Source organism: Athene noctua, unplaced genomic scaffold (genome assembly GCF_965140245.1).
Source record: "Athene noctua unplaced genomic scaffold, bAthNoc1.hap1.1 HAP1_HAP1_scaffold_31, whole genome shotgun sequence".
NCBI classification, from domain to species: Eukaryota; Metazoa; Chordata; class Aves; order Strigiformes; family Strigidae; genus Athene; species Athene noctua.
This window is the reverse complement of record NW_027437536.1, coordinates 2,327,312-2,607,789: the sequence shown is the minus strand read 5'-3', so window position 1 is coordinate 2,607,789 and position 280,478 is coordinate 2,327,312. Positions and strand designations below refer to the sequence as shown.

The 280,478-nt window shown below is 52.8% G+C and overlaps 7 protein-coding genes and 2 long non-coding RNA genes across 21 annotated transcripts; 4 read left to right on the top strand and 5 right to left on the bottom strand.

The window, feature by feature from the left end:
- The first annotated feature begins 6,848 nt into the window (after positions 1-6,848).
- On the top strand, positions 6,849-70,140 carry LOC141974112 (dedicator of cytokinesis protein 1-like). Of its 7 annotated transcripts, none has more exons than XM_074933417.1 (6): positions 6,849-7,209; positions 48,718-48,842; positions 49,151-49,246; positions 55,704-55,800; positions 56,943-57,001; positions 70,033-70,140. In XM_074933417.1, the coding sequence occupies exons 1-3, from the start codon at positions 7,182-7,184 to the stop codon at positions 49,235-49,237; spliced, it is 240 nt and encodes a 79-aa protein (XP_074789518.1). In that variant the 5' UTR covers positions 6,849-7,181; the 3' UTR covers positions 49,238-49,246; positions 55,704-55,800; positions 56,943-57,001; positions 70,033-70,140. The 7 variants fall into 7 exon arrangements, with proteins under 7 accessions (XP_074789518.1, XP_074789514.1, XP_074789511.1 ...); XM_074933413.1 differs by lacking the exon at positions 6,849-7,209 and adding an exon at positions 30,934-31,140 and having other exon boundaries at positions 48,718-48,835; XM_074933410.1 differs by lacking the exon at positions 6,849-7,209 and adding an exon at positions 30,934-31,140.
- A 3,166-nt stretch (positions 70,141-73,306) lies between these two features.
- On the top strand, positions 73,307-75,957 carry LOC141974144 (protein Smaug homolog 2-like). Its single transcript, XM_074933474.1, has 7 exons — positions 73,307-73,413; positions 73,519-73,605; positions 74,149-74,290; positions 74,407-74,489; positions 74,586-74,710; positions 74,983-75,063; positions 75,338-75,957. Exons 1-6 carry the CDS (start codon positions 73,363-73,365, stop codon positions 75,026-75,028), a joined length of 534 nt encoding a protein of 177 aa, XP_074789575.1. The 5' UTR covers positions 73,307-73,362; the 3' UTR covers positions 75,029-75,063; positions 75,338-75,957.
- A 16,211-nt stretch (positions 75,958-92,168) lies between these two features.
- Positions 92,169-97,814, bottom strand: LOC141974110 (uncharacterized). Of its 2 annotated transcripts, XM_074933404.1 has the most exons (7): positions 97,377-97,814; positions 96,789-96,863; positions 95,858-95,983; positions 94,959-95,069; positions 94,058-94,203; positions 93,621-93,691; positions 92,169-93,030 (listed from the first exon to the last, which is right to left on the bottom strand). In XM_074933404.1, the coding sequence occupies exons 1-7, from the start codon at positions 97,655-97,657 to the stop codon at positions 92,584-92,586; spliced, it is 1,257 nt and encodes a 418-aa protein (XP_074789505.1). In that variant the 5' UTR covers positions 97,658-97,814; the 3' UTR covers positions 92,169-92,583. The 2 variants fall into 2 exon arrangements, with proteins under 2 accessions (XP_074789505.1, XP_074789506.1); XM_074933405.1 differs by lacking the exon at positions 96,789-96,863 and having other exon boundaries at positions 93,621-93,730.
- Positions 97,815-104,098: 6,284 nt separating this feature from the next.
- On the bottom strand, positions 104,099-123,283 carry LOC141974131 (uncharacterized). Of its 2 annotated transcripts, none has more exons than XR_012635692.1 (3): positions 123,190-123,283; positions 122,157-122,613; positions 104,099-104,253 (listed from the first exon to the last, which is right to left on the bottom strand). It is a non-coding gene; the product is annotated as an uncharacterized LOC141974131 (long non-coding RNA). The 2 variants fall into 2 exon arrangements; XR_012635693.1 differs by lacking the exon at positions 104,099-104,253 and adding an exon at positions 114,217-114,264.
- A 13,849-nt stretch (positions 123,284-137,132) lies between these two features.
- Positions 137,133-230,558, bottom strand: LOC141974085 (protein Smaug homolog 2-like). The gene is made up of 15 exons (XM_074933336.1): positions 230,447-230,558; positions 228,447-228,576; positions 226,589-226,709; positions 225,627-225,998; positions 223,669-224,118; positions 223,051-223,302; positions 222,860-222,969; positions 222,666-222,752; positions 194,244-194,457; positions 194,049-194,134; positions 193,856-193,974; positions 140,903-141,089; positions 140,353-140,470; positions 137,516-137,625; positions 137,133-137,171 (listed from the first exon to the last, which is right to left on the bottom strand). Exons 5-15 carry the CDS (start codon positions 223,832-223,834, stop codon positions 137,133-137,135), a joined length of 1,488 nt encoding a protein of 495 aa, XP_074789437.1. The 5' UTR covers positions 223,835-224,118; positions 225,627-225,998; positions 226,589-226,709; positions 228,447-228,576; positions 230,447-230,558.
- Positions 155,651-158,490, top strand: LOC141974064 (protein Smaug homolog 2-like). The gene is made up of 7 exons (XM_074933317.1): positions 155,651-156,037; positions 156,605-156,856; positions 156,939-157,048; positions 157,137-157,223; positions 157,877-158,090; positions 158,202-158,287; positions 158,368-158,490. Exons 1-7 carry the CDS (start codon positions 155,872-155,874, stop codon positions 158,488-158,490), a joined length of 1,038 nt encoding a protein of 345 aa, XP_074789418.1. The 5' UTR covers positions 155,651-155,871.
- LOC141974111 (uncharacterized) lies at positions 205,438-211,150 on the top strand. Of its 4 annotated transcripts, XM_074933409.1 has the most exons (6): positions 205,458-206,057; positions 206,571-206,645; positions 206,928-207,042; positions 207,256-207,279; positions 207,363-207,495; positions 209,312-209,382. In XM_074933409.1, the coding sequence occupies exons 1-4, from the start codon at positions 205,777-205,779 to the stop codon at positions 207,256-207,258; spliced, it is 474 nt and encodes a 157-aa protein (XP_074789510.1). In that variant the 5' UTR covers positions 205,458-205,776; the 3' UTR covers positions 207,259-207,279; positions 207,363-207,495; positions 209,312-209,382. The 4 variants fall into 4 exon arrangements, with proteins under 4 accessions (XP_074789508.1, XP_074789507.1, XP_074789509.1 ...); XM_074933407.1 differs by lacking the exon at positions 209,312-209,382 and adding an exon at positions 210,760-211,150 and having other exon boundaries at positions 205,438-206,057; positions 206,928-207,279; XM_074933406.1 differs by lacking the exon at positions 209,312-209,382 and adding an exon at positions 207,622-208,748 and having other exon boundaries at positions 205,438-206,057; positions 206,928-207,279.
- On the bottom strand, positions 220,296-221,988 carry LOC141974114 (protein Smaug homolog 2-like). Of its 2 annotated transcripts, XM_074933419.1 has the most exons (5): positions 221,966-221,988; positions 221,765-221,850; positions 221,544-221,668; positions 221,192-221,272; positions 220,296-220,917 (listed from the first exon to the last, which is right to left on the bottom strand). In XM_074933419.1, the coding sequence occupies exons 2-5, from the start codon at positions 221,767-221,769 to the stop codon at positions 220,847-220,849; spliced, it is 282 nt and encodes a 93-aa protein (XP_074789520.1). In that variant the 5' UTR covers positions 221,770-221,850; positions 221,966-221,988; the 3' UTR covers positions 220,296-220,846. The 2 variants fall into 2 exon arrangements, with proteins under 2 accessions (XP_074789520.1, XP_074789519.1); XM_074933418.1 differs by lacking the exon at positions 221,966-221,988 and having other exon boundaries at positions 221,765-221,913.
- A 15,403-nt stretch (positions 230,559-245,961) lies between the features above and the next one.
- LOC141974115 (uncharacterized) lies at positions 245,962-255,250 on the bottom strand. Its single transcript, XR_012635687.1, has 3 exons — positions 255,049-255,250; positions 254,016-254,472; positions 245,962-246,009 (listed from the first exon to the last, which is right to left on the bottom strand). It is a non-coding gene; the product is annotated as an uncharacterized LOC141974115 (long non-coding RNA).
- Positions 255,251-280,478: the final 25,228 nt, after the last annotated feature.

Here is a 280,478-nt window from a genome sequence, read left to right as displayed (position 1 = left end):
CCTAGATATTTCATTAGGGAGTTGCAATTGCTGTTAGCATTTTCTCCTTTAAGAGCTGGCAACCATAGCGTGCTTAAGGACAGAGATAGTGTATTTTGTCCCGTTGCAGGAGCAAGCATTACCCAGACATTCTGCTGAAATGACCCGTCGAAGAGACCCCAAACTGTCGGCACAGGGGCACCCACAGCACCCACAGCCGGCTCCTGGGCGCCCACCAAAAGCCGCCTCTCACCCTCAGGTGGGGTCGCACACACCCTGCCGGTAACCCCCGGGGACCGTGACCTGTGCAGACACCAGCACCACCTCTTCCCCAGGTTATTAAAGGAAATGGTCCTTCCCAGTTACCCCTTTCCAGGTTTTTGTTAACACTTGAGCCTTGCCCTGGACTTCTTGTTGATCTGGTATCTGCGACGAGAAGTGACGCAATATTGGTGGCACCCGTGAGACAGGGGATGTTTAAAAAGTCCATGACACACAATGCCTGATTTAGCCTCTCGTGAGGCGCAGACGGATACCCTCCCTCTCCCCTTTCTGTGGCTGTAACAGAGGCTTTAGGTGCCAGGCGTACGCTCCACAGTGGCCTGTCCGGCCGGTGAGTGGGGAATGCCGGGCAGAGGCTTGACCCCCACTGTATGGCCGGATGCAAACACTGCTCCAGAAGGGGCATCGACAGACACGGGTCCATATTTTACCGTTCCAAATGCAGCCAAGTGAGAGACGTCACATTGCCGTAATTCTGAGGAGGCGAGTCCCCGAGGGCTGACACCACTGGCTGTTGAAGAGAGCGAGTCCTGCTGGCACTCAGGGCAAGGGGCAATGATGTCTTTAGCCTGACGCCTTGATAAAGATAATTGGTTTTGTATTGCTCTGGAGTTTTGGCGGAAAAAATGCATGTGAAAGCCGAGCTTGCTCAAAGACATCAGGTACCACCTGAGCTGCCGGAGTCAATGCATCTGCACGTCAGTTGCCTTCAACCAAACATCCAGGCAGTACAGTGTGCGCTCCAATATGTACAATAAAATGAGAAGTCTTGTGATTATTTAATAATTGTAAAAGGGTGTGCATTAGTGAATATAACAGTGGATTATTATCATCCTTCAAACACGAGTTCTCCATGCACTGTACAAGATTGGCAACATAAGCAGAATCAGTCACAGTGTTCATTGGGGTGTCCCAGCGCTGAAATACAGGGACTGCTACAGCTGGCTCAGCGATCTGTGGCGATCCCAGGGATCGGGCAATGTCTGATTGCCAGATATGAGTATGCGGGTCTTGCCGTACTGTGACTGACTTTCCTGTTTTTCCAGATCCATCAGGAGACACAGTCAAGGCTTGCAACGGTACGTCGCTGCACTTTGGCATGGCATATAATAAAAAATTGTGCTGTAATAATTTGTGTGATGGGCTGTGTACTAAAAGCTGTCCGAGGGAGTCACAGATCGCTGTCTGGAATTCATTACAAAAAGGCATTTGTATGAGCCACTGTAGCACGTGCATAGTAACCGGAACAATGATACACACGGGTTCCTGACCAGCAAGTAACAGTAGGCGCTGCTGGCCCTGCGTGATCATTTGGCAAACATTTCTGGACGAGTAGTGACCGTCTCGTGCATTCGGTGTGACAAAAAAATCCATTCAGCAATAACAAGAGGGTCCCGAAGTGTTTCACCCCACTGAAAGAGCAGAGCACAGGGCTGCCCTGGAGGGTTCAATAACACCAGTTGATGCGGGTGGCCGGGCACACATCCCAGTGCTTGTCTGTCTGAGACGGCGTTGGCCACACGGTGGGGATCTTGTTTCGCTTTCTCTGGGAGTGCTCTGGGTGATGTCAGTGAGGGATCTCCTCACAAAACATCAAACAAGCTATGGGGATCATCATTAGTGAGGCCCACAACGGCCGTATCCAGCTGATGGCTCCCAACAGTTTCTGTAAATCTTTTAAAGTCTTAACATCAGTTTCGAGTTTAGCCTGTTGCAGGACAATGGTCTGTTCACAAATTCTCCAGCCCAGGTACTGCCCGGTGATGATCTCTGTACCTTTTCAGGTGCTGTTTGCCACCCCACTGGAGACAGTGAGCCTTTGGTTAAAGCGAGAGCCTTTTCCATGATCTCCCGTGTTTCTGGGCCATAAGGATGTCAGCCATACAATGATACAGAGCAGCCTGGGGGACCTGCACTCTAACAGGGCTCAAAGCCTTTGCAACAAACCCTGACACATCGTGGGACAGTTTTCATGCCTTGTGGTAAAACAGCCCAGTGGCACCGTCTTGCAGGTTCACTGACATTAACACTGGGAACAGAGAAGGCAAATCTAGGTGCATCATCCGGATGCAAGGGAATGGTAAAAACCCCAGTCCTTTAGGTCAGTTATTACAAGGTGCCAGTTTCGGGGAATCATTGCTGGGGAGGGCATTCCTGGCTGTAACGCACCCGTATCCTCCACGGCATCATTAATGTGTCAGAGATCATGTAAAAGTCACCGTTTACCACTTTTCTTTAAAATAACAACTTAATTGTCTCTGAATTAAATCATTCAGGTGGCACAACTTTTCCCTTGGCAGGGGCCACTGACCCACCCACACAGGGGATTCTGTTTCCCAGGTGAGTTTCAGGGGGGTTTCAGGGGGGGTTGTGCTGCAGTGGTGATTAAGACAAATTCGATGCAATTTGAGTTCCCCATCGAGCCATACAGTCACAAACCCAAAATGTCAGAGGGGTTTCCAATATAAATGGACAAATATTTGCTACCCGGTTTTCTGGGCCCCTCATGAGATCTTTGCTTTGAAACGCTACAGCGTGACACCAGCCCCGAAAAGTGCTTGAGCTACCCGAGCTAACGGCCAATGCTGCGGCCATCTGCTCGCAGATATTAGGGTCACATCCGCACCAGTATCTAAAATGCCTGTCAGCTCAACAGGTTCTTCTGCTCTGGTGAGGGCACATTTTACCAGAGGTTGACCTTGTGCCACTGCCTGAGCCCCAAATATTTGAGGAGTACCTGCGGATCCAAATCCTGAGTCACCCCGGCTTCTCGGCATCCTGCTGGGGGGAGCTGCAGTAAGATAAACAAGCTGAGCAATTTTTGACCCTTTTGTTACTGAACACGGGGGTACCGGGGTCCAGGCCATAATTCTGATTTCCCCGTCAGAATCGGCATCTACGACCCCTGGTAAAACGAACAACCCCTGTCAGGTTTAGATGCTCTTCCCAGTAATAATGCACTTTTCCCATTTCCCAGCGGTCCATATACTCCTGTTGGCATAAGGATACCGTGGTCTCTAATAATGTTACTGACTCGGAGGCTGCCAGCTCCACGCCTGATCGATAGTGACTAAATTATGACAAACCGCCACTGATTGCAATATTTTATTAGTGTCTTTTGTTCACACTTGGGCCTGGAGGTCCCCCTATCTCCTTCCAGTGCTCTAAAATACTGACACACCGTGAAACGGCGAATACTACAAACAGCAAAACCCCTCTCAGAACATATAAAGCCATTGCTTGTTGATGATGTGGTGCTGACAGACAAGGGACGCTGCATGACAGCGTCAGCACCTTCTCTGTGCAAAAACTGCTGCTTTTGGGGGGAGGCTGGAGGGCGGGGAAGGCGGGCGCGGGCCGAGAGCGCGGTGCCGGGCTCGGCCGCAGGCGGTCACTCCGCGGCGGGGGGGGGCTCGGGGAGGCCCCGGGCCGCCGCCGCCAGCTCCGCACTTTGAGAGTGTCCGAAACCAAGTTCCCAGTGGTCGCTGGCTCGCTGGCAGGCTGATCCCCGCGGGCAACTGCATCCCGCAGCCCTTCCCCTATTTCAGCCATGTTGCCGGTTCAGGGGCTGTGACGGCATCGGCGGGATGCCGTGGGTTCCGCACCGGTTGAGGACCCTTCGCACGGAGGTTTCGTTCTGAGTGATCCCTCTCTCAGAGGACTCTCCCGGGTGATTTTCCGTCCATCGACGGCTCTCACGCCTCCTTATTCGTTTCCAACCCAAGGCCTCCCATCCCCGCCGTGTGGGGTCACTGTCACTGGAAACACCGTTGGTCCAAGCTGGTTAAACTGCCCCTCAACCACTGCATCCCGCATAACTCCCCGCCATCGGTGTGCTGGGTCACCGTTCCCCCCGCGCCTCCCGGTGCCCCCCTCCCATCTGAGCCGGCGATGGCAGCGGCCCGAGGGCCACCGTTTCCCCCTGACACCCCCCGCACTGCCGTGAAAAAGGGGTGAGCAGCAGGAGGGGGGGGCGGCGGTGCCGTAGGAATAGGCCGAGCCGATTCCTTCCTTCGCACTCCAGGTCGCTCGATCAGTTTTCTCGGTCGCTCTCGCAGCTGTGGCTCTTGTGAGCCGCACCGACATTGTTCACGCACCGCTCGGGGGGACGGGGCCGAGGGCGGGGGGGGCGGGAGCGGGGCGGGGGGGGCGCTCCGGGGTTGTTCCCTTGGGCGTCGAAGGGGAGACTCGAGCGGCGGTAAATCTGCGGATTTTTGCTCTTGAGCCTCCTGCCGCGCGGGCGCTGCGCGTGAGGCGCCCCCACCCCTCCCTTTAGGAGCTGCCCCGGGGAACAGGGACCCCCCCAACGCCACAGCGGCAGCGGAATCCTTAGGCCGGCGCCTTGTGCCGCTGCTGCCAAGGCAGCGACAGCAGAGGCGATGCTCTGCCGTTCTGCCGCCGTCTCCCCCGGAGCCTCTCGGTCCGTCGCCACGCCGGGGAGTTTCCCGCTGCCGTTGGCACCTGAACTCAGGTCATCCCACCGTGCCGCGCCGATCCTTTCCCCAGGAACTAGTTCAGAGGCTGCGCTCGCTGTGGGGATTAGCCCGCGCTGCCCAGCCCATGGCAGCAACTGCCTCAGGTTCCCCTCATCGTAAAATAATCCTCTCCTAGAGAGTGTATGTTGGAGGAGCTTGACCGCAGCCATCCCCGGGACCGGCGCTGCCGTCCCCGGGACCGGCCCCGGAGCCGCGCTGCCCGCCCCGGGACCGAACACTGGTGCCGCGCTGCCCTTCCCAGGACCGGGCCCCGACGGCGCTGCCATCCCCGGGACCGGACCCCGGTGCTGCGCTGCCCGCCCCGGGACCGGACCACAGTATCCTTGCAGCTGCTTTGGACACTTGCTGTCATTCTTCCAGCTTCAAAGAGAAATGTGGGCCCGATCGTGCCGTCAGCGCTGACAAACTTTGTGAATCCATGCGAGCCCTTCACCCGAAGGAAATGGAGGACTGGGATGTCGTTCTGAAAGCATCTCGGTACTTTCCGGTAACTGACAGGCCCTTTTCCTTTCTCTTTTCCCTTTGCCAATCTGTGTTGCAGGCCTCAGCAGAGTCCAGCAGGGCTGGGCTCTGTTCTGTGCTTCGCGAGCCATTAGTGCACTGCATACAGTGCCACTGCTGGATACTGACCAGCTAAATAAATGCTGGAAAGCCTTGGTTTCACAGAATTTTGCTCACCCCCCATGCGATCTAGAAAACAAGCTGCCGTTTGGAAGCGTACCTGTTTCCATGTTCATAGTGCCTTCTGACTGTGCATAGCACAGCCTTTGCTGCTTCGGGAACCGCCACAGGAAAATACCTGATTAAGATACAAAGTAGATGCGACTTGGTTGTTTTTCAGATAATTTTTGCTTTCAGAAATGAGAAGGGCTGATGCTGACCTCAGCGTAGCAAAGGCAGGTCCCGCGCAGGCGGAGTGCTCCTGTGCTGTATGTACATGGGTGTATAATGCAGCCCACATGAGCTGGGCTGATGGCAGCTTCAGTTTCACTGCTGTCAGAGCTTTGCAGCTCCCTGAGTGAGCTGGCTGCTCTGAATGAATGTTAGCGTAATGTATGCAGCCGATAAGCGATGTGAGTGCTTGAGTGACTGGCGAAGCGCTTTAACGTACCATTTTCAGCTCGATGTTACGTGACATCAGCAGAAGGCCACGTGCCAGTCCTCAGGCTTGATATTAAAGTCAATCTGCTCTTTGGATTTCAGAGGCCAGAGGAAACACAGTGCTGCCTGACACAAGCCCACAGACCAGCCCCAACCCAGCCGGTCCCATCCTGCGTTCCCTGCTGGGCCTCAGGTCAGTGTCTTCCTTATCGACGAATCAAGACGTGCGATTCGATGAAAAGAAAAAACTGCGACTGATCGTCTTTGACCTGCGTAATGCCGAAAATGTGATTCTGTTTGGCTGCAGAAAGGGAGCATGTATGTATCATGTGTATGGTTTTGAAGGTATTTGTTTGGAGAGATGAGCTTTTGGTCTGTTTTCCTAAAACAAAACCTACGCAGTTTTGCATATTTATTTGCAAAACTATTTGAATTTCTTACAGAAGTTATTTTTTCAATACATGTCATAATTTAATATTAAAAAGCTTGTGCATTTTTAATGCAGCCTTCTTGGCTCTGACAGCTCTGCCTGTCGCACACAGCTACTGCGTTAGTAAAGGCACTTCATTATCTTTTGTGCCAGGTATTTATTTTCTTTTGAACAAAATGGGGGCATAACAGTATGTCACTGTATAACATTTTAAAAGATTTCCCACATCACTGAACACTTTTATCCAAGTTCAGCCACGCTCTAAGAAGATACTCAATGTTTTTCCGCTTTGCAGGTCCATACAGTTTCTGGTAATTGTCACTGCAGCATTTTCAGCTTTTACCAGTCCCTATACAATGGGAAAAATCGGGGATATGCGGGCATTTAGGTACTTGCAGGCTGATTTGAGTCGGGCCTTCCTGTGTTCAGAATTACTTACCTTCAGCGCATGATGGATTTTCCAGTCTAGGTTCCAGTGGGATTGCTGCCGCGCTACATGACTGCGACGCTTACAGCTTCGGCCGGCCAAGCCTGTCAGAACTGTCTGTGTCGGTGAGAACCTACGCTTTCAGATCTGGGAAGCAGTGCGTGTCTAGGCTGGAACACAAGGGGATCCCGAGCCAGGAGACTTACCAAGGGTGTGGTACTGAGCCATGCACAGTAAAACAGGCTCGCTGTCTGAGTTTTGTTACAGCCGTCCCTGACAGCCCAACAGTTAGCCTCAGAGCAGCGGGCGTGATGCCAGGAGGCACTCCAGCCCTGAATCAGCCGCTCCTTAGTCCCTTCAACATGGCTGGGCAGCTGGGGGGCAACAAGGACTCGGCCGAACTCTCCCTACAGCGAATCTCACCAGCATCCCAGGGCTGGTACCACCAGCTGCAGCAGGAGGCATCATGACTTTGCCGCTGCCAAAGCTGCAAGGTAAGTCACGTTTAGAATTTTTCTCATAGGTTCTTTTGCCTGTTTGTTCCACCTCATCTCTCTTTTAAACCGCGTGATCTCTTTTCCAATGAAATGTTGCTCTTGCTGCATACTGGAAGTTAATACTTGGATCGTTTCTAAATACTTGGTACTGAAGGGATATTCGCATTTTTATAGAAACAGGTTGGAGCTTGCATCTTAGATTCTGTGGGTCAGTAATGTAAAGTACTTGAATGACTCAGTAGGCTTTTCTAAAAGTAGGCAACTAAACCCACAGTATTGCATCAAAATCACTTTCAAAAATCTCTTTTACTATAAAATCAGAGTTTTCTCAGCTGCCATCAGTGCCCCAGACGTGCATGCTTGTTCTTGCTGTGGAAGGTCTGCTTTATCAGTCAGGTTGTGCCATCCTCATCCGAGCTGTTGAGGGAGTTACATGACTCCAGAGTCACAGGCAAAAAGTTCATCTCTGTATGGATCCTCACCGTTGTCTCAGCTGTACCATGCTTGCAAGAGTTCTACCCTGAGATCTCTGCTGCGTCCTCCCTGGGGTCTCAAATCAGACTGCAAAGCAGTTCTGCGAGACACCTTACCCCTGTTCTTCCCCAGTATTCTCTGCCGTTCTGGGTCTCACCCTGTTAGAAACAGTACTCAATCGAAACACAGAGGATATAAAATGCAGATGTATTTTTTACTCCTCAGAATTACATTGATTGCTTCTCAGAAAGCCGCTGCTGCTGAACAGAACTCAGCCAAGTACAGCAAGATATTAGCCAGCAGGTTACAATTGAATTGTACAGCTTTAATGGAAAAGGATGCGGAGGGACTGCCCGGTATGAAAGTGATAAAGGGGTGAGCAGGAAGTATCAAAGCTTCAGCTTTTTCCATTTCTTTCTTTGTTTCTTTTTATTTCTTGCAGATGGAAATGGTAGGAAAAGTTTTCCTCAGGTGGAATATTAATTTTAAAAAATAAATTCTCTGCACTGTGCCTGAAGTACTGTTTAGTTATTAAACTCTGGTGACTACTGGTTACCAGGTGAATTGTGTGAAGCACCAAATCCTACAGGTTGTCAAGCAGAAAAAAGAGGAGGCAGCTCGTGTGTCAAGCAAACTCCCTTACAAACCGCGTGCATAGTACTCTCACCTGCTGGAGCAGCGACTTGCCTTTACCTTGTGCCTGCTTTAAAGTTTAGTGTCAACACACCTCTCTTCTCACAGTTGTAAACGGGTTTCGCTTTAGTGTTTAAAATACCGTCTCTCTCAGAGCATTAGGCTGCACCGAAGATCCTGTCCTTCCTAAATCACACATGAAAAGGACACACCGATGCACAAATTCTGCTGCGTTAAAATTTGAGAGTGCATGTAAAGCAGGGAGCTGGAGATTAAAAAAATAATGCGGGAACAGGAGCGAGGAAAAGCAGATATAACAAAGTGAAGGGCAAGTGGCTTTTTAGGGTGGGTGGGGGATGAAATCTTAATGAAGAAACAGGCATTGCAAAAATGCATCCTTCCACTGCGGAGTGCTCCAGGTTATAGTGGCTGGGCACGTAGTATTCTGCAGGAACATCAACTCGTGCCGTTCTTACATCATTTCTTCACCCCACGGTGCGGAGCTGGAGGGTAGGGATTAAGCTGGGAAACCTTTGCTCTTCATTTAGCCAGGGGCGTCTAATTGCGAGCTAAAAGGTGCAGCTCTGCTGCCAAACAACTTCTGCAAGCAGTGACCTTACCAGGTGAGAAGTTTCCCGCTATAACCGTTGCTGGCAGATAGAAGCATGGGATCAAACAGGGCCTTGCTGGAGCATCCGGGGCAGTTCCCTACCTGTGGATGCCACCACACCTTCCATAACGTAGCGAAACCAGGCGATACTCCTCAACTTTCATCTCTCTTAAACCTCACCGGGCCTGGTCAGCCGAGACGAGTGGGGGACGTGTTTCCATGCTGTTCTCTGACCTATCTCACTCCTCCTGTTGTCACGCCTGCTGTCCCTGGGTTGCCAGCGCAGCCAAGCCAGGTGTCCACAGCGTCTGTGAGCTGGAGCTTCTCCTGCTGTCTTTTACTTCTTCTCTCATCAGTAAACTGCTAAACCTTTTCATCACAAACTACCTCAGTTAGGTCACTCAGAAGACAACACCCTGAAGAGTTTTTGATTAACGTACGAATTCAGAAAAGTCCTGATCTAACAGAGTACTTGAATTCATACTAAACGCTGATCAAGGGAATAATCCCACTAAATCTTCTGTGATCCATATATGCGTTTAACTGATTTTCTTCTCAGGGGCTTTCAGACCTCAGGGTGATTGGATAAAACAATTACACCTCTTGCTTGTGGAAAGAGAAAAGAGCCTTCAGTGACAGGAATCACAGGAATCATAGAGGAGATATGTTAAGCATTTAAAATGAGAAAATGAGTCTCTTTAGGAATCCAAGGCACAGGTAAAATGGAGTGACTAATGATACGGAGGTTACCCAGTACAACTTATTCAGTGAAATTACCGATTCTTCAGTTGTCAGTTACCTAGAAATAAGATTTTTTTTTCCCCAAATACATTTGTGTTAAAGTGTTCAGTTGCTGTATGGTCATGATGCCCCACTAAGTCAATGTGAATGTGTAAATTCCTGCTGTGACATTTGCACAAAAATGTGTTTTCCCTGGCTCCTATTAAGCAAATTTCATATGCACAAGGAATGTGCAAAGAATAGACACTTGGAGGACGCACCCTTCTCTCTTCCCTTGCACTTAATCAATTAGTAAGACTTGAGTGACCTGGGTCATGTCCTTAGGAAGGGTTACCATTCCTTTGTGTTCCGAGAGAAAACCACAACCCTTCCTTTTCCGACCCCACCAGCTGGCTCTGTTGGAGTATTTGTCCTTCAAGGTTTGGTGCTGCGGTTCTCAAGTGCCCAGAACCCGTGAAAACAATCTGAGATTAAACAGCAGAAATTCCTGGTGTGAGGAAGCGCAGCCTGCCTGTAAAAGGAGGTAAATGGCCACGGGGTCCCTCCTGCCTCTTACTGATTCAGCAGATGCTTATGCATATGTCGGCTCAAGCACTGGGGTGTCCTGTTAAATATAAAAAATGGCCATTGTAATGATCCCGTCAGCTAATGGGGAAGCTGAGGCACAGAGTGGCGAAGTGACTGCCCTGTGTTTCTCAGCAGGACGATAGCAACACCAGCCTTAGAAATCATGTTTCCCAGGTCCCGTCTGCCAAGGGTCCGTTTACAGATTTGTAGGGGAGAGCACGAGAGCGCTGCGTTTAAATTAACGTCAGAAGAGAACGCGTCAGAGAATACGTTGCAGGGTATTTTCCGGGCATTCCCACAAAACTTTTCTTACAGATTGATTTCAAGGCTGAATCCTGCTGGTCTCGCAGGCATATCTCACTGGCTTTAGGGTGGCTGCTTCTGTAAGTAAAATCAGCAATACTGAGTCATGTACTTTAGCCCAAGCAAAGGTTCTGTTAGAATAGGAGAAAAAGAATGGTTCAGAGAAAGCACAGCCGACGGCTGAAGTGTAAATGCTTTTCCTCCTTTTCTGTCTTCTTTCCCTAGAGCAGTACATGGTTGCAGTAGGGGGTGGGGATTAAGCAATCCTGTCCACTTTCTGCACATCTAAAGCAGTTTGTATTTTTGACGGAATTTTTGGTTTCGGAACAAAGGCCATGAAAGATTTTTAGTTCTACATGCGGTTACATTTCAAAAGTGTACCTGCTTTTAGAGGCGGGGTAAGGAGAGAAGGGAGGAGTACAAACTACTTGGGTCTTGTGCCAGACTTTAAGGTAAAATTAACTCCTTAAAAAAGATTTTTAAAGAGAAGACAACCTTTTTCTAATGTGCATTAAGAATGTTGGAGAGCTTACTGAAGCATGTGCTTTGAGCTTTCAGGAGCAATCTGTGGTCAGGGGTTTGAAATGAAAATTGATCCGTGATTTACATGGTCAGTGGAAAGAAAATTAACTTATGGAAGGTTGTAATGAAATATTAGACAAGTAAAAAAGTAGATGGGGATCTAGTGGAACTAAAAAGTCCCATCTGGAGGAATTGTGTGACATTTTTACATTGATCTGTGTTCTGCGTGAGTTGTAATGTTAGTGGTAATTTTATGGGACTGAACTGAAATGAAAAGGGTGTTGCCACAGACTGCCGACAATATAGGCTTGTGTTCAGTGGAGATCCTGCATCCTTTTCCCCATTTTCCTATAATGTGGCTCATTGCACTTTTTTTCAGCCGCTGTCGTTGAATTGATTCAGCCTTTTACTTGAGGTTATTCAAGAAGAACATCCAGTGCTCACAGATACAGTCTAGCAGCACATTTCAAAGCAACACTGCTGCTTCCACTGACCCCGGCACAGCTGAGGCACTGTCCAGGGGACCCTTTGCAATATCTGCTGAAAGGGCAGGTTACCACTCGGAAACACAGTTTATTGACAGAGTTTGAAAAATACGTTCTCTTCTGATTTGTGACTCATCAGCACAGTAGGAGTGAAGAATCAAAGCTTCTCCAGAACACATCTATCTGTTCCTCTGACCCTTTGAACTCTGCTGTTCAGTGCAGGACATCCCCGATTGCTCTTGCTGTCAGCTTCGTGGAGAATTAAGGGAGAGAAATACGTCAGAGTGACACGATGCCACGCTCCCCGCACTCTTCTCCTGCTTTTGTACTAGACAATCTTTCGCCTGTTTCAATAATCCAGACTTTACTGCTCTGGGAAAGAGGAGCTCTTGTCCTACCTTCTGACATAACCCTCCTTCTGTAGTCTCCCCGTATGACACCTCCTGATTTATCATCGTTTACGCCCTTTGAAATGTAGGGCTCTGATTTGGCAGAAGATTAATATTCTTTGGAATCAGTAGGCTCTATTAGAGCCTTTGGGGAAACTCGTCCCATCATGGATTTAAAACACCTCCAGTTTTCAAAGTGTAGAGAAGAATCTTCCCATCAAAGGCTTGCTTCCTTCTGTTATTAAATGAATTCGCAGTAGGTCCTATCAAAGCCTTGTTTGTTGTGGACACCTTATCCCCCTGCTCACAGGAGAGGTGTGTTAGATTTCCCGAGCTTGTGGAAGTACGTTTATGCTATTTCTTTTTCTCTGTTCCTTTAGGAAAGACGTACGTCTGATTCAAATACATGCCAAGAATTCTAGTTTCTTTGAACTGCACAGGGCTTCAATTCGGCTCAGCACCATGCAGGATTTGGACACTGCCGAGCAAACACAGACCGTAGCCTTGTACCTCTTCTCAGTGTTATTTTTTTCTAACGAAAACTGGAGAATCGGTTTTCAAATTATACCATGTGCATATCACCATTAGCTGAAAGAGGCTTACACATCACATTGTACAACTAATATATGCAGTGTATTAGTTTGAAGCAGGGTGTTGTCGAAGAAAATAGCTTGAAAGAAACCATGTTATTTCTCAGGAAATTAGTTTTGTAAGGATATTTGAAAGAGGAGAAATATCCCAAATCTATCCCAAACAGGATAGATGTTTTTCAGCAGAATGCTGTGGCTAATGGCTGTAGGAGCAGCCTCTCTAATCACAGGCTACTGTAAAGGTCAGAATTAGGCATTGGCTTTCCGTCCTGTGCATCTGAAACAATATACCCTAGCGAACGTAATCGGGAAACGGTGGTAACTGAGCCTATTGAACCCTCAGCACTGCAGAAAGACAAGTTTTGAGAGAAGATGCTGAGTGGATCCTGCAGCTGGTAACTGTCATCCTGGGAATAATGACACTAATTACTAGATGCTCGCCCCAGACCCTTGGCCTGTGACTTTGACGGAGTCAATGACTGCTGCTCTGGAGAGCATAGTGCTGGTAGATTTGCAGTAGGTGTCAGCAGAGCAAAAAGGCCCCAGGGAAGAGACTTGGCTCTGATGATCTTCAGGGTCCCCACTTTTACAGACCACAAGGACCTCACTGAACGATCAGATAACGTCTGCACAGACCACAGAGCAGTTGAGGATTTTCTAACAGAGAGATCCATTTCATCATAAAGTTCCTGACTTGTAAAGTTAAGATTACGACCATGTAAGCTCAGACTCATAGCACTTGCAACCAGCAGGTTTTACTTTTGAGGCTGTGCTTTAAATGAACCACAAGCCCCATTTTTTTCTATCGTCCTTCCTCCTGACCCACGTTAAGTGGACTCTATTTCTCCTGGAGTTAGTTTAAAATGCGACCAAATCTTTATTGACATAATTTAATTTTTGTAGGCCTTTAAATACTGGGAAGTTTATTTTATGTAGGAGAGTGGGTCTAGTTCCTTGGACTGTTACGTTCTCTGTCTCTGTCTCTCTTTCTTCCCTCCCAGCCCACAATAAGTAAGTATATGAATCTGGTAATAGCCATAAATTCAGGGCATATAATCTAGCTGTCTTCTAAGGGTGAATATCAGGGATAACCCTGTATCCTTAAAATCAATAGCTGACTGGTGGCAACAGAAGAATTCCAGTAAAATCAAGATTCTGTTCATCAGGCACAGAGCAAAATGTAAGGAGAGCTGTATTTCTCTTGCTCCTGCAGTTTGTGAAGGAAAGGATTGTTGATATACTTTGGAATATGAGTTCAGAACCTTTGATCAGATGGAGTGAAAAAACATTTGAGTGCTGCCCCATCCTGGAGCCTGTTTTGTCTAAACAGCCAACAAGGTAATACTGTAACACCGCAAATCCAGGTTACTTACCCTCCTGTGCGACTAGCTGACGGTTCCTCATATTGTCTTCAGGGAGACAGGAGAGACTGTCGAGGCAGAGCTTCTCTTAACTGCATGTGCTGCTTCTGATGGTTTCCCACGGCACTGCGAGGGGACAGGAGAGATCCTTAAGGCCTGGGTGAGTTGTCCCGGTCTGAGCTGTCAAGCTGCCAGCTGACAGAGGTCCTAGCCACCTTTAGTTAGATAGAAGAGAAGAACTGCTTCTAGAAAAATCCTTGCAAGTTTGAAAGAATTGGAAAAATCAGTGCTTAAACATTGCTTTGAATGTAGAACCTGGAGTACAACCCTAGTATCTGTACAGCACTTAGAAGCAGGAATAAACATGGCGCTTGTATGAGCAGTTCATTTCTTTTCTACAGCCTGCAACAGAGAACTTAGTTTGTAAACTTGTTCTCTGTTTCAGCACTTATTTCTCCTAGGCTTGTGCTGGTTTGCTTTGCTTTGTTTTGTTTACTGATTGTGCCCATAAAGGCGAGGGTACGCAGTGCACTTAGTTCCCACAGCAAGGTAAGAATGCTGAAGTTCTTAAGGAAGAAAGCAGAATGAATTTTAGAAGCCACACAGGTACTAAATGGTTCCCTTGGAGACCACAGTGTCATGTAGACTAAGAGGAAGATGTGCCCAGGCGTCTGAAACCAGATACAACAGGTGAATCATTGCTGTCTCCCTTAATGAAGGTCCTGTGATTCCCCACGTGAAAATCTCTGGAAGAGTGTGTTTTATAATGGTAAGTGCAGTGCTTGTCTCAGAAGGAACAAACTATTAGAAAGGTACTGAAGTAGCAGGTCACCATTTCAGTGTGGCCTCTCGGCTCTGAATTAGAAACTATCGGCTGTGACTGGCTTATTGGAGAAAGAAGTCTGCAAGGCTCATTTAAAATCTTAACATTATTTTTTCCCGTTTAAAACTCAGTGACAAAGAGGCTGAAACTCAAGTCAGGTTCAGGACTTAAAAATTCTCCTCTAGAATTTTCAATGTAGATTCGTTTACAGTTGCCAGGAGACTGTAGGGGCAGACACTCAGAAGTTTCTGGTACAGAGCTGGATGACTTGCTGAGCTTCAGCAGAATTGCTGAAATCAAGGGGTCCTTTTAGGTCTGAGTAGTTTATGCTCATCTCTATAAGCAGATTACATCTGCTACGTTAGCTGCTGTTTATGATTACGCTTTATTCCTTCAGCTCGCAGATGAAAATCTGACTGGATAAATGGCTCCTTCTCGATTTGACGTACTTCTCCAGGGTTTTAATTATGGCCTTTGGAGGTGGAATCCCTTTTATACAAGAACAGATTCACAATCAAAAAATATCAATTGGGTTTCTTCATGACAAAGTACTTCAGGTCAGTGCAAGGAGACAAGTATTTGCTGTGTTTAATTTTCAGAAAGCAATGTGATGACAAGGGACTAATATAAAAGTTCCGGTGGTGCATGTGGTTTGCCAGAACCAACTCGAGTGGAGGACGTGTGTCCTGCTTCAGAATGGTTTGAAATGTCAACAACCGCGCCTTTCCCCTGTAAAACAGACAGGGGCTCAGCACAGGGGGGGACAGAGGAGGACAGAAAGGGCTCTGCTACGCTTTTACTGCAGAGTTCCTTGGGAAAAGCAGAGCAGCAGGATGCAGTCCAAAGAGAAGTACTGGGGGGAAGCATCTTCAGTTAGAGGTAGTCATGCTCTCTTGTGCTTTCCTGGGAGGCTGAGAGGACAGAGGGGAGAAGCACGGTGCACTGAGAGTCCTAACTTCATATGGTTCGATACACTCGATGGCAGTTTGTCTCCGGGGTGTTGGTTTGGGTTTAGGGTACAAGATTTCCCTGTGAATCCTGAAGGTAGCTATCAAGTACCCAGAGACCTGCAGTATCTCTTCAGTGCTGTGTTTCCACAGAGCAGGGGGCAGAGCTTGCCCTCAAGTTGTTCTTACTGTAGGTAGACTTCCTAGATAGAGGTATCCCTGCAGAAATTATGATCATTTTTGTACGGTTGCTTGTTTATAATTTTGTTTTCTATCGGTGCCTGAGGAGCAGAGTGAGATCCCATTGTGCTGTGCACTTAGAAAATCCTGAGCTAGAGCAGCTCCCAAAGCGGCACGTAAGGCAGGAGACCCCGGGTTAATATGGTCAGATAGGGAAGACAAAGAAACAGGAAAGCAGTAGCGGTCAGTAGGGTCTTAATGGACACTGTCTGACCTTGAAGGGTAAATGAGAGAGAATGCGGGAAGAGCAAAAGCATGCGTTCTGTGTGGAGAGGAGGGACCTACAGGGATAGGATGATATAAAAAGCTATATAAAAGGGAGAGGGGAGAGGAAAGAGAATCTGAAGATGGCAATTGAGTATCAGCCAGGAGCAGCCCATTTCAAGGAGGGGCAGAGGCACCCCTTCCCTGCTTTCCCAGCCCAGTGGAACATGCAGAGAGAACAGAAACACACGGTCTTACCAGGGCGATGCACATCCAGATGATTAGCCTGGTAACTTCCTAATCCTCGCTGTCTGCTGTTCACAGTAAGAAGTAAATGGTTGCTCTGGACTCTAGAGTCATATTTGCCCTGCTTGCAGAGTCTCTTTGCATGTGGTAATGCCCGCTGGAGCAACAGCGCCCTGGAACGGGAGAGTTACAGCATCTCCATTCCACACAACCCTCAGTCATACACTTAAATTCAAGTATATACTTAACAGCACGAATTAAAAGTCATCTCAGCACTTGCCATGAGTGGCAGCAGCACGGAGAGATTCAGCAGTAAAGAGCACACCACCAAACTGGGCAAGAAAAATGTCTTCAGTAGTGAAGGAAAACAAGTAATGCCACTAATGTGAAAATGGGGAAGGAGGGTAGGTCACACCAAGGGTCCGTGACGGTCCGGCAGGAACGCTAAGGCAGATGCTGCACGGAGCTGAAGGGCTGCGCCAATCCTGCGCACAGTGCCAGGACTGCCAGAGCAGAGGGTTACATCACTGACCATAAACCTGGAAGCAAGGGAATTGTTCCCCTGGAGCTTTTTCCCCGAGCCCTCTCTCTCCAGCCTTTGCTTAAGATTCCATCAGTAGCCGTCATTAGCTTGTCAGTGTATGACCTGCCACCCTCTTTGCCAGGATGCTGAGGTCATCAGGGCTCCATTCTTAGCTGCTCGCAGCTCTCTTTCCTACCCCAGGCCTCCCACTGATAGCATTGCTGGTTGTCCCACTGGTTCTCTCCCCTCGCCCTGGGATTTCTGTCCCTTTCTTGCCATCGTGAGAGGGATTCTGTCAGTCCTTATAATTAACAACCCCAACGCTCTCGACCATAACAGACTCTTGCTTTCACCATCCTAACTGTTCCCCTCCAGCACGTTCAGTGCACTCCAAAAGCCAGCTTTTGCCTCCACAGAACAGTGCCCTGTTTAGACGGCCCAGCTGATTCCTACTGGCTGCCTTAATTTTCCTGTTTTATCTGAAGCACACACTCTCCTTGTAAACTTTCTCTGATCAGAACCCTGTTGAGTTTCACAGGCTTCCAAACGTTACCTCAGTGTTCACAAAACGCTCTACGGTTCAATTACAAATGTGCTCCAGGAGCTGTATCATTCTATAGCACATTGATACAGGCACAGGCTACCAAGAAACCCAGCACTAAATCATTTAACATGAGTCCAAAGACAACTGCAAATTGCTATAAGTGGTTAGTCAAAATAGATCCTGAAACAGGAGGAAGGGAAAGAATGTTACAGTGGTCCCTTGCTGAACTCTCAAGCAAAGGCGAGAACTGAAGTTTAACTGTGAAGACAGTATGTGACATTCCTGTTTGTTGATTTTCTTTTAGGACAGTCAGGAGAGAAAGCTGAGGTTTCTTACCCTCTAATTGCGAATCACGACATCTCACTGCCTGAAGAGGAAAGCAAAGCCATCATTCTTTTTCTGACCGTGCCTAACAAAATCCTCAGACAATGGTGCAGCAGCCCATAAAGGTTTCTCCCAGGGTCTGTCATGCTTAATACCTTCCATTAACTGAAGAAAGCACTTTTTAACTTCCAAATTGATTCAAAGGAGTGGGGAGAAGAAATCATAAAATACCTAAACTCACAATACCAAAGAAAGATTTAAGTTAAAATAAGCCTTCCAAGAAGTTAACTGTAGCTTTGTTCAGATAAAAGACATAAAAGACATAAAAGAAATCTCCATTTTCTTCTCTTCAGAAGACTTTATGATCCATTTTCCCCCAGAAAACTTTCAGAGGAAGTCATTCCAGAAAAAAACAAATATGATAGTGAGTTTACTTTAAAAGATAGGAAAATAAAAGAAACAAAAGTAGGGTTTTGGTCAAAGTTGAGCTAAGTGTGATTTTATCTTTTTACATGGCATATATCCTGCACAAAAGCCATGAGACATGAAAAACAAGAGGGTGGGACAAATTTTGACTTAAACCGTAACCCCATTATAATTAATCTGTGGTAGATAATTTACCAACAGGGCAGCATAACACTTGCAATAGCTTCCATACAACCAGCAGCTAGATCTGTTGCTTTTTATTACTTTCCTTCACGCCTCTAGTATGAGAGTGGCTATCCTGACTGATGGGCTGAATCTCTCACCCAGTATCTCCCTTAGAAGCAGGTATTCCAGGCTGCAGTCAGGATGAAGTCATGCAGGATTTCTGATGTCACGAATGGAGATGAAACAATCCCACGTGATCTCTCTGAGGAAATAATTGATGCTCTTTGCAAGCACTGTACTCCTTGGCCACAACACCGGTGAGACACACTCTTGAACTTCTGCCTCTATCAGTGAATCACCTTGTGTCAAAGTGAACTTTCCAAATACCACTTTTTGAAAGCCTCGAGGGCAACTATGACATGATCTTAGAAATTTTAGTCCAATCTCCCCACGTTGACCTTTCTACCTGCTTCATGTTTTACCTTCTTCAGCCACAGCAGAGGAGATGTAGGAGCCCAGAGCTGGACCACTGGCCACACACGTTGCTGCCTGCAGCTCTGTGGGCACGAGGGTACAGTCCCTCTGTGGCACCAATGCACCCGGAGAATTGTCTGAGGTGGTTACTGCATTCCCCTCCTGACGGGCTCACGCTGAGTTTGGTTTCTTCAGCCACCTTTCTCTCTGCTCTGTTTAAATAGAGCCTTCTCCAGGCTGCGCGTTAATGGAACATAACATCTCAGTGCAGTATTTCATCCTCCAAAGGAAAGAGAGGCCGCTTCCACAGAGGTCTAAAATCTTATTTTTAGTAAATTAGGAAAGTGTCCACTGTTTTCAGGGGCACTACTCACGACTGTAACAATATATTACTCAGCGCTGGTGCCTACTTGATCTAGAAATAAAAATGAAGAATACTGGATCATTAGAGGTCCTTATACTATTTGATTACCAAATACTAAGGCAGTTAATTTTTCAAAAGTACTATCAATGGCAATATCCATCTACCTCAGGCAGCTCCGGCCTCATCTCTGCAGTTTACCAGCCCAGCCGGCCTCAGCTGGGGGCAGGTGGAGATGGTTTCACTTGTGGGAATCATTAAAAACTTACAGCAGCTCCCCAAACCTAACGCTGTTCCATCTACCTGGGATTACTAGAGTGAAATATATTAATTTATTTGATTGAAATCTTCTGGACAAATGCTTTCCTTTTATACATGAAACATTCTCAGCTGAAAGAAGGGCCTCTTTCTACCAGGTTAATGCTGGTGGAAGGTATCACAGAATCCCAGGTTGGAAGGGACCACAAGGATCATCTGGTCCAAGCTCTCTTGACAAAAGCACAGGAAAGATCTTCCTACAGGAGAAAAATATTCTTTTATTTCCTGGAAAAGTTATCCCTGGTTTCTAGAGTTTGACCAGTTTAACTGTATGTGTTGATGAATGTCGTTTGCACAGTAGAGGTGGAGCCAAGTCTACTTCAGGACCTCAAATGTAGATCCCTGAACTACAGAAGGGGTGAATGACAGAGCTGGAGTTTGCAGGTAGGACAAAAAACAGGTGGTGGGGGGGAACCAGAATAGCATGTACCACTGTCTCTAACCTTCTTAGTAAGTAAACCAGAGCTGAGGTGGGTAACAAAACTGAGCAGTTTTGAGAACCACAGGCACCTCCGTTGGCGGGTAGAGTAGCTCCCTGTTGGGTGCAGCTGTTCAGGCTAACTTTATGTAATAGGAAAAGATGGGTTGGCTTATACTACCCATGGGATCTATGTTGCACATCCGTTAAAATGAGATGAATTATCCTCCCCTCACTGATCGTAGAGGGACACTAGATGAAAACACAGAGTAAATACTCACCATTTGAACTATTTTAGGAAGATGAGATCTACCCGAGCCAAACCGTTCTGACAGAAATAGTCAGATCGGTCCTAGCCCTTCCTCTCACGTCAGAGTTGCTGCCATAAATGCTGGTAAATTCCCATTAAGGAGAATATTTAGCCCTTGTAGCAGAACATAGGGTCTAGAATCCACACCCTATCCCATACTGGATGCAGTATTTCAGTTTTTAATCCCCTGTGACTGATGGAGCACTAAAATAAATATTCACAGCGTTCTGTACTGCGATGCTGTAGCCTGAGCACTAAGATATAGCTCTTGTTACATTTTTATCTCTTTATATTTTCCAGAGAGCGGACCTGGGTTTTTTATATCCCATTTTGCTCATCAAAACTGCAGTGTGTTTGCCGACCCAAGTTCATCACCTCTGCACCTCTGTAATCATTTACACTAGAGCAAAACAGTATCAAGGGAAAACTGAGACCACAACCCCACATTGCAATTCTTCTCACTCCCTTTGTAGGGCTACAACTAAACACAGAAGGTGAAATGGCGAAACAGGCCAATTATTACCTTCAGCCCAGCCTGTTCCTTCCTTGACACGAAATCCCAGCTCGTGTTTTACTCAGGTTTACCCTTCACTGTGAAGGCAATCACTAAACTGACACAAAGTGCCTTATATTTATTTCTCATCTAGCCTTACAGCAAGGAAATGTTCTTCTCCATCGTGATTCCTAGCATCCACTCAGCAGGGATATGCTTGGCCAGAAAACTACGTGGTCTGTAAGTTACTGCTGCCCTGTCCTGAGCAAATATGATGGTTTAATTAGTATATTCATGGGTGAGCCGTGGTGAAACAGCTTCCAGAGGTGACGACCTTGCAGGAGGAAGCGATGTTGGGCACTGAAGTCTGCCTGCACACTGTAAATCAGAGAAATAATTCTGCAGAATCAGTAAGGCTAAACAGATGTAAAATAGTTTATCTGCGATCGCAGCCAAGTTCTAGATCTCTGCTGCCCACCAATGCCTTCAGCTAGAGCAGGTAGCAATGGCTGCAGGAATTAAGGGAAGGGTATTTGTCTAATATGTCTGTTCTTGACTCTTCATTTCTGCCAGGGACACAAAGCAGTAAAGTTAATTGTTTCTGCAACACATGACCAGAAGCCTCCTTCCGCACAGTGTAGGGAAACCCTAATAAAGTCCTGCGTGGGACCAGGGTCTCACTCTCATGTTTACATTAGTCCTTAGTACATTCTTCAGCCCATTACTTGTACTCATAATTGCATTTCTACATAATCCATTTTGATTCATTTGTCAAACATGATTTTGAGACACGCTTCAGTGTCAAATGCTTTAGTAAATTCTAGATGTTTTCATGTACTTCCTTCCATTCTTCCATTAATTTAGAACCTAATTTAAAAAATAATCATTTCTGCTTTGCATGATTTCTAACTGTGAACCTTACGTAACCTCCCATGTTGTCTCTGAGGAAGCATGACATTTCAGTCAACAGTATTTGTCTCGAGAGTAAATATACTTTATATCCTAAACCACCCCCAATGTTCTTTCTATTTTTGTGCTTTCCTGGTGCATTTCTGTCACACAGCTCATTTTTGAAGCCTAAGAGCAAAATGGCATTTCATTATTACATAGTTTTTACATAGTTTTAGATTTTAACTCGGTATGGCCTAAGTATACACGGGTCTATATAGAGCGAGATCAGACTTCTTTTAATCATGAGTCAACGTCTGTTTTATTAGGCTAAAGATGACATGCTGGTTGCATAAATCTCCCCCCAGCAGAAAATCTTTTACCATTAGACGTAGACATTCATGCCGTAGGATTTCCAGTTACTGCTAAGTGTCCGTACCTGAAGAGTTGTCTGCTCTAGAGTCTGTACAGTCTATATAGGCTGTCCAGTTAAGGGCACCATTAGGAGATGATTTATCCCGTCCTGATACATCTGAGATAAGTGGGATGAGTGCTTTCTGCAGCTGTCTTCTTTCTCCCCTGGCCACAAGCGTCCCAGATGACTAGCTTCAACCAGGCTCCAACTCTTTACAAGTAGAGCAGTTTGAGAGAAATTTCTTATCTAATAAAAATAAAAATAATCTGAATTGCTCCTTGAAAGCTGCCAGACCTGAAGACAACATTCAGTACCACGATGCCTTTTGTTTGTCTGAAAGTATCTGCTGAAAATGCAATACTTAGAACGGTGAATTGGATTCACCTCGTTAATATCCGTATCATATACTCATTTTTCCAGGACTGAACTTTAACAACTCTTTAAAATTTTGTCCTGAAACTTAAACATTAGCAAACAATTTGTTGCTGAAGAAATTCTTTATGCATAGTGTCTCCAATTTCTGTCAGAATAACTTACAGTAAATACTAACAGCAATCTTAAAAATCCAAGGAGTGAAATATTATGAAATATTATTTGTTAGAACTCCTGTGTCTTTATAGTGCAGAAGAACAGAATCAATCCATGAAGCAGCGGAAGGTCTAGTAAATCCTTTCATACATACCAGTTCATATTTACTTAGGATTCCCAGGAGTGCGTTCCTGCAATCAAGGGACAGGGCTGCCCAGCATGAAAACACACTCGGCACGGAGCAGACTGCATGAATAACTGCCCGTCAGAGCGGCTTATTAAAGGGGAACTACAGTTTTACAAGACAATTCTTGTATCTGACAGTCCAATCTAAAGACAGATAGCTATAGAAGTATAAAGAGTTCAAGGAAAGCTATTTCTTACTCTGAAGTTGAATTAGAAGTTCCGTTTCTAAAGCATTAAAAGAACAATCAGAATGTTTTGGTGGGCGCATAAGCACGGCCCTTTCTAGACTGGAACGTTCATCCTTTGCATTTGAAGGCAGCGGTGGTATTTGCAGGCGGTGGGATGAAGGGGCTGGCAGTGTGGCTGTGGAAACCATTCTCCCTTGTGTAAGCGGAGGCCGCTGGTGATGGCATCTGGGGTACGCCCTTGAAAACCTCCCAGCAGGTGCCCGTGGTGTACGACTGGGACCCAAGAAGCCTTCCGGAGCCGGCTGCTGCCTTCCAGGCGGGATCGCCCGCAGGCACTTACTGGCATGACCGGAGTCTCGCCAAACATTTTCCCTCTAAATGCTTTACCAGGTTTGGCAACCTCCCACAGGCCCCTGGTGGCCCAGCCCAGCCCCGTGGCCTCCCGCAGAGCTCCGCAGCTTTGCAGCAGGCAGGGCAGGGGCTCCGCACCGCTCGAGGAGGGGCTGAGCCCCGGCACCCGCGCCTCTGCGGAGGCGGGAAGCTCCTTTCCTGGAAGGCCTCGTCCTGCTTCATTCACCTCGTTAATGGGTTTCTCTTCCTCCTCTGACTGATGTAGAGGTTCTTAGAGAGCAGGGAGATTGAAGCTGAAGAGAATGACATTTTAAACACTTGGGGTTTTTGGTGAGGGGAAGAGTGTAAGGAAAATTCCCTGTAAAAAACCCCACGATCCAAACCAAAAAAAGCTGGCACAAACGATCCCATGGCCTTTGGGTGATAACTCCGCTTCATACATCTATTTCAGCCTTTTAAAAGTGTCTTAGCATTCTTTCCGTGCCTTTGAGGTGATTCAAAGGTAGGCACCTGAAAGTGGAAGGACAAAGTACTTCCTTATTGAAGTGCAGCATTCAAAGCCAGATGAAAACAACACCATAGGCCACAGGAACAGCCCCTGCCACCTTGTTCAAACCAGAAACATTTTGTCAGGGTTGGTTTAATGCTTGAGATCGAGAGATCTAAAGTCTGAAACCTGTTCGCTCAAGAGCTGATCTAGACTCAAAGCCCACCAAAGCCAACGTGAGTCTTTCCACGGATTTCAGAGAGCCGGGGTTGAGAGAACAAAGGCGGCAGCTCTAAAAGTGCTGCCCAGAACTTCCGACCCTTTCTTTTGATGACCACTGCTGGCACTTTAAGCCGTGTCATGGTCTCTGCCTGGATGCTGAAACTGTCCTAGCAGTGGTGGATTTGATAATGGTCATAATCTGGATTTTCCACTGTGAAATACACTGAGTTGTTTTATTGATCGTAACGCATCATAAAAATCATCAGGTGGAAACATCTCACAGTCACTGAAAGAAAGCTTTGCTCCTTTCCCAGTAATACACTTGATAATGTTTCCCTTGGAAAAAACCAAGCAGACTAATAACTTTTTGTATAACAGTCTGAGAGAATTTACTGCTAATAGTTCTCTCTGAGAACATTCAGATTCCAGGAATATACGGCTTGGTTTAGAAAAATTATTATCAGTTCTGAATGGTATAAAACGGACATAGTTTCCAGAAAAGGTTGTAAACAACTATTGGGACTTTCTGTTCCAGGAAAAACATTAAAAACAATCAAAGAAAAAAAATTAAGTTGGCCAGTGAGAAAAGTGCCTAGACAAAGCTTCCATTATAGGATTTAACAATCCCCTGCAAATGCTGCTTAAAGATGAAATTGGATTCCTGCCCAGAATATTAATATTTTACTGCAGTTTATGGAAATACACGTATTTTATAGATACATGTACATAGCCATATACAAATAGAGGACGAACATTCCCAATGGTCTGGAAAATGGTTCATTTCATCAGTATTTCTCTCTCTATTACCGCTTTGTCAGGCAGAGGCTTCTGGTGAGGAGGAGGAATTCCTCATTTCCGGACAAGGACTTCTGTATTTCCCTTTCAACCACCATCAGTGCATGTGTGTGAGTAGTTACTGTGGGTGACACAAACAACTTCTGATTAGAGAGAGAGGAACAGTGCTCACAACTTTCTATTTCCGAACAGCTTCACACCAACAGTTTGCAAGTTGGACGTTTGGGCACATCCAGAGCAAGCTCAGGAACACAGAAACCAGCTTTACTGTATTTGACTCATCTCAGTGCAGAATCCTCATGAAAATAACAAAGTGACATTTTTCCAGCATGACAGGAGAGAATTTTGAGCTGCTTCTCAAAGTCAGACAGAAGGAAGGCACTGAGAATTCCATCAGCCCTTCTCTTTTTTCTAGGCGCAGCAAAGCCCTGTTGGAGGTTTGCTAGCCAGCTGCAGGGTAATTGCGAAATAGCTCCGTGCTCAAAGTGGAAAACGGAACCTGCCTCCCACCTGAGACCCACGCCAAACGCAGGCAGCACCTGTCTCCGCTTCTCCAGGAGCCTGGATCTTACATGGCTGGAAGAAAATGCAGCTCGTTTTAGAGAGGCCTATTTATGTCTAAGTAAATTTCAAAATTGTCCTGGTGGACCTGGTCACAAACTATTTCATATTTACCAGTTAATGTTCACTGTTAATAGCCAAAAGGAGACTGTATCAGAATTGCTAAAAAATTATGTGGTAAGTCAAAGTTAAAATAGTGTGAGCTAGTAACCATGGGGGGTTTATTTGGATAGACACGCTTCATTTTTAAACTTTTTGACTGTGCCCATATAGAAAAAACTCTTGGAAAGAAAGGCTAACCTTTATAGAAGATCAAAACCAAGTGGCTGAGTTCTTGGCTTGCTCTGTGTTCCCAGGTGAATGAACAATACCTCATTCTGGAGAAGCTGTTTTGAGCTACTTTCAGGAATTGTGAGGTACAAGGGTCAATGGAAACGTTTGGTTTTTTCCCAGATGGAACCGGAGCTGTCACGCCAACAGGGCTGGAAAGTGTGCAGCCACCATCCCATCGTCTGCCCTGCCAGCGGGCGACCAGCAGGACTCTATCCAAAGCCAAAGCGTCCTGGCAGCCTCCTGTCCCTTTCTAACTCGTTCCTGGCCGGGCTCAAATGGCTATACAATTTAGATAAAAAGGGGATAGGACGTTGTTACTTCTTCTTTAAAAATTAACACGTTTTTTATACGTGCAGGCCATTTCTGTGAATCCGGCCCGGTTCTTTGTTCCCACAAAACCATCTTCATTCTTGCTTCAGCGACTTCACGTGTCAGTAACTCGTTTCTCACACCGTACAGCAGGTGCCCGCACATCATGTCCTTTCATTGTCGTTCTTGTTGCCATCTCATACCGCTCGTCAAAAGATGAGAGGTAACGCTGTCTGCAGGCTGAGGGATCCTAACATCTAACCCTGCCCCGGCTCGTGTGTCGCTCTCGGCCTTCGGAAAATCACATCATCAAGAGGTGACACAAGTGATACTCCGAGTTTCTCAGTTCTTGAATGCCCGGCACAATTTAAAAAGCTGGCCTTAGCTCAGCTGCCTCTCAGTTGTAAATGGAGGTAAGGACACCTTTCTGTGCCCCTAGAGAGAGTTAATATTTGTCCAGTGCTTTCAAAACGTTAAGTGCTGTGTAAGTGCTACGCATTATTCACGGGAATAATGTATGTTTTCATCTTGAGCTTGTTCTCTTCTGTCCGATTGTTACAGCTTACATATCTAGCTTACCATAAATAAGGATTTTACCAGAACATAGTCCCAGAAAATATCTTTCACACTCTTCTTTGGAAAACGGTCCTACTTTTTATTCTGAGACTTGAACATAAAATCAGAGTTCTGTTGTTTACAGAGTAAAACAACTGGTCTCCGGGAAGGGTTCTTCCCTATCTTGTTACCTACAGCATTTTCTTTTCTCAGTTACCGTTGAGTTTGCCAAAGAGTACGTAAATGCAGTTCATAATCTCATTGTGAGTATAAATGTATGAAAAATGTACCAGTAAACACTAAACAGAAAAAAACCCACATAGAACCTTACAGTGTTGGTTATTTAAAGCTGTTGCAGAGGACCAGGTTGTCACTAAACAATAGTAAACTATAAGTTAGTTTATATTTTGGAGCCATTTGTACTACCCTTTCCCTCAACTGCTTTGGGCTTGACTATAAAACTTGTAGTGACACTCCTGAGCACGTGTGCATGGGTGTGAGTCCGTTGCCATTCAGTAAGGGTTAAAGTCCAGCTCCCGTGAGGAACTGACCACAAATGGAGTTTTTTGTGCTCCGGAGTTTACAACATATCACTCACGGGACTGAGCGTGCTTTGCTCATGCTGCCAAGTACTTCAGATGGAAATAAAAAAGTATGCCTAGACTGGGTGAAATTCTGGGCGGCAGTGAAGGTGGATAAAACTGAAGTCGCTAAAATGATTTCCTGGGTACTTCAGCTGCCTCAGTCCTGCAGGAATAGCCCTCCTCCCTCAGGAGGGTGACAGTAGGGTAAATGCAGCGCTTCACTGCTTCACCACCCTCCAGAGAAAGTTCTCGTTAGCAAGGCAACCCTTGGTCCAAAGTTAACTAGTTATCCGCCCCTGTCCAAGATGCACACTGTCAATCAAACAAACACACTACTGATGGTGATGCCTGCGATGCTTCTGACAGCACAAGACGTACCACTGATGTAAATTCTATTTGTGCAGAGCACACAGGGATAGAGACTGACTCCTCGTAAAATCTCGTTGCTCTTTTTCTCTGAAGAACATAAAATCTCATGCTCTGGCACGAGCAGAAAACAGATTTCCCCCTTTTGCAGAAATGAAGCCACTTACATTTATTGTAGTACTGTAAAACTCGGAATTATTTATTTTTTTTTTAATTCTAGAGCACCAGATGATATACCAAGGTAAAAGCTAGGCTGTGTCCATGATAATCATACCCCTCCTAAAACACATCACTTGGGCAACCCTTGGGTATTTACACAGAGTAACTGGGAGATGTTCACACATTTGCATTTAAACATCAAGCTCAGGGAAGCTGTCTTGTTCCTTGTATCACTTTCAGTATAACACAGCAAGAACACTCTGAAGTATTTCCAAAGGAACATAACTTAGGAAACAACCACTTTCATTACATGCGACAAAGCCACATTTTTTAGACTAAAACATAAACAGTTTAATTAAAAATATTATGTAATAAATTAATAGTTTTATCTCCTCTCTGAACTGAGAATCTTTATCTCCTTTCTGAACTCAAAAGTAATTAATCAGCCTTTATATTCCTAATAGTCCCATAATCTGTAAATACAAAAATTCAGATGCAAGAGGAAGTAAATGCCGATGAAGAGTCAGCAGAAGGGAAGGAGAGGCGCTCTCTTTAACCCCTCGGAAAGATACTACACCAGTGCAATGAATGCAGTAAACGTCACAGTAGCTCTATAAATTCAGATGTTGCCTTTGAATACCTCTGCTGGCAACTGGAGTCCTGCATCCAGCATGCTGGTTATCCCAAATGTCATCCTACTGGAGGAAAGGCTTAAACACACCTGTAGGTGATCAAAATAAAAGTTAGAGGAAGATTAAAGATTGCTGAGCATACTTCAGAAACACCTGGGCAAAGCCTGGAAGGGAACAAAACTTCCCTCTAGCTCTTGCCAGACTTCAGTCCAGGTTTCTAAAAGCCACGCCTTGGCTGGCTGAAGCCAAGAGGAACGTCCAAGGAAATTCAGTTTTGGCTTCTTAATTCTCTCTGAAAATTGTCCACGTTGGTCTGTGAGAGATCCCCAAGATGATGATGCGTGTATCGGGTACATGTAAGCCCAAGGCTGAAGTAATTTTTGCAACACAAATTCATAAACTTAATTTTATTTCCATTTTGATTAAGAGCAACACACTGTAAAAAAAATAGTAATTTTTTAAAGTGTCTTTCCTTCAGATAGAAAAATCTTTTCCTTCGTGTATACCCAAAGATGGAACAAAGGTAGCCATTCCTCAAAGAAATGAGCTAGAGCATAGAGGTCACTCACCCCAAATGAAAATTGTACAGAAAAAAGAGATGATGAGTATCGGAAACGGAAACAATAACATTTCTAACAGAATATCTTTAATAGAAAAGCAAACCAGTTATTTATTATATAATGTATAAGCCCTCCACATCACCTCCTGGGAGGAATATTTCCAAGAGGGATTTGCTTTGTGTCCGTAGAATAACTACGGATATGTTTTGACTGAAAATGCTGAATTTACCAACAGGGCCTGACAATGAAAAAAAATATTACAAAAAACTGTGACATTTAAGTGAGATGGAACCCACATTCCTCTTTTGTGGTCATATGCAGCAAGTATGAAATATAACTGGACTGCATCTGTACATTTTAGGGAGTATCTCTTATTTATTGCAAATGTATTTCATGCGAGGTAACAGTTCTGTCTCCATTCATCCTCTTCAGAAGATACTCCTAGTCTCTGTGACAAGAATTTCCAATTCATTCATGGCCAAATACTGCCTTTGGGTTTCTCGGGTTCATGTTATGAAAAGGAATGTTTCTCTGCTCCAAGAGCAGTGCCTCCGATTCAGTGATGGGATGCACTGAAAAAATAAGGTGAGAATCCAAAGAGATGACAAGATGACAAAACTGTCTGAAAGGAAAGGAGCATTTTTCAGTTTCCTCTTTGTAAATGAAAAACATACATGCACAGTGTGAAGAAACACACTGTGCCTGAGGTCCGTGAAACGTGTCAGCCCGAACCTTTTAGGGTTTAATGAAGAATATTTTTCAGGAGGTGTGGGTAACGTATATTCTGTTTGCTGGGGGAAAAGAAAAGTCTTTTCTTTTCTCGATGTAACAGTCCTATCCCACCCCCATTTCCCCTAGCTCTAGACAACCAGCACTGGGATATCTCTGCACTGTGAATTAGGAGGAGTATGAGGGTTGGGGTCGGGAAGCTCCTTTCCCCCACAACCGCCTGTCCCACACTCGGATCAGCCCGGTGATGATGTTAAGCTTGGGCTAGGGTTTGGGTTTAGACATCGGAAGCTTTCTAACCCTCACGGCCGAGGGAGGATTTCCTCGGAACGGTGCGCTCCTCGGCACGGCAGTTCCCACACGCGGAGAGCCGGCTGCCCTTAAACCTTAGCAGAGGCCTCGTTTGAGTGCCGCATCTCCGGGAAGGACGCGGACAGACATCCTTGAGGGCCAGGTGGCTGAAGGGCTCGGGGCCGGGGGTAAAACCAACCAAGCAAGCGGCGATTCCTTGGGCAGGAGCGTCCCGAGGGAGAGCGGGGTCCTCCTGCTGGGTCTGCCTGGCAAGGCGGCACTGAGGGGAGCTCCCGCCGGCTTTCCAGAGAGCCGGTTCTGCGCAGCCGAAGGAGCTCCGGGGCAGAGCCAGGCCAGGCGGAGCGGGGATCGGGGAGCAGCGTTCGGGAGGCTGCCAGGGAGCCCCCGCCCCGGCCCGCGCTCCTCGGTGCGGCAGCCAGGCGGGAGCCGGCCGGCGTTTCCCCTCCGGAGCGCCGGGGACGAGCGGCAGGACGAGGGGGTGGCTGGGGGCTCCGGCCCCTTCCCTCGCGGGGCGCCCCCCGGCCGCCTCCGCCCCCCGGGCCCGGGCGGCCGCTGCAGCGGGGGCGGCCCCCGCTGCTCCCGCCGGGGCCGGCCGCCCCTCAGCCCCCGCCTCCCCCGCGGCGGCCGGCCGGGGCTCCAGGCCGCTGGCTCCGCCCGCACCGCAGGGCTCCGCCGGCAGCTCCTCCCGCCCCGCGGCTGGAAAACGGCGGCGCGGCGGCGGGGCTCTCGCCCCCCCGCCCGGCCCGGCCGCCTCCCCCTTCCCCAGCGCCGTGACCCGCCGGGTTCCCGCCGGAAGGGAGGAGAAACGCGGCGGAGGTGAGGACCCTCCCGGCCCCGCTCCCGCCTGTGGCGCTGCCGCGGGCCTCCCCCGTTCCCCCGGGGGCCGGTGTCCCCGGGCTCGCCCCGCCGGCTGCAGCCCCCGCCCGGCGGGGCTTTGCCGAGGGCGAGGTGACAAGTCGTCTGGAGACGCCGGGCAGCCCGCGCTCGAGTCAGCCTCGCTCCAGAAGCTGCCTCTCCTCTTCCTCCTGCTTCTGGTTGTCTTCCCGACGGCCGCTCTGCCCGAAGAGAAGAGGCCTCGCAGTTATTTTGCCGGCGGTCTCTGCTCCCCCCCGGCGGCAGCTGAACAGGATCCGCTTCCAGCGCCGGATCCGCGGCGGGAGCTGCGCAGGGGCGGAGGGAGGCGATGCCCGCGGCTCCCTCGTCCTCGGCAGAGGAAGGCTGTGAGGCTGCCGAGGGAAGAGGCTCTTCCTGTTGCAGGGAGTGCGATTTTCGGGCAGGTGAGGGCTTTCCCCCGCGCGCTGCTGTCCGCGGAGCCGTTTCGCGCTCTGCTTCTTCCGTCCCTCGCAGACAGGGGGGGTTGTTCCGCGGCGGCGGTGAGAACATCCCCGCGGGAGTGAAACGGCCCCGGCCTCGGGTGGCTGCGGGCGGGGCTGTGCCGAGGGGCCCGTCTGGCCTTGGAAGGGTTTCATCTTGATCGGAAGCTTTGTTTAGGGGGTACGGAGAAGAACACTCTGTTATTACTGATTTGTGTCCGCCGCGGTTCTTGGGCTCTGCTGGCTGTGAGGAGCAGCTTGCTTTTCCTATTGACCCCCAGCTAAGCCTTGTGGAAGCAGCGTGAGCAGGAAGCAGGGCGTCTCTGGGTGTGAGTAGAGCCCAGGTGGCTTTTAGGAAGGAACTGTAAATCCTGGGCGCGCATCCCTAGAACGTGAGAGCATGGCTTGTCAGTGACAGGCGGCTGGGTCCGGTGCGTGAGACCTGCGAGCAGTGTCAGCGCTGAGGATGCAGGATACACGACCGGCAAGCAGAAGCGCTACAGCTGGCAGTCGCTCCTTCGGTCTTCCCAACAGCCTGCTTGGTGGTGTGGGCTGGGAAGGGTATTTCTGAAGGACTGGGGTGACCCAGTTGCCACCTAGGATGTGCTGGCGTTACAAAGTACAAAGATGCTCCTCAGCCAACTCAGGGTATTTCTCTGCTGAGCTGCAGGGGTGTGAGAGGGGAAAGTAGTTGTAGTGCTGCAAGGGGATAAAATCTGGTTTCGAGCTAGTTGAGCGTTGGGATTCACGGGCGGTGCTGTGCTGTTAGAGGCTGTTTTGGGAGGGATAGCTTCTTTTCGGTGTTGCTGGTTTCCTCCTGAGGAAGATGAATATTCAGTTTGGTTACACGTGTTTTACATGTCTTTGTGTTGTTGAAAACGGGCGCTTCTGTACACTGCGAGGCTTGTGCTGTTTTAGTTTTGGCTGCTTATGAAACTTTGAGGTTGTGGAGAAGTGATGCAGCAGTTACACAGTCCCAAACAGAGATGGAGGAGGCACTGTTAAATTAAGCTGAACATCCTAACGTATGAATGTTTTCCCTTCCTGAGTATTTGCCAGGACCAGTCCTGGAGTCTGGTGTTGGGTCAGTATTGTCTGACAGTGAACAGGAACATGTGCCTGTTCCCAAAGAGGATCATGGCTTGAACTGCCGTCTCAGTGATACATAGATGGAGTATACTTGGTGTGAGTGCTTCACTGGAGCAGAAATAACAGGGAAGTACCTACTGTCGCTTCTGTTACTTGTGTCGCAGTGGCGGGAGCTCAGAACTGTGTGCATGTAGAGGTGCTTGTGTGTGTATGTGTACAAAATGTGTGTATATAAAATATGCACAGGTGTATATGTAATATGTAAATAGACCCTTTTTTTTCCCAGCTCCTGACTAGTGTGTGCCTGTGCACAGCTCGACTTGCTTCACATCTCCAGTCCCAAGGATTTGCTGGCTGTGATGCAGCAGGACGAAATTACTGTGACGCAGCTCTACCGAAACTGTGGTAGGATGCAGGTGTGTTAAGAATCTCTCCTCCTGCTCGACCCGTTCCGCCCTGCACGGTGGGGTTTGTCGATGGTGGTGGGTGTCCAGCATGTGGGTAAACTGAACTTACTGCCTTAAAGCGAGGAGCGCTGCTGCGTAGTGCAGGGGCACTGTCTGAGCAAGCAGTGGTGAGCGTGACTCAGCTCCGCTTCCTGAGAGAATTGAGGCCTCGGCGCGCGGGGAGGTTGGATGAGGAACGGGGGTGGAGGTACTGGGATGCTGCAGTTACTGGAGTAACATCTGGGGAACCGTCCGCAACAGGAACCCCTCAGCTGAGCTGAAGTAGCCTTTTGCCGCTCCTGGTGCCGCGTATCCTTCTCCTTCGTCTCAGCGCCTGGCGCTCTATTCCGTCTCTCGCCCCGAGCCGGTGGGGAGGGCTGTGGTGGGGGGAGATGGCCACGTGGGTGTATGGCTTCCTCAGCAGGGACCTCGGGGGCTTTCGGAGAGCCCCAGGAGCTGCTTCTGTCCGCTCTGTACCCGCGGTGTCCCAAGCGGCTGCGGAGTGTGGCTGCTCAGCCTCCCATTTCCTGCTTTCTGCGTGACACGAAACTCGTAGTATTGGTGTTCTTCCTTGTGCCAGTGGAGAGGAGACGTAGTGAGTTGCTTTAGGAGGCCTGTGAACCTGAATAGCGCTTCGGGGACAGCTGAAGTTGCTCTAGTAACTTCTGATCCTCTTGGCTTTTGCTGTGGTTTGGCCCTTCTCCTTTGCACTTGAACCTCCAGTGAGAGGTGGGACCGGTGCTACTGCAGTTACTGCAAATGCCATGTTTAAAATGCCTTTGTGTTCAACGGTGTATGCAGACATGGAGTCATTAGACCACTAGTGTGATGGTTTAATCCGGTTTTTTTGGTAAATGGTGAAATAGAAAACTAGTGCCATCTGTGTCTGTGCATGGTGAGCTGCAGGAGAACTTCCCTGCCACAGGGCTCGTGCTCTGTGTGAGATCCTGTTAATTTTCAGGCTGCTGACTCGACTTTGCTCTGCTGCTCTTAATGAGTCACTGCAGAACGTGGATGGTCTTGCCCGTGCGTGATCAGTAAGCCCGTGCGGGCTCTGCCTGGCAGGCAGGGTGCTCCTGCCTTTGGACAGCTTCTAAATTCAAAGCCTTGATGGAGAAAGGGCTGGATATCTGTTGGTTGAGTGTTGCTGCTTCAGGACAGCATGGGATGCCTGGGCAGGTGCTTCCTAATGCCCTGTGTGGGGTCAGGGATAACGTGTATGTCCAGGCCACTAGCACTGTGAAACTAGTCGCTGCTTCTCCGACTGTATACGTACAGTTTCTGCACTTCGGTGGCGTATCAGGGTGCGCTCACGCTGCCCCCGAGTGGGCACGGTGCTGCAAAGTACTTGAGACGGAACCTGTGGGTCTCGGTGCTTAGCCAGTGTCCTGACAGCCGCTCAGATGCGCTCTGTGCTGTGTAGGGTGTGTGGCTGCACCTGCATTAATGAAAAAGACAAAAAGCAGTAAGAAGCCAAGCAAAAACCCCCGCCTACAAACTAAACCAGTTCTACTGTGAGCCACAGCAGTTGGGAGTTGCTGTGTTTTTGCTTGTTCCCGGTGCGTTTTTGTTGCGTGTTGAGACAGGGCAGATGATAACCAGCCCGATTTTCGGTGCTTTGGCCAAAGTCCATCCTGTTTCACATTTCGAGGTTTGGGTGTTTTAGTGCCTCTCTAAGACTGATCCCAGCCATCCGGCTTTTCAAAAGGCGTGTACAGAGGTGTCTTCAAACCGGGTACGCAGAGATATATGTATTTTTTTTATTACTAGGGAGGGGCTCTAACGGGTTGGTGGACCAAGCGGTGATACTTAGGTCATGATACATAAGTTTGGAGACTGAGTTCTGCCCTTGTAATGGCTCTTTGGGGACAGGAATTTGGGAGGAGCGGTGCTGTTGAAAGCACAGGAACTCCGACGGCCAAGCGGTGCTGCTTCGCTTCTGCTGCTCGAGGCAGGACCACGGTGGTTCAGGACAGATTTGAGGCTTTTGTGGAATGCCAGATTTATACTCCACAGCTGCGGGGGGTGGTGTGGCATGTGGAGACTCTTGTTTGCTAAGAGAGTTGGTGATCCTGTGCCTGCATGTTTGTGCCTTAAAGCAGGGAAGAAAATGTCTTGGGGAAAAAGGAATTTTTGAGGCATTTTAGTGATGCTGTCTTGTGAGAGAGGTTTTGGGCTGTCTGGCAGGGCAGGATGGCTACTGACAGCAGGACCGTGCGCTGACACATCCCTGACTGATGGAGTAAAAATGCCCATGCAATATTTGCCGATGCAGTTATCGGTGTGTTACCGTTTTGAGAGAGCACGAGCAGATTCAGTCTCCTAGAGACGACATACCCTACTGTATGCCCAGATTAGTGTTTTATTTTTATATGCTTTTATTTATAAAAAGTATATATTAATATATTTTATATACTTTTTAATATACTTTAAAAATATATTTATATACTTTAAAAGTTATATACTTTCCTTTGTATACTTTTAATTCCCTGCTTGGTGAGGGGATGCTTCCCCGTTCCTGGCATCCCCTGAAGCAGGGCTAAGGGACTGGTAGATGAAGCACACTTCTTCCTGAATGGACGACCTGAATTTGACTGCAGGCATGTGCTTGATTTCGCTCAGTTTACTCAGCAGCCGCTATTGCTCTCTGTCAATAAACAGTTGTGACAAGCAGCAGATTGGAGAGGGGTAAAGATACCGGATAAGCAGAAGCAAGCGTGTACTCCTGTTTGCTTTTTTTGTCCAGGTCAGTGACAACATTACAAACCAGGATTGTTCTGAGAAATTATTTCTGTAGGGATTTACCAGAAATACTTTTTTTTCCCCTTCCTCACAGAGCACACGCGTCCTATAGGCAGCTGATTGCCTATGGTGTAATACAGAGTATTTATTTATCTCTGCGGATATTTATCTCTGCAGATAAGTTTTCAGTCAGTTTAGGGATTTTTCAGCTGTTAATTAACACTCTTGTTCCTAGATGTCCTGGTTCAGCTAGGATAGGGTTAAGCTTCCCAACAGAGAGAGAGGGGGAAGGGATCTCCAGCCGGGTTATTCATACCATGCTGACATCAGGTCCAGGGGTGGAACCTTTTTCACCTTGCTCTTTGGCGGGCTCGTGTGGTGGTGCAATTCCTACCCCTCCCTGCCCTCCTTGTTGGGCTGCTTGGTGCCAGGTGTGATTCCATCCACATTCCCCCAAGCCATACACCAATCTATGGAGATAAGGACTGATAACCTTGAGGAGCCTGGCTCCTGCCCCCCTCTGATTGCTCGGAAAAGGTTATAATGGCCCATCATCTCCTGATGGCCTGACACCCCTGTGCCTGGGATGTGATCAGATGGAACAGTAACAGGGTTGCATGGTCATCAAATTCTTGTGCAACTGCAGGAAGGCACCAGATAGCATTTGACAAAAGTCAGTTATCTTGGATCCTATAAACTGCGACCACCAGAGAGGCCCTTTGAGCTCTCCTGGATCGCAGCGGGCTGTGACCAGCATCTCCCCTGAGCTGGGAGCCTCTCGGGTACCAAAACCCTTAAGGTGTCGTCTGCTCCAGACGGAAGGCCAGGGCGAAGTCCCCCCGCTCGAGTCTCAGTTATCGCCTGTTGAGGAATGCCAAGGCATTGGGAGTATTTGCTCTAAACTAGAGAGGGAAATTTTCCTTGAGCTAGCTTCTCTTGCACCTGTTTATTGGTGGGTGGGTGTGTGTGTGGGTACGTACCCTTGCCCTTGTTCCTGTGTGCTTGTCCCTTTTGTCTTCATTTTACCGAACCCAAACCCCTTTGTTTCTGTATGTATATGTCTGGTTTGTGTATGCGCATGTACATATGTGTATAAATTAAGGTACCGTTAAGTAAGTTAGAGTGAATCCTGTCATTTTAGAATCTGAATAAGTCACTTTTCTTTCTGAGTTATTTTGTATTGACAAATAGTTGTTAGTTATTAATAAATCTAGATTATTTTTCTAAATCTTTACCGTGTCAATACTTTCATCCACGACAAATTGGCGTAGTCGGCAGGATGACAAGCAAAATCACCGAATACTTACAAAAACACGGTATCCAACCAAATCCCACCTTCCCAGAGGATTGGGCTTATAATAATTGGCACAACTGGGAAGAGGTAGAAAAACAGTTAACTAATGCCAGAGGCGCAACTAAATTTGGAAAAAATAAAGGTATGATTTGTAAAATGTTGGGAGTGTGCCTGGAAGCTGCCTGTCATGAACGACAGAAGTTTAATCGTAAAATACAAAATTTACAAGATGAGATTACAGAGCAGAAATCCACCAATCTGCTGTTGTCAATTAAAATAGAGCAGCTGCAAGGGCAACTTAAGGAATCCCAATTGAAAAAACAAAAACTGGGGGAACGCGTTGAAATGATGCTAATGCAGTGTCCGACCCCCCCTGATATCGTTCAAATCAGAAAATTGATTGTGTCCCCTGAAGATTGGGATGGTAACATTTGGAGCGATACACATAATGACGACTCAGACAAAAATGATTTTCAACCGCCTGAGTCTCCTCCACTTGCAGTCAGACCAATTATTAAAACAGAAGTAACAACAGGATCTCGGGGTGGTGTGAGAAGCCACATCAGCAACACAACCCCTTTTGATCCAATTCAGATAGCCAATTTACAAGATCGTTTCGGTCGTAAGCCGGGAGAAACTGAAACTGAGTACCTATGGAGAGTGTCTCTAGATGGGGGAGATAGAATTTTACTAGATGGCGATGAAGCCAGTGGTTATTTGGGGTCCTGGTGTCTTCTTGGATGCTGGTCCCAACCCCCCGACTGACCCCCACTCACTAACAAGCAGAGTGGCCTATTGGGCTGGTGGCATTGATGTGTTAGAGAGAGGAGAACCTCTGGTGATACCTATCAAATCTCTAAATGACCTCTCCGCAGCTTTTACAAACGCTGCCTGTATCCAAGCCATGCATCAGCGTAATCCTGCTGATGTTCCTCTTTCGGCACCTGTAGCTCCTGCTATACTCAAACTGCTGATAAAAGGAGCCCCTGCCATGCTCAAACCTTTCCTCATTGCAAAACGGGACGAGATCCAGAGAGACTTAAATTATAACGAATTGATAAATCTACCACGAACTTTTGATAATGGTGAGGAAGTAGACTTAGAATTAAAAGGATTACCCACTTGGGCAACATTAGTGCATGAAACTATAAACCATGCCCGAGAAATGGGATGGAATGAAATTCCCAACGAAACAAAAAATACAGGTCGCACTGTCAGGCAAATTAAACAATCACATCAAAATAATTCTCAGGAACAAAACCCCCCTGACCGACAATCCAGGGGTCAGGAATGGAGAAATGAGCTGTGGAAGCAAGCATTGTCACTAGGAATTCCTAGAGCCGCCATTCAGAGGCAGCCTACTGGCGTCATTCGGAGCCTAATTCAGGCATTTCAAAGATGTAGCGCTCCAAATACTCCAACTTCCCCCTCGCCAGCCCCCAGGAAGAAAGATAATCCTTTCTTTCCTCAGGAGGATCAGTTGCAAAACACAAGATCAAAAAACTGATAAGGTCCGGACGGCAATTGGGCCTGCCAGTCCGGCAAGTAAAAGCTTATCAGTGGATAAATGAGAGCGGCCCTTACATTCTAATTCCAGTTGGTCCTCAACAACAGTTAATAAAATTTTTAATTGATACTGGTGCACAAATTTCAATAATTACAAAGCGACATGCCGACAAGCTAGTCATACGACCTCGCCGGCAAAAGGTTAAAATCACCGGAGTTACGGGAACTAGCACCGTGTGCCAGACAGCAAAACTTAATTTGCGGCTCCCTGGCGAAAAACGTGTGACTCCGCTTTGCGATGAAGGAGCACTATGAAAACATCCTGGGTTTTGACGCATTGAACGGCCGAACCTGGCGTTTGCCAGCCGGCAGCCTGTGGTCCTTCGGTTCAACTGCCAACCCTCACCCTAACAAAAAACAAACTGCCACGGTGCGTGTGCTCCGTGCAGCTCCAGCCCTTCCCGAATCAAAAATTACTGACGTCCCACAGTACCCTGTTTCTGCTGCAGCACGAACTGGGATTTCTGAAGTAATTGCAGATTTAGAAAAAGGACAGATTATTTCCCGAACTCACTCCCCATACAACTCTCCTGTTTGGCCAGTCCGTAAACCAGACGGGAGGTGGCGGTTAACAGCCGATTATCGGCGTTTAAATGCTAATACAGCCCCACTGACAGCGGCAGTCCCCAACATTGCAGCTTCAACCGCTACGCTGCAAGCCCCGCACACCCTGGATGGCAGTGCTAGATGTAAAAGACGTGTTCTTCATGGTCCCCTTAAGGGAAGGAGATAAAGAACAATTTGCCTTTACGTGGGAAGGTATCCAATACACCTTTAACAGACTCCCACAGGGATACAAACACTCACCCACAATGGCTCATGCTGCACTTGCTGAACTTTTACAGACAGTTTCACTCCCTGAAGAGGTAAAACTGTATCAGTATATAGACGATATTCTAATCGGAGGAACCTCTCCTAACAAGGGGGGGGAGGTGGCAGCAGCAGTTTGGCAAGCACTGCATGAGGCACAAATTCAAATTCCACCTGAAAAATGTCAGGGACCAAGTAAAGAAGTACAAGAATGGGCAAAGCAAAGAGAAATAAAGTGGGTATTTCATACACCTTATTACCCACAATCTAATGGTATAGTTGAACGAGCCAATGGACTGCTAAAAAAATATCTTAAACCACATGAAGGACAATGGGACAGCCGTCTTTCTGAGATTATACAGCAGTTAAATGATCGGTATGGTCCCTATGGAAGTCCAATTACTCGAACCTTCTTAACACCTTCTTCAGAAAAACCCTGAACAATGAGCACACCTGGTCCTCAATGAAAGCAGGACAGCCTGTGGTGGCAAAAATCCCAACTGTAGGAACAATACCAGTAACCCTGGTCAAGCCGCGAGGATTTCTAGCATGGGATGCTATTGATGATAATGGAATAAAACATAAAATCAGTACTAGATGGATTTATCCAGCATCCTAAGGGGTAACCTGAAGTGCTAAGGCTTGGACAATAGGCCCAAGTCAGAACTGATTTATAGATGAATTCTGTATATTTTATAACTGATAACCAACATGCTAACAGGTATTATACTAAGTTATAATAAACCACCTAACCTGATGTAAAGGGTGGAAGTGTTGAAGCCTGAGCAACAGGCCCTGAACCAAAACTGTTAACTTAGAATGTAATCCTTAATGACCATGCATAGAGGATGTCTGGAATGTATCTTTCCTTCCCTTTGTATGTGAATAGAGCAGCAGAGTCATGGAGACAGGTGTCTGTCACAGAGACCTGATGTGAGACCTTGCACATAATCCCATCAGATGAGCAGAGAAACTCCTTTGGCTTCTTCCTTGAGCCCTGGCCAGGCTCTGGGGGAACCTAATGTGAGATTGAAACCAGATGTTTCCGCTTGGGTGTACCAAGGCTGGACCCACTCACAGTGACTTTGGCAGCCTCACCTACGGGTGGACGCACCACGTAGGACTTCCCATTTGCAGGGAAAGGCTCCCCAAATCCTCCCTGCGACTGGGGCTACCAGCAACTGCGGATCTGGATGATAGTAAAGTAGGCAAGTGGTGATGGATCTTTCTTAATCACTATTCTCTCCCTGGCAGTAGCGATTCGATGCATTACCCTGTATGTTCCTAATTGTTTAAGTGCACTGTTCTGTCTTATCATGTATTTTCTATATTATTATATTATTATTTTGAGTAGATACACCTACTTTTTCACTCTGGGGTCCGAGTCTAATTGATATCCCTAATCAACAAAACATAACCGGTTCAGTCCCCCCCACCCCACCCCCGAGAGTTCTCTTTTCTTTCCTTTTCAGAAATAACCAACTCCACCAACGACATCGTGGAAACAAACACCACATCCAGCAAGCCTATCAGCAGCACTGGAAACAACCCTCATCTTCAATATAAGAACCTCTGCAGCATTGTGCCTACCCATTTACATACTATATGCACAGAAAACTGGACAAAAATCTCTTATCATGGTCCAGCATGATATAGAAGAAATACATCAGCTGCTAACAAGTTAAAAGGGATGGAGAATGTTATAATCAGACAAAGCCAATTTTTATAAAAATATATAATTTTATTTGGGTTCAATCTATTTAGGGTGGGAAGCAATAGGCAAAGCAGCGCTGGGTGCATGGAGAGCCGCAGCTCTGCCACACGCACCCCGAGTTCCAAAAAGCAGCGTTTTTTATACCCTTGTGCCATCGTCTTTAACCGATCTCCTCCCGTCAGATAGTTGTCCTGCTCTTTTCCATTGGTCATTTGGGTTGCTGGGGTGCGTGTCCTCCTCCTATGGGGTCTTTCGAAAGTCTCGAAGCCTTGGTCTCCTGGCGTGCTTTTCTCCTATTGGATCTTTTAAAAGCCTCATGATCTCATCCTTTTGGCGGCTTTTCTTCCAACAGCGGTTACATGTCAGCTCTAGGTGGGGTTTCTGAGACAGGGTTACACTGTTCCAACCGAATGCTAGGTGGCGTTTCGTTCCAATCCGAATGGCCACTTTACATTTAATTGTTTAACACTTACAGATCATTCAAGTGTACCTACCCGCCTTGCCCAGCCTAGCAAATTAGTTACCATAGTTTATTACAGCACCCGCCTTGCTTAACTTAGCAAATTAGTTGCCATAATTTATTACAGTCCTCCCTTTTTTTTTTTTTTTAATACCCTAATTTGCTAGTTAAGCTTAAAAATAGCTTCTCTAGCAGCCCCTAAAAAGGTGGGTATCTTCTAATTCAGTCTCTAGTCGGTGTTCTTCTTGTTGAGCTAAACCAGTGTATTGTTGCCTTAACATCATGAGTTGGACAGCTTCAATCCTGTTCTTAACAAGGTTAATTAATTTGTTCAAGATACAAAGTCCAAAAGTGAGAATTAATAACAAAATAATCAGGGATCCAATTAAGGTTGTTTTTATCTCCTAAAGGATCATTTATCTGTATATTGCAATACCAGGATCCCATATCATTTTTCCATACACAGGTTTGATTATAAAAGCTTTTTCCATATAATTTAGCATATTCAGTTTTATTTTTATCTGACCAGAATCCCTTGAACCATTTGCTATGTCCCTGTTCATTAAGCCATAACCATATATAAATACCTCTATCTTTGTTGATCGATTTATGTGTAAGTGTCCACTGGCATTTACTCTCCCCTCCATCAGTTCCTCCTTTCTGAATTTGGTTCACACAACATCTGCCCTGATTTGGAAACTGGATTCGCCGTGTTCCGTTTTCTTCCCAGGTAGTGTTGTTAATATCACTGTAATTACTCACAATCTGCGATGGAGTAAGGGGTACAGAGACCCACGGCCAGCTCAACAGTCCTACAGGTCCTCCACAGACCCAACAGTGGCTCAGATTGAAAGTTCTGCTCATTGTCTTGGCTAATAAAACAAACTGATTATCTTCAAGGGGACCATATGGAGCACTTCGGCTTTCTGTATCCATTACAGGGCTGATACATATAATTGGGAGAAAAAGGAAACCCCTATAGTGAGGTCCGGTATGGCACATTTTTCTGTTTGTCCCTAGACCCATTGGGTTGCTGCCAACGGTCGGGTGTTTATCTTCTTAACAGCAAAAATGGAGACCAACCTGGTCTTGCCCTCACTTTGAATTTATTTTTAGTCTTCTTCTCCTTTTTGTAACTCTTATTCAATTTCTTGTTCAACTATATACAAGGGCTTACACACTTATCTATAAAGCAGACACCACAACTTATTATAACAAACATTCAGGATCTTACAAAACTTCATAACAAATAGCTTAAATTTTCTTGTTACCAATACAGAGTCCTTCTAATTATTCAGTTAGTCTGAACGAGTCCATCCCTTTGTTGATTCCGCTGCATTTGAAGCTTTAGGTCTCCCGGCGTTGATTCAATCTTCCACTGAGGCTTTTCTGTAAGCGGTCCTTTCACCCTGAAACTCGAGTCCACCCTCTCTCAGCAGTTCTTGCAGCAGTTTTTGTGGTTAATAGTACTAGGAATGGTCCTTCTTATCCATGAGATAAGCTTTCCTCCTTCCAGGTTTTAATCATTACTTCACCTCCAGGTTGTATTTTGTGTACTGTAAATCCTAAAGGAGGTGTCTGGGCTAATATGATCCGAATTAAATGCTCTTAGAATTCCAAATCGTGGTAGAATTTGTTCCAGTACTATTTTGGTTACTGATTGAGCAGTCACTCTAGTGGTAGGAAAGGCTTCTACTCAGTGAGTTAATTGATCTGCCATTACCGGCAAATATTTATGTCTCCCAACTTCTAGTGGTTCTGTGAGATCTATCTGGACCCTCTCAAAAGGTTGATAAGCTGTTTTCCTTCCACCAGCTGCAGTCTGTCTCATAGTTCTTTTATTAATCTTTTAACATGTTAAACAACTGTATGTAGTTTGTTTTGCAATTTCATATATTCCAATGCAGCCAAAATATCTCAAGAAATGATCACTCAAAGCCCTAGTGCCCCAAGGACTTCATTTTCTACAATTTGTAATTTAGATTTTGAAACCTTTAATTTATTTATTTTTTTTTTTTTTTACAAAGTTCAGCAGTTCTATAGTCCCCATCCTGACATCATTCTCAGTTTGTCCAGCTATTAATAAATAATCTACATATTGTAATAGCTTTATTTTTGAGGATGGCTTGAACGTCTGCAGTACCTTTTTTTTTTTTTTTTTTTTTTTAATGCCTGCCCAAAAAGGTTAGGCGATTCTGTAAACCCTTGGGGAAGCACTGTCCATCTGCGTTGTTGTTTTCTATTATTAGATGGATCTTCCCATTCAAATGCAAAATAGTCTCTGTTCCCCTTGTCCAGGGGGTCAGGACCAGAATGCATCCTTTAAGTCAATACACTGGACAAATATAGTTCGGGGTGGCTGGTTGAGCAGCATCGAGGGGTTTGCTACCACAGGGAAACGAGCCACAGTTCGCTGATTCACAGCCCTGAAATCCTGCACCCATCTGTAAGATCCGTCTGATTTTAAAACCGGTAAAATAGGTGTATTATGTGGAGACATACAAGGTTCCAATGTGCCTTTACTTAATAATTCGTCTGTAATTGGTTTCAGCCCCTCTCGACCCTTTAGGGGAATGGGGTATTGTTTTATCCGAATTGGTGTCTCCGGATCAATTCTATCAATTTTAATAGGCTTTATTTTAAGCTTTCCAATCTCTCCTTTTGTGTACCAGACTTTGGGATTTATCTGTTGCTCGTTTTTTCCCATTAATGTATATTTTTTTTTTATTTTTCTTCTACTATTATTTTTAGAATTTCAGCTTCTGGTAGCAATAATAAATCCCCTAGGAATATTTTTTACAGTTGATTTTTTTCCGCACCCCTATTTGCTAAAAATCCAAACTCTTCTCTCTGGGGCTTCATTTTATTTTTATCAAGCACTCCTTTGACGTCTTTGTCCCCAGAAAACAGAGCTCCGACTCCGTTATTCTTCTTTAAACATCCTTTTATCCTGCTCCTGTTTTCTACAGTTCTGCTGTAAATGTCCCTTCTTCCCACAATAATAGCATGCTAATTCATTTCCTCTGATTACTGCCCCTTTCTTTTCACCTCCCAAAGCTGCAGGTAAATCCATTAGAATGAGATCTCAGAGGTTTCTGACTGCTGCAAATATTTTCGCCTTTGCTTTCTGCTTTTACACTTTCTGTGTTTCTTTTAATAGCTCCTGCAGACTCCGGTCTTGCCAATTGTATACTTTTTCTAACGTTTTCCTGATGGCACCTCACGAATTGGCTACGAATTGAGTGGGGGTTTTTTGTTCGTTTTGGTTTTTTTGTTTTTTTTTTTTAATAAAGCCTCTCCCACGGGGCGTGTCGGCTCTACCCCCAAATACATTTGTAAATTCTTTCTTGATCTTTCCAGCCGACCAGTGGGTGGTTCATCTCTCCCTTGATGTTCGCTAAAGGCTTTATTAATGTTTTGCCCCCGAGGAACTGCTTCTCTAATGCCGGCCACTGTTCAATTTCTGAGGTCCCTCATATTCTGTCGGCCCTGTTCTTGATGACCCCAGTGAGGGCGGACACTGGGCCAGTTCTGATCTGCCGGCGGCCCCGCTTGGTTTTGCAGCTCCCACAAACACATTCCGGCTGGTCTAATCATTTGCCTTTCCCCGGTCGTAAATAAGATGCTTCAAACGGACTGTACTTCTTCCCAGGTGTAAGTATTGGGACCTAAAAATTGATCTAACCTCTCAGCTACTCCGAGAGGATCATCTAATAGAGTCCCCATTTCTTTTTTTTTTTTTTTTTTTTAATTTGGTACATCGGAGGTGTTGAACGGGACTGCCACAAATCCGATGCCTCCTTGGTTGCCTCCGAGGGGCACCTCCCATGAGGGATTTAAAGAAGCTCCCTCAGTTACGGCAGTTTTACTTCTTGTACATGCAGCCGGAGGTAGAAGGGGAACCGCCGGGGCTGGTAAAGCTGCCGGGGCAGTTAAGGCCTCCGGGGCCGGGGCCAGCAAAGCCGCCGGAGCTGTTAAAGCCGCCGGGGCAGTTAAAGCAGCCGGAGTTAAGGCCGCCTGGGCCGGAGCTGTTAAACGCGCCGGGGCCGTCAAAGCCGCCGGGGCCGGATAATTAAAGTATGGAGGCAGCCAGTTATCTAGCGGTTCCCATTCATCATCTTTCTCTGTCCCTTCCTTGTTCTTATTCCCTTTTTCTTCAGATTTTTCATCTCTCTTTTTTTTTTTTTTTTTTTTTTTACTGTAAGTATTGAAGCTGGATAAGGACATGAAGTCCTGATCCACAATTTTGCATAATCGCTTTCTTCTCAACTAAAAGGTTTTCTTGAGTAAACATATGTACGTAAAGCCTGGCAAATCCAGTCTTCAAAAGATCCAAAAGTAGGCCAGAAGACAGGTGGGTTTAAAGGTTTCTTCGGCCATTCAACCATACAGTATTGGACTAATTTTAATTTACTTTTTCCTTTTCTAGGACCACTTTCATACCAATTTCTAATCATTATGCCTAATGGACTATCTGGTGGTATATCCGGTAATTTACTCTTTTTTTTTTTTTTTTTTTTTTTTCTGGTCCCGGGTTTTTGATTCCTTTTGACCCATCTAGGGTTTTTACTGTGGCAACTCCTACAGCCCCTGTAGGGGGTTGGATCCAGGGAGTTGGGCCTTTTACCCATCCATGTTTCCTTTGGGAATTTTCTAAGGCAATTCCTCTTGCCTTGGGAGTTTTCTATGGCAATTCTCGCCTTGGGAATTTTCTACGGCAATTCCTCTCGCCCTTGGTTACCGGTGAGAGTGTCTTGCGGGGGGCTGAACCCTTTACCCACCCACGTACCCCTAGAACCCGTGCTCCCACCCACGAGTCCTATAGGATCCGCTTCGGTCCTTCACCGGCCAAATCCCTCGCGGGAGTTTGGAACCGCGGTTAGAAGACCTCCACAATCGATTCAGAACTCAAATCCTGGCTCCAAAACTACTTTTGTTTCCAGAATGAGGTTCCATCTCAATCACACTCTCACACACAAGCAACCGAATCCCACCCAACCGAACGGTATGCCTTATACTCACGACTCCGTCGTCTGCGTTCGGATCTTCGTGCACCAGAATTACGGGTATTTAATACTGCAGTCTTTCCTTTGGAGCTCCAGATCCTTTGACTATTGCTTCTCTTTTGTCCGTTGGTCTCTGGAGACTGACCCAGACTGCTACTTTCGAGCCACAATCTGTGGGGCGCCCCTCGAGAAGCCACAGTCCAGGAAAGCACACTGAGATCACGTCGGGGTCACCAAATTGTTATAATCAGACAAAGCCAACTTTTATAAAAATATATAATTTTATTTGGGTTCCATCAATTTAGGGTGGGAAGCAATAGGCAAAGCAGCGCTGGGTGCATGGAGAGCCGCAGCTCTGCCACACACACCCCGAGTTCCAAAAAGCAGCGTTTTTTATACCCTTGTGCCATCGTCTTTAACCGATCTCCTCCCGTCAGATAGTTGTCCTGCTCTTTTCCATTGGTCATTTGGGTTGCTGGGGTGCGTGTCCTCCTCCTATGGGGTCTTTCGAAAGTCTCGAAGCCTTGGTCTCCTGGTGCGCTTTTCTCCTATTGGATCTTTTAAAAGCCTCATGATCTCATCCTTTTGGCGGCTTTTCTTCCAACAGCGGTTACATGTCAGCTCTAGGTGGGGTTTCTGAGACAGGGTTACACTGTTCCAACCGAATGCTAGGTGGCGTTTCGTTCCAATCCGAATGGCCACTTTACATTTAATTGTTTAACACTTACAGATCATTCAAGTGTACCTACCCGCCTTGCCCAGCCTAGCAAATTAGTTACCATAGTTTATTACAGCACCCGCCTTGCTTAACTTAGCAAATTAGTTACCATAATTTATTACAAGAACATCGATGGTGGGAAGGCTTATTTGGATGGTCACCAACCACAACAGGACTTTTTAATTCCAAGACTGTTTAATTCCATGTTCCACCCGGTCATGATTTTCTTAATTCTAATTTTAATATGTTTACTGCTCATAATTGTGTTGTATATTAAGGTTTGGACAATAGTTAAACAAATTGCTCAGTTACAAAAGTATCCCTGTGTGTATACTATCCCAAAATATTTTTTTTTTCCTGAAGCTAATCAAACACAAAATTTCCTTCAATTATAACTAGATTATGGCATCCTCTGTTTATAGGCATAGAGGCAAGAGGCAACCACACTGCCACTCTATGGACAAGATAAATTGACTTTAGTCACGGGGTGGATTGTGGTAGTGCCATTCTTACCCCTCCCTGCCCTCCTTGTTGGGCTGCTTGGTGCCAGGTGTGATTCCATCCACATTCCCCCAAGCCATACACCAATCTATGGAGATAAGGACTGATAACCTTGAGGAGCCTGGCTCCTGCCCCCCTCTGATTGCTTGGAAAAGGTTATAATGGCCCATCATCTCCTGATGGCCTGACACCCCTGTGCCTGGGATGTGATCAGATGGAACAATAACAGGGTTGCATGGTCATCAAATTCTTGTGCAACTGCCGGAAGGCACCAGATAATATTTGACAAAAGTCAATTATCTTGGATCCTATAAACTGCGACCACCAGAGAGGCCCTTTGAGCTCTCCTGGATCGCAGCGGGCTGTGACCAGCATCTCCCCTGAGCTGGGAGCCTCTCGGGTACCAAAACCCTTAAGGTGTCGTCTGCTCCAGACGGAAGGCCAGGGCGAAGTCCCCCCGCTCGAGTCTCAATTATCGCCCGTTGAGGAATGCCAAGGCATTGGGAGTATTTGCTTTAAACTCGAGAGGGAAATTTTCTTTGAGCTAGCTTCTCTTGCACCTGTTTATTGGTGCGTGTGTGTGTGGGTACGTACCCTTGCCCTTGTTCCTGTGTGCTTGTCCCTTTTGTGTTCATTTTACTGAACCCAAACCCCTTTGTTTCTGTATGTACATGTCTGGTTTGTGTATGCGCATGTACATATGTGTATAAATTAAGGTACCGTTAAGTAAGTTAGAGTGAATCTTGTCATTTTAGAACCTGAATAAGTCGCTTTTCTTTCTGAGTTGTTTTGTATTGACAAGTAGTTGTTAGTTATTAATAAATCTATATTATTTTTCTCAATCATTACCGTGTCAATACTTTCATCCGCGACACCAGGGCAGGGGGGAGTCCCCATCCCTGGAGGGGTTGAAGAGTTGGGCTGACCCAGCGCTGAGAGATCTGGGGGAGCTGGGGACAGTCAGGGTGAGGGTCACGGTTGGGCTGGAGGAGCTTCAGGGGCTTTTCCAACCCAGATGATTCTGGGATGCTGTGAATGTTGAAGATACCGTGGCTTTTAACTATTTTGCCATGTCTGTGTATAATTGCTGTTACTAAAATGTGTTGGTGGTTGTTTCTGTGTTTCACTGGTTTCACAAATCAATAGATACACTGTAAGAATTGCTAAGAATTTTGTGCTTTGCTTTTTCTTTTAGGAGATATTCGCAGCGACATCTGTGTAACGTTGGTTCAGGGGGATTTTGACAAAGGCAGCAGAACAGCAGCGAAGACTGCAGAAGTTACAGTGTCTGTTTATGATGAAGATGGCAAAAGGTTAGAGGTATGAAAGTATTTAACATCTGGGTTTCTCTGATTTTGATACACATCTGTTTAAGCCTTTTCAACATCTTTCTCTGTCAGCTGAAGTCCCTGTTTTTATGTACAACAAAACTCTCTCCTTGGTCATAACTAAATACACCTTGTCATATCAATACATGCACGTTGATACTAATTTCAGGAGGAGCTCTGAGCATGAGCCATTCTGTCTCATTTTGACCTACTTCACTGATTTTTATTTTTTTTTTGTTGGATGAAAAACTGGTGTTTAAGATAGACATAAACATTTCCTCTTTTGTTTGTGTTTTCAAGAGCGTTATTTTTCCTGGCGCTGGTGATGAACCCGTCTCAGAGTACGTCAGTAATATATTACCAAGGAAAGCAGCCTCGCTGGTTTGAGATGTAAAGGTATATAATCTGTTACCATAGCTTCCTCTGGGTTAATATGCAATTAATATCAGTGTCAGTGGAAAGCCTTGAGAAACAAACCTAGGGAAATTCAGTGCTTGTGTTTGTGTTTAGTAGGACGAACGGAATAGCGCCTAGACGGCTGGAAAACAGATTTGGCTTTTGTTGCATAATGAGTTTGATTTCCTCCTTTTGGTCAAGACAGCTGTTAGGGGGGAACTGCCACACCTGTTTAGGAATGGTTTCCTCCTATTTCCGTGAAGCTGGCCTAGAGAAGCAGGATATATAAGGTTAAAACGGAATTGCCATGCTGTTGAACTCATCCGTGGTTTGGGATCTGTCTGATTGTGCTTTAAGCTTGCTGAATTTGCTGGACTAATAACATTTTAGTTTAAATGCCAAGTTTTAATGTTACAGAGGAGGCTGATGTTAGCTTTATAAAACATATTCTGTGTAGCTGTAGTCAGTGGGAGCAGCATATGTGTAGTGGGAAGGGACTTAGAGCTACTCTGCACCCTGTTGGTTTGAGTCCAGAGTTGCTTTTGTTGCATCTGTAGACAGAGTGGCTGCTAGGGAATGGCAGAAACCTAGACGTGGTGTTGGGGCACGGAGCCTGAATGTGGGTGGGCTCTGGCAAAAATTCTGGTGGAGAAGAACAGTGGTTACATCTCTGCACACTGGTTACGTGTGGATAGTACATGTACCACAAGTGTTGTGTAGATAACAGATACGTTAAGAACTTCTACTTTGCTATTGCTTATCAAGTTCACCTCTACCAGCCAAACTCAAGAGGGGCTTATTCCTGAGCTGGGGGGAGCGGCAGGGGAGGCTTTGAGGTTACAGCCCGCCGTCTGAAGTTGCAGGTCCTGTGGGGTAACTTAACAGGCTGGCTTGCTTCCTTCTCTCTTCCTCGGTGCAAGAACTTTCCTGGGGAATCTGTGAGGTTTCAAGGTCGTCTAGGGCGAAATGAAGCGGGTACTTCACACAGATCTTTTTGAAAGCGCCAGGCGTATTGTTGAGAGGTGTCTCCATGAGATTTGGTAGTAGTCGGTGATGTCTGATGATCCTGCACCGACTGTTTTCTTTCTCTGTCCTCTTTGCCAATCTGTGAAGGTCGCAATCCCTATTGAAGATGTGACCCGCAGTCGTGTAAGGTTCACGTTCCGTCACAGATCATCACAGGGCTGTGCGTAATTCAGCCTTTTTGTTACGGTTCTCGTCAGCATCTGGGGCCAAAATCTCCTGAAAGAGGCACATAACATTCCTAATCTGTGATTGCCGGTTCTAATTGCTTTTTGTGTGGGGATAAGTTGTTTGCCTGCTTATTTTAGGTTAGCACCTCAGCTTCTTTTTTCCATTAAATCTTCCTCACTCTTAAGTCTCGACATTGTTTTTCCTTTCCTGACCAGTTATTTCTCCGAGTCAAATACAAGGACTAGTGAATAAAGCTTTCAGTTAGCAGCTGAAAGGGTTGTGGTATTATATATCTTAGAGCCAGGTGGGTAGGGAGTAGTAAAGATATTAACCACCCCACGTGTGAAGTGGGAATGTGAAAGAGTTTACAGTAGGCTTAGCATCAGAAATGGAAGATTTAGGCATTAAGAGACTTGGTTTCTGCTTCTGGTTCTCGAGAGAGAAATTTTCTTTCAACTAGCTTCTGTTTGACCTGTTCTTTCTCTGTTTATTGGGGGGTGGGTGTGTGGGTACGTACCCTTGCCCTTTTTCCTGTGTGTGTTTGTCCCTTTTGTGTTCATTTTACTGAATCCAAACACCTTTGTTTCTGTATGTACATGTCTGGTTTGTGTATGTGCATGTACATATATATATGTATAAATTAAGGTACCGTTAAGTAAGTTAGAGTGAATCTTGTCATTTTAGAATCTGAGAATAAGTTGCTTTTCTTCTGAATTATTTTGTATTGATAATTTGCTGTTACTTACTAATAAATCCAGATTTCTTACTAAATCATTACCGTGTCAATACTCTCATCTGCGACAGTTCCTCCCTCAAGTATCATTTTTCATCTAAAAATGGGCAGCGCTTTATAGCGCAGATCATAGTTTCTGAAGCTGATTGTAACTTCTGTAAAATTGTTGGTTAACGGTCTTCCTTTCGCTTTCTTGAAAATTATGAAGTAAAAATCTGTGATAATGTTTTGGCTCAACCTTTTGGTAAATGAGGATAATTTTCTTCTTTTGGCTACCTGTAATAGTTCTTTGTTCAGCCTCCACAAGTATCTTAGAACATGGGCTTTAAGACTTATTTTTAGCAGTTCTGGAAGTATGTTAATTAATCCTATGGCTCTTTCTGCATTGCAGTGGATGTTGCAGACTGTCTTTTTGTGTCTAAGCTCTTGGAACACTCCAGTTCTCTGTAAACTGCAAGTTATTAATGCTGCTTTTCCGTTAGTAACTGACGTCCTTAGCATCTGAAAGGTTTCCAAAAGAGCAAACTTGGCCACTGGTAGCACTTCAGCTATTTTCTTTGAGAGAAAGTGATAGCATGAAGTATCTGCTTAGTGAACATTCGAGCAGTTGTTAGTGATTTGTGGCAGAATGTATTATAGCCACGCATTTCCTGCCTTTTTTCAGATTTTGCTTTCAGTTTTTGAGGAAGAATAGCAGTGTAAGCCAGAGAGGAGGACTGTCTGAAAGAAGCAAAACACGCCAACCTCCTCAAGAATCAGGGAGAAAGTCAGCTGTTAGAGGCATGAGAATTTTCTGTTCACCATCACGTTGCCTCTTGGCCAGATTCTCGCCCTTTGCCATCTGAGGCAGAAGAGAATGTCCTTCCTCCTGTACCCACAGGACCATGGCAGCGCATGCCTTCATTCTACTTTCAAGACTTCCTGTAACGAGTCTGTCCTTTATGGGCTGAAGAAACACTTGGGGCCATGAAACTTCAAGAGCATTTTTGTATGAAAACTCTGGAATTGAAGAGTTGGTGTGAAGCGGTACGGAACTGTAGAGATGTGTGTTGGAGTCCTGGCCAAGCGCTGCCGTCACCTGACGCGGCTGCAGGCAGCGTGGCACTGGGTTCCCGCCTTCTCTAGGGGCTGGTTGACCCTTGGATAGCTCCCACTTGCTTTACTGTGGTTTGTGTTGTGGGGCACTGAATGCATCAGCAGACACCCCAAGTTTGTGTGGTTTTGTTTGTGTTTACAGTGGTTTTGTTTGGGCTTTTAAAGTCAGAAGTGAGAAATTTGATCCCATATGTAGGGGATGTCTGCTTGCAGTTGGTAACATCTCAGTAGGTGTCTCTGGGCTGGGAAATGTTGGGCCTTCTGTTCTTGGGGTAAATTGATAGCAAGGTGTGTTTTGCATCTGCTCCTCGAGTCACGTCCAAGTCAGGGTTGAGTGTTGATTTTATGATTTTATTCTCCTTTTTCTGAGTATCTGGTTGAGCTGTGACAAACGAGGTCTTGTTTTCTCTTGCACTGGCAGAGCACTTTTGGTATTTGAATCTTCTGTCAGCTAGGAGCTTGGAGATACCAGGAAATACAGAACGGGGGGGCAAAGCGGCGTCAGAAGTGACATCCCCCTCTATACAAACACTGCTGGTGGATAGTGAGTCTTACCAGTGCCTCTGACAGGACTATCAAGCTGGATGTCCTTTTATTATCGGGGCAATGGGAATAGAACCGGAATTCTGCTAACGGGCTTGCTGGAAAATTGTTCTGATTGCCATTAGTCAGAGAGCTGTCTAGTGTTCCACCCGTGGATTTGCTATGGTGAAGCATCCAGGGTGTCTGTAAGGCTTAGTCAGAGTATTTCTATGTTTTCTTTGGGGCCTGAAGGACTCAAACCTCTAGATAACAGTGGCTGTTACTGATTGGAAGTCAAGACATTGAGGGACCAAGGAGACTAGGCTTTTGGAGAAGAGTTGAGTGAAATTTTACCTACTCATCTAACACCACTGATAGTTTTTATTTAAAAGAAGCAATGCACATGACATGACAAATTCAGGTGCTGAAGTGGCATAAATGAAGAATATAACAATGAATATGTAAATACAGAATTAAACAAGTCAAAGAGTGGAGAATCATATGCTTATACTCAAAAGGGAAGATTATTTCAAAGAACACATGAAAACTTGATGAGAATGAAAATGTAATCTAACTTCAACTCAGTTACGTTATCTAACTTCAGCCCTGTGACTGGGCTTTGAGAAACATTTGGGTGTCTCCATAGGGAAACCGTTGCCTAGATACAGGTCAAAGAAAGTGCATAGCCAGGGCGTTGGACCATTGGCTTCCAATTGCTCGCTGTGATGTAAAGGAAGATCTTTATATGTAGCCAGTATAATCATAAATCACATTAACCCGAACAAAGTGCAGTTGCTATTGGCTACTTGGCAGGCTGGGGGGTTGTTCTAAGCCTTTGCAGTTGAAAATCCTCTGTCTTACTGCTCTGGTATTTCCTGATCACATAAATTTCACTTGAACCCAGGCTGACTACACTATTACTATTTACTATTGCTCCTCCTCCTCCTCCTGTCACTCCTAGGCTAAAATACCTTTGTACATCCTTATCCTGTTCTACTTCCCGGACCTATTCTATCCCTGGACCTATTAAAAGAGCGGGATTAACTGGTACTTTGCTGGGGTGAGTGCTTGCCCTGAGAGAGTGAATACGCACTTCTGCTGTACACTGTGACTTATTTTTCTCTCTCTGGTAGCTGGACTGCACTGACATTTTCTCTCCGCAGATGTGTATTCATCGAGCATCTGCTGTGTCGTCCTGCTGAAAGCACACGTGGGTTTGTTTTCTTGGGGCAATACCCGATGCCATTCCAAGACAGTCTGTGGGCCAGGTTCTGTTGGCATCATTTCTTTTGTCACGCTGGTGCCTTTTTAGAAGTCAGACTGAAATCAAACTAGTGGTGGAAAGCTCGTACCAACATATTCATGAAACACTTCAGTTAGCTCATGGAGGCATCTTTACTTTTCTTCCAGAAGCAATTTTTCTCTTAAGGTTGAGTCTCTAAGATCTTGGCTTAAAAATCTTATAGACTTGTAGCAGGTTATATTAAAAAAAATTAAAAATGGAGTGCTTGAATTGCTCCAAGCTCTAATGTAATAAAAAGCTCTTTACGTCTACTCCCAAAGAGATGATGAGAAGGCTTGGTCTGAGTGCTGCTCGGAGGAGAATCTGTCCCAGGGAGCACTGCAGTCCGTTCCACTAGCAGTCATTTTATTTATTGCTTCGAATGAAAGCTTTTGGGGAAGGTATAGCAGCTGCTCTGGGTCTCTGCCTACAATTTCCAGAATGTACTCTGCAGATGTGTGCCTTGGTAAACATTGTGTTGGTTGTTTTGAAAGTCTGAAATAAAGAGCTGAGGGGATATTGGTTGGGAGAAACTGCCTGTCCTGTAGGAGTTACACTGGGCAGAATTCACGTAATATTAACCGTATTGGTGGGTGTAATGTGCAGTAGTAACCCGGTGGCCAAACTTCAGGTAGGTAGTCTTTAAAATCTTCTGGGTGTCTCTCTCGGGGGACTTCTACTGAGGGTGGCTCCCGGAGAGTTTGTCTTGTGCTGAAAAGTGACTTTTAATGGGGCAGGGTGGAATTTTTCCCTGGTGCTGGTTTGGCAAAGGCAGGACGAGCTGGGGTGTTGGGTTTGTGGGCAGTTCCGGTCGCATCTCAACAAATGCTGGGGTGGGTTTAACTTCCCGGTGCTCCAGTGGGGCTGTGAACATTTCCTGGCGTGCTTATTTGCAGGGGGGCACCGATTGTGAGTTCCTCGTGAGCAGCTTTCCTTAAAGGAAACAGAAAATGGTGTTGTGGCCCTTCCTGACTAATAAAGCAGAGAGCGCTTGCCTTCAGCATTCCCGTATTTGTCAGTGAAGCTGCAGTGACACAGTCTAAACGGTGGGAGGGAGGATTTGGGGACGAGCCCCTTGGCAGGTGATTTGTTTCATGATCTGGTCTGTGCCCCAACTCTCCATCTTTGGAAGCGAGCAAGCAATTGGGGCATTGGGAGTGAAGCAGACGGCTTTCCTCTGACTTAGCTTATTTTGCAGCTGTTTGCCTTCTTTTGTGCCTTATTCTCTTCTCAGTTTATTCCGTGAGAGGTTAGAAATATTAACGCTGGAAGTATCACTGCCCTGTAGATGTGGCTGTGTCGGTGGCTGACTAATTTCCTTTTGGCATCTTTATCTAAGCACTCAACTGCTGTGTACAACAAATTAAAACTGAAGGATCAGACTTCCTTGGCCGAGATTTTAACGCTGACATTTCAAAAGCAGGCTGCTTGTCCGAAAGCCTGTCAGAGCTCTTCCACGAGAGAAGCTCTGGGCTAACTTTCTGCCGTGTCAGGGGCAGACTAGAAGTATGTTGTTGTCTGGAGAAAATGCCTGACCCAAGGGAGTAAACCTGTTTGTCCTGAACATAGTTATAGGGAGTGTGAGTGACAGTAAATGGTTTGCATGTTAGAATTGTTTTTCTTATTCCTAGCTGACCTCTTGGGACTTCTGAACTGGCGATGGAACACAAACCTGTTGCAGCAGAATTTGAAGCAGCTGATGAAAGTTGATGGTGCTGAAGGGGTTAAGTAACAAGTTAATTTCTTTAAAAATAAATTTGGTATCATAATTTTGCTGAATCCCGTATTTTGTGTTATTCATACCTTTTCTGTTCCCCACGCATCTGCCTCAGCCTCACTGCACGCACATGCAGATTAAATTGTAGGCAGAGATCTCAGCCTTCGGGATGCTGATGCCTTTCTCCCTGCCCGCAAAGAACGTTTCGCCTGAGTGGTGGTAAAACACATGGAAACGGCCCATTTCTGGAGACTAGGGTGTTTGGGGTTTTTTAGCCCTTCAGTGAATTTTTATATACAAATACATAAAGGCAAAAGCTCTTCTTCTTTGAAGATGAGAACATTGTTACGTGGTGATTTTAAATGTATTTTTAATACATGGATGTGGATGCAATCCTGCTCTGTGCTGCTGATACTTTTTTTAAGAAAATGACTTCTGAAAATTCTTAGCTGAGTCAAGTTATTTGCACTTGCCAAGGTCACTGAGTGATTGTAAAGACCTACATAAAGACAGGTTTAGCTGTGGAAAAGAGTAGGCTGGGACTTTATTGAATGTGTTGTAATAAATCAATGTAAAAGAGTGTCAGAAGATGTAATGTATTGGGGAAAGATGACCCTTAAGGGCCTGTAGTGTTGTTTCCTTACTTCAGTGGGTTTTAATTTGGTAAATAGAAGCATAATAAATACCTTATCTTGAAATAACTTAAAACATCTGGGCGTGCTGATATTATCCTTCACTGAGTAGGTTGACAATAGTATCTCGCAGGATTTGTTCTTCAGGAAGGTTCTACCTGCTGCTGTTTTGTTGTGGAGCATTTGATAGCGAAAATCTTGACACTGATACTGGCTTCTGCCAAGCATTGTCATCGTTGTGTCACTTGTAGTTTTCCCTCTTCTCCACGCATTGTTGCAGGACTCATAGGAAATCATACTCCCTTCTCCCCGTGGCACAGGGATCTGAGCAGCACTTGATTTAGGCACCGGAGAGAAGAGTTCATGTTTAATATCGCTCTCTTGGCCATTTCTGTTCTTTTTTCAGGTGATCACTATTTACGTTACCCGTCTGTTACAGCAGTCTTCAGCAAATCTTTGTGTAGACTGCTCTGTTGCACCTTTGTAACATCTACTTTGTAACTTCCTTTCTTTCCTTTCAGCTTTTTTTGTCCTTCATGTTTTTAAATATGAACGTGGTACAGTCTACGTCTATTTTAAAGTAAGTACGCATGTGATGAAACGTACTCAGTTTTTCTGTTAAACTCTTTCTGTTTTCTAAACCTCCAGTGAAATGCCTCTGCCTACTGGAGTTCGTTTCTTGCTAAGCAGAGATCGGCCAAGATGCTCATTCTGTGATTGACTGTTTCAATAGCGTGTGGGGACCGTAGATGTTATCTCCCTTTAGCTGAGGCTCTGACTCCATTTGTGCACAGAGTCTATAGGATATGAGAATGTAAACTAATAGTCTAGAAATTGTTCCTACTAGCTCCCCACTTGAGAAATGATTTCCTGCCCCTTTATACAACAGAAGCATCTATCTATCCTGTATTCTTCTTGCTGTTACATGAGGTCCTTGTGAACAGATTTGAAACTTGAACTCTGCTGATGAATGTCACTATATGATGCCTAAATGTGAAATGAAGACTCGAGTGGTAATGACGCGGCCTTCTAACCACCCTTTGTTTTTAAAGGGACTTAGCCAGGCAGTGCTTGGGATCTGGGAGTGCTACTTCTCTTCAAGCCAAGACAGAAAGTTCTCCCGTCAAAGCTCAAAACTGTGCTTTACTCTTTTCTTCCTGCCAGCTGCTGGTTAAATGTACTTTATTTGCATGTTTTACTCACAGAATACTCACAGAATCATCTAGGTTGGAAAGGACCCTGGAGATCATCTAGTCCAGCCGTTCTCCTAGCACAGTTCCCACCTACAGCATGTCCTTAAGCTCCAAATCGACCCTACTCTTGAACACCTCCAGGGATGGGGACTCCACCACCTCCCTGGGCAGCCCATTCCAACGCCTCACAACCCCTTCTGGAAAGAAATACTTCCTAATATCCAGTCTGAACTTTCCCTGGAGCAACTTGAGGCCATTCCCTCTTGTCCTGTCGCTTTCTACTAGCTAAAGAGGCTCAGACCCAGCTCTCTGCAGCTTCCCTTCAGGGAGTTGTAGAGGGCGATGAGGTCTCCCCTCAGCCTCCTCTTCTCCAGACTAAACCCCCCCAGTTCCCTCCGCCGCTCCTCACAGGACATGTGTTCCAGACCCTGCACCAGCTTTGTAGCCCTTCTCTGGACATGTTCGAGTAACTCCGTGTGCTTTTTGTGGTGAGGGGCCCAAAACTGAACCCAGGAATCGAGGTGCGGCCTCACCAGCGCCAAGTACAGGGGCAAGATCCCTTCCCTGTCCCTGCTGGCCACACTAATCCTGACACAAGCCAGGATGCCATTGGCCTTCTTGGCCCCCTGGGCACACTGCTGGCTCCTGTTCAGCCGGCTGTCAGTCAACCCCCCCAGTCCCTCTCTGACCGGCAGCTCTCCAGCCACTCCTCCCCCAGCCTGTAGCCCTGCTGGGGGTTGTTGTGGCCCAAGGGCAGCCCCCGGCATTTGCCCTCAGTGAAACTCCTGCAGTTGGGCTCAGCCCATGGCTCCAGCCTGTCCAGATCTCTCTGCAGAGCCTCCCCACCCTCGAGAGACCAACGCTCCCATCCAACTGGGTGTCGTCTGCAAACTGACTGAGGGGGCACTCGATCCCCTCGTCCAGATCATCAATTAAGATGTTAAACAGGAGCGGCCCCAAAACTGAGCCCTGGGGGACACCACTCGTGACCGGCCACCAGCTGGATTTTCTTTAATTGAATGAATAGGAGTGTGAAAAGGCTATCATTTCCCCCCACCCCTTCATCGTCAGATATTAGTAGCACAAACTGTGGCTCCATGCTCACTGGTTTTGAGGAAGTTTGGCATTCAGCAGGGTTTAGCGAGCTGCTAAATGGAGTTTAATTCCTGAAGTTGAGCTGTGGTTTTAGTAGATTGCCCAGGTGAATCATGTTTGATCTGGGAGACTCATTGCACAGGTGACGGTTTCTGAGGGAGCACTGGGGCAGTCGGGCTGTTTCTCCCTCGCTCCCGCAGTGTATATAATATCTCTTTGTCGCTGCCGTCTCAGGAATCAGTCGCCTTCTGCTTGTTCAGACGTCTTTCCCAACTATACCTTGTCTCGTCTACAAGACAAAACCCATTTTTATCTCATTTGAGACAGACGTGCTGGAACAATCCGCGTTGAACCCCTTCTCTGTCAACCAAAAGAAATACAGACTGAGACCGTGATCCATCCTCGTTCTGCCCTCGAGGAGCTCGTGTCGTTTTTGTGTCATCTGGTGGAAGAAAATGCTCAGACATGGAATCCCGTGCTGATAAAGCCGAATGCATTGATGAGGATCTCTGGTCTGCGCATGTAGTACTTGTCACTGGGAAGAAATACTGGGATTATACATTCATAAAACAGCTTTTATCCCTCTGCTTAACTTGGGTTCCCTGACGCTAATCTGCTTTTCCTTCCGTGTTGCACAGAGCAGGTGTCCAGCCAGCTGGCTAGTGAGGACTCTTGGTCTGTTAGAGAGTGGCAGAGGCGTGGAGGTTTGGGGCTGGGCAGGAGGTGCTGCGCTCTGCTTCCCACGCCTGCACGTGTGCTCTCGTTTGAAACTGTGGGTCTGAGTTTACGCAGTCGTGAAAAGCGATGCGCTGTGCACTTTTCGTTGCTGGGCTCAAATCTACTGAGGGTGACTTGATTATTTTGGCATGAGACTGAGATGCTTCTCTGGTTTGTGCTCTGAAACATCCGTTTTCAGAAACTGCTTGATCCTCTTGACTGTCTGTTGAACCTGGGTTTTGAAATACATCTTCATTGATTCACTATAATAGATGAAACTTACTGTTCAGGCGTATCAAGTGTCATTTCTGACCCTTTTTCTTTCTATCTGAGTGATAGGGATCTATAGATATAATAAACGTAACTGAAAAATAATTTGCTGAAAAATTGTTAAATTTTCCTTTTTTAGCTGTCTTTTAAAATGTCACGACTCCGTAAAATTCGTAAGTGAAAGTAAATACGTCTGTAGAAACCTGTGTGACATCTGAATGTAATTTTTCCTATAGAATGTGATGAATGGTATATTTAGTTGTAGTTTCTTCAAGATACATTGGGTGCACTTTTTCACATAATGCTGGAGAACTCGGAGAGTGAGATGTGTGACACGTTAGTGTTTGGTGCTTTGGTAAGTTCTCTCTGTGGTTGGCGTGAAATGCCGGTACTGCAGAGGTGAATAAATAAACATGGTGTGAAAGCTAGAATGGAGATTACTAATGAAACGGATCTTATGAGCTGTTAGTTATTATTTAATCTAAAATGCATGGAAGGTTTTTATTATATTTGACATTTCAGTTGGATTTGATCAAAAGGGGGTTGGATTAGTTATGTCATCCTCCCAGCAGAGATGGAAGCAATCAAGTCCAGTCATTTGAGTGGATTAACAGCAGAATTGAGGACAAACGGGAAGCTTCTGCTTGGAACAGAGAACTTTCTTGTGAGCAGGGAGATTTTCACAGGAAAGAAGAAAAGCCAAAGTCTGTGTTTTTAATGTTATTAATGTGTCTTGCGTGAAAATAAAGGCAGTTGAATGTACAATATTAAGATTTCTTGAGGATAGTGCAATAATTATGCTGCTCTTTCAGGTGTTTATCATTGGGACTGACTGCTGACAGAAAATGTCAACATTTTAATCCTGTCTTGGAAACCTACATGAAGAAGCATTTCAGTGCTACGTTAGCCTACACGTAAATTTTAAAAATGACTTTTTCTGATGGGGCTTGCAGAGTTCTTCCAGCTAATGTTATTCAGTTACTTGTTTATGCAGTTTCATTAGGAATTTGCCCCTAGAGCTTGGGAGGGTGGGAGGTTCTTGAAGAAGATGGGAGATAGCATGTCCTTCTCTTGAAAGAACAGTAATGGAACTTTCAGTCATTCGCGAGGAAGAAGTCTTGATTTTATTGTGCTGAAGGAGAGGATGATTTGATGATGTTGAGAATTGTTTTGTAAGGAAACTGTTCATAAGCAATTCTCAGTCATACTTGAGAAGGAAATCGTGTCCGATTAAGATGCTTCCAACATATGCTCTTTGGTTCATTAAATTGAAGTTCTACCCTATATTCTTTGCATTACTGTCAAAAAACAAGTTATTTTTGCTGTCTTAAGTGTTTGTTGACAGTTAGGGTCTTTGCAGCCGCTTCAGACTATTAGTGCTGGAGGAAAAATATACAATGGATGGCTTTGCGCTGTCGGTAGGAGAACAAATCCAACCCGGGAAGCCCGCTGTGCACTTTGCTGTTATACAGTCTCTGTTAGGTGACCAGAAAATGCTTGAGAAGCATGGATTTAAAGTAGCGGGGAAGAGTTGGGCCTTTAGTCACAGCTTTGGTATTACGGTCCCTTCACTGAGTTCCAGCCACTGTTGCAGCCTTCACGTGAAGTGGGTGAAGGATGAAACGTCCTCTGGTTCCATTAGCAAGAGCTGAAGGCGGCCCTGTGGCTGGTAGGCATGGAGAGCATCCTTCCCTTCCTGCCGTGCGGGGACCTGGGGGCAGGTTTGAGCTCGAGGACGCTGGAAGAGCTGAATTCTGGCTTGACTTGTGCCCACGGGCACGGCAGATCCCTGCCCTCTCCCCGCCTTTTATTGCACAAGTTGGTTCAAGTAAAGGGAGATTGCATTGGCAGGATCTTAAATGGTTACTTGAAATTCTTGGGCAGTTTACTCCTATTCACATAAATGCACACATACCAAGATACCTGCCTGCTCACTGTTATTTTCTGTTAGTGGTATATAATGTTGTACGTATTCACTTTGAGAGTGAATCTTGAACCATAGTGTCGTTAGGAGGATTTAGAATGGAGTTGCATGAAAGTCGTGATTTATATTCATGGGAAGGGATGTTTCATCCACGTTGGAAATTGTTTCAGCCAGCTGCTGACTGGGCTTAATTTGGCTGGGTTAATGAGTTTAATGGAAGGGCATGAGGGATAATGCTTGTGTAGAAGGTAGGTGCCGTGTGTTGAATGACACAAAAGATGAAAGTTAACATTAGAATCATGTACAAATTGGGTCAGGTAAAACAAATGTATTGCTTTGTCAAACAAGAGAGTCCATAAGAATATACTGTAATTGACAAAGAGATTTTATGCTTGATGTTGAGACTGGGTGTGCTGTTTGAAATGAATGACTTTGGGAGATGACATTTTTAAATTCAGTATTTTTGCTTTATGTTGTACAAGAGATGCACTTAAATCCTAGACAAAGGCTGTAGTATACTATTCAGGATACACTTTAATACTTTGCAGAAGTCACTTGTTCACTCTAGTGACAACCTTAAGTTACCGCTGCATTTCTCCTAAACGGCTGCTGTAAAGAAGCTTTTGTTACTGTTTTATTAACATTCCCTGTCAGTATAAACACAGTAATGGGATAAAAGTTAGAGTTTACTGCTGTTGCAAGACTGCTTTGCTGTACTTTGTACTGCTTTGCTTTCATGTCCTAGCGACCATTGTTGTTATCACAGTGGAAATTTCTGTTTGGTGTCAATGAAGAGATTGCTCGATATTCTCAGCTGTGTAAGAAACAAAAGCAGATTAGTAAAACTCCCATTGTTTATGTCTGTTATCCAAAATTATGTCAGAAGTGACTTTAAGATACTTAGCAAGGCTACCCTGTCTTATTTTAGTGTGCTTTCATATGACAAACTGTGCAGACAGTTTGTCTTTGACCGAGTGGTAGAAGGATGCTGTGGTGCAATATCGCGCCATATTTTTGGTCCCCTTTCGGTGCAGCTTTGTGTTAACCCATCAGGGTGTTAGTTCCAGTGTGGTAAAATAAAATTTTTGTGTTAAGAGAGTGTAGTTTCTCTTGTTCCACAAGCCTTCAGATGTACTAATGGCTCCCAGCTGTGACAGGGGTAATGGAGATGCTTACCAGGAGTGCTTGCTGAGCACACAGACTGCAGCACGACTGTCTGGCTTTGAGACAGAACATACTTAAGACACGTCTCCAAATGGCCTATGAAGTATGCTGTGATTGCCAGTCTTGTACTGCTGCTTGAACGTGTTTCTGAGCACTGCTGTGTCAGTGTGTTCTTCGTGGCTTGCTGTTATGTTGGACTGTCAGTGTTTGAAACCATTAGGTGGCTTTTCAGGAGGTGGAGTAGGTGACTTTGGGCACTTCAGGAGAGAAGCCGTCTCCAGCCAACGCAAAGGTTTGCAGAAGCAGACACCACGGAGAAGTACTACTCTGTCTTTGGTCTGTCCTCAGCTTCAAACCAGGGAGGGTTTGAAGGGAGCTGGGCTCGGAGGACAGGCTCGCGCGATGTCCTAGAGGAAACTGTTAGGAGTGAGGAGGGGTTCAGATTGCCCGGGCCCTCGTGGGAGTCCCAGAACTTAAAGCTGAGGTGCTTACCTTTGCCCGGTGACATGAAGGAAAGGCGTGTATGTGTCCCCCATCTCTTTCTGGGAGGGCTGCTGATCTGTGCCTACCTGCAGAAAGAAATGAAAAACTCGGGAATTTTTCTGTAAGGCAGCTCCTCTAACCAAGGGCTTGGGCTCTTGGGGATTCTTTTTGTTGTTCCAAAAAGTAAGTGAAGCTTACTCTTACTTTACACAGTTTATAGATGCAAGTGTTGAAGTGCTCTAAGTCTTTTTTGGGGTTTGAGGTTTTTCTCCCCCAAAAAACTGTAGCAAAAGTTCCTCTCAGAATAAAGTGACTGTTTTGCTGACGGTGTTTTCTAAATTGCTGTCCTAGAATAAATTTTTAGTCACAGAAACTCCTTGAACCTTTAGATCTGAGGAGTGTGCTGGTTTTTCTCTCGGCAGATCCCTTTTCTTACCCATTCCTGTCTTAGGAAACCTGTCTGGAAATGAACCACCAGCAACGAGCCCTGGGCGCGTGGGCACTGCAGTGGAGCCCTCACTGATGTTCAGAGGAACCCCCGTTAGAAATGACACCTCTGTGGCACTTGGTCTTACTTATTCTGGCCTTCTCGCCGTGTCCGAAGGGGTTTTTCCCCCCCACTGATCTTTTGATACAGGCCATCGCTGCATTTGTTTCTGCAGCATGAACCCCCTGTGAGCTGTGAAGTCGTTCTAAGCACACCGATGAATTTATCGTAAAGGTTGCAAGGGCTGACTGCTCTAGAGAGAGGGTGGTTGGGATGGGTTAAGGAATAAGTTGCAATTATTCTGTGGAACCTAGGAATTCCGTCCTCTGTGTTAGGTGTGCAGAGAACTGTGACCATCGATTACTGCTTATTTTATTTAAGGCAAAGCTTTGACTTTTCTGGACCTTATTATTCTCACTGGGTGAGTTTATTTCGTGTCACACTTAACTGCCTGTTGGTATCCTTGACTCACTGCGCACTGACTTAGCAGTTCACTGGCTCGTACTGGCAGCTGGTTCAGCTAACAAGTGCCAGTAGAAGGTTCTTTTCATACGCCTGTCCTTTGCCTGTGGTATAATGCCTTTGTACATAGACAGGATGTTCACAAAGGGGGAACAAACACCCGTTTGTGTCCGTGCACAGCTGTGAGGATGGGTGTGTGTGGTGGGGACAGGGAGAAGCGGGGGGTGAGATGCTCAGCATTGAAGAGTGCTTTGAGTCAGCTCGCAGGCTGACATGTGCTTGCCGAAGTCACCCCGGCCCTTGACTGCGCGTGAATGACGTCCCAGGAAAAAACCTCCAGCAATCTCGTGACAGTCGGTGTAACGTGAGTGTACAAGAAGTTTAACTCGGCAACGGGGAAAAAGCCATCCCCTTTTTCCTGTGATGCACCGTCTTGGTTCTGCTCTCGTTCCCCGTCGTTCTTCCCCGTCGCTGGTTTCTTTGTGCGCTTTGCAGTGCTTCAGAGGAATGAGCTCTGCCTCGGTGAGGGCGGTAATCCCGTGTCATTTGCTTTCCCCAGGGAGAGCAGCCCCTCGGGCAGTGAGCTGGCTTCAGCGAGCGCTTGGCGGCCGCCAGCTGCCCCAAACGCGGCAGGACCTGGGTGACAGCGGGGACACCCATCAGAGCGGGTTCACCCGAGGCCGGGACGAAGCTCCTGAGCCCCCGTAAGCACCCACCCGGGCCGTGCTGCCGCAGCACTCGCTCTCCAGCCCCTTCCCTTTCCGAGGCCGGGCGCAGCCGCGCGCCCGGGCCAGGCCCCGCAGAGCCGCGGAGTGTTCGCCCTCCCGCGGCTGGATGCGCCCCGGGCTGAAGTACCGCGGTACCGATCCTCGTGGAGCCGACCCTGCCCGCAAACGGAGCCGCCGTCGCGGCCGGGTTTGCCCCACACCCCCCTCGCCGCCCGCCCTCACCGCGAGAGGAAAATGCTTTTTTTGAGGCAGCGCTCGCATTTAGCCGGGTCCTCCAAGCGAGCGCAGCCCCAACCCAAGGCGAGGCACAAGCGGCTCCTCAGCTCCGTTCTGTGCCGCCGTGCCACGCTTCCTGCGGCTCCGAAAACCCGCCGGGAGCTGCCGACGTTCCCCCGGGGCAGGGGGGGACCGAGGTGCCCCCGCCCCGGTGCGGCCTCACCTTCCGCTTTTTCCTCCGCGGTGGCCGAAGGGTGCGAACAGCCCCTTGGGCTTGGCGCAGCGCTCCAGCGGCCGCCCCCTCCTGCGGCGAGCGGCTGGCGGCGATGAACGTGCCCGCCCGGCCGAGGGCAGCCCCGGCTCCTCGCCCCGTGTCAGCCCGGAGGGACCGCGCCGGCTCCAGCTGTCGCCGGCGGGGCTGGGGAGGGGGCGAAAAGCGAGCCGAGCGCCCCCCGGCAGCGTTTCGGTGCCCCCCAAGTCCCCGAGCCCCACCGCCAGCGCCGCCTCGTAGCGCTCCGGCTCGGCCCGGCGCTCGCGGATCGTGCGGGGAGCCGGGGCGCAGCCCAAGCCGTGGCCGGCGCCCTCAGCAGCCGCAGCTCCTGCCGCTGCCCCTCCGAAGCCTCCTCGCAGCGTCCTGGCGGCAGCCGGGGGGGTTAAGAGCGGGGGGGGGCTGCGGGGGGGCCGCGGGGACTCACCGCGGCTGGCCGGACTCTCGCCGAGCCGGTTACAAGCCGCCGCCTCTCCCACCGCGTTCCCGCCGCGCTGCGCCTTCTCCTCCGCCTTCTGCCGCTCCGGGGAGGGGCGGGGGGTGCGGCCCGGTGTGACCCCCACACCCGGCCGGGCCCCCCCCGCGTGTGCCCCGACACCCCCCGAGGGACCCGCCCCCAGAGCAGCCGGTGCCCAGGTCCCGGCCAGTCTGACGGCCCGGTTCAGCTTCGCTGGCGCTCCCAGTGCCCCCAGTGTGCTTCGGCAGCTCCCGCTGTCCCCCACCCCGTGCCCCCCAGTGCTCCCAGTAACCCCCCCACAGACACACCCTGCAGCCAGCTCTGCCCGCTTTCACCAGTATTCCTCTAAATCCTCCCAGCATCCCCCATAAGCCCAGCACAGTGCCCCCAGTATCCCCAGTAACCCCCAGCATCCCCCTGTACCCCCGCATGGCCTCAGCTCAATGCCCCCAGTTTCCCCAGTAACCCCAGCCCAGTGACCCCAGCTTCCCCAGTAGCCTCAGCCCAGGGCACCCAGTTACCCCCCAGTCCACCGCTAATTACCACAGACCAGGGAAGCGCTAATTAGTGCGGGCGGGGAGCACCCCAAAAGCGAGGGGAGAGCCCCATGTCACCTAACGCCCGCACCCCCACCCCTCCCGAGAGCCGTTTTTGGAGGGTTTCTCCCCATCTCGGCTCCCGGGGGGGGGGGCAGGATCGGGCCCGCACCCCCCAAGTCCCGGGGAGGTCCCCAAAGTGGGAGGAGGGGGGAAACTCCACCCCCCCCAAGTTTAATGCGTTAAAAATTATTAATAAAATTGCTAACGAGGCAGGAGGGCGATCCTACCAACCACACAAACCCCTCCAGTTTTGGTAAAAAACCCAAAACATCCAATTTTGGTAAAAGAACTCCTAAAACTCTCCAATTTCGGTTAAAAAAAAAACCAAAAACAAACAACACAAACCAAACCTGTCAATTTTGGTAGAGAAAAAAAAAAAAAGCCCCAAACTCCTCCAGTTTTTGGAAAAACCAAACCCCTTCAACTTTGCTTCTCCTCCCCCCCAACCACCCTCCAATTTTGGTAAAAAATCCCCAATCAAACCCTCCAATTCAGGTAAAAAACCCAACCACACCCCTCAAATTTTTGTAAAAATTCCCCACAACCAAATCTTCCAATTTTGGTTAAAAAACCCCAACCAAATCTTTCAATTTTGGTAAAACCCCAACAACTCCTCCAGTTTTGGTAAAAAACTCCAGGGAAAGAGGCGGCTGCCGCCCGGGCCCAGTTCGGCGCCGACTTCGTTAGCAGCGCCGCGTTTTTAATTGGGGGGCGGTGCGGGGGGTGAGGGCGGTTCCCATGGGGGAGCCCCCCGCCGGGATCTCACCGTTTCCCAACCTTCATAAAAAACCCCAAATAATTGGAAAATTCCCATTTTTTATTCTACTCGTAAAGCAGCCGGAGGCCCCGCTGTACAGAACGCTCCCCGCAGCCCCCACCCCCAAACCCCCGCACCCCGTCACCGCCGCGGAACAATCAGACGCTGTCGATGTCCCACAGGCAGGTTTAACTCAATTTTTTTTTTTTTTTTTTTCCCCTCTGTGTGTGTGTGTTCGTTTCGTTGGGGATTTTTGCCATTTTCCAAGCGCTTTTCTGGCCAAATCGTGGCAGTGGCGGCTGCGGGGCGGGGCTGGGGATGTTGTATTTCCTCCCCCCCCGCCGCCCACAGCCTTTAGTTTTGGATTTGAAATATAAAACGCGGCGGGTTGATGTTTTTAATTAATATGAATATAACAGGAGGTGTGACCGTCAGAGCTTCACAGCTTTGCTGACAAAGGTATCACGAGAGTCAGTTGCTGAAGCTGCAGTTGTACAAAACCAGTCGTGACACAGGGTTTGATTTTCAGTTTGTGAAGATGATGGAATATTTGACAGTGACTGGCCACGGAGCAGCTCTCGGTGTCTTGCCCCACAGCGGGGTGAGCAGCTCCAAGTGTTCAGAGATGAAGAGAGAGAGGAGGGCACCCCGGAGTGAAACTTCCAGCAATCCTGGGACAGAAGTTCTGACCCAACAGATGAAAAGAAACACTTGCCATGAAGTTCTGACATTCAGTGACTCGAGACAATCACTGTAAGAATAAGAAAAAATGGAATTTCGCCCTTTTGTCGCTCACCCTGCAGGCAATACAACGCTCTGCTTTCCCAGGCGCATCTCCCAGATTTCTGGAGACTTTGGCCATTTAGCCCAGAGGAACTCTTTTGTGTTTTCTGTGCAACAGACCCCGTTGTATAGAACAAGCCCAGCAAGTACCAGATTACAGATCACTGGGTGATGTTGCCCACAGAAAATGTTGAGACCTCCCCGGGAAGGGTTAAGCCACCAACAGCAGGCTGCAGCGTGGTTTCCTCGTTTTACCACTTTATCTCAAAATTTTGGCATTCTTAATAAGACCTGTGGCCAGCTCAGGTTTTTCCAGTGATTTTTGTTTGGCCTTTCGTGAGGGACAAGGAGGGATTTGCTGTCACTGGATTCCAGCTGCCCTTCTGAGCCGAAGCCTCGCAGGCAGCGCAGGACCCGTCGCTAAAACAGTTTGCTTGGAGTTCGTGGCCGAAATCTGCTAAAGCCGTGCCTTGGCCAAATTCTGCAGGGTGCCGGGATAAAGTTGCTGCTGGGGGAACCGAGCTGCTGACGCGCAGCCTCAGTTTATCGCCTTGTGACTGGGGCTGTTTCGCTGCTGGACAAAACAAACCTGCCTGCACGGCCGTGGCGTGCCGGCCCGCTGGAATCTCCGCTTTAAGCGTCAAACTGCCTCGGGCTCCTGAACACACCGGGGCTGAGCCAGCGTTGCACTCGCCAAAACTGTAACGGACAGCCACGATTATGGCAAGGAAGCTGCTGTATTTTCAAGGACGCTAAAGCGAGGTTTGTTTTTCTGCTTCCAGATCATCACGCACGTGTTCTGCACTTACCTGGACTCCAGGCTGCCGCCTCACCCCGAATATCCCGAGGGCAAAGCCTTCGCTTCCCAACACTTCGTTCAGAGCCCGGATAAACCAGGGACCGGCGCTCACGTTGAGCTGCCCTTGGCCTCCGGGCTCTCGTCAGCACCCTTGAAATCCCCGACGCCTTTGAACCTTTTCATTCCCAGACGCTTCGGATGGAAACGTCTTTTGCACCGACCAGAGCAGCATCAACCCGCCCCACTACGAGCTGACCTACGAGCTGATCAGTCCCTGCTCCTCCTTACATCGGGACTCTAAACCATCACATCGTACAAAGTCCACCGCAGTTCCCTTGACGTTTCAATGCTCTGTTCTTTCAGTGATCAAAAATGCCCAGAAATCCCCACCAGGCAGCGAGTCCTTTCTTGTCTGTGGCTCTGCCCCTGATCACACGGTCTGTTGGGCCGTTTCAGGGCCATCAAGTCACCCGGCTTCAAACAACCCTCTTTTCTTGGTCTGTCTCCCGCAACCGTTCCTCGATGTTCCGTTTAACATTTCCAACTTCTGAGAAGTTAATCTTAGAACCTTTAAAAGCATTAAAGGCAGACGCTTGGATTGTCACCCATTTCTTGTGCCTGTCTCAGTTAAAATATTATAATCAGCTTAAGCATGCCTAAACGAAAGGTGTCCACCCGTCCGTCCTCACCCAGGATTACCTAGGCTGGGTTTTTGGCCAGCTGTGCTCGGGCTGTGCAGGGGACGAACGAGCAGCACAGCGTGGCTCTGTGACTTCAGACTAGCGGAGCACCTGCAGCCTCACGGCAGTTTACTGATTCCGAGTCTCTTCTGCGGAATCACGATGGCCATTGATTGCTTATTTCTAGGATCTCGTTCATGTATAAGAAATCATTAAAAAAGAGAGATTTTCATCTGTTTCTCTCCTCTGGAGCCAAAAAGCTCAGCACGGAAGTCTTGGGGGTGTAAAACAAGTTGCAGACTCAGCCCCTCGAGACAAATCCGAGGGAATATGATGTTACGGGTGATGCAGAGACCTGCTTTATAGCCTAGTCATTAATTGCCGCAGGCAGCATTTTGCATCGTTACATCCCAAGAGGGCTGGTATCCATCTGGTCTCCATCCCAGGGGCAGAATTCGGGGGGCAGAGGGGCAGGGGAGGGTAAATGGGGGTGTGGGTGCTGACGGGCTCCTCTCACCTTGTCTCCCAGCCCGCGGGGGTCTTCAGCAGACTGGGCAATGCCTTGGGGACCGATGGGGACAAAGCCACCGAGAGCGACGACGACTGCTCCGTGCTCCAGTACGCTGGCGTCCTAAAAAAACTCGCCAAACCTCCCCCTAAGGAAAGCTCTGAGCCGGGAGGGACCGTCAAGGCAAAAGCCACCAGTTTGGAAGCCAAACCGGTCCCCGTCACCGCAGCCACCCAGTGACCGGGTCGCAGGAACGCCGCCGGTAGCCGTACGGCAACAAAACCGTCACCGGCGGCGTCTAAAATCGGCGGCGGCAGCGTTGTGGCAGTGCCGGTCGAAGCGCAGGGTGGTGATGGCACCAGCACGAAGGATAAAAGCGAACCCGAATTTTGGGTGAGAGTCAGAAGGACTTGGGGTCCCTGGTGCCCCAGATCATGGGTGCTGGGGGGTCCCTGGTGCCCCAGGTAACAGGTACTTGGGGGGTGGACTCTTGGGTTCCCCCCAGCCAGAGGGGGCTCGGGGGGGCTGACGGAGCCGCCGGGGCCCTGGCAGGCAGCCGCACGCCGCACTACGGCTCGCAGACGCCGCTGCCCGACGGCAGCCGCACGCCCGCCCAGAGCGGCGCCTGGGACCCCAACAGCCCCAACACCCCCTCCGGGTAGGTCCGGGGGGTCCCCCCGTTTACCGGTGTTGCCTTTAGGGTAAGAGCTCACTTGGTAAGAGAGAAATCCCCTTGCGTTCTGGCCGGTCCTCAGAGATCAGAGGGGCGAGGGGCGGCTGGACTTGTCCCTTAATAGGTGTGACATGAAATTGGTATTAATATACCAGTCGGGACTGGGACCCTGATCCGAGCCAGCCCCAGCGGGCACTCAGGAGAAACAGTCAGATTCACGGATAGCACGGTTTGTTTTCATGCAGCGTTGACAGGTTCCCTGAGGCTGCCTGTGATAAACGCACAAGCTGCAGGTTGGCTCTAGAGCACTACAGCAACCGAGAAAACCCAACCCGGAACGATTGCAGTCCCACACACACAGTTCCCGCGGATGCACTGGGCGTAGCCCCCTCTGGGGGGGCGAGAGCACGAACCCGTGGGTCTGTCCCTCCGCTTTGGTGTCGGGTGGTCGTCCCTCCAAGTTGGGTGCAGGCTTGGGGGGCTATTTGTGGTGGTAGGTCGGGGTGAGCGGGTGGGGCTGGAGTCCAATCAACATTCTGTCAATACTGACCCAGTTTCGTGGTGCCAAGGGGCACGGCGGGCTTCTGTGGGAAAAGGAGGGAGGACGGGAAGCAAGATGGACTTGGTACAGTGGGTGCAGGAGAGAAGGGAGGGTGAGCACAGAGTTTGTGTGTTGCCACAAAAAGTCATATTTGAAGGGAGCCGAGCAGAGGAGGAGATAAAATCCTGAGTAAAAGCCTGGCTGGCTGGCCGGGCCCAAAGAGCTGTGGGGAAGGGAGTTAACTCCAGTTTACCACCAGTGGCGTCCCCCAGGGCTGGGTGTTGGGGCCGCTCCTGTTTAACACCTTCACTGATGAGCTGGACGAGGGGCTCGAGTGCCCCCGCGGTCAGTTTGCAGGTGACACCCAGCCGGGTGGGGGTGTTGGTCTCTCGAGGGTGGGGAGGCTCTGCAGAGAGACCTGGCCAGGCTGGAGCCATGGGCTGAGCCCAGCTGGGGGAGTTTCACCGAGGGCAAATGCCGGGGGCTGCCCTTGGGCCACAACAGCCCCAGCAGGGCTACAGCCTGGGGGAGGAGTGGCTGGAGAGCTGCCGGTCAGAGAGGGACTGGGGGGGTTGAGAATCAGTCGATCAATCCATCAGGGTTTAGCCCCGCGTTCCCCCCACCTCCCCACACGATTGCACAGGGACGCAGCCTCAGTCTCCTCCCTGTCCCCTTTCTTTTGCTGCAGGTGGCATCAGCCCGTGGCCGCAGGAGCCGGCCGAGGCAGGAGTAGCTCTCTCTGGCCCCCCGCCCCCTCCTGCGCCCTGGCAGCACCAACGTCAAGGCCAGCGACATGAAACAGTCACTTTTATCTTGGCGTCCGGGATCAAGAACAAGCTCTGCCTGTAGGAGAGCCAGCCCCTCTGCGAGGCTCTCAGACACACCCTGCCACCCCCCGGGACGGCCGCAGAGCCTTGGCTCTCCGGCTGCGCCAGTAAGGAGCGTTTGCCCGGTGCCGGCGGCGACCCCCCGATGGAGCCTTCGTGCCCCGATGCTGCTCGAGGGCCACCACCTCCTCTCGAGGGGCCCGAAGATGCAGCCACCGAGTCGGGGCCGTCCCGGTCCGCGGCGGCTCCTGAGGAGAACAGGCACCCGCCCTTGTACCCCCCCACCAGCAGCAGCGGGCCGGGGGGAGCAGGTGAGTGGGGCCGGCGGGGGGGCGGGAAGGGGTCTGGGGGGAATTGAGAGGACAGAGGGGGTGGGAAGGGGTCTGGGGGGGAATTGAGAGGACAGAGGGGGCGGGAAGGGGTCTGGGGAGAAATTGAGAGGACAGAGGGGGCGGGAAGGGGTCTGGGGGGGAATTGAGAGGACAGAGGGGGCGGGAAGGGGTCTGGGGGGGGGAATTGAGAGGACAGAGGGGGTGGGAAGGGGTCTGGGGGGGAATTGAGAGGACAGAGGGGGCGGGAAGGGGTCTGGGGGGGAATTGAGAGGACAGAGGGGGCGGGAAGGGGTCTGGGGGGGGAATTGAGGAATTGAGAGGACAGAGGGGGCGGGAAGGGGTCTGGGGGGGCACATTAAGGGCTGAGAAGGGACATTGAGGGTGAGGAGGGGTGGGAGGGGGGACAGGGAGGTGCTGGGCGGGGACAGGGATTGAGGATGGGCTGGACGGGTTGCGGGGGAAATGTAGGGGACAGACAGAACTTGGGGGGACATTAAGGGGACCGAGATGGCCACAGGGGACTTGGGGGGGTGTCCCGCAGAGGGGACCCCTGCCCACACCCTGACCCCCCCCCTCCTCTCCCCCCAGCTCTGCCCTCCCAGCTGCACCCCAGCCCGCTGGAGCCCTCCCTCTCGCGGTGCCCGGCAATGCCCAAGGAGGGGGACCCGAATGGGTGGGGGGGGGTGACGAAACTCCTGTCCCCGTGTCCCCCCGTATCCCTTTTGGGGACCACACCCCCCTGCTCCCCCAAAGCAGCGTGGCCTCTTGGGGCAGCGAACAGACCGAGGAGCAGGCCGGCGGCTGCAACACCTTCGAGGAGGAGGGCAGCGGCATGAAAGGTGGGGTTTGGGGGGTCGTTTGGGGGTGGGGAGGCTCACAGGGACCTGCCACCCCGTGTCACACTCCTGTCCCCCCCAAGATGTCCCCTCCTGGCTGGAGAGCCTGGGGCTGCAGAAATACACGGCGCTTTTCTCCCAAATGACGTACGAGGAGATGATGAGGCTGACGGAGCATCACCTCGAGTCGCAGGTGACACGGGGTGTCCCCCCCCCTCCATGTCCCCAAATGAAGGGGGAGACACTTTCCCCCCCTCTCCGGTCACTGACCCTGCTTGTCCCCTCCTTGTCTCCGCAGAATGTCCCCAGGGGCGCGCGGCAGAGGATCCTCCTCAGCATCCAGAACCTGCGGGAGCGGCCGCGCATCGTCAGGGCGCTGGCTAAGGTGGGATGGTGACAGGGTGGCCCTCGGGTCCCTTGGGGTGGCCTCGGGGAGGCTCTCAGGTCCTCAGAGGTGGACCCGGGGTGGCCCATGTCCCCTTCTGCAGCCCAAGGGTTGGCATGGGGTGTCCTTGTTCTCTTGTGTCCCCAGGCGTGGCACAGGGTGTGCCCCACATCCCAGTGTTGCCAAGGGTGTCACAGGGTGTCCCTACTCCCCCTCATGTCCCCAGAGATGGCACAGGGTGTCCCCCATTGTCCCAGTGCCCCAAGGGTGGCACAGAGTGTCCCCAAGGGTGGCATAGAGTGTCTGCCATGTCTCTCATGTCCCCGGGGGTGGCACAGAGTGTCCCTTGTCCTCAGATCCCTAGGGTGTCCCCCACATCCCTGACACCCCTCCCCGTGTCCCCAGCAGTGGCACAAGATGTCCCTGGTCACCACTCCCTGTGTCCCCAGGACTGGGGGTGGGGTTTGGGGTCTGTGTCCCTGGTCTCCCCCTCAGTCCCCACGTTCCCCCCCGCTCCTTGACACTCCCCCCCACTGTCCACAGCACATCATATGGGGGGGCAGCCTGTGGCCGGCCCTTCAGGAGCTCCAACAGATCATAGTGACCCCCATTAAAGCCACCAACGCCGCAGCCCCCGTCCCTTACGGGGACATCCCGAGGCTGTTCACCCGCGTCATGGGCAAAGGTGAGACACCCCCCACACACCCCAATTCCTTTTTTGGGGGGGTCCCATGGTTCGCGGGGGGTCTGTGTGTGGAATCAGGGTGTCTGGGTCCCTCCCTGACCCCCGACACCCCCCAGTTTGCATCCAGCTCCTGAAATCGCCGCCAGACGAGAACTTCACGATTTACCTGCAGCTCCTGGAGAAGTGCCTGGTACATGAGGTACGGGAGGGCTGGGGGGACTTGGGGGGGTGTAGGGCTTGGGGTGGGGGGGCTATAGGGCTGTGTGACCCCCCATGTGCCCCCTTCCCCCCCCAGGCGTTCACAGAGACACAGAAGAAGAGGCTCCTCTCCTGGTGGTGGCAGGTCCAGGGGCTGCTCCGCACCTTCCCACTCGGTGCCGATCAACAGCTCGCCCCAGGCCCTGCTCGCCCTCCCCCAGGGTACGTCCTGGGGGGGGACACGAGCCCCCCCAAACCTTGGGGAGGGGGGGAAGACAAAACCTTGGGGCACCCCCTGAGTGGGGGGAGGAACCTGTGCTCCCCCCCTCCCCTCCGCACCCCCCATCCCACTAGGGCGGGGGAAGATGTTCTGGTCGTGGTGTGGGAGGTTTGGGGGGGTTCAGAGTGCCTGGTCCCCTCCCTAGGAGGGTTGGGGGGGTCGGGTACAAATCTTGGCGCCCCCTTACCCCAGTTTCTGTTCCGCCCCCCCTCAGAGCGTCCCCTCCCCGGCACGGACCTGGAGATCAGCCCCACGCCTGAGTCGCTGTTCAGCATGGTGGAGCAAGTGCTGGGCGGTGAGGGGGGTTCGGGGGGGCAAAGGGACGTGAGAGGGGTCCGGGGATGGGGGGGGGGTCCAGGGACAGGGTGGGGGCACGGGGGGAGACAGAGCCATGGCAGGAGGGAGTATGGGGGACACACACGGGGACAGGGTGAATTTGGGGACACGGGGGAGGATGGGGAGCACGGGGGGGGCGCTGGGGGGGGCAGGAAGGGATTTGGGGGAGGGGAGGGGTGTAAGGGGATGTGGCCCCCCCCAAGTACCCTCTGACACCCCCCATCCCCCCGCAGATGGCTCAGACAAGACCTCACCATCTGATGGCGCCGCCCCCCCTCCCCAAATAGGGGGGTCCCCCATGACCCCTCCCCCCATGACCCCTCCCCCACTCCACGGGGGGGTGTCACCCCCTCCATGACCAGTCTCGCTCGGTTCCACCCCCCCAACCCCCAAAATAAGCGGCGGGGAGGGGCGGTGGGGATTAACACAGACACCCCCTGCCCCCCCTTTACCCCCTCTCCCCCATTTTTGTCGGTTTTCACCATTTTTAACAATCCCAAATCTTTGCGGTTTTGATGGGTTTTTCAGTTTTTATTCCTTTTCTCTTCATTACTGTATCAGTACCCCAAATGATATTAACGTATATTAATACGCATTAATAATATCATTATTATTTACAGCCCAAACTGAGGGACACGGCGATGCCCCCCCTTCCCTCCCCTCCCCCAGGGTGGGGATGCCCCAGGACCCCTCCCCCGTCGGTACAGCCCCCCGCCCCCCCTTTGTACCCGCAGCGCCGCGGCCCTTTGCGATAGAAAACGTTATTTTAGACACAAGTTGTTAGGAATAACTTTAGTTCCGGCTGTGGCTACTAACCCTGACTACGTTATTAAAGAGAAAACCAGAAACACCCCCCAAAGTGCCTGGTTTTTCCCCAAAACGGGGAGGGGGGACACGCCGCTCTGTCGCTGGAGGAGTCGGAGGCGTCGCTGGGGCTCTCGTCGTCCTCCGAGGCCTCGCTGGGGTCAGGCGGGGGCTGTGCGGGGTCCCCCCCTCGCTGCCCCCCCCGGACTCTTCCTCCTCTTCCTCTCCCTCCTCCTCGTCGCTGTTGCTGCCCAAAATCTCCTCCCGGTCACGAGCGGCCCGGGCGGTGTCACTGCCCCCCCCGGAGGTCCCCCCAGCCACCTTCCTCCTCCTCCTCATCTTCGGCCTCATCCTCTTCCTCGCTGAGGGCCGAGCCCCCCCACCCCGCTCGCTGCTGCTCCCGGAGCCTTCGGCCCCCTCCTCCTCCTCCTCGCTGCCCTCTCCCCCTTCGCTCTCGCTGCCTTCCTCACGCTCTTCGTCTGGAGGAGGAGGAAGAGGAGCAGGGGAAGAGATTATGGGGGAGGGCGTTGGGGGGGCCCCACACATTCTGCCCCCCCGGGTCCCCCTGTTTGGCTGATTAGGGATATCGATTAACCTCCGACAGCAGAGTGGAAAGAGCCGGCGTCTTCTGCTGCAAATAACTCCAGAGTGTGGGGAATAATACAGAGCCCACGGAGTGAGACAAGGGAGAGCAGTGCAACCAGGAGAGCACAGGGCAACGCCTCAGAGCATCCCTGCCCGAGAGAGAGCACAGGGGTTAAGGCAGATCCCTCAGCCCTTGCCCCCGCTGCCAGCCCCCAGCCCCGCGGGCAGCCCCGGTTCCAGCGAGGGTTTGCAGAGCCTGGCCCGGGCAGGGGGAAATCCTACGCGGTGCCTCCGCCCGGAGCTGAGGCCTCCAGAGGCGCTGGGAGCGGGCCCGGCCTTCTAGCCCCAAAATCAGCCCGGCAGGAGAGCCGGCGCCTTTGTTTGGAGCGGGAATATCTGGTTTGGCTCTCACAGGAGATTGCCCCCGAGCCTGGCCAGGGCTCAGGGGAGAAGCTCAGGGGTTTCCCTGCTCATCTCTTGGATCACGCGCAGGGTCTCCCACCAGGCCTCGGGGCCAGGCCACGGTCTCCACGGCCCTGTTATTTCATCCCCGCACACAGACAGATCGAGATACATTCAAGACAGCGACATCTTCCAGACACATTCCACCAAGGATTTCACACGGGGCGAGCAGCTTCGGCTCAGGGCCTGTTGCTCAGGCTTCAACACTTCCACCCTCTACACCAGCACAGGCGGGTGGTGATACCTTAGTGCAGCACCCACGAGCACGGTGGGTATCAGTTATCACATCTACAGGATTCACCTACGGGGCAGCTCTGCCCTGGGCCGCTTGGCCAAGCCTGAGCACTTCACAGGTGGATGCAGGGCAGGGATGGGGGATGCTCGGGGGGCCCTGGGGATGCAGCACAGGGAGATGGTAGCACCAGGATGCCGAAGGTCTCGGGGAGCGTCACCCCCCACGAGCTCGTCTTACCGGCACGTGTCACCCCAAGATCCGGCATCGCCCCGGAGGGCCGAGCTCCGCCAGAGATTGAAGAGGAGGAGGAAGATGAGGACCAAGAGGCTGAGGAGGACGGTGGAAAGCAACGTGCTGCGGGAGCACTGGGATGGAGAGGGGCCGTCAGTGTCCCGAAGCGAAGGAATAAATTCACTGACGGGGTTTAAAGGCTCCCCCGAGACTGGTGGCACCCAGCAAGGGATGGCACCGGGTCCAGCTGGCACCGAAGCCAGCCCCCGCAGAGCAGGGGAGTTTCCTTCGGTGGGAAGCAGGTGGGATGTGCCCCCCGGTCCTCCAGTGGGTCCAGCTGGGGTGAGGGTAGGGAAATGGGAAGGGGGGGGGAGGGGGAACCCCAAACCAGGGTGGGGGCTGCTCTGAGAGTAAAATCTTCCCCCAAACTGCCCAGGGCCCCCAGGGAAAAGTACCACACCCCCCACTGCACCCCCAGATCTGCCAGGGGTCTCCTCAGGGTGCAGGTTCTGGGATGAAATGGGGCGCAGATGGTGCCCCGGTTTGGGGTTGTGGGGGGCCAGGATGGGGCAGGGAGCTCCACGGCCCTGCTTTGGGGTCTCAGGGTGTCGCCAGCCCCGGAGCTGCTTGGGGGTGCCGCTGGGCTTCATCCCGGCGTGACGCTGGCACAGAACAAACCCATTTCTCCTGATGTTCCCGGACAGGCGAATCCCCCCCGGGGGCAGCACAGCTGGGACTTTTGGGCTACGGAGAAGGGAACAGAGCCCAAACCCGGCCGGGGCAGAGACGTTCCCGGCCGGCTGACGGGATCGGGGTGTTCCCGTGCCCCAGCCTGTTTGGGGCAGGGAGGGGAAGGGTCTGCTCCTCCCTCCTCCGCCACTGGGGCCGGTACCTATGGACAATCCAGATTTGGATGGCACAGAGGTGGGGAAAGAATCGTGTGCGAGTGGCAGCATTCAGGCGAAAGGGACTGACCTGGGTGCTGTGGGGTTGAGGTCACTTCCGGGCAAAAAATGAAGGAAGAGGCGAGAGACTTGAGGAAACTGTTGCCATATTAAACATTAATTGATTAATTGCATAGGTGTGAGCTCCTGCCTGGTGCCCCTGCATTGTGCTCCTGGCAGGTCTCTGTTGTGCTTGTGTGCGTTTTTGCGAACAAGAGGGCTCGAGGCAAAACTCTGCTGCTGAACGAGCCGGCAAGACTTCCCCGTACCTGCCTGCACATGACTCGGGCATGTCTGAGGATGGCGACGATGTCTCCCACCTCTCTGATGCCCACTTCATTCATCATCTCCCTGTTCAGATCCACCAACATGTTCTTTTGGATCCTGCAGCGAGGAAAGACCTGGCTTAACGAGGTCTCCCCTCGTTACGAGCTCTGTTAATTAGGCCCAGAGTGAGGGGCACCACGATAGCCACAGCACAGGTTGGGACACCACCACCCTCCTAGAAACAACTCTGATAATGATGGGGAAGCTCAGCGCAGGTGAGCAACTCATGTCACTAATTAAGGAGCGGGATAACGAGTTAAGTCCTTCCTTCCCCCTCGGGAGGGGGATCTTTCGGTGCCGTTTTCCCCACCGTGACGCGGTGTAAAGTTGCCCCCTCACCTGTTATCCACAAATGTGATGGCGGAGAAAATGGAAAATAGCCCCTGAATGGGACCTTGAGTGATAACACCCTGCTGCAATTGATGCTGTTTTAAGGAGGAAGGGAACTGGGATGAAGTCTCCTATGCAGACATGTTTCTCACCCTCCGAGACCATCCTGAATATCAAATAAACCGTGGCCTGGCACCCCCACGAGACCCACTGGTGCTGGCACCGGACAGAGAAAATATGAAGGAAGGGAAAGAAAAAGGGGCCAAAATAAAGATTTCCCAGAGTACTATAAACCGCCGGTAGGAAGCCGGCAGGAGGAGGGTGAAAGTTTGGAGGAGCCAGAGCCAGGCTCCCCCCTCACAGCCCCGTGTCGCAGACAGAGATGGGAGAAGCGAGCGGCGATGCCGGCTCCTCTGAGAGAGGCCCTAGGGCTGGATGGGCCCTGCCAGGGTAAAAGTCCCGTTCACTTCCTTCCATCTGGCACCTTGGAAAAGTGCAGCGAAGGGGTATCGAAGCAACTGTTGGGGTGACCAAGCATTTCCAGTTTCTAATAAAACACCCGTGCTGGAACCCCGACACAGGAGCCCATATGAGGTTGTAGATGCAGATGGAGATTGGAGTGTCAGGGGCATGGAGCGGGCTGTACCGAAAGCAATGAACTGCTCGGCCCTATATGCCCTTCGGCAGGGACCTAAAGATACTCCCTCAGAATTCCTGGGTAAGCTGCGGGTACCGTGAGGCGACACACCCCTTAGATCCAGGGTCAGGGGTGGGAATACAACAGTTAGTGTCGTTATTTATAGGGCAGTCAGCACGGGGCATTCGAAAGAAGTTGTAAAAGCTGAAAGTGCCAGAGAGTTGGAATGTGGAGACCTTGTTAGACAGAGCACAGAGAGCATATAGCAAGAGGAGGGGAGGAGATCTGCATCCTGCTGTAGCAAACCCATATGCACTGTTAATTAGATGAGTACCGGAATTGCCTTGGTTTACCGTGCTGGCCCTAAAAGACCCCTTCTTCTGCTTGCCTTTGAGCTCCAAAGTCAGTGATTGTTTGCATTTGAATGAGGAAAGATGGAGTCCAGGAGGAAGATGCAATTAACATGGACTGTGCTGCCCCAGGGGTTTAAAATAGCCCCACTCTTCTTGGAAACCAAGTAGCTAAAGACCTGGAGCAATGGGAGCGGCCGCATGGAATCGGGGGTCCTGCAGTATGTAGATGATTCCTTAACAGCCACAGAGACTAAAGAAATGTGCATAACATGGACTATTAGTTTATTAAATTTGGGGTCTTAATGGCTATCGAGTCTCTCCACAGAAAGCTCCAGCAGCTCAGCAGCGAGTAACCTGCCCTGGAGCCGAGGTCACGGCTGGGCAAGGGACCCTGGGGACTGCAAGGCCAGAGGCCCCTGTCGGAGCCCTCGGGCACAGCCAGCTAAAGAGCTCTGCGCGATCCTAGGAACGACCCGGAGGTGTCGCCTGTGGGTATGTAACTACGGACTCCTGGTACAAAAAATCCCTCGGTGAGCTATTAAAATCAAATCGGAAACCCTCACTCGGCACGGAGAGGCGCTCAGAGCATTCCGTCAGCTGAAGAAGCAGCTGATGGATGCCCCTGCTCCGGGTTAACCAGACATCACTCAGCTGTCTGGTTATTCTCCCTCGAGAAACGGGGAATAGCCCCAGGGGTCCTGGCCCAAAAATTGGGACCAGATAGAAGGGCAGTGTCGTACTTCTCTAAACAACTTGATGAAGTAAGCAAGGGATGCCAGCTGCCTGCTGCAGGCTTTGTGGAGAAATCCCCTTGCACCCCGGCGCTGGAGTAACCACCCCTGCTGTGTAACTCTATTCGTGTTGGAGAGTCTGTTTTCCACAAGTCACCGCACCCCAGCTGGACCCACTGGAGGACCGGGGGGCACATCCCACCTGCTTCCCACCGAAGGAAACTCCCCTGCTCTGCGGGGGCTGGCTTCGGTGCCAGCTGGACCCGGTGCCATCCCTTGCTGGGTGCCACCAGTCTCGGGGGAGCCTTTAAACCCCGTCAGTGAATTTATTCCTTCACTTCGGGGCACTGACGGCCCCTCTCCATCCCAGTGCTCCCGCAGCACGTTGCTTTCCACCGTCGTCCTCAGCCTCTTAGTATTCATCTTCCTCCTCCTCTTCAATCTCTGGCGGAGCTCGGCCCTCCGGGGCGATGCCGGATCTTGGGGTGACACGTGCCGGTAAGACGAGCTCGTGGGGGGTGACGCTCCCCCGAGACCCTCGGCATCCTGGCGCTACCATCTCCCTGTGCTGCATCCCCAGGGCCCCCCGAGCATCCCCCATCCCTGCCCCGCATCCACCTGTGAAGTGCTCAGGCTTGGCCAAGCGGCCCAGGGCAGAGCTGCCCCGTAGGTGAATCCTGTAGATGTGATAACTGATACCCACCGTGCTCGTGGGTGCTGCACTGAGGTATCACCACCCGCCTGTGCTGGTGTAAACAGTGCTCAAGCACTGAAATGCTGCAGCCTGAGCAACAGGCCCCGGGCTGAAGCCTCTACCTTAGCATGTGGTCATTAATAAAGCAGGGAAACTCGCCAGGGAAAGAGGCAGCTTAGACACCAGATATAATCTGTACGGAATGTGTCAGGAGACAAAGTATCCAACTTTCCTTTCGCATCCTTGTTCAAGGCTGAGGACCCACGTATTCCGGCTTGGTAGAAATTCCTCTGTTCTCCCCCCCGAGCCCTGGCGAGGCTTTGGGTGGAATGCAACAGGAAAATGATAACATGAAATTTACTGGGACAGACAAAGGTGCCAGTTATTCTGGCTTGTCAATCTCTGGTATACAAGGGCGGGCCCGCTCCCAGCGACTCTGGAGGCTTCAGCTCCGGGTAGAGGCACCGCGTAGGATTTCCCCCTGCCCGGGCCAGGCTCTGCAAACCCTCGCTGGAACCGGGGCTGCCCGCGGGGCTGGAGGATGTCATCCATCTGGAGAAGGATCTTTTGTACTTGCTGCTCTGACTCTCAGGTAGTGATGATATGACGCATTTCCCTATATTTTCCTCTCGTTGCTTTAGCTGCACTCTTCTGCCTTTTCTTACTGCACATTTTCTCTATTACACTCTTACATTATTTGGTTTTCCCCAGCAAAATACTCCTGCTCTTTTCACTCTGGTGTCTGAGTTTAATTGGTATCCCTAATCAGCAAAATAGGGGGAATCTCCCTGAGCATCCCCAATCCCTGACCTGCATCCACAGACCCCACCAAGCATCCCCCTCAAAATCCCCTCATAACCCCCCTAAAATCCCTACAACTCCCCAAACCCACCTTGTAGCCCCCTACTCCCCCCTAAACTCCCTATGACACCCAAACCCTCTCATAGCCCCGCTAGGACCCCCAAAACCCACCTTGTAGCCCCCCTACACACCCCAACACTGCCTTCTCTCTCTCCCCAGGACAGCCCCAGCCCCAGCCCGGTGGTCAACAGATCCATGACCCCTACAGCCCCCCCCCTGCGGCGGTACAACCCCCACACCCCTGGCGCGGGGATCGAGCAGAGCTCCAACGACTGGGTGACCACCAACATCTACGTGAAGGTCCGTGACACCTACCCGAACAGTCAGGTGGTGGGACAGACCGGCGTCATCCGCAGACTCATGGTGAGACACCCCCGCCCCGGTTCGGGGGGTGCTTTTGGGGCAGGGAGGGGGTAACACACACGGTGATGCTGATTTCCCCCCCTCTTTTTCTGTTTTTGTAGGGCGGGATGTGCGCTGTCTACCTGAGGGACAGCGAGGAAGTGCTGAGCATCTCCAGCAGGCACCTGGAGCCTGTCACTCCCGTCTGCGGCAACAAGGTAGGGCCCCCCCCAGCCCCCCCTTTGTCCTGGGCCCCCCAACACTGCTCCCACCAGCACGTGCTGCTTTGGGGACCTTCTAGATCCCCTCAGGTGCTACCCCAGCTCCGCTGGGACCCCCCACCAGCCTCCTCAGGGCTCACTCTCCCCCCATCTGCACCCCTCCTCTGCCTCAGGTCAAGGTGATCCTGGGGATGCACCGTGAATACACCGGGACCCTGCTCTGCAGGGACCGAGAGTACGGGATTGTCCGCATGGATTTCGAGGACAGTTACAGGATCTTCAGCCTCCACTTCCTCGGCAAACTGATGGAAGATTGAGGGGAGCCCCCTGTGCCCCCCGCCCCCTGCTGCCCCCCGTTCTCTTTGTGTCCCCCCGTTCTCTTTCTCCACACTCCTTTCCCCTGCTCAGTGTCGGCGGTTGGAACGAGGTTTAGTTGTCAATAAAGGCCTGTGGGTGCAGCCGGGGGGATGAACCAGGGCCCCGCGCCCCCCAGGGCTGGGGAAAGGGCGGTTAAATGCCCCCCCGGGGCCGAGAGAGGGTTGCAGCGGGACCCCCGGGGGTGGGGGGTGCTGAGCCGGGACCCCACTGCGGGGCGGGGGGAGAGTGAAGCGGCTTCAGCGCCGGCCGCGCTCATGCTCTGCCCTTACACCCCGCCTCCGCTTCCTCCTCCCATTGGCTCTGCCGCCGCCGGGCCCGCCTCCCCGCCGCCGCCATTGGCCAGCAGCCGCGCCGCCATTGGTGGTCGGTCCTCAGTCCACGCCCCTCCCGCCCCGTCGCCGCTCATTGGCTGGAAGCGGAGGGAGGGGATTGGCTGCGGCAGCCGCGCGTGCGCCCTGTGGCGCGCGGTGCGGGAAGATGGCGGCGGCCTGTGAGTTCCGCGGCGCCCTGGGAGCCCGCCGGGCCGGGCCGGGCCGCCAGCGGCACCGGCGGTACCGAGGCGGTGCTGCGGGAGCGGCTGCGGCGGCAGCAGGTGGGGCCGCGAGGGGACTGAACCTGGGCCTGAGGGGACGGGCGGGCGGGAAGGGGGGGCACGGGACTCCGCGGGTGTCCCCAGCGGTGCCCACCTGTCCCCGGGCTTCTCTGGGCGCCCCGCGCCTGGGCCTGTCTGTCCTCGGGGGTCCCCCGCCCTCCCCGGGAGGCGCCGGCGGTCTCTGACTGGCGCTGGGTGTTCCCAGAGCTCCCCGGCTGTCGCTGGCCATCCTCGGCCACCTCTAGGCCTCCGGGTCTGTTCCCGGGGCCCTCTGGCTGTCCCTGGCCACCCTCGGCCCGGCCAGCACTCCCTGCCTGTCCCCGAGTGTCTCTGGGGCTCTCTGGGCGTCCCTGAGCATCCTCAGACATCCCTGGGGTTCCCTAAAGGTCCCTGGGGCTCTCGGGGTGTCCCTGACCCTGCCCAGAGCTCCTCCCAAGTGTCCCCAGAAGTTCTGGACTGTCCCTGGGGCTCCGCGGATGCCCCTTGCTATCCCCCACCCTCCCCAACTGTCCCCAAGCCCCCCTGAGTGTCCCCAAGCCCCTCCTCCCGCTGTGTGCCCCCCCCCCCCCCCCGTGTCCCCTCACTACACAGGTGACAGAGGGACCCCTGGGACACCCCGCGGGCCTGGAGGAGGATGAGTAGGAAGAGCACAGCCCCCTCCAACCGCGGCAGCCCGAGTTTTTGTGGAGTTTGCGGGGCTGTTCTCGAGGCAGGGGGCCCTCTGCGCCGCGGCGATGGAGAGCGCCGGGCCTTTGCTGAATGCCGTGCCGGCAGCGGGAGGGAAGCCGGGCGCCCCTCGAGTCCCGGCGGTGCCAAACCCACCCCGGCAAAGAGTCAGAGGAAACGCTTGGCTGTCGGCAAACCATTTACTGGGGGATCACTGCGAAAACCGGTGCCGAGAGCGTGTGGCACAGCACATCCTGGGGCACCCCTGGCTCCGCTCTTCTCTCCCGGCGTGGAGCCGGGTGTTGCTGGTCGGGGTGGCTGAAGGTGAGGAAGAGGAGGGTCTCTGGGCAGCTCTTCTCTGCCGGGGGGTTTGCCAGGGTTGCCGCGGTGGCTCAGCAGGGATGTGGGTGTTCCTGGCTCTGTGCCGGGAGGAGTGTGCCAGGCACAGTGGGGGAGTCCCCGTCTGTCCCCTGGGGCCCATCCTTGGGGACAGGGATGGCGCTTGGCCGCTTGGGGTCGCGCCGCGTCACCGGAGCGTCCTGCGGGGAGAAGGATGGGGGGGGGTGAGCGGCACCGTTGCGGAGGCTCTCAGATAAACAACAACCACCAACAATAAAAAATTATTAACACCATTAACTAGCTCTCGGTGAATCACAGGTGCGGATGTCTGTGAGAGGAGAGCAGATCGACTTTCTGGGGTCTAAGGGCAACCCCAAACGCTCTCTCGCTCACCTGACAAGTGAGGGCTCTCACCCTCGAGGACCTGCTCAGGGCAGCGTCCCGACCCAGGGCCCCTCGAGGAGTTTCCTTGGGCAGCATCCCGACCCCAGGGGAGAGGCCTCGACCGCAGCTGCTGCTCCAGGGGACGAGCTCCAAAGGGCTCCCAGGGGACTCCATTTATAGCCAGGTGACTCTGACCTGTAGCCTACAGCGGCTCCCGTTAGCCAAAGGCCCCAGTTACCGCCAAGCCCCGAGAACAGGCAGCCAGGAGCTGCTACGCTTCAGCAGCCAAGAAGCTGCTTTCACTGGGGGGGAACCTGCCACAGGCACCCATGGGTGGCATCCCCACCCCTTGGACCCTGAGCACCCCGGGATTCTGGGCACTCATGGTACGGGGGCACCAGGGACCCCCAGCACCCCTGTAATGGTGGCACCAGGGACCCCGAGCATCCAGGGCCCCAAAGCACCAGGGGGACGCAAAGGCCCCGAGCACCCGGTGTCCCCGAGCACCCACGCCCAGGAGCCCCCCCACGGCTGTACCTCGGCGTGGGACGAGGTGTTCGCTCTGCCAGGCAGGTTCTGCTCCACGCCGCTCCCGGCGACCACGCTGCCGTCGGGGCGGCCACGCTGTTCCCGGCTGCCGGGGGCCCCCGGCACCGTGGAGTTACCGGCCGCGCGCGTTGCCCTGGGCTGGCGCTGATGCTGGGAGCGCCCGGTGCCGTGGCGGGTGGGGACGGGGGCTGGGCAGACGTCCCGCGGGCTCGTGCCGCTGCCGTACCCGTGAGACCCTGCGCGTGATCCAAGAGATGAGCAGGGAAACCCCTGAGCTTCTCCCCTGAGCCCTGGCCAGGCTCGGGGGCAATCTCCTGTGAGAGCCAAACCAGATATTCCCGCTCCAAACAAAGGCGCCGGCTCTCCTGCCGGGCTGATTTTGGGGCTAGAAGGCCGGGCCCGCTCCCAGCGCCTCTGGAGGCCTCAGCTCCGGGCGGAGGCACCGAGTAGGATTTCCCCCTGCCCGGGCCAGGCTCTGCAAACCCTCGCTGGAACCGGGGCTGCCCGCGGGGCTGGGGGCTGGCAGCGGGGGCAAGGGCTGAGGGATCTGCCTTAACCCCTGTGCTCTCTCTCGGGCAGGGATGCTCTGAGGCGTTGCCCTGTGCTCTCCTGGTTGCACTGCTCTCCCTTGTCTCACTCCGTGGGCTCTGTATTATTCCCCACACTCTGGAGTTATTTGCAGCAGAAGACGCCGGCTCTTTCCACTCTGCTGTCGGAGGTTAATCGATATCCCTAATCAGCCAAACAGGGGGACCCGGGGGGGCAGAATGTGTGGGGCCCCCCCAACGCCCTCCCCCATAATCTCTTCCCCTGCTCCTCTTCCTCCTCCTCCAGACAAAGAGCGTGAGGAAGGCAGCGAGAGCGAAGGGGGAGAGGGCAGCGAGGAGGAGGAGGAGGGGGCCGAAGGCTCCGGGAGCAGCAGCGAGCGGGTTGGGGGGGCTCGGCCCTCAGCGAGGAAGAGGATGAGGCCGAAGATGATGAGGAGGAGGAAGGTGGCTGGGGGGACCTCCGGGGGGGGCAGTGACACCGCCCGGGCCGCTCGTGACCGGGAGGAGATTTTGGGCAGCAACAGCGACGAGGAGGAGGGGGAGGAAGAGGAGGAAGAGTCCGGGTGGGGCAGCGAGGGGGGGACCCCGCACAGCCCCCGCCTGACCCCAGCGAGGCCTCGGAGGACTACGAGAGCCCCAGCGACGCCTCCGACTCCTCCAGCGACAGAGCGGCGTGTCCCCCCTCCCCGTTTTGGGGAAAAACCAGGCACTTTGGGGGGTGTTTCTGGTTTTCTCTTTAATAACGTAGTCAGGGTTAGTAGCCACAGCCGGAACTAAAGTTATTCCTAACAACTTGTGTCTAAAATAACGTTTTCTATCGCAGAGGGCCGCGGCGCTGCGGGTACAAAGGGGGGGCGGGGGGCTGTACCGACGGGGGAGGGGTCCTGGGGCATCCCCACCCTGGGGGAGGGGAGGGAAGGGGGGGCATCGCCGTGTCCCTCAGTTTGGGCTGTAAATAATAATGATATTATTAATGCGTATTAATATACGTTAATATCATTTGGGGTACTGATACAGTAATGAAGAGAAAAGGAATAAAAACTGAAAAACCCATCAAAACCGCAAAGATTTGGGATTGTTAAAAATGGTGAAAACCGACAAAAATGGGGGAGAGGGGGTAAAGGGGGGGCAGGGGGTTTCAGTGTTAATCCCCACCGCCCCTCCCCGCCGCTTATTTTGGGGGTGGGGGGGGTGGAACCGAGCGAGACTGGTCATGGAGGGGGTGACACCCCCCCGTGGAGTGGGGGAGGGGTCATGGGGGGAGGGGTCATGCTGGGGACCCCCCTATTTGGGGAGGGGGGCGGCGCCATCAGATGGTGAGGTCTTGTCTGAGCCATCTGCGGGGGGATGGGGGGTGTCAGAGGGTACTTGGGGGGGGCCACATCCCCTTACACCCCTCCCCTCCCCCAAATCCCTTCCTGCCCCCCCCAGCGCCCCCCCCGTGCTCCCCATCCTCCCCCATGTCCCCAAATTCACCCTGTCCCCGTGTGTGTCCCCCATACTCCCTCCTGCCATGGCTCTGTCTCCCCCTGTGCCCCCACCCTGTCCCTGGACCCCCCCCACATCCCCGGACCCCTCTCACATCCCTTTGCCCCCCCGAACCCCCCTCACCGCCCAGCACTTGCTCCACCATGCTGAACAGCGACTCAGGCGTGGGGCTGATCTCCAGGTCCGTGCCGGGGAGGGGACGCTCTGAGGGGGGGCGGAACAGAAACTGGGGTAAGGGGGGGCCCAAGATTTGTACCCGACCCCCCCAACCCTCCTAGGGAGGGGACCAGGCACTCTGAACCCCCCCAAACCTCCCACACCACGACCAGAACATCTTCCCCCGCCCTAGTGGGATGGGGGGTGCGGAGGGGAGGGGGGGAGCACAGGTTCCTCCCCCCACTCAGGAGGTGCCCCAAGGTTTTGTCTTCCCCCCCGCCAAGGTTTGGGGGGGCCCGTGTCCCCCCGCAAGACGTACCCTGGGGGAGGGCGAGCAGGGCCTGGGGCGAGCTGTTGATCGGCACCGAGTGGGAAGGTGCGGAGCAGGCACCCGGCCTGCCACGACCAGGAGCAGAACCACTTCTTCTGTGTCTTTGTGAACGCCTGGGGGGGGACGGGGGCACATGGGGGGGTCACACAGACCTATAGCCCCCCCCCCAAGTCCTACAGCCCCCCAGCCCCCACTCTCCTCTCCTGTACCTCGTGGCTCTGGCACTGCTCCAGGAGCTGGAGGTAACTGATGATGTTCTCCTTGTCCGGCCGCGACGTCAGGAACTGGATGCAAACTGGGGAGTGTCGGGGGTCAGGGAGGGACCCAGACACCCTGATTCCACACACACAGCCCCCCAGAACCATGGGACCCCCCCAAAAAAAGGAACTTGTGTGGGGGGGGTATCTCACCTTTGCCCATGACACGGATGAACAGCCTCACGACGTCCTTCTCAGGTAGGGGGGCTGTGGGCGCTTCGGCGTTGGTGGCCCATGGGGGGGCCCCGTCAGAGGTGTCGTTTCGGGGGGGAGCGGCCCGGGGGCGCTGAAAGGCTTTAATGGGGGTCACTATGATCTTTTGGAGCTCCTGAAGCACCGAACACAGGTTTCCCCCCGATAGGACGTACTGTGGACAGTGGGGGGGAGTGTCAAGGAGTGGGGGGAGAACGTGGTGACTGAGGGGGAGATCAGGGACACACACCCCAAACCCCCCACCCCCAGTCCTGGGGACACAGGGAGGGGTGACCAGGGACATCTTGTGCCACTGCTGGGGACACGGGGAGGAGTATCAGAGATGTGGGGTTCCCCCCAGGGATCTGAGGACAGGGGACACCCTGTGCCAGCCCTGGGGACATGAGGGACACTCTGGGTCACCCCTAGGGATGTGAGGGACATGGCAGACACTCTATGCCACCCTCGGGGACACCCTGTGCCACTCTTGGGGCACTGGGACACGGGGGACACCCTGTGCCATCTCTGGGGACATGACGGGGAGGAGGGACACCCTGTGACACCCTTGGCAACACCGGAATGTGGGGGACACACTGTGCCACGCCTGGGGACACAAGAGAACAAGGACACCCCGTGCCAGCCCTTGCGCTGCAGAAGGGGACATGGGCCACCCAGGGGCCACCTCTGAGGACCTGAGGGCCTCCCCGAGGCCACCCCAAGGGACCCGAGGGCCACCCTGTCACCGTCCCACCTTCTCAAGCGCCCTGAGGACGTTCGGCCGCTCCTGCAGGTTCTGGATGTTTGACAAGGATCTTCTGCCGCGCACGCCTGGGGACATTCTGCGGGGACAGGAGGGGACAAAAAGGGTCAGAGTGACCGGGGAGGGGGGGACTGTGTCTCCTCTTTCATTTGGGGACATGGCGGGGGACGGGGACACCCCGTGTCACCTGTGACTAGAGGTGATGCTCTGTCAGCGTCATCATCTCCTCGTACGTCATTTGGGAGAAAAGCGCCGTGTATTTCTGCAGCCCCAGGTACTTCAGCCAGGAGGGGACATCTTGGGGGGACACAGGAGTGTGACACAGGGTGGCAGGTCCCTATGAGCCCCCCCACCCCCAAACGGCCCCCCAAACCCCACCTTTCATGCCGCTGCCCTCCTCCTCGAAGGTGTTGCGGCCGCCGGCCTGCTCCTCGGTCTGTTCGCTGCCCCAAGAGGCCACGCTGCTCTGGGATAGCAGGGGGGCGTGGTCCTCACAAGGGGGGTGGGGGGGCACGGGGACAGGGGTTTCATCACCCCCCCACACCCATTCGGGTCCCCCTCCTTGGGCACTGCCGGGCACCAGCGAGAGGGAGGGCTCCAGCGGGCTGGGGTGCAGCTGGGAGGGCAGAGCTGGGGGGAGAGGAGGGGGGGGGGGGGGGGGGAGGGCGTGGGCAGGGGTCCCCTCTGCGGGACACCCCCCCAAGTCCCCTGTGGCCATCTCGGTCCCCTTAATGTCCCCCCAAGTTCTGTCTGTCCCCTACATTTCCCCCGCAACCCGTCCAGCCCATCCTCAATCCCTGTCCCCGCCCAGCACCTCCCTGTCCCCCCTCCCACCCCTCCTCACCCTCAATGTCCCTTCTCAGCCCTTAATGTGCCCCCCCCAGACCCCTTCCCGCCCCCTCTGTCCTCTCAATTCCCCCCCAGACCCCTTCCCGCCCCCTCTGTCCTCTCAATTCCCCCCCAGACCCCTTCCCGCCCCCTCTGTCCTCTCAATTCCCCCCCAGACCCCTTCCCGCCCCCTCTGTCCTCTCAATTTCTCCCCAGACCCCTTCCCGCCCCCTCTGGCCTCTCAGTTTCCCCCCCAGACCCCTTCCCGCCCCCTCTGTCCTCTCAATTCCCCCCCAGACCCCTTCCCGCCCCCTCTGTCCTCTCAACTCCCCCCCAGACCCCTTCCCGCCCCCCCGCCGGCCCCACTCACCTGCTCCCCCCGGCCCGCTGCTGCTGGTGGGGGGGTACAAGGGCGGGTGCCTGTTCTCCTCAGGAGCCGCCGCGGACCGGGACGGCCCCGACTCGGTGGCTGCATCTTCGGGCCCCTCGAGAGGAGGTGGTGGCCCTCGAGCAGCACCGGGGCACGAAGGCTCCATCGGGGGGTCGCCGCCGGCACCGGGCAAACGCTCCTTACTGGCGCAGCCGGAGAGCCAAGGCTCTGCGGCCGTCCCGGGGGGTGGCAGGGTGTGTCTGAGAGCCTCGCAGAGGGGCTGGCTCTCCTACAGGCAGAGCTTGTTCTTGATCCCGGACGCCAAGATAAAAGTGACTGTTTCATGTCGCTGGCCTTGACGTTGGTGCTGCCAGGGCGCAGGAGGGGGCGGGGGGCCAGAGAGAGCTACTCCTGCCTCGGCCGGCTCCTGCGGCCACGGGCTGATGCCACCTGCAGCAAAAGAAAGGGGACAGGGAGGAGACTGAGGCTGCGTCCCTGTGCAATCGCGTGGGGAGGTGGGGGGAACGCGGGGCTAAACCCTGATGGATTGGTCGACTGATTCTCAACCCCCCCAGTCCCTCTCTGACCGGCAGCTCTCCAGCCACTCCTCCCCCAGGCTGTAGCCCTGCTGGGGCTGTTGTGGCCCAAGGGCAGCCCCCGGCATTTGCCCTCGGTGAAACTCCCCCAGCTGGGCTCAGCCCATGGCTCCAGCCTGGCCAGGTCTCTCTGCAGAGCCTCCCCACCCTCGAGAGACCAACACCCCCACCCGGCTGGGTGTCACCTGCAAACTGACCGCGGGGGCACTCGAGCCCCTCGTCCAGCTCATCAGTGAAGGTGTTAAACAGGAGCGGCCCCAACACCCAGCCCTGGGGGATGCCACTGGTGGTAAACTGGAGTTAACTCCCTTCCCCACAGCTCTTTGGGCCCGGCCAGCCAGCCAGGCTTTTACTCGGGATTTTATCTCCTCCTCTGCTCGGCTCCCTTCAAATATGACTTTTTGTGGCAACACACAAACTCTGTGCTCACCCTCCCTTCTCTCCTGCACCCACTGTACCAAGTCCATCTTGCTTCCCGTCCTCCCTCCTTTTCCCACAGAAGCCCGCCGTGCCCCTTGGCACCACGAAACTGGGTCAGTATTGACAGAATGTTGATTGGACTCCAGCCCCACCCGCTCACCCCGACCTACCACCACAAATAGCCCCCCAAGCCTGCACCCAACTTGGAGGGACGACCACCCGACACCAAAGCGGAGGGACAGACCCACGGGTTCGTGCTCTCGCCCCCCCAGAGGGGGCTACGCCCAGTGCATCCGCGGGAACTGTGTGTGTGGGACTGCAATCGTTCCGGGTTGGGTTTTCTCGGTTGCTGTAGTGCTCTAGAGCCAACCTGCAGCTTGTGCGTTTATCACAGGCAGCCTCAGGGAACCTGTCAACGCTGCATGAAAACAAACCGTGCTATCCGTGAATCTGACTGTTTCTCCTGAGTGCCCGCTGGGGCTGGCTCGGATCAGGGTCCCAGTCCCGACTGGTATATTAATACCAATTTCATGTCACACCTATTAAGGGACAAGTCCAGCCGCCCCTCGCCCCTCTGATCTCTGAGGACCGGCCAGAACGCAAGGGGATTTCTCTCTTACCAAGTGAGCTCTTACCCTAAAGGCAACACCGGTAAACGGGGGGACCCCCCGGACCTACCCGGAGGGGGTGCTGGGGCTGTTGGGGTCCCAGGCGCCGCTCTGGGCGGGCGTGCGGCTGCCGTCGGGCAGCGGCGTCTGCGAGCCGTAGTGCGGCGTGCGGCTGCCTGCCAGGGCCCCGGCGGCTCCGTCAGCCCCCCCGAGCCCCCTCTGGCTGGGGGGAACCCAAGAGTCCACCCCCCAAGTACCTGTTACCTGGGGCACCAGGGACCCCCCAGCACCCATGATCTGGGGCACCAGGGACCCCAAGTCCTTCTGACTCTCACCCAAAATTCGGGTTCGCTTTTATCCTTCGTGCTGGTGCCGTCACCACCCTGCGCTTCGACCGGCACTGCCACAACGCTGACGCCGCCGATTTTAGACGCCGCCGGTGACGGTTTTGTTGCCGTACGGCTACCGGCGGCGTTCCTGCGACCCGGTCGCTGGGTGGCTGCGGTGACGGGGACCGGTTTGGTTTCCGAACTGGTGGCTTTCGCCTTGACGGTCCCTCCCGGCTCAGAGCTTTCCTTAGGGGGAGGTTTGGCGAGTTTTTTTAGGACGCCAGCGTACTGGAGCACGGAGCAGTCGTCGTCGCTCTCGGTGGCTTTGTCCCCATCAGTCCCCAAGGCATCGCCCAGTCTGCTGAAGACCCCCGCGGGCTGGGAGACAAGGTGAGAGGAGCCCGTCAGCACCCGCACCCCCATTTACCCTCCCCTGCCCCTCTGCCCCCCGAATTCTGCCCCTGGGATGGAGACCAGATGGATACCAGCCCTCTTGGGATGTAACGATGCAAAATGCTGCCTGCGGCAATTAATGACTAGGCTATAAAGCAGGTCTCTGCATCACCCGTAACATCATATTCCCTCGGATTTGTCTCGAGGGGCTGAGTCTGCAACTTGTTTTACACCCCCAAGACTTCCGTGCTGAGCTTTTTGGCTCCAGAGGAGAGAAAAAACCTCCTGTATCCCCCCCACATTAAAGGGGTCAAAATAGCAGCGCAGATGAGGATCACCCAGGGATTGGGGATCCACTTGCCTTTGGTGGCTCCCTCCTGCTTTTCCCAGGGGTTCCCCACCACTGCCCCGTTATTTCAAGGCTCCTTCAGCCCTTCCGCTGCGAGCGGGAGGCTGCAAATCCCGATATAATCCTGGGGGAGAGGACCCTGATGCCGGGATCCTGGTGGGGTTTGGCCCAGCTGCCGAGAGCGACGGCTACACGGAGCCGCAGCTGAAAACCCACGTCCTCTCACCTTCCCTCCTGTGGCCGTGTCCGCTTTCGCCTCGGCTCCCAGCCGGTCGAAGACAGATGTCCTCTGCAGACCTGCAGTTTTCAGGAGAACGTGGGGTTTTGGAGGTTTCCCTAGAAAATGAAGCTCTGCCGGGTCAGCGCCGAGGGCTCGCGGCTTTTCTTTTTTCTTGCCCTACCATTGGGGCACCAGCAAAATAAAATTCACTTGTCAAAAGCGTGCAGATGGCCACCCGTCCCCTCCTTCCTAAGGCTTAAACGGGCGCGAGTGGAGCCTTTACAGCTTGTGGTCAGTTAATATCTCCTTGGCATAACACAACTGCTGCCCAGTCGCTCTCTGGATGCGAAAATCCTCACGGGATTCGTAACGACAGGCTAATTTGGGGCTCAGCTGGGCTTCTGGAAGGGAAAATGAACATCAACCCCCCCAAAGGCTGGTACCTTTGGCCGCTTGCTGTTGCGGGATTTTCTTCGTCCTCGGCGTGGTGCCCCGGGCACGTTGATGATGTATTTCCCTTCCATTTCCGCCGTCACCCGCCGGCGTTTTACCGGGACCGTTGGACGTTCTCCTGCCGTGTCGCATAATCCTGGGGGGACGAAGGAAAAGCGAATCGAGAGCTCTCGTCGCAAGGAGCCTCAGGGGGTGGGAGGGTTTTACGAGCGCTTGGGCACCATCCTGGGCTGGAGTGAGCTCTGAGCCTGGCACCAACAGAGCTCCCCCAGCACCGGGCTCTGCAAACACCCTCCCCCCGCCTCTAGCTGCCCCCAGCCGCAAAATCACAGAATCCTTTGGCTGGAAGGGACCTTAAAGGCCACCCACCCCCTACCGTGGGCAGGGACGGCTCCCACTCGACCAGGCTGCTCCCTCTGCTGTCCAGCCTGGGCGGGGGCACCCACAGCTGCTCCGGGCAGCCCGTTCTGTGTCCCACCAACCTCCCCGGCAAGAGTTTCTGATGGAAAACTCCCCTCTTCCACTTTCACACCGCTCTCCCTCGGCCTGTCTCTGCACCCTCTGATAAAAAGCCCCCCCGCCCTGTCCTGCAGCCCCCTGCAAACACGCAAAGGCTGCTTTAAGCTCTGGCCGGAGCCGCCTCCTCTCCAGGCTGAACCACCCCGGCTCTCTCAGCCTGTGCTGGTACGGGAGGTGCTCCAGCCCCCCCAGTCCCCCTCACAGCCTCCCCTGGCCCCGCTCGCCTGGGATCCCTTCTCTCTGGAGCATCAACCTGCCCCGCTCAGCTTGAGGTCACCCCCAAACTGGCTGCGGGTGCACTTGATCCCACTCTCCGTGTCCCCACTGACAGGGCTCAAACAAATGAATTTCTGACAGTTATTGAGACTAAACTGGGATGTGATATACGAAAACTTTGATTGTGCTTTGCTTCGTATGGTTCTCAAGTCGAGTTTCTCCTCAGCTGCTTCCCGAGGTCCCTTTAGGTAAGGTTTAGGTTTAGGTCTGTTGAGGTAAGGTTGAGACGCTCGTTAGGCTCCCTACGGAAATCCCTGAGAGCAGACTCAAGGCCTTCAGTGGACACCTGCGCAACTCCTAGAATGGGCAAACTAAGATAAGGGGGCTCGAACAAAGAGACACAGAGACCCTGTTCTAGGGAGGGTGATTCTGCTGATTGAGGAAGGAGACACCTGGACTTGACTTCAAACACCGTGAAGAAGACTACTTACTTCTTCCCTCGACTACCAAAGACCCCCACCCTGTTTTCCCTACACATGCTCGGACTATGTGAATGAATTCTGGGCACTCATTATCATAAAACACCCCCTTCCAGGAAAGCTAATGAATATGCATGATCTGTGTGCATATAAACAGATGCCCCTTACTAATTTCTGGGAGGCCTCATGGTGGACAATCCCCGGGGCGATCCCAGTGCCACTAACCAGGAATACCTGCTTAACAGTACAAAGATTTGCTGTTCCAGTCTATTTCTTTGTTTGAGCAGCAAAGCTGTTAAATCCTACCGGTCCCAGTAGGGACCACTGAGGGACTCTGCCCCCAGACACCTTGCTGGAGCGCAGCCAGGCAGCCGAGGCCTCGCCCGCTGAGGGGACCACCCCTCAAATCCCTGTCTCTCCATTTCAGAGACAAGGGTGCTGCGTGCTTGGCTCACAAACCCACCGCCGGACCCAAAGGGGCTGTTAGAATTTGACTGGGGGGCCCCTGAGCAGGAAACACAAAGCAAAAAGCAGCTTGTGGCGTTGCTCCCGCCGGGATCCGTCGCCCCTCCCTACCTGCCTTCGCGGCGGCCGGTGCGTTGGAGACGGGGACGGAGATCGAGGAGGCGTGGGGCCGCTGCGGGAGCGGGGCGGCGGGAGGCGAGTCTCTGCTCAGGCTGGCGGCGATCGTCCGGCTGGCGGCTGCAAGGGGGGCAGCGCAGTGAGGGCGAGCTCTGGGACCGCGGGGGCTTGGGCGAGCGGGACAAGCGTCCATCTCGTCAGCTGAATTCAGGAGGGGTCCTTCCCCCGGGAGCGCGCGGAGGGCAGCCATCCTCTGAGCCCTTCCTTTGGAAGGGAATTACGTTAATCGTGCAAGGGGATTTCACCTCCCAGAAACCTCCCCCCCGCACTCAGCGCTACCGGCGCTGCGGCGCAGCTCGGCTTGAACGTCGGGGGAGCTGGGGCAGAGCCGTTCGGTGGCCGCCTTGCGCATCTCCCGGAGGAAAAAACCACGGGGAAGGGTTCTCCCCCCTCAGGCTGTGGGGAGGCGAACAAGAAGGCTCGAGGCAAAACTCTGCTGCTGAACGAGCCGGCAAGACTTCCCCGTACCTGCCTGCACACGACTCGGGCATGTCTGAGGATGGCAGTGATGTCTCCCACCTCTCTGATGCCCACTTCATTCATCATCTCCTTGTTCAGATCCACCAACATGTTCTTTTGGATCCTGCAGCGAGGAAAGACCTGGCTTAACGAGGTCTCCCCTCGTTACGAGCTCTGTTAATTAGGCCCAGAGTGAGGGGCACCACGATAGCCACAGCACAGGTTGGGACACCACCACCCTCCTAGAAACAACTCTGATAATGATGGGGAAGCTCAGCGCAGGCGAGCAACTCATGTCACTAATTAAGGAGCGGGATAACGAGTTAAGTCCTTCCTTCCCCCTCGGGAGGGGGATCTTTCGGTGCCGTTTTCCCCACCGTGACGCGGTGTAAAGGTGCCCCCTCACCTGTTATCCACAAACGCGACGGCCGGCCTGGGGGCACCCCGGCTTCCGGGGAAAACTGCATCCGTTCGGATGTCGCTGAAAAAAAGCCCCAGAAAAGGGAAAACGAGGTGGCCACGGAAGAGGGGGTGGGCGGCCGCCTGGCTTTGGGCGGGCACCGGCCGAGAGGCTCATTCCGGGCCTCCGCAGCTGTCGCCGTGCCGTTAGCGGGATGGGGAGGAAAACGGCTCCCGGGCTGGCGGGGGCGGGGAGGGGACGGTCTCCCGGAGGAAAATACCCAAGCTGGGGGGCTGAGAGCAACTCGGGGCCATTTTGGGCGGCGGAGGGGGAGGAGGGCGGCAGGGCAGAGAGGGAAACGTCCCTTCCCCACCGTGCCGGAGCCCGTGGCGCAGGAGCCAGCGGCCGCGGGGCCGGGCGGCGGGGCCGGGAGCAGCCTGCGGGGAGAGAGCGGCGGGGCGGCCCCTCTGAGGGCCGGCAGGCAGGCCCGGGGCTGCTGCCGCCCCCCTGCCCGCAGCCCTGCCCGCTCCTCCCGCCCCACGGCCTCTCCTCTCCCTCCTGCCCCTCGGCCCACACCCCCTCCCTGCCCCTCACCTCTCCGCTCCCGCCGCCGGGCCCGGCCCCACCGGAATCCCCCCTCGGGGAGCGCCGCAAGGGACGGCCCCGCCAGGACTCACCCGGCGCCGCCAGCCGAGGGCGGGCAGGGGAACGGGCAGGGGCGCCCCCTCGAGCGCCGGAGGACCGGGGGGGCCCCCGCGGGCTGTTGGCAGCCGCCGCCGCGGACGCCGGGGCCCTCGGGACGGGGGGGGACGGGGCGCAGCGGGCACCCCCGGCAGCCGCAGCCTTGCGCGGGGCCCAGACCTGGCCCGAGACATGTCCCTGGCGCTGAACCCGGGCCTAAAGATGGCCCTGGCCCTGAACAAGCCCTGAAGATCCCGCTGCCCCTGCCCCTGGCGCTAAACCCGGCGCTAAACATCAGCCCTGAGCCCCCGATCCGGCCGGGCCGGGGGGGTGACGCCAGAGCGAGCTTAATGCCCCTCTAGACCCAACGGCCCCAGCGCTAACGCCCTCCCCCAGAGAGGGCAGGGTGTGGGGGGAGCGGAACCTTGGGGCTGAGCACCCGCTTTCTGGGGGGGCCCTGAGGCGCGAGGGTGGGGTCCCCGAGGGGTGGCGGGCTCTGCGCCCCAGAATTGGGGTGTCCCGCCCTACTGCCGGGGGTACCGGCCCCGGTGGCGGAGGAGGGAGGAGCAGACCCTTCCCCTCCCTGCCCCAAACAGGCTGGGGCACGGGAACACCCCGATCCCGTCAGCCGGCCGGGAACGTCTCTGCCCCGGCCGGGTTTGGGCTCTGTTCCCTTCTCCGTAGCCCAAAAGTCCCAGCTGTGCTGCCCCCGGGGGGGATTCGCCTGTCCGGGAACGTCAGGAGAAATGGGTTTGTTCTGTGCCAGCGTCACGCCGGGATGAAGCCCAGCGGCACCTCCAAGCAGCTCCGGGGCTGGCGACACCCCGAGACCCCAAACCGAGGCCGGAGTTTTCCCGCTGGGTCTCTGGGGCCTCCCGGCCCCGCGCGGCTCCTGCCCTCGCCCCGATCGCTGCCCCCTTCCTCGCGGCTCCGCACGCCCTCGGCAGGGCCGGCCCAGCCCCCGGGGCCGGGGGTTTAGTCCCCAGGTCAGTTAAGCTCAGCTCCGCGCCCACAGAGAGCGGAACAGAAACAGCAAAAGGCTTTTGAACAGGATCCGCGGGGGCGAGGAGCCGGGAAGAGAAAACCCGCCGGGGGCTTGGACGCGGCGGCGTTTCGGCAGCAAAACGTTTGAAATAATCTCACCCCAAACCCCGCCGGGAATGCCAAACGCTCCCCCCCCGCAATGAAACTGAAATTACCCCTTTTCGCAGCCAGCCCGGGTCAGCCAACGACGCAGCGACGCTGCTCGGTTCCTCTCGGCATCGCTCCTCGGAGCTGCGTCCCGCGGGGCTGTTACTGGTAGGAAACAGATGAAAATCTCTCTTTTTTAATGATTTCTTATACATGACCGAGATCCTAGAAATAAGCAATCAATGGCCATCGTGATTCCGCAGAAGAGACTCGGAATCAGTAAACTGCCGTGAGGCTGCAGGTGCTCCGCTAGTCTGAAGTCACAGAGCCACGCTGTGCTGCTCGTTCGTCCCCTGCACAGCCCGAGCACGGCTGGCCAAAAACCCCGCCCAGGTAATCCTGGGTGAGGACGGACGGGTGGACACCTTTCCTTTAGGCATGCTTAAGCTGATTATACTATTTTAACTGAGACAGGCACAAGAAATGGGTGACAATCCAAGCGTCTGGCTTTAATGCTTTTAAAGGTTCTAAGATTAACTTCTCAGAAATGGGAAATGTTAAACGGAACATCGAGGAACGGTTGCGGGAGACAGACCAAGAAAAGAGGGTTGTTTGAAGCCGGGTGACTTGATGGCCCTGAAACGGCCCAACAGACCGTGTGATCAGGGGCAGAGCCACAGACAAGAAAGGACTCGCTGCCTGGTGGGGATTTCTGGGCATTTTTGATCACTGAAAGAACAGAGCATTGAAACGTCAAGGGAACTGCGGTGGACTTTGTACGATGTGATGGTTTAGAGTCCCGATGTAAGGAGGAGCAGGGACTGATCAGCTCGTAGGTCAGCTCGTAGTGGGGCAGGTTGATGCTGCTCTGGTCGGTGCAAAAGACGTTTCCATCCGAAGCGTCTGGGAATGAAAAGGTTCAAAGGCGTCGGGGATTTCAAGGGTGCTGACGAGAGCCCGGAGGCCAAGGGCAGCTCAACGTGAGCGCCGGTCCCTGGTTTATCCGGGCTCTGAACGAAGTGTTGGGAAGCAAAGGCTTTGCCCTCGGGATATTCGGGGTGAGGCGGCAGCTGGAGTCCAGGTAAGTGCAGAACACGTGTGTGATGATCTGGAAGCAGAAAAACAAACCTCGCTTTAGCGTCCTTAGAAATACAGCAGCTTCCTTGCCATAATCGTGGCTGTCCGTGACAGTTTTGGCGAGTGCAACGCTGGCTCAGCCCCGGTGTGTTCAGGAGCCCGAGGCAGTTTGACGCTTAAAGCGGAGATTCCAGCGGGCCGGCACGCCACGGCCGTGCAGGCAGGTTTGTTTTGTCCAGCAGCGAAACAGCCCCAGTCACAAGGCGATAAACTGAGGCTGCGCGTCAGCAGCTCGGTTCCCCCAGCAGCAACTTTATCCCGGCACCCTGCAGAATTTGGCCAAGGCACGGCTTTAGCAGATTTCGGCCACGAACTCCAAGCAAACTGTTTTAGCGACGGGTCCTGCGCTGCCTGCGAGGCTTCGGCTCAGAAGGGCAGCTGGAATCCAGTGACAGCAAATCCCTCCTTGTCCCTCACGAAAGGCCAAACAAAAATCACTGGAAAAACCTGAGCTGGCCACAGGTCTTATTAAGAATGCCAAAATTTTGAGATAAAGTGGTAAAACGAGGAAACCACGCTGAGGCCTGCTGTTGGTGGCTTAACCCTTCCCGGGGAGGTCTCAACATTTTCTGTGGGCAACATCACCCAGTGATCTGTAATCTGGTACTTGCTGGGCTCGTTCTATACAACGGGGTCTGTTTCACAGAAAACACAAAAGAGTTCCTCTGGGCTAAATGGCCAAAGTCTCCAGAAATCTGGGAGATGCGCCTGGGAAAGCAGAGCGTTGTATTGCCTGCAGGGTGAGCGACAAAAGGGCGAAATTCCATTTTTTCTTATTCTTACAGTGATTGTCTCGAGTCACTGAATGTCAGAACTTCATGGCAAGTGTTTCTTTTCATCTGTTGGGTCAGAACTTCTGTCCCAGGATTGCTGGAAGTTTCACTCCGGGGTGCCCTCCTCTCTCTCTTCATCTCTGAACACTTGGAGCTGCTCACCCCGCTGTGGGGCAAGACACCGAGAGCTGCTCCGTGGCCAGTCACTGTCAAATATTCCATCATCTTCACAAACTGAAAATCAAACCCTGTGTCACGACTGGTTTTGTACAACTGCAGCTTCAGCAACTGACTCTCGTGATACCTTTGTCAGCAAAGCTGTGAAGCTCTGACGGTCACACCTCCTGTTATATTCATATTAATTAAAAACATCAACCCGCCGCGTTTTATATTTCAAATCCAAAACTAAAGGCTGTGGGCAGCGGGGGGGGAGGAAATACAACATCCCCAGCCCCTCCCCGCAGCCGCCACTGCCGCGATTTGGCCAGAAAAGCGCTTGGAAAATGGCAAAAATCCCCAACGAAACGAACACACACACACAGAGGGAAAAAAAAATAAAAATTGAGTTAAACCTGCCTGTGGGACATCGACAGCGTCTGATCGTTCCGCGGCGGTGACGGGGTGCGGGGCTTTGGGGGTGGGGGCTGCGGGGAGCGTTCTGTACAGCGGGGCCTCCGGCTGCTTTACGAGTAGAATAAAAAATGGGAATTTTCCAATTATTTGGGGGTTTTTGTGAAGGTTGGGAAACGGTGAGATCCCGGCGGGGGGCTCCCCCATGGGAACCGCCCTCACCCCCCGCACCGCCCCCCAATTAAAAACGCGGCGCTGCTAACGAAGTCGGCGCCGAACTGGGCCCGGGGGCAGCCACCTCTTTCCCTGCAGGTTTTTACCAAAATTGGAGGAGTTGTTGGTTTTTTTTTTACCAAAATTGGGGGGTGGGGGTGGGGTGGGGTGTAGCAAAGTCGAAGGGGTTTGATTTTTCAAAAAACTGTTGTTTGGGGCTTTTTTTTTTTTTTTCCTACAAAATTTGAAAGGTTTCATTGTGGTTTTCTCTTTTATCAAAATTGGAGGGTTGTAGGAGTTCTTTTACCAAATTGGATGGGTTTTTTTGTTGTTTTTTTTTTACCAAAACTGGAGGGTTTTTGGGTCAGGATTTTCTACCAAAATTTGAAGGGGTTTAGGGGAGGGGTGTGTGTTACCAAAATTGGAGGTTTGGGGTTTTTTTTACCAAAGTTGGAGAGGGGACTGTGTGTGTTTAACCAAAACTGGACATTGTTAGAGGGTTTTATTTTTTTACCAGAATTGGAAGGTTGTGGGGGACTTTTACCAAATATGGCAAGGTTTGCGAGTTTTTTCCTAACAAAACTGGAGGGGGTTTTGGGGGGCTTTTACCAAAATTGGAGGTTTTTCTTTTTTTAACCAAAACTGGAGGGGTTTGTGTGGCTGGCAGAACTGCCCTCCTGCCTTGTTAGCAATTTTATTAATAATTTTTAAGGCATTAAATGGGGAGGGCGTCGCCCCCCATCCTCCGACTTAGGGGACACCCCCCCCCGGGACTTGGGGGGTTCGGGCCCGATCCTGCCCCCCCGGAAGCCGAGATGGGGAGAAACCCTCCAAAAACGGCTCTCGGGGGGGGTGGGGGTGCGGGCGTTAGGTGACATGGGGCTCTCCCCTCGCTTTTGGGGTGCTCCCCGCCCGCGCTAATTAGCTCTTCCCTGGTCTGTGGTAATTAGCGATGGACTGGGGGGTAACTGGGCGCACTGGGCTGAGGTTAGGGGGCGATATAGGGGGCACTGTGCTGGGTTTATGGGGGATGCTGGGAGGATTTAGAGGAATACTGGTGAAACCGGGCAGAGCTGGCTGCAGGGTGTGTCTGTGGGGGGGTTACTGGGAGTACTGGGAGGCACGGGGTGGGGGACAGCGGGAGCTGTTGAAGCACACTGGGGGCACTGGGAGCGCCAGTGAAGCTGAACCAGGCCGTCAGACCGGGGGTACTGGGAGCACCGGGCCGTGTGGTGGCAGGGCTGGGACTGGGGGCACTGGAAGAACTTGGGGGGGCCATTGGGGGACACCACCCTGAGCATAAGGGGGGCACTGGGGATGTCTTTTTCCCTGTTGCCGAGTTAAACTTCCTTGTACACTCACGTTACACCGACTGTCACGGGATTGCTGGAGGTTTTTTCCTGGGACGTCATTCACGCGCAGTCAAGGGCCGGGGTGACTTCGGCAAGCACATGTCAGCCTGCGAGCTGACTCAAAGCACTCTTCAATGCTGAGCATCTCACCCCCCGCTTCTCCCTGTCCCCACCACACACACCCATCCTCACAGCTGTGCACGGACACAAACGGGTGTTTGTTCCCCCTTTGTGAACATCCTGTCTATGTACAAAGGCATTATACCACAGGCAAAGGACAGGCGTATGAAAAGAACCTTCTACTGGCACTTGTTAGCTGAACCAGCTGCCAGTACGAGCCAGTGAACTGCTAAGTCAGTGCGCAGTGAGTCAAGGATACCAACAGGCAGTTAAGTGTGACACGAAATAAACTCACCCAGTGAGAATAATAAGGTCCAGAAAAGTCAAAGCTTTGCCTTAAATAAAATAAGCAGTAATCGATGGTCACAGTTCTCTGCACACCTAACACAGAGGACGGAATTCCTAGGTTCCACAGAATAATTGCAACTTATTCCTTAACCCATCCCAACCACCCTCTCTCTAGAGCAGTCAGCCCTTGCAACCTTTACGATAAATTCATCGGTGTGCTTAGAACGACTTCACAGCTCACAGGGGGTTCATGCTGCAGAAACAAATGCAGCGATGGCCTGTATCAAAACATTAGTTGGGGGGAAAACAACCCTTCGGACACGGCGAGAAGGCCAGAATAAGTAAGACCAAGTGCCACAGAGGTGTCATTTCTAACGGGGGTTCCTCTGAACATCAGTGAGGGCTCCACTGCAGTGCCCACGCGCCCAGGGCTCCTTGTTGCTGGTGGTTCATTTCCAGACAGGTTTCCTAAGAGAGGAATGGGTAAGAAAAGGGATCTGCCGAGAGAAAAACCAGCACACTCCTCAGATCTAAAGGTTCAAGGAGTTTCTGTGACTAAAAATTTATTCTAGGACAGCAATTTAGAAAACACCGTCAGCAAAACAGTCACTTTATTCTGAGAGGAACTGCTTCTACTTTTTTTTTTGGGAGAAGTGCAAATAACTTGACTCAGCTAAGAATTTTCAGAAGTAATTTTCTTTAAAAAGTATCAGCAGCACAGAGCAGGATTGCATTCCACATCCATGTATTAAAAATACATTTAAAATCACCACATAACAATGTTCTAATCTTCAAAGAAAAAGAGCTTTTGCCTTTATGTATTTGTATATAAAAATTCACTGAAGGGCAAAAACCCCAAACACCCTAGTCTCCAGAAATGGGCAGTTTCCATGTGTTTTACCACTACTCAGGCGAAACGTTCTTTGCGGGCAGGGAGAAAGGCATTAGCATCCCGAAGGCTGAGATCTCTGCCTACAATTTAATCTGCACGTGCGTGCAGTGAGGCTGAGGCAGATGCGTGGGGAACAATAAAGGTATGAATAACACAAAATACGGGATTCAGCAAAATTATGATACCAAATTTATTTTTAAAGAAATGAACTTGTTACTTAACCCCTTCAGCACCATCAACTTTCATCAGCTGCTTCAAATTCTGCTGCAACAGGTTTGTGTTCCATCGCCAGTTCAGAAGTCCCAAGAGGTCAGCTAGGAATAAGAAAAACAATTCTAACATGCAAACCATTTACTGTCACTCACACTCCCTATAACTATGTTCAGAACAAACAGGTTTACTCCCTTGGGTCAGGCATTTTCTCCAGACAACAACATACTTCTAGTCTGCCCCTGACACGGCAGAAAGTTAGCCCAGAGCTTCTCTCGTGGAAGAGCTCTGACAGGATTTCGGACAAGCAGCCTGCTTTTGAAATGTCAGCGTTAAAATCTCGGCCAAGGAAGTCTGATCCTTCAGTTTTAATTTGTTGTACACAGCAGTTGAGTGCTTAGATAAAGATGCCAAAAGGAAATTAGTCAGCCACCGACACAGCCACATCTACAGGGCAGTGACTCCTCCAGCATTAATATTTCTAACTTCTCTCACGGAATAAACTGAGAAGAGAATAAGGCACAAAAGAAGGCAAACAGCTGCAAAATAAGCTAAGTCAGAGGAAAGCCGTCTGCTTCACTCCCAATGCCCCAATTGCTTGCTTGCTTCCAAAAGATGGAGAGTTCGGGCACAGACCAGATCATGAAACAAATCACCTGCCAAGGGGCTCGTCCCCAAATCCTCCCTCCCACCGTTTAGACTGTGTCACTGCAGCTTCACTGACAAATACGGGAATGCTGAAGGCAAGCGCTCTCTGCTTTATTAGTCAGGAAGGGCCACAACACCATTTTCTGTTTCTTTAACCTGGGAGAAAGAGGCCTTTCTTTCAGCTGAGAACATGTCATATATAAAAGGAAAGCATTTGTCCAGGAGGTTTCAATCAATTAAATTAATATATTTCACTCTAGTAATCCCAGGTTGATGGAACAGGGTTAGGTTTGGGGAGCTGCTGTAAGTTTTTAATGATTCCCACAAGTGAAACCATCTCCACCTGCCCCCAGCTGAGGCCGGCTGGGCTGGTAAACTGCAGAGATGAGGCCGGAGCTGCCTGAGGTAGATGGATATTGCCATCGATAGTACTTTTGAAAAATTAACTGCCTTAGTATTTGATAATCAAATAGTATAAGGACCTCTAATGGTCCAGTATTCTTCATTTTTATTTCTAGATCAAGTAGGCACCAGCGCTGAGTAATATATTGTTACAGTCGTGAGTAGTGCCCCTGAAAACAGTGGACACTTTCCTAATTTGCTAAAAATAAGATTTTAGACCTCTGTGGAAGCGGCCTCTCTTTCCTTTGGAGGATGAAATACTGCACTGAGATGTTATGTTCCATTAACGCGCAGCCTGGAGAAGGCTCTATTTAAACAGAGCAGAGAGAAAGGTGGCTGAAGAAACCAAACTCAGCGTGAGCCCGTCAGGAGGGGAATGCAGTAACCACCTCAGACAATTCTCCGGGTGCATTGGTGCCACAGAGGGACTGTACCCTCGTGCCCACAGAGCTGCAGGCAGCAACGTGTGTGGCCAGTGGTCCAGCTCTGGGCTCCTACATCACCTCTGCTGTGGCTGAAGAAGGTAAAACATGAAGCAGGTAGAAAGGTCAACGTGGGGAGATGGGACTAAAAGTTCTAAGATCATGTCATAGTTGCCCTCGAGGCTTTCAAAAAGTGGTATTTGGAAAGTTCACTTTGACACAAGGTGATTCACTGATAAAGGCAGAAGTTCAAGAGTGTGTCTCACCGGTGTTGTGGCCAAGGAGTACAGTGCTTGCAAAGAGCATCAATTATTTCCTCAGAGAGATCACGTGGGATTGTTTCATCTCCATTCGTGACATCAGAAATCCTGGATGACTTCATCCTGACTGCAGCCTGGAATACCTGCTTCTAAGGGAGATACTGGGTGAGAGATTCAGCCCATCAGTCAGGATAGCCACTCTCATACTAGAGGCGTGAAGGAAAGTAATAAAAAGCAACAGATCTAGCTGCTGGTTGTATGGAAGCTCTTGCAAGTGTTATGCTGCCCTGTTGGAAAATTATCTAGCACAGATTAATTATAATGGGGTTACAGTTAAGTTAAAATTTTTCCCACCCTCTGGTTTTTCATGTCTCATGGCTTTTGTGCAGGATATGTACCATGTAAAAAGATAAAATCACACTTAGCTCAACTTGGACCAAAACCCTGCTTTTGTTTAATTTTCCTATCTTTTAAAATAAACTCAGTGTTGTATTTGGTTTTATCTGGAATGACTTCCTCTGAAAGCTTTCTGGGGGAAAATGGATCATAAAGTCAGTAGACTTCTGAAGAGAAGAAAAGGGAGATGTCTTTTATCCGAACAAAGCTACAGTTAACTTCTTGGAAGTTAAACTGAAATTTTCAATTTGGAAGTTAAAAACTGCTTTCTTCAGTTAATGGAAGGTATTAAGCATGACAGACCCTGGGAGAAACCTTTATGGGCTGCTGCACCATTGTCTGAGGATTTTGTTAGGCACGGTCAGAAAAAGAATGATGGCTTTGCTTTCCTCTTCAGGCAGTGAGATGTCGTGATTCGCAATTAAAGGGTAAGAAACCTCAGCTTTCTCTCCTCACTGTCCTAAAAGAAAATCAACAAACAGGAATGTCACATACTGTCTTCACAGTTAAACTTCAGTTCTCTCCTTTGCTTGAGAGTTCAGCAAGGGACCACTGTAACATTCTTTCCCTTCCTCCTGTTTCAGGATCTATTTTGACTAACCACTTATAGCAATTTGCAGTTGTCTTTGGACTCATGTTAAATGATTTAGTGCTGGGTTTCTTGGTAGCCTGTGCCTGTATCAATGTGCTATAGAATGATACAGCTCCTGGAGCACATTTGTAATTGAACCGTAGAGCGTTTTGTGAACACTGAGGTAACGTTTGGAAGCCTGTGAAACTCAACAGGGTTCTGATCAGAGAAAGTTTACAAGGAGAGTGTGTGCTTCAGATAAAACAGGAAAATTAAGGCAGCCAGTAGGAATCAGCTGGGCCGTCTAAACAGGGCACTGTTCTGTGGAGGCAAAAGCTGGCTTTTGGAGTGCACTGAACGTGCTGGAGGGGAACATTAGGATGGTGAAAGCAAGAGTCTGTTATGGTCGAGAGCGTTGGGGTTGTTAATTATAAGGACTGACAGAATCCCTCTCACGATGGCAAGAAAGGGACAGAAATCCCAGGGCGAGGGGAGAGAACCAGTGGGACAACCAGCAATGCTATCAGTGGGAGGCCTGGGGTAGGAAAGAGAGCTGCGAGCAGCTAAGAATGGAGCCCTGATGACCTCAGCATCCTGGCAAAGAGGGTGGCAGGTCATACACTGACAAGCTGATGACGGCTACTGATGGAATCTTAAGCAAAGGCTGGAGAGAGAGGGCTTGGGGAAAAAGCTCCAGGGGAACAATTCCCTTGCTTCCAGGTTTATGGTCAGTGATGTAACCCTCTGCTCTGGCAGTCCTGGCACTGTGAGCAGGATTGGCGCAGCCCTTCAGCTCCGTGCAGCATCTGCCTTAGCGTTCCTGCCGGACCGTCACGGACCCTTGGTGTGACCTACCCTCCTTCCCCATTTTCACATTAGTGGCATTACTTGTTTTCCTTCACTACTGAAGACATTTTTCTTGCCCAGTTTGGTGGTGTGCTCTTTACTGCTGAATCTCTCCGTGCTGCTGCCACTCATGGCAAGTGCTGAGATGACTTTTAATTCGTGCTGTTAAGTACATACTTGAATTTAAGTGTATGACTGAGGGTTGTGTGGAATGGAGATGCTGTAACTCTCCCGTTCCAGGGCGCTGTTGCTCCAGCGGGCATTACCACATGCAAAGAGACTCTGCAAGCAGGGCAAATATGACTCTAGAGTCCAGAGCAACCCTTTGCTTCTTACTGTGAACAGCAGACAGCGAGGATTAGGAAGTTACTAGGCTAATCATCTGGATGTGCATCGCCCTGGTAAGACCGTGTGTTTCTGTTCTCTCTGCATGTTCCACTGGGCTGGGAAAGCAGGGAAGGGGTGCCTCTGCCCCTCCTTGAAATGGGCTGCTCCTGGCTGATACTCAATTGCCATCTTCAGATTCTCTTTCCTCTCCCCTCTCCCCTTTTATATAGCTTTTTATATCAGGGTGTTCCCTCTGAAACCCTTCAGCTGCTACCTTTTTTTCCTCCATTGTTTTGTGGGGGGGTTTTGTCTCCCCGCCTCTCAATCATGGGGGAGCAGAATGACATTCACCCTGATGCCAGGAGCAGGGAGTGGCAGAGAAGAGGGTTGTATTACTCTACCCTGAGAGTGCGTTTACTCCCTGTAGGTCCCTCCTCTCCACACAGAACGCGTGCGTTTGGATATGGGTTCATCGTGCACGGCTGAGGGGCTCTCTGAAGGAGTGCTGTTACTCTCCGTACCTGTAAGGGCTATGCACGTTTTCATTCAGTGCTGCTGAGGTGCTTGGACTGTGCTGTTTCAGCCTCAAATCCTCTGAGGTTAGGTGTAAGAATTAGTTCTGTATTGTGAGGGGAAAAAAAGACCTTAAAACAGTAAGGGGGAAACCCCTCCTTGCTTCTTAATACTTGACACCATCTGGAGTGTCCCCAGTGTGCCTTGGCTGTGAGGATTCCAGCTTAGACATGACGGTATTTCATGTTCTTTCCCTTTGTTTTTTTTCCGCCCAGCACTGGAAAGAATAATAAACAACTTAAGAAGGGTAAGTTTTGAATCTATCTTCATATAAGAATGAGCAGCTTCCAAAACCTCCACATATTCCAAGGTACACCGTAAAAGTAAGGATACATGCTACAGACTACCACTCTTTTTTAGCTTCTCTCCCAAAACAAGAGCTGCACCCTTGAGGGCTTATTTCTTTCAGACCACATTGTGCACTTTTCATAATTTCTCGTACAAACATGTCCTCCACAAGCACAGCCGCCGGTGATTTGGCAAAGGACTAGGAGGCTGGTGTTATCTTCTCAGGAGTTTCCGGCTGCAGTGTGGGCATTCTGCAGTTTGGCCCAGCCAGTTCTGGTACACATTTTTCAAGAGATGTTTCCCAAAGCACGGCTGAGAGTTAAAGGCTTCCGTGCATATTTTGTTCAGCTCGGTTCAGTCAAAGTGCTGCTCCTGAAGCCTGCAGAAGGAAGGCCTTGGCAAGTGCTTCAGCCTTCAGGTCTGAAGTGAAGCCTTAGATGGGCACAGCGAACCAAGATCTCTTGTGTCCGGGGGTGGCTGAGGAAGGCTGAGCAGGCAGTGAAGTTGAGTACACCACACTTACTTACAGCACCTTCACTGGAAGAAGGGAACTAACTGGGCAAGCAATGGGTGGATTTGAGAATTTAAGTCTTCCCTGTCTAGGCAAGGGCACGGAACCAAGCACAGTGTTCCTGGTGGAACTGGCTGGCATCCAGCCTCACCACCCTGACTGTGCCAGCTCTACCGCACAGAGCAGTCTGCTCTCCCGTGTCAGAGATGCTGCGGCATTTGCCACAATGGGGCCCAATAGCCAGGTAAAAGTCTCAGGGGAAGAAGATAAATTTGAGGAATCCAAATTCAAATGTTTGCGCTCTTTGTTCTAGTGCAAGTGGGTGCTGTCCAGAACGTCCCGAAGTTGGGAGCGGTCTCATGATCATTAACAACGGCCTCAGGAAAGTAGAGACAATGCCAAGGCAGGGAAGAAAAAACCTGGCACTCCACTTTCTTTAAAGGAAGAAATCAATTATTTAGCAGGGTGTGCGTTTTTGTGGCTTCCATGTGAGGGACCACAGGGACCTGCAATGGAAGTTATGAGACATTATTCTGAAGGGATGAATATTGTCTCCTCCAACACAGCTAAACAGGACACTACTAAAGCTATGCTCTATCAGCTACTGGTGCCTTATCATCTTAAAGGGGAAGGTTGGTAGCCAGCCCTGTTTACTGTGGTTCTGCACTTGTAATACACGCTGGGAGAGAAAGACAACCCATACAGTAATAGGGCCTTCCCCTGAAAGTGCCTCCATCCTTGACAAGGGTTGGCTGGCAGAAAGGCAGTTTGAAAGAGTCGCAATAAAGGGAAATGTGTCATCACCCTGGAACTTAATCACGGTAGGTGTCTGAGCTGGAGTTGGGGTGCCTGTAGCTGATCTTTCACTGATGGCACTCAGAGTCCTTTGCTATTCTGCCAAGCACTGGAAGGCCGCCTCGCCAGCTCTCTGTTTTCAGAAGCACCCAGAGATGGGAGCCCACTGCCAGCCTCAGCAGTGGTGTGAAAACGACATGATTCCCTTCACTGATGGCTCTCCAGACCTCACCGTGCTCCTGAGAGACTCAGATAAGGTGTGTGTCCCTCTCCATCTCTGCAGGCTTTGTTACCGGCTTAGAAAGCTAACCTACAGCCTGTGCATCTTGCTGCAATAATGAAGCTTGGCGCTGCCTGTGGTCCTCCTCCTCCTCTTCCTCCTTCTCTCTGTGCCTGGGGCTGGCCACGGCCCAAGCTAGGAGCATGCTTCTGCTGCGGTGCCAAGCAGCCCCAGGCTGCTGCCAAGCAACGGCCTGTTTTGTCTTTGGCCACTGCAAAGTGTAGGGTGGCAGATCTAATGAGACAACGTGGAGCAGCTGGTTTTGGCTGTTCAGCTGGCCCAAGGGATCACTGCCCGATGTTGGGGTGTGAAGGATTTGTACCTTGTCCTGGCTCGGCTAGGCTAGGGTGGTTTCCCAGCAGTGGGGAGAGGGCACTAGCCGGGTTATTCAGACCCTGCTGAGGTCAGGTCCATGCGCCAAGACCCTGACCAGGGTGTGTTGGAGCAATCTGTTAGGTGCAATCTTTCTGGGTTTCTTTGTATTGTTTGATAAGAAAATATTTGCAGTGCTGGCCCACTTGCTTGCTTGGTGGGGCTGGATTAATCCTCATATCCACTGCGTGTTCCCAGTGCTGGTGGTTGGTGGTGGTGGAAAATGTGTCAAGGGTCTTTTTTTGCTCTACTGGCTCCTGACAGCTTATAATGTGCTGGTATCGCTGGGGGGGGCGGTACCTGTTTGCTGCCTGGGCTTTTGTGAGGGGTCTCACCCCCTCTGTGGGTGAGCCAGGGGAAGAGATCCTCTCGGCTGGGGAGAGCTTTAACTGTCCTGGGAGCATCCAGGCCAGTGTGGTTGCGGCACAATGCTCTCTGAGTGGCTGCCTGATTTGGGTTTTGGCCAGGCGGTATTTCTCCAACAATAGCAGTGCCCGGAAACCTGCCCCGAGGTCAGGTAACAGTGAGTGGCAAGGGCTGTGGGAAGAGATGGGCAAGCACCTGAGTCAGTGGGCACCCCCAAGGCTTTGGAATTTCCCCCCCGAACAAATGCAGAGCCCCGATAAACTGGCGGAGTGCTTAGAAAAGGTGTGTCAGCAACCTGGCAAAACCTGGGAGACACAGCTCGCTGCGACGCGCTGGGGACTTGCCCATGCCTGCCGTGTCCTTTTGAAGGCCACTCACTGCCCTCAAGGGGGAGGAAGGGCTGCAGGGTCTGAGAGTGAACTTACTGGGACAGCAGCTGGGCCGGGGGCACAGGCAGAGCCAGGCTCGGTCGCCTCCACCAGCACAGCAGCTGAGCCAGAGAGACAGCCAGGGCCGGGATCAGTCGCCCCGATACAGAAACCAAATACACCAGAAAGTCAGCTCGCAAAGGGGCGGATGGGGACGGGCCCAGCACGGGAACAGGAGGGAGGGCCCGAGGTGATCACTCCATCTCTGTCCCCGACTGAGCTGCCAGAGATGTGGAGAGAGTTCGGCCGCCTCCCAGGCGAGCAGATTTGCACCTGGCTCCACTGGCATGCCTTGCGGAAGATCCTTCTCATCCCTCATTCCAGCTTTCTGTAGCAGTTCCTTCAGATCCTCGTCCTGGTCCTCCTAACCCTTTATCCGAGTCATCTCAAGGACACCAATTCAATTCCGTCTGTGTGCTGACAGCAAACGAATCTGCCTGTCAGCTCCTAAATCGCACACTCTCTTTACACCTAGCCTACTCTCAGGTTCTCCCGATCTACTTGCACAGCCAAAACTCTTGTCTTTTGACAATATCCTTTCTTTCCTCACAAGAAAAGAAATCGGTCCCTTTTACCCACGTAGAGTGCTGCTGGTCCTCCAAGGCTGCTATCTGAGCTGTCTTTTCACATCGTTTGTTAGCTTACCTTTTCTTCATCACCTTGAATACAAGTTGCTTCTTTTCATTTTCAAGGATCTGTTTTGCCCACACCTTCCTCTTCCCCCATTCTCTCTCATTTACCCGTCAAGGTCAGACAGTGTCCATTAAGACCCTACTGACCGCTACTGCTTTCCTGTTTCTTTGTCTTCCCTATCTGACCATATTAACCCGGGGTCTCCTGCCTTACGTGCCGCTTTGGAAGCTGCTCTAGCTCAGGATTTTCTAAGTGCACAGCACAATGGGATCTCACTCTGCTCCTCAGGCACCGATAGAAAACCAAATTATAAACAAGCAACCGTACAAAAATGATCATAATTTTTGCGGGGATACCTCTATCTAGGAAGTCTACCCACAGTAAGAACAACTTGAGGGCAAGCTCTGCCCCCTGCTCTGTGGAAACACAGCACTGAAGAGATATTGCAGGTCTCTGGGTACTTGATAGCTACCTTCAGGATTCACAGGGAAATCTTGTACCCTAAACCCAAACCAACACCCCGGAGACAAACTGCCATCGAGTGTATCGAACCATATGAAGTTAGGACCCTCAGTGCACCGTGCTTCTCCCCTCTGTCCTCTCAGCCTCCCAGGAAAGCACAAGAGAGCATGACTACCTCTAACTGAAGATGCTTCCCCCCAGTACTTCTCTTTGGACTGCATCCTGCTGCTCTGCTTTTCCCAAGGAACTCTGCAGTAAAAGCGTAGCAGAGCCCTTTCTGTCCTCCTCCTCGCCTCAGAACTCTTTTCTGAATTTGGGGTACTGCAAATCTAGGGCCTCAACACAAAACACCTGTCTCCAGAAACATAAATCAGGGGGACAGCCACTAAAATCAAGGCGTTGCTGAGGAATACAGAACAGGGAATGAGAGGTCTGAGGTTTATTTTTCCGGAAGAAACAACGTTGATCTTGGAGTCCCCAATTCTTTCCAGGGATGCTTCCTTCCTGCCGGTGTTTTTAGACTCTGAGCATGGAAGGGAAGAAAATACTGTGCAGAAAGGAAAGGGATCACTGCACAGGAAGAGGTTTGAAGGCAGATGTTGGGTTCTATTGCTCCCTGACTTCTCAGCATCTTAATTCCCTCAGCAATGAAATGGAGAGAACTTTACTTAACAGATATGGGGAAATCTTAATTAATGGTTGTAGAGCACGTTTAGATGGCAGGATGATACAAATCATGGGCATGGAAATCATTATTTCTACACAATAAAGTCACAGGTGCTTACTTTTGTCCATTTTTTAAATTTTGTTTTTAAATGTAGCTACACACAGATTTTCTTCAAAGGCTATCTTTCAATCTACAAACCCACCACAAAAAAAGGTAGTAGTAGTAGAACAAGGCTGTTCTGCTAACCAGCCTTGAATACCTTTCAGGAGAACACGAGAACATCACTGACTAAAGTATCGTGACAGCCTTTCCTCCATAACGCAAAGGAATCTTTTCCTGTCTTCTGTACTCTCATTAAATACACGGTGCTTTTAACAGCAGCGTGAACAAAGCAAAGTGAATGAGCATCTTCTACCACTTTAACAGCATATCAAAGCAGCTGGTAAGGCAAGGAAGGGGAGGCATGTGCAACATGAGAATAAATGATTCCCGTTGGAGGTTGATCCCCCTGTGCTGAGCCCCTGTCTGTTTTACAGGGGAAAGGCGCGGTTGTTGACATTTCAAACCATTCTAAAGCAGGACACACGTCCTCCACTCGAGTTGGTTCTGGCAAACTACATGCACCACCGGAACTTTTATATTAGTCCCTTGTCATCACATTGCTTTCTGAAAATTAAACACAGCAAATACTTGTCTCCTTGCACTGACCTGAAGCACTTTGTCATGAAGAAACCCAATTGATATTTTTTGATTGTGAATCTGTTCTTGTATAAAAGGGATTCCACCTCCAAAGGCCATAATTAAAACCCTGGAGAAGTACGTCAAATCGAGAAGGAGCCATTTATCCAGTCAGTTTTTCATCTGCGAGCTGAAGGAATAGAGCGTAATCATAAACAGCAGCTAACGTAGCAGATGTAATCTGCTTATAGAGATGAGCATAAACTACTCAGACCTAAAAGGACCCCTTGATTTCAGCAATTCTGCTGAAGCTCAGCAAGTCATCCAGCTCTGTACCAGAAACTTCTGAGTGTCTGCCCCTACAGTCTCCTGGCAACTGTAAACGAATCTACATTGAAAATTCTAGAGGAGAATTTTTAAGTCCTGAACCTGACTTGAGTTTCAGCCTCTTTGTCACTGAGTTTTAAACGGGAAAAAATAATGTTAAGATTTTAAATGAGCCTTGCAGACTTCTTTCTCCAATAAGCCAGTCACAGCCAATAGTTTCAAATTCAGAGCCGAGAGGCCACACTGAAATGGTGACCTGCTACTTCAGTACCTTTCTAATAGTTTGTTCCTTCTGAGACAAACACTGCACTTACCATTATAAAACACACTCTTCCAGAGATTTTCACGTGGGGAATCACAGGACCTTCACTAAGGGAGACAGCAATGATTCACCTGTTGTATCTGGTTTCAGACGCCTGGGCACATCTTCCTCTTAGTCTACATGACACTGTGGTCTCCAAGGGAACCATTTAGTACCTGTGTGGCTTCTAAAATTCATTCTGCTTTCTTCCTTAGGAACTTCAGCATTCTTACCTTGCTGTGGGAACTAAGTGCACTGCGTACCCTCGCCTTTATGGGCACAATCAGTAAACAAAACAAAGCAAAGCAAACCAGCACAAGCCTGTGAGAAATAAGTGCTGAAACAGAGAGCAAGTTTACAAACTAAGTTCTCTGTTGCAGGCTGCAGAAAAGAAATGAACTGCTCATACAAGCGCCATGTTTATTCCTGCTTCTAAGTGCTGTACAGATACTAGGGTTGTACTCCAGGTTCTACATTCAAAGCAATGTTTAAGCACTGGTTTTTCCAATTCTTTCAAACTTCCAAGGATTTTTCTAGAAGCAGTTCTTCTCTTCTATCTAACTAAAGGTGGCTAGGACCTCTGTCAGCTGGCAGCTTGACAGCTCAGACCGGGACAACTCACCCAGGCCTTAAGGATCTCTCCTGTCCCCTCGCAGTGCCGTGGGAAACCATCAGAAGCAGCAAATGCAGTTAAGAGAAGCTCTGCCTCGACAGTCTCTCCTGTCTCCCTGAAGACAATATGAGGAACCGTCAGCTAGTCGCACAGGAGGGTAAGTAACCTGGATTTGCGGTGTTACAGTATTACCTTGTTGGCTGTTGAGACAAAACAGGCTCCAGCATGGGGCAGCACTCAAATGTTTTTTCACTCCATCTGATCAAAGGTTCTGAACTAATATTCCAAAGTATATCAACAATCCTTTCCTTCACAAACTGCAGGAGCAAGAGAAATACAGCTCTCCTTACATTTTCCTCTGTGCCTGATGAATAGAATCTTGATTTTACTGGAATTCTTCTGTTGCCACCAGTCAACTATTGATTTTAAGGATACAGGGTTATCCCTGATATTCACCCTTAGAAGACAGCTAGATTATATGCCCTGAATTTATGGCTATTACCAGATTGATATACTTATCTATTGTGGGCAGGGTGGGAAGAAAGAGAGACAGAGAAAATAACAGTCCAAGGAACTAGACCCACTCTCCTACGTAAAATAAACTTCCCAGTATTTAAAGGCCTACAAAAATGAAATGATGTCAATAAAGATTTGGTCGCATTTTAAATTAACTCCCGGAGAAATAGAGTCCACGTAACTCGGGTCAGGAGGAAGGACGATAGAAAAAAATGGGGCTTGTGGTTCATTTAAAGCACAGCCTCAAAAGTAAAACCTGCTGGTTGCAAGTGCTATGAGTCTGAGCTTACATGGTCGTAATCTTAACTTTACAAATCAGAAACTTTATGATGAAATGGATCTCTCTGTTAGAAAATCCTCAACTGCTCTGTGGTCTGTGCAGACGTTATCTGATGGTTCAGTGAGGTCCTTGTGGTCTGTAAAAGTGGGGACCCTGAAGATCATCAGAGCCAAGTCTCTTCCCTGGGGCCTTTTTGCTCTGCTGACACCTACTGCAAATCTACCAGCACTACGCTCTCCAGAGCAGCAGTCATTGACTCCGTCAAAGTCACAGGCCAAGGGTCTGGGGCGAGCATCTAGTAATTAGTGTCATTATTCCCAGGATGACAGTTACCAGCTGCAGGATCCACTCAGCATCTTCTCTCAAAACTCGTCTTTCTGCAATGCTGAGGGTTCAATAGGCTCAGTTACCACCGTTTCCCGATTACGTTCGCTAGGGTATATTGTTTCAGATGCACAGGACGGAAAGCCAATGCCTAATTCTGACCTTTACAGTAGCCTGTGATTAGAGAGGCTGCTCCTACAGCCATCAGCCACAGCATTCTGCTGAAAAACATCTATCCTGTTTGGGATAGATTTGGGATATTTCTCCTCTTCCAAATATCCTTACAAAACTAATTTCCTGAGAAATAACATGGTTTCTTTCAAGCTATATTCTTCAACAACGCCCTGCTTCAAACTAATACACTGCATATATTAGTTGTACAATGTGATGTGTAAGCCTCTTTCAGCTAATGGTGATATGCACATGGTATAATTTGAAAACCGATTCTCCAGTTTTCATTAGAAAAAAGTAACACTGCGAAGAGGTACAAGGCTACGGTCTGTGTTTGCTCAGCAGTGTCCAAATCCTGCATGGTGCTGAGCCGAGTTGAAGTCCTGTGCAGTTCAAAGAAACTAGAATGCCTGGCATGTATTTGAATCAGACCTACGTCTTTCCTAAAGGAACGGAGAAAAAGAAATAGCATAAACGTACTTCCACCTGCTCGGGAAATCTAACACACCTCTCCTGTGAGCAGGGGGATAAGGTGTCCACAACAAACAAGGCTTTGATAGGACCTACTGCGAATTCATTTAATAACAGAAGGAAGCAAGCCTTTGATGGGAAGATTCTTCTCTAGATTTTGAAAACTGGAGGTGTTTTAAATCCATGATGGGACGAGTTTCCCCAAAGGCTCTAATAGAGCCTACTGATTCCAAAGAATATTAATCTTCTGCCAAATCAGAGCCCTACATTTCAAAGGGCGTAAACGACGATAAATCAGGAGGTGTCATACGGGGAGACTACAGAAGGAGGGTTATGTCAGAAGGTAGGACAAGAGCTCCTCTTTCCAAGAGCAGTAAAGTCTGGATTATTGAAACAGGCGAAAGATTGTCTAGTACAAAAGCAGGAGAAGAGTGCGGGGAGCGTGGCATCATGTCACTCTGAAGTATTTCTCTCCCTTCATTCTCCATGAAGCTGACAGCAAGAGCAATCGGGGATGTCCTGCACTGAACAGCAGAGTTCAAAGGGTCAGAGGAACAGATAGATGTGTTCTGGAGAAGCTTTGATTCTTCACTCCTACTGTGCTGATGAGTCACAAATCAGAAGAGAACGTATTTTTCAAACTCTGTCAATAAACTGTGTTTCCGAGTGGTAACCTGCCCTTTCAGCAGATATTGCAAAGGGTCCCCTGGACAGTGCCTCAGCTGTGCCGGGGTCAGTGGAAGCAGCAGTGTTGCTTTGAAATGTGCTGCTAGACTGTATCTGTGAGCACTGGATGTTCTTCTTGAATAACCTCAAGTAAAACGCTGAATCAATTCAACGACAGCGGCTGAAAAAAAGTGCAATGAGCCACATTATAGGAAAATGGGGAAAAGGATGCAGGATCTCCACTGAACACAAGCCGATATTGTCGGCAGTCTGTGGCAACACCCTTTTCATTTCAGTTCAGTCCCATAAAATTGCCACTAACATTACAACTCACGCAGAACACAGATCAATGTAAAAATGTCACACAATTCCTCCAGATGGGACTTTTTAGTTCCACTAGATCCCCATCTACTTTTTTACTTGTCTAATATTTCATTACAACCTTCCATAGGTTAATTTTCTTTCCACTGACCATGTAAATCACAGATCAATTTTCATTTCAAACCCCTGACCACAGATTGCTCCTGAAAGCTCAAAGCACATGCTTCAGTAAGCTCTCCAACATTCTTAATGCACATTAGAAAAAGGTTGTCTTCTCTTTAAAAATCTTTTTTAAGGAGTTAATTTTACCTTAAAGTCTGGCACGAGACCCAAGTAGTTTGTACTCCTCCCTTCTCTCCTTACCCCGCCTCTAAAAGCAGGTACACTTTTGAAATGTAACCGCATGTAGAACTAAAAATCTTTCATGGCCTTTGTTCCGAAACCAAAAATTCCGTCAAAAATACAAACTGCTTTAGATGTGCAGAAAGTGGACAGGATTGCTTAATCCCCACCCCCTACTGCAACCATGTACTGCTCTAGGGAAAGAAGACAGAAAAGGAGGAAAAGCATTTACACTTCAGCCGTCGGCTGTGCTTTCTCTGAACCATTCTTTTTCTCCTATTCTAACAGAACCTTTGCTTGGGCTAAAGTACATGACTCAGTATTGCTGATTTTACTTACAGAAGCAGCCACCCTAAAGCCAGTGAGATATGCCTGCGAGACCAGCAGGATTCAGCCTTGAAATCAATCTGTAAGAAAAGTTTTGTGGGAATGCCCGGAAAATACCCTGCAACGTATTCTCTGACGCGTTCTCTTCTGACGTTAATTTAAACGCAGCGCTCTCGTGCTCTCCCCTACAAATCTGTAAACGGACCCTTGGCAGACGGGACCTGGGAAACATGATTTCTAAGGCTGGTGTTGCTATCGTCCTGCTGAGAAACACAGGGCAGTCACTTCGCCACTCTGTGCCTCAGCTTCCCCATTAGCTGACGGGATCATTACAATGGCCATTTTTTATATTTAACAGGACACCCCAGTGCTTGAGCCGACATATGCATAAGCATCTGCTGAATCAGTAAGAGGCAGGAGGGACCCTGTGGCCATTTACCTCCTTTTACAGGCAGGCTGCGCTTCCTCACACCAGGAATTTCTGCTGTTTAATCTCAGATTGTTTTCACGGGTTCTGGGCACTTGAGAACCGCAGCACCAAACCTTGAAGGACAAATACTCCAACAGAGCCAGCTGGTGTGGTCGGAAAAGGAAGGGTTGTGGTTTTCTCTTGGAACACAAAGGAATGGTAACCCTTCCTAAGGACATGACCCAGATCACTCAAGTCTTACTAATTGATTAAGTGCAAGGGAAGAGAGAAGGGTGCGTCCTCCAAGTGTCTATTCTTTGCACATTCCTTGTGCATATGAAATTTGCTTAATAGGAGCCAGGGAAAACACATTTTTGTGCAAATGTCACAGCAGGAATTTACACATTCACATTGACTTAGTGGGGCATCATGACCATACAGCAACTGAACACTTTAACACAAATGTATTTGGGGAAAAAAAAATCTTATTTCTAGGTAACTGACAACTGAAGAATCGGTAATTTCACTGAATAAGTTGTACTGGGTAACTTCCGTATCATTAGTCACTCCATTTTACCTGTGCCTTGAATTCCTAAAGAGACTCATTTTCTCATTTTAAATGCTTAACATATCTCCTCTATGATTCCTGTGATTCCTGTCACTGAAGGCTCTTTTCTCTTTCCACAAGCAAGAGGTGTAATTGTTTTATCCAATCACCCTGAGGTCTGAAAGCCCCTGAGAAGAAAATCAGTTAAACGCATATATGGATCACAGAAGATTTAGTGGGATTATTCCCTTGATCAGCGTTTAGTATGAATTCAAGTACTCTGTTAGATCAGGACTTTTCTGAATTCGTACGTTAATCAAAAACTCTTCAGGGTGTTGTCTTCTGAGTGACCTAACTGAGGTAGTTTGTGATGAAAAGGTTTAGCAGTTTACTGATGAGAGAAGAAGTAAAAGACAGCAGGAGAAGCTCCAGCTCACAGACGCTGTGGACACCTGGCTTGGCTGCGCTGGCAACCCAGGGACAGCAGGCGTGACAACAGGAGGAGTGAGATAGGTCAGAGAACAGCATGGAAACACGTCCCCCACTCCTCTCGGCCGACCAGGCCTGGTGAGGTTTAAGAGAGATGAAAGTTGAGGAGTATCGCCTGGTTTCGCTACGTTATGGAAGGTGTGGTGGCATCCACAGGTAGGGAACTGCCCCGGATGCTCCAGCAAGGCCCTGTTTGATCCCATGCTTCTATCTGCCAGCAACGGTTATAGCGGGAAACTTCTCACCTGGTAAGGTCACTGCTTGCAGAAGTTGTTTGGCAGCAGAGCTGCACCTTTTAGCTCGCAATTAGACGCCCCTGGCTAAATGAAGAGCAAAGGTTTCCCAGCTTAATCCCTACCCTCCAGCTCCGCACCGTGGGGTGAAGAAATGATGTAAGAACGGCACGAGTTTATGTTCCTGCAGAATACTACGTGCCCAGCCACTATAACCTGGAGCACTCCACAGTGGAAGGATGCATTTTTGCAATGCCTGTTTCTTCATTAAGATTTCATCCCCCACCCACCCTAAAAAGCCACTTGCCCTTCACTTTGTTATATCTGCTTTTCCTCGCTCCTGTTCCCGCATTATTTTTTTAATCTCCAGCTCCCTGCTTTACATGCACTCTCAAATTTTAACGCAGCAAAATTTGTGCATCGGTGTGTCCTTTTCATGTGTGATTTAGGAAGGACAGGATCTTCGGTGCAGCCTAATGCTCTGAGAGAGACGGTATTTTAAACACTAAAGCGAAACCCGTTTACAACTGTGAGAAGAGAGGTGTGTTGACACTAAACTTTAAAGCAGGCACAAGGTAAAGGCAAGTCGCTGCTCCAGCAGGTGAGAGTACTATGCACGCGGTTTGTAAGGGAGTTTGCTTGACACACGAGCTGCCTCCTCTTTTTTCTGCTTGACAACCTGTAGGATTTGGTGCTTCACACAATTCACCTGGTAACCAGTAGTCACCAGAGTTTAATAACTAAACAGTACTTCAGGCACAGTGCAGAGAATTTATTTTTTAAAATTAATATTCCACCTGAGGAAAACTTTTCCTACCATTTCCATCTGCAAGAAATAAAAAGAAACAAAGAAAGAAATGGAAAAAGCTGAAGCTTTGATACTTCCTGCTCACCCCTTTATCACTTTCATACCGGGCAGTCCCTCCGCATCCTTTTCCATTAAAGCTGTACAATTCAATTGTAACCTGCTGGCTAATATCTTGCTGTACTTGGCTGAGTTCTGTTCAGCAGCAGCGGCTTTCTGAGAAGCAATCAATGTAATTCTGAGGAGTAAAAAATACATCTGCATTTTATATCCTCTGTGTTTCGATTGAGTACTGTTTCTAACAGGGTGAGACCCAGAACGGCAGAGAATACTGGGGAAGAACAGGGGTAAGGTGTCTCGCAGAACTGCTTTGCAGTCTGATTTGAGACCCCAGGGAGGACGCAGCAGAGATCTCAGGGTAGAACTCTTGCAAGCATGGTACAGCTGAGACAACGGCGAGGATCCATACAGAGATGAACTTTTTGCCTGTGACTCTGGAGTCATGTAACTCCCTCAACAGCTCGGATGAGGATGGCACAACCTGACTGATAAAGCAGACCTTCCACAGCAAGAACAAGCATGCACGTCTGGGGCACTGATGGCAGCTGAGAAAACTCTGATTTTATAGTAAAAGAGATTTTTGAAAGTGATTTTGATGCAATACTGTGGGTTTAGTTGCCTACTTTTAGAAAAGCCTACTGAGTCATTCAAGTACTTTACATTACTGACCCACAGAATCTAAGATGCAAGCTCCAACCTGTTTCTATAAAAATGCGAATATCCCTTCAGTACCAAGTATTTAGAAACGATCCAAGTATTAACTTCCAGTATGCAGCAAGAGCAACATTTCATTGGAAAAGAGATCACGCGGTTTAAAAGAGAGATGAGGTGGAACAAACAGGCAAAAGAACCTATGAGAAAAATTCTAAACGTGACTTACCTTGCAGCTTTGGCAGCGGCAAAGTCATGATGCCTCCTGCTGCAGCTGGTGGTACCAGCCCTGGGATGCTGGTGAGATTCGCTGTAGGGAGAGTTCGGCCGAGTCCTTGTTGCCCCCCAGCTGCCCAGCCATGTTGAAGGGACTAAGGAGCGGCTGATTCAGGGCTGGAGTGCCTCCTGGCATCACGCCCGCTGCTCTGAGGCTAACTGTTGGGCTGTCAGGGACGGCTGTAACAAAACTCAGACAGCGAGCCTGTTTTACTGTGCATGGCTCAGTACCACACCCTTGGTAAGTCTCCTGGCTCGGGATCCCCTTGTGTTCCAGCCTAGACACGCACTGCTTCCCAGATCTGAAAGCGTAGGTTCTCACCGACGCAGACAGTTCTGACAGGCTTGGCCGGCCGAAGCTGTAAGCGTCGCAGTCATGTAGCGCGGCAGCAATCCCACTGGAACCTAGACTGGAAAATCCATCATGCGCTGAAGGTAAGTAATTCTGAACACAGGAAGGCCCGACTCAAATCAGCCTGCAAGTACCTAAATGCCCGCATATCCCCGATTTTTCCCGTTGTATAGGGACTGGTAAAAGCTGAAAATGCTGCAGTGACAATTACCAGAAACTGTATGGACCTGCAAAGCGGAAAAACATTGAGTATCTTCTTAGAGCGTGGCTGAACTTGGATAAAAGTGTTCAGTGATGTGGGAAATCTTTTAAAATGTTATACAGTGACATACTGTTATGCCCCCATTTTGTTCAAAAGAAAATAAATACCTGGCACAAAAGATAATGAAGTGCCTTTACTAACGCAGTAGCTGTGTGCGACAGGCAGAGCTGTCAGAGCCAAGAAGGCTGCATTAAAAATGCACAAGCTTTTTAATATTAAATTATGACATGTATTGAAAAAATAACTTCTGTAAGAAATTCAAATAGTTTTGCAAATAAATATGCAAAACTGCGTAGGTTTTGTTTTAGGAAAACAGACCAAAAGCTCATCTCTCCAAACAAATACCTTCAAAACCATACACATGATACATACATGCTCCCTTTCTGCAGCCAAACAGAATCACATTTTCGGCATTACGCAGGTCAAAGACGATCAGTCGCAGTTTTTTCTTTTCATCGAATCGCACGTCTTGATTCGTCGATAAGGAAGACACTGACCTGAGGCCCAGCAGGGAACGCAGGATGGGACCGGCTGGGTTGGGGCTGGTCTGTGGGCTTGTGTCAGGCAGCACTGTGTTTCCTCTGGCCTCTGAAATCCAAAGAGCAGATTGACTTTAATATCAAGCCTGAGGACTGGCACGTGGCCTTCTGCTGATGTCACGTAACATCGAGCTGAAAATGGTACGTTAAAGCGCTTCGCCAGTCACTCAAGCACTCACATCGCTTATCGGCTGCATACATTACGCTAACATTCATTCAGAGCAGCCAACTCACTCAGGGAGCTGCAAAGCTCTGACAGCAGTGAAACTGAAGCTGCCATCAGCCCAGCTCATGTGGGCTGCATTATACACCCATGTACATACAGCACAGGAGCACTCCGCCTGCGCGGGACCTGCCTTTGCTACGCTGAGGTCAGCATCAGCCCTTCTCATTTCTGAAAGCAAAAATTATCTGAAAAACAACCAAGTCGCATCTACTTTGTATCTTAATCAGGTATTTTCCTGTGGCGGTTCCCGAAGCAGCAAAGGCTGTGCTATGCACAGTCAGAAGGCACTATGAACATGGAAACAGGTACGCTTCCAAACGGCAGCTTGTTTTCTAGATCGCATGGGGGGTGAGCAAAATTCTGTGAAACCAAGGCTTTCCAGCATTTATTTAGCTGGTCAGTATCCAGCAATGGCACTGTATGCAGTGCACTAATGGCTCGCGAAGCACAGAACAGAGCCCAGCCCTGCTGGACTCTGCTGAGGCCTGCAACACAGATTGGCAAAGGGAAAAGAGAAAGGAAAAGGGCCTGTCAGTTACCAGAAAGTACCGAGATGCTTTCAGAACGACATCCCAGTCCTCCATTTCCTTCGGGTGAAGGGCTCGCATGGATTCACAAAGTTTGTAAGCGCTGACGGCACGATCGGGCCCACATTTCTCTTTGAAGCTGGAAGAATGACAGCAAGTGTCCAAAGCAGCTGCAAGGATACTGTGGTCCGGTCCCGGGGCGGGCAGCGCAGCACCGGGGTCCGGTCCCGGGGATGGCAGCGCCGTCGGGGCCCGGTCCTGGGAAGGGCAGCGCGGCACCAGTGTTCGGTCCCGGGGCGGGCAGCGCGGCTCCGGGGCCAGTCCCGGGGACGGCAGCGCCGGTCCCGGGGATGGCTGCGGTCAAGCTCCTCCAACATACACTCTCTAGGAGAGGATTATTTTACGATGAGGGGAACCTGAGGCAGTTGCTGCCATGGGCTGGGCAGCGCGGGCTAATCCCCACAGCGAGCGCAGCCTCTGAACTAGTTCCTGGGGAAAGGATCGGCGCGGCACGGTGGGATGACCTGAGTTCAGGTGCCAACGGCAGCGGGAAACTCCCCGGCGTGGCGACGGACCGAGAGGCTCCGGGGGAGACGGCGGCAGAACGGCAGAGCATCGCCTCTGCTGTCGCTGCCTTGGCAGCAGCGGCACAAGGCGCCGGCCTAAGGATTCCGCTGCCGCTGTGGCGTTGGGGGGGTCCCTGTTCCCCGGGGCAGCTCCTAAAGGGAGGGGTGGGGGCGCCTCACGCGCAGCGCCCGCGCGGCAGGAGGCTCAAGAGCAAAAATCCGCAGATTTACCGCCGCTCGAGTCTCCCCTTCGACGCCCAAGGGAACAACCCCGGAGCGCCCCCCCCGCCCCGCTCCCGCCCCCCCCGCCCTCGGCCCCGTCCCCCCGAGCGGTGCGTGAACAATGTCGGTGCCGCTCACAAGAGCCACAGCTGCGAGAGCGACCGAGAAAACTGATCGAGCGACCTGGAGTGCGAAGGAAGGAATCGGCTCGGCCTATTCCTACGGCACCGCCGCCCCCCCCTCCTGCTGCTCACCCCTTTTTCACGGCAGTGCGGGGGGTGTCAGGGGGAAACGGTGGCCCTCGGGCCGCTGCCATCGCCGGCTCAGATGGGAGGGGGGCACCGGGAGGCGCGGGGGGAACGGTGACCCAGCACACCGATGGCGGGGAGTTATGCGGGATGCAGTGGTTGAGGGGCAGTTTAACCAGCTTGGACCAACGGTGTTTCCAGTGACAGTGACCCCACACGGCGGGGATGGGAGGCCTTGGGTTGGAAACGAATAAGGAGGCGTGAGAGCCGTCGATGGACGGAAAATCACCCGGGAGAGTCCTCTGAGAGAGGGATCACTCAGAACGAAACCTCCGTGCGAAGGGTCCTCAACCGGTGCGGAACCCACGGCATCCCGCCGATGCCGTCACAGCCCCTGAACCGGCAACATGGCTGAAATAGGGGAAGGGCTGCGGGATGCAGTTGCCCGCGGGGATCAGCCTGCCAGCGAGCCAGCGACCACCGGGAACTTGGTTTCGGACACTCTCAAAGTGCGGAGCTGGCGGCGGCGGCCCGGGGCCTCCCCGAGCCCCCCCCCGCCGCGGAGTGACCGCCTGCGGCCGAGCCCGGCACCGCGCTCTCGGCCCGCGCCCGCCTTCCCCGCCCTCCAGCCTCCCCCCAAAAGCAGCAGTTTTTGCACAGAGAAGGTGCTGACGCTGTCATGCAGCGTCCCTTGTCTGTCAGCACCACATCATCAACAAGCAATGGCTTTATATGTTCTGAGAGGGGTTTTGCTGTTTGTAGTATTCGCCGTTTCACGGTGTGTCAGTATTTTAGAGCACTGGAAGGAGATAGGGGGACCTCCAGGCCCAAGTGTGAACAAAAGACACTAATAAAATATTGCAATCAGTGGCGGTTTGTCATAATTTAGTCACTATCGATCAGACGTGGAGCTGGCAGCCTCCGAGTCAGTAACATTATTAGAGACCACGGTATCCTTATGCCAACAGGAGTATATGGACCGCTGGGAAATGGGAAAAGTGCATTATTACTGGGAAGAGCATCTAAACCTGACAGGGGTTGTTCGTTTTACCAGGGGTTGTAGATGCCGATTCTGACGGGGAAATCAGAATTATGGCCTGGACCCCGGTACCCCCGTGTTCAGTAACAAAAGGGTCAAAAATTGCTCAGCTTGTTTATCTTACTGCAGCTCCCCCCAGCAGGATGCCGAGAAGCCGGGGTGACTCAGGATTTGGATCCGCAGGTACTCCTCAAATATTTGGGGCTCAGGCAGTGGCACAAGGTCAACCTCTGGTAAAATGTGCCCTCACCAGAGCAGAAGAACCTGTTGAGCTGACAGGCATTTTAGATACTGGTGCGGATGTGACCCTAATATCTGCGAGCAGATGGCCGCAGCATTGGCCGTTAGCTCGGGTAGCTCAAGCACTTTTCGGGGCTGGTGTCACGCTGTAGCGTTTCAAAGCAAAGATCTCATGAGGGGCCCAGAAAACCGGGTAGCGAATATTTGTCCATTTATATTGGAAACCCCTCTGACATTTTGGGGTCGTGACTGTATGGCTCGATTTGCATCAAATTTGTCTTAATCATCGAAATTACATCGAATTTGTCTTAATCACCACTGCAGCACAACCCCCCCTGAAACCCCCCTGAAACTCACCTGGGAAACAGAATCCCCTGTGTGGGTGGGTCAGTGGCCCCTGCCAAGGGAAAAGTTGTGCCACCTGAACGCTTGAGTTCAGGAACTGCAGGACATATCGTTCCTACGCCCAGTCCTTGGAACTCCCCGGTGTTTGTTACTTTAAAGAAAAGTGGTAAATGGTGACTTTTACATGATCTCTGACACATTAATGATGCCGTGGAGGATACGGGTGCGTTACAGCCAGGAATGCCCTCCCCAGCAATGATTCCCCGAAACTGGCACCTTGTAATAACTGACCTAAAGGACTGGGGTTTTTACCATTCCCTTGCATCCGGATGATGCACCTAGATTTGCCTTCTCTGTTCCCAGTGTTAATGTCAGTGAACCTGCAAGACGGTGCCACTGGGCTGTTTTACCACAAGGCATGAAAACTGTCCCACGATGTGTCAGGGTTTGTTGCAAAGGCTTTGAGCCCTGTTAGAGTGCAGGTCCCCCAGGCTGCTCCGTATCATTGTATGGCTGACATCCTTACGGCCCAGAAACACGGGAGATCATGGAACAGGCTCTCGCTTTAACCAAAGGCTCACTATCTCCAGTGGGGTGGCAAACAGCACCTGAAAAGGTACAGAGATCATCACCGGGCAGTACCTGGGCTGGAGACTTTGTGAACAGACCATTGTCCTGCAGCAGGTTAAACTCGAAACTGATGTTAAGACTTTAAGTGACTTACAGAAACTGTTGGGAGCCATAAATTGGATACGGCCGTTGTGGGCCTCACTAATGATGATCCCCATAGCTTGTTTGATGTTTTGTGAGGAGATCCCTCACTGACATCACCCAGAGCACTCCCAGAGAAAGCGAAACAAGATCCCCACCGTGTGGCCAACGCCGTCTCAGACAGACAAGCACTGGGATGTGTGCCCGGCCACCCGCATCAACTGGTGTTATTGAACCCTCCAGGGCAGCCCTGTGCTCTGCTCTTTCAGTGGGGTGAAACACTTCGGGACCCTCTTGATATTATTATATGGATTTTCTTTTTTTTTTGTGACACCAAATGCACAAGAGGGTCACTATTCACCCAGAAATGAACTAGCACTTGCTGGTCAGGAACCCGTGTGTATCATTGTTCCGGTTACTATGCACGTGCTACAGCGGCTCATACAAATGCCTTTGAGCAAGCTCGGCTTTCACATGCGTTTTTTCCGCCAAAACTCCAGAGCAATACAAAACCAATTATCTTTATCAAGGCGTCAGGCTAAAGACATCATTGCCCCTTGCCCTGAGTGCCAGCAGGACTCGCTCTCTTCAACAGCCAGTGGTGTCAGCCCTCGGGGACTCGCCTCCTCGGAATTACGGCAATGTGACGTCTCTCACTTGGCTGCATTTGGAACGGTAAAATATGGACCCGTGTCTGTCGATGCCCCTTCTGGAGCAGTGTTTGCATCCGGCCATACAGTGGGGGTCAAGCCTCTGCCCGGCATTCCCCACTCACCGGCCGGACAGGCCACTGTGGAGCGTACGCCTGGCACCTAAAGCCTCTGTTACAGCCACAGAAAGGGGAGAGGGAGGGTATCCGTCTGCGCCTCACGAGAGGCTAAATCAGGCATTGTGTGTCATGGACTTTTTAAACATCCCCTGTCTCACGGGTGCCACCAATATTGTGTCACTTCTCATCGCAGATACCAGATCAACAAGAAGTCCAGGGCAAGGCTCAAGTGGTAACAAAAACCTGGAAAGGGGTAACTGGGAAGGACCATTTCCTTTAATAACCTGGGGAACAGGTGATGCTGGTGTCTTCACAGGTCACGGTCCCCGGGGGTTACCGGCAGGGTGTGTGCGACCGCACCTGAGGGTGAGAGGCGGCTTTTGGTGGGCGCCCAGGAGCCGGCTGTGGGTGCTGTGGGTGCCCCTGTGCCGACAGTTTGGGGTCTCTTCGACAGGTCGTTTCAGTAGAACGTCTGGGTAATGCTTGCTCCTGCAACGGGACAAAGTACACTATCTCTGTCCTTAAGCACGCTATGGTTGCCAGCTCTTAAAGGAGAAAATGCTAACAGCAATTGCAACTCCCTAATGAAATATCTAGGCTTACTAGTCAGTACTGAAAGATGTAGTTTAGATGAAATGTAGTTATTAATAAGGATAAGGTGCTGTAAGAATGTGTGTATTCAACTTCCTCTGTTTAGCAATATTAAGAATTAAGAGCTCAAGTGTTTAACCTTATTAGAAACTCCCTTGGTTTTCCCCCTGGAGTGCTGGCCAGGCTCTGGGTGGAACCCAACAGGAGGATGAGATCAGATGTTCCCGCTCAAAGAAAAGTGCCAGTGATTTTGGCCCGTTGATTCCGAGGCCGGACCTGCTTGCAGCGATGTTGGATGCCTCACCTACGGATGGACGCATCGCGTAGGATCTCCTGTTTGTGAGGAAGGGCACTCTGAATCCTCGCTGCACCCAGGGTTTCCCAGTAACTGCAGATCTGAACGTTAGTACCCCATTAAGAGTGCTACTCCGTGTTTTCCTTACTGTTTATTTTGTAGAATTTGGTCATATCCTTTGATTATTGGTAGTGAAGTTAGCCTACTCTCTTCAGTGAGTAATTGTAACTGCTGTATTGTTTTTAGCCTTCTGTGGAACTATTTTAAGTACACAGTGTTTTTGAAGTTTGCCTAAACCTCAATTGATAAAGCGCTTGAACAAGACTTGCAGGTGCCGCTGCAAAACAAAGAAAGGGGAGATGTGGGAGGCATCGGCCCGTCAGCCTTACACAGCCTCTGAGAAACAGCTCGGCTTTGCTGAAGAACAGGCCTTGGGAGAAAGATCAGAAACTGCTGAGTTGTGCCGGGGTGGCAGGGAAAAACAACGGACAGCTGCAGCACTGAGCGGTGGAAAGTCCTGAACTGTGAGAAGTTACCCAGCGCGTGAATGAGCAGGTGAGCGTGTTAGAGGGGTCTCATGCTGGCAGGAGAAAAGGTTGATGGCTGTCTAATTGCTGATTTTCTAATTATGAAGTAAGAGCTTTGGCGAGAGCATAAGTATGTGCTATTGTAATAATAAAGGGTCTTTCCTTCTGCACTTCAAAGGAGAGTCCGTGCCTCAGTTGCCACAACCAGCACCAAAGGGGGTAGCAGTAATCAAACAATAAAAGTTTATTGTGTTGCCCGTGAAGCGGCACGCGATAGTTAGAGATGGGTGAAAGAAAGGGGAAAAGTAAAGTTCAGAGAGAAGAGGGAGAGAGGTTATAGCTACCAGCGCTGATCTCACGACGTCCTAACGGTCCCGGGTCCAGCTGATGCTGCGTCGTCGATCGTCATGGTCCTTGGTGGGGAAGCTTCCAATTTGCATTGTCCCGAAGTCATCCTTTTATGCTCAGGAACACACCTTGCTCCTCCTCTGCCTCGGGGGTCTCCACCCTGCTCAGAATTCAGTTGTCATATCTCCCCCTTCTCCAGCGAGGCCAGCGCACATGGCAGGGGGGAGCGTCCAGGGCGTGGTCAGTCTCGGAGGCGGGCAGCCTTCCACCAGGAGGGGTGTTTTGGGATTATAATGAAGCAAAGTTCGTCTAAGGTTCATGATTTCTTCATCGATGTTATGGCAACAGTTGCGATCCATCTTTTCTGACAGTGGCTCTGCGGTTATCTCTAACAGCTCCGGCTGGGCCCAGGCACTGAACAACAGCCCAGCACCGCCTGCACCGCCCGGTCAGCGCTCAGGGGAACAGCCCAGCACTGCCTGCACCGCCCGGTCAGCGCTCAGGGGAACAGCCCAGCACCGCCTGCACCGCCCGGTCAGCGCTCAGGGGAACAGCCCAGCACCGCCTGCACCGCCCGGTCAGCGCTCAGGGGAACAGCCCAGCACCGCCTGCACCGCCCGGTCAGCGCTCAGGGGAACAGCCCAGCACCGCCTGCACCGCCCGGTCAGCGCTCAGGGGAACAGCCCAGCACTCGCTGTGCCACACCGTTCTGCTTCTGGAGCCGTTGCACCACATCCCACTCCAGGGATCGCAAGGCCAAGCAGGCCGTGGTCGGGTACCTCACTGTCCATGTCCCTGGTGACAGTGTTGACACAACGCTGATCTTCTGACCGACTCTTACAATGGGGGATGCTCGGGGGGCCCTGGGGATGCAGCACAGGGAGATGGTAGCGCCAGGATGCCGAGGGTCTCGGGGGAGCGTCACCCTCCACGAGTTCGTCTTACCGGATCCGGCATCGCCCCGGAGGGCCGAGCTCCGCCAGAGATTGAAGAGGAGGAGGAAGATGAGGACCAAGAGGTGGAGGAGGACAGTGGAAAGCAATGTGCTGCGGGAGCACTGGGATGGAGAGGGGCCGTCAGTGCCCCGAAGTGAAGGGATAAATTCACTGACGGGGTTTAAAGGCTCCCCCGAGACTGGTGGCACCCAGCAAGGGATGGCACCGGGTCCAGCTGGCACCGAAGCCAGCCTCCGCAGAGCAGGGGAGTTTCCTTCGGTGGGAAGCAGGAGGGATGTGCCCCCCGGTCCTCCAGTGGGTCCAGCTGCGGTGAGGGCAGGGAAATGGGAAGAGTGTGGGGGAGACCCCAAACCAGGGTGGGGTCTTGTTAAGCCAGGTCTTTCCTCGCTGCAGGATCCAAAAGAACATGTTGGTGGATCTGAACAAGGAGATGATGAATGAAGTGGGCATCAGAGAGGTGGGAAACATCGTCGCCATCCTCAGACATGCCCGAGTCGTGTGCAGGCAGGTACGGGGAAGTCTTGCCGGCTCGTTCAGCAGCAGAGTTTTGCCTCGAGCCTTCTTGTTCGCAACAACGCACACAAGCCCACCAGAGACACACCGGGGCACAACACAGGGGCACCAGGCAGGAGCTCACACCTATGCAATTAATCAATTAATGTTTAATATGGCAACAGTTTCCTCAAGTCTCTCGCCTCTTCCTTCATTTTTTGCCCTGAAGTGACCTCAACCCCACAGCACCCAGGTCAGTCCCTTTCTCCCGAATGCTGCCACTTGCACACGATTCTTTCCCCACCTCGGTGCCATCCAAATCTGGATTGTCCATAGGGATCGCCGTGGCCCAGCAGGATGCCCAAGTCATCTGTTCCTTCAGGATCCTGACAAAAACCAGAACTAGGCCTCGGATCAGAACCCTGGCGTCAAGTTCGAAATCAGGGATTACCCACCAGGCACTGATTCGGTGAGTTTTTCCACCTTTATCTCAGGCCTCCCAGGCATGTAACCCCGTAGATTTTACCAGGGTCACAGGCACAATGCCAGCTGAGGGCAACTTCACCCTGGCAGCTTGGCCTGCGTGTATTTTCAGGGGGAACTGGCCCTTGTGATGGTCAAATATAGGAGCATCCTCACCTGATAATCCCACAGGACCAAATGCTCGTCTTTTGGGGTTCACATCATGTCCCCAGCGGTTACTGACAATAAAAACCGCTTGTGCCAACCTTATATCCCAGTTAGGGTGGGAAACACTGGCACGTCCCTTGATCAAGCCATTCATTTCGCTCAAGCACGCCATTAGCGTGAGGTACTGTGGGGTATGAAACACGCCCCGATGCCTCGTGTGCCCGCTCCTCGACCACCCGGGCAGTCAAGTGGCTCCTGTTCCCTGATTAAACTGATCTGGGGGTTTCCTTCTCTGTCTGCTGTGGGTGCCAGGAATGATCTCGCTGCACACCGGGCTCCCTCGCAGTTTCTCCCTGCCCAGCTCCCACAGGAGGTGGGGGGGGGGGGTTTCCAGAGATCTTCACCCCTTCTCCGGGCCTGGTTATAGCCCTCCCCAGGAGTCGCCGGTGGTCTCTGACTGGCGCTGGGTGTTCCCAGAGCTCCCCGGCTGTCGCTGGCCATCCTCGGCCACCTCTAGGCCTCCGGGGCTGTTCCCGGGGCCCTCTGGCTGTCCCTGGCCACCCTCGGCCCCGCCAGCACTCCCTGCCTGTCCCCGAGTGTCTCTGGGGCTCTCTAGGCGTCCCTGAGCATCCTCAGACATCCCTGGGGGTCCCTAAAGGTCCCTGAGGTTCTCTGCATGTCCCTGACCATGCCCAGAGCTCCCTGGGGGTCCCCAGGTGTCCCCAAATGTCCCCAGAAGTTCTGGACTGTCCCTGGACCGTCCTGAAGCATCCCTGGGTGTCCCCAAGCCCCTCCTCCCAGTGTGTGTACCCCCTCTCCATGTCCCTGGAGGAGGATGAGGAGGGAGGAAGAGCACAGCCCCCTCCAAGTGGGGCAGCCGGAACACCGGCTCCTTGGCTTGAGGAGCGGCTGCTGGTGCTGTGCCGGCGACGCTCAGCCTCACAGTGACTTTTGGCACTGCCACCTCCACAGATGGTAACCGCGGGCCGGTACCTGCCGGCGCTTCGGCGGCCCCGCCAGCGAGCTCCGTTTTCCCCAGCGGCTCCTCCATCGCCTGCGTTTTGGTGGTGGCCGCTTCCTTCACTGTTAAGCGGGACGGCGTCGCGCGTGGCCGTCGGGGCTTCGCCGCTGGCAGCACTGCGGTGGCTGCGGCGCTTGGTGCTGCTTTGGCAGCTCTTCGGCCGCTCGGGAAGGGCAAAGTCCACGGCCGCCGCGCTGCCGGCTGCGGCGCTCACCGGGCCGGGGGCTGCTGGCAGCTCCTTGCAGGGCGTCAGGATGGGGGTGCTCTGTGTGAGGGTGGGGGAGATGGGACCTGGCACCCACCGCACTAATGTGTCCACCCGTAGGGACCCCCAAGCACCCGGATTCCCCGGTGCCGCATCCCCAGGGTCCCCCGAGCATCCCCCATCCCTGTCCCGCATCCACAGCCCCCCCCGCCCCCCATTCCTGCACCCATCGTCACCCACCAGCCTGGCCACCTTCCGCCGGTGCCCGGTGCCGGTGCCGCCGAGGCCTTCGTGGACGTCACGGTTCTGAGCTCCCTACCCCCCACTGAATTCTGCCACCCCCAAAGGTGCGTGTGGGCTTAGGCCAGCCCTGACTTGCTGGCCCCGGTGCCCCTGAACCGCTTTCCCTCCGCAGGTTTTGGCCGGCGATCGATAACCAGCTGCGGAAAGCCGTCCGTGGGCGCGGGTCAAGGCGCGGTGGCTGGTGGGTTCTTGGCGGCAGAACCGAGTCCCCGCGTTCGCCTGCCTCACACCCCTTGGTGCCATCGCCGACGCCCAGACCCGCTGCAGCGTGGCCGCGGCGAGTGCCGGCAGGCGACGGGTCGGTGGGCGCTGGGTGACGGTCTCCTCGCTCCCCGCAGCTCCACCCGGGAGCAGGTGCCGGAGGTTTTGGAGTGGGATTGGAGCTCCTGCGGCAGCGCTGACGGCAGCGGTTCTGAGCAGGGGGAGAGCCTCTGCGGCTCCCGGCAGGCGCCGGGGAACGGGCCACCCGTGAGCCAAGGGTTCCGGCTGCGCCGAATCCAGCCTTCCCGCTCCCGTTTGGGGAGAAAAAACCGAGTTTTTGTGGAGTTTGCGGGGCTGTTCTCGAGGCAGGGGGCCCTCTGGGCCGCGGCGATGGAGAGCGCCGGGCCTTTGCTGAATGCCGTGCCGGCAGCGGGAGGGAAGCCGGGCGCCCCTCGAGTCCCGGCGGTGCCAAACCCACCCCGGCAAAGAGTCAGAGGAAACGCTTGGCTGTCGGCAAACCATTTACTGGGGGATCACTGCGAAAACCGGTGCCGAGAGCGTGTGGCACAGCACATCCTGGGGCATCCCTGGCTCCGCTCTTCTCTCCCGGCGTGGAGCCGGGTGTTGCTGGTCGGGGTGGCTGAAGGTGAGGAAGAGGAGGGTCTCTGGGCAGCTCTTCTCTGCCGGGGGGTTTGCCAGGGTTGCCGCGGTGGCTCAGCAGGGATGTGGGTGTTCCTGGCTCTGTGCCGGGAGGAGTGTGCCAGGCACAGTGGGGGAGTCCCCGTCTGTCCCCTGGGGCCCATCCTTGGGGACAGGGATGGCGCTTGGCCGCTTGGGGTCGCGCCGCGTCACCGGAGCGTCCTGCGGGGAGAAGGATGGGGGGGGGGTGAGCGGCACCGTTGCGGAGGCTCTCAGATAAACAACCAACCACCAACAATAAAAAATTATCAACACCATTAACTAGCTCTCGGTGAATCACAGGTGCGGATGTCTGTGAGAGGAGAGCAGATCGACTTTCTGGGGTCTAAGGGCAACCCCAAACGCTCTCTCGCTCACCTGACAAGTGAGGGCTCTCACCCTCGAGGACCTGCTCAGGGCAGCGTCCCGACCCAGGGCCCCTCGAGGAGTTTCCTTGGGCAGCGTCCCGACCCCAGGGGAGAGGCCTCGACCGCAGCTGCTGCTCCAGGGGACGAGCTCCAAAGGGCTCCCAGGGGACTCCATTTATAGCCAGGTGACTCTGACCTGTAGCCTACAGCGGCTCCCGTTAGCCAAAGGCCCCAGTTACCGCCAAGCCCCGAGAACAGGCAGCCAGGAGCTGCTACGCTTCAGCAGCCAAGAAGCTGCTTTCACTGGGGGGGAACCTGCCACAGGCACCCATGGGTGGCATCCCCACCCCTTGGACCCTGAGCACCCCGGGATTCTGGGCACTCGCGGTACGGGGGCACCAGGGACCCCCAGCACCCCTGTAATGGTGGCACCAGGGACCCCGAGCATCCAGGGCCCCAAAGCACCGGGGGGACGCAAAGGCCCCGAGCATCCGGTGTCCCCGAGCACCCACGCCCAGGAGCCCCCCCACGGCTGTACCTCGGCGTGGGACGAGGTGTTCGCTCTGCCAGGCAGGTTCTGCTCCACGCCGCTCCCGGCGACCACGCTGCCATCGGGGCGGCCACGCTGTTCCCGGCTGCCGGGGGCCCCCGGCACCGTGGAGTTACCGGCCGCGCGCGTTGCCCTGGGCTGGCGCTGATGCTGGGAGCGCCCGGTGCCGTGGCGGGTGGGGACGGGGGCTGGGCAGACGTCCCGCGGGCTCGTGCCGCTGCCGTACCCGTGAGACCCTGCGCGTGATCCAAGAGATGAGCAGGGAAACCCCTGAGCTTCTCCCCTGAGCCCTGGCCAGGCTCGGGGGCAATCTCCTGTGAGAGCCAAACCAGATATTCCCGCTCCAAACAAAGGCGCCGGCTCTCCTGCCGGGCTGATTTTGGGGCTAGAAGGCCGGGCCCGCTCCCAGCGCCTCTGGAGGCCTCAGCTCCGGGCGGAGGCACCGCGTAGGATTTCCCCCTGCCCGGGCCAGGCTCTGCAAACCCTCGCTGGAACCGGGGCTGCCCGCGGGGCTGGGGGCTGGCAGCGGGGGCAAGGGCTGAGGGATCTGCCTTAACCCCTGTGCTCTCTCTCGGGCAGGGATGCTCTGAGGCGTTGCCCTGTGCTCTCCTGGTTGCACTGCTCTCCCTTGTCTCACTCCGTGGGCTCTGTATTATTCCCCACACTCTGGAGTTATTTGCAGCAGAAGACGCCGGCTCTTTCCACTCTGCTGTCGGAGGTTAATCGATATCCCTAATCAGCCAAACAGGGGGACCCGGGGGGGCAGAATGTGTGGGGCCCCCCCAACGCCCTCCCCCATAATCTCTTCCCCTCCTCCTCTTCCTCCTCCTCCAGACGAAGAGCGTGAGGAAGGCAGCGAGAGCGAAGGGGGAGAGGGCAGCGAGGAGGAGGAGGAGGGGGCCGAAGGCTCCGGGAGCAGCAGCGAGCGGGGCGGGGGGGCTCGGCCCTCAGCGAGGAAGAGGATGAGGCCGAAGATGAGGAGGAGGAGGAAGGTGGCTGGGGGGACCTCCGGGGGGGGCAGTGACACCGCCCGGGCCGCTCGTGACCGGGAGGAGATTTTGGGCAGCAACAGCGACGAGGAGGAGGGAGAGGAAGAGGAGGAAGAGTCCGGGGGGGCAGCGAGGGGGGGACCCCGCACAGCCCCCGCCTGACCCCAGCGAGGCCTCGGAGGACGACGAGAGCCCCAGCGACGCCTCCGACTCCTCCAGCGACAGAGCGGCGTGTCCCCCCTCCCCGTTTTGGGGAAAAACCAGGCACTTTGGGGGGTGTTTCTGGTTTTCTCTTTAATAACGTAGTCAGGGTTAGTAGCCACAGCCGGAACTAAAGTTATTCCTAACAACTTGTGTCTAAAATAACGTTTTCTATCGCAGAGGGCCGCGGCGCTGCGGGTACAAAGGGGGGGCGGGGGGCTGTACCGACGGGGGAGGGGTCCTGGGGCATCCCCACCCTGGGGGAGGGGAGGGAAGGGGGGGCATCGCCGTGTCCCTCAGTTTGGGCTGTAAATAATAATGATATTATTAATGCGTATTAATATACGTTAATATCATTTGGGGTACTGATACAGTAATGAAGAGAAAAGGAATAAAAACTGAAAAACCCATCAAAACCGCAAAGATTTGGGATTGTTAAAAACGGTGAAAACCGACAAAAATGGGGGAGAGGGGGTAAAGGGGGGGCAGGGGGTGTCTGTGTTAATCCCCACCGCCCCTCCCCGCCGCTTATTTTGGGGGTGGGGGGGGTGGAGGAACCGAGCGAGACTGGTCATGGAGGGGTGACACCCCCCCGTGGAGTGGGGGGAGGGGTCGTGGGGGGAGGGGGGGCGGTGCCATCAGATGGTGAGGTCTTGTCTGAGCCATCTGCGGGGGGATGGGGGGTGTCAGAGGGTACTTGGGGGGGGCCACATCCCCTTACACCCCTCCCCTCCCCCAAATCCCTTCCTGCCCCCCCCAGCGCCCCCCCCGTGCTCCCCATCCTCCCCTGTGTCCCCAAATTCACCCTGTCCCCGTGTGTGTCCCCCATACTCCCTCCTGCCATGGCTCTGTCTCCCCCCGTGCCCCCACCCTGTCCCTGGACCCCCCCCACATCCCTGGACCCCTCTCACGTCCCTTTGCCCCCCCGAACCCCCCTCACCGCCCAGCACTTGCTCCACCATGCTGAACAGCGACTCAGGCGTGGGGCTGATCTCCAGGTCCGTGCCGGGGAGGGGACGCTCTGAGGGGGGGCGGAACAGAAACTGGGGTAAGGGGGGGCCCCAAGATTTGTACCCGACCCCCCCAGCCCTCCTAGGGAGGGGACCAGGCACTCTGAACCCCCCAAACCTCCCACACCACGACCAGAACATCTTCCCCCGCCCTAGTGGGATGGGGGGTGCGGAGGGGAGGGGGGGAGCACAGGTTCCTCCCCCCACTCAGGGGGTGCCCCAAGGTTTTGTCTTCCCCCCCCGCCAAGGTTTGGGGGGGCCCGTGTCCCCCCCCAAGACGTACCCTGGGGGAGGGCGAGCAGGGCCTGGGGCGAGCTGTCGACGGGCACCGAGTGGGAAGGTGCGGAGCAGCCTCTGGACCTGCCACCACCAGGTGCGGAGCCTCTTCTTCTGTGTCTCTGTGAATGCCTGGGGGTGGAAGGGGGCACATGGGGGGGTCACACAGACCTATAGACCCCTTCCAAGCAATACAGTCCCCCCAAAATCTCCCCAGCCCCCCCCATACCTCGTGGCTCAGGCACTGCTCCAAGAGCTGGAGATAAGTGGTGACGTTTTTCTCATCCGGCCACGAATTCAGGAGCTGGGTGCAGACTGAGGGGGTAGGGGGACAGTAAGGGACAGACCCAGACACCCTGATTCTTCCCTCCGCAGCACCCTGGGACCCCCCCAAAAAAGGAATTGGGGTGAGGGGCGTATCTCACCTTTGCCCATGACACGGGTGAACAGCCCCGGGATGTCCTTCTCAGTGATGGGGGCTGCGGGGCCTTTGGCTTTGGTGGCCCCTGAAGGAGCCCCGTCAGAGGTGTCATTTGTGGGGGGAGCGGCCCGGGGGCGCTGAAGAGCTTTAATGGGGGTCACTATGATCTGTTGGAGCTCCTGAAGCACCGGCAACAGATTGCCTCCATCTAGGATGTGCTGTGGTGAGTGGGGGGGACGTGTCAAGGAGACGGGGGGACATGTGAGGACCACAGAGGGGACACACACCCTAAACCCCACCCCACCCCCAGTCCTGGGGACACGGGGGAGGTGACCAGGGACATCTTGTGAGACTGCGGGGGACACGGGGAGGGGTGTCAAGGATGTGGGGGACACCTCTGGGGATATGAGGACAAGGGACACTGTATGCCACCCTCGGGGACACCCTGTGCCATCTCTGGGGACATGAGGGGGAGCAGGGACACCATTGGTGACAACGGGATGTGGGGGACACCCTGTGCCATCCCTGGGGACGTAAGAGAATAAGGGACACACCGTGCCAGGCCTTGTTGTATAGAAGAGGCCATGGGCCACCCTGGGGCTACATCTGAGGACCTGAGGCCACCGCAAGGGACCCGAGGGCCACCCTGTCACCGTCCCACCTGCTCCAGCACCCTGAGGATGCTCGGCCGCTCTCGCAGCTTCTGGATGCTGAGGAGGATCCTCTGCCGTGCGCGCTTGGGGACATTCTGCAGGGACAAGGAGGGGACAAGCAGGGTCAAAGTGACCAGGGAGGGGGAGACAGTGTCTCCCCCTTCATTTGGGGACATGGGAGGGGGACACACACCCCATCTGACCTGCGACTTGAGTTGATGTGCTGTCAGCGTCATCATCTCCTCGTACGTCATTTGGGAGAAAAGCGCCGTGTATTTCTGCAGCCCCAGGCTCTCCAGCCAGGAGGGGACATCTTGGGGGGGGGACAGGAGTGTGACATGGACTGGCAGCTGCCTCTGAGCCCCCCCACCCCCAAACGGCCCCCCAAACCCCACCTTTCATGCCGCTGCCCTCCTCCTCGAAGGTGTTGCGGCCGCCGGCCGGCTCCTCGGTCTGTTCGCTGCCCCAAGAGGCCACGCTGCTTTGGGGGAGCAGGGGGGTGTGGTCCTCACAAGGGGGGCGGGGGGGCACGGGGACAGGGGTTTTGTCACCCCCCCACACCCATTCGGGTCCCCCTCCCTGGGCACTGCCGGGCAACAGCGAGAGGGAGGGCTCCAGCGGGCTGGGGTGCAGCTGGGAGGGCAGAGCTGGGGGGAGAGGAGGGGGGGGGTCAGAGGGTGCGCTGGGGTCCTGGGGAGGGGGGTGCGGGGAGAGGGGTTATGGGTGGGACCCCCCAGATTTGGAGAGGGGGGGGCAGGGCCATCAGATGGTGGAGGTCTTGTCTGTGCCATCTGAGTGGGGGCGGGGGGGTGTCAGGGGTATCTTGGGGGTGGGGCCACATCGCATTACATCGCCCCCCCAAAACCCCTTCCTGTGTCCCCCCCCAGCACCCCCCATCCCCCCTGGGTCCCCAAATTCACCCTGTCCCTGTGTCCCCCCCTCATATCCCCTCCTGCCATGTCTCTTGTTTCCCCCCCCTGCCCCTGCCCTGTCCCTGTACCCCTCTCATGTCCCTTTGCTCCCCCTCGGCCCCCCCTCACGGCCCAGCGCGTTCTCCGTCATGCTCAGATGCAGCGGCTCCAGCATGGCGCTGATCTCCAGGTCCGTGCTGAGGAGGGGACACTCGGGGGGGGCTGCGGTACAGAAACTGGGGTGAGGGGGGCCCCCAGACTTGTACCACCCCCAACAACTCATTACCCACATAGGGGGTGGTCAAGACACGCTGAACCCCCCCAAACCTCCCACATCAGGACCAAAACATCTCCCCCCAAACCTGTTGCCAGGGAAGGGGGGGAGCACAGGTTCCCCCCACACTCAGGGGTTCCCCAAGGTTTCAGAGTTCCTCCCCCCAAGGTTTGGGGGGGTCCGTGTCCCCCCCCAAGACGTACCCTGGGGCAAGGCGAGCGGGGCCTGGGCCGAGGTGTGGACGGACAGCGAGTGGCTCTGCTGCCCCGCGCTGCGGCTCCCCGGGGAGCCCCCGGCCCCCCCACAGCCGAAACACAGGCTCTATGAGGGGGGGGGACAGGGGACGGACAGAAGGCTGATTTGTGGAGGCTGGACCCACCAGGAGGCCCCCTCCCCCCAAGAAAAGAGCCCCCAGGGTGAAGGAGCTTCAAGGATCCCAATGTCTGCCCCCCCCCCCAAACACACCCCAAATTCATCCAGTCCCCCACCCCCATCTCCCCAAGGACCCCCCCACCTACCCACCCCCCCCTAAAGCACAGGACGCCCCCAAATCCTGAAGGACCCCCCCACCTGCACCCCCCAAACCTGATGGACCCCAGCATCTGCCCCCCCACCGCTAAGAGCCCCAAATCCACTCCCCAACTCCAGACTCCCCCCAAATCCCCAAGGACCCCCACATTGCCCCCTCGCACCCTGAGGACACACACCACCGCCCCCCCCCCCCGACCTGCCCCCCCCATCCCCGTCACTCACCTGATGTCTCTGAGCACCGAGGGGGAGGCCGCCGAGGGGGGGCAAGGGGTTGGGGGCCCCCCCAGCAGGCCCCAGGTGGGCGGGGAGCAGCACGGGGGGGTGCAACACAAAGGGGTGCTGCTCCTGCTGCCCCCCCACCCCCCATCCCAAGCCAGCTACAGGGAGCGAGTGGGAGCCGAAGGCCCAGCTGGGGGGGGGCGGGGGGGCGGTGTCAGGGTGGCACCAGCCCCTTCCCAGCCCCCAGAGCCATTGCGTGGTCTGTTCACTACCCGAAGAGGCCACACTGCTTTGGGGGAGCAGGGGGGCATGGGCCCAAAAATGGGAGTAGGGGGGCACGGGGACAGGGGTTTCATCACCCCCCCACACCCATTCGGGTCCCCCTCCCTGGGCACTGCCGGGCAACAGCGAGAGGGAGGGCTCCAGCGGGCTGGGGTGCAGCTGGGAGGGCAGAGCTGGGGGGAGAAGAGGGGGGGGTCAGAGCGTGGGCACGGGTCCTCTCTGTGGGACACCCCCCCGCGAAGTCCCCTGTGTCCACCTGGGACCCCTTAATGTATCCCCAAGTTCTGTCTGTCCCCTACATTTCCCCCGCAACCCGTCCAGCCCATCCTCAACCCCCATCCCTCCCAGGCCCCTCCCTGTCCCCCCTCCCACCCCTCCTCACCCTCAATGTCCCTTCTCAGCCCTTAATGTGCCCCCCCAGACCCCTTCCCGCCCCCTCTGTCCTCTCAATTCCCCCCCAGACCCCTTCCCGCCCCCTCTGTCCTCTCAATTCCCCCCCAGACCCCTTCCCGCCCCCTCTGTCCTCTCAATTCCCCCCAGAGCCCTTCCCGCCCCCCCGCCGGCCCCACTCACCTGCTCCCCCCGGCCCGCTGCTGCTGGTGGGGGGGCACAAGGGCGGGTGCCTGTTCTCCTCAGGAGCCGCCGCGGACCGGGACGGCCCCGACTCGGTGGCTGCATCTTCGGGCCCCTCGAGAGGAGGTGGTGGCCCTCGAGCAGCATCGGGGCACGAAGGCTCCATCGGGGGGTCGCCGCCGGCACCGGGCAAACGCTCCTTACTGGCGCAGCCGGAGAGCCAAGGCTCTGCGGCCGTCCCGGGGGGTGGCAGGGTGTGTCTGAGAGCCTCGCAGAGGGGCTGGCTCTCCTACAGGCAGAGCTTGTTCTTGATCCCGGACGCCAAGATAAAAGTGACTGTTTCATGTCGCTGGCCTTGACGTTGGTGCTGCCAGGGCGCAGGAGGGGGCGGGGGGCCAGAGAGAGCTACTCCTGCCTCGGCCGGCTCCTGCGGCCACGGGCTGATGCCACCTGCAGCAAAAGAAAGGGGACAGGGAGGAGACTGAGGCTGCGTCCCTGTGCAATCGTGTGGGGAGGTGGGGGGAACGCGGGGCTAAACCCTGATGGATTGGTCGACTGATTCTCAACCCCCCCAGTCCCTCTCTGACCGGCAGCTCTCCAGCCACTCCTCCCCCAGGCTGTAGCCCTGCTGGGGCTGTTGTGGCCCAAGGGCAGCCCCCGGCATTTGCCCTCGGTGAAACTCCCCCAGCTGGGCTCAGCCCATGGCTCCAGCCTGGCCAGGTCTCTCTGCAGAGCCTCCCCACCCTCGAGAGACCAACACCCCCACCCGGCTGGGTGTCACCTGCAAACTGACCGCGGGGGCACTCGAGCCCCTCGTCCAGCTCATCAGTGAAGGTGTTAAACAGGAGCGGCCCCAACACCCAGCCCTGGGGGATGCCACTGGTGGTAAACTGGAGTTAACTCCCTTCCCCACAGCTCTTTGGGCCCGGCCAGCCAGCCAGGCTTTTACTCGGGATTTTATCGCCTCCTCTGCTCGGCTCCCTTCAAATATGACTTTTTGTGGCGACACACAAACTCTGTGCTCACCCTCCCTTCTCTCCTGCACCCACTGTACCAAGTCCATCTTGCTTCCCGTCCTCCCTCCTTTTCCCACAGAAGCCCGCCGTGCCCCTTGGCACCACGAAACTGGGTCAGTATTGACAGAATGTTGATTGGACTCCAGCCCCACCCGCTCACCCCGACCTACCACCACAAATAGCACCCCAAGCCTGCACCCAACTTGGAGGGACGACCACCCGACACCAAAGCGGAGGGACAGACCCACGGGTTCGTGCTCTCGCCCCCCCAGAGGGGGCTACGCCCAGTGCATCCGCGGGAACTGTGTGTGTGGGACTGCAATCGTTCCGGGTTGGGTTTTCTCGGTTGCTGTAGTGCTCTAGAGCCAACCTGCAGCTTGTGCGTTTATCACAGGCAGCCTCAGGGAACCTGTCAACGCTGCATGAAAACAAACCGTGCTATCCGTGAATCTGACTGTTTCTCCTGAGTGCCCGCTGGGGCTGGCTCGGATCAGGGTCCCAGTCCCGACTGGTATATTAATACCAATTTCATGTCACACCTATTAAGGGACAAGTCCAGCCGCCCCTCGCCCCTCTGATCTCTGAGGACCGGCCAGAACGCAAGGGGATTTCTCTCTTACTAAGTGAGCTCTTACCCTAAAGGCAACACCGGTAAACGGGGGGACCCCCCGGACCTACCCGGAGGGGGTGTTGGGGCTGTTGGGGTCCCAGGCGCCGCTCTGGGCGGGCGTGCGGCTGCCGTCGGGCAGCGGCGTCTGCGAGCCGTAGTGCGGCGTGCGGCTGCCTGCCAGGGCCCCGGCGGCTCCGTCAGCCCCCACGAGCCCCCTCTGGCTGGGGGGAACCCAAGAGTCCACCCCCCAAGTACCTGTTACCTGGGGCACCAGGGACCCCCCAGCACTCATGATCTGGGGCACCAGGGACCCCAAGTCCTTCTGACTCTCGCCCAAAATTCGGGTTCGCTTTTATCCTTCGTGCTGGTGCCGTCACCACCCCGCGCTTCGACCGGCACTGCCACAACGCTGACGCCGCCGATTTTAGACGCCGCCGGTGACGGTTTTGTTGCCGTACGGCTACCGGCGGCGTTCCTGCGACCCGGTCGCTGGGTGGCTGCGGTGACGGGGACCGGTTTGGCTTCCGAACTGGTGGCTTCCGCCTTGACGGTTCCTCCCGGCTCAGAGCTTTCCTTAGGGGGAGGTTTGGCGAGTTTTTTTAGGACGCCAGCGTACTGGAGCACGGAGCAGTCGTCGTCGCTCTCGGTGGCTTTGTCCCCATCGGTCCCCAAGGCATCGCCCAGTCTGCTGAAGACCCCCGCGGGCTGGGAGACAAGGTGAGAGGAGCCCGTCAGCACCCGCACCCCCATTTACCCTCCCCTGCCCCTCTGCCCCCCGAATTCTGCCCCTGGGATGGAGACCAGATGGATACCAGCCCTCTTGGGATGTAACGATGCAAAATGCTGCCTGCGGCAATTAATGACTAGGCTATAAAGCAGGTCTCTGCATCACCCATAACATCATATTCCCTCGGATTTGTCTCGAGGGGCTGAGTCTGCAACTTGTTTTACACCCCCAAGACTTCCGTGCTGAGCTTTTTGGCTCCAGAGGAGAGAAAAAACCTCCTGTATCGCCCCCACATTAAAGGGGTCAAAATAGCAGCGCAGATGAGGATCACCCAGGGATTGGGGATCCACTTGCCTTTGGTGGCTCCCTCCTGCTTTTCCCAGGGGTTTCCCCACCACTGCCCCGTTATTTCAAGGCTCCTTCAGCCCTTCCGCGGCGAGCGGGAGGCTGCAAATCCCGATATAATCCTGGGGGAGAGGACCCTGATGCCGGGATCCCGGTGGCCCAGCTGCCGAGAGCGACGGCTACACGGAGCCGCAGCTGAAAACCCACGTCCTCTCACCTTCCCTCCTGTGGCCGTGTCCGCTTTCGCCTCGGCTCCCAGCCGGTCGAAGACAGATGTCCTCTGCAGACCTGCAGTTTTCAGGAGAACGTGGGGTTTTGGAGGTTTCCCTGGAAAATGAAGCTGTGCCGGGTCAGCGCCGAGGGCTCGTGGCTTTTCAGCCCCGTCCTACCATTGGGGCACCGGCAAAATAAAATTCACTTGTCAAAAGCGTGCAGATGGCCACCCGTCCCCTCCTTCCTAAGGCTTAAACGGGCGCGAGTGGAGCCTTTACAGCTTGTGGTCAGTTAATATCTCCTTGGCATAACACAACTGCTGCCCAGTCGCTCTCTGGATGCGAAAATCCTCACGGGATTCGTAACGACAGGCTAATTTGGGGCTCAGCTGGGCTTCTGGAAGGGAAAACGAACATCAACCCCCCCAAAGGCTGGTACCTTTGGCTGCTTGCTGTTGCGGGATTTTCTTCGTCCTCGGCATGGTGCCCCGGGCACGTTGATGATGTATTTCCCTTCCATTTCCGCCGTCACCCGGCGGCGTTTTACCGGGATCGTTGGACGTTCTCCTGCCGTGTCGCATAATCCTGGGGGGACGAAGGAAAAGCGACGAGGCTCAGGGATGTGGGAGGGTTTTACGAGCGCTTGGGCACCATCCTGGGCTGGAGTGAGCTCTGAGCCTGGCACCAACAGAGCTCCCCCAGCACCGGGCTCTGCAAACACCCTCCCCCCGCCTCTAGCTGCCCCCAGCCGCAAAATCACAGAATCCTTTGGCTGGAAGGGACCTTAAAGGCCACCCACCCCCTACCGTGGGCAGGGACGGCTCCCACTCGACCAGGCTGCTCCCTCTGCTGTCCAGCCTGGGCGGGGGCACCCACAGCTGCTCCGGGCAGCCCGTTCTGTGTCCCACCAACCTCCCCGGCAAGAGTTTCTGATGGAAAACTCCCCTCTTCCACTTTCACACCGCTCTCCCTCGGCCTGTCTCTGCACCCTCTGATAAAAAGCCCCCCCGCCCTGTCCTGCAGCCCCCTGCAAACACGCAAAGGCTGCTTTAAGCTCTGGCCGGAGCCGCCTCCTCTCCAGGCTGAACCACCCCGGCTCTCTCAGCCTGTGCTGGTACGGGAGGTGCTCCAGCCCCCCCAGTCCCCCTCACAGCCTCCTCTGGCCCCGCTCGCCTGGGATCCCTTCTCTCTGGAGCATCAACCTGCCCCGCTCAGCTTGAGGTCACCCCCAAACTGGCTGCGGGTGCACTTGATCCCACTCTCTTCGTCCCCACTGACTGGGCTCAAACAAATGAATTTCTGACAGTTATTGAGACTAAACTGGGATGTGATATACGAAAACTTTGATTGTGCTTTGCTTCGTTTGGTTCTCAAGTCGAGTTTCTCCTCAGCTGCTTCCCGAGGTCCCTTTAGGTAAGGTTTAGGTTTAGGTCTGTTGAGGTAAGGTTGAGACGCTCGTTAGGCTCCCTACGGAAATCCCTGAGAGCAGACTCAAGGCCTTCAGTGGACACCTGCGCAACTCCTAGAATGGGCAAACTAAGATAAGGGGGCTCGAACAAAGAGACACAGAGACCCTGTTCTAGGGAGGGTGATTCTGCTGATTTAGGAAGGACACACCTGGACTTGACTTCAAACACCGTGAAGAAGACTACTTACTGCTTCCCTCGACTGCCAAAGACCCCCACCCTATTTTCCCTACACATGCTCGGACTATGTGAATGAATTCTGGGCACTCATTATCATAAAACACCCCCTTCCAGGAAAGCTAATGAATATGCATGATCTGTGTGCATATAAACCGATGCCCCTTACTAATTTCTGGGAGGCCTCATGGTGGACAATCCCCGGGGCGATCCCAGTGCCACTAACCAGGAATACCTGCTTAACAGTACAAAGATTTGCTGTTCCAGTCTATTTCTTTGTTTGGGCAGCAAAGCTGTTAAATCCTACCGGTCCCAGTAGGGACCACTGAGGGACTCTGCCCCCAGACACCTTGCTGGAGTGCAGCCAGGCAGCCGAGGCCTCGCCCGCTGAGGGGACCACCCCTCAAATCCCTGTCTCTCCATTTCAGAGACAAGGGTGCTGCGTGCTTGGCTCACAAACCCACCGCCGGACCCAAAGGGGCTGTTAAAATTTGACTGGGGGGCCCCTGAGCAGGAAACACAAAGCAAAAAGCAGCTTGTGGCGTTGCTCCCGCCGGGATCCGTCGCCCCTCCCTACCTGCCTTCGCGGCGGCCGGTGCGTTGGAGACGGGGACGGAGATCGAGGAGGCGTGGGGCCGCTGCGGGAGCGGGGCGGCGGGAGGCGAGTCTCTGCTCAGGCTGGCGGCGATCGTCCGGCTGGCGGCTGCAAGGGGGGCAGCGCAGTGAGGGCGAGCTCTGGGACCGCGGGGGCTTGGGCGAGCGGGACAAGCGTCCATCTCGTCAGCTGAATTCAGGAGGGGTCCTTCCCCCGGGAGCGCACGGAGGGCAGCCATCCTCTGAGCCCTTCCTTTGGAAGGGAATTACGTTAATCGTGCAAGGGGATTTCACCTCCCAGAAACCTCCCCCCCGCACTCAGCGCTACCGGCGCTGCGGCGCAGCTCGGCTTGAACGTCGGGGGAGCTGGGGCAGAGCCGTTCGGTGGCCGCCTTGCGCATCTCCCAGAGGAAAAAACCACCGGGAAGGGTTCTCCCCCCTCAGGCTGTGGGGAGGCGAACAAGAAGGCTCGAGGCAAAACTCTGCTGCTGAACGAGCCGGCAAGACTTCCCCGTACCTGCCTGCACATGACTCGGGCATGTCTGAGGATGGCAACGATGTCTCCCACCTCTCTGATGCCCACTTCATTCATCATCTCCTTGTTCAGATCCACCAACATGTTCTTTTGGATCCTGCAGCGAGGAAAGACCTGGCTTAACGAGGTCTCCCCTCGTTATGAGCTCTGTTAATTAGGCCCAGAGTGAGGGGCACCACGATAGCCACAGCACAGGTTGGGACACCACCACCCTCCTAGAAACAACTCTGATAATGATGGGGAAGCTCAGCGCAGGTCACTAATTAAGGAGCGGGATAACGAGTTAAGTCCTTCCTTCCCCCTCGGGAGGGGGATCTTTCGGTGCCGTTTTCCCCACCGTGACGCGGTGTAAAGGTGCCCCCTCGCCTGTTATCCACAAACGCGACGGCCGGCCTGGGGGCACCCCGGCTTCCGCGAAAAACTGCATCTGTTCGGATGTCGCTGAAAAAAAGCCCCAGAAAAGGGAAAACGAGGTGGCCACGGAAGAGGGGGTGGGCGGCCGCCTGGCTTTGGGCGGGCACCGGCCGAGAGGCTCATTCCGGGCCTCCGCAGCTGTCGCCGTGCCGTTAGCGGGATGGGGAGGAAAACGGCTCCCGGGCTGGCGGGGGCGGGGAGGGGACGGTCTCCCGGAGGAAAATACCCAAGCTGGGGGGCTGAGAGCAACTCGGGGCCATTTTGGGCGGCGGAGGGGGAGGAGGGCGGCAGGGCAGAGAGGGAAACGTCCCTTCCCCACCGTGCCGGAGCCCGTGGCGCAGGAGCCAGCGGCCGCGGGGCCGGGCGGCGGGGCCGGGAGCAGCCTGCGGGGAGAGAGCGGCGGGGCGGCCCCTCTGAGGGCCGGCAGGCAGGCCCGGGGCTGCTGCCGCCCCCCTGCCCGCAGCCCTGCCCGCTCCTCCCGCCCCACGGCCTCTCCTCTCCCTCCTGCCCCTCGGCCCACACCCCCTCCCTGCCCCTCACCTCTCCGCTCCCGCCGCCGGGCCCGGCCCCACCGGAATCCCCCCTCGGGGAGCGCCGCAAGTTTCCCTTTTCCTTGGGGACCGTGGACATTTTGGAGGGGGATTCTACCCACAGAGCAGACCTAACCCAGGTTTGGGGTCGTCTGTCCAGCCCCCCCCCCCCTTCTCAGTTCCCTGCCCTCACCGCAGCTGGACCCACTGGAGGACCGGGGGGCACATCCCACCTGCTTCCCACCGAAGGAAACTCCCCTGCTCTGCGGGGGCTGGCTTCGGTGCCAGCTGGACCCGGTGCCATCCCTTGCTGGGTGCCACCAGTCTCGGGGGAGCCTTTAAACCCCGTCAGTGAATTTATTCCTTCACTTCGGGGCACTGACGGCCCCTCTCCATCCCAGTGCTCCTGCAGCACGTTGCTTTCCACCATCCTCCTCAGCCTCTTGGTCCTCATCTTCCTCCTCCTCTTCAATCTCTGGCGGAGCTCGGCCCTCCGGGGCGATGCCGGATCTTGGGGTGACACGTGCCGGTAAGACGAGCTCGTGGGGGGTGACGCTCCCCCGAGACCCTCGGCATCCTGGTGCTACCATCTCCCTGTGCTGCATCCCCAGGGCCCCCCGAGCATCCCCCATCCCTGCCCTGCATCCACCTGTGAAGTGCTCAGGCTTGGCAAGCGGCCCAGGGCAGAGCTGCCCCGTAGGTGAATCCTGTAGATGTGATAACTGATACCCACCGTGCTCGTGGGTGCTGCACTAAGGTATCACCACCCGCCTGTGCTGGTGTAAACAGTGCTCAAGCACTGAAATGCTGCAGCCTGAGCAACAGGCCCCGGGCTGAAGCCTCTACCTTAGCCTGTGGTCATTAATAAAGCAGGGAAACTCGCCAGGGAAAGAGGCAGCTTAGACACCAGATATAATCTGTACGGAATGTGTCAGGAGACAAAGTATCCAACTTTGCTTTCGCATCCTTGTTCAAGGCTGAGGACCCACGTATTCCGGCTTGGTAGAAATTCCTTTGGTCTCAGCCCCCGAGCCCTGGCCAGGCTTTGGGTGGAATGCAACAGGAGAGCCAAACCAGATGACTCCCCTGAAAAAAAGTGCAAGTCTTTCTGCCTTGCTGATTTTTGGGGCTAGAAGGCCGGGCCCGCTCCCAGCGCCTCTGGAGGCCTCAGCTCCGGGTGGAGGCACCGCGTAGGATTTCCCCCTGCCCGGGCCAGGCTCTGCAAACCCTCGCTGGAACCCAGGGGATAACAGCCCCCACACCCCCGGCTCGGGGATCGAGCAGAGCTCCAGCGACTGGGTGACCACCGACATCCAGGTGAAGATCCGTGACACCTACCCGGACAGTCAGGCGGTGGGACAGATCGGCGTCATCCGCAGCATCACGGTGAGACCCCCCCGCCCCGGTTCGGGGGTGCTTTTGGGGCAGGGAGGGGGTAACACACACAGTGATGCTGATTTCCGCCCCCCCCCCTCCCCTTTTTCTGTTTCTGTAGGGCGGGATGTGCTCCGTCTGCCTGAAGGACAGCGAGAAGGTGGTGAGCATCTCCAGCGAGCACTTTTAACCCGTCACCCCCACCAAGAGAAACAAAGTAGGGCCCCCCAGCCCCCCTTTACCCTGGGCCCCCAACACTCACACCCCTCCCCCCATGCTCCTTTGGGGACCTTCTAGATCCCCTCAGGTGCTACCCCAGCCCCTCTGGGACCTCCCCACAGCCCCTCTGGGACCCTGCCAGCACCCCTGGGACCCCCCACCAGCCCCCTCAAGGCTCACTCTCCCCCCATCTGCCCCCCCCCTCAGGTCCAGGTGATCCTGGGGGAGGACTGCAAAGCCACCGGGATCCTGATCTACAGTGACAGGGTGGACGGGCTCGTCCGCATGGATTTAGAGGACAAGATCGAGATCTTCAGCCTCCGCTTCCTCGGCAAACTGCTGGAAGCTTGGGGGGGGGCCCTGTGCCCCCCACTCCCTGCTGCCCTTGACTTGCAGAAACACGACTCCACAACCTCTAAGGTTATAAAGTCGGTATGTTTATTCAGCGCCGAGGCACACAGGGGATTGTTCCACCACAACGTACCTCTCGTAGCACCTTGTCTCGGCTTTATGCTACAAAGCATCACATATTCATAATACACCTATGCATATGCATGACCTATCCCTGCTTTGTATTATAATGAGCCTGAAAGTCATCTTCATATGTTCTGCCCGGTCTCCTCCTAGTTGCGTCTGTGCAGTGTGTCCCAGTGGTCATGGGCTGGGGTCACAGACATGAAGCAGCTCCTCTTCCTCACTGTTGAACTTTTTCCCTCGGTTTCTTGCGCAGTCTCTGTAGCCTCCTGGACCCAGGCCAGACCGTGGGGTTGGTTTTGACCAGTTTTTAGGGCTGTCTTCCTATTCCATCAGGAAGTGTTCCCCCACAGCTTCCATTAATCAAGGTTTCCATGTTGTTCTGCTCTCTGGCCCATCAACTATGATCTATTATCCTATTTTCATGTTAGGTATCTTTTAACTAATGCGCCACTAGCCCCTAACCTGATCTCTAAGTCTTCCACCTTTATCTCTAAACGAAGTTATACCTTCATTTCTTGAGTGCCAAATTTCTATATCCTATTTTAATTTTCTAGCTCCTCATTTCACAGCGAGATCATTCCTGGCACCCACAGCAGACAGAGAAGGAAACCCCCAGATCAGTTTAATCAGGGAACAGGAGCCACTTGACTGCCGGGGTGGTCGAGGAGCGGGCACACGAGGCATCGGGGCGTGTTTCATACCCCACAGTACCTCATGCTAATGGCGTGCTTGAGCGAAATGAATGGCTTGATCAAGGGACGTGCCAGTGTTTCCCACCCTAACTGGGATATAAGGTTGGCACAAGCGGTTTTTATTGTCAGTAACCGCTGGGGACATGATGTGAACCCCAAAAGACGAGCATTTGGTCCTATGGGATTATCAGGTGAGGATGCTCCTATATTTGACCATCACAAGGGCCAGTTCCCCCTGAAAATACACGCAGGCCAAGCTGCCAGGGTGAAGTTGCCCTCAGCTGGCATTGTGCCTGTGACCCTGGTAAAATCTACGGAGTTACATGCCTGGGAGGCCTGAGATAAAGGTGGAAAAACTCACCGAATCAGTGCCTGGTGGGTAATCCCTGATTTCGAACTTGACGCCAGGGTTCTGATCCGAGGCCTAGTTCTGGTTTTTGTCAGGATCCTGAAGGAACAGATGACTTGGGCATCCTGCTGGGCCACGGCGATCCCTATGGACAATCCAGATTTGGATGGCACCGAGGTGGGGAAAGAATCGTGTGCGAGTGGCAGCATTCGGGAGAAAGGGACTGACCTGGGTGCTGTGGGGTTGAGGTCACTTCAGGGCAAAAAATGAAGGAAGAGGCGAGAGACTTGAGGAAACTGTTGCCATATTAAACATTAATTGATTAATTGCATAGGTGTGAGCTCCTGCCTGGTGCCCCTGTGTTGTGCCCCGGTGTGTCTCTGGTGGGCTTGTGTGTGTTGTGCTCCTGGCATGTCTCCAGAGAGAAGGGATCCCAGGCGAGCGGGGCCAGGGGAGGCTGTGAGGGGGACTGGGGGGGCTGGAGCACCTCCCGTACCAGCACAGGCTGAGAGAGCCGGGGTGGTTCAGCCTGGAGAGGAGGCGGCTCCGGCCAGAGCTTAAAGCAGCCTTTGCGTGTTTGCAGGGGGCTGCAGGACAGGGCGGGGGGGCTTTTTATCAGAGGGTGCAGAGACAGGCCGAGGGAGAGCGGTGTGAAAGTGGAAGAGGGGAGTTTTCCATCAGAAACTCTTGCCGGGGAGGTTGGTGGGACACAGAACGGGCTGCCCGGAGCAGCTGTGGGTGCCCCCGCCCAGGCTGGACAGCAGAGGGAGCAGCCTGGTCGAGTGGGAGCCGTCCCTGCCCACGGTAGGGGGTGGGTGGCCTTTAAGGTCCCTTCCAGCCAAAGGATTCTGTGATTTTGCGGCTGGGGGCAGCTAGAGGCGGGGGGAGGGTGTTTGCAGAGCCCGGTGCTGGGGGAGCTCTGTTGGTGCCAGGCTCAGAGCTCACTCCAGCCCAGGATAGTGCCCAAGCGCTCGTAAAACCCTCCCACATCCCTGAGCCTCGTTGCATCGAGAGCTCTCGATTCGCTTTTCCTTCATCCCCCCAGGATTATGCGACACGGCAGGAGAACGTCCAACGGTCCCGGTAAAACGCCGCCGGGTGACGGCGGAAATGGAAGGGAAATACATCATCAACGTGCCCGGGGCACCACGCCGAGGACGAAGAAAATCCTGGAACAGCAAGCGGCCAAAGGTACCAGCCTTTGGGGGGCTTGATGTTCGTTTTCCCTTCCAGAAGCCCAGCTGAGCCCCAAATTAGCCTGTCGTTACGAATCCCGTGAGGATTTTCGCATCCAGAGAGCGACTGGGCAGCAGTTGTGTTATGCCAAGGAGATATTAACTGACCACAAGCTGTAAAGGCTCCACTCGCGCCCGTTTAAGCCTTAGGAAGGAGGGGACGGGTGGCCATCTGCACGCTTTTGACAAGTGAATTTTATTTTGCCGGTGCCCCAATGGTAGGACGGGGCTCAAAAGCCGCGAGCCCTCGGCGCTGACCCGGCACAGCTTCATTTTCCAGGGAAGCCTCCAAAACCCCACGTTCTCCTGAAAACTGCAGGTCTGCAGAGGACATCTGTCTTCGACCGGCTGGGAGCCGAGGCGAAAGCGGACACGGCCACAGGAGGGAAGGTGAGAGGACGTGGGTTTTCAGCTGCGGCTCCGTGTAGCCGTCGCTCTCGGCAGCTGGGCCAAACCCCACCGGGATCCCGGCATCAGGGTCCTCTCCCCCAGGATTATATCGGGATTTGCAGCCTCTCGCTCGCCGCGGAAGGGCTGAAGGAGCCTTGAAATAACGGGGCAATGGTGGGGAACCCCTGGGAAGAGCAGGAGGGAGCCACCAAAGGCAAGTGGATCCCCAATCCCTGGGTGATCCTCATCTGCGCTGCTATTTTGACCCCTTTAATGTGGGGGGGATACAGGAGGTTTTTTCTCTCCTCTGGAGCCAAAAAGCTCAGCACGGAAGTCTTGGGGGTGTAAAACAAGTTGCAGACTCAGCCCCTCGAGACAAATCCGAGGGAATATGATGTTATGGGTGATGCAGAGACCTGCTTTATAGCCTAGTCATTAATTGCCGCAGGCAGCATTTTGCATCGTTACATCCCAAGAGGGCTGGTATCCATCTGGTCTCCATCCCAGGGGCAGAATTCGGGGGGCAGAGGGGCAGGGGAGGGTAAATGGGGGTGCGGGTGCTGACGGGCTCCTCTCACCTTGTCTCCCAGCCCGCGGGGGTCTTCAGCAGACTGGGCGATGCCTTGGGGACCGATGGGGACAAAGCCACCGAGAGCGACGACGACTGCTCCATGCTCCAGTACGCTGGCGTCCTAAAAAAACTCGCCAAACCTCCCCCTAAGGAAAGCTCTGAGCCGGGAGGGACCGTCAAGGCGAAAGCCACCAGTTCGGAAGCCAAACCGGTCCCCGTCACCGCAGCCACCCCGCGACCAGTTCGCAGGAACGCCGCCGGTAGCCGTACGGCAACAAAACCGTCACCGGCGGCGTCTAAAATCGGCGGCGGCAGCATTGTGGCAGTGCCGGTCGAAGCGCAGGGTGGTGACGGCACCAGCACGAAGGATAAAAGCGAACCCGAATTTTGGGTGAGAGTCAGAAGGACTTGGGGTCCCTGGTGCCCCAGATCATGAGTGCTGGGGGGTCCCTGGTGCCCCAGGTAACAGGTACTTGGGGGGTGGACTCTTGGGTTCCCCCCAGCCAGAGGGGGCTCGTGGGGGCTGACGGAGCCGCCGGGGCCCTGGCAGGCAGCCGCACGCCGCACTACGGCTCGCAGACGCCGCTGCCCGACGGCAGCCGCACGCCCGCCCAGAGCGGCGCCTGGGACCCCAACAGCCCCAGCACCCCCTCCGGGTAGGTCCGGGGGGTCCCCCCGTTTACCGGTGTTGCCTTTAGGGTAAGAGCTCACTTGGTAAGAGAGAAATCCCCTTGCGTTCTGGCCGGTCCTCAGAGATCAGAGGGGCGAGGGGCGGCTGGACTTGTCCCTTAATAGGTGTGACATGAAATTGGTATTAATATACCAGTCGGGACTGGGACCCTGATCCGAGCCAGCCCCAGCGGGCACTCAGGAGAAACAGTCAGATTCACGGATAGCACGGTTTGTTTTCATGCAGCGTTGACAGGTTCCCTGAGGCTGCCTGTGATAAACGCACAAGCTGCAGGTTGGCTCTAGAGCACTACAGCAACCGAGAAAACCCAACCCGGAACGATTGCAGTCCCACACACACAGTTCCCGCGGATGCACTGGGCGTAGCCCCCTCTGGGGGGGCGAGAGCACGAACCCGTGGGTCTGTCCCTCCGCTTTGGTGTCGGGTGGTCGTCCCTCCAAGTTGGGTGCAGGCTTGGGGTGCTATTTGTGGTGGTAGGTCGGGGTGAGCGGGTGGGGCTGGAGTCCAATCAACATTCTGTCAATACTGACCCAGTTTCGTGGTGCCAAGGGGCACGGCGGGCTTCTGTGGGAAAAGGAGGGAGGACGGGAAGCAAGATGGACTTGGTACAGTGGGTGCAGGAGAGAAGGGAGGGTGAGCACAGAGTTTGTGTGTCGCCACAAAAAGTCATATTTGAAGGGAGCCGAGCAGAGGAGGCGATAAAATCCTGAGTAAAAGCCTGGCTGGCTGGCCGGGCCCAAAGAGCTGTGGGGAAGGGAGTTAACTCCAGTTTACCACCAGTGGCGTCCCCCAGGGCTGGGTGTTGGGGCCGCTCCTGTTTAACACCTTCACTGATGAGCTGGACGAGGGGCTCGAGTGCCCCCGCGGTCAGTTTGCAGGTGACACCCAGCCGGGTGGGGGTGTTGGTCTCTCGAGGGTGGGGAGGCTCTGCAGAGAGACCTGGCCAGGCTGGAGCCATGGGCTGAGCCCAGCTGGGGGAGTTTCACCGAGGGCAAATGCCGGGGGCTGCCCTTGGGCCACAACAGCCCCAGCAGGGCTACAGCCTGGGGGAGGAGTGGCTGGAGAGCTGCCGGTCAGAGAGGGACTGGGGGGGTTGAGAATCAGTCAATCAATCCATCAGGGTCTAGCCCCGCGTTCCCCCCACCTCCCCACACGATTGCACAGGGACGCAGCCTCAGTCTCCTCCCTGTCCCCTTTCTTTTGCTGCAGGTGGCATCAGCCCGTGGCCGCAGGAGCCGGCCGAGGCAGGAGTAGCTCTCTCTGGCCCCCCGCCCCCTCCTGCACCCTGACAGCACCAACGTCAAGGCCAGCGACATGAAACAGTCACTTTTATCTTGGCGTCCGGGATCAAGAACAAGCTCTGCCTGTAGGAGAGCCAGCCCCTCTGCGAGGCTCTCAGACACACCCTGCCACCCCCCGGGACGGCCGCAGAGCCTTGGCTCTCCGGCTGCGCCAGTAAGGAGCGTTTGCCCGGTGCCGGCGGCGACCCCCCGATGGAGCCTTCGTGCCCCGATGCTGCTCGAGGGCCACCACCTCCTCTCGAGGGGCCCGAAGATGCAGCCACCGAGTCGGGGCCGTCCCGGTCCGCGGCGGCTCCTGAGGAGAACAGGCACCCGCCCTTGTACCCCCCCACCAGCAGCAGCGGGCCGGGGGGAGCAGGTGAGTGGGGCCGACGGGGGGGCGGGAAGGGGTCTGGGGGGAATTGAGAGGACAGAGGGGGCGGGAAGGGGTCTGGGGGGGAATTGAGAGGACAGAGGAGGCGGGAAGGGGTTTGGGGGGGAATTGAGAGGACAGAGGGGGCAGGAAGGGGTCTGGGGGGGAATTGAGAGGACAGAGGAGGCGGGAAGGGGTTTGGGGGGGAATTGAGAGGACAGAGCGGGCGGGAAAGGGGTTTGGGGGGGAATTGAGAGGACAGAGGGGGCAGGAAGGGGTCTGGGGGGGGAATTGAGAGGACAGAGGAGGCGGGAAGGGGTATGGGGGGGGCACATTAGGGTCTGAGAAGGGACATTGAGGGTGAGGAGGGGTGGGAGGGGGGACAGGGAGGGGCCTGGGGGGATGGGGGGGACGGGCGGTGAGGATGGGCTGGACGGGTTGCGGGGGAAATGTAGGGGACTGACAGAACTTGGGGAGACATTATGGGGGTCCAGGTGGCCACAGGGGACTTGGGGGGTGTCCTGCAGAGGGGACCCCTGCCCACGCTCTGACCCCCCCCTCCTCTCCCCCCAGCTCTGCCCTCCCAGCTGCACCCCAGCCCACTGGAGCCCTCCCTCTCGCTGGTGCCCGGCAGTGCCCAGGGAGGGGGACCCGAATGGGTGTGGCGAGGTGACGAAACCCATGTCCCCGTCTCCCCCAGCCCCCCTTTTGGGGCCCACACCCCCCCGTCCCCCCAAAGCAGCGTGGCCTCTTCAGGCAGCGAACAGACCGAGGAGCCAGCCGGTGGCCACAACACCTTCGAGCAGGAGGGCAGCAGCATGAAAGGTGGGGTTTGGGGGGCCGTTTGGGGGTGGGGGGGCTCAGAGGCAGCTGCCAGTCCATGTCACACTCCTGTCCCCCCCCCAAGATGTCCCCTCCTGGCTGGAGAGCCTGGGGCTGCAGAAATACACGGCGCTTTTCTCCCAAATGACGTACGAGGAGATGATGAGGCTGACGGAGCATCACCTCGAGTCGCAGGTTAGATAGGGTGTCGCCCTCCATGTTCCCAAATGGAGGGGGAGACAGTGTCACTCTGACCCTGCTTGTCCCCTCCTTGTCCCCACAGAATGTCCCCAGGGGCGCGCGGCAGAGGATCCTCCTCAGCATCCAGAAGCTGCGGGAGCGGCCGAACATCCTCAGGGCGCTGGAGAAGGTGGGATGGTGACAGGGTGGCCCTCGGGTCCCCTGGGGTGGCCTCGGGGAGGCCCTCAGGTCCTCAGAGGTGGCCCCGGGGTGGCCCAGGGCCTCTTCTGCACCCCAAGGCCTGCCACAGGGTGTCCCTTGTTCTATTGTGTCCCCAGGGATGGCACAGGGTGTCCCCCATGTCCCAACGTCCCCAATGGTGTTAAAGGGTTTTCCTGTTCCCTGTCCTGTCCCCAAGGGTGGCACAGGGTGTCCCTGCTCCTCCCATTATGTTCCCAGGGGTGGCACAGGGTGTCCCTCACATCCCAGTGTCACCAAGGGAAGTACAGGCTGTCCCTCATGTCCCCAGGAGTGGCACAGGTTGTTCCCCATGTCCTGGTGTCCCTGGGGATGGCATAGAGTATCTCCCATGTCCCCAAGGGTGACGCAGAATGTCCCTTGTCCTCTCCTGTCCCCAGGGGTGGCACAGGATGTCCCTTGTCCTCTTCCCTGGGGGTGTCCCCCACATCCCTGGCACGCCTCCCTGTGTCCCCAGCAGTGGCACAAGGTGTGCCTGGTCACCCCCTGTGTCCCCAGGACTGGGGTGGGGGGAGGGTCCCTGATGCCCCCTGCGGTCTTCACGTGTCTCCCCCGCTCTTTGACACATCCCCCCACTCCCCACAGCACATCCAAAGGGGGGGCAACCTGAAGATAGTGATTCAGGAGCTCCAACAGGTCATAGTGACCCCCATTAAAGCCTTTTGTCCCCCCCTGGCCGCTCGCCCCACGAACGACACCTCTGACGGGGCCCCCCCGGGGGCCACCAATGCCGAAGCCCCTGCAGCCCCCATCGCTGACGGGGACATCCCGGGGGTCTTCACCCGTGTCATGGGCAAAGGTGAGAATCCACCTCCCCCCATTTTGTTTTTTGGGGGGGTCCCAGGGTGCTGCGGAGGGAAGAATCAGGGTGTCTGGGTCCATCCCTGATGCCCCCCCCGACCCCCCCCAGTCTGCACCCCGCTTCTGAATTCATGGCCAGACGAGGAGAACGTCACCAGTTACCTCCAGCTCCTGGAAAAGTGCCTGAGCCACGAGGTACGGGGGGGGCTGGGGGGAATTTGGGGGGGGGGGGCTATAGGGCTGTGTGACCCCCCCATGTGCCCCCTGTCCTCAAGGCATTCACGAGGATGCAGAAGAGGAGGCTCCTCTCCTGGAAGTGGCGGGTCAAGAGGCTGCTCCACAGCATCTACAGGATGTTTCCACTCAGCAACCCCAACTATGAGCACACCCAGGGGTAGGTGGGGACCCCCCTCAAAGCGCGGGGTGGGGGGTGGGACGAGTGGGGTAGGACACCCCCCTGGTCACCCCAGGCACTGGTGGCCCTTTGGGACCCCATCCCTGACACCTAATTTGCCCCTTCTGGGGGGTTGCAACTCCCCTGGGGGCTCTTTCCCCCCTGCCCAGGTGCTTTGGTGCTCCTGTGTCCCCCCCCTCCCCAGTATTGGAGGGTCTGAGGTTGTCTCCCCCCACCCTTTCCCCCAGGAACCCCTCTGTGCCCTAATTTGTCCCCCGGGTGCCCCATTTCCCACTTCATGTTTGGAGGTGCCACATTTTTCCCTGAGGGGTGGCTCTGGGTGACCCCCTGGCGGCTGGGAGGGGGCTGGTGCCACCCTGACACCGCCCCCCCCCCCCCCCCCCCCAGCTGGGCCTTCGGCTCCCACTCGCTCCCTGTAGCTGGCTCGGGATGGGGGGTGGGGGGGCAGCAGGAGCAGCACCCCTTTGTGTTGCACCCCCCCGTGCTGCTCCCCGCCCACCTGGGGCCTGCTGGGGGGGCCCCCAACCCCTTGACCCCCCTCGGCGGCCTCCCCCTCGGTGCTCAGAGACATCAGGTGGGTGACGGGGATGGGGGGGGCAGGTCTGGGGGGGGGGGGGGGGGCGGTGGTGTGTGTCCTCGGGGTGCGGGGGGGCAATGTGGGGGTCCTTGGGGATTTGGGGGGAGTCTGGAGTTGGGGAGTGGATTTGGGGCTCTTAGCGGTGGGGGGGCAGATGCTGGGGTCCATCAGGGTTGGGGGGTGCAGGTGGGGGGGTCCTTCAGGATTTGGGGGCGTCCTGTGCTTTAGGGGGGGGTGGGTAGGTGGGGGGGTCCTTGGGGAGATGGGGGTGGGGGACTGGATGAATTTGTGGTGTGTTTGGGGGGGGGCAGACATTGGGATCCTTGAAGCTCCTTCACCCTGGGGGCTCTTTTCTTGGGGGGAGGGGGCCTCCTGGTGGGTCCAGCCTCCACAAATCAGCCTTCTGTCCGTCCCCTGTCCCCCCCCCTCATAGAGCCTGTGTTTCGGCTGTGGGGGGGCCGGGGGGTCCCCGGGGAGCCGCAGCGCGGGGCAGCAGAGCCACTCGCTGCCCGTCCACACCTCGGCCCAGGCCCTGCTCGCCTTGCCCCAGGGTACGTCTTGGGGGGGGACACGGACCCCCCCAAACCTTGGGGGGAGGAACTCTGAAACCTTGGGGAACCCCTGAGTGTGGGGGGAACCTGTGCTCCCCCCCTTCCCTGGCAACAGGGTTGGGGGGAGATGTTTTGGTTGTGGTGTGGGAGGTTTAGGGGGGTTCAGAGTGCCTGGACCTTCCTTTAGGTGGGCTATGAGAGGTTGGGGGTGGTACAAGTCTGGGGGCCCCCCTCACCCCAGATTCTGTACACCCACCCCCCCCGCCCCGTGTGTCCCCTCCCCGGCACCGACCTGATCAACCCCTCGCTGGAGCCGCTGCGCCTGAGCATGATGGAGCACGTGCTGGGCGTGAGGGGGGGGCCCGGGGGGGGGGAGCAAAGGGACATGGGGGCAAGTCCAGGGATGGGGGGGCACAGTGGATGGACAGAGACATGGCAGGAGGGGATATGAGGGGGGGACACAGGGACAGGGTGAATTTGGGGACACAGGGGGGATGGGGGGTTCTGGGGGGGGACACAGGAAGGGGTTTTGGGGGGGCGGTGTAATGCGATGTGGCCCCACCCCCAAGATACCCCCTGACACCCCCCCGCCCCCACTCAGATGGCACAGACAAGACCTCCACCATCTGATGGCCCTGCCCCCTCCTCCCCAAATCGGGGGGTCCCACCCATAACCGCTCTCCCCGCCCCCCCCTCCCCAGGACCCCAGCGCACCCCCTGACCCCCCCCTCCTCTCCCCCCAGCTCTGCCCTCCCAGCTGCACCCCAGCCCGCTGGAGCCCTCCCTCTCGCTGGTGCCCGGCAGTGCCCAGGGAGGGGGACCCGAATGCGTTGGGGGGGGTGACAAAACCCCTGTCCCCGTGCCCCCCTGCCCCCCTTTTGGGGCCCACGCCCCCCTGCTCCCCCAAAGCAGCGTGGCCTCTTGGGGCAGCGAACAGACCGAGGAGCCGGCCGGTGGCCGCAACACCTTCAAGGAGGAGGGCAGCGGCATGAAAGGTGGGGTTTGGGGGGCCGTTTGGGGGTGGGGGGGCTCATAGGGACCTGCCACCCCGTGTCACACTCCTGTCCCCCCCCCAAGATGTCCCCTCCTGGCTGGAGAGCCTGGGGCTGCAGAAATACACGGCGCTTTTCTCCCAAATGACGTATGAGGAGATGATGAGGCTGACGGAGCATCACCTCGAGTCGCAGGTGACACGGGGTGTCCCCCGCCATGTCCCCAGATGAAGGGGGAGACACTGTCCCCCCCTCCCCGGTCACTCTGACCCTCCGTGTCCCCACAGAATGTCCCCAGGGGAGCACAGCAGAACATCCTCCTCTGCATCCAGAAGCTGCAGGAGCGGCCGAGCATCCTCAGGGCACTGGAGAAGGTGGGATGGTGACAGGGTGGCCTTCGGGTCCCTTGGGGTGGCCTCGGGGAGTCCCTCGGGTCCCTTGGGGTGGCTTCGGGGAGGCCCTCAGGTCCTCAGAGGTGGCCCCGGGGTGGCCCATGTCCCCTTCTGCACCCCAAGGGCTGGCACGGGGTGTCCTTGTTCTCTTGTGTCCCCAGGGTGTCCCCCACATCCCAGTGTCACCAAGGGTGGCACAGGGTGTCCCTGCTCCCCCTCATGTCACCAGAGATGGCACAGGGTGTCCCCCGTGTCCCAATGCCCCAAGGGTGGCACAGGGTGTCCCCCATGTCCTGCTGTTCCTGGGGGTGGCATAGATTGTCCCCCATGTCCGTCATGTCCCCTGTCCTCAGATCCCCAGGGGTATCCCCCACATCCCTGACACCCCTCCCCGTGTCCCCAGCAGTGGCACAAGATGTCCCTGGTCACCCCTCCCCGTGTCCCCAGGACTGGGGGGGTGGGTTTGGGGTGTGTGTCCCTGGTCTCCCCCTCAGTCCCCACGTTCCCCCCCCCTCCATGACACTCCCCCCCACTGTCCACAGCACATCATAGCAGGGGGAAACCTGTTGCCGGCACTTCAGGAGCTCCAAAAGATCATAGTGACCCCCATTAAAGCCTTTCGGCGCCCCCGGGCCGCTCCCCCCACAAACGACACCTCTGACGGGGCCCCCCCGGGGGCCACCAAAGCCAAAGCCCCCGCAGCCCCCGTCACTGAGAAGGACATCCCGGGGCTGTTCACCCGTGTCATGGGCAAAGGTGAGATACCCCCCCACACACTCAATTCCTTTTTTTGGGGGGTCCCATGGTTCGGGGTAGGGGGGGGTCAGCGTTCCCTGACCCCCGACCCCCCCCCCAGTCTGCAACCAGCTCCTGCTGTCGCGGCCAGACAAGAAGTACATCACCACTTACCTCGAGCTCCTGGAGCAGTGCCTGAGCCACGAGGTATGGGGGGGGGCTGCGGGGACTTTGGAGGAGCTGTAGGGCTTGGGGGGGGGGCTATAGGTCTGTGTGACCCCCCCATGTGCCCCCTTCCCCCCCCAGGCGTTCACAGAGACGCAGAAGAAGAGGCTCCTCTCCTGGTGGTGGCAGGTCCAGGGGCTGCTCCGCAGCTTCTCACTCGGTGCCGATCAACAGCTCGCCCCAGGCCCTGCTCGCCCTCCCCCAGGGTACGTCTTGGGGGGGGACACGGGCCCCCCCAAACCTTGGCGGGGGGGGAAGACAAAACCTTGGGGCACCCCCTGAGTGGGGGGAGGAACCTGTGCTCCCCCCCTCCCCTCCGCACCCCCCATCCCACTAGGGCGGGGGAAGATGTTCTGGTCGTGGTGTGGGAGGTTTGGGGGGTTCAGAGTGCCTGGTCCCCTCCCTAGGAGGGTTGGGGGGGTCGGGTACAAATCTTGGGGCCCCCCCTTACCCCAGTTTCTGTTCCGCCCCCCCTCAGAGCGTCCCCTCCCCGGCACGGACCTGGAGATCAGCCCCACGCCTGAGTCGCTGTTCAGCATGGTGGAGCAAGTGCTGGGCGGTGAGGGGGGTTCGGGGGGGCAAAGGGACGTGAGAGGGGTCCGGGGATGTGGGGGGGGTCCAGGGACAGGGTGGGGGCACGGGGGGAGACAGAGCCATGGCAGGAGGGAGTATGGGGGACACACACGGGGACAGGGTGAATTTGGGGACACAGGGGAGGATGGGGAGCACGGGGGGGGCGCTGGGGGGGGCAGGAAGGGATTTGGGGGAGGGGAGGGGTGTAAGGGGATGTGGCCCCCCCCAAGTACCCTCTGACACCCCCCATCCCCCCGCAGATGGCTCAGACAAGACCTCACCATCTGATGGCACCGCCCCCCCCTCCCCCCACGACCCCTCCCCCCACTCCACGGGGGGGTGTCACCCCTCCATGACCAGTCTCGCTCGGTTCCTCCACCCCCCCCACCCCCAAAATAAGCGGCGGGGAGGGGCGGTGGGGATTAACACAGACACCCCCTGCCCCCCCTTTACCCCCTCTCCCCCATTTTTGTCGGTTTTCACCGTTTTTAACAATCCCAAATCTTTGCGGTTTTGATGGGTTTTTCAGTTTTTATTCCTTTTCTCTTCATTACTGTATCAGTACCCCAAATGATATTAACGTATATTAATACGCATTAATAATATCATTATTATTTACAGCCCAAACTGAGGGACACGGCGATGCCCCCCCTTCCCTCCCCTCCCCCAGGGTGGGGATGCCCCAGGACCCCTCCCCCGTCGGTACAGCCCCCCGCCCCCCCTTTGTACCCGCAGCGCCGCGGCCCTTTGCGATAGAAAACGTTATTTTAGACACAAGTTGTTAGGAATAACTTTAGTTCCGGCTGTGGCTACTAACCCTGACTACGTTATTAAAGAGAAAACCAGAAACACCCCCCAAAGTGCCTGGTTTTTCCCCAAAACGGGGAGGGGGGACACGCCGCTCTGTCGCTGGAGGAGTCGGAGGCGTCGCTGGGGCTCTCGTTGTCCTCCGAGGCCTCGCTGGGGTCAGGCGGGGGCTGTGCGGGGTCCCCCCCTCGCTGCCCCCCCGGACTCTTCCTCCTCTTCCTCCCCCTCCTCCTCGTCGCTGTTGCTGCCCAAAATCTCCTCCCGGTCACGAGCGGCCCGGGCGGTGTCACTGCCCCCCCCGGAGGTCCCCCCAGCCACCTTCCTCCTCCTCCTCATCTTCGGCCTCATCCTCTTCCTCGCTGAGGGCCGAGCCCCCCCGCCCCGCTCGCTGCTGCTCCCGGAGCCTTCGGCCCCCTCCTCCTCCTCCTCGCTGCCCTCTCCCCCTTCGCTCTCGCTGCCTTCCTCACGCTCTTCGTCTGGAGGAGGAGGAAGAGGAGCAGGGGAAGAGATTATGGGGGAGGGCGTTGGGGGGGCCCCACACATTCTGCGCCCCCGGGTCCCCCTGTTTGGCTGATTAGGGATATCGATTAACCTCCGACAGCAGAGTGGAAAGAGCCGGCGTCTTCTGCTGCAAATAACTCCAGAGTGTGGGGAATAATACAGAGCCCACGGAGTGAGACAAGGGAGAGCAGTGCAACCAGGAGAGCACAGGGCAACGCCTCAGAGCATCCCTGCCCGAGAGAGAGCACAGGGGTTAAGGCAGATCCCTCAGCCCTTGCCCCCGCTGCCAGCCCCCAGCCCCGCGGGCAGCCCCGGTTCCAGCGAGGGTTTGCAGAGCCTGGCCCGGGCAGGGGGAAATCCTACGCGGTGCCTCCGCCCGGAGCTGAGGCCTCCAGAGGCGCTGGGAGCGGGCCCGGCCTTCTAGCCCCAAAATCAGCCCGGCAGGAGAGCCGGCGCCTTTGTTTGGAGCGGGAATATCTGGTTTGGCTCTCACAGGAGATTGCCCCCGAGCCTGGCCAGGGCTCAGGGGAGAAGCTCAGGGGTTTCCCTGCTCATCTCTTGGATCACGCGCAGGGTCTCCCACCAGGCCTCGGGGCCAGGCCACGGTCTCCACGGCCCTGTTATTTCATCCCCGCACACAGACAGATCGAGATACATTCAAGACAGCGACATCTTCCAGACACATTCCACCAAGGATTTCACACGGGGCGAGCAGCTTCGGCTCAGGGCCTGTTGCTCAGGCTTCAACACTTCCACCCTCTACACCAGCACAGGCGGGTGGTGATACCTTAGTGCAGCACCCACGAGCACGGTGGGTATCAGTTATCACATCTACAGGATTCACCTACGGGGCAGCTCTGCCCTGGGCCGCTTGCCAAGCCTGAGCACGTCACAGGTGGATGTGGGGCAGGTATGGGGGATGCTCGGGGGGCCCTGGGGATGCAGCACAGGGAGATGGTAGCGCCAGGATGCCGAGGGTCTCGGGGGAGCGTCACCCCCCACGAGCTCGTCTTACCGGCACGTGTCACCCCAAGATCCGGCATCGCCCCGGAGGGCCGAGCTCCGCCAGAGATTGAAGAGGAGGAAGATGAGGACCAAGAGGCAGAGGAGTACGGTGGAAAGCAACGTGCTGCGGGAGCACTGGGATGGAGAGGGGCCGTCAGTGCCCCGAAGTGAAGGAATAAATTCACTGACGGGGTTTAAAGGCTCCCCCGAGACTGGTGGCACCCAGCAAGGGATGGCACCGGGTCCAGCTGGCACCGAAGCCAGCCCCCGCAGAGCAGGGGAGTTTCCTTCGGTGGGAAGCAGGTGGGATGTGCCCCCCGGTCCTCCAGTGGGTCCAGCTGGGGTGCGGTGACTTGTGGAAAACAGACTCTCCAACACGAATAGAGTTACACAGCAGGGGTGGTTACTCCAGCGCCGGGGTGCAAGGGGATTTCTCCACAAAGCCTGCAGCAGGCAGCTGGCATCCCTTGCTTACTTCATCAAGTTGTTTAGAGAAGTACGACACTGCCCTTCTATCTGGTCCCAATTTTTGGGCCAGGACCCCTGGGGCTATTCCCCGTTTCTCGAGGGAGAATAACCAGACAGCTGAGTGATGTCTGGTTAACCCGGAGCAGGGGCATCCATCAGCTGCTTCTTCAGCTGACGGAATGCTCTGAGCGCCTCTCCGTGCCGAGTGAGGGTTTCCGATTTGATTTTAATAGCTCACAGCGGGATTTTTTGTACCAGGAGTCCGTAGTTACATACCCACAGGCGACACCTCCGGGTCGTTCCTAGGATCGCGCAGAGCTCTTTAGCTGGCTGTGCCCGAGGGCTCCGACAGGGGCCTCTGGCCTTGCAGTCCCCAGGGTCCCTTGCCCAGCCGTGACCTCGGCTCCAGGGCAGGTTACTCGCTGCTGAGCTGCTGGAGCTTTCTGTGGAGAGACTCGATAGCCATTAAGACCCCAAATTTAATAAACTAATAGTCCATGTTATGCACATTTCTTTAGTCTCTGTGGCTGTTAAGGAATCATCTACATACTGCAGGACCCCCGATTCCATGCGGCCGCTCCCATTGCTCCAGGTCTTTAGCTACTTGGTTTCCAAGAAGAGTGGGGCTATTTTAAACCCCTAGGGCAGCACAGTCCATGTTAATTGCATCTTCCTCCTGGACTCCATCTTTCCTCATTCAAATGCAAACAATCACTGACTTTGGAGCTCAAAGGCAAGCAGAAGAAGGGGTCTTTTAGGACCAGCACGGTAAACCAAGGCAGTTCCGGTACTCATCTAATTAACAGTGCATATGGGTTTGCTACAGCAGGATGCAGATCTCCTCCCCTCCTCTTGCTATATACTCCCTGTGCTCTGTCTAACAAGGTCTCCACGTTCCAACTCTCTGGCACTTTCAGCTTTTACAACTTCTTTCGAATGCCCCGTGCTGACTGCCCTATAAATAACGACACTAACTGTTGTATTCCCACCCCTGACCCTGGATCTAAGGGGTGTGTCGCCTCACGGTACCCGCAGCTTACCCAGGAATTCTGAGGGAGTATCTTTAGGTCCCTGCTGAAGGGCATATAGGGCCGAGCAGTTCATTGCTTTCGGTACAGCCCGCTCCATGCCCCTGACACTCCAATCTCCATCTGCATCCACAACCTCATATGGGCTCCTGTGTTGGGGTTCCAGCACGGGTGTTTTATTAGAAACTGGAAATGCTTGGTCACCCCAACAGTCGCTTCGATACCCCTTCGCTGCACTTTTCCAAGGTGCCAGATGGAAGGAAGTGAACGGGACTTTTACCCTGACAGGGCCCATCCAGCCCTAGGGCCTCTCTCAGAGGAGCCGGCATCGCCGCTCGCTTCTCCCGTCTCTGTCTGCGACACGGGGCTGTGAGGGGGGAGCCTGGCTCTGGCTCCTCCAAACTTTCACCCTCCTCCTGCCGGCTTCCTACTGGCGGTTTATAGTACTCTGGGAAATCTTTATTTTGGCCCCTTTTTCTTTCCCTTCCTTCATATTTTCTCTGTCCGGTGCCAGCACCAGTGGGTCTCGTGGGGGTGCCAGGCCACAGTCTATTTGATATTCAGGATGGTCTCGGAGGGTGAGAAACATGTCTGCATAGGAGACTTCATCCCAGTTCCCTCCTTCCTTAAAACAGCATCAATTGCAGCAGGGTGTTATCACTCAAGGTCCCATTAAGGGGCCATTTTCTCTGCTGTCATGTTTGTGGATAACAGGTGAGGGGGCACCTTTACACCGCGTCACGGTGGGGAAAACGGCACCGAAAGATCCCCCTCCCGAGGGGGAAGGAAGGACTTAACTCGTTATCCCGCTCCTTAATTAGTGACATGAGTTGCTCGCCTGCGCTGAGCTTCCCCATCATTATCAGAGTTGTTTCTAGGAGGGTGGTGGTGTCCCAACCTGTGCTGTGGCTATCGTGGTGCACCTCACTCTGGGCCTAATTAATCAGAGCTCATAACGAGGGGAGACCTCGTTAAGCCAGGTCTTTCCTCGCTGCAGGATCCAAAAGAACATGTTGGTGGATCTGAACAAGGAGATGATGAATGAAGTGGGCATCACAGTGGTGGGAAACTGTAAAAGAAACAAGCCTTAGAAAACTGTTTTCTCTCAGGATATTATTAATAGCAGGAATAATTAATAAAGAAACAGTGGTTTAGTGGTTTCATTAATAGAGCACAGGTGCTCTAGGCACAATACCGACAGTTTAAGCAACTTAGAAAAGCTGAGCAATGAAAATCTAGACATAGATTAAGAATATGTCAAATAGAACATTTTGAGTCTTTTCTCAGAAGTCTAAAAGTGAACGATGATGAAGACTGTTCAGAAGATGAGGAACCATGATGAGCGGAGACTGCATCCGTGAGCAGCGGTGTCCGAAGAGGAACTGGAACGGAACGATGGGAACTCGGCGAAACTGTGGAATACGGTGGACTTCTGAAATGGATGATGAACTGAGAGCTGAACGTTCCTGGAAAATCCCCAGAGACTCCTGGTATTGTATGTTGTATCGTATCTAGAGAGGGCGCTTTTTGTGAGCTGTGGCCACTCCCTGAGGTGATGGCCCAGCTCTGAGCTGTTAATAAAGCCAGCCCAGAGGTACCCGCAGTCTGGGGAAACCCTTTAACAGAACTGGCCACCCCGATGGGACTCTGGGACACAAGAGAGCAAGAGTCAGGTGTTTCTCTGGACAAAGCCGTTGCCCATACTCAAATTGCCGGCCAAGGAATGAGAGGTGAGTTCACCTAAGAGACTTGGGCACGGGTAATTCCAGAGAGAATTATACTGGGAAACTCTCGTGCTGAAATTTGCAAAGAGAGAGATGAAAGAGATGTACAGAAGATGGGGACAGTACTCAGCGTTGAAAGGGGGACGCCCCTTGCTGAGGTTTCAGAAAACTGAGGAAAGATACCTTTGGCACAATCCTCACAGAAAAGGAAACTGATGGAGGAGGGCCAATGGATGTATGGCCTCCGAAAGAACAGTCAAACCCCATCAGTAAAAATTTCTAAGAATAATTTTGGAGGATTCTGAGAGTCAAGATATTGATTATTGGTATAGTTGGTATAATAGAGGTCAGCAAAGAAAGAAAAGCTCTTGGATAAAAACTAAAGGGAGTTGACTTCCTTCAGCTCCTGAAGCTGAAGCAACTGAATTCCCGTTTAGAAGTGCTGGCGTGTGCCCAAGGCGTTTGGATTCCAGCCCAAAGCCTGGAGCGGGCCCTGGGGCAGGCGCCGCCGTCTCTCCAGTAACAGCAGCGATGGGACACGAACCTTGGAAGCAAGGTGCTTGAGTCACCTGGCAAGCAAAAATGCCTCGCTTACGGGCTGATGCTGGAAAACGTGCTCCACTGTTATTGGGAGTTGTCACTGATTACACCCCTAATTGGAATGATATGCAAACTTTATGATGAGAACAATTTCAAGCAGAGAAAAGAGAAAAGATTTTCAAAAAAGGCAAGAGAATAACTAATTGGACAAAGGTTTTGGAATGCAACGAGCACCCAAGTGATTATTTGGGCCAGTTGAAGGCTACTTTAATTATGGGGGTATGACCCGTGACCATTTCCAAGAGCCACCAGCTATTAGTGTTTGTGTAGAAATTGATGCCAGGCTGGCCAGGGAAAACGTTAACTAAAATCCTTAGCATTGCTGCTTTTGTTTTTGATGGGAGAGATGAAAGCAAAAGCAGCAAGAAGAAAGGTTAAAACTTGAGAAAAAGGCAGAGCAAAAAGAGAAAGAAAGAGAAATTGGGTTGCTGGCTGCAGCAGTTACCTAAACCTATAACCCAAGGGGGAGAGGTCGGGGGTTTCCCCGAGGCAGAATCAGGGGAAGGGGCGCGCGAGGCAGAATTCCTCTTCTCTCTCCATATGCTAATGGTTCAGATGCTTCTGCCGTGGGAACTGGGGACACATGCAGAGAGAGTGCCCGCCGAGACCCGTGTCTGCACAAGAGCATCTGCACCTGCCAGACCTCCTCGACCTCATCACAGCGAAGAAAATGATAGTCATCTTCTCTGGGAACTGCAGGAACAACGGGCCCCCGTGGAATCAAGGTAGATGAGCACGGTCAGATTTCTGCAGAGGTAAAAACTGCTTTGGGGTAAATCTGTGATCTCTTCCGGTTCCCCTACTGGCCCTTTGGGCCTGTACTGAATTTTGAAGTTCCCCACATTTCAAATGATAGTACGGGCAGTAGCAGGGGAACAGATAAAATATTTATCTACCCCTTTGACGAGACCTTTTGCAGGAATTTGGTCCGTTTATCTCCTTGGCTCCAACAGAGATTCAGTTGGTTTTAATGGGCTCAGAAATAATCGAACTGGGAGGTCAAACCCCACATGATGTGCATGATACACGATTTGAATTGGCTGCAGTTCCCAGAGAACTCTGAAGTAAGTGGGATGGTTAACACTGGCTGAGCCAGTTGTGATAAAAACAGAAGGAGGGAATCCTCCTTCCATTTGGCAATATCCCATTATAAATGAGGCCATTCCCAGTATAGAAAAACAAACTACGTTTTTTCAGAAAAAAGAATTTTGAAGGAATGTCGTAGTCCTTATAATACTCCAGTTTTACCAGTTAGTAAACATAAAGTAGATAAAGATGGAGATGCTGAATATAGATTTGCTCAAGATCTCCGAGCTGCAAATGAACATGTAATTGCTTCACACCCTGTGGTACCAGATCCGAGTCTGATTTAACACAGATCCTGGGCACAGTATTTCACAGGGCTTGATCTTACAGGAGCTTTCTTTAGCATCCCAGTCGCGGAAGAAAGCCAGTCACTCTTTGCCTTCCCATGGCAAGGGAAGCAGTTAACTTAGACTAGGTTACCACAAGGATTTACTAGTTCTCCAACAGTATTTTCTCAAATTTTGAAAAATTATTGTCCTGGTTCAGGTAGGATAGGGTTAAGTTTCTGCAGCAGAGAAGGGGGAAGGGATCTCCAGCCGGGTTATTCATACCATGCTGACGTCAGGTCCGGGTGTGGGAACTTTTTCCTTGGTGGCTTTGGTGGCGGGGAGCTCACAGCAGGCTTGTTCCATGACCATTGTGGTATTTCTCTGTATATCGTTTGTCTTGTTCACTGTTATTGCTGTTTATTGTTGTTATCATTGCTACCCTTGTTGTTCAGATTGTTTATCACACTGTTGTATTAAATGTCTTCTTATTTTAACCCGGGTTTGTGCCTCACTGCCAGCCTGACCGGTTGAGGGTGGGGGAGGGGCAACAGCAACGTGCTCTCCGGTCCCAGCAGGGCTTGAACCATTACAGCCTTAATTGGCGCCCAACGTGGGACATGAAATAAGAATAAAAAGGGACAGACCCTGACCAGAGTGTGATAGAGCAATCTGTTGGGTGTAATTTTTCTGTTTGTATTTGTACTGTGCAGTAAGAAAATGTTTGCAATGCTGGCCCACTTGTTTGTGTGGTGGGGCTAGATTACTCCTTATATCCAGTTTATGATCCCAGTGGTGGCGTTTGTTATCGGTGGAAAATGTATAACGGGTCTTATGTTGTTATACGGGCTACTGACTCCTTATAATGCCTTTGTATCGCTATTGGTGGGGGCGGGCCGGTACCTGTTTGCTGTTTGGGCTTTTGTGAGGGGTCTCACCCCCTCTGTGGGTGAGCCAGGGGAAGAGATCCTCTCGGCTGGGGAGAGCTTTAACTGTCCTGGGAGCATCCAGGCCAGTGTGGTTGCGGCACAATGCTCTCTGAGTGGCTGCCTGATTTGGGTTTTGGCCAGGCGGTATTTCTCCAACAATAGCAGTGCCCGGAAACCTGCCCCGAGGTCAGGTAACAGTGAGTGGCAAGGGCTGTGGGAAGAGATGGGCAAGCACCTGAGTCAGTGGGCACCCCCAAGGCTTTGGAATTGCACCCCCGAACAAATGCAGAGCCCTGAGAAGCTGATGGGGTGCTTAGAAAGAGTGTGTTACCAAGCGGGCAAAACCCAGGAGACACAAATCGCTGCAATGTGTTGGGGACTTGCCCATGCATACCGTGTCCTCTTTAATACCACCCACTGCCCTCAAGGGGGAGGAAAGGCTACAGAACCTGAGAGTGAACTTACTGGTACAGTATCTGGGCTGGGGGCACAGGCAGAGCCAGGCTCAGTTGCCTCCACAGCAGCTGAGCCAGAGAGACAGCCAGGGCCGGGATCAGTCGCCCCGATACAGAAAACAAAATACACCAGAAAGTCAGCTTGTGAAATGGGGGATGGGGATGGGCCAGGCCCATCAGGGGAACAGGAGGAAGGGCCAGAGGTTATCGTCCGATCTCTGTTCCCGACTGAGCTGCAAGATATGCGGAGAGATTTCGGCCGCCTGGGAGGCGAGCAGATTTGCACCTGGCTGCTCCGATGCTGGGACAATGGAGCCAGTGCTTTTGAGATGGAGGGGAGAGAGGCCAGGCAGCTGGGGTCTTTGGCCAAGGATGCTGGCATTGATAGGGAAATAGGGAAACAGGCTCAAACCCGCAGCCTTTGGAGGCGACGCCTGCTCAGTGTAAGGGAGAGGCACCCCTACAAGGGTGATCTCCTATGTCAGCTGAGCAAACGGACCAGCACTGAGAAAGGCATCCAGAACCTCAGGGAACTGGCTGTGTTTGAGATGATCTATGGTGATCTGAATGAGGAGCAGTCACCCATGGACCCAGATCAGGCCCCTTGCACACACCTGATGTGGCGACAGTTCCTGAAGAGTGCACCAGAAGCGCACTCGAAAGCGCTGGCAATAGTGTCCTGGTGGACAGACACCCAGACTCTAACAGTGGATGGAGTGGCTGGCCAGCTCCGGCAATATGAGGGAAATCTCCCTTCATCTCAGCATTCCCTGGTCTCAGCTGTGGAGGAACTGTCTCAGAGGGTCCAAAAAATGGAAGAGGACATGTCCTACGTTCCACCTGCACGGGCTGATGTCTCAGCCATTAGAAGTAAACGTTTCCCCACCCAAGAGAAAGGCAGCAGAAGGCACACACCACGAGGCACCCTGTGGTTTTTCCTCCGCGACCATGGAGAAAACATGAGGAGGTGGGATGGACAGCCCACTGCCGCCCTAGCTGCACGAGCAGAGCAGCTGAAAGGGAAGACCATCACGAAAGGGGAGTCCTCCAAGAGAAGCGCAGCTCCAGTGTCCAGTCAGAAATCCCCCAGGCAGAACAGAATGGTGAACGTTATGTCTGACCCTCTTGAGGGGACCAGTAAATCATTCTCACAAGAAGTGAGTGATGATGAGCAGGATTAGAGGGGCCCTGCCTCCAGCCAGGTGGAGGAAAGGGATAATGGGATTTACTGGACAGTGTGGATCCGATGGCCTGGCGCGTCAGACCCACAAGAGTATAAGGCTTTGTGGACACTGGCGCTCAGTGCACCCTGATGCCATCGAGCTACAGTGGGGTTGAATCCATCTGCATCTCCGGAGTGACAGGGGGATCCCAGCAGCTGACCCTACTGGAAGCTGAAGTGAGCCTGACTGGGAAGGACTGGCATAAGCACCCCACTGTGACTGGCCCAGATGCCCCGTGCATCCTGGGCATAGACTATCTCAGGAGAGGGTACTTCAGAGACCCAAAAGGGTACCGGTGGGCTTTTGGTGTAGCTGCCCTGGGGGAGGTTGAACAGTTGTCCACCTTATCCGGCCCCTCAGAGGATCCCTCAGTGGTGGGGCAGCTTAAGGCTGAGGAGCAGCGAGTGCCGATTGCTACCAGGACGGTGCACCGGCGGCAGTACCGCACGAACCGAGATTCCCTGGTCCCCATCCATCAGCTGATCTGCCAACTAGAAAGCCAGAAGGTGATCAGCAAAACTCACTCACCCTTCCACAGCCCTATATGGCCAGTGAGAAAGCCTAATGGCGAATGGAGGCTAACTGTGGACTATCATGGCCTGAATGAAGTTACGCCAGCGATGAGTGCTGCAGTGCCGGACATGCTGGAGCTCCAGTATGAACTGGAGTCGAAGGCAGCCAAGTGGTACGCCACGACTGACATTGCTAACGCGTTCTTCTCCATTCCGATAGCGCCAGAGTGCAGGCCACAGTTTGCGTTCACTTGGAGAGGCATCCAGTACACCTGGAATCAATTGCCTCAGGGGTGGAACCACAGCTCCACCATTTGCCATGGACTGGTCCATACTGCACTGGAGAAAGGTGGGGCTCCAGAACACCTGCAGTACATTGATGACATCATGGCATGGGGAACACAGCCGAGGAAGTCTTTGAGAAAGGGAACAAGATAATTAAAATCCTCCTGGAGGCCGGCTTTGCCATTAAGCAAGAGAAAGTTAAGGGGCCTGCAAGGGAAATTCAATTCCTAGGAATAAAATGGCAAGATGGGCGTCGCCACATCCCAATGGAGGTGATAAACAAGATAACAGCCATGGCCTCACCAACCTCTAAGAAGGAGACTCAGTCTTTCCTGGGCGCTGTGGGGTTCTGGAGGATGCACATCCCCAACTACAGCCTGATTGTGAGCCCTCTCTACCACGTAACCCGTAAGAAGAACGATTTTGAATGGGGCCCTGAGCAACAACAATCCTTTGAGCAGATTAAACGGGGGATTGCCCAAGCAGTAGCCCTCGGGCCAGTCCGGGAAGGGCAGGAGGTTAAGAACATGCTCTACACCGCAGCCGGGGAGAACGGCCCTACCTGGAGCCTCTGGCAGAGAGCACCTGGGGAGTCCCGAGGCCAACCTCTGGGCTTTTGGAGCCGGGGATACAAAGGCTCTGAAGCTAATTACACACCAACTGAGAGGGAGATACTGGCAGCGTACGAAGGAGTTCGGGCTGCCTCAGAAGTGGTCGGCACTGAAACACAGCTCCTCCTGGCACCCCGACTGCCGGTGCTGGGGTGGATGTTCAAAGGAAAGGCCTCCTCCACACATCATGCAACCGATGCCACGTGGAGTAAATGGGTTGCGTTGATAACACAACGGGCTCGAATAGGGAACCCCAGCCGCCCAGGGATACTAGAGTTGATTACGAACTGGCCAGAGAGCAAAGATTCCGGGATGTCACCAGAACAGGAGGTGACACGTGCTAAGGAGGCCCCACCATATAACGAGCTGCTGGATGAGGAGAAGCGATATCCCCTGTTCACTGATGGGTCTTGTCGCATTGTGGGAAAACATCGATGGTGGAAGGCTGCTGTGTGGAGTCCCACACGACAGGTCCCTTAAGCTGGATTAGAGTAGCTCAGGTGGACTTGGACTGGCAGCGCAAAGGGGAACTGTTCATAGCCCGGTGGGCCCATGAGACCTCGGGCCACCAAGGTAGAGATGCAACATACAGGTGGGCTCGAGATCGAGGGGTGGACCTTACTATTGACACCATTGCAGAGATCATCCACGGATGTGAGACGTGTGCTACAATCAAACATGCCAAGTGGGTGAAGCCCCAGAGAAATGGAGAGCGATGGCTGAAATATAGATATGGAGAGGCCTGGCAGATGGACTACATCACACTGCCACAGACCCGCCACAGGAAGCGCCACGTGCTCACAATGGTGGAAGTGACCTCTGGATGGCTGGAAGCTTACCCAGCGCCCCACGCCACCGCCCGAAACACCATCCTGGGCCTTGAGACCCAAGTCCTGTGGCGACACGGCACCCCAGAGAGAATTGAGTCAGACAACGGGACCCACTTCCAAAACAACCTCATAAATTCCTGGGCAGAAGAACACGGCATCGAGTGGGTCTACCATATCCCCTACCACGCACCAGCCTCTGGGAAGATCGAGCGCTACAATGGACTGTTAAAAACCACACTGAAAGCACTGGGGGGTGGGACCTTCAGAGACTGGGACGTGCATCTAGCAAAGGCCACCTGGCTAGTCAACACAAGAGGATCTGCCAGTCGAGCTGGCCCGGCTCAGTCGAAACCTTCCCATGCTGTAGATGGGGATAAAGTCCCTGTGGTGCACATGAGGAATATATTGGGAAAAATGGTCTGGTTTAGTCCTGCGCCAGGCAAAGGTAAAGGCAAACCCATCCACGGGATTGCTTTTGCCCAAGGACCTGGGTGCACCTGGTGGGTGATGCTGGACAATGGAGAGGTCCGATGCGTACCACAGGGGGACTTGATTCTGGGTGAGAACATGCCGTGAACTCTGCTGTGCCTGTGTAAATTATTGTTTTGTTACTGTTAACTGCTAAATGGCAGCTGGACATGACGCAGATGGTATAGAATAAAGGGGTGGATTATGTCCCGGTTCAGCTATGATAGGCTTAGGTTTCCCCAGCAGAGAGAGAGGGGGAAGGGATCTCCAGCCGGGTTATTCATACCATGGTGATGTCAGGTCCAGGGGTGGGAACTTTTTCCTTGGTGGCTTTGGTGGCGGGGAGCTCACGGCAGGCTTGTTCTGTGACCATTGCGGTATTTTTCTGTATATCTTTTGTTCACTGTTATTGCTGTTTATTGTTGTTATCATTGCTACTGTTGTTGTTCAGATTGTTTATCACACTGTTGTATTAAATTTCTTCTTATTTAACCCCGGAGTTTGTGCCTCACTGCCAGCCCGACCAGCTGAGGGTGGGGAGGGGCAACGGCAACGTGTGCTCTGGTCCCAGCAGGGGCTTAAACCAACACAATTATTTACAAGATCTGTCTTTTTCAAATAAGTCTGTTTTGATACAGTATGTTGATGACCGGTTATGGGCAAGTAAATCTAAGGATGACTGTATTAGAGACACTGAATACCTGTGTATCCGACTTGTTAACAAGGGGCACGGTGCATCTCTGTCCAAATGGCAGTTTTGCAAACAGCAAGTGAAATATCTGGGATTCATCCTAAAGCCAGGACTTCCTGATTATTCAAAACCTTTTACATTGTATTGGGATGAAAGTAAAGGAACTGCGAGAGGGGTGGTAGTACAAACTTTAGGACCACGGGAACGACCTGTTGCTTATTTTTCTTCTATATTGTAATTTTTCTTCTTCAGTGGTAATGCACACAAGAGAAAAACCAGGGAAACAAGCAGACAAAGAGCAGGTCGGGGTTTCCTCACATTTTATAGTGGTACAGCATTTCTAGGGAGCTCAGCTATAAAAACCCCCTAGAGACTGGGATGTTATAGACATACGTAACTTCACAAAAAATGTGCAAAGTTCTGAATGAGAAAAATGCATTAGCGAGCTGCCCTCCCATCAGTGTTACATTTCATGTTTATTTGCATCATTTCTCCTCCTGCCTGTTCTCACGGTTTTTTCTCAATTTCTGTCTTACTCTGCCTACGTGCAGATTTGCATTTTCATTTGCTGTTAAAATTCTCCAGTACTTTGCCCGGAAGTTCTTTTCAGAGGATGCTCTCCTCAGATTTCAAGACAATAAATCCACCAGAAAGAGAGCCCGAGGGACTCCGTACCAACAGATATTACAGCTACACTACCTGTCTGCTTTACCTCAAAGCCAGGGACAAGGGACACACGGAGAATGTCACCTGCTGGGATAACAGGCTGCCAAACTCATCAGTGAAGGCCAAATTCGCAGCTTGGCCGTGACGCCTGGACCATAATCAGGTCTGCGTTACAGGTTCCCCTTATCAAAGCTGGCTGTGGGCTGATCTAGCCACACGACTTTCACTGAAATAAAAGGATATATGTGCACTTAAATATGAGCACATTTTATCTGGAGTTTTTCTTTTTACATTTGAAATCCACTATAAAGAATACATTTCCCTTTATAATCACTAACACCCTTTTTAATCTCTTTTTGTACTCGTCCCTGCTGGATAGCCTCCTTAACTCCTCCCTTTACACTTCATCCCCTGCAACAGCTCCCAGATTCTCTGGGAATTATTTCCACTCGTCTCCCCAGTAAGTGATCAGCCGCATAGGAAAACATTTGATGTGGCATCATTCAGATTGAGAACACATCCTTCACCAAGGACACCCTCCTCAGTCACTCCTTCATGAGGACACTGTGTTGTCCATAGCTTTTACATGTGAAAGAGCAATTCCTGAACACCAAGAACTTTGGAAACCTGAACAAAACAAACAAACCAACCCCAGATGCTGCTCGACCAAAAAGTTTTGGGAGGTGCCAAGAATACCAAGGACCCAATCAGTCCCCTACGGAGTAAAAATTAGCCTAGTGTCCTTATCTATTCAAATGCAGCGTCTTACGACACCACCCACGGGGTTTCTAACAGTATCAGTTCTGACAACGAACCTCTATTACGTTGCTAAAAGCAAACGTTACATCACGTCACGGAGGTCAAGTCCTTCTGGAAATATCTGTTTAAGACTTTAGGAGCTGCACTCACAAACATACTGCTTTAAACTGGAGTAACAGAGGTGACAGCGTAAGTTCTTACACGTGTCAAACTTCCTCAAACGCAGTGAGCGTAAATGTAAACTACAGCTGGAGAGAAATTCCCTGCCAGCAGTTGCATACTGCGCCTGTCACTGGCAGGCAATTACATCTCTTCTCCTGATGCAGCGTAGATCACCTAGTTGTACCTCCCACAGTGCTTCAAAAGGGCAGGCGGGGGGATCACAGCAACCTGCAAGTTTAAGGACTTGAGGCTGCTGATGAAAAAGTACCTAATAAGATTTATATCAGAGAGACTACAGGCAGGGTTGAGAGATTCAGAGTTTCAAGGAGCCACAGAGGGAGATTTTAAAGAATTCTCCTCCTCTACTTCCTACTAGAAGGAAATAATTTGGAAGCTATAACTTGGTCTCTATCACAGAGCAACCCGACTGTTGTGCATAAACAGTTTATATCCACTCTACACTATGAATGAGAAAATGAAATAATTAACGTTCTTTCTTAGTACGTCATCTGTAATGAGAGAAAACAGACACCGATTATCCAAAGCGTTAAAAATCTCTCAGTTCTGTAGTAGTCCTTCAGCAGTCGATGCACTGTGATCTGAGTTTCATTGTTAGCACAGAAATTAAATACTGCCTAAGAGAGAAAAGACTAAAATTTTGCTCTGGATCCTCAACATTTTCTTATCTGTCTGTTCTAAAGATTCTCAGTCATTTAAGGGCCACAGGTCAGACTGCATTTCTTAATTTCAGCTTCTCACCCCACAAGTACCTTACAAAGCAGTATGCACTTTAATGCCTTCGCCGTCATTATGCTACTGTCCAGTCACTATTTTCACCCTTACAGACTCACAGGCAGATACTCACTGTGGCCATGTCCAACCATCTACATTTGCTGTCCCCAGAGCCTGTAGGAAGAGCCAGGCTTCCTAATCCCTCCTAATATTCTTCAGATCAGTCTTCCCTTTCAAAACAAATGCTGTATCTGCCAATAGCACTTTTCCCAGGACAAAACTAAAACAATAAAGAAAAAAGCACAAAACACTCGCCAACAAAAACTCCACCTAAAATAATAATAATTTTAAAAATCTCAATCGTAACGGCGTGCTTCCTCATGATAAGATGGGGCAGCTTCCTCCAGCGCATACAGGGAAATGGGATTAATGGTTCGCCAAGAAGGGGAACTTAAGAGCCAAAGAAATTATTGTAGGTAAACACGAAATCTAAAGACTGCAGCTTCAGTTACTGATTCACCGGGTAAGAAGACGCGCAGCCAGAAGCATTTAAAGAGAGCACTGAAGAGTGATTTTTATCCTTTCTACCTTTGCTCTCCCACAAAACAAGGTGGTACGGAAAGGACATCCCCCCCTCCACGGTCACATAAACCCCGTCCTTGAACAGCTATCAGCAGCTTTAGATGATCCAGCTGAGCAAGACGTCAGTCACGTCAGGGCATGTCATCCGCACCGGTACAGCTGTTTAAACCACGGAATGGATGCAAGTGGTATCTGCCACTCATCTTCCTCGCATCCTTCAACAGAAATGCTACTTTCCAATATAATTACAGTTTTAAAGGCATTCAAAACACTTCTATGCAAAGTAGAATTGCAAAAGTCTTTAAGAAGTATTCTTTCAGTTTTCCACCTATCATGAGAGGGTATGACAAAGACCACGAGGGGATGGGAAGGAAAAAAAAAAAAAAAGATAAAATTGTTCTCTCTTTTACACCACTCTGTCCTGAACTTCGGTCATGCCTTACCTTACCTCACACCTTACCAATTCGGAGTACGACAGAAAGGCTATCAAAATTTAAAGTGAGACAATCAATAGAAAGAACGGAAGAAGCTTAAATTAAGCTTTCCATAGCAAAGCATGGGAAGGGAACTGGGGAGAAAAAAAAAATCATTAAATCACACAGAAATTTCAGTGGAAATTCATTTAACCTTGTTAAGAAAAAACACACACGGGGTGAAAAAAAGGACGGGACAAGTAGCATAGCAATACCGTTAAGCCAGCAAAATAATCCTGCTAAAATCTCCTGCCCAACCTCATGAATTAAATGAAGTCCAACTTTATAAGGGGACAGAAAAATATAAGCAGTCAGAAAAGAAACAGAAATTTAGCAGCAGCCTACATTCACCGCATAAAACTGACAATTTGGTCACATCTCATTTATGAGAAAGAACAAGATTACATTTAACCACTTTTTGACAAGTACTTACCCACTTGCCCTGAAACTCACAGGAGAAGTTCAATAATATATTAATATTCAATAATTTTTGCTTCATACTATGTTCTATCACTCACACCTAAAAATAAAACTGATCCCTTAATGAGCTGTTCTTCGATAAATATTTCAGTAGTATATGGAATAAGCTTCTCTATAAAAAGTGACTCTAAGTTGTGCTACCCCTAAGACAGGTGTATTTTTAAGAGCTACCAACATCCGCAAACTTTAGACATTTCTCAGCGATACTCACGGATACTGATTAAAAGAAAAAAAAAAGAAAAAAGGAAGTTTCGGCAATAAACTTTTTCAGATTACAAATTAATCTTCTCACTCAAGCTGGAAAATGCGGCTCTACAGAGAGGGTTTTGTAGTCACTTAATCACAGATAGGAAACGGAATTTGTTCTCAAAAAGAGCAGTCTTCCCAGTTGAGATGGTCCAAAACTATCGAGACTTTACTAAGCTTAATTAAAAAAAATTAAAAATACTGGCTTCCAGAAAAAGTGTCCTTTCCCACACAGGTCATTAGAAAGCCCCGGGCGATCACAGCACCCTCGGAGCAAATGCTAACTCCCGAGCAGAAGCAGACATCATGCCTGTATTTCAAAAGGGACGGAGAGCAGCGTGCCTTCCTTTCCACGGAGACAGCAGCTTGCCACTACAGGAGAGGTTGAGTGCCATAGCTGAACAGACTCCCACTCCCCCTCCACACACACCCCCCTTTTTATTTTTTTTTTTGGCCAAAGAAACGATCTCAAAGCTGATCAGCTTGGATAACTCACACTAGAGCACGTATGAAATTAAGTATTTTGCATACAAGCTTCACGAAGCAAATACAAGACACACTGACAGTTAAGCTAAGCCCCGAGCTGCTCGCATACCTATGAACTGCACACACTGCCTCCACCAAGATGGCTCACACGCAGAGCCGGGTATTTCTTCAAGTGCTTTGTTAGACTGAGCTCGGTGTGAGATTCTGCACAGAGCAGGAAGAGGCGTCTCGATAGAATGAAGGAAGACAACCCATGTGGAGTTCTAAAGCGGAGTTCTTGGTTCTGCTGAAAGGTTTTATCTCTTTAGACAAACAGTACATTAATATTGGTAGAAAACTGCTGAACTTTTACGTTATCAGAAGCTCAAAAAAGTAATCAATGGAAGTTTCCAGTGGAGCCTCTGAAGTGCAGGTTTGTTCAGACTCCAACTTGTTCACTGTTCTGGGGAACATCGCAGAGCTGCATCACAAAGTGCGCATCAGATGAACCTGTTATTAAAAATAACGACGAATATGCAAGCAAAGGAGAGTTGCCTGTCATCTGACAGCAATGAAAGATAAAAAAGTCTCATTTGCCTTATCTGCTCACAAAGAACATTCAATGGCGATAAAATCCTATGACTTTTCCAAAAGTCAGTCTCTGATAAGAAGCACGACTTAAAATCTTTTTCCTTCTTAATGTCCACAAACTTAGCTCTGGCACACCCACTGTATTTCTGATTCCTCTGCCAGTTTCTTTCCATTCCATCACCGTGCTGGCTGGGGGGCTGGGGGGGTGCGTGTTCTTCATACCGAACCTGCGTAAGCTGAAACACAATGACACCAGACCAGAGCAGGTGTTTACTCGTCCGAACATATTTGATTAACATTTGCTTGAAAAAAGTCAGTGAAGAGTGAGCTCAAGAGTGAAATAAAAATGTCTACAGCGGGTTTACCCAACTATCGAGAAATGGAAGTGTTTGAACAGTGCGAATTACGCCTTCTCACTGAAAAGTTCCTTCCACGATCATTCTGCATTTCCTGTTCAGATTACCACTGTGATTTCAAAACCGTGAACCAGAGGCAAAGCACACCGACGGCGAGTATCCTAACGCTGCCAAAAACCAGGGCTGTTTTTAAAGAAGGGGCAGGCGGGGCCGGGCGGCGAGGAGCAGGCCGGGCCCTGCAGCGCTCAGAGCACCGGCCCCGCGCCGGCTGGGGCTGCCCCGGCGGAACGGCGCCCCCTGCTGGTCGGGGGCTGCCCCGGCGGAACGGCGCCCAGCGGCTGCCATTTCCTGTGCGCGGGCGCCGGGCCCGGCCCAGGCGGCGATGGTGCCGGTGCCGCCGGCGGTGGGGCAGCTCCTGCTGGCCCTGCTGCTGCTGCTGGTCCTGCTGCCGGCGCAGCAGCTCTCCTTCTTCCTGCAGGCGGTGCTGGTGGTGGTGCTGGTGGTCCTGCTGCTGCTGGTCCTGGTGCTGGGGCCGCCTCCGGGCCGCCGCTGAGGTGGGGGCTGCCCGCCCGGGTGGGCCCCGGGGGCCGGGGCCGGGGCCGGGCACAGAAGGTGCGGCCGTGCCAGGCTTAGGGCGCTTCCCTGCGCAACCGCGTGTTTTTCACCAGAGAAAGGCGTGTTTTTTCCCGAAGGAAAGGGGGTTTTCCACCCAAGAAAGGGGTGTCTCCCCGCTGGCGGGGAGCCGGGCGCAGGGGACAGGCGGGGCGAGGCGAGCGGAGGGCGGGAGCCCAGGGAGCCCGCGGCGCGTCCAGGGCAGGGACAAGTGGCGCGGGCCTGCGAGGCGGGTGGGTGCCCCCCTGCTCCGCCCGCCTCTGGAAGAACACCTCCAGCTCTCTTTTAACTGTAGGCATCTCCTCAGGTTTGAGAAGCTGTTGTCATCGGTGGAGACAGAGCCCGGCACAGGTAACGAGGAGCGGGTTTTAAACCAAATCAGCGTGATCTTACGCTTGAGAATAATTTAATTCTTGTCTTTCTTTCCCCTCCCTCAAGTTGAAGATGTTGTTCTGTTCTGCCCTGTTGAAGATGCCGAGCTTCGCCCACCGATGAACTCGGAGATTTGATTTTATTTTGATTTGTTTGATTTTATTACCCTGCCAACCCCCAGTACATTCCAGTTACATGTTGGCAGTTGATGTTGATAAAAATAAAAGTTGATTTAGATTTCAGAATTGCAAGTACTATTGTTCCTTTCTAAACTAAAATCAGGTATTATTTTCTGAAGCGTCAAGAAGAATTGTCCATCCATCTGTTTGAACTGCAGTTGGGTTTTCTTGAATACTTGGGAGGCCAAAAAAATAAACAGGTGGAGGGTTAAAGTATTTGCCGCTGACTGCAGAACGCTGTAGGGGCAGCTGGAGTCCTGTGGGGGCGAATCCCCTGCTCTCGGTGAGCGTCTGGGGCAGCTTCAGGGAAGCTTGACATGGTTCAAAGCTGCCGGTAGGTCCTGCCAGGTTTTGTGTAGCTGGGCAGGACGATGTGGGATGGGGAGAGTGAGAAAAAGTAAAAAAACCGCAAACAATGAGGAGTTTTCGTGAATGGGGGGTGCAGCAGGGAGAGGGAGAAGCCTGGGAGTACCAGAGTTTGCCTTTTGTATTTGGGCTGCTGGCTGCTTGGTGTGGGCATATTCGTCAACACCTGCGTCCCTCTGAGCCCGTTGCAGGAGGTAATGCTGCTTCTTATCTAATTCCCCCGCTGGAATTTGGGGAGGGGGACCAAACTTACTCTTTATGGAACAGCTTCTTCTAATGAAGGGGTTTGGGGATGTACGGGGAACAGGTAATGCTCCTTTAGGTTCTTACCCTGGCATTCTGCGACTCAGTCAGTGTTTTATTTCCTATTGTAAAGGTGCAAAAGTTAGGAGTGTGCTTCTGAGGTTAACTAAATGTTTAGTTGTACTAGCGTTTTCTTTCCTGCTCTGAGCTCTGATCCTTTCCTTTGACTTACGAAGTAGAAAGCTGTCTGATACAATGCCATGTTACTGGAACTGACCCAGTTTTACAGTGGTTCAGATCCCGAGTTGTAACTGGAAAGACGCTGCTTCTCTCAGCCAAACCAAACCCCGAGTCTTGCATGTGAAAAGAGCAAGGAGTGTGCCAGAGCTTTGGCCTCCTTGTGTTAAGAAGAGGAAGAAAAAGAACACCAAATACACACTAAAATTTGTGAGGAAAGATGGGTAAGAAAGGTCTGCACGCTGCTCACAGAAGCTGGTAATCCAACTGTTAAAAGCGTCTGTTGCAAACTATTTCTCTGGGGTATGTTACCTGCCCCGATCCGTTTCATGAATTTTTGGAAGAAAACAAGAGCAGGCTTACCAACGCAGCTGAAATCATGAAGATTGAAAGCTTAAGGTAGGGCATTGCTTGCCTCCACAGCAGTGCAACTGTTTTGGTTTAACTTTGGGACGTTACAAGCCATCACCTACTAAAAGTGACAGTTAATAACTGGTACCTTCTCTCCACACTTCTTAGAATGTCAGTAGACGTGAGGACCTCTTGAAAATGAGTCGTGGGCTAATGCAGGTTCTAGCAAACCTGATCTTTGTAAGGTAAGTAGGTGGTGTGTAAATGGAGTTTGTTTTTACCTGGATGTAAAAGCCTTAATTCTATGCAACCATCTTCTTAGGTGTTTTCTTGACGTTTGATTATGCTGTGGGTTCTCTTCTCTTAAGATCTCTTTAAAAACTGCCGGCTTTCCTAAAGAAAATGCTCGCTTTGTGTGAGCAAGTTTAAATCTTTCTGCACTTCAGACTTCAGTTAAATTATGCAACCATAGGGGTTTTTAACCCTCGGGGAACTACTACAAGAAGGTAATACACAGAATGCTGAATTCTCTTCCGTTGCCCAGTGTACCTTGTGAGTTATCTTTAACAAGAGAGCACTGCCTTTTCTGAGAAGTGACTCTCTGCTCCATCTCAAGAAGTGCAGGGGACCTTACAAGAACCTGTGCTGTTGGATGCTCTGGACAGAGTACTCTTAGGAAGATAACAAGGGCGTATTTAATGGCAGCTCGATGACAGGCATACAGAGAGTGATGGCAACTTTTGGTTCTGCGTGTGAACCACCGACGGCTTACTGCAAAGTAAGGTTTCCATAAAACGACCATCTGAACCGTTTGTGTGTGCAGGTAAATGGCCTTCTACATTCATTCTGCGTGAAAAGAAGAAACCGCACCGACAGCAAGCCCAGCCTGCTTGTGGTGTGCCCAGCTTGTTCCTCTGCCAGGCTGAATCAGCCGTCAGTGTCAATGAAATGTTGTGGCAACACGTTATCAGAAAAGCCATGGCAAAAGCTGTGTACGGTGTTGGCAGTTTTCTACTTGCAAAATTTTCTTTGAGCTGTTGTTTTTGGAGTAGAGGATTATGTTTCTGAGGCATTAGCATATATTGTTAGGAGATATCAGAGGCATTAGTTTTGATACTGCTGTTGGGATAGTTATAGGAGAGTGTGAAAATAAGGCTTGTAATGTATTACAAATACCATTTTGAGGTGTGCTTATGTTTTCAAAATGCAATTTTTGGTCTCTTTTTCCTGATTTCCAGATTCATGGTGGCCGTTCCGAAGGTGGGTGTGGGCACAGACGTGTGGTACAGGAAGGGATCAGCAAGGCAAAGGCAGGAACCATTTTTTAAAGTCTTTAATCGTACATCAGTTCTAGAGGTAGGGTGACAGGAGATAACGCAACTCCTCTTTTTGGAACTTGCTGTGTGTGAATGCATTTAGAAACGGTGAATGTGTACGTGGGACACAAATTCAAGGGACCTAGAATTTTGAAAAATGCTGATGAAAAGACGGGCCAACCATGACATACGTGCAAAGTGCTGTTTGTATCTCTTTATCAAGAGATTCACGGGCGAGTGGTACTTAATGTTGTTAAGTAGTGTAATTTAATTTCCAAACTTCAGTGTAATTTAATTACAGAACTTCTGAGTGGTGAAGATAGCAGCCTTTGTGTGACATGTTAGCACTGATGCAGACGACCTGAAAGAGTTGTTCGTCAGCATTAGGTGACTGGTACAGAAGGCTGGTAGTTCCTACTAAAAATGCGGATTTCTAGACAGGCTGCTTGGCATGGAAACATCGGATTACATATCTGTCCATTACAGAAAGTCTTCTATCTTGCCTCTTAACTGTAGCCCTTGGAAGAAGAAAAAATTGCCATCGAAGATCTGTTTTGTTACGGGAAGTTTTGTCGCTGAGCTTTGAGACAGGTGCCAACACAGGAGATTTCTCTGACTGGGTTCCTCCCTTGGAAGGGTGTCTAGGCTTAGTACAGAAGACTCGGATCTCTGCAACGTGCCTGTGTGCTAAAATGCTTTTATTCCAGTAGCTGTCAGTGCATGTTTCTGTGTGAGGTTTGTGTAACCTCTGCTGATTTGTATTTTATATTACTGTTGCAGTGTAAAGTCTTGTAGATTGACTGTGGAAATTCTGAGGTTCTGAGTACATCAGACAGAGTTGAAATTCCACCAGACTCGCAATGTCGGAGCGTCGCCGAGAAGTGCAGACTCTGGGGGCTGCAGATAGCAGATGATCAGAACTTCAGCATGTTTAACTGGGTGAGTAGCAGATGCTGAAACAGTTAGGTGATGGGATCCGATGCTGCCCGATGTCAGCAGGTTCACCAGGAGGAGCCGCCTGAGAGCTGGATGTTTCCCTGGGAAGGCAGGGCCTGCTGGGAAGAGCTGTCTGACCTCCTGTCCTGAACGTACTCTCGAAACCAAAACGGTTTTGTCACAAATGGCTCAGGTCGTGCAGGGGGCTGTCTCTAAAGCACGCTTTTGCCATCTTCAGAGCCTGAGGTCTGTTTCTGGCTGACCCGAGTTCTGTCTGGTGCTGAGGAACCAAAGTGCCTCTGCTTCTTTCCCTTCAGAGGGAAAAATACGTCCCTCGGTGCCAGAACCTGCCCCGAACTCTCAGCTTGCGTGCTGCTTGAATGAGCAGCGCGAATGCCGTGTGCCCGGGACTGTGCGGGCTGTCGGCTGGGAGAGAGAGCAGCGGGGAGCGGGAGTGGGGCAGGAACTCCGTCGTCCCTGGCCGCAGCGACCGCGGCAGCTCCAAGGCTCCCGCTCGGGGCCGGCTGGAGCCCTCTTGGGCTGCGCAGCCGCGGTGCCTCTTCCAACGCTTCTGGTAAAGCCGCGGGGCGCTCCCCGGGACACGCTTCCCTCCTGCGGGGAGAGCGGCGCCCGGTGCGGGCGGGTGGGAGGATGGACTTGCCGTGGGGAAAGCTGCCATCCGGTGCAACTTCTCCGCGCCCCCAGGGCTGCAGGAGCCCGCCGGGGTGTGCGGGCACGGCTGCGCTGCTCGGGATGCTCCTGGGCTGCGTCCGGCGGGCGGCGGCGCCGCTCGGGGCAGCGGGAAGGTTCCCCGGGCTGGGGCCGGCGGGGAGGGGCTGGCGGTCGTGCGCCGGGGGGAAGGACAGCAAGCGGGATGTGACTGCCTTCGAGTAGAAGCCAAGCCCTTTGCGCCGTGTTTGCTGCAGGAGTGTTGCTGGGTCACGCTGGATTCAGTGGCTCGTGAAATGGACTGGAAAATCACGGGCCGTGGGGAGAACCCGGCGAGTTCTGGTTTTGCTGCTTGTGCTGGGAGGAGGATTGAACGCCTAGAGCATGGCATACGTTACGTGTTCGTAGGAAGCGAGCTCATTTCACCGACAGCAAAGTCAAAGGTCTAAATGTGACGGCGCTGCGGTCAGCGTTAATAAGCAGATGACATTTTAGTGTTGCATCTTGATTCGGGGAGTAACATGTAGAAGAGCAGCAGGTTGTGCGGTGCCCAGGAGCCAGGGCTGCGCAGGGATTCACTCGCACAAGCTTTCCCTGGGTGAATCCCTGGTCCCCTGTGAAACAGTAGCAGTTTTCTGGAGATGACGGGGGGGTCGAGCTCAAGTGTGTTGATAAACCTCGCTGAGCACCAGCAGCCAAGTGAAGCAGAGCTGTCTTAGAACTTGGTTTTGCCCCTTTGTCCGGTTTTGCTCTGACTCGGTTGGGCTGGGGACAGGGGAAAGCGAACTCCTAACGCGGACAGGAGTTGGGACAGGAGCAGGTGCAGCCTCTGGGGAGCCTCAGAGCGTTTGATCAGTAGAGGGGGTTGCTCTGGTGTCACTCAGCTGGCAGTGCTGTGAGGTTTTTTGTCTGGTTTGGGGTTTTTTTGAGTTGCTAACCCCAGCAAGCAGTACTCTTGCACGGCAAAGGTCATGAAAAGAGGTTTCATTCTTGAAGAGCGCTTGAGGATTTTCTGATGGGCTGATTTGTTGGAATATGTTAGACAGTCCGGACACGGTCACCCGTTTCAGTTGTGAGCTGCATGATGCAGTGTAGTGTGTTGCACTGCCGAAAGAGTCGAAATAGTGCTGAAATGAGCTTGGAGCACTGCCTGTGGTAGCTCCCTGTGTGTGTTCAGCAACACTGCCCTGGGATGGGGGGGTGGGGGGAGTGTCTGTGTGTCTGGGTCTGTGTGTGTGTCTGGGTCTGTGTGTGTGTGTGTGTGAGTGTGTCTGGATCTGGGTCTGTGTCTCCCTGCCACCAACGTTGTTCCTGGTTGCCTAAACCAGGGTGTCAATGAAAAGTGGCATGGAATCTTGTGACTTTCAAGAGCACGATGATGTTTTAAAAAAATCCTACTATCTGAATTCAGAGAGGAACTTGTCATAGTAGTGTCACAAATGCTTGGAATGGGGGGAAAATGAAGAAGGGGGAAGTTCTGCGAGATGTTGGGTATCCCCCAGAGTGCCTGGATGCTGCAAGGGTATGCACGTGGGAATGTGTGTGGAAGTGTAGAGCTCCCTGAGGAATTAAATCAGTTTTCAAGATGAACTGGTAGCAGCTGGAAGCAGGACATGGCAAAGCTCTTGGGGAATTTGTCTTAAGTATCTTGAAGGCTGTGGTAGGTGAAGGGTACAGAACAAGAGTTTTGGTGGCATCATGCTAGAGCTATGGTCTGCAAAGGTTGTCCTGTTCTAATGTGCAGTGTGGTGACTGTTTTCCGCTGGTAATAATTCAGAATTTTTTAAAGATCTATTTTATGTGCTCTAACGTGCCACAGAATCTTGGCTCCTTCTTTTCAAATATAAGTAAACGGGCATGCTTGTTATTCTGCCTGTTCTCCCTACTAAAATGATGCTGACTGTAGAGAGGCTAACAAGTATTTCTGATAGTGCAACCGAGTATGTTAATGGCAGTAACTCGGTTTCCTGCTCGGTTACGGGAGGCCCGTGTCAGTGCAGTGTGCAGGAAGCCCAGTGGACCCAAGCGCATGACATAGCTGGCTGTTATACCAGAGCAGGCTGTTTAACTCTGCTTAAGCTGTCGACCTAGCTGCCAGGTTGGTTTTACTGAGTTAATTCTCGCGGTTCGGTTGCCCAAGCAATGTGCTCTTCCTTTAAGCTCCCTGGAGTGCTGATGCCCTCTTTCGCTGTTACAAGCCTCATTTGTTTGTAAGCTCTTGGGAGTGAACATCTTGTCTTGCTTTGGGGGAAACCTAATGCAGCTTAAATGTCACAGGTGTGAGTAAACCCAGGGAAGTTGGAGTAAAAGGCATGATTTCAGCATTCATGGCTGTGCTTTCTCAGTTGGTTTATGCCGGTTTAACTGGATCTCTCCTGGATAGTGTCCCAAAATGAAGATGGGTGACTGGAGCGTTTGCTCTTAATAAGGTGTTTATGTTCCACACGTCTCGGAAACATGAGAAGATAATCCGTGAACTGACGTAGCGCTGGGGCATGGTGTGCCTAACAAAGATATATATAGACATGTATAGATATTATGGGAATAACAAAGATGGTTCTTCTGGAGTGGAAATGCTTAGAACTGTGTTCAAAACAAAACACAGAATCGGATGTACATTCTGTATCCAGATGGGAAGAGGTGGTGCTGGTCACTTAGCCAGCTCTCCGATGAAACGTGACTGAGAGGATGCCGGCGCCACTGATGGGCAAAACAGGGACGGGGAGAAGTCCCCATGGTGGCAATGTAGACAGATACTCATGGTAATACAGTGTAACACAACTGCCTTTTCAGACAGTGTAGATAGTGTTTTATGGATGGGTTGTTTAGTTTATGATTTTGATTGAGGAACTTATTCAGGATTTGCTTTACTGGAGACTGTAGTGTACATACTCAGCATTTTTTTGTGGAAACGATGAAAAAAAATCATGCTGATTGTTTAAAAATGGGGGAGCATTCAGTTGCTCATTTACAAAAAAAATGTGGGGGAGGGTGGGATAAACAGAGTTGTTTAATGAGGACGTTGATGCTAGGGTTAGTTTTAGCTATTCCATATGCTGCAGCGTAGTAACTTGTACTGAAGGGACTCAAAAACTGGGGCCAAAAGTAGAAATAGGCTCTAGAAATGGATGAGAATTTATCCATGGAGGGGGATGCATTTTTTTTTTCTCGTACTTACGAGGTCATTAAATCACACTTAAGCAAGAGTGCATTGATGGGGTGACTGCATTATCCTCCTCCGATGGACTTTCCTAGGCACTGCTGTAGCTATCAGAAACAAGACGGTAAGCGAGCTTGGTGTTTGGGGTGACTGAGTCTGGTGGCTGTTCGTGTGGGCTTGTTTGTGGGGTGCTTTCCTTCCTTCCTTCCTTCCTTCCTTCCTTCCTTCCTTCCTTCCTTCCTTCCTTCCTTCCTTCCTTCCTTCCTTCCTTCCTTCCTTCCTTCCTTTCTTTCTTTTTCTGGGAGGTGTAAGTTAGACCAGACACAAAATAAACCACCTTTTGTAGTTTGAGAAGCCTTTAGCCCGTTTTAAAGGAATTGAAGTCGACTGCTTTTGCGATGAGCTTACACCTTTGTGAAGCGGGCTGTTCAAATACTGCCTGTGTACTTAATGCCCTCTGAAGCGGTGGTTGTTTAACAGGCATTATCTGAGCCACGGCCTGTCGCATGTGCCCAGTTAAATGCAGACACTGGAAGGAGACTTGTTCTGTGGCTCCCGAGCTGTCTGAGCTCCTGGATCGACATGTAGTCACGTGTGGGCTGCTGAACTTACTCTAGGGCTTGAACTGGTATCAGTTGGAGTTTGGTTGCCTGACTGAAGCTTCTCCTACATTAAGTCTCTAATGCTGTAGCTTTTGAAGGAATATTCTGCAGAAATCTCATCTTGAAAAGTGTTCTTTGTGACAAGGGGTCCTTACTCCTTTTTATGCAGTGCATTGCAGTATTCTTTTACAAACTAGCTCCTGCCTTACACAGGAAAACCAGCAGCAAGTCTGTACAACTTGGGTGTGCTTTTGGTCACCAGAGGTACCCGAGAAGTGCAGAAGTGCCTGTTATATCTTTTTTTGTTGCTGTTGTTTCATGGTTTTCAGTGCTGAGGCACCATGTTGTGTTGAGCTTCTATAGTAGAACTTAATCCACTCATTTTTATTATCCAGCCCACGAACGTCTGGCTGCATTACAGCATCTGTTCCATTGCTGGTCCAAGTTTTAAAGCAGTGTGTGCTGCAACGTGGGGTTTTATTCTTAGGTGGAGTTTGTCCCTCTCTTTCTGCTGTCTGTTACAGGCAAGAGGTTTCTATTCTGTCTTCCATGGATACTTACACACTCCTGATTTAAGTTTGACGTCTAAGCTTTCACTGGACAAGCTAAATTTAAATACTCTGAGAACCTGTATTTGTGTATACATATTTATATTTATATTGTAATTGCTTGTTAGTAGGAAGCCTTCATTTGACTTAATGTGAAACTGGCATTATTGCCGTGTTGTTTCCTGTTTCCTGTTTCTTTACTAATTGCCTTCCATGCCAGACTTTTTTTTTCCAGGGTGGGGAAGGGAATGCATGTCAAGACAGTATGTTATCGCTACTTGAGTCACTTTATTTTTGGAGATGGATGTAGGAGGGAATAGCAAATCTTTACAACAGGTCTGTAACGCTGTAGCACGGTCTCCCGTGTTCATATATATTTTCATATTTTCGTGGGCCTGTTGGGTTAAATCACTGAAAAGAACATGGCAAACATGCTTCTGAGTAGCTTTGCTTCATCCATTTGGAAGGTTTGGTTTTGGCGAGTCCGTTCGGTACCTTGTGTGTGATATGAATGTGGGGTTCCCCTCTCGCTGGCAGAACTAATCCTGCCAGTCATCCAAGGGAAACTGCTTTTGTTTCTAGAAAACTGACTTTAGTTTAGTGATCTTACCACTGATGATCAGCAGGGAGTTTAGAGGTCGCCTCTCTTTCCTGCCAGAAGGCAAGGAAAAAATTGGTAAAAGGATTTTTTGATTCTAAAGAATTCTTTTCCATCAAGAAATCTGTTGCACTCTGGTTTTGTGGCTGTGATTTGGCATGTATATGGGCGTGTGGATAATCCAAAGTCTAATTTCTGTAATACAGTCAAAAAAACCCTACTTTCGTTTCCAGAATGAGGTTCCGTCTCAATCACACTCTCACACACAAGCAACCGAATCCCACCCAACCGAACGGTATCCCTTATACTCACAACTCCGTCGTCTTCGTTCGGGTCTTCGTGCACCAGAATTACGGGTATTTAATACTGCAGTCTTTCCTTTGGAGCTCCAGTTCCTTTGACCATTGCTTCTCTTTTGTCCGTTGGTCTCTGGAGACTGACCCAGACTGCTACTTTCGAGCCACAACCTGTGGGGCGCCCCTCGAGAAGCCACAGTCCAGGAAAGCACACTGAGATCACGTCGGGGTCACCAAATTGTTATAATCAGACAAAGCCAATTTTTGTAACAATATATATTTTTTTACTTGGGTTCAATCTATTTAGTGTGGGAAGCAATAGGCAAAGCAGCGCTGGGTGCATGGAGAGCTGCAGCTCTGCCACACGCACCCCGAGTTCAAAAAAACAGAGGTTTTTTATAGTTCTGTGCCACCGTCTTTAACCAATCCTCTCTCGTCAGATGATTGTCCTGCTTTTTCTCCACTGGGTCCTTTGAGATGCTTGGGTCTTCGTCCCCCTCCTGTGGGGTCTTTTGGAAGTCTCGAAGCCTTGGTCTCCTGGCGCGCTTTTCTCCTGTTGGATCTTTTAAAAGCCTCATGATCCCATCTTTTGGCGGCTTTTCTTCAAGCAGCAGTTACAGGTTATCTCTAGGTGGGGGGGTTCCGAGAAGCGGGGACATATCAGCTCTAGGTGATGGGGGTTCCGAGAAGCAGTTACATTTTTCCAAACGAATGGCATGCTTTATATTTTATCCATATATATTCCAACATTCTTGTAGTATAGGTTATAGTAACTGCAAACCATTTCAGCACCCACACAGGGTACCATATTCTATGTTTACAATACTTTAGACAGCAGGATAGTGTGGTTTAACATTTACAGATCACTCAAACCTATCACACCCGCCTTGCCTAACTTAGCAAATTAGTTACAATAGTTTATTACACCCCCAAATCCTGAAGGACCCCCCCCCGAGAGCCCCAAATCCACTCCTCAACTCCAGACTCCCCCCAAATCCCCAAGCACCCCCACATTTGCACCCCCCAGCCCCTAGGGCCCCCCCACCTTGAAGGATCCCAACATCCGCCCCAAGAGCCCCCCAATCGCCCCATATCCACCCCCTCAACTCCTGCCCCCCCCAAACCCCAAGGACCCCCACATTTGCTCCCCCCCCAACCCCTAGGACAGCCCCCTACCTCCCCAGAACTGCCCCCCCCGATCCCCAGCACCCACCTGATGTCCCTGGGTGCCGATGGGGGGCCGCCGAGGGGGGGCCAGGGGTCGGGGGCCACCCCAGCAGGCCCCAGGTCGGTGGGGAGCTGCATGGCGGGGGGCAACACAAAGGGGTGCTGCCCCTGCTGCCCCCCAACGCACCCTCCAGAGCCAACTCTGGGGAGCGAGTTGGAGCCGACAGCCCAGCTGCGGGCGGGGGGTGTTAGGGTGGCACCAGCCTGCCCCAAGCCCCCAGGGTGGCACCCAGAAACCCCCCTCAGGGTGGCACCTCCAAACGTGGGGTGGGAAAAGGGGCACCCCGGGGTTAAATTAGGGCACAGGGGAGTCCTGGGGGAAACAGCGGGGCTGAGACACCCTCAGAGCCCCCCAAATTGGGGAGGGGGGGCACACAGGAACACCAAAGCACCTGGGGGGGGGGATGGGGGCAAGAGCCCCCCAGGGGAGTTGCAACCCCCCAAAGGGGGCAAATTAGGGGTCAGGGATGGGGTCCCAAAGGGCCACCAGTGCCTGGGGTGACCAGGGGGCTGTCCCAGTCCCCTCACAACCCCACGGGGGGGTCCCACCCCCCCATACCCCACCTCCCGCGTTGAGGGGTCCCACCTACCCCTGGGGGCTCTGAGAGCCGGGGCCGTAGGGCGGCACCTTCTGGGGGAAGGTGCGGAGCAGCCTCTGGACCCGCCACTTCCAGGAGAGGAGCCTCTTCCTCTGCCTCTCTGTGACGGCCTTGAGGAGCGAGGGGGCATATGGGGGGGCACACAGCCCTACAGCCCCCCCAAGCCCTACAGCCCCCCCTGTACCTCGTGGCTCAGGCACTTCTCCAGGAGCTGGAGGTAACTGGTGATGTTCTCCTTGTCCGGCCACAAATTCAGGAGAGGGGTGCAGACTGGGGGGGGTCGGGGGGGCTTCAGGGATGGACCCAGACACCCTGACTCTTCCCCCCGCAGCACCCTGGGACCCCCCAAAAAAGGAAATGGGGTGGGGGGGTGTCTCACCTCTGCCCATGACACGGGTGAACAGCCCCGGGATGTTCCCATTGAGGGCGGGGGCTTCGGCAGCTTTGGCGTGGGGGGGCCCTTGGGGGGCCCCCTTGGAGCTGCTGTTTGCTGGGCGAGCGGCCGGGGAGCGCCAAAAGGCTTTCATGGGGGTCACCGTGATGTGTTGGGGCTCCTGAAGTGCCATCCGCACGCTGCCCCCCTTTTGGATGTCCTGTGGGGAGTTGGGGGACATGTCAGGAGCAGGGGGGCCATGTGGGGACCGCAGGGGGGAGCAGGGACACCACCCCCCCAGTCCTGGGAACACAGGGGGTGACCAGGGACACCTTGTGCCACTGCTGGGGACACGGGGTGCCAGGGATGTGGGGGTCCCCCCGGGGATCTGAGGACAAGGGACACCCTGTGCCACCCCTGGGGACATGAGAGGACAAGGGACACTCTGGGTCACCCTTGGGGACATGAGGGACATGGGAGACACGCTATGCCATCCCCAGGGACACCAGGACATGGGCAAAACCCCATGCCACCCCTAGGGACATGGGGGAAACCTTGTACCACTCCTGGGGAGTTGAGGGACACAGGGGACACCCTGTGCTACCCTTGGTGACACGGGGATGTGAGGGACACCCTGTGCCACCCCTGGGAAAATAAGGCGGGGGAGCAGGGACACCCTGTGCCACCTCTGGGGACATGAGGGGGAGCAGGGACACCCTGTGACACCCTTGGGGACATTGGGGACACCCTGTGCCACCCCTGGGGACACAAGAGAACAAGGACACCCCGTGCCAGCCCTTGGGCTGCAGAAGGGGACATGGGCCACCCCGGGGCCACCTCTGAGCACCCGAGGGCGACCCCGGGGCCACCTCAGGGTGTCCGAGGGCCACCCTGTCACCGTCCCACCTTAGCCAGCGCCCTGAGGACGCTCGGCCGCTTCCGTAGCTTCTGAATGCCGGGGAGGATCCTGTGCCGTGCATTATTGGGGACATTCTGTGGGGACAAGGAGGGGACAAGCAGGGTCAGAGTGACCGGGGAGGGGGGGACAGTGTCTCCCCCTTCATTGGGGGACACAGGGGAGGGACACCCCGTGTCACCTGCGACTCGAGGTGATGCTCCGTCAGCCTCATCATCTCCTCGTACGTCATTTGGGAGAAAAGCGCCGTGTATTTCTGCAGCCCCAGGCTCTCCAGCCAGGAGGGCACATCTTGGGGGGGGACAGGAGTGTGACATGGGGTGGCAGGTCCCTGTGAGCCCCCCCACCCCCAAACGGCCCCCCAAACCCCACCTTTCATGCCGCTGCCCTCCTCCTCGAAGGTGTTGCGGCCGCCGGCCGGCTCCTCGGTCTGTTCGCTGCCCCAAGAGGCCACGCTGCTTTGGGGGGATGGGGGGGCATGGTCCCCAAAAGGGATACGGGGGGACACGGGGACAGGAGTTTCGTCACACCCCCCCACCCATTCGGGTCCCCCTCCCTGGGCACTGCCGGGCACCAGCGAGAGGGAGGGCTCCAGCGGGCTGGGGTGCAGCTGGGAGGGCAGAGCTGGGGGGAGAGGAGGGGGGGGGTCAGGGGGTGGGCGGGGGTCCCCTCGGCGGGACAGCCCCCCAAGTCCCCTGCGGCCACCTGGGCCCCCTTACTGTCTCCCCAAGTTCTGTCTGTCCCCTACATTTCCCCCGCAACCCGTCCAGCCCATCCTCAACCCCCGTCCCCCCCATCCCCCCAGGCCCCTCCCTGTCCCCCCTCCCACCCCTCCTCACTCTCAATGTCCCTTCTCAGCCCTTAATGTGCCCCCCCCCCCCAGCCCCTTCTGTGAGAGACGAGAAACCAGGCCTGCGAGAAGCTAAGACAAAGAGCCTGGGAGAGCAAAAGCCGGGGCTGATGGGAGAAATGCCTCAAACCCTCGCCAGGCGAATCTCGGAGTCCCGGGTGCATCCTGTGGAGGCCGAAGCTGATAACGCTGCCCCGTGCAGCCGGGGGAGGGAGCCCTGTGGGGACAGGACGGCTCTGCCCTGGGGCACCTGGGCACATCGCAAGGGCCGGTGTCCGGTGAATGTCCTTGGGTCATTAGCCACCAAATGCATATTAAAGTTAACACCCTCAGTATGCTAACGAGGGCTGACTGATCGTGCTAATTACCTCATCCCATGGCACACCTGACCCCTCCCCGGACATGGCATACGTAGCTCTGTGGGTCGACCTAGGGGACGGACCCAAGGAAAGTGGGTGTAAATCAAGGGGGGGCAGAAAGGACTCTCTCTCTCTCTGCCCCTCTCCCGGCCCCCCCGGCCGTCTGGAGAGAGCAGTGAAGGGAAGAAGCCGGACGCCAGCGAAAAGACGGCCGCCTCCTGGAACCCTCGCCGGCGGGATCAGCGCAGGGACCCAGAGCGCTGACCTGTATTCCCCCAGTCCCTCTGGCTCCCTCTTTTCCTTTTTCCATTCAGAAATGCAAGGCATATTACATTGCTCGCCACAACTTGCTGTATACTTAGCCAATTATCGTGTGTTCAATTAGTACATCGTAGGGAGTTAATAAATGCTTGAACTTGGAGACTTGCTGTCCGCTCCAGTTGGGGATTTGCGAATCTGAGTCGCTTCACCCCTCGTCTGAGCGGGACGTGACAACATCCTTATCCTGTTCTACTTCCCGGACCTATTCTATCCCTGGACCTATTAAAAGAGCGGGATTAACTGGTACTTTGCTGGGGTGAGTGCTTGCCCTGAGAGAGTGAATACGCACTTCTGGTGTACACTGTGACTTATTTTTCTCTCTCTGGTAGCTGGACTGCACTGACATTTTCTCTCCGCAGATGTGTATTCATCGAGCATCTGCTGTGTCGTCCTGCTGAAAGCACACGTGGGTTTGTTTTCTTGGGGCAATACCCGATGCCATTCCAAGACAGTCTGTGGGCCAGCTTCTGTTGGCATCATTTCTTTTGTCACGCTGGTGCCTTTTTAGAAGTCAGACTGAAATCAAACTAGTGGTGGAAAGCTCGTATCATCATATTCATGAAACACTTCAGTTAGCTCATGGAGGCATCTTTACTTTTCTTCCAGAAGCAATTTTTCTGAAGTGACACAGTCTAAACGGTGGGAGGGAGGATTTGGGGACGAGCCCCTTGGCAGGTGATTTGTTTCGTGATCTGGTCTGTGCCCGAACTCTCCATCTTTTGGAAGCGAGCAAGCAATTGGGGCATTGGGAGTGAAGCAGACGGCTTTCCTCTGACTTAGCTTATTTTGCAGCTGTTTGCCTTCTTTTGTGCCTTATTCTCTTCTCAGTTTATTCAGTGAGAGAAGTTAGAAATATTAATGCTGGAGGAGTCACGGCCCTGTAGATGTGGCTGTGTCGGTGGCTGACTAATTTCCTTCTGGCATCTTTATCTAAGCACTCAACTGCTGTGTACAACAAATTAAAACTGAAGGATCAGACTTCCTTGGCCGAGATTTTAACGCTGACATTTCAAAAGCGGGCTGCTTGTCCAAAAGCCTGTCAGAGCTCTTCCACGAGAGAAGCTCTGGGCTAACTTTCTGCCGTGTCAGGGGCAGACTAGAAGTATGTTGTTGTCTGGAGAAAATGCCTGACCCAAGGGAGTAAACCTGTTTGTTCTGAACATAGTTATAGGGAGTGTGAGTGACAGTAAATGTTTTGCATGTTAGAATTGTTTTTCTTATTCCTAGCTGACCTCTTGGGACTTCTGAACTGGCGATGGAACACAAACCTGTTGCAGCAGAATTTGAAGCAGCTGATGAAAGTTGATGGTGCTGAAGGGGTTAAGTAACAAGTTAATTTCTTTAAAAATAAATTTGGTATCATAATTTTGCTGAATCCCGTATTTTGTGTTATTCATACCTTTATTGTTCCCCGCGCATCTGCCTCAGCCTCACTGCACGCACGTGCAGATTAAATTGTAGGCAGAGATCTCAGCCTTCGGGATGCTAATGCCTTTCTCCCTGCCCGCAGAGAACGTTTCGCCTGAGTAGTGGTAAAACACATGGAAACGGCCCATTTCTGGAGACTAGGGTGTTTGGGGTTTTTTAGCCCTTCAGTGAATTTTTATATACAGATACATAAAGGCAAAAGCTCTTCTTCTTTGAAGATTAGAACATTGTTATGTGGTGATTTTAAATGTATTTTTAATACATGGATGTGGAATGCAATCCTGCTCTGTGCTGCTGATATTTTTTAAAGAAAATTACTTCTGAAAATTCTTAGCTGAGTCAAGTTATTTGCACTTCTCCCCCCAAAAAACTGTAGAAAAAGTTCCTGTCAGAATAAAGTGACTGTTTTGCTGACGGTGTTTTCTAAATTGCTGTCCTAGAATAAATTTTTAGTCACAGAAACTCCTTGAACCTTTAGATCTGAGGAGTGTGCTGGTTTTTCTCTCGGCAGATCCCTTTTCTTACCCATTCCTCTCTTAGGAAACCCGTCTGGAAATGAACCACCAGCAACAAGGAGCCCTGGGCGCGTGGGCACTGCAGTGGAGCCCTCACTGATGTTCAGAGGAACCCCCGTTAGAAATGACACCTCTGTGGCACTTGGTCTTACTTATTCTGGCCTTCTCGCCGTGTCCGAAGGGTTGTTTTCCCCCCAACTAATGTTTTGATACAGGCCATCGCTGCATTTGTTTCTGCAGCATGAACCCCCTGTGAGCTGTGAAGTCGTTCTAAGCACACCGATGAATTTATCGTAAAGGTTGCAAGGGCTGACTGCTCTAGAGAGAGGGTGGTTGGGATGGGTTAAGGAATAAGTTGCAATTATTCTGTGGAACCTAGGAATTCCGTCCTCTGTGTTAGGTGTGCAGAGAACTGTGACCATCGATTACTGCTTATTTTATTTAAGGCAAAGCTTTGACTTTTCTGGACCTTATTATTCTCACTGGGTGAGTTTATTTCGTGTCACACTTAACTGCCTGTTGGTATCCTTGACTCACTGCGCACTGACTTAGCAGTTCACTGGCTCGTACTGGCAGCTGGTTCAGCTAACAAGTGCCAGTAGAAGGTTCTTTTCATACGCCTGTCCTTTGCCTGTGGTATAATGCCTTTGTACATAGACAGGATGTTCACAAAGGGGGAACAAACACCCGTTTGTGTCCGTGCACAGCTGTGAGGATGGGTGTGTGTGGTGGGGACAGGGAGAAGCGGGGGGTGAGATGCTCAGCATTGAAGAGTGCTTTGAGTCAGCTCGCAGGCTGACATGTGCTTGCCGAAGTCACCCCGGCCCTTGACTGCGCGTGAATGACGTCCCAGGAAAAAACCTCCAGCAATCCCGTGACAGTCGGTGTAACGTGAGTGTACAAGAAGTTTAACTCGGCAACGGGGAAAAAGCCATCCCCTTTTTCCTGTGATGCACCGTCTTGGTTCTGCTCTCGTTCCCCGTCGTTCTTCCCCGTCGCTGGTTTCTTTGTGCGCTTTGCAGTGCTTCAGAGGAATGAGCTCTGCCTCGGTGAGGGCGGTAATCCCGTGTCATTTGCTTTCCCCAGGGAGAGCAGCCCCTCGGGCAGTGAGCTGGCTTCAGCGAGCGCTTGGCGGCCGCCAGCTGCCCCAAACGCGGCAGGACCTGGGTGACAGCGGGGACACCCATCAGAGCGGGTTCACCCGAGGCCGGGACGAAGCTCCTGAGCCCCCGTAAGCACCCACCCGGGCCGTGCTGCCGCAGCACTCGCTCTCCAGCCCCTTCCCTTTCCGAGGCCGGGCGCAGCCGCGCGCCCGGGCCAGGCCCCGCAGAGCCGCGGAGTGTTCGCCCTCCCGCGGCTGGATGCGCCCCGGGCTGAAGTACCGCGGTACCGATCCTCGTGGAGCCGACCCTGCCCGCAAACGGAGCCGCCGTCGCGGCCGGGTTTGCCCCACACCCCCCTCGCCGCCCGCCCTCACCGCGAGAGGAAAATGCTTTTTTTGAGGCAGCGCTCGCATTTAGCCGGGTCCTCCAAGCGAGCGCAGCCCCAACCCAAGGCGAGGCACAAGCGGCTCCTCAGCTCCGTTCTGTGCCGCCGTGCCACGCTTCCTGCGGCTCCGAAAACCCGCCGGGAGCTGCCGACGTTCCCCCGGGGCAGGGGGGGACCGAGGTGCCCCCGCCCCGGTGCGGCCTCACCTTCCGCTTTTTCCTCCGCGGTGGCCGAAGGGTGCGAACAGCCCCTTGGGCTTGGCGCAGCGCTCCAGCGGCCGCCCCCTCCTGCGGCGAGCGGCTGGCGGCGATGAACGTGCCCGCCCGGCCGAGGGCAGCCCCGGCTCCTCGCCCCGTGTCAGCCCGGAGGGACCGCGCCGGCTCCAGCTGTCGCCGGCGGGGCTGGGGAGGGGGCGAAAAGCGAGCCGAGCGCCCCCCGGCAGCGTTTCGGTGCCCCCCAAGTCCCCGAGCCCCACCGCCAGCGCCGCCTCGTAGCGCTCCGGCTCGGCCCGGCGCTCGCGGATCGTGCGGGGAGCCGGGGCGCAGCCCAAGCCGTGGCCGGCGCCCTCAGCAGCCGCAGCTCCTGCCGCTGCCCCTCCGAAGCCTCCTCGCAGCGTCCTGGCGGCAGCCGGGGGGGTTAAGAGCGGGGGGGGGCTGCGGGGGGGCCGCGGGGACTCACCGCGGCTGGCCGGACTCTCGCCGAGCCGGTTACAAGCCGCCGCCTCTCCCACCGCGTTCCCGCCGCGCTGCGCCTTCTCCTCCGCCTTCTGCCGCTCCGGGGAGGGGCGGGGGGTGCGGCCCGGTGTGACCCCCACACCCGGCCGGGCCCCCCCCGCGTGTGCCCCGACACCCCCCGAGGGACCCGCCCCCAGAGCAGCCGGTGCCCAGGTCCCGGCCAGTCTGACGGCCCGGTTCAGCTTCGCTGGCGCTCCCAGTGCCCCCAGTGTGCTTCGGCAGCTCCCGCTGTCCCCCACCCCGTGCCCCCCAGTGCTCCCAGTAACCCCCCCACAGACACACCCTGCAGCCAGCTCTGCCCGCTTTCACCAGTATTCCTCTAAATCCTCCCAGCATCCCCCATAAGCCCAGCACAGTGCCCCCAGTATCCCCAGTAACCCCCAGCATCCCCCTGTACCCCCGCATGGCCTCAGCTCAATGGCCCCAGTTTCCCCAGTAACCCCAGCCCAGTGACCCCAGCTTCCCCAGTAGCCTCAGCCCAGGGCACCCAGTTACCCCCCAGTCCACCGCTAATTACAACAGACCAAGGAAGCGCTAATTAGTGCGGGCGGGGGCGTCCCATAAGCGAGGGAAGAGCCCCATGTCACCTAACGCCCGCACCCCCACCCCTCCCGAGAGCCGTTTTTGGAAGGTTTCTCCCCATCTCGGCTCCCGGGGGGGCAGGATCGGGCCCGCACCCCCCAAGTCCCGGGGAGGTCCCCAAAGTGGGAGGAGGGGGGAAACTCCACCCCCCCCAAGTTTAATGCGTTAAAAATTATTAATAAAATTGCTAACGAGGCAGGAGGGCGATCCTACCAACCACACAAACACCTCCAGTTTTGGTAAAAAACCCAAAACATCCAATTTTGGTAAAAGAACTCCTAAAACTCTCCAATTTCGGTTAAAAAAAAAAAACAAACCCAAACACAAACCAAAACTGTCAATTTTGGTAGAGAAAAAAAAAAAAAGCCCCAAACTCCTCCAGTTTTTGGAAAAACCAAACCCCTTCAACTTTGCTTCTCCTCCCCCCCAACCACCCTCCAATTTTGGTAAAAAATCCCCAATCAAACCCTCCAATTCAGGTAAAAAACCCAACCACACCCCTCAAATTTTTGTAAAAATTCCCCACAACCAAATCTTCCAATTTTGGTTAAAAAACCCCAACCAAATCTTTCAATTTTGGTAAAACCCCAACAACTCCTCCAGTTTTGGTAAAAAACTCCAGGGAAAGAGGCGGCTGCCCCCGGGCCCAGTTCGGCGCCGACTTCGTTAGCAGCGCCGCGTTTTTAATTGGGGGGCGGTGCGGGGGGTGAGGGCGGTTCCCATGGGGGAGCCCCCCGCCGGGATCTCACCGTTTCCCAACCTTCATAAAAAACCCCAAATAATTGGAAAATTCCCATTTTTTATTCTACTCGTAAAGCAGCCGGAGGCCCCGCTGTACAGAACGCTCCCCGCAGCCCCCACCCCCAAACCCCCGCACCCCGTCACCGCCGCGGAACAATCAGACGCTGTCGATGTCCCACAGGCAGGTTTAACTCAATTTTTATTTTTTTTTTCCTCTGTGTGTGTGTGTTCGTTTCGTTGGGGACTTTTGCCGTTTTCCAAGCGCTTTTCTGGCCAAATCGTGGCAGTGGCGGCTGCGGGGAGGGGCTGGGGATGTTGTATTTCCTCCCCCCTGCCGCCCACAGCCTTTAGTTTTGGATTTGAAATATAAAACGCGGCGGGTTGGTGTTTTTAATTAATATGAATATAACAGGAGGTGTGACCGTCAGAGCTTCACAGCTTTGCTGACAAAGGTATCACGAGAGTCAGTTGCTGAAGCTGCAGTTGTACAAAACCAGTCGTGACACAGGGTTTGATTTTCAGTTTGTGAAGATGATGGAATATTTGACAGTGACTGGCCACGGAGCAGCTCTCGGTGTCTTGCCCCACAGCGGGGTGAGCAGCTCCAAGTGTTCAGAGATGAAGAGAGAGAGGAGGGCACCCCGGAGTGAAACTTCCAGCAATCCTGGGACAGAAGTTCTGACCCAACAGATGAAAAGAAACACTTGCCATGAAGTTCTGACATTCAGTGACTCGAGACAATCACTGTAAGAATAAGAAAAAATAGAATTTCGCCCTTTTGTCGCTCACCCTGCAGGCAATACAACGCTCTGCTTTCCCAGGCGCATCTCCCAGATTTCTGGAGACTTTGGCCATTTAGCCCAGAGGAACTCTTTTGTGTTTTCTGTGCAACAGACCCCGTTGTATAGAACGAGCCCAGCAAGTACCAGATTACAGATCACTGGGTGATGTTGCCCACGGAAAATGTTGAGACCTCCCCGGGAAGGGTTAAGCCACCAACAGCAGGCCTCAGCGTGGTTTCCTCGTTTTACCACTTTATCTCAAAATTTTGGCATTCTTAATAAGACCTGTGGCCAGCTCAGGTTTTTCCAGTGATTTTTGTTTGGCCTTTCGTGAGGGACAAGGAGGGATTTGCTGTCACTGGATTCCAGCTGCCCTTCTGAGCCGAAGCCTCGCAGGCAGCGCAGGACCCGTCGCTAAAACAGTTTGCTTGGAGTTCGTGGCCGAAATCTGCTAAAGCCGTGCCTTGGCCAAATTCTGCAGGGTGCCGGGATAAAGTTGCTGCTGGGGGAACCGAGCTGCTGACGCGCAGCCTCAGTTTATCGCCTTGTGACTGGGGCTGTTTCGCTGCTGGACAAAACAAACCTGCCTGCACGGCCGTGGCGTGCCGGCCCGCTGGAATCTCCGCTTTAAGCGTCAAACTGCCTCGGGCTCCTGAACACACCGGGGCTGAGCCAGCGTTGCACTCGCCAAAACTGTCACGGACAGCCACGATTATGGCAAGGAAGCTGCTGTATTTTTAAGGACGCTAAAGCGAGGTTTGTTTTTCTGTTTCCAGATCATCACGCACGTGTTCTGCACTTACCTGGACTCCAGGCTGCCGCCTCACCCCGAATATCCCGAGGGCAAAGCCTTCGCTTCCCAACACTTCGTTCAGAGCCCGGATAAACCAGGGACCGGCGCTCACGTTGAGCTGCCCTTGGCCTCTGGGCTCTCGTCAGCACCCTTGAAATCCCCGACGCCTTTGAACCTTTTCATTCCCAGACGCTTCGGATGGAAACGTCTTTTGCACCGACCAGAGCAGCATCAACCCGCCCCACTACGAGCTGACCTACGAGCTGATCAGTCCCTGCTCCTCCTTACATCGGGACTCTAAACCATCACATCGTACAAAGTCCACCGCAGTTTCCCTTGACGTTTCAATGCTCTGTTCTTTCAGTGATCAAAAATGCCCAGAAATCCCCACCAGGCAGCGAGTCCTTTCTTGTCTGTGGCTCTGCCCCTGATCACACGGTCTGTTGGGCCGTTTCAGGGCCATCAAGTCACCCGGCTTCAAACAACCCTCTTTTCTTGGTCTGTCTCCCGCAACCGTTCCTCGATGTTCCGTTTAACATTTCCCATTTCTGAGAAGTTAATCTTAGAACCTTTAAAAGCATTAAAGGCAGACGCTTGGATTGTCACCCATTTCTTGTGCCTGTCTCAGTTAAAATAGTATAATCAGCTTAAGCATGCCTAAAGGAAAGGTGTCCACCCGTCCGTCCTCACCCAGGATTACCTGGGCGGGGTTTTTGGCCAGCCGTGCTCGGGCTGTGCAGGGCACGAACGAGCAGCACAGCGTGGCTCTGTGACTTCAGACTAGCGGAGCACCTGCAGCCTCACGGCAGTTTACTGATTCCGAGTCTCTTCTGCGGAATCACGATGGCCATTGATTGCTTATTTCTAGGATCTCGTTCATGTATAAGAAATCATTAAAAAACAGAGATTTTCATCTGTTTCCTACCAGTAACAGCCCCGCGGGACGCAGCTCCGAGGAGCGATGCCGAGAGGAACCGAGCAGCGTCGCTGCGTCGTTGGCTGACCCGGGCTGGCTGCGAAAAGGGGTAATTTCAGTTTCATTCCGGGGGGGGAGCGTTTGGCATTCCCGGCGGGGTTTGGGGTGAGATTATTTCAAACGTTTTGCTGCCGAAACGCCGCCGCGTCCAAGCCCCCGGCGGGTTTTCTCTTCCCGGCTCCTCGCCCCCGCGGATCCTGTTCAAAAGCCTTTTGCTGTTTCTGTTCCGCTCTCTGTGGGCGCGGAGCTGAGCTTAACTGACCTGGGGACTAAACCCCCGGCCCCGGGGGCTGGGCCGGCCCTGCCGAGGGCGTGCGGAGCCGCGAGGAAGGGGGCAGCGATCGGGGCGAGGGCAGGAGCCGCGCGGGGCCGGGAGGCCCCAGAGACCCAGCGGGAAAACTCCGGCCTCGGTTTGGGGTCTCGGGGTGTCGCCAGCCCCGGAGCTGCTTGTAGGTGCCGCTGGGCTTCATCCCGGCGTGACGCTGGCACAGAACAAACCCATTTCTCCTGACGTTCCCGGACAGGCGAATCCCCCCCGGGGGCAGCACAGCTGGGACTTTTGGGCTACGGAGAAGGGAACAGAGCCCAAACCCGGCCGGGGCAGAGATGTTCCCGGCCGGCTGACGGGATCGGGGTGTTCCCGTGCCCCAGCCTGTTTGGGGCAGGGAGGGGAAGGGTCTGCTCCTCCCTCCTCCGCCACCGGGGCCGGTACCCCCGGCAGTAGGGCGGGACACCCCAATTCTGGGGCGCAGAGCCCGCCACCCCTCGGGGACCCCACCCTCGCGCCTCAGGGCCCCCCCAGAAAGCGGGTGCTCAGCCCCAAGGTTCCGCTCCCCCCACACCCTGCCCTCTCTGGGGGAGGGCGTTAGCGCTGGGGCCGTTGGGTCTGGAGGGGCATTAAGCTCGCTCTGGCGTCACCCCCCCGGCCCGGCCGGATCGGGGGCTCAGGGCTGATGTTTAGCGCCGGGTTTAGCGCCAGGGGCAGGGGCAGCGGGATCTTCAGGGCTTGTTCAGGGCCAGGGCCATCTTTAGGCCCGGGTTCAGCGCCAGGGACATGTCTCGGGCCAGGTCTGGGCCCCGCGCAAGGCTGCGGCTGCCGGGGGTGCCCGCTGCGCCCCGTCCCCCCCCGTCCCGAGGGCCCCGGCGTCCGCGGCGGCGGCTGCCAACAGCCCGCGGGGGCCCCCCCGGTCCTCCGGCGCTCGAGGGGGCGCCCCTGCCCGTTCCCCTGCCCGCCCTCGGCTGGCGGCGCCGGGTGAGTCCTGGCGGGGCCGTCCCTTGCGGCGCTCCCCGAGGGGGGATTCCGGTGGGGCCGGGCCCGGCGGCGGGAGCGGAGAGGTGAGGGGCAGGGAGGGGGTGTGGGCCGAGGGGCAGGAGGGAGAGGAGAGGCCGTGGGGCGGGAGGAGCGGGCAGGGCTGCGGGCAGGGGGGCGGCAGCAGCCCCGGGCCTGCCTGCCGGCCCTCAGAGGGGCCGCCCCGCCGCTCTCTCCCCGCAGGCTGCTCCCGGCCCCGCCGCCCGGCCCCGCGGCCGCTGGCTCCTGCGCCACGGGCTCCGGCACGGTGGGGAAGGGACGTTTCCCTCTCTGCCCTGCCGCCCTCCTCCCCCTCCGCCGCCCAAAATGGCCCCGAGTTGCTCTCAGCCCCCCAGCTTGGGTATTTTCCTCCGGGAGACCGTCCCCTCCCCGCCCCCGCCAGCCCGGGAGCCGTTTTCCTCCCCATCCCGCTAACGGCACGGCGACAGCTGCGGAGGCCCGGAATGAGCCTCTCGGCCGGTGCCCGCCCAAAGCCAGGCGGCCGCCCACCCCCTCTTCCGTGGCCACCTCGTTTTCCCTTTTCTGGGGCTTTTTTTCAGCGACATCCGAACGGATGCAGTTTTTCCCGGAAGCCGGGGTGCCCCCAGGCCGGCCGTCGCGTTTGTGGATAACAGGTGAGGGGGCACCTTTACACCACGTCACGGTGGGGAAAACGGCACCGAAAGATCCCCCTCCCGAGGGGGAAGGAAGGACTTAACTCGTTATCCCGCTCCTTAATTAGTGACATGAGTTGCTCGCCTGTGCTGAGCTTCCCCATCATTATCAGAGTTGTTTCTAGGAGGGTGGTGGTGTCCCAACCTGTGCTGTGGCTATCGTGGTGCCCCTCACTCTGGGCCTAATTAACAGAGCTCGTAACGAGGGGAGACCTCGTTAAGCCAGGTCTTTCCTCGCTGCAGGATCCAAAAGAACATGTTGGTGGATCTGAACAGGGAGATGATGAATGAAGTGGGCATCAGAGAGGTGGGAGACATCGTCGCCATCCTCAGACATGCCCGAGTCATGTGCAGGCAGGTACGGGGAAGTCTTGCCGGCTCGTTCAGCAGCAGAGTTTTGCCTCGAGCCTTCTTGTTCGCAACAACGCACACAAGCCCACCAGAGACACACCGGGGCACAACACAGGGGCACCAGGCAGGGGCTCACACCTATGCAATTAATCAATTAATGTTTAATATGGCAACAGTTTCCTCAAGTCTCTCGCCTCTTCCTTCATTTTTTGCCCTGAAGTGACCTCAACCCCACAGCACCCAGGTCAGTCCCTTTCTCCCGAATGCTGCCACTCGCACACGATTCTTTCCCCACCTCGGTGCCATCCAAATCTGGATTGTCCATAGGGATCGCCGTGGCCCAGCAGGATGCCCAAGTCATCTGTTCCTTCAGGATCCTGACAAAAACCAGAACTAGGCCTCGGATCAGAACCCTGGCGTCAAGTTCGAAATCAGGGATTACTCACCAGGCACTGATTCGGTGAGTTTTTCCACCTTTATCTCAGGCCTCCCAGGCATGTAACCCCCTAGATTTTACCAGGGTCGCAGGCACAATGCCGGCTGAGGGCAACTTCACCCTGGCAGCTTGGCCTGCGTGTATTTTCAGGGGGAACTGGCCCTTGTGATGGTCAAATATTGGAGCATCCTCACCTGATAATCCCATAGAACCAAATGCTCGTCTTTTGGGGTTCACATCATGTCCCCAGCGGTTACTGACAATAAAAACCGCTTGTGCCAACCTTATATCCCAGTTAGGGTGGGAAACACTGGCACGTCCCTTGATCAAGCCATTCATTTCGCTCAAGCACGCCATTAGCATGAGGTACTGTGGGGTATGAAGCACCCCCCGATGCCTCGTGTGCCCGCCACCCCGGCAGTCAAGTGGCTCCTGTTCCCTGATTAAACTGATCTGGGGGTTTCCTTCTCTGTCTGCTGTGGGTGCCAGGAATGATCTCGCTGCACACCGGGCTCCCTCGCAGTTTCTCCCTGCCCAGCTCCCACAGGAGGTGGGGGGGGGGGTTTCCAGAGATCTTCACCCCTTCTCCGGGCCTGGTTATAGCCCTCCTCAGGAGTCGCCGGCGGTCTCTGACTGGCGCTGGGTGTTCCCAGAGCTCCCCGGCTGTCGCTGGCCATCCTCGGCCACCTCTAGGCCTCCGGGGCTGTTCCCGGGGCCCTCTGGCTGTCCCTGGCCACCCTCGGCCCCGCCAGCACTCCCTGCCTGTCCCCGAGTGTCTCTGGGGCTCTCTGGGCGTCCCTGAGCATCCTCAGACATCCCTGGGGGTCCCTAAAGGTCCCTGGGGCTCTCAGGGTGTCCCTGACCATGCCCAGAGCTCCCTGGGGGTCCCCAAGTGTCCCCAGAAGTTCTGGACTCTCTCGAAGCGTCCCTGGGTGTCCTCAAGCCCCTCCTCCCAGTGCGTGCCCCCCCTCTCCGTGTCCCCTCGCCCCAGAGACGAGAGAGGGACCCCGGGACACACCGCGGGTCTGGAGGAGGATGAGGAGGGAGGAAGAGCACAGCCCCCTCCAAGCAGGGCAGCCGGAACGCCGGCTCCTTGGCTTGAGGGGCGGCTGGCAGTGCTGTGCCGGCGAGGCTGAGCCCCACGGTGACTTTTGGCACTGCCACCTCCACGGCTCATATCCGCGGGCCGGTACCTGCCGGCGCTTCGGCGGCCCCGCCAGCGAGCTCTGTTTTCCCTGGCGGCTCCTCCATTGCCTGCGTTTTGGTGGTGGCCGCTTCCTTCTCTGTTAAGCGGGACAGCGTCACGCGTGGCCGTCGGGGCTCCGCCGCTGGCAGCACTGCGGTGGCTGCGGCGCTTGGTGCTGCTTTGGCGGCTCTTCGGCCGCTCGGGAAGGGCAAAGTCCACGGCCGCCGCGCTGCCGGCTGCGGCGCTCACCGGGCCGGGGGCCGCTGGCAGCTCCTTGCAGGGCGTCAGGATGGGGGTGCTCTGTGTGAGGGTGGGGGAGATGGGACCTGGCACCCACCGCACTCATGTGTTCACCCGTAGGGACCCCCAAGCGCCCGGGTTCCCCGGTGCCGCATCCCCGGGGTCCCCCGAGCATCCCCCATCCCTGTTCCGCATCCACAGCCCCCCCCGCCCCCCATTCCTGCACCCGTCGTCACCCACCAGCCTGGCCACCTTCCGCCGGTGCCCGGTGCCGGTGCCGCCGAGGCCTTCGTGGACGTCACGGTTCTGAGCTCCCTACCCCCCACTGAATTCTGCCACCCCAAAGGTGCGTGTGGGCTTAGGCCAGCCCTGACTTGCCGGCCCCGGTGCCCCTGAACCGCTTTCCCTCCGCAGGTTTTGGCCGGCGATCGATAACCGGCTGCGGAAAGCCGTCCGTGGGCGCGGGTCAAGGCGCGGTGGCTGGTGGGTTCTTGGCGGCAGAGCCGAGTCCCCGCGTTCGCCTGCCTCACACCCCTTGGCGCCATCGCCGACGCCCAGACCCGCTGCAGCGTGGCCGCGGCGAGTGCCGGCAGGCGACGGGTCGGTGGGCGCTGGGTGACGGTCTCCTCACTCCCCGCAGCTCCACCCGGGAGCAGGTGCCGGCGGTTTTGGAGTGGGATTGGAGCTCCTGCGGCAGCGCTGACGGCAGCGGCGCTGAGCAGGGGGAGAGCCTCTGCGGCTCCCGGCAGGCGCCGGGGAACGGGCCACCCGTGAGCCAAGGGTTCCGGCTGCGCCGAATCCAGCCTTCCCGCTCCCGTTTGGGGAGAAAAAACCGAGTTTTTGTGGAGTTTGCGGGGCTGTTCTCGAGGCAGGGGGCCCTCTGCGCCGCGGCGATGGAGAGCGCCGGGCCTTTGCTGAATGCCGTGCCGGCAGCGGGAGGGAAGCCGGGCGCCCCTCGAGTCCCGGCGGTGCCAAACCCACCCCGGCAAAGAGTCAGAGGAAACGCTTGGCTGTCGGCAAACCATTTACTGGGGGATCACTGCGAAAACCGGTGCCGAGAGCGTGTGGCACAGCACATCCTGGGGCATCCCTGGCTCCGCTCTTCTCTCCCGGCGTGGAGCCGGGTGTTGCTGGTCGGGGTGGCTGAAGGTGAGGAAGAGGAGGGTCTCTGGGCAGCTCTTCTCTGCCGGGGGGTTTGCCAGGGTTGCCGCGGTGGCTCAGCAGGGATGTGGGTGTTCCTGGCTCTGTGCCGGGAGGAGCGTGCCAGGCACAGTGGGGGAGTCCCCGTCTGTCCCCTGGGGCCCATCCTTGGGGACAGGGATGGCGCTTGGCCGCTTGGGGTCGCGCCGCGTCACCGGAGCGTCCTGCGGGGAGAAGGATGGGGGGGGGTGAGCGGCACCGTTACAGAGGTTCTCAGATAAACAACCAACCACCAACAATAAAAAATTATTAACACCATTAACTACCTCTCGGTGAATCACAGGTGTGGATGTCTGTGAGAGGAGAGCAGATCGACTTTCTGGGGTTTATGGGCAACCCCAAACGCTCTCTCGCTCACCTGACAAGTGAGGGCTCTCACCCTCGAGGACCTGCTCAGGGCAGCGTCCCGACCCAGGGCCCCTCGAGGAGTTTCCTTGGGCAGCGTCCCGACCCCAGGGGAGAGGCCTCGACCGCAGCTGCTGCTCCAGGGGACGAGCTCCAAAGGGCTCCCAGGGGACTCCATTTATAGCCAGGTGACTCTGACCTGTAGCCAACAGCGGCTCCCGTTAGCCAAAGGCCCCAGTTACCGCCAAGCCCCGAGAACAGGCAGCCAGGAGCTGCTACGCTTCAGCAGCCAAGAAGAATCTTTGGGGATTTTCCAGGAACTTTCAGCTCTCAGTTCATCATCCATTTCAGAAGTCCACCGTATTCCACAGTTTCGCCAAGTTCCCATCGTTCCGTTCCAGTTCCTCTTCGGACACCGCTGCTCACGGATGCAGTCTCCGCTCATCGTGGTTCCTCATCTTCTGAACAGTCTTCATCATCGTTCACTTTTAGACTTCTGAGAAAAGACTCAAAATGTTCTATTTGACATATTCTTAATCTATGTCTAGATTTTCATTGCTCAGCTTTTCTAAGTTGCTTAAACTGTCGGTATTGTTCCTAGAGCACCTGTGCTCTATTAATGAAACCTCTAAACCACTGTTTCTTTATTAATTATTCCTGCTATTAATAATATCCTGAGAGAAAACAGTTTTCTAAGGCTTGTTCCTTTTACAGTCTCCCACCACTGTGATGCCCACTTCATTCATCATCTCCTTGTTCAGATCCACCAACATGTTCTTTTGGATCCTGCAGCGAGGAAAGACCTGGCTTAACGAGGTCTCCCCTCGTTAGGAGCTCTGATTAATCGGGCCCAGAGTGAGGTGCACCACGATAGCCACAGCACAGGTTGGGACACCACCACCCTCCTAGAAACAACTCTGATAATGATGGGGAAGCTCAGCGCAGGCGAGTAACTCATGTCACTAATTAAGGAGCGGGATAACGAGTTAAGTCCTTCCTTCCCCCTCGGGAGGGGGATCTTTCGGTGCCGTTTTCCCCACTGTGACACGGTGTAAAGGTGCCCCCTCACCTGTTATCCACAAACATGACAGCAGAGAAAATGGCCCCTTAATGGGGCCTTGAGTGATAACACCCTGCTGCAATTGATGCTGTTTTGAGGAGGGAAGGAACTGGGATGAAGTCTCCTATGCAGACATGTTTCTCACCCTCCAAGACCATCCTGAATATCAAATAGACTGTGGCCTGGCACCCCCACGAGACCCACTGGTGCTGGCACCGGACAGAGAAAATATGAAGGAAGGGAAAGAAAAAGGGGCCAAAATAAAGATTTCCCAGAGTACTATAAACCGCTGGTAGGAAGCCGGCAGGAGGAGGGTGAAAGTTTGGAGGAGCCAGAGCCAGGCTCCCCCCTCACAGCCCCGTGTCGCAGACAGAGACGGGAGAAGCGAGCGGTGGTGCCGGCTGTCACGTCCCACTCCGATGAGGGGGACAAGTGACTCAGATTCGCAAATCCCCAATTGGAGCGGACAACAAGTCTCCAAGTTCAAGCATTTATTAACTACCTACAATGCACTAATTGAACACATGATAATTGGCCAAGTACAGAGCAAGTTGTGGTGAGCAATATAATATGCTTTACATTTCTTAATAGAAAAAGGAAAAGAGGGAGGTAGAGGGAATGGGGGGATACAGATCACCGGTCTGGGTTCCTGCGCTGATCCCGCCGGCGAGGGTTCCAGGAGGCGGCCGTCTACTTCGCTGGCATTCGTCTTCTTCGCTTCACTGCTTTCTCCAGACGGTCGGGGGGGGGGGGGCAGGGAGAGGGGCAGAGAGAGAGAGAGAGAGCCAGCCCTTTCTTCCCCCCTTTGATTTATACCCATTTTCCTTGGGTCCGTCCCCTAGGTCGACCCACATAGCTACGTATCCCATGTACAGGGAGGGGTAAGGTGTTTCATGGGATGATGTCATTAGCATGATCATGACAGCCCTCGTTAGCATATTGAGGGGTGTCAACTTTAATATGCATTTTGTGGATAATGAAGCAAAGTTCATTCACCGGACACATGGCCCTTGAAATTTGCCCAGGTGCCCCAGGGCAGAGCCGTCCTGTCTCCACAGGGCTCTGTCCCCCAGCTGCATGGGGCAGCGTTATCAGCTTGGGCCTCCACAGAATGCACCCTGTGACTCATAGTTTTGTCTTGCGAGTGTTTGAGGCATTTCTTCAATCAGCCTCAACTTTTGCTTTCCCAGGTTGTTTGTCTTAGTTTCTCACAGGCCTGGTTTCTCGTCTCCCACATCCCACCCCGTGACTCAAACACTCCAAGTTCTTTGACCATTGTGATCTCAAAAGGTATAGGGAAAAAGAAGACAGAAGGTAAGAGAGTATATATCCAACTGCTTCAAGGCATACTATGAAAAACAAAACTTTGCACAATATTACAATACTAATATGTACAAGCTGTCTTCCCCACCCCGTGAGTCCTGAGGATCCCGGTGATGTTACCCATGACCCAAGGTTCCATACATCAAACCAATTCATTGGTCAAGAAAGTTCTCTGTTCCTGTTGGCAATCTTCTTCATTGTGGCACAGGTGTCCTCTGTAGAGGTGGTGTAGAGGTGCATTGTGGATGGGGATGCAGCATTCTCCCTCAGTAAGACTCAGCACACCGCACAGTCCATGTTCCTTCAGCAATGCTAGCTGGATTCTGTAACGCCATCCTAGATGCTTGATAGATCTGCACCTTTAATTCCTTAAAGGTATACCTTGTTAGTACATACATACGCTAAGTTAAATTTTCTAAAACTATTTGAGGTTACACAATCACATTAGAAGGTCAATAAGGATGTACAATTTGTTAATGCTTAATCTGTGGGACCAGACCCCTTCAGCTAGTCTTTGATTATTTTATTTTGCTATTGGTTATATGACATTTGCAAGCACCAGTGTGCAGTCACAGGTGACTTACAGGCTTCCTTAATTTTGGAGGTGATTCCCAATAAGGTAACTTAAGGCACAACTCCAGATTAGACTTCCAATAGGTAGATTCTCCACACTTAGCAGGTATGATTCCACAAATTATATAACAATGTAAGCAGATTACAAATAATAATTAACTGATAATGCCTATAACTATTGAAAGCACTAACAGTAACATAGGTCTTTGGTCATCCAGGATCAATATCCTGTAAAACAAATACATGCATAACAAAACAATGATGGTTAGAAAGAAGGGACAATCCACCTGGTATTGATACGGTATTCTTTCCCATGGGCATCAGTAGCCACCCATGAAGAGATATTGATGGGAGTTTTTAGGGTTAGGGGTACTTGCCCCACAGTGGGTAAGTCTACTAGAACAGGTTGTCCAGGATAATGGAGCGGGTTTGCAAAGTCTTTAGTCTCTTTTTCACATTAACAATTTTAGAAGGAGGAAGCACAGGCGCTCTGCTGTAAAAGTCTTATAGAGGCAGTTGGGGACCCAAATTTCCATTTTCTTCCTTTTGAATCTACCCAGACTTGTCCCTTCAATAGGTCAAGTTCCAGGATATTTGTGGGAAAATTTCCTAGAATCATAATAGTTTCTGTTGCAGTTTCATTCCCAGGTAACCAGCATTTCACCCGAGCAGTCGGCTGTGGCTTAGACTCCCTGAAAACATCTGTAACCCAAATCTGCTTTTTGCCAGCAATTATGCCGTTCCGCTTGGCAACATCAGTTTGGAGTGCTGAGACCTGAGCACCCGTATCTACTAGAAATGTAACTGGAGTTTTAAGGGAGCTGAGTGGAAAAGTAATCAACAAGTCTCCCTTAGTATTTTCTGTGAGCCTCCTTAAGTGGACTCACCCACCATCCCCCGGCTCACTTACTGGGGATGGCACATCCAGTTTCCCGACCCTAAATCAATCAAGTCCTCTTCAGAGGCAGTTGGTGTTTGAGAAGCAATTACCACCATCTCGTTAGTTTTCAGATCTGTCCCTCCCTTCTTCAGAAAGGTCTGCTCGGTTGTGTGTGGGGGGGGCAGCTTCCTTCTGCCTTTCCAGGCTCGAATGAGCTTTTCTAAAACTGCAGTAGTCAGACCATCCATTAACTCTCGGGGAATCCCCTGTCTCGTTCCCTCAGTCCACAAGAGATTTCTCTTTGCTCTTAGAACTGGCGGAGGGGAAGGAGACAGATTTTCCTGCTTTTCCATTCTGCATAAGGAGGGCTTAGGTTTACCCGTTCCCCTGGTAAGGCCCATTCTCCGGCCATAATTTATTAAGTCTTGAGCTATCTCTCCCCAAGTCATGGGCTCTCCCGCTCCCCGTCTCCCCCTCCGTGAGGTTAATGCAATCCGCAAACGATCTTGTAATTGTACTGCATATGATTTCAAAGAGTCCGGCAAGCCCCGGATCAGGGGAGTCATTTGATCAGGGTTAGCAATTAATAACATCGGGGAAGGCTGCTGCGGAACCAAACGCCTGTCATGCATTAATTGGAGACAAGCAGCCTTCTGCAGACTTTCAGTCAAATGATTTATGGTTGGGGTCTCAATACATACTGGATCCCCTCTTTCCAATGGGTCCAGACTCCCAGCCCAATAAGCAGCTCGTTGAGTTAACGACCACGGTTCTCTCTGGTCTTCAGTAACTAAGAAAACCCCTGGCCCCCAGTACCCCTGGGCCTCCTCTTCTGATAACAAAATTTGGTCGCCACCAGTCAAAGATACCCTCCACACATATTCAGTTTCAGTTTCCTGAGCTCGTCTGGTATATTTCTCCTGAATTTTTGCAAGCTCAGTTGCTGGGTACGGTGTAGTTCGAGTGGTGACCTGCGGAGCTCTTCCATCCTGACCCTCGGTGGTCTCCGTTTTAATTAATGGTCTTAAATTTGCCCCCTCGTTTTCGGGGTAATAAATCTCTCGGCTTATCTCTAAATCCTTCATTGGGTACAAGGGTCTGGCTGCTGATTTTGCCAGACTTGTAAATCCCTGTTCACTATCTGGAACAGAGCTAAGATCTGTCCGGTTACAAGTTTCTTGTTCATTCATCTCTTTTTCAGACCGTGAGATTTTTTCTCGGTCCAAGGCATCTAACAGAGCTGTGCAAAGTCGCTGAGTGGTATTATGCTCATCAGCTAATTGACTTTTCAAAGATTCATTTTCCTTTTGCCAGAGTCTAGCTTTTTGTTCAGTAACTTTACGTTCCTCAACCAATTGATCCTGGAGAGCTTTTACCAGATCTTGTAGGGATTCGATCATTTCCCTTTCCAATTGTTTCTTAACATGTTTATCTTTTTGGGCTGCAGTCAGTGCTGCCCCTAATACAGCACACACAACAGCTTTTCCTTTGCCTGGTCGCGACCCTTTCACCCCTGCAAGCACACTGATATAGCTCGCCACTGCTTCTGGATTTTGCCAATTATCGTGGGCCCAAACCTCTACTAAAGGAGGAGGACAAGCCTTATACTCTTTCAGCTTCTCAAAAATAGGGGAGCAGTCAAGCACCGACATTTCCTGGTCAGTCATGGCTTGCAACTGCTCGAACATCTCCCGGCTTAAAGCTGAGAGGTCACTTCCCGATTCTCCCTGTCCTCATCGGATAGAGAATCGGTATCCCTCCGACCCTTTCCCAGCTTAGAGCTGAGGGGCCAATTCCCAGTTCTCCCTGTCCGAGTTTATCGGATAGAGAACCACTATTTCACAAGACTTTCCGACACCAAAGGGGATCCTGCCGACTACGCCAATTTAATGTCACGTCCCGCTCCGATGAGGGGGACAAGTGACTCAGATTCGCAAATCCCCAATTGGAGCGGACAACAAGTCTCCAAGTTCAAGCATTTATTAACTACCTACAATGCACTAATTGAACACATGATAATTGGCCAAGTACAGAGCAAGTTGTGGTGAGCAATATAATATGCTTTACATTTCTTAATAGAAAAAGGAAAAGAGGGAGGTAGAGGGAATGGGGGGATACAGATCACCGGTCTGGGTTCCTGCGCTGATCCCGCCGGCGAGGGTTCCAGGAGGCGGCCGTCTACTTCGCTGGCATTCATCTTCTTCGCTTCACTGCTTTCTCCAGACGGTCGGGGGGGGGGGGGGGGCAGGGAGAGGGGCAGAGAGAGAGAGAGAGAGCCAGCCCTTTCTTCCCCCCTTTGATTTATACCCATTTTCCTTGGGTCCGTCCCCTAGGTCGACCCACATAGCTACGTATCCCATGTACAGGGAGGGGTAAGGTGTTTCATGGGATGATGTCATTAGCATGATCATGACAGCCCTCGTTAGCATATTGAGGGGTGTCAACTTTAATATGCATTTTGTGGATAATGAAGCAAAGTTCATTCACCGGACACATGGCCCTTGAAATTTGCCCAGGTGCCCCAGGGCAGAGCCGTCCTGTCTCCACAGGGCTCTGTCCCCCAGCTGCATGGGGCAGCGTTATCAGCTTGGGCCTCCACAGAATGCACCCTGGGACTCAGAGTTTTGTCTTGCGAGTGTTTGAGGCATTTCTTCAATCAGCCTCAACTTTTGCTTTCCCAGGTTGTTTGTCTTAGTTTCTCACAGGCCTGGTTTCTCGTCTCTCACACCGGCTCCTCTGAGAGAGGCCCTAGGGCTGGATGGGCCCTGCCAGGGTAAAAGTCCCGTTCACTTCCTTCCATCTGGCACCTTGGAAAAGTGCAGCGAAGGGGTATCGAAGCGACTGTTGGGGTGACCAAGCATTTCCAGTTTCTAATAAAACACCCGTGCTGGAACCCCAACACAGGAGCCCATATGAGGTTGTGGATGCAGATGGAGATTGGAGTGTCAGGGGCATGGAGCGGGCTGTACCGAAAGCAATGAACTGCTCGGCCCTATATGCCCTTCGGCAGGGACCTAAAGATACTCCCTCAGAATTCCTGGGTAAGCTGCGGGTACCGTGAGGCGACACACCCCTTAGATCCAGGGTCAGGGGTGGGAATACAACAGTTAGTGTCGTTATTTATAGGGCAGTCAGCACGGGGCATTCGAAAGAAGTTGTAAAAGCTGAAAGTGCCAGAGAGTTGGAACGTGGAGACCTTGTTAGACAGAGCACAGGGAGTATATAGCAAGAGGAGGGGAGGAGATCTGCATCCTGCTGTAGCAAACCCATGTACACTGTTAATTAGATGAGTACCGGAATTGCCTTGGTTTACCGTGCTGGCCCTAAAAGACCCCTTCTTCTGCTTGCCTTTGAGCTCCAAAGTCAGTGATTGTTTGCATTTGAATGAGGAAAGATGGAGTCCAGGAGGAAGATGCAATTAACATGGACTGTGCTGCCCCAGGGGTTTAAAATAGCCCCACTCTTCTTGGAAACCAAGTAGCTAAAGACCTGGAGCAATGGGAGCGGCCGCATGGAATCGGGGGTCCTGCAGTATGTAGATGATTCCTTAACAGCCACAGAGACTAAAGAAATGTGCATAACATGGACTATTAGTTTATTAAATTTGGGGTCTTAATGGCTATCGAGTCTCTCCACAGAAAGCTCCAGCAGCTCAGCAGCGAGTAACCTGCCCTGGAGCCGAGGTCACGGCTGGGCAAGGGACCCTGGGGACTGCAAGGCCAGAGGCCCCTGTCGGAGCCCTCGGGCACAGCCAGCTAAAGAGCTCTGCGCGATCCTAGGAACGACCTGGAGGTGTCGCCTGTGGGTATGTAACTACGGACTCCTGGTACAAAAAATCCCTCGGTGAGCTATTAAAATCAAATCGGAAACCCTCACTCGGCACGGAGAGGCGCTCAGAGCATTCCGTCAGCTGAAGAAGCAGCTGATGGATGCCCCTGCTCCGGGTTAACCAGACATCACTCAGCTGTCTGGTTATTCTCCCTCGAGAAACGGGGAATAGCCCCAGGGGTCCTGGCCCAAAAATTGGGACCAGATAGAAGGGCAGTGTCGTACTTCTCTAAACAACTTGATGAAGTAAGCAAGGGATGCCAGCTGCCTGCTGCAGGCTTTGTGGAGAAATCCCCTTGCACCCCGGCGCTGGAGTAACCACCCCTGCTGTGTAACTCTATTCGTGTTGGAGAGTCTGTTTTCCACAAGTCACCGCACCCCAGCTGGACCCACTGGAGGACCGGGGGGCACATCCCACCTGCTTCCCACCGAAGGAAACTCCCCTGCTCTGCGGGGGCTGGCTTCGGTGCCAGCTGGACCCGGTGCCATCCCTTGCTGGGTGCCACCAGTCTCGGGGGAGCCTTTAAACCCCGTCAGTGAATTTATTCCTTCACTTCGGGGCACTGACGGCCCCTCTCCATCCCAGTGCTCCCGCAGCACGTTGCTTTCCACCGTCCTCCTCAGCCTCTTGGTCCTCATCTTCCTCCTCCTCTTCAATCTCTGGCGGAGCTCGGCCCTCCAGGGCAATGCCGGATCTTGGGGTGACACGTGCCGGTAAGACGAGCTCGTGGGGGGTGACGCTCCCCCGAGACCCTCGGCATCCTGGCGCTACCATCTCCCTGTGCTGCATCCCCAGGGCCCCCCGAGCATCCCCCATCCCTGCCCTGCATCCACCTGTGAAGTGCTCAGGCTTGGCAAGCGGCCCAGGGCAGAGCTGCCCCGTAGGTGAATCCTGTAGATGTGATAACTGATACCCACCGTGCTCGTGGGTGCTGCACTGAGGTATCACCACCCGCCTGTGCTGGTGTAAACAGTGCTCAAGCACTGAAATGCTGCAGCCTGAGCAACAGGCCCCGGGCTGAAGCCTCTACCTTAGCCTGTGGTCATTAATAAAGCAGGGAAACTCGCCAGGGAAAGAGGCAGCTTAGACACCAGATATAATCTGTACGGAATGTATCAGGAGACAAAGTATCCAACTTTGCTTTCGCATCCTTGTTCAAGGCTGAGGACCCACGTATTCCGGCTTGGTAGAAATTCCTTTGGTCTCAGCCACCGAGCCCTGGCCAGGCTTTGGGTGGAATCCAACAGGAGAATGATACATGAAATTTACTGGGCCAGACAAAGGTGCCAGTTATTCTGGTTTGTCAATCTCTGGTATACAAGGGCGTGCCCGCTCCCAGCGCCTCTGGAGGCCTCAGCTCCGGGCAGAGGCACCGCGTAGGATTTCCCCCTGCCCGGGCCAGGCTCTGCAAACCCTCGCTGGAACCGGGGCTGCCCGCGGGGCTGGGGGCTGGCAGCGGGGGCAAGGGCTGAGGGATCTGCCTTAACCCCTGTGCTCTCTCTCGGGCAGGGATGCTCTGAGGCGTTGCCCTGTGCTCTCCTGGTTGCACTGCTCTCCCTTGTCTCACTCCGTGGGCTCTGTATTATTCCCCACACTCTGGAGTTATTTGCAGCAGAAGACGCCGGCTCTTTCCACTCTGCTGTCGGAGGTTAATCGATATCCCTAATCAGCCAAACAGGGGGACCCGGGGGGGCATAATGTGTGGGGCCCCCCCAACGCCCTCCCCCATAATCTCTTCCCCTGCTCCTCTTCCTCCTCCTCCAGACGAAGAGCGTGAGGAAGGCAGCGAGAGCGAAGGGGGAGAGGGCAGCGAGGAGGAGGAGGGGGCCGAAGGCTCCGGGAGCAGCAGCGAGCGGGGTGGGGGGGCTCGGCCCTCAGCGAGGAAGAGGATGAGGCCGAAGATGAGGAGGAGGAGGAAGGTGGCTGGGGGGACCTCCGGGGGGGCAGTGACACCGCCCGGGCCGCTCGTGACCGGGGGAGATTTTGGGCAGCAACAGCGACGAGGAGGAGGGGGAGGAAGAGGAGGAAGAGTCCGGGGGGGCAGCGAGGGGGGGACCCCGCACAGCCCCCGCCTGACCCCAGCGAGGCCTCGGAGGACGACGAGAGCCCCAGCGACGCCTCCGACTCCTCCAGCGACAGAGCGGCGTGTCCCCCCTCCCCGTTTTGGGGAAAAACCAGGCACTTTGGGGGGTGTTTCTGGTTTTCTCTTTAATAACGTAGTCAGGGTTAGTAGCCACAGCCGGAACTAAAGTTATTCCTAACAACTTGTGTCTAAAATAACGTTTTCTATCGCAAAGGGCCGCGGCGCTGCGGGTACAAAGGGGGGGCGGGGGGCTGTACCGACGGGGGAGGGGTCCTGGGGCATCCCCACCCTGGGGGAGGGGAGGGAAGGGGGGGCATCGCCGTGTCCCTCAGTTTGGGCTGTAAATAATAATGATATTATTAATGTGTATTAATATACGTTAATATCATTTGGGGTACTGATACAGTAATGAAGAGAAAAGGAATAAAAACTGAAAAACCCATCAAAACCGCAAAGATTTGGGATTGTTAAAAATGGTGAAAACCGACAAAAATGGGGGAGAGGGGGTAAAGGGGGGGCAGGGGGTGTCTGTGTTAATCCCCACCGCCCCTCCCCGCCGCTTATTTTGGGGGTGGGGGGGGTGGAACCGAGCGAGACTGGTCATGGAGGGGGTGACACCCCTCCGTGGAGTGGGGGAGGGGTCATGGGGGGAGGGGTCATGCTGGGGACCCCCCTATTTGGGGAGGGGGGGCGGCGCCATCAGATGGTGAGGTCTTGTCTGAGCCATCTGCGGGGGGATGGGGGGTGTCAGAGGGTACTTGGGGGGGGCCACATCCCCTTACACCCCTCCCCTCCCCCAAATCCCTTCCTGCCCCCCCCAGCGCCCCCCCCGTGCTCCCCATCCTCCCCCGTGTCCCCAAATTCACCCTGTCCCCGTGTGTGTCCCCCATACTCCCTCCTGCCATGGCTCTGTCTCCCCCCGTGCCCCCACCCTGTCCCTGGACCCCCCCCACATCCCCGGACCCCTCTCACGTCCCTTTGCCCCCCCGAACCCCCCTCACCGCCCAGCACTTGCTCCACCATGCTGAACAGCGACTCAGGCGTGGGGCTGATCTCCAGGTCCGTGCCGGGGAGGGGACGCTCTGAGGGGGGGCGGAACAGAAACTGGGGTAAGGGGGGGCCCCAAGATTTGTACCCGACCCCCCCAGCCCTCCTAGGGAGGGGACCAGGCACTCTGAACCCCCCAAACCTCCCACACCACGACCAGAACATCTTCCCCCGCCCTAGTGGGATGGGGGGTGCGGAGGGGAGGGGGGGAGCACAGGTTCCTCCCCCCACTCAGGGGTTGCCCCAAGGTTTTGTCTTCCCCCCCGCCAAGGTTTGGGGGGGCCCGTGTCCCCCCCCAAGACGTACCCTGGGGGAGGGCGAGCAGGGCCTGGGGCGAGCTGTTGATCCGCACCGAGTGAGAAGCTGCGGAGCAGCCAATGGGCCTGCCACCACCAGGAGAGGAGCCTCTTCTTCTGTGTCTCTGTGAACGCCTGGGGGGGCAAGGGGGCACATGGGGGGGTCACACAGCCCTATAGCTCCCCCCCAAGGCTACAGGCCCCCCAAAGTCCCCACAGCCCCCCCCATACCTCATGGATCATGCACTGCTCCAGGAGCTCGAGGTAACTGATGATGTTCTCCTTGTCCGGCCGCGACGTCAGGAACTGGATGCAAACTGGGGGGTGTCGGGGGTCAGGGAGGGACCCAGACACACTGATTCCACACACACCCCCCCCGAGAACCATGGGACCCCCACAAAAAAGAAATTGGGGTGTGGGGGGGTGTCTCACCTTTGCCCATGACACAAGTGAACAGCCTCGGGATGTCCCCGTAAGGGACGGGGGCTGCGGCGTTGCTGGCTTTAATGGGGGTCACTATGATCTGTTGGAGGTCCTGAAGCACTGGACACAGGCTGCCCCCCCATAGGACGTACTGTGGTCAGTAGGGGGAGTGTCAAGGAGAGGGGGGGAAACATGGGGACTGAGGGGGAGATCAGGGCCACCCCCCCACCACCCCCCCCCCCCAGTCCTGGGGACACAGGGAGGGGTGACCAGGGACATCTTGTGCCACTGCTGGGGACACGGGGAGGGGTGTCAGGGCTGTGGGGGGTACCCCTGGGGATCTGAGGACAAGGGACACCCTGTGCCAGCCCTGGGGACATGAGGGACACTCTGGGTCACCCCTGGGGACATGAGGGACATGGGAGACACCCTATGCCACCCTTGGGGACACCCTGTGCCACCCGTGAGGCAGTGGGACACGGGGGACACCCTGTGCCATCTCTGGGTACATAAGGGGGAGTAGGAACACCCTGTGCCACCCTTGGCGACACCCTGTGCCACCCCTGGGGACACAAGAGAACAAGGATACCCCATGACTGCCGTTGGGGTGCAGAAGGGGACACGGGCCACCCGGGGCCACCTCTGAGGACCTGAGGGCCTGCCCGAGGCCACCCCAAGGGACCCGAGGGCCACCCTGTCACCGTCCCACCTTCTCCATCGCCTTGAAAATGCGCGGCCGCTCCCGCAGCTTCTGGATGCTGAGGAGGATCCTCTGCCGCGCGCCCCTGGGGACATTCTGCAGGGACAAGGAAGGGACAAGCAGGGTCAGAGTGACCAGGGAGGGTGGGACTGTATCTCCCCCTTCATTTGGGGACATGGAGGGGGGCCGACACCCCGTGTCACCTGCGACTCGAGGTGATGCTCCGTCAGCGTCATCATCTCCTCGTACGTCATTTGGGAGAAAAGCGCCGTGTATTTCTGCAGCCCCAGGCTCTTCAGCCAGGAGGGGACATCTTGGGGGGGGACAGGAGTGTGACATGGGGTGGCAGGTCCCTATGAGCCCTCCCACCCCCAAACGACCCCCCAAACCCCACCTTTCATGCCGCTGCCCTCCTCCTTGAAGGTGTTGCGGCCGCCGGCCGGCTCCTCGGTCTGTTCGCTGCCCCAAGAGGCCACGCTGCTTTGGGGGGATGGGGGGGCATGGTCCCCAAAAGGGATACGGGGGGACACGGGCACAGGAGTTTCGTCACACCCCCCCACCCATTCGGGTCCCCCTCCTTGGGCACTGCCGGGCACCAGCGAGAGGGAGGGCTCCAGCGGGCTGGGGTGCAGCTGGGAGGGCAGAGCTGGGGGGAGAGGAGGGGGGGGTCAGGGCGTGGGCAGGGGTCCCCTCTGCGGGACACCCCCCCAAGTCCCCTGCAGCCACCTGGGTCCCCTTAATGTCTCCCCAAGTTCTGTCTGTCCCCTCCATTTCTCCGGCAACCCGTCCAGCCCATCCTCAATCCCTGTCTCCCCCATCCCCCCCAGGCCCCTCCCTGTCCCCCCTCCCACCCCTCCTCACCCTCAATGTCCCTTCTCAGCCCTTAATGTGCCCCCCCATACCCCTTCCCACCCTCTCTGTCCTCTCAATTCCCCCCCAGACCCCTTCCCGCCCCCTCTGTCCTCTCAATTCCCCCCAGACCCCTTCCCGCCCCCCCGCCGGCCCCACTCACCTGCTCCCCCCGGCCCGCTGCTGCTGGTGGGGGGGTACAAGGGCGGGTGCCTGTTCTCCTGAGGAGCCGCCCCGGACCGGGACGGCCCCGACTCGGTGGCTGCATCTTCGGGCCCCTCGAGAGGAGGTGGTGGCCCTCGAGCAGCATCGGGGCACGAAGGCTCCATCGGGGGGTCGCCGCCGGCACCGGGCAAACGCTCCTTACTGGCGCAGCCGGAGAGCCAAGGCTCTGCGGCCGTCCCGGGGGGTGGCAGGGTATGTCTGAGAGCCTCGCAGAGGGGCTGGCTCTCCTACAGGCAGAGCTTGTTCTTGATCCCGGACGCCAAGATAAAAGTGACTGTTTCATGTCGCTGGCCTTGACGTTGGTGCTGCCAGGGCGCAGGAGGGGGCGGGGGGCCAGAGAGAGCTACTCCTGCCTCGGCCGGCTCCTGCGGCCACGGGCTGATGCCACCTGCAGCAAAAGAAAGGGGACAGGGAGGAGACTGAGGCTGCGTCCCTGTGCAATCGTGTGGGGAGGTGGGGGGAACGTGGGGCTAAACCCTGATGGATTGATCGACTGATTCTCAACCCCCCCAGTCCCTCTCTGACCGGCAGCTCTCCAGCCACTCCTCCCCCAGGCTGTAGCCCTGCTGGGGCTGTTGTGGCCCAAGGGCAGCCCCCGGCATTTGCCCTCGGTGAAACTCCCCCAGCTGGGCTCAGCCCATGGCTCCAGCCTGGCCAGGTCTCTCTGCAGAGCCTCCCCACCCTCGAGAGACCAACACCCCCACCCGGCTGGGTGTCACCTGCAAACTGACCGCGGGGGCACTCGAGCCCCTCGTCCAGCTCATCAGTGAAGGTGTTAAACAGGAGCGGCCCCAACACCCAGCCCTGGGGGACGCCACTGGTGGTAAACTGGAGTTAACTCCCTTCCCCACAGCTCTTTGGGCCCGGCCAGCCAGCCAGGCTTTTACTCGGGATTTTATCTCCTCCTCTGCTCGGCTCCCTTCAAATATGACTTTTTGTGGCAACACACAAACTCTGTGCTCACCTTCCCTTCTCTCCTGCACCCACTGTACCAAGTCCATCTTGCTTCCCGTCCTCCCTCCTTTTCCCACAGAAGCCCGCCGTGCCCCTTGGCACCACGAAACTGGGTCAGTATTGACAGAATGTTGATTGGACTCCAGCCCCACCCGCTCACCCCGACCTACCACCACAAATAGCACCCCAAGCCTGCACCCAACTTGGAGGGACGACCACCCGACACCAAAGCGGAGGGACAGACCCACGGGTTCGTGCTCTCGCCCCCCCAGAGGGGGCTACGCCCAGTGCATCCGCGGGAACTGTGTGTGTGGGACTGCAATCGTTCCGGGTTGGGTTTTCTCGGTTGCTGTAGTGCTCTAGAGCCAACCTGCAGCTTGTGCGTTTATCACAGGCAGCCTCAGGGAACCTGTCAACGCTGCATGAAAACAAACCGTGCTATCCGTGAATCTGACTGTTTCTCCTGAGTGCCTGCTGGGGCTGGCTCGGATCAGGGTCCCAGTCCCGACTGGTATATTAATACCAATTTCATGTCACACCTATTAAGGGACAAGTCCAGCCGCCCCTCGCCCCTCTGATCTCTGAGGACCGGCCAGAACGCAAGGGGATTTCTCTCTTACCAAGTGAGCTCTTACCCTAAAGGCAACACCGGTAAACGGGGGGACCCCCGGACCTACCCGGAGGGGGTGCTGGGGCTGTTGGGGTCCCAGGCGCCGCTCTGGGCGGGCGTGCGGCTGCCATCGGGCAGCGGCGTCTGCGAGCCGTAGTGCGGCGTGCGGCTGCCTGCCAGGGCCCCGGCGGCTCCGTCAGCCCCCACGAGCCCCCTCTGGCTGGGGGGAACCCAAGAGTCCACCCCCCAAGTACCTGTTACCTGGGGCACCAGGGACCCCCCAGCACCCATGATCTGGGGCACCAGGGACCCCAAGTCCTTCTGACTCTCACCCAAAATTCGGGTTCGCTTTTATCCTTCGTGCTGGTGCCGTCACCACCCCGCGCTTCGACCGGCACTGCCACAACGCTGCCGCCGCCGATTTTAGACGACGCCGGTGACGGTTTTGTTGCCGTACGGCTACCGGCGGCGTTCCTGCGACCCGGTCGCTGGGTGGCTGCGGTGACGGGGACCGGTTTGGCTTCCGAACTGGTGGCTTTCGCCTTGACGGTCCCTCCCGGCTCAGAGCTTTCCTTAGGGGGAGGTTTGGCGAGTTTTTTTAGGACGCCAGCGTACTGGAGCACGGAGCAGTCGTCGTCGCTCTCGGTGGCTTTGTCCCCATCGGTCCCCAAGGCATCGCCCAGTCTGCTGAAGACCCCCGCGGGCTGGGAGACAAGGTGAGAGGAGCCCGTCAGCACCCGCACCCCCATTTACCCTCCCCTGCCCCTCTGCCCCCGAATTCTGCCCCTGGGATGGAGACCAGATGGATACCAGCCCTCTTGGGATGTAACGATGCAAAATGCTGCCTGCGGCAATTAATGACTAGGCTATAAAGCAGGTCTCTGCATCACCCATAACATCATATTCCCTCGGATTTGTCTCGAGGGGCTGAGTCTGCAACTTGTTTTACACCCCCAAGGTTTCCGTGATGAGCTTTTTGGCTCCAGAGGAGAGAAAAAACCTCCTGTATCGCCCCCACATTAAAGGGGTCAAAATAGCAGCGCAGATGAGGATCACCCAGGGATTGGGGATCCACTTGCCTTTGGTGGCTCCCTCCTGCTTTTCCCAGGGGTTTCCCCACCATTGCCCCGTTATTTCAAGGCTCCTTCAGCCCTTCCGCGGCGAGCGGGAGGCTGCAAATCCCGATATAATCCTGGGGGAGAGGACCCTGATGCCGGGATCCCGGTGGGGTTTGGCCCAGCTGCCAAGAGCGACGGCTACACGGAGCCGGAGCTGAAAACCCACGTCCTCTCACCTTCCCTCCTGTGGCCGTGTCCGCTTTCGCCTCGGCTCCCAGCCGGTCGAAGACAGATGTCCTCTGCAGACCTGCAGTTTTCAGGAGAACGTGGGGTTTTGGAGGTTTCCCTGGATGGGGGCTTTGAAAAGCCGGATGGCTGGGATCAGTCTTAGAGAGGCACTAAAACACCCAAACCTCGAAATGTGAAACAGGATGGACTTTGGCCAAAGCACCGAAAATCGGGCTGGTTATCATCTGCCCTGTCTCAACACGCAACAAAAACGCACCGGGAACAAGCAAAACCACAGCAACTCCCAACTGCTGTGGCTCACAGTAGAACTGGTTTAGTTTGTAGGCGGGGGTTTTTGCTTGGCTTCTTACTGCTTTTTGTCTTTTTCATGAATGCAGGTGCGGACACACACCCTACACAGCACAGAGCGCATCTGAGCGGCTGTCAGGACACTGGCTAAGCACCGAGACCCACAGGTACCGTCTCAAGTACTTTGCAGCACCGTGCCCACTCGGGGGCAGCGTGAGCGCACCCTGATACGCCACCGAAGTGCAGAAACTGTACGTATACAGTCGGAGAAGCAGCGACTAGTTTCACAGTGCTAGTGGCCTGGACATACACGTTATCCCTGACCCCACACAGGGCATTAGGAAGCACCTGCCCAGGCATCCCATGCTGTCCTGAAGCAGCAACACTCAACCAACAGATGTCCAGCCCTTTCTCCATCAAGGCTTTGAATTTAGAAGCTGTCCAAAGGCAGGAGCACCCTGCCTGCCAGGCAGAGCCCGCACGGGCTTACTGATCACGCACGGGCACGACCATCCACGTTCTGCAGTGACTCATTAAGAGCAGCAGAGCAAAGTCGAGTCAGCAGCCTGAAAATTAACAGGATCTCACACAGAGCACGAGCCCTGTGGCAGGGAAGTTCTCCTGCAGCTCACCATGCACAGACACAGATGGCACTAGTTTTCTATTTCACCATTTACCAAAAAAAACGGATTAAACCATCACACTAGTGGTCTAATGACTCCATGTCTGCATACACCGTTGAACACAAAGGCATTTTAAATATGGCATTTGCAGTAACTGCAGTAGCACCGCTCCCACCTCTCACTGGAGGTTCAAGTGCAAAGGAGAAGGGCCAAACCACAGCAAAAGCCAAGAGGATCAGAAGTTACTAGAGCAACTTCAGCTGTCCCCGAAGCGCTATTCAGGTTCACAGGCCTCCTAAAGCAACTCACTACGTCTCCTCTCCACTGGCACAAGGAAGAACACCAATACTACGAGTTTCGTGTCACGCAGAAAGCAGGAAATGGGAGGCTGAGCAGCCACACTCCGCAGCCGCTTGGGACACCGCGGGTACAGAGCGGACAGAAGCAGCTCCTGGGGCTCTTCGAAAGCCCCCGAGGTCCCTGCTGAGGAAGCCATACACCCACGTGGCCATCTCCCCCCACCACAGCCCTCCCCACCGGCTCGGGGCGAGAGACGGAATAGAGCGCCAGGCGCTGAGACGAAGGAGAAGGATACGCGGCACCAGGAGCGGCAAAAGGCTACTTCAGCTCAGCTGAGGGGTTCCTGTTGCGGACGGTTCCCCAGATGTTACTCCAGTAACTGCAGCATCCCAGTACCTCCACCCCCGTTCCTCATCCAACCTCCCCGCGCGCCGAGGCCTCAATTCTCTCAGGAAGCGGAGCTGAGTCACGCTCACCACTGCTTGCTCAGACAGTGCCCCTGCACTACGCAGCAGCGCTCCTCGCTTTAAGGCAGTAAGTTCAGTTTACCCACATGCTGGACACCCACCACCATCGACAAACCCCACCGTGCAGGGCGGAACGGGTCGAGCAGGAGGAGAGATTCTTAACACACCTGCATCCTACCACAGTTTCGGTAGAGCTGCGTCACAGTAATTTCGTCCCGCTGCATCACAGCCAGCAAATCCTTGGGACTGGAGATGTGAAGCAAGTCGAGCTGTGCACAGGCACACACTAGTCAGGAGCTGGGAAAAAAAAGGGTCTATTTACATATTACATATACACCTGTGCATATTTTATATACACACATTTTGTACACATACACACACAAGTACCTCTACATGCACACAGTTCTGAGCTCCCGCCACTGCGACACAAGTAACAGAAGCGACAGTAGGTACTTCCCTGTTATTTCTGCTCCAGTGAAGCACACACACCAAGTATACTCCATCTATGTATCACTGAGACGGCAGTTCAAGCCATGATCCTCTTTGGGAACAGGCACATGTTCCTGTTCACTGTCAGACAATACTGACCCAACACCAGACTCCAGGACTGGTCCTGGCAAATACTCAGGAAGGGAAAACATTCATACGTTAGGATGTTCAGCTTAATTTAACAGTGCCTCCTCCATCTCTGTTTGGGACTGTGTAACTGCTGCATCACTTCTCCACAACCTCAAAGTTTCATAAGCAGCCAAAACTAAAACAGCACAAGTCTCGCAGTGTACAGAAGCGCCCGTTTTCAACAACACAAAGACATGTAAAACACGTGTAACCAAGCTGAATATTCATCTTCCTCAGGAGGAAACCAGCAACACCGAAAAGAAGCTATCCCTCCCAAAACAGCCTCTAACAGCACGGCACCGCCCGTGAATCCCAACGCTCAACTAGCTCGAAACCAGATTTTATCCCCTTGCAGCACTACAACTACTTTCCCCTCTCACTCCTGCAGCTCAGCAGAGAAATACCCTGAGTTGGCTGAGGAGCATCTTTGTACTTGGTAACGCCAGCACATCCTAGGTGGCAACTGGGTCACCCCAGTCCTTCAGAAATACCCTTCCCAGCCCACACCACCAAGCAGGCTGTTGGGAAGACCGAAGGAGCGACTGCCAGCTGTAGCGCTTCTGCTTGCCGGTCGTGTATCCTGCATCCTCAGCGCTGACACTGCTCGCAGGTCTCACGCACCGGACCCAGCCGCCTGTCACTGACAAGCCATGCTCTCACGTTCTAGGGATGCGCGCCCAGGATTTACAGTTCCTTCCTAAAAGCCACCTGGGCTCTACTCACACCCAGAGACGCCCTGCTTCCTGCTCACGCTGCTTCCACAAGGCTTAGCTGGGGGTCAATAGGAAAAGCAAGCTGCTCCTCACAGCCAGCAGAGCCCAAGAACCGCGGCGGACACAAATCAGTAATAACAGAGTGTTCTTCTCCGTACCCCCTAAACAAAGCTTCCGATCAAGATGAAACCCTTCCAAGGCCAGACGGGCCCCTCGGCACAGCCCCGCCCGCAGCCACCCGAGGCCGGGGCCGTTTCACTCCCGCGGGGATGTTCTCACCGCCGCCGCGGAACAACCCCCCCTGTCTGCGAGGGACGGAAGAAGCAGAGCGCGAAACGGCTCCGCGGACAGCAGCGCGCGGGGGAAAGCCCTCACCTGCCCGAAAATCGCACTCCCTGCAACAGGAAGAGCCTCTTCCCTCGGCAGCCTCACAGCCTTCCTCTGCCGAGGATGAGGGAGCCGCGGGCATCGCCTCCCTCCGCCCCTGCGCAGCTCCCGCCGCGGATCCGGCGCTGGAAGCGGATCCTGTTCAGCTGCCGCCGGGGGGGAGCAGAGACCGCCGGCAAAATAACTGCGAGGCCTCTTCTCTTCGGGCAGAGCGGCCGTCGGGAAGACAACCAGAAGCAGGAGGAAGAGGAGAGGCAGCTTCTGGAGCGAGGCTGACTCGAGCGCGGGCTGCCCGGCGTCTCCAGACGACTTGTCACCTCGCCCTCGGCAAAGCCCCGCCGGGCGGGGGCTGCAGCCGGCGGGGCGAGCCCGGGGACACCGGCCCCCGGGGGAACGGGGGAGGCCCGCGGCAGCGCCACAGGCGGGAGCGGGGCCGGGAGGGTCCTCACCTCCGCCGCGTTTCTCCTCCCTTCCGGCGGGAACCCGGCGGGTCACGGCGCTGGGGAAGGGGGAGGCGGCCGGGCCGGGCGGGGGGGCGAGAGCCCCGCCGCCGCGCCGCCGTTTTCCAGCCGCGGGGCGGGAGGAGCTGCCGGCGGAGCCCTGCGGTGCGGGCGGAGCCAGCGGCCTGGAGCCCCGGCCGGCCGCCGCGGGGGAGGCGGGGGCTGAGGGGCGGCCGGCCCCGGCGGGAGCAGCGGGGGCCGCCCCCGCTGCAGCGGCCGCCCGGGCCCGGGGGGCGGAGGCGGCCGGGGGGCGCCCCGCGAGGGAAGGGGCCGGAGCCCCCAGCCACCCCCTCGTCCTGCCGCTCGTCCCCGGCGCTCCGGAGGGGAAACGCCGGCCGGCTCCCGCCTGGCTGCCGCACCGAGGAGCGCGGGCCGGGGCGGGGGCTCCCTGGCAGCCTCCCGAACGCTGCTCCCCGATCCCCGCTCCGCCTGGCCTGGCTCTGCCCCGGAGCTCCTTCGGCTGCGCAGAACCGGCTCTCTGGAAAGCCGGCGGGAGCTCCCCTCAGTGCCGCCTTGCCAGGCAGACCCAGCAGGAGGACCCCGCTCTCCCTCGGGACGCTCCTGCCCAAGGAATCGCCGCTTGCTTGGTTGGTTTTACCCCCGGCCCCGAGCCCTTCAGCCACCTGGCCCTCAAGGATGTCTGTCCGCGTCCTTCCCGGAGATGCGGCACTCAAACGAGGCCTCTGCTAAGGTTTAAGGGCAGCCGGCTCTCCGCGTGTGGGAACTGCCGTGCCGAGGAGCGCACCGTTCCGAGGAAATCCTCCCTCGGCCGTGAGGGTTAGAAAGCTTCCGATGTCTAAACCCAAACCCTAGCCCAAGCTTAACATCATCACCGGGCTGATCCGAGTGTGGGACAGGCGGTTGTGGGGGAAAGGAGCTTCCCGACCCCAACCCTCATACTCCTCCTAATTCACAGTGCAGAGATATCCCAGTGCTGGTTGTCTAGAGCTAGGGGAAATGGGGGTGGGATAGGACTGTTACATCGAGAAAGGAAAAGACTTTTCTTTTCCCCCAGCAAACAGAATATACGTTATCCACACCTCCTGAAAAATATTCTTCATTAAACTGTAAAATGTTCGGGCTGACACGTTTCACGTACCTCAGGCACAGTGTGTTTCTTCACACTGTGCATGTATGTTTTTCATTTACAAAGAGGAAACTGAAAAATGCTCCTTTCCTTTCAGACAGTTTTGTCATCTTGTCATCTCTTTGGATTCTCACCTTATTTTTTCAGTGCATCCCATCACTGAATCGGAGGCACTGCTCTTGGAGCAGAGAAACATTCCTTTTCATAACATGAACTCCGAGAAACCCAAAGGCAGTATTTGGCCATGAATGAATTGGAAATTCTTGTCACAGAGACTAGGAGTATCTTCTGAAGAGGATGAATGGAGACAGAACTGTTACCTCGCATGAAATACATTTGCAATAAATAAGAGATACTCCATCAAATGTACAGATGCAATCCAGTTATATTTCATACTTACTGCGTATGACCACAAAAGAGGAATGTGGGTTCCATCTCACTTAAATATCACTGCTTTCTGTAATATTTTTTTTTTCGTTGTCAGGCCCTGTTGGTAAATTCAGCATTTTCAGTCAAAACATATCCGTAGTTATTCTACGGACACAAAGCAAATCCCTCTTGGAAATATTCCTCCCAGGAGGTGATGTGGAGGGCTTATAAATTATATAATAAATAACTGGTTTGCTTTTCTATTAAAGATATTCTGTTAGAAATGTTATTGCTTCCGTTTCCGATACTCATCATCTCTTTTTTCTGTACAATTTTCATTTGGGGTGAGTGACCTCTATGCTCTAGCTCATTTCTTTGAGGAATGGCTACCTATGTTCCATCTTTGGGTATACACGAAGGAAAAGATTTTTCTATCTGAAGGAAAGACACTTTAAAAAATTACTACTTTTTTACAGTGTGTTGCTCTTAATCAAAATGGAAATAAAATTAAGTTTATGAATTTGTGTTGCAAAAATTACTTCAGCCTTGGGCTTACATGTACCCGATACACGCATCATCATCTTGGGGGTCTGTCACAGACCAGCGTGGACAATTTTCAGAGAGAATTAAGAAGCCAAAACTGAATTTCCTTGGACGTTCCTCTTGGCTTCAGCCAGCCAAGGCGTGGCTTTTAGAAACCTGGACTGAAGTCTGGCAAGAGCTAGAGGGAAGTTTTGTTCCCTTCCAGGCTTTGCCCAGGTGTTTCTGAAGTATGCTCAGCAATCTTTAATCTTCCTCTAACTTTTATTTTGATCACCTACAGGTGTGTTTAAGCCTTTCCTCCAGTAGGATGACATTTGGGATAACAGCATGCTGGATGCAGGACTCCAGTTGCCAGCAGAGGTATTCAAAGGCAACATCTGAATTTATAGAGCTGCTGTGACGTTTACTGCATTCATTGCACTGGTGTAGTATCTTTCCGAGGGGTTAAAGAGAGCGCCTCTCCTTCCCTTCTGCTGACTCTTCATCGGCATTTACTTCCTCTTGCATATGAATTTTTATATTTACAGATTATGGGACTATTAGGAATATAAAGGCTGATTAATTACTTTTGAGTTCAGAAAGGAGATAAAGATTCTCAGTTCAGAGAGGAGATAAAACTATTAATTTATTACATAATATTTTTTAATTAAACTGTTTATGTTTTAGTCTAAAAAATGTGGCTTTGTCGCATGTAATGAAAGTGGTTGTTTCCTAAGTTATGTTCCTTTGGAAATACTTCAGAGTGTTCTTGCTGTGTTATAATGAAAGTGATACAAGGAACAAGACAGCTTCCCTGAGCTTGATGTTTAAATGCAAATGTGTGAACATCTCCCAGTTACTCTGTGTAAATACCCAAGGGTTGTCCAAGTGATGTGTTTTAGGAAGGGTATGATTATCATGGACACAGCCTAGCTTTTACCTTGGTATATCATCTGGTGCTCTAGAATAAAAAAAAAAATAAATAATTCCGAGTTTTACAGTACTACAATAAATTTAAGTGGCTTCATTTCTGCAAAAGGGGGAAATCTGTTTTCTGCTCGTGCCAGAGCATGAGATTTTACGTTCTTCAGAGAAAAAGAGCAACGAGATTTTACGAGGAGTCAGTCTCTATCCCTGTGTGCTCTGCACAAATAGAATTTACATCAGTGGTACGTCTTGTGCTGTCAGAAGCATCGCAGGCATCACCTTCAGTAGTGTGTTTGTTTGATTGACAGTGTGCATCTTGGACAGGGGCGGATAACTAGTTAACTTTGGACCAAGGGTTGCCTTGCTAACGAGAACTTTCTCTGGAGGGTGGTGAAGCAGTGAAGCGCTGCATTTACCCTACTGTCACCCTCCTGAGGGAGGAGGGTTATTCCTGCAGGACTGAGGCAGCTGAAGTACCCAGGAAATCATTTTAGCGACTTCAGTTTTATCCACCTTCACTGCCGCCCAGAATTTCACCCAGTCTAGGCATACTTTTTTATTTCCATCTGAAGTACTTGGCAGCATGAGCAAAGCACGCTCAGTCCCGTGAGTGATATGTTGTAAACTCCGGAGCACAAAAAACTCCATTTGTGGTCAGTTCCTCACGGGAGCTGGACTTTAACCCTTACTGAATGGCAACGGACTCACACCCATGCACACGTGCTCAGGAGTGTCACTACAAATTTTATAGTCAAGCCCAAAGCAGTTGAGGGAAAGGGTAGTACAAATGGCTCCAAAATATAAACTAACTTATAGTTTACTATTGTTTAGTGACAACCTGGTCCTCTGCAACAGCTTTAAATAACCAACACTGTAAGGTTCTATGTGGGTTTTTTTCTGTTTAGTGTTTACTGGTACATTTTTCATACATTTATACTCACAATGAGATTATGAACTGCATTTACGTACTCTTTGGCAAACTCAACGGTAACTGAGAAAAGAAAATGCTGTAGGTAACAAGATAGGGAAGAACCCTTCCCGGAGACCAGTTGTTTTACTCTGTAAACAACAGAACTCTGATTTTATGTTCAAGTCTCAGAATAAAAAGTAGGACCGTTTTCCAAAGAAGAGTGTGAAAGATATTTTCTGGGACTATGTTCTGGTAAAATCCTGATTTATGGTAAGCTAGATATGTAAGCTGTAACAATCGGACAGAAGAGAACAAGCTCAAGATGAAAACATACATTATTCCCGTGAATAATGCGTAGCACTTACACAGCACTTAACGTTTTGAAAGCACTGGACAAATATTAACTCTCTCTAGGGGCACAGAAAGGTGTCCTTACCTCCATTTACAACTGAGAGGCAGCTGAGCTAAGGCCAGCTTTTTAAATTGTGCCGGGCATTCAAGAACTGAGAAACTCGGAGTATCACTTGTGTCACCTCTTGATGATGTGATTTTCCGAAGGCCGAGAGCGACACACGAGCCGGGGCAGGGTTAGATGTTAGGATCCCTCAGCCTGCAGACAGCGTTACCTCTCATCTTTTGACGAGCGGTATGAGATGGCAACAAGAATGACAATGAAAGGACATGATGTGCGGGCACCTGCTGTACGGTGTGAGAAACGAGTTACTGACACGTGAAGTCGCTGAAGCAAGAATGAAGATGGTTTTGTGGGAACAAAGAACCGGGCCGGATTCACAGAAATGGCCTGCACGTATAAAAAACGTGTTAATTTTTAAAGAAGAAGTAACAACGTCCTATCCCCTTTTTATCTAAATTGTATAGCCATTTGAGCCTGGCCAGGAACGGGTTAGAAAGGGACAGGAGGATGCCAGGACGCTTTGGCTTTGGATAGAGTCCTGCTGGTCGCCCGCTGGCAGGGCAGACGATGGGATGGTGGCTGCACACTTTCCAGCCCTGTTGGCGTGACAGCTCCGGTTCCATCTGGGAAAAAACCAAACGTTTCCATTGACCCTTGTACCTCACAATTCCTGAAAGTAGCTCAAAACAGCTTCTCCAGAATGAGGTATTGTTCATTCACCTGGGAACACAGAGCAAGCCAAGAACTCAGCCACTTGGTTTTGATCTTCCATAAAGGTTAGCCTTTCTTTCCAAGAGTTTTTTCTATATGGGCACAGTCAAAAAGTTTAAAAACGAAGCGTGTCTATCCAAATAAACCCCCCATGGTTACTAGCTCACACTATTTTAACTTTGACTTACCACATAATTTTTTAGCAATTCTGATACAGTCTCCTTTTGGCTATTAACAGTGAACATTAACTGGTAAATATGAAATAGTTTGTGACCAGGTCCACCAGGACAATTTTGAAATTTACTTAGACATAAATAGGCCTCTAAAACGAGCTGCATTTTCTTCCAGCCATGTAAGATCCAGGCTCCTGGAGAAGCGGAGACAGGTGCTGCCTGCGTTTGGCGTGGGTCTCAGGTGGGAGGCAGGTTCCGTTTTCCACTTTGAGCACGGAGCTATTTCGCAATTACCCTGCAGCTGGCTAGCAAACCTCCAACAGGACTTTGCTGCGCCTAGAAAAAAGAGAAGGGCTGATGGAATTCTCAGTGCCTTCCTTCTGTCTGACTTTGAGAAGCAGCTCAAAATTCTCTCCTGTCATGCTGGAAAAATGTCACTTTGTTATTTTCATGAGGATTCTGCACTGAGATGAGTCAAATACAGTAAAGCTGGTTTCTGTGTTCCTGAGCTTGCTCTGGATGTGCCCAAACGTCCAACTTGCAAACTGTTGGTGTGAAGCTGTTCGGAAATAGAAAGTTGTGAGCGCTGTTCCTCCCTCTCTAATCAGAAGTTGTTTGTGTCACCCACAGTAACTACTCACACACATGCACTGATGGTGGTTGAAAGGGAAATACAGAAGTCCTTGTCCGGAAATGAGGAATTCCTCCTCCTCACCAGAAGCCTCTGCCTGACAAAGCGGTAATAGAGAGAGAAATACTGATGAAATGAACCATTTTCCAGACCATTGGGAATGTTCGTCCTCTATTTGTATATGGCTATGTACATGTATCTATAAAATACGTGTATTTCCATAAACTGCAGTAAAATATTAATATTCTGGGCAGGAATCCAATTTCATCTTTAAGCAGCATTTGCAGGGGATTGTTAAATCCTATAATGGAAGCTTTGTCTAGGCACTTTTCTCACTGGCCAACTTAATTTTTTTTCTTTGATTGTTTTTAATGTTTTTCCTGGAACAGAAAGTCCCAATAGTTGTTTACAACCTTTTCTGGAAACTATGTCCGTTTTATACCATTCAGAACTGATAATAATTTTTCTAAACCAAGCCGTATATTCCTGGAATCTGAATGTTCTCAGAGAGAACTATTAGCAGTAAATTCTCTCAGACTGTTATACAAAAAGTTATTAGGCTGCTTGGTTTTTTCCAAGGGAAACATTATCAAGTGTATTACTGGGAAAGGAGCAAAGCTTTCTTTCAGTGACTGTGAGATGTTTCCACCTGATGATTTTTATGATGCGTTACGATCAATAAAACAACTCAGTGTATTTCACAGTGGGAAATCCAGATTATGACCATTATCAAATCCACCACTGCTAGGACAGTCTCAGCATCCAGGCAGAGACCATGACACGGCTTAAAGTGCCAGCAGTGGTCAACAAAAGAAAGGGTCGGAAGTTCTGGGCAGCACTTTTAGAGCTGCCGCCTTTGTTCTCTCAACCCCGGCTCTCTGAAATCAGTGGAAAGACTCACGTTGGCTTTGGTGGGCTTTGAGTCTAGATCAGCTCTTGAGCGAACAGGTTTCAGACTTTAGATCTCTCGATCCCAAGCACTAAACCAACCCTGACAAAATGTTTCTGGTTTGAACAAGGTGGCAGGGGCTGTTCCTGTGGCCTATGGTGTTGTTTTCATCTGGCTTTGAATGCTGCACTTCAATAAGGAAGTACTTTGTCCTTCCACTTTCAGGTGCCTACCTTTGAATCACCTCAAAGGCACGGAAAGAATGCTAAGACACTTTTAAAAGGCTGAAATAGATGTATGAAGCGGAGTTATCACCCAAAGGCCATGGGATCGTTTGTGCCAGCTTTTTTTGGTTTGGATCGTGGGGTTTTTTACAGGGAATTTTCCTTACACTCTTCCCCTCACCAAAAACCCCAAATGTTTAAAATGTCATTCTCTTCAGCTTCAATCTCCCTGCTCTCTAAGAACCTCTACATCAGTCAGAGGAGGAAGAGAAACCCATTAACGAGGTGAATGAAGCAGGACGAGGCCTTCCAGAAAAGGAGCTTCCCGCCTCCGCAGAGGCGTGGGTGCCGGGGCTCAGCCCCTCCTCGAGCGGTGCAGAGCCCCTGCCCTGCCTGCTGCAAAGCTGCGGAGCTCTGCGGGAGGCCACGGGGCTGGGCTGGGCCACCAGGGGCCTGTGGGAGGTTGCCAAACCTGGTAAAGCATTTAGAGGGAAAATGTTTGGCGAGACTCCGGTCATGCCAGTAAGTGCCTGCGGGCGATCCTGCCTGGAAGGCAGCAGCCGGCTCCGGAAGGCTTCTTGGGTCCCAGTCGTACACCACGGGCACCTGCTGGGAGGTTTTCAAGGGCGTACCCCAGATGCCATCACCAGCGGCCTCTGCTTACACAAGGGAGAACGGTTTCCACAGCCACACTGCCAGCCCCTTCATCCCACCGCCTGCAAATACCACCGCTGCCTTCAAATGCAAAGGATGAACGTTCCAGTCTAGAAAGGGCCGTGCTTATGCGCCCACCAAAACATTCTGATTGTTCTTTTAATGCTTTAGAAACGGAACTTCTAATTCAACTTCAGAGTAAGAAATAGCTTTCCTTGAACTCTTTATACTTCTATAGCTATCTGTCTTTAGATTGGACTGTCAGATACAAGAATTGTCTTGTAAAACTGTAGTTTCCCTTTAATAAGCCACTCTGAGGGGCAATTATTCATGCAGTCTGCTCCGTGCCGAGTGTGTTTTCATGCTGGGCAGCCCTGTCCCTTGATTGCAGGAACGCACTCCTGGGAATCCTAAGTAAATATGAACTGGTATGTATGAAAGGATTTACTAGACCTTCCGCTGCTTCATGGATTGATTCTGTTCTTCTGCACTATAAAGACACAGGAGTTCTAACAAATAATATTTCATAATATTTCACTCCTTGGATTTTTAAGATTGCTGTTAGTATTTACTGTAAGTTATTCTGACAGAAATTGGAGACACCATGCATAAAGAATTTCTTCAGCAACAAATTGTTTGCTAATGTTTAAGTTTCAGGACAAAATTTTAAAGAGTTGTTAAAGTTCAGTCCTGGAAAAATGAGTATATGATACGGATGTTAACGAGGTGAATCCAATTCACCGTTCTAAGTATTGCATTTTCGGCAGATACTTTCAGACAAACAAAAGGCATCGTGGTACTGAATGTTGTCTTCAGGTCTGGCAGCTTTCAAGGAGCAATTCAGATTATTTTTATTTTTATTAGATAAGAAATTTCTCTCAAACTGCTCTACTTGTAAAGAGTTGGAGCCTGGTTGAAGCTAGTCATCTGGGACGCTTGTGGCCAGGGGAGAAAGAAGACAGCTGCAGAAAGCACTCATCCCACTTATCTCAGATGTATCAGGACGGGATAAATCATCTCCTAATGGTGCCCTTAACTGGACAGCCTATATAGACTGTACAGACTCTAGAGCAGACAACTCTTCAGGTAGGGACACTTAGCAGTAACTGGAAATCCTACGGCATGAATGTCTACGTCTAATGGTAAAAGATTTTCTGCTGGGGGGAGATTTATGCAACCAGCATGTCATCTTTAGCCTAATAAAACAGACGTTGACTCATGATTAAAAGAAGTCTGATCTCGCTCTATATAGACCCGTGTATACTTAGGCCATACCGAGTTAAAATCTAAAACTATGTAAAAACTATGTAATAATGAAATGCCATTTTGCTCTTAGGCTTCAAAAATGAGCTGTGTGACAGAAATGCACCAGGAAAGCACAAAAATAGAAAGAACATTGGGGGTGGTTTAGGATATAAAGTATATTTACTCTCGAGACAAATACTGTTGACTGAAATGTCATGCTTCCTCAGAGACAACATGGGAGGTTACGTAAGGTTCACAATTAGAAATCATGCAAAGCAGAAATGATTTTTTTTTAAATTAGGTTCTAAATTAATGGAAGAATGGAAGGAAGTACATGAAAACATCTAGAATTTACTAAAGCATTTGACACTGAAGCGTGTCTCAAAATCGTGTTTGACAAATGAATCAAAACAGATTATGTAGAAATGCAATTATGAGTACAAGTAATTGGCCGAAGAATGTACTAAGGACTAATGTAAACATGAGAGTGAGACCCTGGTCCCACGCAGGACTTTATTAGGGTTTCACTACACTGTGCGGAAGGAGGCTTCTGGTCATGTGTTGCAGAAACAATTAACTTTACTGCTTTGTGTCCCTGGCAGAAATGAAGAGTCAAGAACAGATATATTAGACAAATACCCTTCCCTTAATTCCTGCAGCCATTGCTACCTGCTCTAGCTGAAGGCATTGGTGGGCAGCAGAGATCTAGAACTTGGCTGCGATCGCAGATAAACTATTTTACATCTGTTTAACCTTACTGATTCTGCAGAATTATTTCTCTGATTTACAGTGTGCAGGCAGACTTCAGTGCCCAACATCGCTTCCTCCTGCAAGGTCGTCACCTCTGGAAGCTGTTTCACCACGGCTCACCCATGAATATACTAATTAAACCATCATATTTGCTCAGGACAGGGCAGCAGTAACTTACAGACCACGTAGTTTTCTGGCCAAGCATATCCCTGCTGAGTGGATGCTAGGAATCACGATGGAGAAGAACATTTCCTTGCTGTAAGGCTAGATGAGAAATAAATATAAGGCACTTTGTGTCAGTTTAGTGATTGCCTTCACAGTGAAGGGCAAACCTGAGTAAAACATGAGCTGGGATTTCGTGTCAAGGAAGCAACAGGCTGGGCTGAAGGTAATAATTGGCCTGTTTCGCCATTTCACCTTCTGTGTTTAGTTGTAGCCCTACAAAGGGAGTGAGAAGAATTGCAATGTGGGGTTGTGGTCTCAGTTTTCCCTTGATACTGTTTTGATCTAGTGTAAATGATTACAGAGGTGCAGAGGTGGTGAACTTGGGTCGGCAAACACAGTGCAGTTTTGATGAGCAAAATGGGATATAAAAAACCCAGGTCCACTCTCTGAAAAATATAGAGATAAAAATGTAACAAGAGCTATATCTTAGTGCTCAGGCTACAGCATCGCAGTACAGAATGCTGTGAATATTTATTTTAGTGCTCCATCAGTCACAGGGGATTAAAAACTGAAATACTGCATCCAGTATGGGATAGGGTGTGGATTCTAGACCCTATGTTCTGCTGCAAGGGCTAAATATTCTCCTTAATGGGAATTTACCGGCATTTATGGCAGCAACTCTGACGTGAGAGGAAGGGCTAGGACCGATCTGACTATTTCTGTCAGAACGGTTTGGCTCGGGTAGATCTCATCTTCCTAAAATAGTTCAAATGGTGAGTATTTACTCTGTGTTTTCATCTAGTGTCCCTCCACGATCAGTGAGGGGAGGATAATTCATCTCATTTTAACAGATGTGCAACATAGATCCCATGGGTAGTATAAGCCAACCCATCTTTTCCTATTACATAAAGTTAGCCTGAACAGCTGCACCCAACAGGGAGCTACTCTACCCGCCAACGGAGGTGCCTGTGGTTCTCAAAACTGCTCAGTTTTGTTACCCACCTCAGCTCTGGTTTACTTACTAAGAAGGTTAGAGACAGTGGTACATGCTATTCTGGTTCCCCCCCACCACCTGTTTTTTGTCCTACCTGCAAACTCCAGCTCTGTCATTCACCCCTTCTGTAGTTCAGGGATCTACATTTGAGGTCTTGAAGTAGACTTGGCTCCACCTCTACTGTGCAAACGACATTCATCAACACATACAGTTAAACTGGTCGAACTCTAGAAACCAGGGATAACTTTTCCAGGAAATAAAAGAATATTTTTCTCCTGTAGGAAGATCTTTCCTGTGCTTTTGTCAAGAGAGCTTGGACCAGATGATCCTTGCGGTCCCTTCCAACCTGGGATTCTATGATACCTTCCACCAGCATTAACCTGGTAGAAAGAGGCCTTTCTTTCAGCTGAGAACGTGTCATATATAAAAGGAACGCATTTGTCCAGGAGGTTTCAATCAATTAAATTAATATATTTCACTCTAGTAATCCCAGGTTGATGGAACAGCGTTAGGTTTGGGGAGCTGCTGTAAGTTTTTAATGATTCCCACAAGTGAAACCATCTCCACCTGCCCCCAGCTGAGGCCGGCTGGGCTGGTAAACTGCAGAGATGAGGCTGGAGCTGGCTGAGGTAGATGGATATTGCCATTGATAGTACTTTTGAAAAATTAACTGCCTTAGTATTTGGTAATCAAATAGTATAAGGACTTCTAATGGTCCAGTATTCTTCATTTTTATTTCTAGATCAAGTAGGCACCAGCGCTGAGTAATATATTGTTACAGTCGTGAGTAGTGCCCCTGAAAACAGTGGACACTTTCCAAATTTGCTAAAAATAAGATTTCAGATCTCTGTGGAAGCGGCCTCTCTTTCCTTTGGAGGATGAAATACTGCACTGAGATGTTATGTTCCATTAACGCGCAGCCTGGAGAAGGCTCTATTTAAACAGAGCAGAGAGAAAGGTGGCTGAAGAAACCAAACTCAGCGTGAGCCCATCAGGAGGGGAATGCAGTAACCACCTCAGACAATTCTCCGGGTGCATTGGTGCCACAGAGGGACTGTACCCTCGTGCCCACAGAGCTGCAGGCAGCAACGTGTGTGGCCGGTGGTCCAGCTCTGGGCTCCTACATCACCTCTGCTGTGGCTGAAGAAGGTAAAACATGAAGCAGGTAGAAAGGTCAACGTGGGGAGATGGGACTAAAGGTTCTAAGATCATGTCATAGTTGCCCTCGAGGCTTTCAAAAAGTGGTATTTGGAAAGTTCACTTTGACACAAGGTGATTCACTGATAAAGGCAGAAGTTCAAGAGTGTGTCTCACCGGTGTTGTGGCCAAGGAGTACAGTGCTTGCAAAGAGCATCAATTATTTCCTCAGAGAGATCATGTGGGATTGTTTCATCTCCATTCGTGACATCAGAAATCCTGCATGACTTCATCCTGACTGCAGCCTGGAATACCTGCTTCTAAGGGAGATACTGGGTGAGAGATTCAGCCCATCAGTCAGGATAGCCACTCTCATACTAGAGGCGTGAAGGAAAGTAATAAAAAGCAACAGATCTAGCTGCTGGTTGTATGGAAGCTCTTGCAAGTGTTATGCTGCCCTGTTGGAAAATTATCTAGCGCAGATTGATTATAATGGGGTTACGGTTTAAGCTAAAATTTGTCCCACCCTCTGGTTTTTCATGTCTCATGGCTTTTGTGCAGGATATGTACCATGTAAAAAGATAAAATCACACTTAGCTCAACTTTGACCAAAACCCTACTTTTGTTTCTTTTATTTACCCATCTTTAAAAAAAACCTCACTATTGTATTTGTTTTTTTCTGGAATGACTTCCTCTGAAAGTTTTCTGGGGGAAAATGGATCATAAAGTCTTCTGAAGAGAAGGGAGATTTCTTTTATGTCTTTTATGTCTTTTATCTGAACAAAGCTACAGTTAACTTCTTGGAAGGCTTATTTTAACTTAAATCTTTCTTTGGTATTGTGAGTTTAGGTATTTTATGATTTCTTCTCCCCACTCCTTTGAATCAATTTGGAAGTTAAAAAGTGCTTTCTTCAGTTAATGGAAGGTATTAAGCATGACAGACCCTGGGAGAAACCTTTATGGGCTGCTGCACCATTGTCTGAGGATTTTGTTAGGCACGGTCAGAAAAAGAATGATGGCTTTGCTTTCCTCTTCAGGCAGTGAGATGTCATGATTCGCAATTAGAGGGTAAGAAACCTCAGCTTTCTCTCCTCACTGTCCTAAAAGAAAATCAACAAACAGGAATGTCACATACTGTCTTCACAGTTAAACTTCAGTTCTCGCCTTTGCTTGAGAGTTCAGCAAGGGACCACTGTAACATTCTTTCCCTTCCTCCTGTTTCAGGATCTATTTTGACTAACCACTTATAGCAATTTGCAGTTGTCTTTGGACTCATGCTAAATGATTTAGTGCTGGGTTTCTTGGTAGCCTGTGCCTGTATCAATGTGCTATAGAATGATACAGCTCCTGGAGCACATTTGTAATTGAACCGTAGAGCGTTTTGTGAACACTGAGGTAACGTTTGGAAGCCTGTGAAACTCAACAGGGTTCTGATCAGAGAAAGTTTACAAGGAGAGTGTGTGCTTCAGATAAAACAGGAAAATTAAGGCAGCCAGTAGGAATCAGCTGGGCCGTCTAAACAGGGCACTGTTCTGTGGAGGCAAAAGCTGGCTTTTGGAGTGCACTGAACGTGCTGGAGGGGAACAGTTAGGATGGTGAAAGCAAGAGTCTGTTATGGTCGAGAGAGTTGGGGTTGTTAATTATAAGGACTGACAGAATCCCTCTCACGATGGCAAGAAAGGGACAGAAATCCCAGGGCGAGGGGAGAGAACCAGTGGGACAACCAGCAATGCTATCAGTGGGAGGCCTGGGGTAGGAAAGAGAGCTGCGAGCAGCTAAGAATGGAGCCCTGATGACCTCAGCATCCTGGCAAAGAGGGTGGCAGGTCATACACTGACAAGCTAATGACGGCTACTGATGGAATCTTAAGCAAAGGCTGGAGAGAGAGGGCTCGGGGAAAAAGCTCCAGGGGAACAATTCCCTTGCTTCCAGGTTTATGGTCAGTGATGTAACCCTCTGCTCTGGCAGTCCTGGCACTGTGAGCAGGATTGGCGCAGCCCTTCAGCTTCGTGCAGCATCTGCCTTAGCGTTCCTGCCGGACCGTCACGGACCCTTGGTGTGACCTACCCTCCTTCCCCATTTTCACATTAGTGGCATTACTTGTTTTCCTTCACTACTGAAGACATTTTTCTTTCCCAGTTTGGTTTGTGCTCTTTACTGCTGAATCTTTCCGTGCTGCTGCCACTCATGGCAAGTGCTGAGATGACTTTTAATTCGTGCTGTTAAGTACATACTTGAATTTAAGTGTATGACTGAGGGTTGTGTGGAATGGAGATGCTGTAACTCTCCCGTTCCAGGGCGCTGTTGCTCCAGTGGGCATTACCACATGCAAAGAGACTCTGCAAGCAGGGCAAATATGACTCTAGAGTCCAGAGCAACCCTTTGCTTCTTACTGTGAACAGCAGACAGCGAGGATTAGGAAGTTACTAGGCTAATCATCTGGATGTGCATCGCCCTGGTAAGACCGTGTGTTTCTGTTCTCTCTGCATGTTCCACTGGGCTGGGAAAGCAGGGAAGGGGTGCCTCTGCCCCTCCTTGAAATGGGCTGGTCCTGGCTGATACTCAATTGCCATCTTCAGATTCTCTTTCCTCTCCCCTCTCCCTTTTATATAGCTTTTTATATCATCCTATCCCTGTAGGTCCCTCCTCTCCACACAGAACGCATGCTTTTGCTCTTCCCCCATTCTCTCTCATTTACCCGTCAAGGACAGACAGTGTCCATTAAGACCCTACTGACCGCTACTGCTTTCCTGTTTCTTTGTCTTCCCTATCTGACCATATTAACCCGGGGTCTCCTGCCTTACGTGCCGCTTTGGGAGCTGCTCTAGCTCAGGATTTTCTAAGTGCACAGCACAATGGGATCTCACTCTGCTCCTCAGGCACCGATAGAAAACCAAATTATAAACAAGCAACCGTACAAAAATGATCATAATTTCTGCAGGGATACCTCTATCTAGGAAGTTACCTACAGTAAGAACAACTTGAGGGCAAGCTCTGCCCCCTGCTCTGTGGAAACACAGCACTGAAGAGATACTGCAGGTCTCTGGGTACTTGATAGCTACCTTCAGGATTCACAGGGAAATCTTGTACCCTAAACCCAAACCAACACCCCGGAGACAAACTGCCATCGAGTGTATCGAACCATATGAAGTTAGGACTCTCAGTGCACCGTGCTTCTCCCCTCTGTCCTCTCAGCCTCCCAGGAAAGCACAAGAGAGCATGACTACCTCTAACTGAAGATGCTTCCCCCCAGTACTTCTCTTTGGACTGCATCCTGCTGCTCTGCTTTTCCCAAGGAACTCTGCAGTAAAAGCGTAGCAGAGCCCTTTCTGTCCTCCTCTGTCCCCCCCTGTGCTGAGCCCCTGCCTGTTTTACAGGGGAAAGGCGCGGTTGTTGACATTTCAAACCATTCTAAAGCAGGACACACGTCCTCCACTCGAGTTGGTTCTGGCAAACCACATGCACCACCGGAACTTTTATATTTGTCCCTTGTCATCACATTGCTTTCTGAAAATTAAACACAGCAAATACTTGTCTCCTTGCACTGACCTGAAGTACTTTGTCATGAAGAAACCCAATTGATATTTTTTGATTGTGAATCTGTTCTTGTATAAAAGGGATTCCACCTCCAAAGGCCATAATTAAAACCCTGGAGAAGTACGTCAAATCGAGAAGGAGCCATTTATCCAGTCAGTTTTTCATCTGCGAGCTGAAGGAATAGAGCGTAATCATAAACAGCAGCTAACGTAGCAGATGTAATCTGCTTATAGAGATGAGCATAAACTACTCAGACCTAAAAGGACCCCTTGATTTCAGCAATTCTGCTGAAGCTCAGCAAGTCATCCAGCTCTGTACCAGAAACTTCTGAGTGTCTGCCCCTACAGTCTCCTGGCAACTGTAAACGAATCTACATTGAAAATTCTAGAGGAGAAATTTTAAGTCCTGAACCTGACTTGAGTTTCAGCCTCTTTGTCACTGAGTTTTAAACGGGAAAAAATAATGTTAAGTTTTTAAATGAGCCTTGCAGACTTCTTTCTCCAATAAGCCAGTCACAGCCGATAGTTTCTAATTCAGAGCCGAGAGGCCACACTGAAATGGTGACCTGCTACTTCAGTACCTTTCTAATAGTTTGTTCCTTCTGAGACAAGCACTGCACTTACCATTATAAAACACACTCTTCTAGAGATTTTCACGTGGGGAATCACAGGACCTTCACTAAGGGAGACAGCAATGATTCACCTGTTGTATCTGGTTTCAGACGCCTGGGCACATCTTCCTCTTAGTCTACATGACACTGTGGTCTCCAAGGGAACCATTTAGTACCTGTGTGGCTTCTAAAATTCATTCTGCTTTCTTCCTTAGGAACTTCAGCATTCTTACCTTGCTGTGGGAACTAAGTGCACTGCGTACCCTCGCCTTTATGGGCACAATCAGTAAACAAAACAAAGCAAAGCAAACCAGCACAAGCCTGTGAGAAATAAGTGCTGAAACAGAGAGCAAGTTTACAAACTAAGTTCTCTGTTGCAGGCTGCAGAAAAGAAATGAACTGCTCATACAAGCGCCATGTTTATTCCTGCTTCTAAGTGCTGTACAGATACTAGGGTTGTACTCCAGGTTCTACATTCAAAGCAATGTTTAAGCACTGGTTTTTCCAATTCTTTCAAACTTCCAAGGATTTTTCTAGAAGCAGTTCTTCTCTTCTATCTAACTAAAGGTGGCTAGGAGCTCTGTCAGGTGGCAGCTTGACAGCTCAGACCGGGACAACTCACCCAGGCCTTAAGGATCTCTCCTGTCCCCTCGCAGTGCCGTGGGAAACCATCAGAAGCAGCACATGCAGTTAAGAGAAGCTCTGCCTCGACAGTCTCTCCTGTCTCCCTGAAGACAATATGAGGAACCGTCAGCTAGTCGCACAGGAGGGTAAGTAACCTGGATTTGCGGTGTTACAGTATTACCTTGTTGGCTGTTGAGACAAAACAGGCTCCAGCATGGGGCAGCACTCAAATGTTTTTTCACTCCATCTGATCAAAGGTTCTGAACTAATATTCCAAAGTATATCAACAATCCTTTCCTTCACAAACTGCAGGAGCAAGAGAAATACAGCTCTCCTTACATTTTCCTCTGTGCCTGATGAACAGAATCTTGATTTTACTGGAATTCTTCTGTTGCCACCAGTCAACTATTGATTTTAAGGATACAGGATTATCCCTGATATTCACCCTTAGAAGACAGCTAGATTATATGCCCTGAATTTATGGATATTACCAGATTCATATACTTACTTATTGTGGGCTGGGAGGGAAGAAAGAGAGACAGAGACAGAGAACGTAACAGTCCAAGGAACTAGACCCACTCTCCTACATAAAATAAACTTCCCAGTATTTAAAGGCCTACAAAAATTAAATTATGTCAATAAAGATTTGGTCGTATTTTAAACTAACTCCAGGAGAAATAGAGTCCACTTAACGTGGGTCAGGAGGAAGGACGATAGAAAAAAATGGGGCTTGTGGTTCATTTAAAGCACAGCCTCAAAAGTAAAACCTGCTGGTTGCAAGTGCTATGAGTCTGAGCTTACGTGGTCGTAATCTTAACTTTACAAATCAGGAACTTTATGATGAAATGGATCTCTCTGTTAGAAAATCCTCAACTGCTCTGTGGTCTGTGCAGACGTTATCTGATCGTTCAGTGAGGTCCTTGTGGTCTGTAAAAGTGGGGACCCTGAAGATCATCAGAGCCAAGTCTCTTCCCTGGGGCCTTTTTGCTCTGCTGACACCTACTGCAAATCTACCAGCACTACGCTCTCCAGAGCAGCAGTCATTGACTCCGTCAAAGTCACAGGCCAAGGGTCTGGGGCGAGCATCTAGTAATTAGTGTCATTATTCCCAGGATGACAGTTACCAGCTGCAGGATCCACTCAGCATCTTCTCTCAAAACTCATCTTTCTGCAGTGCTGAGGGTTCAGTAGGCTCAGTTACCACCGTTTCCCGATTACGTTCGCTAGGGTATATTGTTTCAGATGCACAGGACGGAAAGCCAATGCCTAATTCTGACCTTTACAGTAGCCTGTGATTAGAGAGGCTGCTCCTACAGCCATTAGCCACAGCATTCTGCTGAAAAACATCTGTCCTGTTTGGGATAGATTTGGGATATTTCTCCTCTTTCAAAGATGCTTACAAAACTAATTTCCTGGAGAAATAACATGGTTTCTTTCAAGCTATATTCTTCAACAACGCCCTGCTTCAAACTAATGCACTGCATATATTAGTTGTACAATGTGATGTGTAAGCCTCTTTCAGCTAATGGTGATATGCACATGGTATAATTTCAAACCCGATTCTCCAGTTTTCATTAGAAAAAAGTAACACTGAGAAGAGTTACAAGGCTACGGTCTGTGTTTGCTCGGCAGTGTCCAAATCCTGCATGGTGCTGAGCCGAGCTGAAGCCCTGTGCAGTTCAAAGAAACTAGAATGCCTGGCATGTATTTGAATCAGACCTACGTCTTTCCTAAAGGAACGGAGAAAAAGAAATAGCATAAACGTACTTCCACAAGCTCGGGAAATCTAACACACCTCTCCTGTGAGCAGGGGGATAAGGTGTCCACAACAAACAAGGCTTTGATAGGACCTACTGCGAATTCATTTAATAACAGAAGGAAGCAAGCCTTTGATGGGAAGATTCTCCTCTAGATTTTGAAAACTGGAGGTGTTTTAAATCCATGATGGGACGAGTTTCCCCAAAGGCTCTAATAGAGCCTACTGATTCCAAAGAATATTAATCTTCTGCCAAATCAGAGCCCTACATTTCAAGGGGCGTAAACGATTATAAATCAGAAGGTGTCGTACGGGGAGACTACAGAAGGAGGGTTATGTCAGAAGGTAGGACAAGAGCTCCTCTTTCCCAGAGCAGTAAAGTCTGGATTATTGAAACAGGCAAAAGATTGTCTAGTACAAAAGCAGGAGAAGAGTGCGGGGAGCATGGCATCATGTCACTCTGACGTATTTCTCTCCCTTAATTCTCCACGAAGCTGACAGCAAGAGCAATCGGGGATGTCCTGCACTGAACAGCAGAGTTCAAAGGGTCAGAGGAACAGATAGATGTGTTCTGGAGAAGCTTTGATTCTTTACTCTTACTGTGCTGATGAGTCACATATCAGAAGAGAACGTATTTTTCAAACTCTGTCAATAAACTGTGTTTCCGAGTGGTAACCTGCCCTTTCAGCAGATATTGCAAAGGGTCCCCGGGACAGTGCCTCAGCTGTGCCGGGGTCAGTGGAAGCAGCAGTGTTGCTTTGAAATGTGCTGCTAGACTGTATCTGTGAGCACTGGATGTTCTTCTTGAATAACCTCAAGTAAAAGGCTGAATCAATTCAACGACAGCGGCTGAAAAAAAGTGCAATGAGCCACATTATAGGAAAATGGGGAAAAGGATGCAGGATCTCCACTGAACACAAGCCGATATTGTCGGCAGTCTGCGGCAACACCCTTTTCATTTCAGTTCAGTCCCATAAAATTACCACTAACATTACAACTCACGCAGAACACAGATCAATGTAAAAATGTCACACAGTTCCTCCAGATGGGACTTTTTAGTTCCACTAGATCCCCATCTACTTTTTTACTTGTCGTATATTTCATTACAACCTTCCATAAGTTAATTTTCTTTCCACTGACCATGTAAATCACAGATCAATTTTCATTTCAAACCCCTGACCACAGATTGCTCCTGAAAGCTCAAAGCACATGCTTCAGTAAGCTCTCCAACATTCTTAATGCACATTAGAAAAAGGTTGTGTTCTCTTTAAAAATCTTTTTTAAGGAGTTAATTTTACCTTAAAGTCTGGCACGAGACCCAAGTAGTTTGTACTCCTCCCTTCTCTCCTTACCCCGCCTCTAAAAGCAGGTACACTTTTGAAATGTAACCGCATGTAGAACTAAAAATCTTTCATGGCCTTTGTTCCGAAACCAAAAATTCCGTCAAAAATACAAACTGCTTTAGATGTGCAGAAAGTGGACAGGATTGCTTAATCCCCACCCCCTACTGCAACCATGTACTGCTCTAGGGAAAGAAGACAGAAAAGGAGGAAAAGCATTTACACTTCAGCCGTCGGCTGTGCTTTCTCTGAACCATTCTTTTTCTCCTATTCTAACAGAACCTTTGCTTGGGCTAAAGTACATGACTCAGTATTGCTGATTTTACTTACAGAAGCAGCCACCCTAAAGCCAGTGAGATATGCCTGCGAGACCAGCAGGATTCAGCCTTGAAATCAATCTGTAAGAAAAGTTTTGTGGGAATGCCCGGAAAATACCCTGCAACGTATTCTCTGACGCGTTCTCTTCTGACGTTAATTTAAACGCAGCGCTCTCGTGCTCTCCCCTACAAATCTGTAAACGGACCCTTGGCAGACGGGACCTGGGAAACATGATTTCTAAGGCTGGTGTTGCTATCGTCCTGCTGAGAAACACAGGGCAGTCACTTCGCCACTCTGTGCCTCAGCTTCCCCATTAGCTGACGGGATCATTACAATGGCCATTTTTTATATTTAACAGGACACCCCAGTGCTTGAGCCGACATATGCATAAGCATCTGCTGAATCAGTAAGAGGCAGGAGGGACCCCGTGGCCATTTACCTCCTTTTACAGGCAGGCTGCGCTTCCTCACACCAGGAATTTCTGCTGTTTAATCTCAGATTGTTTTCACGGGTTCTGGGCACTTGAGAACCGCAGCACCAAACCTTGAAGGACAAATACTCCAACAGAGCCAGCTGGTGTGGTCGGAAAAGGAAGGGTTGTGGTTTTCTCTTGGAACACAAAGGAATGGTAACCCTTCCTAAGGACATGACCCAGATCACTCAAGTCTTACTAATTGATTAAGTGCAAGGGAAGAGAGAAGGGTGCGTCCTCCAAGTGTCTATTCTTTGCACATTCCTTGTGCATATGAAATTTGCTTAATAGGAGCCAGGGAAAACACATTTTTGTGCAAATGTCACAGCAGGAATTTACACATTCACATTGACTTAGTGGGGATCACAACCATACAGCAACTGAACACTTTAACACAAATATATTTTGGGGGAAAAAAAATCTTATTTCTAGGTAACTGACAACTGAAGAATCGGTAATTTCACTGAATAAGTTGTACTGGGTAACTTCCGTATCATTAGTCACTCCATTTTACCTGTGCCTTGAATTCCTAAAGAGACTCATTTTCTCATTTTAAATGCTTAACATATCTCCTCTATGATTCCTGTGATACCTGTCACTGAAGGAATCTTTTCTCTTTCCACAAGCAAGAGGTGTAATTGTTTTATCCAATCACCCTGAGGTCTGAAAGCCCCTGAGAAGAAAATCAGTTAAACGCATATATGGATCACAGAAGATTTAGTGGGATTATTCCCTTGATCAGCGTTTAGTATGAATTCAAGTACTCTGTTAGATCAGGACTTTTCTGAATTCATACGTTAATCAAAAGTCTTCAGGGTGTTGTCTTCTGAGTGACCTAACTGAGGTAGTTTGTGATGAAAAGGTTTAGCAGTTTACTGATGAGAGAAGAAGTAAAAGACAGCAGGAGAAGCTCCAGCTCACAGACGCTGTGGACACCTGGCTTGGCTGCGCTGGCAACCCAGGGACAGCAGGCGTGACAACAGGAGGAGTGAGATAGGTCAGAGAACAGCATGGAAACACGTCCCCCACTCCTCTCGGCCGACCAGGCCCGGTGAGGTTTAAGAGAGATTAAAGTTGAGGAGTATCGCCTGGTTTCGCTACGTTATGGAAGGTGTGGTGGCATCCACAGGTAGGGAACTGCCCCGGATGCTCCAGCAAGGCCCTGTTTGATCCCATGCTTCTATCTGCCAGCAACGGTTATAGCGGGAAACTTCTCACCTGGTAAGGTCACTGCTTGCAGAAGTTGTTTGGCAGCAGAGCTGCACCTTTTAGCTCGCAATTAGACGCCCCTGGCTAAATGAAGAGCAAAGGTTTCCCAGCTTAATCCCTACCCTCCAGCTCCGCACCGTGGGGTGAAGAAATGATGTAAGAACGGCACGAGTTGATGTTCCTGCAGAATACTACGTGCCCAGCCACTATAACCTGGAGCACTCCGCAGTGGAAGGATGCATTTTTGCAATGCCTGTTTCTTCATTGAGATTTCATCCTCCACCCACCCTAAAAAGCCACTTGCCCTTCACTCTGTTATATCTGCTTTTCCTCGCTCCTGTTCCCGCATTATTTTTTTAATCTCCAGTTCCCTGATTTACATCCACTCTCAAATTTTAACGCAGCAGAATTTGTGCATCGGTGTGTCCTTTTCATGTGTGATTTAGGAAGGACAGGATCTTCGGTGCAGCCTAATGCTCTGAGAGAGACGGTATTTTAAACACTAAAGTGAAACCCGTTTACAACTGTGAGAAGAGAGGTGTGTTGACACTAAACTTTAAAGCAGGCACAAGGTAAAGGCAAGTCGCTGCTCCAGCAGGTGAGAGTACTATGCACGCGGTTTGTAAGGGAGTTTGCTTGACACACGAGCTGCCTCCTCTTTTTTCTGCTTGACAACCTGTAGGATTTGGTGCTTCACACAATTCACCTGGTAACCAGTAGTCATCAGAGTTTAATAACTAAACAGTACTTCAGGCACAGTGCAGAGAATTTATTTTTTAAAATTAATATTCCACCTGAGGAAAACTTTTCCTACCATTTCCATCTGCAAGAAATAAAAAGAAACAAAGAAAGAAATGGAAAAAGCTGAAGCTTTGATACTTCCTGCTCACCCCTTTATCACTTTCATACCGGGCAGTCCCTCCGCATCCTTTTCCATTAAAGCTGTACAATTCAACTGTAACCTGCTGGCTAATACTTATCTTGCTGTACTTGGCTGAGCTCTGTTCAGCAGCAGCGGCTTTCTGAGAAGCAATCAATGTAATTCTGAGGAGTAAAAAATACATCTGCATTTTATATCCTCTGTGTTTCGATTGAGTACTGTTTCTAACAGGGTGAGACCCAGAACGGCAGAGAATACTGGGGAAGAACAGGGGTAAGGTGTCTCGCAGAACTGCTTTGCAGTCTGATTTGAGACCCCAGGGAGGACGCAGCAGAGATCTCAGGGTAGAACTCTTGCAAGCATGGTACAGCTGAGACAACGGCGAGGATCCATACAGAGATGAACTTTTTGCCTGTGACTCTGGAGTCATGTAACTCCCTCAACAGCTCGGATGAGGATGGCACAACCTGACTGATAAAGCAGACCTTCCACAGCAAGAACAAGCATGCACGTCTGGGGCACTGATGGCAGCTGAGAAAACTCTGATTTTATAGTAAAAGGGATTTTTGAAAGTGATTTTGATGCAATACCGTGGGTTTAGTTGCCCCTGTTCATTCAGCTACCCTAATCAGCGGCGGTGAAACCTAATACCTGTCTTCATGTTGCCATTTGAAATTCTGAAGTGAACCGAGTACGGAAGATTAATCACTGATGACAGAAAAGCCTACTGAGTCATTCAAGTACTTTACATTACTGACCCACAGAATCTAAGATGCAAGCTCCAACCTGTTTCTATAAAAATGCGAATATCCCTTCAGTACCAAGTATTTAGAAACGATCCAAGTATTAACTTCCAGTATGCAGCAAGAGCAACATTTCATTGGAAAAGAGATCACGCGGTTTAAAAGAGAGATGAGGTGGAACAAACAGGCAAAAGAACCTATGAGAAAAATTCTAAACGTGACTTACCTTGCAGCTTTGGCAGCGGCAAAGTCATGATGCCTCCTGCTGCAGCTGGTGGTACCAGCCCTGGGATGCTGGTGAGATTCGCTGTAGGGAGAGTTCGGCCGAGTCCTTGTTGCCCCCCAGCTGCCCAGCCATGTTGAAAGGACTAAGGAGCGGCTGATTCAGGGCTGGAGTGCCTCCTGGCATCACGCCCGCTGCTCTGAGGCTAACTGTTGGGCTGTCAGGGACGGCTGTAACAAAACTCAGACAGCGAGCCTGTTTTACTGTGCATGGCTCAGTACCACACCCTTGGTAAGTCTCCTGGCTCGGGATCCCCTTGTGTTCCAGCCTAGACACGCACTGCTTCCCAGATCTGAAAGCGTAGGTTCTCACCGACGCAGACAGTTCTGACAGGCTTGGCCGGCCGAAGCTGTAAGCGTCGCAGTCATGTAGCGCGGCAGCAATCCCACTGGAACCTAGACTGGAAAATCCATCATGTGCTGAAGGTAAGTAATTCTGAACACAGGAAGGCCCGACTCAAATCAGCCTGCAAGTACCTAAATGCCCGCATATCCCCGATTTTTCCCGTTGTATAGGGACTGGTAAAAGCTGAAAATGCTGCAGTGACAATTACCAGAAACTGTATGGACCTGCAAAGCGGAAAAACATTGAGTATCTTCTTAGAGCGTGGCTGAACCTGGATAAAACTGTTCAGTGATGTGGGAAATCTTTTAAAATGTTATACAGTGACATACTGTTATGCCCCCATTTTGTTCAAAAGAAAATAAATACCTGGCACAAAAGATAATGAAGTGCCTTTACTAACGCAGTAGCAGTGTGCGACAGGCAGAGCTGTCAGAGCCAAGAAGGCTGCATTAAAAATGCACAAGCTTTTTAATATTAAATTATGACATGTATTGAAAAAATAACTTCTGTAAGAAATTCAAATAGTTTTGCAAATAAATATGCAAAACTGCGTAGGTTTTGTTTTAGGAAAACAGACCAAAAGCTCATCTCTCCAAACAAATACCTTCAAAAACATACACATGATACATACATGCTCCCTTTCTGCAGCCAAACAGAATCACATTTTCGGCATTACGCAGGTCAAAGACGATCAGTCGCAGTTTTTTCTTTTCATCGAATCGCACATCTTGATTCGTCGATAAGGAAGACACTGACCTGAGGCCCAGCAGGGAACGCAGGATGGGACCGACTGGGTTGGGGCTGGTCTGTGGGCTTGTGTCAGGCAGCACTGTGTTTCCTCTGGCCTCTGAAATCCAAAGAGCAGATTGACTTTAATATCAAGCCTGAGGACTGGCACGTGGCCTTCTGCTGATGTCACGTAACATCGAGCTGAAAATGGTACGTTAAAGCGCTTCGCCAGTCACTCAAGCACTCACATCGCTTATCGGCTGCATACATTACGCTAACATTCATTCAGAGCAGCCAGCTCACTCAGGGAGCTGCAAAGCTCTGACAGCAGTGAAACTGAAGCTGCCATCAGCCCAGCTCATGTGGGCTGCATTATACACCCATGTACATACAGCACAGGAGCACTCCGCCTGCGCGGGACCTGCCTTTGCTACGCTGAGGTCAGCATCAGCCCTTCTCATTTCTGAAAGCAAAAATTATCTGAAAAACAACCAAGTCGCATCTACTTTGTATCTTAATCAGGTATTTTCCTGTGGCGGTTCCCGAAGCAGCAAAGGCTGTGCTATGCACAGTCAGAACGCACTATGAACATGGAAACAGGTACGCTTCCAAACGGCAGCTTGTTTTCTAGATCGCATGGGGGGTGAGCAAAATTCTGTGAAACCAAGGCTTTCCAGCATTTATTTAGCTGGTCAGTATCCAGCAATGGCACTGTATGCAGTGCACTAACGACTCGCGAAGCACAGAACAGAGCCCAGCCCTGCTGGACTCTGCTGAGGCCTGCAACACAGATTGGCAAAGGGAAAAGAGAAAGGAAAAGGGCCTGTCAGTCACCAGAAAGTACCGAGATGCTTTCAGAACGACATCTCAGTCCTCCATTTCCTTCGGGTGAAGGGCTCGCATGGATTCACAAAGTTTGTCAGCACTGACGGCACGATCGGGCCCACATTTCTCTTTGAAGCTGGAAGAATGACAGCAAGTGTCCAAAGCAGCTGCAAGGATACTGTGGTCCGGTCCCGGGGCGGGCAGCGCGGCACCGGGGTCCGGTCCCAAGGATGGCAGCGCCGTCGGGGCCCGGTCCCGGGGATGGCAGCGCCGTCGGGGCCCGGTCCCGAGGATGGCAGCGCCGTCGGGGCCCGGTCCTGGGGATGGCAGTGCCGTCGGGGCCCGGTCCCGGGGATGGCAGCGCCGTCGGGGCCCAGTCCTGGGAAGGGCAGCGCGGCACCGGTGTTCAGTCCCGGGGCGGGCAGCGTGGCTCCGGGGCCGGTCCTGGGGACGGCAGCGCCGGTCCCGGGGATGGCAGCGGTCAAGCTCCTCCAACACACACTCTCTAGGAGAGGATTATCTTACGATGAGGGGAACCTGAGGCAGTTGCTGCCATGGGCTGGGCAGCGCGGGCTAATCCCCACAGCGAGCGCAGCCTCTGAACTAGTTCCTGGGGAAAGGATCGGCGCGGCACGGTGGGATGACCTGAGTTCAGGTGCCAACGGCAGCGGGAAACTCCCCGGCGTGGCGACGGACCGAGAGGCTCCGGGGGAGACGGCGGAGAACGGCAGAGCATTGCCTCTGCTGTCGCTGCCTTGGCAGCAGCGGCACAAGGCGCCGGCCTAAGGATTCCGCTGCTGCTGTGGCGTTGGGGGGGTCCCTGTTCCCCGGGGCAGCTCCTAAAGGGAGGGGTGGGGGCGCCTCACGCGCAGCGCCCGCGCGGCAGGAGGCTCAAGAGCAAAAATCCGCAGATTTACCGCCGCTCGAGTCTCCCCTTCGACGCCCAAGGGAACAACCCCGGAGCGCCCCCCCCGCCCCGCTCCCGCCCCCCCCGCCCTCGGCCCCGTCCCCCCGAGCGGTGCGTGAACAATGTCGGTGCGGCTCACAAGAGCCACAGCTGCGAGAGCGACCGAGAAAACTGATCGAGCGACCTGGAGTGCGAAGGAAGGAATCGGCTCGGCCTATTCCTACGGCACCGCCGCTCCCCCCTCCTGCTGCTCACCCCTTTTTCACAGCAGTGCAGGGGGTGTCAGGGGGAAACGGTGGCCCTCGGGCCGCTGCCATCGCCGGTTCAGATGGGAGGGGGGCACCGGGAGGCGCGGGGGGAACGGTGACCCAGCACACCGATGGCGGGGAGTTATGCGGGATGCAGTGGTTGAGGGGCAGTTTAACCAGCTTGGACCAACGGTGTTTCCAGTGACAGTGACCCCACACGGCGGGGATGGGAGGCCTTGGGTTGGAAACGAGTAAGGAGGCGTGAGAGCCGTCGATGGACGGAAAATCACCTGGGAGAGTCCTCTGAGAGAGGGATCACTCAGAACGAAACCTCCGTGCGAAGGGTCCTCAACCGGTGCGGAACCCACGGCATCCCGCCGATGCCGTCACAGCCCCTGAACCGGCAACATGGCTGAAATAGGGGAAGGGCTGCGGGATGCAGTTGCCCGCGGGGATCAGCCTGCCAGCGAGCCAGCGACCACTGGGAACTTGGTTTCGGACACTCTCAAAGTGCGGAGCTGGCGGCAGCGGCCCGGGGCCTCCCCGAGCCCCCCCCGCCGCGGAGTGACCGCCTGCGGCCGAGCCCGGCACCGCGCTCTCGGCCCGCGCCCGCCTTCCCCGCCCTCCAGCCTCCCCCCAAAAGCAGCAGTTTTTGCACAGAGAAGGTGCTGACGCTGTCATGCAGCGTCCCTTGTCTGTCAGCACCACATCATCAACAAGCAATGGCTTTATATGTTCTGAGAGGGGTTTTGCTGTTTGTAGTATTCGCCGTTTCACGGTGTGTCAGTATTTTAGAGCACTGGAAGGAGATAGGGGGACCTCCAGGCCCAAGTGTGAACAAAAGACACTAATAAAATATTGCAATCAGTGGCGGTTTGTCATAATTTAGTCACTATCGATCAGGCGTGGAGCTGGCAGCCTCCGAGTCAGTAACATTATTAGAGACCACGGTATCCTTATGCCAACAGGAGTATATGGACCGCTGGGAAATGGGAAAAGTGCATTATTACTGGGAAGAGCATCTAAACCTGACAGGGGTTGTTCGTTTTACCAGGGGTCGTAGATGCCGATTCTGACGGGGAAATCAGAATTATGGCCTGGACCCCGGTACCCCCGTGTTCAGTAACAAAAGGGTCAAAAATTGCTCAGCTTGTTTATCTTAATGCAGCTCCCCCCAGCAGGATGCCGAGAAGCCGGGGTGACTCAGGATTTGGATCCGCAGGTACTCCTCAAATATTTGGGGCTCAGGCAGTGGCACAAGGTCAACCTCTGGTAAAATGTGCCCTCACCAGAGCAGAAGAACCTGTTGAGCTGACAGGCATTTTAGATACTGGCGCGGATGTGACCCTAATATCTGCGAGCAGATGGCCGCAGCATTGGCCGTTAGCTCGGGTAGCTCAAGCACTTTTCGGGGCTGGTGTCACGCTGTAGCGTTTCAAAGCAAAGATCTCATGAGGGGCCCAGAAAACCGGGTAGCGAATATTTGTCCATTTATATTGGAAACCCCTCTGACATTTTGGGTTTGTGACTGTATGGCTCGATGGGGAACTCAAATTGCATCAAATTTGTCTTAATCACCACTGCAGCACAACCCCCCCTGAAACCCCCCTGAAACTCACCTGGGAAACAGAATCCCCTGTGTGGGTGGGTCAGTGGCCCCTGCCAAGGGAAAAGTTGTGCCACCTGAACGATTTAATTCAGAGACAATTAAGTTGTTATTTTAAAGAAAAGTGGTAAACGGTGACTTTTACATGATCTCTGACACATTAATGATGCCGTGGAGGATACGGGTGCGTTACAGCCAGGAATGCCCTCCCCAGCAATGATTCCCCGAAACTGGCACCTTGTAATAACTGACCTAAAGGACTGGGGTTTTTACCATTCCCTTGCATCCGGATGATGCACCTAGATTTGCCTTCTCTGTTCCCAGTGTTAATGTCAGTGAACCTGCAAGACGGTGCCACTGGGCTGTTTTACCACAAGGCATGAAAACAGTCCCACGGTGTGTCAGGGTTTGTTGCAAAGGCTTTGAGCCCTGTTACACTGCAGGTCCCCCAGGCTGCTCTGTATCATTGTATGGCTGACATCCTTATGGCCCAGAAACACGGGAGATCATGGAAAAGGCTCTCGCTTTAACCAAAGGCTCACTGTCTCCAGTGGGGTGGCAAACAGCACCTGAAAAGGTACAGAGATCATCACCGGGCAGTACCTGGGCTGGAGAATTTGTGAACAGACCATTGTCCTGCAACAGGCTAAACTCGAAACTGATGTTAAGACTTTAAAAGATTTACAGAAACTGTTGGGAGCCATCAGCTGGATACGGCCGTTGTGGGCCTCACTAATGATGATCCCCATAGCTTGTTTGATGTTTTGTGAGGAGATCCCTCACTGACATCACCCAGAGCACTCCCAGAGAAAGCGAAACAAGATCCCCACCGTGTGGCCAACGCCGTCTCAGACAGACAAGCACTGGGATGTGTGCCCGGCCACCCGCATCAACTGGTGTTATTGAACCCTCCAGGGCAGCCCTGTGCTCTGCTCTTTCAGTGGGGTGAAACACTTCGGGACCCTCTTGTTATTGCTGAATGGATTTTTTTGTCACACCGAATGCACGAGACGGTCACTACTCGTCCAGAAATGTTTGCCAAATGATCACGCAGGGCCAGCAGCGCCTACTGTTACTTGCTGGTCAGGAACCCGTGTGTATCATTGTTCCGGTTACTATGCATGTGCTACAGTGGCTCATACAAATGCCTTTTTGTAATGAATTCCAGACAGCGATCTGTGACTCCCTCGGACAGCTTTTAGTACACAGCCCATCACGCAAATTATTACAGCACAATTTTTTATTATATGCCATGCCAAAGTGCAGCGACGTACCGTTGCAAGCCTTGACTGTGTCTCCTGATGGATCTGGAAAAACAGGAAAGTCAGTCATAGTACGGCAAGACCCGCATACTCATATCTGGCAATCAGACATTGCCCGATCCCTGGGATCGCCACAGATCGCTGAGCCAGCTGTAGCAGTCCCTGTATTTCAGCGCTGGGACACCCCAATGAACACCGTGACTGATTCTGCTTATGTTGCCAATCTTGTACAGTGCATGGAGAACTCGTGTTTGAAGGATGATAATAATCCACTGTTATATTCACTAATGCACACCCTTTTACAATTATTAAATAATCACAAGACTTCTCATTTTATTGTACATATTGGAGCGCACACTGTACTGCCTGGATGTTTGGTTGAAGGCAACTGACGTGCAGATGCATTGACTCCGGCAGCTCAGGTGGTACCTGATGTCTTTGAGCAAGCTCGGCTTTCACATGCATTTTTTCCGCCAAAACTCCAGAGCAATACAAAACCAATTATCTTTATCAAGGCGTCAGGCTAAAGACATCATTGCCCCTTGCCCTGAGTGCCAGCAGGACTCGCTCTCTTCAACAGCCAGTGGTGTCAGCCCTCGGGGACTCGCCTCCTCGGAATTACGGCAATGTGACGTCTCTCACTTGGCTGCATTTGGAACGGTAAAATATGGACCCGTGTCTGTCGATGCCCCTTCTGGAGCAGTGTTTGCATCCGGCCATACAGTGGGGGTCAAGCCTCTGCCCGGCATTCCCCACTCACCGGCCGGACAGGCCACTGTGGAGCGTACGCCTGGCACCTAAAGCCTCTGTTACAGCCACAGAAAGGGGAGAGGGAGGGTATCCGTCTGCGCCTCACGAGAGGCTAAATCAGGCATTGTGTGTCATGGACTTTTTAAACATCCCCTGTCTCACGGGTGCCACCAATATTGCGTCACTTCTCATCGCAGATACCAGATCAACAAGAAGTCCAGAGCAAAGCTCAAGTGTTAACAAAAACCTGGAAAGGGGTAACTGGGAAGGACCATTTCCTTTAATAACCTGGGGAAGAGGTGATGCTGGTGTCTGCACAGGTCACGGTCCCCGGGGGTTACCGGCAGGGTGTGTGCGACCCCACCTGAGGGTGAGAGGCGGCTTTTGGTGGGCGCCCAGGAGCCGGCTGTGGGTGCTGTGGGTGCCCCTGTGCCGACAGTTTGGGGTCTCTTCGACGGGTCATTTCAGCAGAATGTCTGGGTAATGCTTGCTCCTGCAACGGGACAAAATACACTATCTCTGTCCTTAAGCACGCTATGGTTGCCAGCTCTTAAAGGAGAAAATGCTAACAGCAATTGCAACTCCCTAATGAAATATCTAGGCTTACTAGTCAGTACTGAAAGATGTAGTTTAGATGAAATGTAGTTATTAATAAGGATGAAATACTGTAAGAATGTGTGTATTGAACTTCTTCTGTTTAGCAATATTAAGAATTAAGGGCTCAAGTGTTTAACTTTGTTAGAAACTCCCTTGGTTTTCCCCCCAGAGTGCTGGCCAGGCTCTGGGTGGAACCCAACAGGAGGATGGAATCAGATGTTCCCGCTCAAAGAAAAGTGCCAGTGATTTTGGCCCGCTGATTCAGAGGCCGGACCTGCTTGCAGCGATGTTGGATGCCTCACCTACGGATGGACGCATCGCGTAGGATCTCCTGTTTGTGAGGAAGGGCACTCTGAATCCTCGCTGCACCCAGGGTTCCCCAATAACTGCAGATCTGAATGTTAGTACCCCATTAAGTAAGTGTGCTATTCTGTATCTTCATACTGTTTATTTTGTAGAATTTGGTCATATCCTTTGATTATTGGTAGTGAAGTTAGCCTACTCTCTTCAGTGAGTAATTGTAACTGCTGTATGGTTTTTACCCTTCTGTGGAACTATTTTAAGTACACAGTGTTTTTGAAGTTTGCCTAAACCTCCATCGATAAAGTGCTTAAACAAGACTTGCAGATGCCACTGCAAAACAAAGAAAGGGGAGATGTGGGAGGCATCGGCCTGTCACCCTTACACTGCCTCTGAGAAACAGCTCGGCTTTGCTGAAGAACAGGCCTTGGGAGAAAGATCAGAAACTGCTGAGTTGTGCCGAGGTGGCAGGGAAAAACAACGGACAGCTGCAGCACTGAGCGGTGGAAAGTCCTGAACTGTGAGAAGTTACCCAGCGCGTGAATGAGCAGGTGAGCGTGTTACAGTGGTCTCATGCTGGCAGGAGAAAAGGTTGATGGCTGTCTAACTGCTGATTTTCTAATTATGAAATAAGAGCTTTGGCGAGAGCATAAGTATGTGCTATTGTAATAATAAAGGGTCTTTCCTTCTGCACTTCAAAGGAGAGTCCGTGCCTCAGTTGCCACAACCAGCACCAAAGGGGGTAGCAGTAATCAAACAATAAAAGTTTATTGTGTTGCCCGTGAAGCGGCACGCGATAGTTAGAGATGGGTGAAAGAAAGGGGAAAAGTAAAGTTCAGAGAGAGGAGGGAGTGAGGTTATAGCTACCACTGCTGATCTCACGACGCCCTAACGGTCCCGGGTCCAGCTGATGCTGCGTCGTCGATCATCATGGTCCTTGGTGGGGAAGTTTCCCATTTTCGTTGTCCAGAAGTCATCCTTTTATGCTCAGGAACACACCTTGCTCCTCCTCTGCCTCGGGGGTCTCCACCCTGCTCAGAATTCAGTTGTCATATCTCCCCCTTCTCCAGCCAGGCCCCCGCACATGGCAGGGGGGAGCGTCCAGGGCGTGGTCAGTCTCGGAGGCGGGCAGCCTTCCACCAGGAGGGGTGTTTTGGGATTATAATGAAGCAAAGTTCGTCTAAGGTTCATGATTTCTTCATCGATGTTATAGCAACAGTTGCGATCCATCTTTTCTGACAGTGACTCTGCGGTTATCTCTAACAGCTCCGGCTGGGCCCAGGCACTGAACAACAGCCCAGCACCGCCTGCACCGCCCGGTCAGCGCTCAGGGGAACAGCCCAGCACCGCCTGCACCGCCCGGTCAGCGCTCAGGGGAACAGCCCAGCACTCGCTGTGCCACACCGTTCTGCTTCTGGAGCCGTTGCACCACATCCCACCCCAGGGATCGCAAGGCCAAGCAGGCCGTGGTCGGGTACCTCACTGTCCATGACCCTGGTGACAGTGTTGACACAACGCTGATCTTCTGACCGACTCTTACAATGGGGGATGCTCGGGGGGCCCTGGGGATGCAGCACAGGGAGATGGTAGCGCCAGGATGCCGAAGGTCTCGGGGAGCGTCACCCCCCACGAGCTCGTCTTACCGGCACGTGTCACCCCAAGATCCAGCATCGCCCCGGAGGGCAGAGACCCAAAAGAGATTGAAGAAGAGGAGGAAGATGAGGACCAAGAGGCTGAGGAGGACGGTGGAAAGCAACGTGCTGCAGGAGCACTGGGATGGAGAGGGGCCGTCAGTGTCCCGAAGCGAAGGGATAAATTCACTGACGGGGTTTAAAGGCTCCCCCGAGACTGGTGGCACCCAGCAAGGGATGGCACCGGGTCCAGCTGGCACCGAAGCCAGCCCCCGCAGAGCAGGGGAGTTTCCTTCGGTGGGAAGCAGGTGGGATGTGCCCCCCGGTCCTCCAGTGGGTCCAGCTGGGGTGAGGGCAGGGAAATGGGAAGGGGGGGGGAGGGGGAACCCCAAACCAGGGTGGGGGCTGCTCTGTGGGTAAAATCCCCCTCCAAAATGCCCAGGGTCCCCTGGGAAAAGTACCCCACCCCCCCACCGCACCCCGGAATTGCCAAAGGTCCCCTCAGGGTGCAGGTTCTGTGTGGAAACAGGGGGCATGGGGTGCCCCAGTTTGGGGTTGTGGGGGGCCAGGCAGGGGGCTATGGGGCACCCCTGTTTGGGGTTGTAGGGGCCTGGGCAGGGGGCTATGGGGTGCCCCACTCTGGGGTTGTAGGTTCCTGGGGCAGAACAGAGGCCTATGGTGCACCCCAGTTTGGGATTTTAGGGTGCCAGGACAGGGCAGGGAGCTATGGGGCGCCCCTGTTTGGGGTTGTGGGGGGCCAGGATGGGGCAGGGAGCTCCACGGCCCTGCTTTGGGGTCTCGGGGTGTCGCCAGCCCCGGAGCTGCTTGGAGGTGCCGCTGGGCTTCATCCCGGCGTGACGCTGGCACAGAACAAACCCATTTCTCCTGACGTTCCCGGACAGGCGAATCCCCCCCGGGGGCAGCACAGCTGGGACTTTTGGGCTACGGAGAAGGGAACAGAGCCCAAACCCGGCCGGGGCAGAGATGTTCCCGGCCGGCTGACGGGATCGGGGTGTTCCCGTGCCCCAGCCTGTTTGGGGCAGGGAGGGGAAGGGTCTGCTCCTCCCTCCTCCGCCACCGGGGCCGGTACCCCCGGCAGTAGGGCGGGACACCCCAATTCTGGGGCGCAGAGCCCGCCACCCCTCGGGGACCCCACCCTCGCGCCTCAGGGCCCCCCCAGAAAGCGGGTGCTCAGCCCCAAGGTTCCGCTCCCCCCACACCCTGCCCTCTCTGGGGGAGGGCGTTAGCGCTGGGGCCGTTGGGTCTGGAGGGGCATTAAGCTCGCTCTGGCGTCACCCCCCCGGCCCGGCTGGATCGGGGGCTCAGGGCTGATGTATCCAAACTTCTGGATATAGATAAGCTCTATGAAGACCTCCCTGATGAAGAAAAGGAGCGGTGGATCCGGCTTGGAGCCCAGCCCCAAGGAGAACAATGGATGCTCAGTAACAAGCTGCTTCTCCCCAAAAGGTATTTATTACCGATTACGCGATGGCATCACGAAAAAACTCATGGGGGGCCGAAGAGCTTAGCGCTCCGGAATCAACGACTCTGGGCTGCCCTGGGAATTTATGCAGCAGCCAAAATAATCTGTGAAGGATGTAAACTTTGTAAACAATACGCTTCTGTACGAATTAAGGCTCCCAGTGGAAAAAGACCTCCAGACACCTTTCCTGAAAGGAAATTCCACTGAAATGCCAAAACCAAAATTGGGGTACTTTGACATGTTAGTGAGAACCGATCGGCTAACAGGACGGGTAAAAGCCTGTCCTACCAGGAAAAGGTACGTCTGCTCCTCGCTGGATCAGCTGGTGCCGGGGCTCGTCCGCCTGGCGTCTGACTCCAGCCAGGAAGCCCTGGGCGAGCACTGTGACTGCGTGGGACGGTGCCGCTGCTCAAGATGATGCTCACGCGGGACTCGCGGGAGAGGATCGCGCCCAGCGCCGCCCTCCAGCCTCCCTTCATCTCCCTGCAGCAGGTGGAAGTCCCGCTTTGAGGCCACCCAGTATCACCAGCTCTGCCACAAGGACTGGAGGGCATCCCGTAAGGATGCAGCGCGGTTCAGCTCTTCCCTGGCACGGAGGAAGGCGCCTTCATCCCCGCCAGCCAGCGCAGCACCCAGAAGGCCACCACCCCGCTGGACAGGCTCAGCCTGGCTGAGCCGAGCGGGTACGGCAGCGGCACGAGCCCGCAGGACGTCTGCCCAGCCCCCGTCCCCACCCGCCACGGCACCGGGCGCTCCCAACATCAGCGCCAGCCCAGGGCAACGCGCGTGGCCGGTAACTCCACGGTGCCGGGGGCCCCCGGCAGCCGGGAACAGCGTGGCCGCCCCGATGGCAGCGTGGTCGCCGGGAGCGGCGTGGAGCAGAACCTGCCTGGCAGAGCAAACACCTCGTCCCACGCCGAGGTACAGCCGTGGGGGGGCTCCTGGGCGTGGGTGCTCGGGGACACCGGGTGCTCGGGGCCTTTGCGTCCCCCCGGTGCTTTGGGGCCCTGGATGCTCGGGGTCCCTGGTGCCACCATTACATGGGTGCTGGGGGTCCCTGGTGCCCCCGTACCATGAGTGCCCAGAATCCCGGGGTGCTCAGGGTCCAAGGGGTGGGGATGCCACCCATGGGTACCTGTGGCTGGTGCCCCCCCCAGTGAAAGCAGCTTCTTGGCTGCTGAAGCGTAGCAGCTCCTGGCTGCCTGTTCTCGGGGCTTGGCGGTAACTGGGGCCTTTGGCTAACGGGAGCCGCTGTTGGCTACAGGTCAGAGTCACCTGGCTATAAATGGAGTCCCCTGGGAGCCCTTTGGAGCTCGTCCCCTGGAGCAGCAGCTGCGGTCGAGGCCTCTCCCCTGGGGTCGGGACGCTGCCCAAGGAAACTCCTCGAGGGGCCCTGGGTCGGGACGCTGCCCTGAGCAGGTCCTCGAGGGTGAGAGCCCTCACTTGTCAGGTGAGCGAGAGAGCGTTTGGGGTTGCCCTTAGACCCCAGAAAGTCGATCTGCTCTCCTCTCACAGACATCCGCACCTGTGATTCACCGAGAGCTAGTTAATGGTGTTAATAATTTTTTATTGTTGGTGGTTGTTGTTTATCTGAGAGCCTCTGTAACGGTGCCGCTCACCCCCCCATCCTTCTCCCCGCAGGACACTCCGGTGACGCGGCGCGACCCCAAGCGGCCAAGCGCCATCCCTGTCCCCAAGGATGGGCCCCAGGGGACAGACGGGGACTCCCCCACTGTGCCTGACACACTCCTCCCGGCACAGAGCCAGGAACACCCACGTCCCTGCTGAGCCACCGCGGCAACCCTGGCAAACCCCCCGGCAGAGAAGAGCTGCCCAGAGACCCTCCTCTTCCTCACCTTCAGCCACCCCGACCAGCAACACCCGGCTCCACGCCGGGAGAGAAGAGCGGAGCCAGGGATGCCCCAGGATGTGCTGTGCCACACGCTCTCGGCACCGGTTTTTGCAGTGATCCCCCAGTAAATGGTTTGCCGACAGCCAAGCGTTTCCTCTGACTCTTTGCCGGGGTGGGTTTGGCACCGCCGGGACTCGAGGGGCGCCCGGCTTCCCTCCCGCTGCCGGCACGGCATTCAGCAAAGGCCCGGCGCTCTCCATCGCCGCGGCGCAGAGGGCCCCCTGCCTCGAGAACAGCCCCGCAAACTCCACAAAAACTCGGGCTGCCGCGGTTGGAGGGGGCTGTGCTCTTCCTCCTCCAGGCCCGCGGGGTGTCCCAGGGGTCCCTCTGTCACCTGTGTAGCGAGGGGACACAGAGAGGGGGGGGAGGCACACACCGGGAGGAAGGGCTTGGGGACACCCAGGGGGGCTTGGGTACAGTTGGGGAGGGTCGAGGATAGCAAGGGGCATCCGCAGAGCCCCGGGGACAGTCCAAAACTTCGGGGGACACCTGGGGACTCCCAGGGAGCTCTGGGCACGGTCAGGGACACCCCGAGAGCCCCAGGGACCTTTAGGGACCCCCAGGGATGTCTGAGGATGCTCAGGGACGCCCAGAGAGCCCCAGAGACACTCGGGGACAGGCAGGGAGTGCTGGCCGGGCCGAGGGTGGCCAGGGACAGCCAGAGGGCCCCGGGAACAGACCCGGAGGCCTAGAGGTGGCCGAGGATGGCCAGCGACAGCCGGGGAGCTCTGGGAACACCCAGCGCCAGTCAGAGACCGCCGGCGCCTCCCGGGGAGGGCGGGGGACCCCCGAGGACAGACAGGCCCAGGCGCGGGGCGCCCAGAGAAGCCCGGGGACAGGTGGGCACCGCTGGGGACACCCGCGGAGCCCCGTGCCCCCCCTTCCCGCCCGCCCGTCCCCTCAGGCCCAGGTTCAGCCCCCTCGCGGCCCCACCTGCTGCCGCCGCAGCCGCTCCCGCAGCACCGCCTCGGTACCGCCGGTGCCGCTGGCGGCCCGGCCCGGCCCGGCCCGGCCCGGCGGGCTCCCAGGGCGCCGCGGAACTCACAGGCCGCCGCCATCTTCCCGCACCGCGCGCCACAGGGCGCACGCGCGGCCGCCGCAGCCAATCCCCTCCCTCCGCTTCCAGCCAATGAGCGGCGGCGGCGGGGCGGGAGGAACGGGGCGGGACCAAGACTGGAGGGGCGGTCACTGACGGCCGGACACCAATGGCGGCGCGGCTGCTGGCCAATGGCGGCGGAGCGGAGGCGGCGCCGACGGCGGCAGAGCCAATGGGAGGAGGAGGCGGAAGCGGAGGCGGGGTGTAAGGGCAGAGCATGAGCGCGGCCGGCGCTGAAGCCGCTTCACTCTCCCCCCGCCCCGCAGTGGGGTCCCGGCTCAGCACCCCCCACCCCCGGGGGTCCCGCTGCAACCCTCTCTCGGCCCCGGGGGGGCATTTAACCGCCCTTTCCCCAGCCCTGGGGGGCGCGGGGCCCTGGTTCATCCCCCCGGCTGCACCCACAGGCCTTTATTGACAACTAAACCTCGTTCCAACCGCCGACACTGAGCAGGGGAAAGGGGTGTGGAGAAAGAGAACGGGGGGACACAAAGAGAACGGGGGCAGCAGGGGGCGGGGGGCACAGGTGGGCCCCCTCAATCTTCCATCAGTTTGCCGAGAAGGCGGAGGCTGAAGATCGTGATATTGTCGTCTAAATCCATGAGGACGATCCCGTCCTCCCCGTCAATGCGGAGCAGGATACCGGTGGCTTCACGGCCCTCCCCCAAGATCACCTTGACCTGAGAGGGGGGGCAGATGGGGGGAGAGTGAGCCTTGAGGGGGCTGGTGGGGGGTCCCAGGGGTGCTGGGAGGGTCCCAGAGCGGTTGTGGGGAGGTGCCAGAGGGTCGGGGGTAGCACCTGACGGGACCTAGAAGGTGCCCAAAGGAGCAGGGGTCGGGGGGGGAGTGGTGGGGGCCCAGGGTAAAGGGGGGGGCTGGGAGGGGGCCCTACCTTGTCGTATGTGGTGGGGGTGACGGGCTCCAGGTGCTCGCTGGAGATGCTCACCACCTTCTCGCTGTCCTTCAGGCAGACGGAGCACATCCCGCCCTACAAAAACAGAAAAAGGGGGGTGGGATATCAGCCTCACCATGTATGTTACCCCCTCCCTGCCCCAAAAGCACCCCCCGAACCGGGGCGGGGGGGTCTCACCGTGACGCTGCCGATGACGCCGATCTGTCCCACCGCCTGACTGTCCGGGTAGGTGTCACGGACCTTCACCTCGATGTCGGTGGTCACCCAGTCGCTGGAGCTCTGCTCGATCCCCGAGCCGGGGGTGTGGGGGCTGTTATCCCCCGGGGAGGAGGCCCCAAGCGTCATGGAGCTGGGGCTGTGGCTGGCCTGGGGAGAGAGACAAGGTGGTGTTGGGGGGTGTAGGGGGGATACAAGGTGGGTTTGGGGGTTGTAGGGGGGCTACGAGGGGAGTTTGAGGGGGATGCTGACGTGGCCCCTGGGGATGCAGGACAGGGATGGGCGATGCTTGAGGAGATCCCCCCTATTTTGCTGATTAAGGATACCAGTTAAACTCAGACACCAGAGTGAAAAGAGCAGGCGTATTTTACTGGTGATAACCAAGTAATGTAAGAGTGTAATACAGAAAACGTGCAGTAAGAAAAGGCAGAAGAGTGCACTTGAAGCAGCAAACAGGAAAATACAGGGTAATGCATCGAATCATTACTACGTGAGAGAGAGAATAGAGATTAGGAAAAATACATCCCCACTTGCATATACTATCATCCCCCATCCCCCTGCGGGCAGCCCCAGTTCCAGCGAGGGTTTGCAGAGCCTGTCCCGGCAAGGGGGAAATCCTACGCGGTGCCTCCGCCCGGAGCTGAGGCCTCCAGAGTCACTGCAACGGGCCCAGCCTTATAGACCAGAGATCGACAGGCCAGAACAGCTGGCACCTTTGTTTTGAGCGGAAAATTTCTGGTTTCATCCTCCTGTTGGATTCCACCCAAAGCCTGGCCAGGGCTCAGGGGGGAAACCAAGGGAGTTTCTAACAAGGCCAGATACCTGGGTTCTTGAACAAGGCTGAGAAAGGAAAGTTGGATGCGTTCTCTCCTCGCTACTGATTATATTTTGTCGCAGCTGCATCTCTCACCAGCGAGTTTACGTACTTTATTAATGACCACATGCTAAGGTAGCAGCTTCAGCTCAGGGCCTGTTGTTCAGGCTGCAGCATTTCAATCCTTGAACACTTTTTACATCAGCACAGGCGGGTGGCTATAACTCAGTATAATACCTGTTAGCACAATGGTTATCAGTTATAAAATAGACAGGATTCATCTATAGGTCAACTCTGGCTTGGGCTTGTTGTCCAAGCCTTAGCACTTCATTCAGCCCTTGGACCTATAGGTGAATCATGGCTCCCAGACCATTTCTGTGGTCAGTGACATTAGTTTTCGTTCATCAGTTGAGGATCTCCCATCAGGTGTAACTACAAATTGCATTTCCATTACTGCGTGCCTAATCAACTGTATACCGCAAGGAATGAAGCAAGCAATAAACACTAAGCTAGCAACAGCACATAGGAAAAAGAAAAGGACACGTTTGATCCAAGGGCCCCCCGGCAGCCATGAAAATGGATCCAGGTCCCAGCCCTTCCATCTTTGGATCGGTACGTGAGCTAATTTTCTCATCTCTAGAGTTATTTGTTTTACTACCTTTCCATTATCCTTAATTTGCAAACAACATTTGGATTCATTTAATTTCCTACAGACTCCACCTTCTTCTGCCAACAGGTAATCTAAGACCATACGATCCTGAGAGACTGCACTCCTCATTTGAGTGGACTGGTCAGCCAGAAGGTCAAGAGCTGTATCTGTTTGGTTAGTTATTATTTCTAAGACAGCTTGTAACCGAATTATCTGATTCAAATTATAGATGGGTTCTCTGGCACCCTCCACTATTTCGTTGGGATCCCAAGAGGCTGGTCCATAATATTCTATGATTCTTTCAGGTGGCCATTCATCTTGTCCCCATTTTTGCACACTCCCCTTAGTTAGGGAAGTGTCAATGAACCGTTTTTCCCTAACCAAATCTTCATATACTTCGACCCCAAGCCCCTTTCCCTGATCTTGTGGTAGTAAAAAGAATAGGGGTCTGCTGTATCCCACACAGCATATTCTGACCAATTTGGGAGTATCCTCCGATAAGCAGGTTGGCCACAAATCCAATAATGTCCCTTTAAAGCCCAAGCTCCATTGGCAAAGGGGCCTTCCCAGGTTTCGTCATCAGTTGGTGGGTCAAAATATAATGTGTTTCCCGGGCCTAGTGGTCCTCCGACCACAGTTGCTTCACTGTAAGGATCACAACAGGTGCAGCTCCAAGCTCCCACATGGGACTTCCCTTTACAATCGCATCCCCAAGATGTTTTGTTAGCTTTGGACCAGAACTCGCTGAAGTGAGCTCGAGTGCCATTTTGATGTTGCCACTTGCACTGATAATCATGGACAACATGAGTCTTACTTGTAGAGTTATCTCTGGGACAGCTTAAAAATAGATGGTCAAAATAGCCATCCCATCCTACTGCTTTACAACCTTCAAAAGCTTGCTTGTAATTGTGGTAGGAACACCTTGCCCAACTACCATTAGTAAGTTTAACATGTGTTTGATTCCATCTGCCCCGATATTTGAAACAATCATAGGGAGGACAATTAGGAGTCCAACAATCAAAACCTGGAGACAAGGTCCATTCACAAACACTTTTCCCCATCTGAACCCCGTGTTCTCTTGTCCGATTGAGACAGTAAATACCCTTTCCAGGAAAGTGCAATCGCCAAGGGTCGCTGTCGTCAGTCCAAAATCCCGTTGTCTCATTTACATCACTTCGTGTGCTGATCCCCCATTTAGGTGACACCGGCTGGGCTGTCCAAGGCCAATCCTCCAATCCGCCTGGGCTCCCGCAGACCCAGCAGTTGCGGAGATCGAATATGTTTGCTATTGTTTCTGCAAGGGATAAGAATCTGTTTTCCCAATTTGCAATCTGATTAAAATGATAACATATACAATTGAGCATACTGACTGCTTTGTCCTTCTCCTGTGCTTTCTAAAAATTTTCCTGAAGGAGGGTGATAAGCTACTGCTTTCCAAAACCTTTTCCCTCCTGTGTACTTTGCTGATCCCTCAGTGAAGCAGACATGTTCCTCTGCAGAGGGTTCTAGTTGATGTAAAGCCTTTCCCATTGTACTGGGGATTCCAGTTCAGGTGTAACATCAGGGTTTATTTCTCGATCCTTTGTGGGGGTAGTTGCCACTTGCTCACAGAGAGTGGCTACCCCACCCACTCCTACCTTAGCTCTATCTTGTATACACCATTTCCATTTTATGATACTTGATTCCTGAGCATGCCCAATGCGATGAGTTTTTGGAGAACTTTTTACCCATTGCACGACAGGAGTCTCGGGGCAAAGAACCACTTCATGTCCTGTCATGAGTTGTTCAGTTTCAACTAATGCCCAATAACATGCTAATAATCGTTTCTCAGGAGGAGTATAATTGTTTCCTGCCTCTGGCAGCTTTCTGCCCCCAAATCCTAACGGAACCTTCTTCCTCCCTTGTTTCTGCCACAGGCTCCAGTTAGCATATGATTTATTTACTGACACATTTAACTCTACCTCCCCTTCCTGTAGGGGCCATAAATCTAAAGTTTTTGAATGGCTTCCTTAGCTAACTCAAAAGCAACTTGTTGTTCACTTCCCCATTCAAATTCATATTCTTTCCTTGTCACCTTGTGCAAAGGGGTTAAAATCTGTCCCAAATGGGGAATATGTCGCCTCCAGAAGATGGATAGCCCAATGAATCTTTGAGCTTCTTTTTTATTTTGTGGTACAGCAAAATGCAAATTTTTTTCTCGGGTTTAGGCAGTATTTCTCGATGCCCACAGTGCCACTGAATTCCTAGAAACTTTACTGTCTGAGACGGTCCTTGGATTTTTTCAGGGCTAACTTCCCAACCCTTCTGTTTCATGTGGTCTATCACTAATTCAAGAGCTTGTTGTACCTCCCCCTGATTATTTCCTTGATCAAAATATCATCTATATATTGACTTAATTGTGTGTGAGGAGGCAGCTGTACTCCCTCTAAGTGTTCAGCTACAATTCTATGACAGATGGTGGGGCTGTGAGCCACCCCTGAGGTAATCTAGTAAAGGTGTATTGCTGGCCCTGCCATGTGAAGGCAAATTGGTCCTGATGCTCTTCTGCAACAGGGGCAGTAAAAAATGCACTAGCTAAATCTATGACAGCGTACCCAGTTCCGGGATGTCTCTGAACCTTCTCTATGAAAGTGACAGTGTCCGGCACGGCCGCTGCAAGCGGTGCAGGATGTTTGTTTACTTCTCTGAAATCCACCGTCATTCTCCAGGAGCCATCACTTTTCTTGACAGGCCATATCGGGTTGTTCCACGCTGTCGTGGTCGGCTTTAAAGCTCCTACATCTAATAAATCTCTAATTGCCTGTGATATCTCTTCATGTCCTCCCGGAATTCTATACTGCTTCCTTGTGACTAACTCAGCTGCAGCCGGGATCTGCACAGGAGGCATTTTTACTTTGCCGACGGTAACAGGTCTGGCACCAATATAGGGTCTGACGCCAAACTGATACTGACCGTCAGGGAGATTTAAAGTCAATCCTTTCAAAATGTCTATGCCGATTATATATTCAGGAATAGGAACAATCATTACCGAGGACAATTTCTTTGGGAGGTTCCCTATTTTCATTTCTATTTGTGTTTGTACTGCCCCAATTTGTTTTCCTCCAAACCCAGTAATAACTACAGGTTGTTCCCTATACTTCTTTGGCTTTCCAAATATTAGAGAGGCCTCCGCTCCAGTGTCAATTAGGGCATTTACAGTCTGTGGAGACGGGTTATTCCAAAATATTTTGAGCTCCACGTGAGGCCATCGGTCCTTCCGTACCCCCTGCACTGGAGCTTGGCCATTAATTCATTTGTGCTGATCCTAATGTTGACTCACCTCCCTTGCCTCCTGCAAAGGGTACAAGTCAGAGAAAGGTGCCCAATCCTCCTCACCCCCCAGAACCGGCGATCCACTTGTGGTGGCCCCCCCGCGAACAGATGGATGGTCCCGTCAAGGCTCGAGAGGTGGCGCCGTAGACTGAGTTGTCCCTGCCTTATTGGCCTGGGAATTTTGTACCTTTTTGTTGGGTTTATGCAACCCTCTCTTTTTATATATCTTCCACATTTCTGGGGTTAAAATGCCATCAATTTGATCACGGGGCATACCATCCCTTAATAAGGCAGTAAACATTTCTGTTCGAGAAATCCTGTTATCGTATCTGTCGGAATTCTCTCGGTTCCCTGCACTTCTCCAGCAGCCCCACTCTCCAAGGTCACGTAACTGTTGCACTTTGCCAATTACTTCACTGAGACTATTCCCCGTTTCGTTAGGGAGAAGAGTCATAATTACATTCTTATATGCTGGTGGAGCAGTTTTAATCCCCCTGTTTCTCATAGTGACTGACAAAGGATGCTGCAGCATAAGGTCAGCGTCTCCTATAAAAATAGCTGCTTGCATCCCTTCCTCTTTCATCCGCTGTATACAGTCTCGCAAAGTACACCAGGGACGGTCAGATGCCGGCCAGTTATTGTCTGTGGGATATTTGGTATACATCCCAGAGCAGCCAGTGCTAACAAATGAGTATCCTGAACATTGTTTCGAAATGCATCTTGCACAAAAGAATCTGAGCATAAAATCACAAACTTTTTAGAACCCCCTGCATCTAGGATTATCCCTGCAGCTCCCTGACCATGCAAACGCACCATCCAAGCAAGCAGGGCTTCCCCTGGTCTCTGCTTAGACCTTTCAATTATATCATTTACTTCATGCTGTGCATAATCCTCTATTGTATCCTTCCTTACAACTTGCCCGTGAGAATCGGCTTTCGTCTTTCACCTCAACACAGGTTTTGCATCTACAAATTCATCTGTGGAACCAACCTCGTCAGAATCTGTGGACTCCCAAATATCACCATCCCACGTCTCAGTCCCACTGTGCACCGGCACCCGCAATCACTGCGTGCACCTTGTTACGATTCACTCGCCCCTTCCTTTTCTTATATCGTGCTGCTCACCCCGCAGCTTTCTCTGCCACTGTCTGATCAGTATCCAGCTTATCAGCAAGCAAATTATTTTGGCATTGCAGCATCACTATTTGACTCTGCAAATCACTCATCTGTCACTCCAGCTGGGAGAGCTCCAGCAACAGCCTCTCTTTACTCTGGTGGTGTTTTCTATACGCAGTTAACAAAATCCGTCCTCGTTTACTTCGATTTGTAACCTCTTTTCCAGTAGGTTTCCTTTTCATACAATTTAGAACATCTAATGGTTCGGCTTCTTCCAGCCAGCTCTCCCGTTGTTCACACGGTCCTCCGACCTGAGCCCACTCCTGGGCCAGCGAACTATAGGGAGGATTTTCCCAACCAGGAACATCTGGTAGACTTCACCAAATACCTTTGAACATAAATAATGGCATTTTTCGCCGAAACCCACTTCTGATACCAATTAAACTCAGACACCAGAGTGAAAAGAGCAGGTGTATTTTACTAGTGATAACTAAGTAATGTAAGAGCGTAATACAGAAAATGTGCAGTAAGGAAAGGCAGAAGAGTGCACTTAAAGCAGCAAACAGGAGAGCACAGTGTAATGCATGAAATCATCACTACCTGAGAGAGAAAACGGCGATTATGAAAGATCCTTCTCCAGATGGATGACGTCCCCCAGCCCCGCGGGCAGCCCCGGTTCCAGCGAGGGTTTGCAGAGCCTGGCCCGGGCAGGGGGAAATCCTACGCGGTGCCTCCGCCCGGAGCTGAGGCCTCCAGAGGCGCTGGGAGCGGGCACGCCCTTGTATACCAGAGATTGACAAACCAAAATAACTTTTTTTTGCCCAGTTTTCTCCTGTTGGATTCCACCCAAAGCCTGGCCAGGGCTTGGCGGCTGAGACCAAAGGAATTTCTACCAAGCCAGAATACGTGGGTCCTCAGCCTTGAACAAGGATGCGAAAGGAAAGTTGGATACTTTGTCTCCTGACACATTCCGTACAGATTATATCTGGTGTCTAAGCTGCCTCTTTCCCTGGCGAGTTTCCCTGCTTTATTAATGACCACAGGCTAAGGTAGAGGCTTCAGCCCGGGGCCTGTTGCTCAGGCTGCAGCATTTCAGTGCTTGAGCACTGTTTACACCAGCACAGGCGGGTGTTTCTGTATGTACATGTCTGGTTTGTGTATGTGCATGTATATATATATATATGAATAAATTAAGGTACCGTTAGGTAAGTTACAGTGAATCTTGTCATTTTAGAATCTGTGAATAAGTTGCTTTTCTGTCTGAATTATTTTGTATTGATAAATTGCTGTTAGTTATTAATAAATCTAGATTTCTTACTAAATCAATACTTTCGTCTGCGAGAGGGCTGCCACCCCATTACCACCCCACAGTGTCTCTGTCCCCTGCATCGGTTCCAGGGTGAAAGAAAGCACAGACAAACGTGCCTGCAGAATCAGAGCTCAGCGTTCGCTTCACTGCAGTTGGTTTTTTTGATTCTCAGGTGTATTTGGATTGAGCTGAACTGAACAAGGCTCAGAGGGAGCCATAAACTCTTCTGGAAAAAAAAAAAAAAAAACAAAGAAAGTATCTTTACATAAAATTGTAATGACATGGAAGTGTTTTCAGTAAAGACTTTCTAGTGCAGAAAATGTGTTGCTTCAGGAAGCCAAGACCCTCCCTTTTAGGGTAACTTTCCTGATTTTTTTCTCTAAGAGTGTTGTGGAAGGCTTCCATCTTAAACCTACCGTTAGAGCAAGAATACTCTCTCTATCGCTATATCCTGAGCTAATTTAACTTGTGATAGAAGTTTCGTGGTTTTGGAGAGTGACAAAGGAGAACATGTTGCTGTGGCAGAGGAACTGGAATCAAATCGTTACCCATGGAGTCAGTCAGCTAATCAGGGGATTAAAGGTTAAACAACCCCCCTGCGAGATCCGTTAATGAAATGTTTGCATGTGACACGGCAAGATCTGACTGGCAGATGTGTCTCATGCCTTGCAGTATCATACGGGTAAAGCATCAGCCTAGGTGTTAGAGTGCTGTATTATTTGTGTTTCTAAAAACCTGAGAGAGATTGCGTGTTATTTTACAGTGTGTTTATAAGCATGGGAAAGATGGTCAGGAAAGCGAAGAAAATGTGTATTGTGGTGACTAGAATAAATCCAAGGAAAGAGCAATGGAAGCAAACCTGGAGAAACGTCTGCTGGCAGATGCTGTGTTGTGTATTGTATGATGTATCCGTGGGACACGTATGACACTTCATATAGGAACGGCAGCAGCAGTGTCTGCCCTCACGGCATTGGAGTGAGAATTCATGTCCTGCGTAACGATATTTTGGTTATACCCAGGAGCCAGTCTGCCCAGGGATTAGTCTTAGTGCTATTCTTCCCTTTTGATTGGAACCCCTCTGGAGGGGGAGGCAGGCAGTAGCTTCGGCATCAGGTTATTAACGTTGCTGACACACAGAGGAACTGTTGCTGAAGTTGCAAGGTTTACCCAGATGGGTAACCACAGCGCGCTGTTCCTCCAGAAAGGTGTTCCCAGCCTGCACAGGGCAACGTCCCGTCCCCTGGCTGTGACCCAGCAAGGCACTTCTGTCCTAAGGACAGGGATGACGCCCTGGATCAACCCACAAGGGCCTCCAGCATCCCGCGTGATCAGTCATCCCTGCAGGGACCCTGCACAGTTGTCTCTGCAGAGCTTGGGAGGCGGCGGAGAAAACGTTTGTGTTCCTTCCGCTGAAGGTGTGGAAAGGAATCTTTATTGAAATGAACATTGCACAGGAGCAGGTAACTGATGATGACAGGAACTGCCTTCTGTAAAACCGACATGTCTTCAAAATACACGTGTGCCTCCTCCTATTGGTTTGGTTTTGTGCGTGGCGTGAGATTGGCAGTTTCTAAGGACTAACGTGTCGTTGCTTGGCGGTATTACCAGCGCTGAAAACGTGCACACTTCTCAAATTCCTGCAATTCTGCGTAAAGTCAGCACCAGTTACTTTTCACAATGGAATGCTGGTTTTTGGTGGAGTTGGGTAGGGGTTTTTGAATAGGAGCAATATGAGGGGCTGATCCTGCTGGTCCCGTTTCATCTGCATGTGAACCATGTGCAGCCTTGCCTGAGACCAGGGCTATCGCAAGCAGCTCCTTTCCGCCGTGGCTGGGCCTGAATTTCTGAGCTCTGCGCTGCGTGAGTGGTGCTCTGACGCTGCGCTCCAGGTGCCAAAGCACATGTAGGGTGATTCTGTATGCACCAGCGCTGGGGTCCAGGGGGGCCAAAGGCTGCTGGGGCTGACCCAGGCACCAGGGGGCTGTGTCCCAGCTGTCTTCCCGTGTGGAAAAGGAACGGAGCTCTTTCAGTAAAGGAAGGTGAAGAGGAATGTGCATCTTAGAGACCGCGTCAGGTATCTCATTTCCCAGGCTTCTTCCTTGCTCCAGGTTTATGTTGATCACTTTTTCACAAAATAACTAAGCTCTCAACTGATTTAAGAACTATTGCATTCCAGTAATTTTCTTCTTTCTAACTTCTTTTAGCTATTACTAATTATTTGTTTGGTTGCTATCATTAGTGGGTCAAATTCTGCTCAGCTACTATTTTGACATTTGTTTTGCTTGATCAGAATAAAGAATTTAATACATGAAATAATAATAGCCTTTCATTCTTATTGCAACATATGCAAGGGATAACAACTTTCTGAATAGCCAAAATCTCTTTGTTCCATGACTTTAGCTGGAAATGCCACAAGAGCTTATTAGATTAATCAATTAGCAGAAATTACCATATTTATTTGCAATATCTTAGAACTTATTTTCTATTGCAGAAACAACGAATGGAAATTCAAGGCTAAATGAACCTGCTGTGGAAAAAAAAAAAACAAACCAAACAAAAACACCCCACCCCACCCCCCCCCCCCAAAAAAAATAATCCCCAAGTAACCTGGAGTTATTCAAGTCTGTTGTGCTTAAGTGGACACCATCACATATACACACACAGAAGTTTGATAATTATTTGCCCCTTCAATTTTATCTAGTTACTCCAGCTCTAAAATATTAACAGGTATTTTCCTTTTAGGACTTTACCGGAAATGCCTCTGAAGCTGTACTGCGGTTAAATACTAAAGTATGCCTTGGCTGAAAAAAGGGGCCATGAAATACGTGCATTTTAGAAGTTATCACTTCTAAAGTGAAGTTATTTAGAAGTATCCTTGGACTACTTGTAAACTTAGCAATAACAACATGCAACTGATGAGAAATATATATAAAAAATTATTTCTATGGAACTGTAGCTTTTTCCTTCTGACTTGTTCCTATTTTCTATGACTAATTGATACATGAGAGTTGCTAATGCATATTTAACTCTTCTCAGCCACTGGGGAGTTAGGCAGTCTTTTCTTATGTAAAGAAACACATTATAATGAAGTAGAAGACCTTATATAATACAGAAAATTTTTGAAATAAGTGGTTCATACAAATGCCATTAAGGTGAAGCTGGGTTGGGTTGTGGGTTGGGTTTTTTTTTTTGGGGGGGGGGCGGGGGTAGAAGGTGGCTGTAAGTTTCTAAGGGCCTGTTTAGGTTTTACAAATATATTTGTGAAGCAATTATAACCTGATTGCAGTTACTGAGCATATTTTACAGTAAAATGTCATTTTATAATGATATTGAATTATTTTAATGAACAAGACACATGATGTTGTAGATATGAATAAAATTTGAAGTTTAACATAGGAGATATCCACTAGGGGATCGTAAGTATCATTCAGTGTAAAAAGGCTCCTCCACTCGGCTCTATTTTCATTCTTCTGTTTTATAATCCTGTCATCAGAACCACCTTCCTTGTAGGAGTAAGAACAGATGTCTCTCCCATTGGAGACCGTCTCTCTTATCCAGCCAGAAGGCTCACTTTCAAGTTACATGAGGCAAGAGGTAGTCTCTTCCCCTTATGAAGTTAAATGAGCTGTCAATCTCAGCCCCTGCTGACTGAGGAGCAGGGAACCAAGATCACAATGGTACAAAAAAGCTGTACTTCTGGTATCTCAGATGTCAGGAAGGGATTCATTAGAACTGAAATGTCACTCTTAAAAGCACTGCCTTCAGTGCAGCAGTCGCTTTTGTTCTCTACTAGCCTTGTGCTTTCACTCCTTGGGATAGCTAGACCACATATCCAACAGGAAAAAAGATTTAGCTTTCATATGTAGACCAGAGAGACCTTGGGAGGATAAGCCATGAAAATCGGTGGAACAATAAATCTGCTGCGTTACTGAATTAATGCTCTTTGGTACCTCAGCCTTGGTGGCTTTTAATAGCCACCAATAGCTTAAGTTTGGTTTCTCACAGCTTTCAGTCTTTATAAACAAAATGTACTATGAAGAGACTTTTTCCTCATGTTGATTTCCTTTACTGTGTTCAAATACCCATTAAAATAATTTTTTTAAACTGTGTTCACACCATCGAAAAAAAACCCCAGTAATGAATCAGAATATATCTGTTGTATCTGAGAATATACAGAGCACATGTAAACTGCAATTTTAATATCTCCATACTGAGAATTAATAATAAAACTATCTTTTCTTCCTGTATGTCAAAATAAAGCAGCCACAGCACAAAGCATATTTTAGTTTTGCACCCATGACACAATTTTTTATCAATGAAGCCTTGAGGTGCCTTTTAATCCTATAATGAAATTACTGACTTTTCCTCTGTTTAATGACTAGACATTTGA

Bases quoted from the DNA above. Each gene is read 5' to 3' on its own strand.
- LOC141974112 (XM_074933413.1), top strand. From the start codon at position 31,047: ATGCCCGCGGCTCCCTCGTCCTCGGCAGAGGAAGGCTGTGAGGCTGCC. The intron at 31,141-48,717 runs GTGAGGGCTTTC...TTTTTCTTTTAG, and splicing joins GGAGTGCGATTTTCGGGCAG to GAGATATTCGCAGCGACATC. The intron at 48,836-49,150 runs GTTAGAGGTATG...TGTGTTTTCAAG, and splicing joins TATGATGAAGATGGCAAAAG to AGCGTTATTTTTCCTGGCGC.
- LOC141974111 (XM_074933407.1), top strand. From the start codon at position 205,777: ATGTCTCGGGCCAGGTCTGGGCCCCGCGCAAGGCTGCGGCTGCCGGGG. The intron at 206,058-206,570 runs GTGAGGGGCAGG...GCTTTTTTTCAG, and splicing joins CCGGCGGCGGGAGCGGAGAG to CGACATCCGAACGGATGCAG. The intron at 206,646-206,927 runs GTGAGGGGGCAC...TCCTCGCTGCAG, and splicing joins GTCGCGTTTGTGGATAACAG to GATCCAAAAGAACATGTTGG.
- LOC141974144 (XM_074933474.1), top strand. From the start codon at position 73,363: ATGACGTACGAGGAGATGATGAGGCTGACGGAGCATCACCTCGAGTCG. The intron at 73,606-74,148 runs GTGGGATGGTGA...CACTGTCCACAG, and splicing joins TCGTCAGGGCGCTGGCTAAG to CACATCATATGGGGGGGCAG. The intron at 74,711-74,982 runs GTACGTCCTGGG...GCCCCCCCTCAG, and splicing joins CCTGCTCGCCCTCCCCCAGG to AGCGTCCCCTCCCCGGCACG.
- LOC141974110 (XM_074933404.1), bottom strand. From the start codon at position 97,657: ATGTCTCGGGCCAGGTCTGGGCCCCGCGCAAGGCTGCGGCTGCCGGGG. The intron at 96,864-97,376 runs GTGAGGGGCAGG...GCTTTTTTTCAG, and splicing joins CCGGCGGCGGGAGCGGAGAG to CGACATCCGAACGGATGCAG. The intron at 93,692-94,057 runs GTACCAGCCTTT...TGAAAACTGCAG, and splicing joins GCAACAGCAAGCGGCCAAAG to GTCTGCAGAGGACATCTGTC.
- LOC141974085 (XM_074933336.1), bottom strand. From the start codon at position 223,834: ATGGAGCCTTCGTGCCCCGATGCTGCTCGAGGGCCACCACCTCCTCTC. The intron at 223,303-223,668 runs GTGAGTGGGGCC...CTCTCCCCCCAG, and splicing joins CAGCGGGCCGGGGGGAGCAG to CTCTGCCCTCCCAGCTGCAC. The intron at 194,458-222,665 runs GTGGGACGGTGA...AACTCCCCACAG, and splicing joins TTTTCAAGGCGATGGAGAAG to GACATCCAAAAGGGGGGCAG.
- LOC141974114 (XM_074933419.1), bottom strand. The intron at 221,273-221,543 runs GTACGTCTTGGG...GCCCCCCCTCAG, and splicing joins CCTGCTCGCCCTCCCCCAGG to AGCGTCCCCTCCCCGGCACG. The intron at 220,918-221,191 runs GTGAGGGGGGTT...ATCCCCCCGCAG, and splicing joins GGTGGAGCAAGTGCTGGGCG to ATGGCTCAGACAAGACCTCA.
- LOC141974064 (XM_074933317.1), top strand. From the start codon at position 155,872: ATGGAGCCTTCGTGCCCCGATGCTGCTCGAGGGCCACCACCTCCTCTC. The intron at 156,038-156,604 runs GTGAGTGGGGCC...CTCTCCCCCCAG, and splicing joins CAGCGGGCCGGGGGGAGCAG to CTCTGCCCTCCCAGCTGCAC. The intron at 158,091-158,201 runs GTGAGAATCCAC...GACCCCCCCCAG, and splicing joins CACCCGTGTCATGGGCAAAG to TCTGCACCCCGCTTCTGAAT.